Here is a 225445-nt window from a genome sequence, read left to right as displayed (position 1 = left end):
AGATGGCCAGCAGGACACACGAATGTAAGATAAAAAATAACTACTAGACATATTAGCGGCATTTTAAAGTTTAAAATATATATATACTTAAATGAACATTTAACTGCAAATATGAAACGTGTGTACTCAATGGACAAAACAATAGCGATAGAGAAGATGGGAAATTGACTGACACTGCCATTCCCCGCGCATAGTGAAACGTACCCAAACCGAACGCAGATGGCAAATAGGAAGACATCGGGGCTTCCAACAGTGTATCGCAATCGACGAACATGAATAAATTTGTCGATCTTAGCGACTTTGATCGTGGACGTATTATCGGCAAAAGACAGATGGGTCATTCTATCGCCCAAGTGGTAAGAACCTAGGCTTATCGAGGACAACGTATCAAGGGTCTACCGCGAGTATACCATCAATGGACGTACCAACGAGCAAATGCTGGCCGACGACACGCAATTGATGACCGGGGTCGCCGTAGACTGTCCAGGTTCGTGTAGATCAACCGGAGGGCAACGCCGGCACAAATCACATCCAGTTTCAAAGCCAGTGAGCGAACGGTACAGCGTACCCTGAATACCATGGGCTGCGGAAACCGATGCTCTAATCGTGTACCACTGTTAACAGCTTGTCATCGGCCATTGTGCCTCGCCTGGTGTCGGGACCATCAAAACAGAACATCTGTAGAGTTGTCCAGAGTCGTGTGGTCTGATGAATCCGTTCAGTTGTATCGAGCTGACGAGAAGGTGCGGGTGTGGCAGTGACAGCATGCCACACCCGCACTCTCTGCCATGACTTGTAGTGCCAGATCGGTTCTGTTCAAGGAGGTAGTGGCTCTATGATGGTTTGGGGAGCCTTCTCATGTGACACATTAGGTCTGTTAGTGTGTCTGGAGAAGTCCTTAAACGCTGTGAGCTACCAGAATGTGCTGGCTGATCACCTACACTTTCATAGCCTTCGCGCATCCTCCAGCCGATGGTCTGTTTCAGCAGGAACAATGCACCGAGCCGCAACCACTCAGGCATTGTTTGAGGAACACTCATATGAGTTTGGGACCATCCAGTGGTCCCTAAGGTGCCCGGATTTAAACCCGATCGAATCTCTCAGGGATGCCGTAGAGCGAGACATCAAATCCATGTATCTGGGACCGACACAGTTGTGGACAATGCTGCAACAGGCATGGATGGAATTACCTCCGGCAACCATCCGGCATCTGGTGTAATCAAAACTCGGAGAGTACACGCTGTTATTTGCGCTAGAGGAGGATGACACGCTTTTAGGTAGATATCGCTAATGTTTTTTTCCATTGAGTGTATTGTATGCATCAAAGAAATATAACAGGGACAAACATTATAAGTATCTCTGGATCGAGGATAGTAAGATTTTCATAAGAAAAGATGACACTTCGCATATCTTGATGATAAAGTGGAATAAGACTTCTAAAATCTTTAACGAAAGAATGCCTGATTACCTTACGATGATACTGAGAATACGGATATTGGTACAGTTACTTCTGATAAGTGTATAATTTGCAATGATTTAACAGAATGACAAAGATTTTTGCATTTCAGTAATAAGCCTACTCTAAAAGTATCGCATTTAAATGTAAGTATTAGAAGTAAAATACTTAACGCTAATAATAAACAACTCGATTATAATTATAGATATTTTAATAGTAACAGAAATTGGATAAAATAGTCAGAAGCTGCTGGCTGATGATATTTAGGTCTTAAAAAATATTATCAGTGTGGGAATTACAACAGATCTGAGAGATTAATGGTCATTGTTCGTCGTAGATCTTAGCAGTTAATCACATTAGCACTACAATAATGGAAACAGAGAAAATTACAATTACTTCTGTATAATGGCTATTTCTAGATCTTACTCTTACACGCCATATGACTTTACACAAGAACTGAACAGCATTCTGTATGACATCAATTATGATAATGTTATCATAACTACGTTTAGACAGCAACCAAGTACCGAACATTGATTTGCTGGGCGAAAATCATTATTCTCTGGATTGCATTGACTTATTAGCCATGTATGGTCTTGAGCAGTAGGTAAATGTTCTGAAGAAGGAATACAATGGCTGAGCATCGTGTTTGCATCGTGCGTTTGTACTAATCACAGATCGCTTTCCAACAGCAGTCAAAATCCGTCTACAATCAGCATCTGAGCTCCTCTAGCGCAATTGGAAGAACGACAGCACATCTTACCCTTCAATTAGAAAAGAACCAAATTCGATTCTCATCGTGATTAGAGGAATTTTTATATGGACTTTTTCAATTGAAGGTGGTTTAGCAGATCTCATACGGAGGCAGCAGCAGCATTTTCTCCCGAAAACTCCGATTTTTCCATCTCGCATACAGGAAAATCGGTCATGAAAACACACGCAATTTACAGACAATATATACTAGTGGTGATGGGAGGTAGATGGCGCTGTGTGGCGATGGTAACAGTGTCATGTAGTTGGATGATTAAGTAAGGGAGACGGTTAGTTGTAATGGAGTAGTGTGCCCTCCCACAATGAGTCCTTAGAGGTGTCACATAACAGTAATAATAATCTACGACACAAAGGTGTGAGTGTCTAGCATCAGCGTCCTGAAACATATACATATATCTTGTACTATCTTGGAAGCAGATAAAATCTGAAAACCATGCTTAGCAATGTTTACTGCAAATTCGTTAGCATTTTAAACACCGAAATAGAAGATGCAACTCACACTGCAAGGAGCCAGGCTCAAATCAACAAAGCCACGGATAACACAAGACATAAAACACTGCATAAAACTCAGTGATAAAATGTGTAAAAAGTAAAAAAATATCCGTACAATGAATACTACGAGAATAACTTCGAACATTATAGGAAAACCAGATAAACTATAAATTGAAAGGAGAAAAACGATTATTATCATAATGAATTCTTGAAATGTAAAGGTAGTGCAAAAAAAAAATTAAATTTGTAAATAATATACTCTGAGAATATCTGGGACTCAGTATGATAACAGCGATCATAGAGATTTAAACGGCGGAAGAACGTTCATCATCACATATTCATCACGTATGAATGGGAAAATATATACAGAAATATACTTATAATAAAAACTCATGGAGATCAAGTCTATTACATGAAAGTGGGACAAGCTACTCTGTGTTTTGCCAAATGGTAAATGTCTGATGGTTCATGAGCCTCATCTTCGAACATAAATTTGCTTATATATTTTGTATTGTATTATTATGTACGCAAAAAAATAAGGTTAAATGCAGATAAATGTAATAATTACTTCGCAGCGGCAATTAAAAACTTACAAATATTCCTAATATCAGTAAATTGCGCAGCTAAAAGAAATGAAAGTTCCACATACTTTTTTCCTTACTTGTGAGAATGAAATCAAAACTATCATAATGAGACTTAAAAAACTCTTCTACTCCGTGCCATGAGATATTGTCACATTGACATTGAACGAAAGTGCCAGAAATACAGCTAACGACTGGAGTGTTTTCAACAGAATTTAAGAAAGTTGTGGTAATACCATTTCATAAAAAAAACGCAAAAAAAAATAAAATAAAAATATATATATATATATATCTTAAGGCCGATAATATCTGATCTGATTTTCCCTTTCAGTCGTTTCCAACCGTAGGTGACTTTGTAGGCATTGCCCACAAAGTACTCCTGGTGAGATTTTTACAGGTAGTTCACCATTGCTTTCCCCAGCCCCGCAATTTTATTCAGGCTCAGGACTGGCATATGGCTGGGACGTATTAATGACTGTAATCCGTGTGCGTTCAAGGGGGGCCGGTTTGCCTGTTCTGAGGGACGAAAAACCTGAGTTTTCGGGTGAAAAAAAAAAAAACCTTACACCGTATGAGACCGACTAACTCATCTTTCGTCGAAAGAGACCAGATAAAGGTTCCTCACGTCACTGACGGCAATCGAACCCAGGTCTTTCCGACCAAAAGGGGTCTATACTGACTGAGCTATGGAGGATCGATAATAATATCGGCCTTAAGATGTTTTATTACTTCCCTCTCTCTGAGTTTACTCTAGTAAAAATAGATTAGTAATTTTTTTTTTTTTAGAAAAAATCCTTTCTTCTCCAAAAATCCGAATGGGTTTAGACATGAACCAAGTACCGACCGAACACGCGCTGCTGAACTTCACAAACTTCATTTATTCAAGACCAACATAAACAACTTTATCGATTTTTATAAAGCTTTTGACACACAGTATTATATGATATTTTGAAATATATGAAATATATGAAATATATGAAAAAAAAAAAACATATATATGCCGACTATAGGAATTAGAGATTTAAAAGTTTAAAAGTTATTTATAGACCTGCAGTTATCAAGTAAATTAAACACCTTTGCAGATGATACCGCACCAATTCACTGCTTATTTTGTAAATGAAATGCAAAACAGTTTTGAAAATAGTTGCAAACTGATTACATGTGAATAAACTTACTTTCAATGCTGAAGAAGAAAAATTTATAATTTTTTAAATCAGAAATACACCGATTAGTAAAAAAAAAATTTCATCCATATATTCCGACATCACTGGAATTGTAAGAGGAAAATAATTTATATAATTGCACGGGGATAAAAAAACGTGAATACTATAAATTATTTAGGAAAAAAAGTTGATAGCAAACTAAGCTGGAAACCACATATTAGAGAAGTATACAAGAGGGTGAGATTTATGCTATGTAGCCTTCTTTTTTAAAAAGATTCTTAACTGTGGCAATGTTAAAAACATATTTCGTCTGGATATAGTCTTATACAATGCATCATACTAAGTTGGGTGGGAACATATCACTCCACATTAATACATTTAATTTCTTTACAAAATAAATCAATATGATTTTAACCAAAAGTAAATATAGAGACACTACAGTAAACACAGAGTATACCCTATTAAATATCTTACAACTTCGACAATTATATATCTGCAGGATAATTTTCTAAAGTCTGATAATCTGTACGCAAGCATTAGAAAATATACTTCTGCAGAAAAGCGGGCTTAAAATATATAATCTCAAAAGAGCAAAAAAAAAACCTTAATACTTAAATTTCTAAGAATATGAAAATTTGTTTAGAATAATCATATGAAGTGAGAAATTAAACCAATGCAAAATATTCAATTAATTAGTGAATATTTTGCATTGGTTTATATATTCCCCTGTACATTGTACAATGAGATGAATTGACGGTGTGTACGGAGTGACTGGTCTTCAGAGAACTGAAGTCATCTAAAAAAAAAAGCATACAACAGGACTACCTCGCAAAGACTGGTGTGGCACATCATCGAGGAACGGAGTGACCATACGGCATCTAATGATGTCCATTCAGTAGGATGGATACATTATTCTTGATTGTCAATATGTTTGTGCACTGCACTATTATGACCTGTATATTGATTTATGTAATCATTATACATTTTGTAATCCGGATGAAATTATGCCCTTACATATGATGTCTTTTATTGTATAATTTTGGAAAAATTTAACATGTAATATGTAATGTGATGTAACAAATTTTATTTGTATTTGTAATTATATTTGTGATTTGAATTTGTAATTTCGATGTAGAAAGCGAAATATGCAATAAAGGCTATGAGTAAAATAAAATAAACCCTTGCAAATCATCAAAATTAAACTTCTTAGAAAAGAATTTGGACCTGTAAGAGATAACAAAATAGGCGTGGACAAGATATAATTAAAACTATACCAGCTTTACATTACATATCTTCAATGCTAATAAACGAAATTAGAGCTTACAGACTGACATGGCTTGGAGACGTCTCAAGAATGGTTACCCAAGCATTTAATATGAAATCTCATAGAAGGAGACCTAGAAGAAAACCACGGAGTTGCTAGAAGGATAACATCCAAACACACTTTATTGAGACTGAATGGATCAGGACAAAAAAAGTTGCAAAAGCTGGTACTTGTAGCGAAGAACCTTAAAGCTTCAATAAGTAAGAGGAAGAAGATGAAGAAAATAAAGATAAAGAAACTTCTCAGAAGTACGAAAACAATATGGCGCCGATAAGGAAGAATAATATGGCGTCCAGATGTAATCATTATACATTATAATGTATAATGAGCGTACCAATGTGAGGGGTATGGTGTGTTCAGGAGTGACAGGGTGAATAAACTGGGGGAGGAGTGTTATTGATGAATAGCTGCTGAGCTGCAGCCAAGGAGAATGGAAGTGGAACTGCAGGATAGAGAAAATAGCACATTTGAGGCTATTTGGTGTGAGATTGAGACTAGCAGAAACAAAATATTCAGTTGGGCGCTGCTATAGACCAGGTGATGAAAGACAAAATTGCTATTTGTCCAAAATTTTAATATAAAGGATTTTATTCAGTGTACCTTTTGTGAAATGTATGCTTTGAGGAGAGCGGTTGAAGTCTGGTTAGACAATGATAGTGGAGTGAATGTGTGCAGAAAGTGTAAGGAATGTGAGGATTTAAAGTGTTTCAGGTCGTGAGAGTGACATTGTTGTTGAACGTGAGAATGTAGAAAATAGTGATATGCGAGGTATGAATAGTGAGAGTGGCGTTGAAAGTGAGAATGAAGGTAAGAATACAGAACGAATGAATGAATTAATGGATAATAAAAATGATGAGACAGATGCAATGAGTGAGATTGCACGGTTTTGCAGAGCGATACATAGGGCAAATCGGCAACTGGAGCGTTGGCAAAAATGTTTACCGAGTGTACCAACTAATAAATGGCAAAAGTATGATAAGAAAAATAAGAGTATGATAGTGGGTGTAAACAAACTGAAAGAGTGAGGGTGTTAGGATGGTGAGTCTGTTGCCGTGGTATGACAGTGAAGAGTATAGAAGGAGGGCCAAAATTGCTAATGACTTTATGTGCGGATTATGCAGGAGGAGTGGTGTGGAATTTGTGGATGTATGGAGTGAGTTCGATGGGCGAAAGGATTTATATAAGATGGATGGTTTACATTTGAATGGATTTGGTATATGGAGACTTGAACAGGTGTTGTTGAATGAAGTGGAAGTGGATGTGCAGAATCAGGGAAACTACAGTTACTAGGGGGGGGAGTAGATATGCAGACTTTAGGGAGACAGTAGAGTGTATGAATGTGTCTAATATGCCCGAGCGAGTACGAAGGACAACAAATCAGAATGGAATAGTTAGTATAAGGCATCAAAATAGGGATGGGGCAAAATGGGCTTTTGCAATTCATGTATACTAATGCCAGAAGCATTAGAAACAAGAAGGAAGAATTTTTGGCCTTAGTTGGCACTTCCAGGCCACAGGTTATTGGCATTAGTGAAACATGGCTAACAGAATATGATATAGCTAGTGGGATTGAATGAGAGGGGTATGGTGTGTTCAGGAGTGACAGGGTGAATAAACTGGGGGAGGAGTGTTATTGATGATAGCTGAAGAGCTGCAGCCAAGGAGAATGGAAGTGGAACTGCAGGATAGAGAAAATAGCACATTTGAGGCTATTTGGTGTGAGATTGAGATTAGCAGAACAAAATATACATTAAGTATAAAGAGCTAATAAGCTTCACTATATTTTACTATATTCGGCAAGAAACTCTCTGATTCCAATCTTTGAGTTTCTTATTCGGTTTTAAAACTATGTGGGATTTAATATCCCCTTAATTTAAGTAATGTTTTCATTGCCGAAATGAAGCTTATTAGCTCTTTATACTTAAGTAACTTAATAGTTGCACCTGTTTGGAAAACTCGTTCGCAGAGTACATAAGTTCTTTTCGCTATACACTTTGGTATTAGGTCTAGCTACTCACTGATGAAGCCTCAAAAAAGGCTGAAACCGGTCTGGGTAGTGACCTCCCTCCATAATGTAATAACAGCATACATTTCCTAGGAAATGTGTTTTTACATTATGGACATTATGGAAAATACCTAAGAATAGCGATCTGAACTTCCCCACCTTTGCAACGAGTCGTCCGGTATTGTACTACGTACTAGGGTCACTTGCATTGGCTAAGGCTAGTGTCGCCGATACTTTATAGTTTTACTATATTCGGCAAGAAACTCTCTGATTCCAATCTTTGAGTTTCTTATTCGGTTTTAAAACTATGTGGGATTTAATATCCCCTTAATTTAAGTAAACAAAATATACAGTTGGGCACTGCTATAGACCAGGTGATGGAATAGATGGTAGGGATAGTATGCATAGGCAAATAGAAGAAATGAGTGGAAGGAGGGTAATTATTATGGGAGATTTCAACTATGGTAACATTGAGTGGAAGGAGGAGAAGACACATGGGAGAAAGGAAGATTTTATGTGGTTATTAAGGGATAACTATATGTGACAGCATGTAATGGAAAATACTATGAGTCAGAGAGTGCTTGACCTAGTAACTGCATCTGAGAATTTGGCTGTAACGAATATGACCACGTTGCCACCGATTGGTGAGAGTGATCATAGGGTCTTGACTTGGGAGGTGGCTAAAGGTGTGGAATTTACAATTAAGACAGGGTACATGTGGAATTATCGGGCTGGTAAGTATGACAAGCTTAGGAGTTTGATTGGTTCAGTGCCATGGCATGTAAAACTGCAGGGGCTGGATGTTGATAGTGCATGGGAGGCGGTTAAGAAGTGTTTGCAAGTGGCAATGGCTGACGTTATACCTTGAGTCCGAATAATAAATCAAGTAGGGGGTTAAATGTATGATTAACACCATTAAGGTTGAGCTGGAAAAAAAAGAAACAGCTGTGCAGGGAATTTAAGTAGAAAGGTGAGCGGCAGGCACATTAACGGTATAAAGCACAGGCCAGAAGGGTAATGAGTGTGGTAAGAAAAGCAAAAGCTGATTATGAAAGAAAATTTGCCATGCAGGCTAAAGAGAATCCCAAACAGTTTTTTCGATATGTTGCAAGTAAAAGAAAAAATGTATATGGCAAAATGATTTTAAAGAATGCCAATCGTAGGGAGGTCAGCAAATCAGTTGATATAGTGGAATACTGAGCGAGCACTTTGCAAGAGTATATCATCCAGGTGGTGACATTGCAGGAATGAATAAACCAATAGCTTATATGGGAATTTTGGTGAATGAAGTGGAGGTGAATAGTCTATTAGAAAACCTCAATGTGAATACATTTGTGGGATTGGATGGTATACCAGATCGTGGCATATGTGAACCTGCTAAAGAATTGTCAGTACCCTGGACCATTTTGTTTAATTTGAATCTCGGGTCTGGATTAGTCCCGAGGGGGAAGAAAGAGGGAAAATAGTTCTACCGCATAAAGGTGGTTCCAAGACTGCTGTTGTAAATTACCGACCGATTAGCATATCAGGATTCGTTGTCAGAGTCTTGGAGAAAATGGTCAAGAGGAAAATACAGGATTGGATAGATGAAAATGGGATACTGTATGGGGGACAGAATGGTTTTATGAAGGGTATAATATGCCTCAGTAACTTGGGATTGGATAGATGAAAATGGGATACTGTATGGGGGACAGAATGGTTTTATGAAGGGTATAATATGCCTCAATAACTTGCTCACGTTTTATAACACAGTGACGGCTGAACTGGATAAGGGTAATAGGTTTACAATCATTCTACTGGTCCTTGCTAAGGCCTTTGACAGGATACTGCATGGATACCCAATCAGTAGACTGCAGCATATGGGGATAGATATAGGATTGGTGAGATGGATAGGAGGGTGGTTGATGGAGGGATATCAGAGATTGGTTTATTCAGGAGTAGAGTCCAAAAGACAGCATGTGACTAGTGGTGTGCCACAGGGTTCTCTTCTTGGACCACTACTGTTCGATTTGTTCATTAACTATATAGGAAAGGATCTGAGAGGAAGTGTTCATTTGTTTGCTGATGATGCAAAGTTAGGTAGAGCAATAGTGAGTGCACAGGATGTCAAAATTTTGCAGAATGATTTTGATAGTTTGGAGGACTGGGCTAAGGAGAATGAATATCAATTTGATGTGGCAAAGTGTAAGGTTATGAATTTTGGAGTGAAACGATTAGCAGCAGTATATCACATTGGTGGAACCGTACTCCAGGAGATTGACCAGTCCAGGGAATTGGGGAGTGTTGGTGGATAGGGAGTTGAAGTTTAGGGGGAACATCGCAAAAGTGGCTAAATCAGCTCAACAAATCACTTGGTTGTTGAAAAATACTTTAACAAGTAGAGACAAACAGGTTATTGTTCCACTGTATCGAGCCTTGATAAGACCCCATCTAGACTACAGTGCCCAGATATGGGCACCAGGGTTTCTTCTTGATGGAAAGGAGGTGGAGAGAATCCAGAGAAAGTGACCAAGATGATAGCAGGTCTATGGAATGAACCTTATGAGAACAGGTTGAAGATTTTTGGGTTGCAGAATACCGCAGGGTTCAATCGTTGGGCCATTATTGTACAATCTATACATTAATGACATCAAGCAGGGTCTCTCATCAAATGTGCAATTGTTTGCTGCTGATGCGAAGATAGGCAGGCAATCATGGATGCTACTGATATTCAGCAATTACAAAATTATTTGAATAGACTGGAAATCTGGGCAAATGAAAACGGCTTTCAGGTTAATGTTAGTAAGTGTAAAGTTATGCATTTTGGCGTGAGTAGTATGGGTGCCACTAGTGACAAGATCAAGATAAGATAAGGAATTGTGATGTCATTGGTTGTTCGGCTGATGACGTCATTGTGTGTGTGAAGTCAAGAGTTTGGAATGTTTGGAATTTTTCTGGGGACCACTGTGTGTGTGTGACGTCACGATGTTTGTTTTGTTTGCATATGGAATTATGGGTGATGATTATAGATAAGGATTCGTGTCGTGATTGGTAGGTCACTTTGAACAAGATCAAGATAAGATAAAGAACAGTGTCGTGGATGTGTGTTGTTATCAGATGTAGATAAGTGATGTCATTTGTTAGCTGTAAATAAGTGATGTAAAATTTGTTATTTGTAAATAAATGAAGTTATTGTTTTGAATGGAAAAGTAAGATATAATAGTGGATAAGGATTCGTGTCGTGATTGGTTTGGCACTTTTAAGAAGATCAAGATCAAGATAAGATAAGGAATCGTGTCTTGGATGTATGTTGTTATCAGATGAAGATAAGTGACATAATTTGTTAGTTGTAATTAAGTGACATTATTGTTTTGAATAAAAAAGGAAGTTATATTAGTGGATAAGGATTCATGTCCTGATTAGTGGGGCACTTTGAACAAGATCAAGATCAAGATAAGATAAGGAATCGTGTCATGTTGTGGATGTGTGTTGTTGTTATCAGATGAAGATAAGTGACGTAATTTGTTAGTTGTAAATAAGTGATGTAACTTGTTAGTTGTAAATAAGTGACGTTATTGTTTGAATGGAAAAGGTTGGGTATTTATTTCCTGTTAAAAAACTATGGGAATTCTTAGAGTATAGTAGAGTCTAGTGGTGGCAGCATTTAGGCTTTTCTAAATAATATAATTATATAGTGGTGTCCCCTCAAACACATACTTTTTTCTCTCATATACATAACTCATCCGAATATTTTGATTTGTCTACATTTAAGATCTTAAACTTCATTACTTTTCTAATTAACGTTATCTTTCTTACAAAATGTTTGGCTATTGGTATTTTTTACTTTACAGTCAAGAGAAAAACTAAATGGCATTTAAAAAATAAATTAAAATAAAAGGACAGTTAAATGGATTACATCACTTTTTGTAAGTAGTCTAGAAATTCTAATGATGATACAAATTACTTACAGTCTTTCCAGAACGGCTCTTCTAAATGCGAATATTCTAAAAAAAAAGGTATTCCAAAATAGTTGAATTTTATATCTACAACACACACTCACACATGATTTGAAAGAACATTTCTGTAAATAACCAGAAAATCTTGTTGACTACATCCTTTAGATTTTCATTTGTTTGGTTCTGTTCCTTTGAACTCCCTGTTAGCATTTTCTTTTAGAATCCAAAGACACAATTACATTATTAGCTATCACATCTGTTTTTTTTTCTTAAACAAAACTTTTTTTAAGTTTGGGAAACGTGATGGGTTTAACTATCTACTTTCTCTATGTAAAATAACCAAATTCTAACAGTCGTACTTTCAGTACGACTCTTTTTTCTAGTCTGGTGGAAGTTTTCTTGCTACAGATATAGTAAGAAATTGTCCCTTTTCAGGTGAAATCTTCTCCATTAAAATTCTATCTATTAATTTAAAAAACCCGTTTTTTTTTCCTCCAAAGTTATCAGCATCAGTTGGAGGTGACATCGCTAAAAGATATCTACAAATGATAGGCTCACTCATCTCCACTAGCCTGAGCAGACATCTTCTGGAGGAGGGGGAAGAACAGGGGGATGAGGGGGTTAGGGGATGGGGTGGGGGATTGCAGGAAAGACCCCTGTCACCCTCTTGAGTGCCCTTTCACTTCCAGCATTTAATGCTATTTTTTTTGCCATCCCAACAATTTCAGACATATAAGTGAGAGAACTAGTCACATGGTCTAACATCAAAAGCGTTGTTTCAGGATAAAATACTTAACATAATAAGGACAAATAATATAGAATACCCTTAGAGCCACAGAGATAAGGTTTGTCCAATGATATCACAAAGTAAGATGATCTCACATCAACATCATATCCAACACCACATAGAAACATGTCTGTGAATCATCTGCATGAAAGTTTCATTTTGGAAGGAATGGTCAGGGTTAAGAGTCAGGTAAACAGTACTATAAGGAAAAACAAATGAGTCAAGTGTCTTTGCAGTTATGGCAATTCGTTCATGCAGTGCAGCTATCGTATTGTGTTGTGGTGTTTTGTCTCCAGTAAAGTAAAGTAAAATAATGGGTGAGCGACAAAAGTCATTGAAATTTTGTTTCTTCAGGAAAATAGCACAAGACAAAACTCTTCACATAGCTTAAAAGGATGGAAACCGATTATTATTTTAGAAGACACGTACATTGTGATGTATTTATCCAGGACCACTTGAGAAAAGTTAAGCAGGAGGTGGTCTGATATCCTCGGCTACTTGCAAAGAAGAGCTGACTACAAAATGGACGTTGGTGAGTGTTATATTTTGAAATGCCAACATGGGGAACTAATACTCGATGATACAGGAGCTGATGGAAGTAAAGTTTTCTCTATTAGTTGTGAAGAAGCTGAGAGATTTTCACCAAAAATGTATGACATTGATAATCATTTATTATTTTTGTAAACTGAATTTCCAGCTATTTGTATCATGGGGAAATTATCATTAATCGTTTAAATTCATCAATGGTAAAATTAGACTTTTAAGATTTTATCCAATTCGATAAAATTTCTTTATTTTGGAACCTTTACGAACATTTTATGAAAACTGTTTGTGTATATTTGGTGACAAAAGAATACATAGAAATTTTATGGAGGCATGGTGTCATTTCCAGACTGACACAATATCAAATGTATGGAGCTGTGCTTACCATAGTATCTGATCTAAAAACTGTTTTGCGTGATCTATTTTGATGTAATGTAACCAAGAAACAGTGAGTAACGAAAATTTTCTTTATTGAACTCTTTGGAAAATGTCAAGAGTGTAAACTAAATATCGTGAAATATTTTTAGGTAATTAAATGTTTTTCGAATTTTTCTCTGTGAATATACTTGTAAATAGTATTTCAGTAAAATAAAATATGCATTTGTAAACTTAAATAAACAAAGATGTGCGCTTTTGTTGTTGTGTTTTTCCACAATGAATTTTTTACCTAGTTATTTTGATTAGAATTTGATATTTAAATCCATAACTTTATACCTTAATGCAATTCTGTTTAATTATTGTAAAAAAAATCACTACTGTGAAATTAATGCTAGGAACGGGGTAAAAAAGTTGTGAAAACTGATATCCATGTAATTGATTATTTTGGAAATTGTCTACTGCTACGTATTGACATTGTTTGAGTTATCTGAAAATATTTCGTTCACATGATCAAAAATCCAAAATGTTAGAATTTGGTGGTTTTACAGCAAGACAGCACATAATTTAACACAAAAACGTGACTTACACTCTGAAAGTTTGGTATAGAAAAAATGTTTGTATTCTACAGATAACACAAATACAAATTTTACTTTTCCTCACACAAAGTAAGATAAAAACACACCAACAGTATATCCAGCAGCATTCGAAAACATGTTGTTGAGTCACCTGTGCAAAAGGTTCATTTTTGAAGGAACGGTCAGGGTAGGGCATGCTAAGGGTAAATAAGAAAAAACCATAGAGTCAAGTGACTCTGAACTTAAGGTAATCTTTCATCCACTGCAATGTGTTTGTGGTGTTTTGTGTCCGGTAATGTAAAAATAATGGGTGAGCCACAAAATTCTTTGAAAGTTTCTTTGTGAAAAGTTCTAATAGTTCAGAATTTTGTAACAGAAAGTTAACATAATATATAAAATCAGAGCTAATAATCAGTGAAATAATAAAATAATAATGAACTATTTATTTGTGGTGCCATATGAAGTAATGTAAGAAGAATGAAGGAAAACGAATATGATAAATCTGCAGTGTGTGAAAAATACGAAATTTTGGTTATCATTGGTATAACTGATCTTCAATTTCTTTTGAATAAGACTTCAAATTTATTTCCTAAAGAAATTCAGATTTCTGATGGAATTATTGTAAGATATGCATTGACAAAATCACCTTGTAGTTGGAATGAATTACCTGAAAGAGTTAAAAAACAGAATTTTTGGTTAATAAAATATAACCATCAGCTGAAGTGAGAAATACGGTTCACTATCTCTGGAATATTTAAGAGATTGGATAAGAGAATCTAAGAAATTGGATAATAGAATCAACATGCAAATATCAAATATTGCCCACCAAAGGAAGACAAAAATCAAAAACATTAACAAAATTTATAGGGAGACCTGTTTTTGATTTAAATGAAATTGGATGCCCAAATCGTCAAAACATAATGTGTACTTTTAAATCCTTTTGGAAACATGGTGAACGTTTCTGTGCTTTTAATAATGCTCAAAAATATATGTATTAGTTTTTTTCAAAAAAATAAAAATGTGACCCTTAATTTTACTACAGTAATAAATTCCCAACGATCACAAATGAAGAAACTTTCAGATGATAGTCACATTGTCGAAAACCACATGATGGCAATTCCTCAACCATGGGAAGAACATTTGAACATGAGCGCAAAATTAACAACAAGCAGATTAAGGACCAAAAAATAAGATTGCATTTTTCACTTTATTTATTTTCTCTATATTAAATTCAGTAAATATATTGTAAATAATATTTTCCTCAAATAAAATGTAAATTAATATGAACAAAAGGGTGTCATTGATGTGTTATGCATTTTTAAGTAAAAAAAAATATATATATATATATATATGTTAAAGATGCCAAGTTATTTTAAACATGGTTTTACTCCATTTCCCAAGTAAGTAAACAGACAAATAAGTAAAGTTTGTGCCTGCACGTAGTGCAAGTCTTGGTGACCTGCAAAGTAGTGCAAGTCTAGGCAGCTCGTGGTAAAGGTGGAATAAGCGCTCTGATCACTATTGGTCTTACTTTTTTTTCTTGTGAAATTTCTTGCCACAAACTAACCCAGAGACTTTTCTGTTTTTTTTCTTGTGAATTTCTTGCCACAAACTAAAGAGAGACTTTTCTTTCTTTCTTTTTGTCAACTCTCGCAAGCAAAAGGAATTGGGTATTAAATTATTAGCTAGAATTTTAATCCCTTAACATACAAAGACGTGTGTGACACGTCTTTTGTTTATTGTACCAAAATTGATTTTGAATTTTGGTGTCACATATAAATACAACCGAATATAGACGCTAGACAATCTTGTGCCTATTTCCTTTCAGCCGAGAAAAGTTGCCAACGGCGTGTATCGGCTATTTCGTTTGCGGTTGCACAAATTCGTCGTTATTTTTCAAATGATGAATTTGATCCAGCAAATCACCCTCACCCAAATCTCGCCCAAAAAATTGGCAGAAAAACGACCGCTTTCTGATTTTTAATTGGTACGTTAAGGGGTTAATGGAGATTTCACCTGAAAAGTGACAATTTGTTACTATATCTGTAGATACCTCTACCAGACTAGAAAAAACAGTCGTACTGAAAGTACAACTATTTGAATTTGGTTATTTTACAGAGAGAAAGTAGATAGTTAAACCCATCATGTTTCCCAAATTCTTAAAAAAAAGTTTGGTTTAGAAAAAAAAAACAGATGTGATAGCTAATAATGTAATTGTGTCTTTGGATTCTAAAAGAAAATGCTAACGGAGAGTTCAAAACCTTGTTTGTCTCAATAATCGTTACTTAACTTGCTAATGCTAAAGAAAAATAAATAAATAAAATAAATTTCGGTTACAGAAATAGATTAAGAGCACAAAGAATCGAAGGTAAAATTAATAGTTAGAGAAGGACAATCAGTTATTTATTTATTTATTTATTGCTCAGTTATTCTGCATAGTAAAATGTAGTTAACTGATTTTTAAAGTAAAATAAAGGTGGAAAAAATTACGAGTCTTAATAACAAATCTACCAGAATCCCATACTCTAGCAGCACCCTGAATTGCAAACAGGAAAAAATACGTACTATCAACAAAACGACGTTTAGACTTCAAACCTATGATGTCATTTTGGACAGAACCCGAAACGTACAGTAACTATAAGGAAAAATAGTCGACTGCCTTTTCAGACATTGTATTTGTGTTTTGTTATTTTACACAGACTTTTCTTTTTTTTCTTGTGAAATTTCTTGCCACAAACTAACCAGAGGCGTTTCTTTCTTTCTGTTTTTTTTTTTTTTGAAAATCCACTCAGTGAATTAAAAGTCTTATTCGTTCATGGAAGCCCTCAAATATTTCAAGACACTGTGCCAACTCTTGCAAGCAAAAGGACACAGTTTAAGATAACCCATATGAAAAATCTACAGTGAAGAAATTCACACAATTTATTTATTGATTAGAATTATATGTATTAGTTATAAAAAAAAAAGTTTGTGTGTTGTTGTGTTATAGAAATTAACAAACTGTATTACAGAGTTAATATTCATTTGAAATAATAAGAAATAATTATTTATTTGTGAAGGAAAAAAGAAAACACTAACGAGAATTTCAAACCTAATAAGAGGATGTCACACGTGTGCGAATTTGTCGGATCTAGTCAGGAAAAGACATTAAAAACCATAGTTCAACTCACGTGAATGCTAAAATCACTTAGTGACCGTGGGAACTGAAAGAGGACCGAAAACTAAGACCAGAAATTAATGACTAATCTTCAAGAAAGACTAATGAAAATATAAGCACTGTGAGGGAAAAAAAATTCACACACAGTTATTTATTTATTTATTGCTCAGTTATTCTGCTAGAAAAATGTAGTTAACTGAATTTTAAAGTAAAATAGAGAAAAAAATTACGAGTCTTGATAACAAAACTACGAGAATTCCAAAAACCGGAAGTCGCTAGTAGGCTCAACACTATGAGGTCATTGGGAACAGATAGCTTCGGAAAAACATAGCATGAATTAAGGAATTAAGGAACAGAACCAAAACAGATGGAAATCTAAAGGATGTAGTCAACAAGATTTTCTAGTTATTTACAGAAATATTGTTCTTTCAAATCATGTGTGTGTGTGTGTGTGTGTGTGTGTTGTGGATATAAAATTCAACTATTTTGGAATATCTTTTTTTGGAATATTCGCATTTAGAAGAACCATTCTGGAAAGACTGTAAGTAATTTGTATTATCATTAGAATTTCTAGACTACATACAAAAGGTGATGTAATCCATTTAACTGTCCATTTATTTTAATTTATTTTTTAAATGCCATTTAGTTTTTCTCTTGACTGTAAAGTAAAAAATACCAATAGCCAAACATTTTGTAAAAAAGATAACGTTAATTAGAAAAGTAATGAAGTTTAAGATCTTAAATGTAGACAAATCAAAATATTCAGATGAGTTATGTATATGAGAGAAAAAAAGTATGTGTGTGAGGGGACACCAGTATATAATTAAATTATTCAGAAAAGCCTAAACGCTGCCACCACCACTAGACTCTACTCTACTCTAAGAATTCCCATAGTCTTTAGAATATGAATATAGAATAAAATATGTATGTGCTGCTATGGGAAAAAAAGTGTGTGTTTGAGGGACACCAGCATATAATTAAATTATTCAGAAAATCCTAAATGCTGCCGCCACTAGACTCTACTATACTCTAAGAATTCCCATAGTCTTTTAACAGGAAAGAAATACCCCAACCTTTTCCATTCAAACAATAACATCACTTATTTACAACTAACAAATTACATCACTTATCTTCATCTGATAACAACAACACACATCCACGACACGACACGATTCCTTATCTTATCTTGATCTTGATCTTGTTCAAAGTGCCCCACCAATCACCACATAAATCCTTATCCACTAATATAACTTCCTTTTACATTCAAAACAATAATGTCACTTATTGACAACTAACAAATTACGTCACTTATTTACAACCAACAAATGACATCACTTATCTACATCTGATAACAACACACGTTCACGACACCATTCTTTATCTTATCTTGATCTTGATCTTGTTCAAATTGCCCCACCAATTACGACACGAATCCTTATCTCAATTCACACCCACAATTCCATACGCGAACAAAACAAACAACATGATATCACAAACACAGACGTCCCCAAAAAATTCCAAACATTCCAAATTCATGATGTTACACACATAATGACGTCATCATCTGAACAACCAATCACATCACGATTCCTTATCTTGATCTTCATCTTGTAACTAGTGGCACCCATACTACTGGTGTCATAAGAGTTCCAGTGGCATATTATATTAGCGGGTTTATGCTACAACAAACTGAAGAGGCAAGGGATCTTGGTGTATTGGTGGATAAGAATCAAAAGTCACATAGCAAAAGTTGCAAATACAACTCAGAGGATAATTGGTATGCTGAAGCGAACTTTGGCAAATACGGATAAGGAAGTAATTTTGTCTCTTTATAAGGCTTTGATAAGACCACATCTGGATTACTGTGCGCATATTTGGTCTCCCGGATTCCAAGGGGATAAAGAAGCTGTGGAAAGGGTACAAAGAAAGGAGAGTTACAAAGATTATATCCGGATTATGGGATTTAGGACGGATTGCGAGTATGTGGATTGCAGACTCTGGTTAACAGGAGAAAGAGGGGTGATATGACAGAGGTCTATAAACTTTTGAATGAGTGTTATAGCATTGCAATGATGAAATTTTTCGTTATATGGAAGGCGGGGAGAGAACACCGGGGCATCCATTGAAGTTAAGGTTGTTCTCAGTCAAGGAAGGGGTAAGAGCTAGGTTTTTCTCCCAGAGAGCAATGAGTAAGTGGAATAATTTGCCCTTAGGGGTAGTGAGTGCATCTAGTGTAAATCAATTTAAAGGAAGGTATGATAGCTGGATTGGGTGATTTACAGCCTTCCTCAATGAGTTCCTTGACTCCCTGGAGGTCTCAGATAATAACAATAATAATAATAATAATAATAATAATAATTATTATTATTATTATTATTATTATTATTATTATTATTTATTAAATTTAATCATTGCTTATTCTCGATTTATTATTTTAGCATACTTAGTATATTTTTCTTTAATATATTTTAGCGAAGGGGTGGAAATATAAGCTTTGGGTTCGGATCTTTTGAGTATGTCTGGGGAAGGAAAATAGAAAGTTCTACAACGAGACGAAATAGACTGCATATCTAATTATCAGAATAGGCTACATGGTAAATTCTTATGTCTATTCACAAATGCCAGGAGCATCAGAAACAAAAGGACTGAGTTCGTTGCTTCATTGAATATGATGTGGCCTAAGATTGATGGCATTAGTGAAACCTGTCTATCAGAATCAGATATGGTAACTGGGATCGAATAGTGGGTATACTATTTTTGGGTATGACAGAAGAGATAGGAGGGGGGGGAGTACTACTAATGATATCAGACGACTTAAGTCCAGTTAGGGTAGAAATGCAAGAAAACAATGATGGAAACAATATCCCATGTAGCAGTGAGTCTGAATCTAGCTGGTGTGAAGTGGAGGTTAACAGAATGAAATATATGGTGGGATGTTGCTACAGACCTGGCAGCTCAGTTGCAGTGACTGAAGAAATGCATCGCCAATTTCGCCTTATGGGTAGTAAACGAATGATCTTTATACATTTTTGAAAATTATGGAGACAGCTACCGTGTTTGAGTAAAGCTTTAGTTTATTATAACTAAACACTACATTCGACGTTTCGACCTTTATATCAAGGTCATCTTCTGGAGCATATGCACAATATACATAGAACAAGCTAGACTACAATCTATCTGGTTTGTTAAAGTTACTGACCAACCATTACAACAATTGTTGGCCTGACCTCTAGCGAAAAAAAAGAAAGAAAAAAATAGAATATACATCAACGCTAGAGTCCTATTATTAATATTATCTGTTGGTTGTAGAATTACATTGGTCACAACAACAAGTCTATATATATATATATATATATTTATTTATTTATTTATTTACAATATGATTATACATGTACATTCCGACCAGTTGGTATGGAATGGTTTCTAATACTAGCTAGAGGTTGGCTAGAGTCCTGACTGATGCTGGATCTTATGTATTAGGTAGGCTGAATGTGTGTCATCCAGATTCTTGGAAGTTCATGCCGCCATTATTGTTGATATTTGGGTGGTTTATCAGAATTTCGTAGGCTTCCTTAAATTTCCTTTTGTACCAGGTTTTTGTATGGTGTACAGAGCGGGTGCTTTTCCAGTCGATTTGGTGTAAGGTGTTGAGCGCGTGATCTGAGAGGCCTGCTTCACCAATATGGTTATATTTATGTGTCTTATGTGTTCTTTCTTATGTATAGGGATTGTACGTCCTGTTTCACCAATGTACGGTACGTTACAGATGAGGTGGATGCAATAGACTCCAGGATGTGCCAAGGGGAGGAGAGGATCCTTAGAGGAGTTGAATATGGTTTTAAGTTTAGTAGGTGGCTTAAAGTTGAGGTTATAATGGTGTAGGATTCTGTTGATATTTTCCGATAACCCTTTAATGTATGGAATGGCTATGGTTTTACTGTAATCTAGATTTTTTTTGTTGATGTTTTATGGAGTATTTTATTGATAGTATTTTTGTTATAGCCATTATTTATGAATGTGTCGCTGATGAGTTTTAGTTCTTGCTTCAGGGCTTGCTGGTTAGAGCAAATTGTTATGGCTCTGTTTTTAAGGGAATTAATGACTCCATATTTTTGTGAGGGTGGTGGTATGAATTAGTATGTATTGACCCGTGTGTGTTGGTTTTCGGTAGACCGTGAAGGATAGACTGCCTGAGGGGAGACGTTAGTGTGTCTAGGAACGGGATCGAGATCTGATTTTCAATTTTGATGGTAAATTGTATGCGTTCATGTTGTTTGTTCAGGTGGCTAAGGAATGTGTTTAGCGTTTGTCGCCCATGCGTCCAGATAGCGAACACATCGTCAACGTATCTAAGCCATATTGTAGGTTTCTTCACTAGAGGTCAGACCAACAATTGTTGTAACGGTTGGTCAGTAACTTTAACAAACCAGATAGATTGTAGTGTAGCTTGTTCTCTGTATATAGTGCATATGCTCCAGAAGATGACCTTGATATAAAGGTCGAAACGTCGCATGAAGAGTTTAGTTATATTAAACTAAAGTTTTACTCAAACACGGTAGCTGTCTCCATAATTTTCAAAAATGTACTCGGATCACCGTGCAAGCCTAAAAGAAAGGAATGATCTTTATGCGTGTCTTTAATTAACCAAACATTGATTGGATAGAAGAGAAATCTCGTGATAAAAATGAAAAGGAATTTATTGAATTGTTGAGGGACAATTTTCTCAAGCAGCTTGTGAAACAAGGAACTCGAGCTGGAAGAGTGTAGATTTTTCATAGCGTCAGAAGGAGTCTGTTAAGAAGAATATGACTATTTTACTACCAGTTGGTGACAGCAATCATGCCGTTCTTTCTTGACAGGTTTCCAATTATATTGATGTTCCAATTAGAACAGGTTACAGGCTGAGATACAAAGCTAGAAATTATGATCAACTTAGGAGAATACTGAACACTATCTTTGGTCCTAGTATCAGTTACTGAATGGGAAAAATGTCAGCAATGCATGAGAATCTATGAAAAAAGTGCTTAAATGAGGCAGTATCTTAATGTATCCCTAGTTTTGGAAGAATAAATAGCTTGGAAGTGAAATAGATGTGCAACTTTATTAGCAAGAGATCCACAAGAAGAATATGATGTAGAAAGAATATCATGAGAATATGATTGAGAGGAGTTATGAAATAATAAAGCGCAGGCCAGAAGAGTAACGGGTATTGTGTGGAAAGCTGAATGCCAGAATTAATATGAAAGAATAACTTTATTGAATGCAGATGATACTCTAGTGCCAGAAGCTAATGAGATTGCTTAATTAATGAGTGCTCCCTTTGCTAAGATATATCAAGTGTAAGCAACATGGTGCACACTGCTACTGCTACATTGGATGTTTTCTCATCATCGTTAGAGGTTAGAAGCGTTAGAGGTGCATCAAAATGAGTTTGAAAAGCAGTTGCATAACCTGGATAAGAATTTGTCAATAGGGAGGGATGGAATATTAACACGTTTTCTAAAAAAATATTCAACCGAATTGGCTAGACTTTTCACATGTCTGTATAATTTGAGTCTCAGCTCAGAAATGATATCACAGGAATGGAAGGAATATATGATAGTTCCATTGTTCAAGAGTGGTGCAAAAACTGATGTGTCTAACTACCGACCTATCAGTATCTCTGGTGTGACAGTGAAGATTTTATAGAAGTTGGTAAGAACTCACATATAGAAATGGGTAGACAAACAAGCTATACTCCGTAAGGAGCAGCAGCATAGGTTTACTAAAGGAAGGTCATGTTTTAGCAATTTGCTCATATTTTATAACAATGTTGCAAAAACTGATGTGTCTAACTACCGACCTATCAGTATCTCTGGTGTGGCAGTGAAGATTTTATAGAAGTTGGTAAGAACTCACATATAGAAATGGGTAGACAAACAAGCTATACTCCGTAAGGAGCAGCAGCATAGGTTTACTAAAGGGAGGTCATGTTTTAGCAATTTGCTCATATTTTATAACAATGTTACGGCCGAGTTGGATAAAGGGAATGGATACGCTATGATAATGTTGGATTTTTCTAAGGCATTTGATAGGATACCACACAAAAGGCTGTTGCATAAAATGAAGAATATGGGATTGTAATATAAATTCTTGATTTGGATAAGTGGATGGATGAGAGACAGATATCAAAAAGTGGTATACGGTGGGTATGAATCTGCCAGATTTAAGGTGACCAGTGGTGTAGCTCAGGGTTCAGTCCTTGAGCCAATGTTTTCAGTCTATACATTCATAACGTTATCAAGGATCTAACAGGTAATATGAAATTGTTTGCCGATGATGAGAAAATATGCAGGGCAATCAGGGATGCTACTGATATGCAGCACTTACAGAATGATTTGAATAGGCTGGAAATTTGGGCAAACGAAAATGTCTGTCAGTTTAATGTTAGTAAGTGTAAATTTATTAACTTTGGCGTGATGAGATTTTCAGCGGCATATTAAATTAGACGGGTTATGCTACAAGAAACTGATGAGGATGGGTTTTTGGCGTAATTGTGGATAGGAATGTGAAGTTCAAAGGTCACATAGCAAAAGCTGCAAATATAACTCACAGGATAATTGAGATGTTCGTACGAACCTTGATATGTAAGGATAAAGAAGTCATTTTGCTTTCTTCATAAGGCCTTGATAAGACTGCGCCTGAATTATTGTACTCAGACTTAGTCTCCTGGGTTCCAAAGGGATAAAGTAAATTGTGGAAAGTATACAAAGAAGAGTTACAAATATTATATCCGGATTATGGGAATTAGATTATGAGTACAGATTGCAAATATGTGGTTACAGACTGGTTAACAGGAGTAAGAGACGTGATATGGTAGAAGTCCATAAACTTCTGAATGGATGTTATAGGATATCGTCTGATGAAATTTTTGTTATATCGGAGGTAGGCAAAGAACACCGGAATAGCCATGGCAGTTAAGTTTGTTCGCAGTCAAGAAAGGGGTAAGAGCTCGATTTTTTTCTCAGAGAGCAGTGAGTGAGTGGAATAGTTTGCCTTTAGTGTGGTAGTGAGTGCATCTACTGTAAATGAATTTAAGGGAAGGTATGAAAGCTAGTTTGGGTGATTTATAGCCTCTCTCGATGAATCCTTGATTACCTGGAGGTCTCAGATAGTAATAATAATAATAATAATAATAATAATAATAATAATAATAATAATAATAATAATAATAATAATAATAATAAAATACTGTATAAAATCCATGCTATGATTGTTTGTTATGTAAACATTAGACTCATCAGTATTTCATTTCATTAATTATTTGGTTTTCATTGTTTTCAATGTTTTAAAAGATTTTTAAGCACTGCTAAAAATACTCAGTCTCCGCCATTGTACGACATAAAAATATTTTGATTAACTTCGAATCTGAAAATCATCTTTCTGCTGTTGTAAAATAAAAAACGATGAGGTTATTTGAGATAAACGACATATTTTTTCAAAGTTTTCTGAAACAGATCTTTTCAGGCAACTATAGATATTTTATGTTTGGGAACATAAAATATCATAAGAATTTTCTATTACACACTGTTTGAGTGACACATGAGTTGAGATTTTTGTAAAAATAAGTACTTTCCCTTTCCGCTCATAACTGTCTCATTGAAAGGTCTGGGGCTGCCGCTTGCTCCTACGCTGATTTATAATGTTCAGAACGCACTGCTTGTACTTTCATATTTAGGACACATCCACAGTTGTCATGGAACATGCGTGTTGACTTTTATTTGTCAGTTGGTCTACTTGGTTTCACTCAATGAATCTTGTGTACATCCGTAGTTTTTCTTAAATGGTAATAATTCGTGTTTCTTGTCTGTGAGAGAAAGGGACAGAGTGCGTGAGTTGCTATAATTAACAAGCGGAACAATTTTTGTTCAGTGAGTGTGGCGAGTAGACATTCATCTCTCTCTCTCTCACTCTCTCTCGTAAAAATGCCAAAATGCCTACAAATTTCATCTATTCTCTTGTATTGCTGATATATATTTAATTCGAGGATGAGTTCCTGAAATGCTCCTGCTCTATATAAACTTCTAACGTTCATGATCTTATTTGGAGTCCATTATTCCAAGGCTTGGGTAGATATAAGTTCATCCAGTAAAAATTACTTAATATTTGTTTTGCAACCCGGATCTTTTACGACATGGAGTTGTCATCGATGCTTAACCCCCAATCTAAATGACAAGGAAGGTTCTTCGTCTGATCCTTACCCTTAAACCTGCCTGACTTGAGAGATCTTACTGGTAGTCATGCTACCGCCAGCGTAGCTCACAGGACCATAAGGACAAGCAAGTCTTCCTCACCATCACATCAATGTGGAGCCATCATCAAGAGATGGGTGCCCTTCTGATGGAAAAACATTGTTTCGAATTCCATTTGGTCTAGAACGCAAAGAGCTTTTGTAAAGGTTTCTTTCAGCTGAAAGTGAATTACAAGGTCTCAAATGGGAATGGAAGGATTTCCCTCCCAGAATCTCAGGTTTTTTGTCCGCAAAAAAACAAGTAAACCTTCCTGAATCATTCCTCCACTCTCTAAAGCTACCAGTGAGCAATCATTTACTGTCTAGTTTGAAAACTTCCGAACTAACTTCTTTTATTCCGTCTATATCGGTCCTTTGTAACACCCACCCTCATGCTCTCTTCAGCAAAGAATACAACTTAGAGCTGCTCAAGAAACACATTAATCATTCCTTATTTGTCCTTAATGCCTGCCTACAAACGGCCGTGATGTGCTACTATGGTTTTTTTTTTCTTTTGCTACCTTTCTTGTGTGGGTTTTACGTTAAAAAAAAATACACTAAACATCAATAAATCAGTCAGGCTATTGCCAATTCCTCAATTACAGTTAATTTCGCCATGGATATATTGATGGTTTTGAGAACCAAATTTTAATCAAACTTGGCCGCAGTAGACGATTACCTCTTCTCAACTGCTGGTTCGCGAAGTGATTCGATGGAAATATTTCGTAATGGTGTCTTTACTATAATGCCTGATCAAGATTTACGTTCAGCAAGTGCGAACAATCCAGAAGTTAACTTTAGTTTAAGAAATTGAGCTCGTTGTTGTTAACAGTCATCGCTGGAAATGCACAGATAAGCAAATAGAAATGAATAAATCGAACATATCCTATTAGATTTACTCATTACTTTCCGAAGTGTGTATTGAGGTATAGGGTCTCTTTTGTTTTCGTGAAAAATTAATGTCCTTATTGTTTATATACTGTATATATAAACAATAAGGACATTAATAAAAAATTTCATTTTTATGCGAATCTTATGCGCAAAAGATTGTAAAATTATACATTAGTACCGTGTGTGGACTATCTAATGACAATTTAAGGCTATTCAAAATTTTCAACATCATCATTTCGAAATTTCATTGCACAAGTAATGTACTCATGACCCAAAACATTATGACAAGCTACCTAGCAGCGTATTGGGCTTCTTTTGGTCGAGATAACCCTTGCGCCCGTCTGGGCATTGACTCCACTAGACTACAGAAGGTGTCCTAAGATATTCTGGACCAAAACAGAATAATGTTCCAGAGGTTAGCAACCGAACAAGGCACTAGAGTCGACCGGCAGTTGTTTGGATATGTTCATAGAAAGAAACTTGCCTAATGTGAGCCTTAAGGTATACCTTGCTGGAAGACTCTGGATCCACTGGGCCAGCTTGTCACTTCGTAGGGCAATACCTGGTCCGAAACAATCCCAGGTAAGAATTATCAGTCAATGTGTGTTCAACTTGGAAGAGAGGACTCAGTGATGTCTATGAGAACAATCCACATACCAGGATATTGTCACCTTCGACCTGTTTTCGGTCAATCATGCCATCTGGTTGGCCAGAAACATGCCTGGCAGTCTTACCCTCTTGGTTCACACCAGGACCACGGTTCAATTTCGTCATCCACCTAAAGATAATTACAAATATCCATACCTATCGAACCTGCAATCTAATAGTTGGAGAGCAGACACGCCAACTGTTCGGCAGACGTGTGTGCGTATTATTTATAATGAGGCTTTTGAGGCATTTCTTTCACGGCAGATGTTAAGTTTACTTTCCCCCAGTTTGTTCAATATATACAGGTGTGTGCATTTGCACACACACACCTGTATATATTGAACAAACTCTCAAATATGAGATTTTGAGATTGATGAGAGTTACATCTCAAATATATAAGAGTTACATCTCAAATGCAACCTCTCAAATATTTGTGAAAGAAAAAGGACGAAAACGGCTTCGTTTTACATTATTTTAGTTTATTATAGTTGGGAGGGGAGGATATCAAACCGCCTCATCCAATTCACCTGCAGGGCAGATTTTCATCGAAAGAGTCTCGGTGGACGTCCAAATGCCAGAGTTGAGGTGTACTATCCACCTAGAACCATTCCTCAACATTCCAGTTAAGGGAAAATCGCCTGGCAGCTGCATTAGATATGTCAAGGAACACCACGCATCTAATTGCACATTCTGAAAAAAAAGGACGGTTCGTACACCTTTGTACTAGAAAAACCTGTGTTTCTCTAACGCACTCAACAGGAGCGTGAGTGTCCACTGAGATGGAATATATATTCATTGCCGAAGAGCCATTTATGAATAACTGTTTCATCACTATGAAGAACTGTTATATCACTGGCAATGTACTACAATATGTAAAGTTTGGCTTTAGTACCGACCTCTTCCTGACTATCCTACATTCTTTAGGTAGCAATATCAGTAGTTCATATAGGTAGTTCACGGCTGACGCATCTATGATTTCTGCTGACTTCGGATAAACGAGTGAATTACTCGTTCAAGTGTTGCATCATCCAGTTACATCCAGTTCAAGTGTTGCATCATCCTACTACACAGACATGCAGTCTCCAGAAGAAAAAAAGAAGAAAATAAAACACACGTCTTTTAAATCCTCTTCTTCATCAGATGATCATTACTAAGCTCCCTCTAATATATTCACTGCACAGTCACGATTGAGTTAGACTTGGAGACCACACCTTACTTTAGCTATCTGAGTAGTCATTTTGCAATACTGCAGAGCATGCACTGCACTAGAAGGCTCTACTAAACATTACAGTAATTACGATTGACTCTTTTTTCAAATCTTGAATTTTACCTTGGTAAGCTGTACGTTTTTTTTAATCATTCTATTAATTTTAGTATTTGTAAATTGAATTTAAAAAAGTTTGTCTAACATTATAAAACCTATACCCGTACATATCAGCTGTGCATTGCTGGAGGAGCAGTATTTTATACTTTCCAACAGCAGAACGAAATGTCTTTTGTCTCATGGTTTTCAAAGAATAAAGCACTGCTTTTTTTCTACCCTAATAAGTTTTTAAGCCAAAAAGAAAAACTATTTGATTATTTTCCTCTGTCACCACTCAAGACAATGCAAACGTACTTAAATCGTCTTACTTGTTTGGAAATTGCGAAATCTGAAGAAACCCACCTCATTGCATTAATCATGGTATGCGATAAGAATGAGAAAAGGCTGCTTAAAAACTCTTTTTTTTTTCTAATAATAGAATATTGCGTGATGTGTGCAATATTCTGTTATTGCAGGACCATTATCAGGGTATATGTATCCCTAAATTAAAACAATATGTTTGAAAACAAAAAGTACTTTTATGGTTGGGATACGATTTTGCCGCCCACCAAACCTGCGCTCTTAGGCATTGCACTGCATCGCCTTAATTACTTATTGGGTTACGACGGTCCTGGATAAATGTTTTCAAGAAATGCAGTAAGATAAAGGTAGACCCACAGCTTTTGGAAATTAAAAATAGGCGCTTTTAATATTGTTGGCTGAGTAGATAGCATATCCGCTCTCTGCCCAACAGGTTGTGGGTTTATTTGACTTTGATTGTAAAATAAATGTGACAAAAGAGTTCTACATCCTCTGTACAAAAAGAAATCGAACTTTTTGAAAATAGAATAAACTAGTGGCGCCACCTGTTGTATCTTTTTGTTGTCGAAAGCGGCAACTTTGATTAGTGTTGTGTCAACTGTTTATGACATTTGTTTCATTAGAAGCCGAGTTATAGTGCCAAGAGTGACAGTGTGTTTCGACGAATGGTCGGTCGTCACGATATTCATGCCATGCGCGACGAATTCTCGCTATATCGAGATAAAACTCACTATTGACCGTTCGGCCAAGCGGAACGAATTCTTTGTGAATAATGCCCTTGGAATCATAGAAACAGCATTGTCTTTATTTTGACTTCTCCAAGCAACTTTTTTTCGGATGCCCCTCTTCTGGTGGTCTCCATTCAGCACTCTGGCGCTTTGTTTCGGGCTCATACTCAAAACACCACGTTTTGTCACCAGTAACGATCATTCAAGGAAGTTTGAGTACTTACGAGCGGTTTTAACGAGGTCCTTGCAGTGTTCAATTCGATACATTTTTTGGTCGTCGGTCAACTTGTGGGGAACAAATCGCGAATTCAATTTACGAAGGCACACACTCTCGGTCAAAATGTAGTGCACAGTTGATTTTGGAATCCCCAATTCATCTTCAATCAATATCGCGGACGATTTTGGGTTTTCTTTGATGAAATCACGCACTTTTTGAATGTTAACTTCGCTCAGTCCAGTTTTTGGACGTCCGGAACGTCGTCCTCAAGCGTCTCACGACCACTTTGAAATCGCTTAAACCACTCGTAAACTTGAGTACAGGATAAGCATTCATCACCGTATACTTTTTGAAGCATTTGATGCGCTTCTGTAAAACTTTTACCAAGTTTAACACAAAAATCAATCGCAGCTCTCTGTTTGAAACTTATTTACCGACCGTTCGTCAAAACACAGTCACTATAACGCGGCTTCTAATGAAACGAATATCATAAACAATCGACACAACACTAATGAAGGTTGCCGCTTTCGACAACAAAAAGATATAAAGGTGGCACCACTAGTTTCTTCTATTTTCGAAAAGTTCGGTTTCTTTTTGGACAGAGGGTGTAGTGAAGACTAAAATATAAGGATTCATGAAAGGTAGCGTTGGGAATACAGTAGATTGAAGTCAACTGAATTACTTATACTGTCCAATCTCTATAGCATTAATTCTAGAAAATCTAGAATAAATGAAATAGAGATTGGATCCATATCATAAAACCGATAGTTTAAGATTTTTACTTACAGTAATATCTTTATTACTTTTACTAAAAGTATCTGATCTGGCAAAAAGAGCAAATAATTTCTGCTTGGGTATTAAAATTACAGTTACCTTTCCGGTAAATTATTGTTTCTATAATCCTTCATTATATTTTTTTTTTCAATGCTGAATTTTTCAGGTTGTACAATATATCAGTTCTTGATAAGATCCAATGCCCATTCACGTTATTTTTATCAATGTCCCTCTTATTCGAATCTTGTTTTTAGTTTTATGAATCGTTTCAGTAGTCCCAATGTTTCCTGGTATACGTATTTTTTTTTATTCTTTCCTTCCTTCCTGCTGAAAAGCCCACTGGTTTCCAGAGTTATCGTTTGTCCACTAGTATCTGCCTTCCAATGTGGAGAGGTTGACAAAGGGTATTAATAGAAGAGTCGTTTACATCAGTTACACCCAAACGGGTGGTCTTCTAAGCATACAAGCAGAAGTCCCTCAACAGCTATTCGATTCCCTTGATATCTACTTATAGGTAGTCTTACTGCCCTCCATCAAAGAAGTTGTTGGCTTCCTAGTCTACCATGCTCTTACTTTAGAAAGGACCAATAACCGGAGAGAAAAGTGTCCCAGACCTCAATCAGAAAATTAGAATAAAGAAAAGAATCCTATAAAGAAAAGAAATAAAAAGAATAGTAAAAAATACGTATACAGACTAGTCTAGAGACAATACAATAATAATCTGCAGTCTATGACTTGCTCAGATTGGCTATTGTAACCATAATTTTAGGATAAAGTGGTTAATCTTATGATGCCTAAATACAGGGTGTTCGGGATAAATTTGACAGTTTCGTAAGGAAAAAGAAAATCTTCTTTGTATCTATTAAATTTAATGAATTGACAAAAAAACATTACAGGCAGAGTTAATTACAATACTATCAACAAGATTTACTCAAAATAACCACCATTAGCATCGATCACAGCTTCAATTCTGCTTCGGAACCTCGAACAAGCTGATGCTACAGTCTCCCTGGGAAGGGCCGCAAAAACTGTTTTAATTTTATCCATTAACTGGGCTTTTGTATTACTGGAAGTGCGATTGGTGTCTTTTTCAACTGCGCCCCATACAAAATAATCCATGGGGTTAAGGTCTGGGGAGTTTGGAGGCCAAACATTTGGACTGGTGAAGTCGTAGAAATTTTCAGACAACCATTTTTGACTTTTCCCAGAGGTGTGGCAAGGGGCCGAATCCTGCTGCCATACATACGGCCTACCATTGGCTACCCTTGTTATCCAGGGCTTGACTACAGTTAGCAACTCCACGAACAAAGCCCGAATTCCAATGCCAGGGTTCTTCAACACCTGTTCCTGCAGATTTGCGAGGAATTCTGCAGTACGAACGCAATCAGATCGTCTGCTAGGGATCTTTCTTCTTGCTACATCCTCGTAGTCACCATTGCAAGTCTCTAGTTCATGCCTGATTGTTTTTACTGTATTCAGGGAGCATTGGGCAGCAGTCGTAATATCCTTATTTTGATGGCGGGCACGAATCATCATGATACAAGTTATTCTCTTCCATGATTCAGGTGGGTTCCAGCTATCCATCCTTTCTGACATCTTGTATATGAACGAAGAAGGGTCCAAACTTTTAAATGAAGAGAAGTGTGTGTTAATACATGTAACTTACGGAAAAATATAATTAATTATAAATATGTCAAATTTATCCCGAACACCCTGTATATGTTTTAATTTGTAAAGTGTGCGTGTTCTGCTGACCTGGTTCTACCTGGTTGCAGAATGAAAAACCCGACCGAGTTTCGGGGAGGAAACCCTACCCTCTCCCGTATGAAAACTAACCCATCTTCAACTGAAAAACTCTGATAAAGCTATTCACGTCATAGATGGAATTCGAACCCAGGTATTTTCCAACCAAACATTTCCTTCGTCGAAACGGACTGAGTTACAGAGGCTACTACCACAAATAATATATCAAAGATATATGAAGTACAACTAGATACATTTTCAAATACAGATTTGCTGCCAGTATTCATTTGTCATCACGAGCCCTCTAAGGTTGAAGGGCATACGTTTTAAGAATATTATATGAAAAACATAAAACAGAAATGCTTCTGAGAACACAAAGTTTCTCTACCTCCAAAAATTAAATAATTTTAAACGCGCGCAATATTTTACCAATGCAGAACATGTTAATTGTTCAATTTAAACGTAAAAAATGACATTTTTGACAGACGTTGCTCATCTTAACACACCGCTTCTCTCTCATTCTCCATAATGTGAAAAGATTATGAGTTCATATACGGTATGTTCAGGATGCATGAAATTCCGAAGGCAAAGCCAAGTCTCCGCCTGTTATTGTTCACCACTCCAATTTAGCTGCCTAGCAAGGTCAACAAGTTCACCCCATCTGAAGTCATCTGCGTATTTAAAAACGCTGCATGAAATACCAACTTTCTCTTGAAGCCAAGAGCCATGGGAGGTTTTTCTTTGGTATAATTAACTACCTTTCTAAGCTGTTTTCTTAATGAGGATGTTTCTTAAACCAAAATAACTAAATTATAGTCATTTCCTTATTTATAACACGGGAAATAAAAATATCTTTCAAATAATTCTTATTTTCTTAAATTCTTAAAAAATTTTAATAATCATCCAAAATTAAACGTAATTCTCTCTCTCTTTCTTTCTTTCTGAATCACAAAAAAAAAAAAAAAAGCGTTTACTTTGCTTATCGAAACGATAAGCAGAATGGAGTTTCTCATCCTGCTAGCAAATGAGCCGTATTAGGCTGTGAATACCCGGTACAGGTAGCAGGTCAAAAACATTGAGAACCTGCTCTGACAAAAAAAAAATAATAAATAAAAATAAAAAAAATAGATATTTCAGTTATAGATGCCAAATTATAAAATATACGCTATAGTATACGTAACTAGGAAGAATACATGGAAGAGTACATTTTAGATTGCTTAGATTTTTAAAATGTAGTCAATCTAAAATGAATCTCAATTTCCATGTTTCAGACCAACTTAAATATGTTATTTAAGTCTCTATGAAGCAATACCCTTTGCTCTTTATCGTTTATTACACATTCTACTTTGGTGTCGTCTAAAAATTTATATATTAAACTTGTAATCACATGAACTAAATCGTTGATCAAAATTAAGAATAACAATGGACCTAACGTTATGTCCCACCAGTTACAAGGGCCCAACTGAATGCATGACCATTCAATACTACCTTCCTGTATTCTCTTCATTAGCCATCTCCTTCCGATCACTTATCCCTTATGCTATACTTGTCTTCTTAATATTAACAGGACTTACAAATGACATCGCATTTCACTTACACTTATACTCTCTTGCAGTGTTTTTCTCAACCTTCTTTCGTGTGTTCTCCACTTTTTAACATTAGTTTTTTGTGGCGCCCCCCCCCCTCACGTTCTCCCTTGCAATTCTTGAGTTGAGACACTGACAAAAAGTTAAAACCTATAAAAGTTAGCAAAAAAAAAAAAAAAAACTAGGAATTAATTAAATTGTTTAAATATCCATACAAATTTAAATAGGTTATAAAATCTTTCGAAAATTATATAGATCTGACATCACATTATATAGATCTGCACAGACCGTTGAATCGTATCGGCCTTTCGGAAACATCTGCGTTCGCGATTTCATCACGGGAAGTCTCGAATGGTCTGGAAATGTTTCTGCGAGTCGTAAATACGGTTTGAAATGGCAAGACGGCAGTAACATTGCAACAGTGATCAACAGTTAGAAGTCGATGGTCGGCGTTATTTTACTCCCATTGGCAACGACTGTGATACACGGTATAAAAACAATCTTTTCTAGTGTAGAAAAATTGATAAAATTTTAATTGAACACAAGCGGACATCTGACGCCTGTGGAGCGTCGACGTCAACAAATTCAGGTTCACAGAATATCACTCCGAAAGTATAATCAAGAACGTATGCAGCAGAATATTTAGATTTCGGTTTTCCAAAGACTGAAGAAAATGATGAAGAAAGACCACTGTGTGTTATTTGTTTGAAAATTTTGGCGGCTGATAGCATGAAACTGAATGAACTTAAAAGACATTTGGAAACACTTCATAAGGAGTATGTTAACAAACCTCGAGAGGACTTTGCTGATAAACTGAAATGTTTTGAAAAACAAAAATCTAGCCTTAAAAAAGCTTTGTCTGTAAATGAAAAAGCTTTACTAGCTTCTTACAAAATTGCACATAAAATAGCTAGGTGCAAAAAATCCCCAGCTGCGATTGATATTGTGGAAACTATGCTTGGAGAAAGTTTTACTAAACAACTACAGTGTATACCTCTGTTGCTCGGCGAATTGGTGATATATGTAAAGATATGCAGTAACAACTTTTGTCGAAGCTTTATGACCAATTATTCTCAATTCAGCTTGACGAGGCAAAGACAGTAACAAGGATTGTCATTTATTGCTTATGTTCGATTTTGCGATGGGTTATCAGCAGTTGAAGAGTTATTGTTTTCTAGAAGAAAAATAGAAGAAAAGCCACAGCATCTGAATTGTTCAAAATATTGAACGATTTTATATGCAAGGCAAACATACAGTGGAAAAATTGTGTTTGTGTTGGAATTTGCACTGGTGGTGCTAGAGTTATGCCTGAAAGGTTTAAAAGTTCACAAACCCTTGTGAGGGAAACTCTCCACAATGTATTTGGACACATTGCATGATTCATAGAGAGGCTCTTGCTGCAAAGGAAATGAGTTCTGGTCTGAGCATTATGTTAACAACAGTTATAACCATGGTGAATTATATAAAATTAGACCCTTAAAATCAAGATTGTTTTCTAAACTTGGCAAAGACATGGCTAAAGTGGAACATTCAGCGTTACTATTTTATGCAAGACAATGTGGTTATCACAAGGAAAATATTTACAACGTGTTTACGAATTAAGAGACGAAATAGCAATCTTCTTGGAAAAGGAAAATCATGAAGAAGCAGAGAAGTTTAGAGACCACTTATTTGTGATGAAATTGAGCTACTTGGTGGACATATTCCAGAAACGAAATATATCAAATTTGCAACTCCAAGGGGAAAATACACATATCTTAGAGATGAGCGACAACGTTAATGCCTTTTTGTAAAAAACTAGAGTTATGGAACAAAAAGATAAAGCAACAAAAATTAGAAATATTTGCAAATGTGGGTGAATTTATCACCTACAAGGCAAAAAGTGGCAACAGAGTTTTATTTGTAACTATTGAAAATCATTTCACAATGTTGACGAAGAATTTAAGAAAATATTATAACCGACAACATAATGGCAATGTACGAGTGGGTTAGAAACCCATTTCAAATTACTCCTGAAGTTTCTCAATTGAGAAACATTTAGGGGTAATTGATGAGTTTTCTTGAACTAAAGTCAAGAGCTTTTCGTGCACTTTTGCCATTTCCAACATCTTATCTTTGTGAAATCGGGTTTTCTGCAGTGGCTGCCTTAAAAACAAAATATAGATCTCAGTTACATATAGAAAGAGAACTAAAAGTGTCAATTTCCAATGTATCACGATCATGTGAAAAGCTTTGCTCCGCAACACAGGCCCAAGAAAGCTATTAAGTTTTAGATTCATTGTTATTGTTTAGTTTTAATTAGTTTCTCGGTATATTTTGCAAAATTGATATGTTCCCGTAAGTGTAACTAGTTTATTCAATACAGTAGATTTTATACATTTTATTTTTAGAATGTATTTTATGTTTTTACAGTGTTTTTGTGTCAATAAATAGTTTCATTGAAGCTTTTGTTTCAATAAAATAGTTTTTCAGTTTTTCCTATGATTTCCACTTTCTTCACTTTCCTCGCGCCCCCCTTCAGGTACTTCACGTCCCCCAAAGGGGGAACATCCCATAGGTTGAGAATCACTGCTCTATTGGGATCTCAATATGGAGACAGGCTGTGCATTTTTATTTTTTGTTATATCCACTTATATCCTTTATAAGACTTTGATAATGTCTTATCTTGATTACTTGTGCAGAGATCTGGTCACCTGAGTTTCTTGGAGAGGCGGAGCGGATTCAGAGGAGATTACCGAGATGGTGGCAAGTCTGTGTGATGCCCCATATGAGGAGAGATTGAAGATTTGTGGGTTACAGAAGCTGGTTAATCGGCCGATAAAGGGGGGGGGGGTATGATAGACACAAAAAAGTGGCTTAGGTGATTATAGGATTGATGAGGAGGAAACATTTCATTGCATGAATAATGTGAGGAAATCTAGAGATCATCCATGGAAATTTAGCAAGAATGTGATTAGTAAGGACATGAGGACTAGAATTTGTTGCTTGGATAGTGCCGAATGAGTGAAGTGAAATGAATTGCTAGTCAGTTCTGTGTGTTTTATCGTTGAATTATTTCAAGGCAAAATATGACAGGCATTGATGGTTAATGTTTATGTAAGGGACCTCCCGCAATGAGTCTACGTACTCCATGGAGGTGCCAGTATGCAATAGTAATAGTAATATTTGAAAACGCACCTATAAATTACGTAGTTTTCATACATTGTTCACCTCATATTACAACTGATTAGTAATGTAGTGTAGTGTAGCGTCTGGAGGCAATGTGATTAGATTTGCTAGGATTATTATTGTTGTAATTATTTATGAAAGTTACACAAAATTCGGCGTCTCCATGAATAGTGTTTTGTAATACCTTTGCATGACTTGGATTATATGCTGTCTATTATTATATTTTTATCTGACAGTAACATCTATCACGTATATGGTATTATTAATCTCTTCTTTCATACTTCAATACAAATAATATTTAATTTAATTTGGGTTATTCCTAGCCCTACGCAACAGCTACACTTTAAAATATTAACTTTCATCTTGCACTATAAATGTTGTTTTTCTGTAGCTTACAGTACTTAATTACTATAATAACAATAAGCGTATGCAAATAATAAGTATGAAACAAATTATACACTGTTTCTGTGTATATAAGCTCATTAATTTGTTGATTCAGTTTGTAAACACGTCAACTTACCTCATATTACTTACTTGTACAACTGCATATGGAGTCCATTCTGGCACCATTTATTATTTTTATTATTTTGTAAATTTTTTTACAGGTTTCATAGATTTTCATAGTTCGAGATTTTCATTAATTTTCATAATTCGAGCTTTCATAGTTTTCATATATTGCTCAAACATATGAGATGAGCATAAAAAGCATAAAAACAAACAATTCCAAAATGTACACTAGTGGCCAAAATTGTGGAAACCTTTTGGAAAAAGGTTTCCATTATTTTTGAGGTTTGATGGCTCATAACACCACTTTTTTGGTGTAATACTATAAAATTATATATCAGTGGAAAGATAATTTAATCAAGAATGTAATGCATTAACTTTTATGAAGTATTTTTTTATTAGAACAGCAGTTATAAAGAAGAAACGTGAAACACAGAAAAAATTAGATATACACAAATTCTCACAATGTGAGTTAATACTTAGTTGGGTAACCTTTAGCGTTAATTACGGCCTTACAACTCCTTCCCATGGAATGAACCAAGTTTTTTAGTTCTGCAGCTGTTATAATGTGAAACCAAGATTGAATTATTGCTTCTATTAATTGGGTTTTATTGGTGGGTTGCTTCTGACTAACAAGTTTCTTTAGTCGCTCCATAGATTTTCGATTGGGTTAAGGTCTGGGCTATTCCCAGGCCATTCCAGCAGTGGAATATGATTATCTTGAAACCACGTTTTGCACACAGCAGCAACATGACATGGAGCTGAATCCTGTTGGAATATAAATGCTTCATTATCTTGGAAAAGATCACGTGCGGAAGGCTTCAGTTTGGGCTCAAGTATTTCATTTATGTATTTTTTGGGCATTTGTATTCCCATTAATCACGCAAATTCTGCCCACACCTTTTGATGTCATACAACCCCAGATCATAACACTAAGTGGGTGTTTCACGGTAGGTGTAATGCAATCAGGATGCAAATCTTCTCCGATTCTTCTCCTTACGTATTTTATGCCATCACTACCAAACAGGGAGATTTTGGTCTCACCACTCCAAACAACACTGTCCCGTTGTTCCGCTGTCCAGTTAACATTGGTTTTAGCCCAGTTTAATCTTTTCAACCTTTGGAAGAAATAAAAATGGCTTTTTTCGTGGAATTCTAGCATTTAGACCAAATTCCTGCAGTCTGCGCCGAACAGTCCTTGCACTCAACTTCACATTGTATTGCGCCATTTCATGTTGTATACACCCAGATGATTTTCTTCTGTCACGTAGGCACAGTCTCTCAATTCTTCTATCATCACTTGCTGTTGTGCACCTTTTCCTGCCTTTACCAGTCTGGTTTTGTAGTGACTGAGTCTCCTTATACCTCTTCAAAAATTTAGAAATGCCACCTTTGGTTAAGTTTTCACCAATTTTTCTCCTAATTTCTTCATAACTGTAGCCTTGTTCACTTAATAGTACTATTTTACATCGCTTTCTGGGTGACCAGTCAACTCTTTGCGCAATTTCTTTAATTTTATTACGTTTTACAAGCTCACTAAATGAAAGAACACACACACAAAAAAAAAAAAAAAAACTTGATAGCAATCACATAACACACTGACAAATGTCCTCCCCTCAGCTCCAATACATGACATCGAACTTTTCATAGAATACAGATAACTGAGCAAACTCTATTGCATTACATTCTTGATTAAATTATCTTTCCATTGATATATAATTTTATGGTATTAACCAAAACAAAGTGGTGTCATGAGCCATCAAACCTCAAAAATACACTTTTTTCAAAAGATTTCCACAATTTTGGCCACTAGTGTATGTGGTACTATTAATCTCTCATCTTTTACAGTTCAATACAAATAATATTTACTTTGGGGTTATTCCTGGCACTGTGCAACAGCTACACTTTAAAATACCCATTTTAGCTCGTACTATAAATTTTGTGTTTTTCTGTACTTTATAGTACTGTACTTAATTACGACAGTAACAGTAAGCGTATGCAAGTAATAAGTATAAAACAAATTAATCAGTCTTTGTGTATATAAGCTCATTAATTTGTTGATTCAGTTTGTAAACACGTCAACTTACCTCATATTACTTGTACAACTGCATATGGAGTCCATTCTGGCACCATTTATTATGCTTATTATTTTGTGAATTTTTTTATAGGTTCCATAGAAGTCAAGTTTTCACAGTTTCCATATGTTGCTCGAGCAAAAAGCATATATACAAACAATTCCAAAATAAATACTGCACGAAATATTGCATATCACTGCACATGCAGACGAACTCGACTTTCCGGAACAAATACAAGCGACGTCTATCGATAAAAACATTATGACGTGATATTATAATTTCCATTAAATCATGTTTGTATTTATCTTATAAATCTTATATTTTATAGAATATAAAAAATGAATTTTTGTAAATCTATAATTAATTGTTAATATTAATGATAGTAAAAAATTAAAAGAAGAGGATTTAAAACTGGGAAAAAACATTCAATGCATCCGTAATTCTTAAAAAAAATCGGTCTAAAAATACTAAGAATGTTCCGAAATACTGTATATTTTTGAAATCCCTTCATAAATATCAATAAATAACTTGTGTTTTAAGCATGATTTGACAAAACGGATCCGGAAGTTTTCTCTGGCGGCTGAATAATATACTTATCATTATATGCAATTTTTTTAAAAAATTATTATCAGTGTTACTAATATTATTGTAACTGAATATTTATTACTTTCATTCAGTTATTATTAAATGGTTTTTGATACCTGATTCATCCAAATTTTAATCAACTATTAGCAAAAAATGAGTTTCCATGTATAGTAATTTAACGATTTCCCAGGAAATGTTTTCGATTATGCAAAGATTTGGTCGCTTCTATAGAACCATGAAAGTTCTATAGAAGCGACCCAATCAAAATGATAATGCACCGTATTATACTATAATGGCTGAGACAAAAATTGTTTAAGGAGGAAACAGAAAGTAAACGTAGAATTAACTAACCAACAAACATGGAATCTGTAATCGCAACCAAATGTTGATCATGATGTATTGGGAACTGCGAAAATGAAGTGTTTTTGAAACACTCAGGTATCAGTATATTTTTGCAGTGTGTGTGTGTGTGTGTTTGTGTGTATGTGTGTGTGTGTGTGTGTGTGTGCGCGCGCAAATACATATCTCTAACTGTTTGCCACTTTGCATAACAGAAAACCAGAGTTTCCCCGACAGTAGGAAATCCAGATATTCATTTAGGAGGGACAATTGAGAAATACTTATTATTTTTGATGTTGTTGTTGTTTTCTTGCTTTACTTTATTTTATTTTTTCACTGGTAACAGCTACATTAAAATTGTAAAGAAGGCCTTCATGAAATGACTTGAAAAAAGTTCCACGTTTTGGTCTTTAGAGTAGTGAGAGGACTTGACGCCCACGAAGGTAAGCCGAATAAATGCACTACTACAGACGGAGCAGTAGTAACTCACTGAGCAACTAAGGAAATGCCTAGATACGACAAGTTTGGAGGGCGGCAAAAGCATATCTCAATCATAAGAGCACCAGATTTTTTTATTTTAAACATTTTCTTTTAGGGGCAGCATAGTACATCCTTTTACCTTGCTGTTTTCATAGTGCTTGCCAAATCACCTTTCAGTTACAAATGACTCCACAAAAAACTGGACAATGCAAAAGAGAAAAAAAAAGAAGGTTTTGTCATTTCAGTTCTTCCTCGAATTTAAAAACACACTTATACAGTTCAGCATTTGTTAAATCTCACCGACGTGTACATTCATTTTGTGACATGCATGCACCGGTTGATACCTCTATCTATAGTTTTTAAGAACATATTTTGAAGCTTATTGTTAGTTAGTTTTTTTTTTTTTTAATGTATGATTTAGAAATAAACTCTACTGAAAAATAAAAACAACCAACGCTCAACATACATTATTGAGTATAATGCGGAACCACAAACCCCATCACCCCTCACCAAAACGGAGTGATGGAGTTGGGTTTACTCAATAAAGAAAATTAAAACCAGAAATGAAAGCCCTGGTGATAACCCGTATCATTGTTATAGCTATAGTAAGACACAAAAGCAAAAGTAACGATCAGAAAACACTCTCATACTGCTTCTGTGTAGGGGTAATCTTTGTTCAGATTGAGAATAACTTATTTGCTGGAAATCGCAATTACTTAGTTCTGGTTGAGGATATGTGAGAGGGTCAACACTGCTAGTGCAAGTTCTGTAGCAGCAAACCATAAAAGAGGGAGGAAGGTGAGAACACTATTGCTGTACGACCCACTTTCCGACTAGTGAACCTGCTATCAGTTGAGGGAACGACAGTAACTAATTGTTTTAAAGCATTATCACATGGTGCTGACTGAGGACATGTCAGAGAGGTGTGTCAAATTGTTTGAAGTGCCCTTGGTTTTCGAAATATATTTTTTTCCTCCTGTGAGTTTAAATACATGCAGATTTTTAAGAAAAATGCAACTTACTGTAATTTAGAATTAGTAAAGATGAATAATGTTTCCAACATTTTCTTTTTATTTAAATCTTTGTGAATTGGGACATTCTTTTGTCGTGTACCGCAAATTAATCAAAAGCAATGTAAAGAGAACAGAATCGATGGGAAATTATCACAGCCTTGATTTAATGTGGATAGTGTTCGACTACATCTTTCGAAAGAACATGTTTTGCCTTACATAAATAATCCTTCTTGAAATCGCAATCGTCCAAGAAATTTAAAATTCATCTAACCACTATATTAAAAAATATAAAAGATTAAAAAATATTTTTTAACGGAGATGGCACCAAATTTTGTTTACCAGTCTCTCAGAAGTAATAAGTTTGAAGAGAAGTTAAAAATTAATATTAGACATTCCTGAAATATGTAACTTATTTAATGTTTCCTATTCATTTAATAAATTTGGAAATTTAGAGATCAATTTGGATCTAACCAACTAATGAATCTACCAATAAAATTAAAATTTGTAGATACGGTGAACTATGTGCTACTCTGCAATGATTGAATTTTAATGAAAGAGAATGAAAAACAAATATCAATCTTTGAAATGAAATGCTATGCAGTGTTGTTAAAAAGATCTTGTGTTGCGTTGGTTAGAATACAACATTAAGGGATCCATATAATGTATATTAAATGACCCACTACAAAATTTCCCATAATGCAAGTATTACAAAAACACAATAAATCTGGGGTTAATTTCTTTACAGAAGCTAGCGACAGAGAACTTAGTTCTTGCCAAGTGACCTACCCTGATAATTATAGTAAAACATGCAGTCCCCCGAGTATACATAGGTGGTAAACTTCTTATGGGACCCTGACTGCTAACGGAAGGTCTTATGCCTACCATAAAAAAGGCAGGAAATCCCCATGTAACAGTTCGTAACAAGAACTGTAGTAGTTCTCTTTAAGTATGAGAAAACATCACCCTCCTAATCCAAACAACTCCTCCACAGGTTCAATTCATTAGAACTAGAAACTTTTGCTTGCCTTAGTTTATAATACGAACTTAAAGCAACTCTGAGAGAAATCATTCTCGTCAACACATTAGGCGGGGCTTTCCATACAACTCAGAGTGAGTGTTTCGTGATTCATTACATGAATTGCAGCAATATATCTAAATAGTTACAATACCTCCCTGCACTTACAACCAGACATCAAAACAACAGGCTATTACCTTCTTTTTTTGGGATTTATTATTCTTTTAAAAGCACTTACTACAATTCCTTGAGCTACGTTTTTTCTTATTACATTATATATTCATATATTACATACTAATATAGTTACATTATTACACTATACATAGTAATGTTCATATATTTCAAAGTAAAAGAATAATAAATAATAATAATCAGCTAACGGTCTCCAAAGAACCAGCCCGCTCGGTCTCTAAAAGTTAGATAGGGCTAAAATGGCCTCGCCTATTTCCGTTTATTCCCTTATAGGGAGAATAAGCAAGGTCATTTTAGCCCTATTTAACTTTTGGAGACTGAGTGGGTAGTTGAGTGATATACATATATTACATCGTACTATTATCACATTTTCATATTATATATTCATACATTAGATCTTTTGCGAATTATATTATTATATATTCGAATTATATTAGATTGTTGCGAAGCGCACAGCCACTAGGCTAACCGCGCGGACTCGATGAGATTAAATTAATTATGTTTGATGCAATTGATGCAATACTTTATTTTTTATTAATTTTAAATAAGGCTTATAAAAGACTAAGAACTTTATTTAAATAATTGTGTGTGTGTGTGTGTGTGTGTGTGTGTGTGTGTGTGTGTGTGTGTGTGTGTGTGTGTGTGTGTGTGTGTGTGTGACTTATGATAAAGTAAAGGAACGGAAATGATATATGTATGAAAATGGTACTTCCTTTTTAATACTAATGTTAGTATTCAAAATGTAAGGGAGAGTAATCCTACTACTGACTTCGAAGCTATAGTTAGCTTTTTTGAAGACTCTAGGATTAACGATTAACATAACCTTTTTTAAGCGTTTGTTGTGTGGTTACTATACGAATGACAACTTTTGCAGTACTAGGTGTGGTGATACAATTTCACAGTTCGTGTTTTAATGTTCTGTAACTGTAATGTTCTGTAAATAAGGGTATGAGATATTCCCTCACGTCTCTCCATACAAGTTCAAGTTGTTGTAGCTCCTGGTTGTGTATAGGATTGTGTTTGGTCTTCTTCTTCTTCTGCTTTTTATTATTATTATTATTATTATTATTATTATTGTCAACAGACCTCCATGGAGTCAAGAGACTCATTGTGGGAGGTCCCACTCTCACATGCACAGCTCATCATACCATGATTTAAATGGATTCGTTGTCGCTGCACTCACCACTCTCCATGCAAAAAAATTCCTCCTTACCCCTTTGCTCACACTCACCTTATATAACTTCCAGGGATGGTCTCTACTTCTCCCCCTGTCTCCAAATATTCTATAAAAAATCTCATCCATGTTATGGTAATTATCACTTACCAACTTGTACGTCTCGATTGTCTCCCTTCTTCCTTCTGTCCACTAGGCTCTGTAATTTGCATCCTCTCAATCTGTCTTCATCCGTATTCCAGAGACCAGAAACCAAGATAGTCAATTGTCTCCTATACTCCTCATCTCATCTTTCCTTCCCAAATTTTAAAATTTGCTACATATTAAACTGATATTAAACTGAAATCCCCACACACTTACCCATTCAAGTCCTCATGCAAAGCTACAATATCTGTTCTACTTTTCATAACTCTTCTCAACTTTGCATCATCTGCACACAACTGTGTATCACGATTTAGGCCTTTTCAGTGTCATTTGCATACAAATTAAACAACAACGTCCCAAAAACAGGCTCTCGGAGCACAGCTAGTGAATTTCCTCTTCAAGGATATCACTCTCCCCATACACAACTTGCTGATACCTATGAGACCTGCTGATCTCCAATTCAATGTACAAATCTACTATCCTAAGTAGCTTTTTATGGGCCCTGTGCAAGATTTTATTTTTGGTCCCCCCCTTTTTTTGAAAAACAAAAAAAAAACGATAGAAATAAGAGATAGATGTTAATTTTTAACTTTAACCAAAAACGTTACGGAATCGGCTCCCACGCGGCAAAATTTAAAATTCGAAAATGAAAATATAATACTGATTATTTTTGATATCCGATTTCAGGGCCCCTTCGACCTGGGCCTGTGCACCCGCCTAGTTGCGGCACTGATACTATCTAACCACATATGTTCCAATTTGGCAATCTATTGAAAGCCTTTGCAAAATCTAAATATACTAATGCATATGCATCCCCCCCCCTCATCCAATGTATTCATCACCTTGTTATAATAAGTAAGCAGACTGTTAAAACACGATCTTCCTTTAACAGATCCACACTGTACATTAAAAAGAATTCTGCTGCTGTCAACGCAGTTCTAAATACTTGTCCTATCTTCTCCAACACCTTGACCACAACTCTAGACAAGCTGACTGGCCTCTAATACGAAGCTTAATCTTATCACCTGCTTTGTGAAGCAGGACAAATTTGCTATCTTTTCACTCCTTTGGAACTTGGACTAAACTAAAACACGTGTTAAAAATGTAAGTTAAAGCTGTTGTTAACTCTCTGGAACATTCCCTCAAGATACGCGATGATATACCAAGAAGTCCCATGACATCATTGAGTAAACATCAAGTTTACTCAATTCCTCATATGTGGAGAGATCTGGAGTTTGAATCCTTCATCCCGTTTACTTGCAGATCTACGAGAAGCAATCCTAAAGACGTGGTACAGCATAAATTATGCATCATGTCATGCCGCAACACATAGCGGCAGTTCTGACAGCAAGAGGTAGTCATAATATTTTGACAGGTTTGTATGTCTTCTGGTGAAAATTTTTTTTTTTTCAATCAGTCAACTTTATTATTATTCACACATAATATTTACAATATACACATGTACATTAATGTAGATACAGGTATTATATGTACTACTAATATTTTTAAATAATTTTTTGCATCCATATATACATTCACTCACGTTATATATACACACGAATTATACAAATAATTAAAAATAATAATTTTTATCAATATTAAAGTTTATTATTGTACAGCGTAATTATAAATACCAGCTCATTTCAGCTGATCGAATGGCAGTTAGCTGATCATGTCAGATATATATATATATATGAATACTATTATTAACTCGGGGTTGGGATATGTTCATTTTTAATATAAACTGACTATAAAATCGGGTTTATAGTCAGTTTATATTAAAAATGAATATATATATATATGTGTGTGTGTGTATATATATATATATATATATAAAGAAGCACCGGGTGACCGTTCCGTAATGAATAATATACAGTACTTATGTTATATACTGTAGTTTGTTGACCATGGTCTTGTTATCTAATATGCTGTTCTGGTTATTCTATATAGTTTGGACTGAAGTAGACTGCCTGGTAGAATGTAATAATAATAATAAACCCAATAACGCCTTTTATTCCACAAAGGGTACAGACGAGGCCGTTTTATCCCCTATCTAACTTTTAGAGACTGAGGAGGTCAATCTCCACACGTAGCCAATTAGAAATAGCTGTCCCAAATTATCAATGATTTTAAGCGGCATCGCGGTGAAGAGAGCACTGCACACAACTGCCGCCAGCTCTAGAGTGGCCTAGTAATATACAGAATCATTCCTTGAAAGATGGGGGAGATGGCTTGTATCAGTTATCAGGAAACTTATTGTTGCATGTTATGAGTAGCATAATTTATGAAAGGTAACATTATAATAATCATAATTCTAAGTGATATTCTCGAATCTTCTTTAGCATCTTTTTTTGAAGTACCATAGTAATTAGATGATTTTATTATGATGACATCGAATCGCATAGCACGATGCAATTAGCAGGTATCTCATATATTGCAATTTCTGTATAAAGAGTTTACATGCAATCTAAAGTTCTCCTGTAGGTGAGAATCATTAGATGGCTCACTGGAAGGGTATTTAACGTAGAGAGTAAATATTATATTCTTCCTGCTTGGCCATAGATGTTATTTTAGCCGTTAGAAATGCATTGACATGAGTACTGACAAACTCCATAGGTTGATTCTCATGTTGTTCTGTATTCTGTTTTGTAATAATTCCGTAGCAGCGTTTGTGTCGCTGGACTACTTTCTATTGGAGATAGAGAGTTTGTTATATTTGCATCTTATCTATTTTCCGTAGTTTATACGGAAATACACTTCCGTATGCAGTCAGGAAATAACGGATTATTGATTCGCACAAAGATCTATATATGAGTTTTGATGTTGGGTGGAACTATGTCTGTAACTTGGAATAGTTTTCTGCGATTATTCTTTTTTTCGAAAGTAGTTAGCATAGCCATATATATATATATATATATATATATATATATATATATATATCGTGATCTAAGTGAAGGCCGAGATAACAACAATAATACTTAAATTCTAGGAAAATGTTGAGTGAAATAAATATTTTATTAATTCATTCATTTCATATGGTGATGCAACGGCCGTGAGACCCTTTTCCACCTCAATCCCCCTATTTTTATCCCGCTCGGGACCGGCATAGTTGACAATTGAAACCTATGGCTGGAGAGATTGTCTTAAGTAATCCTGGCTGTATCCGTGTGTGTTCACGAGGCCGGTTTGCCTGCTTGCGGGATGAAAAACCCTACTGTCCACGCCCAAAACCGGCTAACCTGGCTATGGCTGAGGAAAATCCTTAAGCTTCTCACGTCGTCGACGGGAATCGAACCTAGGACACTCCTTACCCAGGCATATGATTGCGAAGCGCATAGCCACTGGGCTAACCGCGCAGACATTTCATTAATGAAATCCAATAATGTTTTGAGGCTAATATAGTAGGTATTTTAAGCATATTAACAGGATAAAAAAATAATAATAAATTTTCAGTAACAGATGAATTTTATCGCCAGGTGAGAGGACCACCATAACCATCCTACATATTGTATTGTAGAGTGACCTGATAAAGCTCCATTTTTCGTCTCTAGAACAAGGTTTTGAATATTTTAATCCTAAGCCCATTCGTGGTGCAAATGTATGTTAGTTTACAGTCTCTTATGGGTAGAATAAACATAAAAGTACAAACTGGATAACACATGAGTAATTAACAAGTGAATGAATTAAAATTAAATAATATTGTATTGGCCGTATCAGAGATCATCATGCAGTGGGAAAAATCAAGTATGTACAGTATGTACCTTGAGCTAAACCACGAAAGAATATAGCAGGTTGCATATTGAGTTACACCAACAAAAAAGTAAATATCTGATCCCTTTCCTCATTTAGGAAATAGGCTTATCATTTTTGTTTAAGCTTGGATAGCGAAGTAATGATTCATACATTTCTTTGAAGAGACATTTCAATGTGTGTGACATTTCAATTTTCATATGACTGCGGTGAAATGATTACATAGGACTCCATTTAATTCTTTGAATAGCATGTCTATTATTCGTGGAATTAAAAGGAATCGCATGCAACCATCTGGTCTGCAAGGCTCGACATATCTGAATAGAGGTGATACAACCCATGTGTTATCTTCTAATATCGGTAGATCTCGTAGTTTGACTAAAGTAACTTATATTACATGGGCAAGAAATTTTAAAAGCACTTGGAAATCACCATGGTTCATCATATATGAAGCTTCCTTTAATGCAAGAGGAGAAATGAGAAATGCAAGAGGAGTTATTAGAATTTGTTAACCAATGTAAAGGATGTAATTAAGGTGAAATAAAGAAACCAACACGTAACCACAGTAAAGATATTTTAATAAAAATATACTGTTAAATTATTGATATTTGGATTCTCGTATCACAAACTATCCTCATCGTTAAAGAATAAAAACAACGGAAAATTCAGTTACAACATTTAAACTATTGGTGTAAACAATGATTAGCAGTCGTTAAGATGAGATAGATTGCAAAATATTACACTATTAGAATCGTGTGATTATGTGTACATATACAGTATACATACACAAGAATACAGTCTCTTATGGGTAGAATAAACATAAAAGTACAGACTGAATAACACAAGAACTTCGCATCATTCCAAAAGATTCCATGTCTAGTATTGTTCGCCCAGTGTTCTGCAAGATCGTACTTTGTGACATTTAATCAATTGAATATTGATGGTCTGAAATACATTTTAAAACTGAACGGCTAGTTTATCCAAAATAGGATGAGTTGCATTTACTAATCATTTGATAGACCCCAGGTAGCAACAAAGGGGAAAAAAAATTAGGAGATGATAAAAGTAGGACGTGATGCAAAGTTGCTACATGCGCATACAAATTAAAAGTCCATTTCGAAGAAAGTGCTAAGTTCTTTCTTAGTCCCAACTTTAACTTCGATGATGGACGATTCAGGTCCAAAAATTGGGAAATTGTTATTAGCAACTATATTTCTTAAAATATTATTTTTTTAGGATCCTAACAGCGTAATAGTTTAAAACCTGGCATCCTCACGTCTGCACAGTTTTAATTTTTTTGTAACTGAATTTTCCATCGTTTTATTCTTCTACACGGTGGTTGATTTGTAATATACAAACCGAAATATCTGTGATTTTTAACAGTACTATTTTCCGTACAATATCGCCACTGCAATTGTGTGTTGGTTACATTATTTCAATAAGGAATTTAATATATATATATATATATATATATATATATATATATATATATATATATATATATATATATATATATATATATATATATATATGCAATATGTTTCATAGTTCCTCTAGGGTCCATAGACTACCAGCTGTGTAACAACACCGCTCGTGATCGTTTATTTAAAAGTAATAACACAGAGCAGTATACTCCTTAATCGCAAAGAGCAGCTTCTTGCCCATTCGGGAGGCAATCATTAACCAAAGTGGTAATATTGTTATCTTGACAGATAAAATCAGTGTATTTCGTAAGGATTATATCAGCAGATAGAAGTTTAAACTTGTTGCTTATATGGACCTTAAAAATAATGATTTTTTTTTTCAATAAAGCTATGATAGCTTACAAATTTGCTTGTATAATCTTAAGGTTATGTACTACTTAGAAGGTGAGCCCCCAAGGGCATTAGGAGCACGCTTGCTTGCACTAAAAACGAGGTAAAACTGGCTCAGTTATTATAAACAAAGTTTTATCAGTGTCATTGCATTACTACTGTATAGTAACCGCTATTTCACTTTAAGCTGGTTTTCTGTGATGAACGATCATCGGTGTGTTATCAGACTTGTGGACATTATATGACTTCTCCCTTTAAACCAGGTATGGAAAGTTATATTCAAAGGTAAAAATCACTAATATCTAAAACGCTGTGTTTAAATGTGATAACCTTTAACAGTAAGTCGATATTGCTTTCACTAGAAATGGAAGCTAATGCTATCTGCACTAGATACCATCAGATCTGGGATTGTACTTGTGGCAATAAAATAAAATGTTGACATCAGTATCAAAAAATAAAATAATAAAAAATCGATGCGTCAAAGAGAAATCTGAAAAAAAAATGGCATATGTCTACACGTGCAAATACGTATTATAAAATTAAATAATATAAACTTTTGAAAATAATATAGTTATCACATTTTTTATTAATGGTTTTAGTGATTCAGAGGCTATATTCACTAAACATCTGGACTTTGTATAAATGCGTGCGTAAAAAATTTATCCTTCTACATACTCATACTAAAGTAAAAATACAAGAGTATATATGATTATTAGTATATGTTTATGCGATTATGTGTGTGTGTGTGTGTGTGCGCGCGCGCACGCGCACACACACACACACACACACACACACACACACACACACACACACACACACACACACACACAGCGTACCAGCAGTTTAAAAAGATCATGATGTATACACACATGTATGCACATTAATATTTAAGTAATGTGATATGATATCAGACAGCTAGCATTCTACTTATGTATTAGTGCTTGAGAATTATATTTTCAAGTTTACAGGACATAACTTCCCTTTTCCGCATGCCTTGCACGTTCTCCGTAAAAACTAAGTTTGTTTTATATATATATAAAGACTCTCGAAGACTTTACTGTCGTGATAACTGCATTCGTATGTTGTAAATTTATTGATTGTAATTATTATTGATGCGTATTCCTGGTCAGCTAGTGTTTCAACGTCACCGTTGGGCACAGATGCTTCGATGTTAGTATACTATGTTCATTGCAGTACAAATGAGGAAAGAGCATTATCTCTCTTATGCTAAAGCAGATTTACTATTTTGTGTTGTAGTGATATTATTCTATTTAGCATATAGTCAGCAAGAATATACAGCTAACCTTGATTGTAATTTTACATGTGACATGTAAAATTACACTGTAAATTAATTATTTATGTGCCTGTTTCAGTCATTGTCAGTACCATGATAGTTTCAAATGTACTGCATTGAGTTTACCTGCGTAAATAATAATAATGTCGCATGCATTTCTATATTATATAACCAATTAGCATGATTTTATAATACCGTTTGTTTCAAATTAAAATCTAAAATCAAATTAAAACCCTATTAAGAGGGAACCAATAGACGAAACTTGGTAGGCCGCTAACCAGATCATGAGGAGATTTTGTATGTGTATCAGTTGTATTTGTGTTTAATGGCCGTTTGCAACTGTTGAAGGTAACATTTTATAGAGTATTAAATAAGTATATGAAAAAGTATTTTTATTTTAATAAGCATTTAAACCTCACATTAATATTGCAATTAACGCATACTTCCCAAGAAAAATATGCAATTTTTAGCATAGTAATGCAATCTTACTAATATCTACAACGGGACTTTAACATGCCATAAGATAAATATACGTCCTTCGTCACCTAAACACTTCAGCGAAGACTTGAAACAAGTAGGGTGGAGAGTGAAGTTAGATAAGAAGAGAAAAAAAATTAAAAAATACTGGCTACCGATGGTGACGACAACTTAAAAGGGTCAAAGGAAAAGCACTATGACGTATTAGATTTATCCTTAAAGAAAGCTTGTTACATTTATCGACAGGTTTTGCTCGGCAAATGACACCATTAATCATTTGATATTCTTACTTTTAATGGAATGACAGTTTCAAGGTCACAGTGTTTTTCAGCCCCATTAACAGTTGCCAACGCAGCGATAAGTATATTGATATCACAGTATTATTTATTATGGTATTGTGAACATGGATTTTTATTTGACAGGACGAAACTTATACTTTTAACACAGTTAATACAGTTTATATCAAAAATGTATTATTTCTCTTAAAATAAATGCGAATAATTAAATGCGGTTATTAAAAAAATCAATATTACCATTCCCTCCTCATAAACTTTAAAGGCGTATTTTATACAGCAAAACTAACGAAAAGGTCTCAATAATCATAGGTCCGAGTACAGTCCTTTGTGCTCGCTTCCTCGGATAACGTTTAACATTACTGATAATCTTAGGTGAACTATCTATGAATGGTTAAGGGCGGTCTGGCTTTCCATCAAATGCAAAAATAAGCGTTAGCGGATTTATTTTATTTATAGCCCTTTGTACTTGCGGCACAGATGCTTACTAGTGCATGAAAAGCAAACAGATGCACCTCGATGGATCACGTGATTGTAAACAGACAGAATCGCATGCAAGATATCTTGGAGTTGAGTTGAATCTTATATGTTTGCCCTGATCAAGTAAGTCAGCAGGGAAAACGTCTCTGGAAATATTGGAGGGAAAATATGCAAGATATCTTGGAGTTGAGTTGAATCTTATATGTTTGCCCTGATCAAGTAAGTCAGCAGGGAAAACGTCTCTGGAAATATTGGAGGGAAAATTACAGGGAAGAACACCTCCTTGTAGACCAAGAACTTTTTGGCTTGATGATATAAAGAAACTGAATGGGTAACAAGCGCTATTTCGAGATCAAAAGAATGGCAGAGGATCGGACATTCTGGCTTACCATGATTGCTAACCTCCAAATTGGAAAAACTACTTAAGAAGTGCCAGTTGCTATTTTTTTTCTTTGTATTTCTTCGTCATACAGCGGTGTTTTGCAATGAAGGATGAGTTCACGTTTACTGAATTAGCGGATACGTACTTTTATCACTAACAATTTTTTTTTTTTTTGAGTGCAGCCTAATATTTACACCACGAAATGAACGGGATAACAAAAAACTGTTAAGTTACCAGAAATTGAAGAAAACACATTGCTCTTAGTGGCACAAAATATCTACGCACTAGCCCAAGGACTGCAGTTGAAGGTTCTAGTTGTATGGAGGATGTTGCATGAAAAATGGCTTTACCAGCATCATTTCCAGCAGGTTCAAGTATTTCTACCAGGTGATTATCATCATCGATTTGTATTTGTTCAGTAGTCTCTAAGCAGTGTGGATGGGACCAACGACTTCTCTCTCTTACATAGTATTCACAGAGGAGGCGAGGTTCACTGTGATACGAGTGCATCCTGCCGGAGCAGAATGACCAATTGTGAAAAAACAGATGTCATAATATTTTGACTGGACTATATATATTTAAAATGACGTCACATCACTCGAAGGATTTACTTAAACATTTTTAGAATTTTTCATATTATTACCACTGCAGCTTAACATAAGATTACAAGAACGTATTGCATTATCGGTTACATACACTCCAAATAAGAACCGGTTACATGATTCCGCTTTTGTGATCTTAAGGTGTATTAGATGCACTTCAAAAAATACACCAGTGTAGTAATTTGCAATGAAACGTGATAAGTGAGTTAATGAGTTCGAAAACGGCTAAAGAATGATAGGGCCCTAGTTAATGTTAATGATGCATTAGAATAGGGATAAAGCCAACACACTTACTTTCTACAACAGGAGAGTGTCAGTCAATAAAGTGAAAACTAAGGGTAAATTAGTCACACTTCTGACCAGTTAATTATATACAGCATACTTTAATTCGATATAGTTTGCGAAAGGTAAAGTTTCAACTCAATGGAAAAAATAAGCGAACTGTTTAGAGTTCTGTAAACCTAAAAAGCCGATGTCACGATTTCCTATCGTGCCAGTAAAGTGTGAATCTTCCATTATGAGTAAGAGAGCAAATTCTGGGATTAAAATGGTCAGTTCAGTCCTTGACATGATTAGGAAAAAAGCACTATAGCCCAAATATACACTGCAGGATAAGCTGAAACCAGTAATGAGTACACGTTGAGAATTGTTCCCACAGATGTTGTATCGCTGCATTTGACAATGCTCATTCCCACAATGTCAACTGAATTATGGAAACACTCCAAGTGTTATAATTTAAGATCCTAATCAATACCTTGCTCCTAGAGGCATTACCTATTGCTTATCCCACCCTGCTATCAAAAGTCGTTTGAAAGGATATCATTTCGAAAGCAGGGTGGAATCACATATGAATACGATTCAGCTGGACTATTTGTACTCAAAACCGCGAAGATTATGCTGAGCTGGTTGGTTGTTTAGTTAACCAAGCAATGCAGGCAATTATATTTTCTATAAATGGTGTATTAACACAAGCAAATGTGAATGTCTTGTGCAGGTCAAAACGTACGTTTACGCTGAGAAAAAAGTTGGGAGACAAAAATCTAAGGTTACATGCACTTTGACAGTATTAACAACAGGGGCAGCTCGTGCATAGGCACTGCAGCACCCCTAATTTTTCTCGATATATAAATATATTTATTAATTTATTTATATTTGCTTGTAATATTTAATTTTATCATCAACAATCCTATACAATTCTCTTATTTTGTATAAAAAATAATAAAAATCCATCTTGTAGCACTTAGGAGGGCGAATAACGCTAGCAGCACTGTGTTTACCACAGTGTCATATTGCTACGAGCGCAAGCATACGCACGTCATAGTGAGATGCGAGCTATTAGTGTAATGCGACGCTGTCCGTCGAGCAGTTCCACTGTTGTTTATATGCAGTTTGCACCAGTAGTAGAGTGTTTATCGTCTTTACTCCGTCTCTTTAAATATCTGGCAATTGCAATTAAATCCTTTAATTGTAATGTCCAAAAAATGTAAACTGTAAAATTACTTAAAAATAAAATTGTAGATTTTATTTTTAAGTAATTTTGAATTATACTAAACTATAATTTTATCGATAATAAACAATATTTTTTCATGTTTAATTTTTTTTTAATTTTTACCATAACTTTGATATTTTATCCAAACATGTACACATTGTACTTACAGTGTGTATGTATATTTAGAAAGTTGCAGCACCCCCACGATTTCAAGCCACGAGCCAACTGATTAACAATATGCTAATATTGTCAAATATCAAAATGTGTATGATTAGTTTCACAAGTTTATTAGTTTTTAATATCCCATCCAATCCCACAGCTGTATTTGCGTTCAGATTCTGCAATATAATACTCCAATTCTTCAACCTCTGTTCTCACATAAGTCCCTTTTGCCTCTGTGATAACAGTATCATCTCTTGGATGATATATCCTTGCAAAATGATCACTCAACAGCTCAACAATTTCGTGTGTCTCAGTTACCTCTCTCTATTATCTGGACTCATTAAAGTTATCTTTCCATAGTCATCAGTGGCGAATTCTCCATGCTTGCAGCGCAAGCTCATTATAATTGAGAAAGAATTAATATTTATTTGTTAATAAATGCATGCATTTATAAGCATTCCATTTAGGCTTTTATTTTTGTAGACAGAAGACGTCCTAAGCTTGCAGGGAAATAATTGAGCTTTGCGTTGTGTATCGAAGGCCGATGCATAATAAATTTAGCTTAATCCTTTATCCAAGTGTGTGCAAACAAAGTTTGCACCTGAAAGTATCTTCAGGACTGGGGTAAAGTGGTACAACACCAGGCGACTCCTTGCAAAGGTGGAGCAAACTACCAACACTCCTATCTCAGTATCTCCCATAATGCAAAACACATCTCCTTGCGGATATGTATAATGTTATGCATTAAGGGAAGGGCCACTACCCAGACTAATTTCGACCTTTATTGAGGTCTCTTCAGTGGGAGCCAGGCCCAGTGGAGATACCAGGCAGAAGCATTAGCAAAGTCATCTCCTCCTATAGGAGCTGCCAAACGGTGTGCCACCTTTTTATTAAATTACTCTGGATTTAGAGAAAGATGTTGAAAGGGTATTTTTCACTTGGTCAGACTATAATAAATTTAGTTTAATCCTTTATCCAAGTGTGTGCAAACAAAGTTTATACCTGAAAGTATCTCCAGGACTGGGGTAAACTTTACAGCAATCAGATCAAAACCATCCAATCCAACAGTATGGCATCCTCAGGAACACTTCCAACAAACAGAAAAATGGCTAAGTTAAAATGAACCCTTGAAATGCTCGTCTAGTCAAAGCTACCTTGGCTTGCTGTTGTAGGAGCTTGCAGGTCCTCGCAGCAGCACTGTGATTTCATGCGAGTGCATAGCCATTTCACGTCGTCTCACTCTGTTGCTTAAACCACAGGCCATACGCAGTCAACGTAGCTCTAGCCAGTGAGCTTCAACAGCCTTTAGAAGTGTGCATGTTGCTTGGGAAAATTAAATTACAACCAACTTTTTATGACGATGTTATTGACCAGTTCATAAAGAAGAACAGTAAGGTAGAATTTGTATCCAAGTAGCTAAATTTAAAAATATAGAATACCATTAAAAAAAAAAAATCAGCTAACGCCTTTTTATTCCCGTTTACGGGAGTAGGCGATGCCATTTTAGCCCTATCTAACTTTTGGAGATTGAGTGGGTACCAATCAGAGATAGATGGCCCAAGGCTATCACTAATTAAGCAGTACACAGTGAAGAGAGATGGCTCAAATGTGCAGCCATCTCGTGGTCCCTAACCCTAACACAATATATTTAATGTCTGAAATAATGGGTTCTACGGTCGATTTTCTTGAATTTACAGGAGTAGACTCGAAACCAAGTTTTTCTTCGTGCGGCCAAGCGCCGTGGTATGTAAACGCCACATCCACTGAGCTACACAGGCTATAGAATATCATTTGTAATATAAATAAATGTTGTATTTGTATGATTAAATGTACATAAATTTCTAAATATATAGTTTGAAATGGTTAGTACAGGTAATCCTCGGTTTTGACAAAAACAGCCTAGAAATTGTAGTAACCCTTTATCTTTTCGTATATTTTTCACTGCGCAACTTAAAAATCAAATTTTATCTTTGTTAAATTTGTGTCTGCCCCATATCGCGCAGGTAGTTATAAGTAGCAAGTTTATATTAGGGGAAACACCCTTTAGCACGCATGTACGTCAATTGTATACCGTATAAAGTGTTTATTGTTGAAAATTGTCTTCGTTTTCTGCCAGGAAAGCGCGTTATTTTCTGGTAATTTATAGTAATGGCCACAAATTGCATTGAAAGGGAAAAAATGAAAATTGAAAAGAAAATTCGTCTCGAAGAAAAAAAATTAAAATCATGGATCGGTTGAAAAATGGAGAAAAGCCCAGTTGTTGTAAAGACTTTGAATTTAAATGAATCAACAATTCAAACATAAAATCCGAGAAAGTGTTTATTGCTGGGTCAACGGTAAGTGCAAATCTCGTTGCTCGTGTACGCAATTTTCTAAGAGAAAAATGAAGAAATATCTAATGATTTGGAAAGAAGATGCACTCAAAAGAAAATTCCTTTGGATGGAAATCTTATTAAACAAAAAACTCTCCAAGGTTATAAACATTTATAATGCAGACCTGGTGGTTCAATGCTGATGAATCTGGGTTATATTGGGAAAAAATGCCAAAACGCACTTATATTTCGAAAAATGAAAGATCAGCTCCTGGATTCAAAGTTTCCATAGACAGAATTACTCTATTGTTTTGTAGTAATGCATCAGGTGATTACATGACAAAACTAATGTTTATTAACCGATCCTCAAATCCTCGTGCTATGAAAGATTAAAATATGCACTTATTTTTATTTTGCCTAAAACATTTATGCATTACGTGCAATGAAGCTTAATTACAATTTGTAATTTTTATATAATTTTATACTATGTATTTGTGTCATAGGTTATATTTTCTTAACTTACATGAATTACCTGAATTAAATAAAAAAATATTTTTGTTGGATATGTCATTGTTGTTTATATAATTTTTTTTAAACCGATTTCAAAACATAACCCTACTTTTTGTATGTGATCTGACTCTTGCATAACGCGATTTATATATTACTATTTTATTACTATTATTACGGGCAACTCCAGGGAGTCAATAGACTCATCGAGGGAGGCCCCAAATCATATTCATCACAACTATTTGACATTCATACAGTATCTATCATACCTCGCCTTAAACTCATTCACTGTCACAGCATCCACCACAGACTCAGGGAGCGCATTCCACTCATTCACTACTCTAAAAGTAAAGAACCCAGCTCTAACACCTTTACTAACCACACTTTTGCCCAGTTTCCATGGATGTCCCCTAGTCCTCCCACAACCAGCCCTGTTCTCAAAAATATCTTCTGAATTAATTTTATAGAAACCCTTCAGTAATTTGAATGTCTCAATCATATCTCCCCTCCTCCGCCTATCAACCAATTTTTGCAACCCACAAATCCTCAACCTGTTCTCATACGGTTCATTCCACAGACCTGCTATCATCTTGGTCACTCGCCTCTGGATCCTCTCCACCTCCTCCTCATCAAGAAGAAACCTAGGTGACCAAATCTGAGCACAGTAGTCTAGATGGGGTCTTATCAAGGCTCGATACAGAGGAACAATAACCTGCTTGTCAATGTATTCTTCAGCAACCAAGTGATTTGATGAGCTGTTTTGGTCACTTTTGCAATGTGTCCCCTAAATTTCAATTCCTTATCTACCAACACTCCTAAATCTCGTGCCTCATCAATTTCCTGGAGCACGGTTCCACCAATGCAGTAAACTGCCTCCAATCTTTTCACCCCAAAATGCATAACCTTACATTTTGCCACATTAAACTGACATCCATTCTCCTTAGCCCAGACCTCCAATCTATCCAAATCATCCTGCAAAATTTTGACGTCATCTGCATTCACTATTGCCCTACCCAACTTCGCATCATCCGCAAGCAAATGAACTGTTCCTCTCAGATCATTTCCTATATCATTTATGAACAAATTAAACAGCAGTGGTCCAAGAACAGATCCTTGTGGCACACCACTAGTCACAGGCCGTCTTGTGGACTCTACTCCCGAGTAAACCACCCTCCTATCCATCTCACCAACCCTATGTCCATTCCCATATGCTGCAATTTACTGATTAGAATTCCATGTGGAATCCTGTCAAAGGCCTTGGCAAGGTCCAGTAGAATCACCGTAAACCCATTACCCTTATCCAGTTCAGCCGTCACTGTGTTATAATATGTGAGCAAGTTACTGAAGCATGGCCTACCCTTCACAAAACCATGCTGTCCCCGATACAGTATCCCATTTTCTTCTATCCAATCTTGTATTTTCCTCTTGACTATTTTCTCTAAGACCTTGACAATGATTCCTGATATGCTAATCGGTCGGTAATTCACAACAGCAGTCCTGGAACCACCTTTATGCAGTGGAACTATTTTCCCCTCTTTCCACCCGCTCGGGACTAACCCAGACCCCGAGACTCAAATTAAACAAAATGGTCAAGGGTACTGACAATTCTTTAGCTGCTTCTCGTACAACACAAGCTGGTATACCATCCAATCCCACAGATGTATTGACATTGAGGTTATGCAATAGACTACTCACCTCCACTTCATTAACCACAATTCCCGTATAATCTACTGGTTTATTCGTTTCTGCAATGTTACCACCTGGATGATATACTTTTGCAAAGTGCTCACTCAGTAACTCAACTATCTCAACTGATTCAGTTACCTCCCTACCATCGGCATTCTTTAAAATCAATCTGCCATGTACATTTTTCCTTTTACTTGCTACATATCTAAAAAACTGTTTAGGATTCTCTTTAGCCTGCATGGCCAATGTTCTTTCGTAATCTTACCACACTCGTCACCCTTCTGGCCTGCGCTTTATACCGTTCATGTGCCTGCCGGTCACCCTTCTCCTTAAATTCCCTCCATAGTTGTTTCTTTTTTTGCAACTCAAGCTTAATGGTGTTATTCATCCATTTAACCCCTATTTGATTTATTATTTGGACTCTAGGTATACAGTCAGCCATTGCTTCATGCAAGCACTTCTTAACTACCTCCCATGCACTATCAACTTCTAGTCCTTGCAGTTGTACATGCCATGGCACTGAACCAATCAAACTCCTAAGCTTGTCATACATTCCAGCCCGATAATTCCACATGTACCCTGTCTTAATTGAAAATTCTACACCTTTAGCCACCTCCCAAGTTAAGACCCTATGATCACTCTCACCGATTGGTGGCAATGTGGTCATATTTGTTACAGCCAAATCCTCAGATGTAATTACTAGGTCAAGCACTCTCTGCCCCCTAGTATTTTCCATTACATGCTGTCGCAGATAGTTATCCCTTAATAACCGCATAAAATCCAGTTCCTTCCTCCCGTGTGTCCTCTCCTCACTCCAATCAATGCGACCATAGTTGAAATCTCCAATAATAATCACCCTCCTTCCACCCATTTCTTCTATTTGCTTGTGCATACTGTCACCACCATCTTTTCCATCACCTGGTCTATAGCAGCACCCAATTGTATATTTAGTTCTGCTAGCCACAATCTCACACCAAATGGCCTCAAATGTGCTCTTTTCTCTATCCTGCAATTCAACTTCTATTCTCCTTGGCTGGAGTTCATCAGCTATCATCAATAATACTCCTCCCCCCATTTTATTCTTTCTGTCATTCCTGAACACACTATACCCATCACATTCAATCCCACTAGTTATATCATCTACAGTCAGCCATGTTTCACTAATACCTATAACCTGTGGTCTGGAAGTGCCAACCATGGCCAAAAACTCTTCCTTCTTGTTCCTAATACTCCTAGTATTAGTGTACATGAATTTAAGACCCCCATTAGCCCCAACCCCACCTTGATGCCTTATATTAACTATCCCACTCAGATTTGTTGTCCTTATTTGCTCTGGCATATTATATTCATTCTTACATTCAACTGCCTCCATAAGGACTGTATCTCTACTCCCCCCCCCCTAACAAATCTAGTTTCCCTGAATTTGCACATCCACTACATTCAGCAACACTTTCTCAAGTCTTCTTACACCGTAACCATTCAAATGCAAGCCATCCATCTTATATAGATCCTTTCGCCGATATAACGCAGCATTTCTATGGAACCTAACATCCACGTTATATGAAGGTTACCTGTAATTCATTATTTCGATAATCAGATTTCAATCACACCTCTCACTCCCTGAATGATAACGAGCAAGCGTGAATTTCAAGACCAGCATTCGCCCCTGATAGTCATTCTTCCTCCTGCATACCACACTCTGAGATTTTCTTTCTCCTGTTTAGCTAATTTCTTTTCATAATCAGATTTTGCCTTCCTTATCATGCTGGTCAACTTTGTTGCCTCCTTGTATTTTTCTTGGGTTAGCTGGTCACCTTCTCCTTATATATCCTCAACAACATTCTCTTTGTTTACAGCTCATGCTTAATGATATTACTCATCCATTTAACTCCTACCTGATTTATCCTCCTGATCTTGGCTATATAATGTGATATTGCTTTCTCCTCCCCCCATGTGCACTGCGAACATCTTTCCCTTTCAGATCTTTATGCCATGATACTGCTTCAAGCTGCCTCCTAACTGTATAATAACCACCCGTTGTAGCTCCACATATACTCCCTCCTCTTAACTGGGATCTCCATGTTTTGCTACATTCCAAGACCTCATGATCACTTTACCCACTTGGAGTTCAGAAATATAAGGCTGCATACTATATTGACGGTGCTGTGCAGCAGGAAGTGTATGAGATTTGAGAGTGATAGTTAACAGACTGAAGTTTAGAGGATATACTGCAAGTGTTACAAAGATGGCACATCATAGTGCCGTTATGATCAGAAATATTCTAAGATATAGGGATAAATAAAGAGGTGGTTGTTCCATTGTATAAAGCACTAGTCAGATTCCACTTGGACTACTGTGTTCAGATTTGGTCACCTGGTTTTCAATATGATGTAGAAACATTGGAGAGAGAGAGAGTCCAGAAAGAGTGACTAAGACAATATCAGAACTGGAATGCTAGCTATGGAGAGAAAGAGAGAGGTTGAAAAAATGTGGATTACAGAGTTTGGTGGAGAGGATGAAAAGAGGTAATATGACAGAGATGTTTAAGTTAGGATTTTATGAGATTAATTCAGAGGCAATTATAAAAAGAGTAGAAGGCAAGAGAGGAAGAACCATGAGCCATCCCTGGAAGCTATGTAAGATTGTGGTGAAGGGGGATGTGAGGAGATTTTTTATGTAGAGAATTGTCAGTGAATGGAATGCATTACCAGAATGAGCTGTTAATGCAGGGAGTGTTAAGGAGTTTAAGATCCAGTATGATAAATAAGTTGTCAGTTGAATGAATGTCCCACAATGAGCCAACTCCATGGAGGGTATAATATTAATAATTTTCTGCTCTAAGTTTAACTTCATTATAAATTTCTTTAAACTAATCTAAAACAAGTACCATGTGTAAAACAGAACAAAATAAATGTTGAATCACTATCTGTAAGAATTTTGTGAGGAAATTTTCTGTCTCAGAATGTTCTGACTTTTTCATTTCTATGAAAAACACTAATTGAATAAAGGGGAAAAATTTCAAGCATTTTCATAATTTAGAAGATAAAATACTACATAGCAAGTAAAAAGAACAACCATAAAAGGATGAGTTGATAGAGGATGGTGGCTCGGGGGGGGACAAAAGAAATATTCGAGTCACTGAGTAATCACTATCACTTTGCAAAAATACACCATCCAAGCAGAGGATAGATACTGCAGTGCTAGATGTGACAGGGAATGAAGTGAGAATGGAGGTAAATGGATTGGAAGTACTAAGGATACTGCACAATATAAATGTGAACACAATCATGGGATTAAATGGGAAGAGCACATTCACAGGTATTAAAAGAATATGCAGTGGAAATGTATATTTTGTACAAGAGCTGAGACTTAAACAATGTCTGACCAGGCCATTTTATTTAAATCTCAGTTCTTGTAAGGTTCCAAGAGAATGGAAGGAGAGCAAAATAGTTGTTACATAAAGGAGACACCAAGATAAAAGAAGCAAATTACAGACCAATTAGTACCTCAGGAAGAGTAGTTAAGGTATTGGAAATGTTGGTTAAATGCATAATTCAGGAACAGATGAATAGGAATATGATACTCTGTGGGGAGAAGACAGCACAGATTTGTGAAGGGCAGTAGGTCCTACCTTAGTAATTTGCTCACTAATAAAGTAATACCTGAGCTGGATAAAGGAGATGGCTATATCATGATACAGCTGGACTTTTCAAAGACATTTGACAGAATACTGCACTAAAATCTATTACATTAACAAGAGCAAATGGGAATAGATATAAAGCTTGTAGCATGGATAAGAGGGTGGTAGACAGAGAAATATGAGAGTGGTACATGGTGGACTAGATCCATGAAAATGCAGGTAACCAGTGGAGTGTGCAAGACTCTATATTGGGGGCTGCTGCTGTTTAATTTGTGCATTAATGATCTAGGGAATAAGTTGAGGTGGAAGCTGTTTGTTAATGACAAAAACACAAAAGCTGGAGAGGATTATATAGATGATGCATAATGATATTGCAATGATTTAAACAGACTGACAATCGAAAATTGAAATGAACTGCAAGAAACTGTTGATCTGAAAAGTGAAGATAAAGTTTAAGTGGAAAATCAGACATTTTAAAACAAGTTACTAATAAAAACTAAGATTTAGTGGTTTTGATAGAAACAAAAGAAAGATACTGAATGTGAGATTCAGGGTGGTTATATACATATCTGGAGTGGAGTGGATAAAGCAAACGGAATGCAAGCTGGCATCTTTTTGTGGATAAAAATAAAATTCTGTTAAAAGCTGGAATCCAAATGAGTGGAAATGGTCATCATAGAAACATATGCTCCAAAAGAAGATGCAGTACAGGTGAAAGATGAGTATTTTGAGCAGCTGAGTGAATTGATGGAGACATGTACAGATAACCAATTTTTTTTTTTTTTTTTTTCCACTGGAGACTTAAACAACAGAACTGGTCAAACGACTGAAGATATAATAGTTGGACCTTTTATGGTGAGGATGTTAAAAGATGGATTGCATCACGTGAAACACAGGAGTGCCAGCCAGTTGATGAATTCATACTTCCAGCATAAAGATCTCCAGATTTATTTGGGTGCAGTGTACAAAAGATTTATGATCTATTATTGACCATCTGATTACAAAACAACAGACACTACACTGTAACGGATGTGTGAGTATTGAGAGAGTTGCAGAATGTGGCACAGAATACCTGTATGTTACTTACTCAGATAATTGTGCCTGGAAGGGATTAAAGGAGAAATGAGCATGATGGTGACAGACTACATGAATAGGTCAGTCTTCTTCAAGACAAGAATGTTAGAGGATTGTGTAAACGTAGGATTAAGCAAAGAATGAATGCACATGAATATTGGAGTGATAATGAAAGCTATAATTATATTATATTAAAGAGGTCTTTCATCATGCAGCTAAGGAACACTTAGTTTGAAAGGAAATTGAATTATAGTAAGATGGAGTGGATGACAAGAGAAGCTACTGAGAAGAAGCATATATCCTTCCTTCTTGGCTAAGTTCTGGAAGACAGGAGGATTAGGAAACGTATCAAATTATGAGGAAGGTGAACAAAAAATGGTATGCAAGTACAAGGAAGAAAATTGGAACAGAGTTTGTTCAAAGATTAATCACTCATTATGATATAACAGGTCACTTCTTGTGTAGAGGCTTAAGTGCTGTGAGGACATTATGTTGGAGGTTTAATGGATTTTTTACAACACTCAGAAAGAATTAAATTAGAATTTAATACTCCTATATTTCGTCCTAGTCACTAGGACATCTACGGGGATTACAAAAACAATTAATGTAACATGCACACAAAAACTTACAATACTAAGCCCAACCAAGTGGGTGACACTAAAGTCCTATCTAGGTGGAGCGCCCTCTAAGGGCAGTAGTAGGTGGCCTGGAATGTAAGGTGGGACCTCTGGTGATGAGTGTTTCCCAAATCTTCGGAAGCTTAATGCAACCGTATTTGTTAAGATTTGGTTGGTTTCTGAGAGCTGCTGCTGCTTCTAAGAAAAGTCTCTCTTTCTTGAATTTGCTGTGGTGGAGCATGGTGGTTTTCTTCCATGATACTCCGTGGGTGGTGTCCAAAACATGGTCAGCCAAGCCTGAATGGCCATAGTTGTGTTTAACGATGTACGACTTGTGTTCTTCCAGGCGGATGGATGCTGATCTGCCTGTCTGTCCAAAGTACGCAAGCTTACAGGAACAGGGTACTTTGTAAACTCCAGGCAGAGAGAGGGGGGGGGAGCTGATCTTTCGTAGAACGGATAAGAGTAGCAAGTTTGTGGTAGGGCTTATATGCTGTGTGTAGGTTATACTTTTTTAGTATCTTGGCTATTTTTTCCGAAGTGCCTCGGATGTAGGGTATGGTGATGGCATTTTTAAATTCTTGTTGATGAGAGGGACAGGGAATGGGGGAGGAATTGATTCTTTTTTTGATACTGTGTTCACTGTAGCCATTGGAGAGGAAAGTTCTGTGTATGTGGTTAAGCTCAGTAGTGAGGGTGGTTCCACTGGAACAAAGATTGTGGGCTCTCTTGGTAAGGGTTTTAATGATGCCATATTGTTGTGAGGGGTGGTAGTGGGAGAGTTTGTGAATGTATCTGCCTGTGTGTGTGGGTTTTCTGTATACAGTGAAGGCAAGTGTATCATTGGCCTGGCACGTGACTAAGGTGTCTATTTACCCTTCCTAGACACCTTTAGTCATGCACCTGCCCAATGATACACTTGCCTTCACTGTATACTCTCCCACCACCACCCCTCACAACAATATGGCATCATTAAAACCCTTACCAAGAGAGCCCACAATCTTTGTTCCAGTGGAACCACCCTCACTACTGAGCTTAACCACATACACAGAACTTTCCTCTCCAATGGCTACAGTGAACACAGTATCAAAAAAAGAATCAATTCCTCCCCCATTTCCCCGTCCCTCTCATCAACAAGAATTTAAAAATGCCATCACCATACCCTACATCCGAGGCACTTCGGAAAAAATAGCCAAGATACTAAAAAAGTATAACCTACACACAGCATATAAGCCCTACCACAAACTTGCTACTCTTATCCGTTCTACGAAAGATCAGCTCCCCCCCCCTCTCTCTGCCTGGAGTTTACAAAGTACCCTGTTCCTGTAAGCTTGCGTACTTTGGACAGACAGGCAGATCAGCATCCATCCGCCTGGAAGAACACAAGTCGTACATCGTTAAACACAACTATGGCCATTCAGGCTTGGCTGACCATGTTTTGGACACCACCCACAGAGTATCATGGAAGAAAACCACCATGCTCCACCACAGCAAATTCAAGAAAGAGAGACTTTTCTTAGAAGCAGCAGCAGCTCTCAGAAACCAACCAAATCTTAACAAATACGGTTGCATTAAGCTTCCGAAGATTTGGGAAACACTCATCACCAGAGGTCCCACCTTACATTCCAGGCCACCTACTACCGCCCTTAGAGGGCGCTCCACCTAGATAGGACTTTAGTGTCACCCACGTGGTTGGGCTTAGTATTGTAAGTTTTTGTGTGCATGTTACATTAATTGTTTTTGTAATTCCCGTAGATGTCCTAGTGACTAGGACGAAATATAGGAGTATTAAATTCTAATTTAATTCTTTCTGAGTGTTGTAAAAAATCCATTAAACCTCCAACATAATATAACAGGTCAGTTCATTCATGGAGGACCATCAGATGCACAAAAACAAAACTATTAAGCAACTGAATGGTGCGCTTTGAAATCAAAGCACACCATTCTCTGTGTGAGAGAAGAACAGGCTGGGTTTACTGCTGGAAAATCTTGTATTGATAATATTTTCATCATAAGATAGATCAAAGAAAATATAAGGGCAGGAAATGCATCTCATTTTTGTGTATCTCGAAAAGGCTTTTAATTCTGTTCCCATTAGTAGACTGTGGAGATCAATGAGGAAAATGAAAGTGAGTGATTTAATTATCAGTTTCATTAGAAGTTGTAGAGTAGTTATTAAGTGTAGGGGACAGATGAGTTTGTAACATTCAAAGGTCTGAGACAAGGATGTGGGATGCCATCGACACTACTTAAAATCTACCTTGATGTAGTGCTTTCATGTTGGAATGATTCATGTAGAGCTAAGGGAACTGAGATTGACGACAGTATCATTATCACTTGATTGTCACAATAGTGAAAACTGCTCACAATTGAGATGACATTGATTTTATGATCAGGAAATAGATGTTTATAACATGGAAGGCCTAAAAGCTAATTTTACTAAGACAGGATATTTGGTGGCGTGCAGAGAAGGCAGAAATGCAGAACTCCAAGTCAGTAGATTCAAAGTAGTAGATCATGTCAGATCCTAAGTATCTGACATGAGTGAAGAACATGTGATAAAGATGTACATGATTGTGACAACTAGACCAATAAAACTATTAAGCAACTGAATGGTGTGCTTTGAAATCAAGACATTAAGTAACCAAGAAGATGATACTCCAAATGATAATTGAGCATGTTCTGATGTATGGGGAGGTAAGAATGGACACTGAATATGAGGCAAAAAGAAAAACATAATAGCTGTGGAGATGAATGGCTAAGACAAAATATGTGTATTTCTTACCTTCAGGAAGTTCAGAACAAGACCATTATGGAAAGATTGAATTTATTATTATTATTATAAAAGAGACCTCCAGAGAGTCAGGAACTCATCGAGGGAGGCCATACTATCCAGACCAGCTATCATACCTGTTCTTGCATCCATTCACACTACTTGTGCACACCACATCCAATGACAATCCATTCCAATCACACACCATTTTATGAGAGAAAAATCTAGCCCTCATCCCCTTCTTGACAACATTCATTCTCAACTTCTAAGGAAGACCTCACATCCTTTCCCCACCTTCCATAAAATAGAAAATTCCATCTACTTAAATCCTATATGACCCTTACAGAAGTTTATATGTCTCAAGCATATCACCCCTCTTCCTCTTATTTACTAGTGTCTGCAGTCTACAAATTCTCAATCTGTCCTCACAATCAGTATTCCACAATTCTGATATAATTTTTAACATTCTCTTTTGCATTCTCTCCACAGTATCAGAATCACCATGGAGACCAGACTTGCACATAATAGTCCAAGTGAGGTCTTATCAAGGCCCCCCTTGTAAAGAGACAAAATGACTTTCTTATCTTTACATGTCAAAGTTCGGTTTAGAATTGCAATTATCCTCTGAGTTGTATTTACTATATGGACTTACTATATATATACCTTGAACTTCAATTTCCTGTCTAGTAAAACTCGAAGATTCTTAGCCTGATCAGTGTTTTCTACCAAAATCCCACCCATATATTGGATATTTAATTACACCAGCATGCACAACTTTAGATTTATAACACTGAAGTGGCAGCCATTTTCATATGCTCACAATTCCAGCCAATTGAAATCTTTCTGCAAGTACTGCTATCAGCTACACTCCTGATTACTTTACCTATCTTTGCATTCAGCAAATAGATGTATGTCATATGTCAAATCCTTTCCAATGTCATTAACATACAGGCTGAATAACAATGGGCCAGGGACTGATCCTTATGCCACACTCACTCACATCCATCATATGCCACTTTTTGATATCTGTCAGTCAGTGATCTGCTTATCCATGCCAATAGTTCATAATCCAATCCCATATTCTCCAGTTTATGCAAGAGTCTTTCATGCTGTATTCTGTCAAAATCCAAACATGACCTTCCCTTAGTAAACCCACGTTGTTCATTACAAAGTGTAGTTTCTCTATCAACCCATATCTGAATGAAAGTCCTAATCAGCTTTTCTAAAATCTTCACCACCACTCAAGCGATACCAATAAGTTGATAGTTGAATATACAAACTTTACACCATCCTTGTGCAATGGGATTACCATACAATCTTTCCACTCCTATGGAGTCTTCCCTGTTCTGAGACTCAAATTATATAGCCTGGTCAAGGGAATAGCCACCTCAACTGAATACTCTTTTAGCTTCTATGCTAAAACCCCAGTAAATCATAACTTTCAACGATCTCTATTTTATCTCCCTCTATCATAGATTCGTGTAAATTGCCAGAAGCCATCACTTTTGCTTTGATAATGTGTAAATTAAGCCCAAATTGTTGCTTTCCCCTTTTATCCAATAGAATCAACTGCTCCAGATCTTCCTTAGTTTCTGCTATAAGGGTTGTATCATCTACATATCTTAAATTATTTATTTTTCTACCACCAATCTTAATTCCAGCCGGGTTTTTGTTTAAGTTAGCCATTCCCATAATATATTCACTATAAATATTAAAAAATAGGGCAACAATATAAACTCTCTGTCGAATTCCTTTTCCCACTCAAACACTGTTTCTCCAGAGACATTTTATTGAAGCTTCTTGGTTGTCATACAGCTCACTTATCAAAAGAATTAGATACTCAGGTATTCCCATTGATCTCATTACAATCCACAGTCTTCTGTGATCCATGCAATCAAAAGCTTTCTTATAATCAATAAAACAGATGAATACTTCCCTCTGAAATTCTCTTGTACTTCCCTTTGTAAAATCTTGTATGAAGAAAAGTCATACAATTTTGTTAGAACAAAATTTTTTTATACTGATTTTACTTGGGAATTAAAAATTATACAAGATACTTTTAACTTAATTTTGCTGTTTTATAGCTGGTAAAATATTAGAGTAAATTGTTAAAATATTTAAGAACCAATGAACTTGTACAAACAAAGAAATGGCTCAGACAGGATTAGAGATGTAGACCTGAGGCTAGCGCAAATCGCGAAGGTCAATGGGTTGTGGGTTTTCCCGCCAAAACTCTGATAGCGGGGTGGCGGAGAATATCCCTCCAAGAAAATCCAGGCGATTTAATCTGAGGAAATTCCAAGATCGGGAGAGTAGGATAAAAGGGAGAAATCGAGGGGGAAAATCACTCTGTTCCTGGCTCTCGCTTTGAAGAGGTTCCTGTGTCCAGCCGTTCCAAGGATGGGGGAGTCATGCCCCCGCCAGCAGAAGTCCAACGATGACAGGAGGTTCGTAACAGCAATGACAGTCTATTCCAGAAATACTACCATGAAGTTGCTTGATGATCTCTGAGTATGCTGTATCATCATTGCCATGAATTAGTGCCCGAATGTGGTTTTCACCAGAAAGAAGAGGAATGTGTTCATGATCTCTAGGATCTTGTGTACTGAACTAGCTAGCAAGGTTACAAGTAAGATTTATGTAGAACTTTAGATTGCGAAATTTAAAGCTAAGAATGCTGATCCTTGTAGTTTTTTAGCGTAAAGAACATTTTATGAAGTTGGAAAACCGCACCTCTAAGTAACTGTGAACTAGCTATTCACAGAGTTCTGAGGAATTGCTAATGTTATGTGATAGAAAGGAAACTGAATGTTAAGTTTATTTATGCCTAATTCTGTTTTTAGCCTGAGTTAAACTACGTTAGAATATGTATATGCCTATCCACGTGTCTGATTCTTATGAGCATATATAATGTCTTTGTCATAAAACTTAAGCGAGAAATGCTAATATAATCGAGTGGAGAACCAGACATGTGCTTTACATTGTTTCCAGTGTTACTTAGTTGAGTTAATCAGAGCCAGATTTTTTTGATGAGTGTAAGTTTAATCTTTGTAATTACCTTGACTTAGAATGAATAAACAGTTTTGTTTGTTAATAGCTTGCCTGATTCTGCCTTACCAATGCACTGTCTCATAAAAATATAGAACATGTGTGTGTCCTGAAGATAGAATAGCCACGACTGACTGATATTAAGTTTTAAACATTGCTGGAATTAGAATTAAATTTTAGAGATATTTTCGTGTTTAGCTGGATGTTTCTCTTGCATGTATGGGAAAGACAAACAATTCCTCTAGGCGATCTTTAATGGCACAGTCAAAAAAACAAATAAATTTTTAAAGATCAGTGCAAGAGAAAGTCAGCAAGATAGACAAAGGAATTGGTTCCAGCCCGAAGCACTTCCTGAATCTAAACTTCATACACGTGAAAATAGCATACGACCTTGAGAGGGGGAGTGGGAATTAAATTATAGCCAGAAAGGATTAAGAGTGATTGAATTAGCTCAAGCAATGACTACAAACTCAGTGTTACAACTGATAAGGAAAAGAATATAAAAGCACAGTTCGAAGGTTTAATAACAATTAAATTAATTAAATGATAATATCTATACATAACAAAAGATTAAAAATTATTACACCATAATCCATCTCATGTTTGCAATCTGGTCTCTAGGTCCTTTACCTCTCCTAAAACCTGTGTGTTTTTTGTGGCATTTCTCTATTCACATATGGTTCCAGCCTTTGTTGGATCATATTCAGCATAACTTGACTTGCATGTGAAATTAAAATAATGGTTCTATAATTCTCAATCCGTGAGATTTGATTTATTTTGTAGGAAAATTGGGATGAATATTGATATTTTCCAATCTCTAGACCAATATATTTTCTTCCAAACCTGTTGACAAATTTCAGTTAATATATGCACTACTTCATCCCCCAGTTGCTTTCAATAATTCCAGTGACACTCCATCAGATACAGGAGCTTTTCCTTTTGGCAGCTGTTCCATTGCTGATATCATTTCATTTTTTATAATCATGGGTTTCTCAACAAATTCTGTACTTTCAAAATTCTCCTTCAATATTAATATCTTTCTTATACACTTGTGTCTAAAAGCTAAGGATGAACTAAATTTTTACCTGTACATGTTAAACGTTTCATGACTATAGCCAAATGTGGACATAAATTTATTGCCAGCATACTACTAATAAATTATATTGCACAAAAAATGTGCTATAAAGTTCATATAAATTAAATTGCATTAAGTTTTTAGCAAAAGTTACAAATTTCTTAAGGGTGTAGTTAAGGAATTGATGTACAGTGCTTACAGAATATCATGCTTACCATGGTATGACGTAGTGAGAGCTGCATCATACCATACTTAGCACCAACTGATTCAGGGGTTCTTGAGGAAAACTGGCCTACTCCTCCTTCAGAGCAAGGATAAGACCTTGTTTGTTTTCCAGAAGGGAATATCAAGTAGCAATTTGAAATTCTTTAGCAAGAATTACATCTTGGTAAATTTTTAATTTACCAAGATGTAATTCACCTACATCTTGGTGTTCCTCTGGATCTTTTTCCTGCCAACCTAGCAAACACTTATTTTGCTAATCTTTCCTCTCCTATTCTGTTTAAATATACTTTTATAAATGTTTATAAAATTATTTGTTAGTGTAAGCAAAATAAATAAAGAAACCAAAATTATATCAACAATTGCCCTCTGTTTTTGCTAAAGACCTAATATTATTGTGAAATTTTGCATTACATCAAACAAGAACTATAAGTATACACTTCAAAAGCTATTTAGTCAGCACTCCCCAGAATATGTTATATGTTACCTATGTTAAAAAAAGAGACACATTACACATTTTATTTTATTTATTTTACTTTTTTTTTGTTGTTTAATGAGTGTAATTATTATATACCAGAATCAAGCACAATAATGTCCGTTCTTGACTGTGCAGAATGCCATCAATGTCAATCATTATATATGAGCAAGCAAACATGCACACTCATGAACATAGAGAACTATAATGTTTGATGACAATATGAGGTACACAATTGTAAGCACTTTGTGTGTATATATATATATATATATATATATTATGTACATGCATATTTTATGTACATTATGTATATCATATCAATGTAACAAATAAGTATCATAAAAAAATACTATCTTTGGACCATGTAATGGTTTCAAAGACTCCATTAATTATTCCTACAACAACAAGCTCTAGTATTATTATATCAAATTACCTTCTCTATTATTTTATATCCACTATATGCTTGAATGCAGTTAACTAAATGATTTTTCAGGCATTAGAAATTAAGTAAAGTAATATGTCAATAATTTTTTTGTATGTGATTTTTAGAAATTTTCCTTTCTACTGGCTGCAAGTAACATTATTCATTCATATGTGATCAAATAGAATTACAATAAATTTAGATGGAATGGTAAATAGACAAGGAAAGAGTTTTCTACAAGCTACTCTTGTTTATAACTTTCTTTGTTACAAGAAAAAATTTCAAAGAATTGTTCAGATATCACAATAATGTCATTCTTAGCATCGCATGTGACAAGTATCTGAATGATCACAGAGATGTTTTATGTTTGTTCATTAGTTTGTTTGTTTCATGTTTGAATTAACCAATTTTGTAGTTAGCAAGTTTTTTTTTTCTTTTTTTAAATCCTGTTCAATTCAGTTTTTCAATTCTGAACACTACATCACTAATCTGATCTATGAATCAGGTAGTAATAAAAAGTATTTAAAAGTTAAGACCTTATGAAGAATGTTGAAAAAAATATGATTAAAAAAAGGAAATTATCAAAGAAGTTCAAAAAAGTTTTAATATTAAAATAGCTATAGACATTATTGGAGTCCTGTAATGAAGTAAAACAGAGCTGGTTAAGAGACATGTGCAAGAAACTTTGGCTTGATGAAGCGAGAAATTCCCCACAATTACCAGAAAACAATTTTTATAAAATACGAAGAGCCTCTGAAAAGTAAGGTAACACATTTTTTTTGCTTAATAATGATGAAAGGGAATGATATAAAACATGGACAGATAGACCTGTTAATAACATTCAAAAAGATCGCCATTGCAGAGGCACTATTCTCGCCTCATGGCTAATTCCATTTGCAAGATTGGAGCTGCCATGCAAGCATGGCCCAAAACAGGTGTGTCCGTGCAGTCATTCTTTTTTTCGGAAGTAAAAGGGGCTTTACTAAGTGACATTCACTATGAGCAGTGCATGGCAAAAACAGTGATTTCAGAGAAGCAGGTGTTTTTGGTGCAATTAACTGAAAGCAGGCCAAAGTGACATCGACATCAGGCAGGCAACACTTCATCAAGACAACATTTCGTGCATCATTCTTGAAGACCAGGTAGTGAAATTGCATAAGTGATGAACCTGAGTAAGTTCACTGTTTACAAAATTGTTCACGGTGTCCTTGGCTTTCGAAAAGTGTGCTCCTGCTGGGTACCCTAACAATTACCAGAGGAGCAAAGGCAACATGTATGGGGATGTGCCTGGAGAATTTGTTGAATACAACAACAAAAGAGAAGATAATCTCACTCGCATAGTCACAGGAAATGAAACATGGATTCATCACTTTACCCTGGGGAGAAAACAAGACTCCGTGACCTGGAAACTTTCACAATCTCCTGTGTGCAAAATATTCAAAACTGTTCCCACCAACCAAAAAGTCATGGAGATCCCAGTGTTCTGGAATCACCAAGGTATTTTCTGTTGGTGGACTTCTTGTCAATGAGGGGAACAATCGATGGAGAGCTTTACTGTGTGACACTGGACAAACTGAAAGCCTACATTCAATGCAAATGACCAGGACTCCTGACAAGCAGCATGATTTCGGTGCACAACAACACTACTGCACACACACACCACTTGTAAGTAGTTCTGCTGTAATCATTGGGAAACTCAGACACCCCCCCCCTCCTTCTCACAGCACAGACTTAGCTCCTTCAGATTTCCATTTGTTTGAGATCACTCAAGAAACATCTTTCTAGAAGGCATTTCACTATGGATGAGAAAGTTCATCAGGCAGTGCGATGTTGGTTACTGGGTGTAGGCATGGACTTCTTCTGCACTGGTATTGATAAACTGATCTATTGTTGGGACAAGATAAATTTGGAGACTTTGTGGAGAAGTAGTGCATGTTTTCACTTATTTCTTAGTGTATAATTTCACTTCCTATTATTAAAAATCCTTGAGAAAAAAAAAAGTGTTACTTTTCAGAAACTCCTCGTAGATAATAAAATAGGTGAAATTGTTTGGATTGGCAAAATCAATAGATTTTGATGAAGTGGATGAAAAAAACATTGAATTGTCTCATCATCAAGAATTAACCAATGAAAGTTTAATTGAGCTGTTATATGATGGAGGTGATACAGGAAGAAGTGGCAGTTGCAAAAACTTTATCTATCAGTGGAATGATCACAGCTTTTCAATTGGAAAGTTACTTATCATACTGTATTGAAAATAATCCAAATAAATAAATAAATCCAAAATAAAAAGGTTTCAAGGATGACAAAGGATGCTAATGCTTTTTATGAATAGTAAAATAGTAAACAAGAAAGAGTCGATTAAAATAACACTCACTCACTCACATTCTTCATCATCACTAGTTGTTTCACATAAATTTTCAGTAGAAAATTTTGTTTTGAAGAAAAAATAAATCAGATGACCATTAAATCAAACAAAATATTCCTAGAAATAATATCATAATTTGAAATATAAAATACATCAAGAAAAATCATTCTTCACAGCAATTCGTACGTAGGAAATTTTAAAACATTAAATATGATTAAAAACTGATTAAAAGTTTCTTCCCTTATGTAAATTACTTATAAAAAAGTATTACTACTATTTATATTATTCTTCCATAGCAGCTTCAACATTATCATTTTAATAATGGCAAAGCAGTAAGGTTTACTTAGGCCTTCAGTTCAATTTGCAAACTCTTAAGATATTTAATTAAATTACTTATGCCAAAAATATAGTTTTCATCTTCTTGATTAGTAAAAAATACATGTGCACAGTCAATCATATATATATCATATAATGTAGAAAGTGTAGTAGTCTTCAATCTACTACAGGCCTGTAAATCAAGGCCACATATTTCACATAAATATTCAGTTTTAGGCTCTTCTGATATATGTGTAATGATATTTTTAAAATGATCACATTTATCATATGCACTCTTCCTACTGTTTTCTTCGTGTGAAGAAGAAGAAGCTGTTGTAATATTACTATCTTTAGTTTCATAATTTAATTTACATTTCTCACAATGAAATGTAAAACCCATCTTAAGAAAATCAGTAAATTGTTGATCCCATGCAGAAATATCACCTTCATATAGAAATAATAATGAACTTGCATAAAAAGCAAATCTTCTCTGTCTTTTAAACCAGCTTTTAATTTCATGCAATTTATGGAGAAAACCAGCTAAGATCACATGAGCAGTGAACTGCTTTGATCTGTTTAAATATAAGTGAAATGCTGAAAGCCAAACAAAATGAATAAATTAATGTCACTATCTCAACTACGTCACTTAAAAAATTAAAAGTGCATATGTATGTATTTGTGTGTGTGTACACACACACACACACACACACACACACACATATATATATATATATACATAAACACACACTTGTCTTATATAAATTATACAGGAGACTATTAAAATGTGTGTGCGCACACATATGGAAGGGGGGGGGGGGGTCTGGAAAGTTCTGATAAACACCTACAACAAAATGAAGGTAATTTATGTTCATATATTCTTATATCCTCGTATGTTCTTTCCTGTGGTCATATCAGTTGCTTTAATATCAATTTTGTTATAAGTGTTCATTTGAACTTTCCAGATCTCCCTCATAAATACTTCACTTGTATAATTTATACAAGTGATGGTTAAAGTGTGTGTGCATGTGTGCATAACAAACACTTATATAAATTATACAGGTTTTTGCTATGCTCACATAAAATAAATACTTGTATCAATTACTCCTTAACTGTTCAATTCGACATCTGAGCAAATGTTAACAATTCCCTCCACACACACACACAATGGTAAACAAGATATAACTTCTTAAGTAGCAGGCTAGCCTTTATGACTAAATGGTTAAGAAAGTATAGTAAGGCAAAATTCTGTTTATTCTGATTAGTAATAAATCCTTTCCACAGTGAAATCTTTATAATTTGAAACTTGAGATAGAAAATTCAAACTACACTAAGTTGGCAAAAGTATTTGGACATCTTACATGCCACGCAAATATTGGATCCAACCATACGCAAATATTCAAGAAATGTCTGCATAAGTATGTAATAAAAGGTGGGAGGTGCTGCATGTTTTGCCCTGTACTTGATGTCAAGATGTCATGTTCAGCTGAATTGACAAACTTCTAGCATAGAATGGTAGTTGATGTCACATCAGTGGTCTTTCTGTCCATGACATTGCTATCATGGTTTTTCTGTCCATGATATTGCTATACTGAAATCCATCATTGTTTACATCATACGTGGAATATTGATGGTGCTACCACAGCAGGAAAACACCATAGGAGGCCACTGACACTCACTGACTAAGATCAACAAGCTCGTTCTCAGAATGTTCAAGCATCCTGCATGTCATCAGACCTCACAGTCAACCTGAAAAATTGTTTACAGCAGAGCTGCTGTGAAAAAGCCACACACACACACATCACATCATATCCCCCACCCTCAATGCCAAAAAATCTTTGGATTGGTGTCTTTCACACCATTCCTGGACCACAGATGACTGGAAATGAGTTCTGTGGAGCAGCAAATCATACTTCGAAATGTTTCCCTCTGATGGTCATGTTTAGATCTGGAGATTAATGAGGGAACAGTTCCAGCAGGACCGCATCATTTCAACTGTCTAGTTTCGGGAAAGTCGGTAATGGTATGGGGGGGGGGTTCAGTTGGATGGGACTTAATTCATTGGTGGACATACCCAAAACCATGTCTGATGGCTAACTGGACCTCCTGGACAACTTCATGTTTCTGATGCTGTGTAAGTACTTTAGCAGTGACCCTTGCATGTTTCAGCATGATAATGATCCATGCCATACTGCACTGTGTATCCATAAAACAATGCTGAAGTTTTGGACTTGTCAGCTCAGAATTCAGACCTCATCAAACATCTTTGGAATGAATTAGAACTCCAAATTCACTCCAGACTACAGGAGCAGTCATCAGCATTGAGTATCTTTACACAAGGAATGGAAGAATATTCCTGTTGTGATGTACCAGAAATTAGTTGAACACATGCCCTGGTGGGTAGATGCTGTCATTCAGGCCAAAGGTGGTCCCTACTTGGTACTAGAAATGTAATTAAAACACTTTTTTTTACCACACCAGGTGTCCAAATATTTTTGTAAACATGGTGTATATAAATACTTTCCACAAATTAAAAAAAAAATGCGGTTTGCTTAGTTTTTTTTGGTTTCCCCCACCTTTTTTTTTTTTAACTGGGCACATATTGTTTCAAGTTAGGGTGCTTTTTTTCCTACTTTAATAATTTAAAAAAAAAAAGGTAGCAACTGATTATAAAATACATTCATTTTGACAAACTTACATTTTGGCATAATATGAGACCAGTACAGGGTGGTCAAAATTAAACTTCCCTTGTCACATACCTGAAAAATTGTTCACAGCAGAGCTGTTGTGAAAAAGTCACACACATATCACATCCCCCACCCTCAATGCCAAACAATTTCTGATAGATCACACAAATGAAACACACTTAACTTGGAATAAGGTAAAGCAGCATTTCCCAAATTTTACATAGCCGGTGGTTCTTTGTAGTGTAGTTTATTGTAACCATCATATACATGCATGTATAAGGCCAAATAACTATGCTCTTTTTCAGGTTATCTTGGAAGTAAAGAAATATATTACAGGCTGTACTAACAATACAGAGTTGGGTTTCTAATTAAGAAAACAATTGCACACCTTATAGAAGAATTTAATTATGCAGATGAAAGAATAACAGAAATCACACAAAATAAACTCCAAACTTAAAATCAGGATCATTCAAATATATGCTCCTACCTCATCCCACACTGATGAAGAGATAGACACATTTTATGACTCACTGCAGCACACTCTAGACAAAAAAAGAGAAATAGCAATCAAAACTTTACTATAGTAATGGGTGATTTTAATGCCAAAGTAGGTCATCCCATTCACCTACTTCACCTACTTGTACCATGCACTCCCTGATTCTGGAGTGCAGTAAAGCACTCCAGAATCAGGGAGCTCCTGAAGAATAGACACAATAGGACCATACATACATGGTACAAGCAGCAACTCAGGAATGGCTCTTACAGAATTCTCTATCAGCAACAAGCTTTATATTATGAATGCATTTTTAAGAAAGCCCTCAAAAGAAATTGGACATGGAGAAGTCCAAATGGAGAAATAAAAAATGAAATAGATTATATACTGGGAAATAATAAAGAAATAGTTCAAGATACCTCAGTACTAAATTGAGTAAAAATAGGAAGTGACTACCAACTGGTGAGAGCCAAAATTAAAATAAACCCCAAATTGGAAAGAATAAAATGGCTAAACAACAAAAAAATCAAGAAGTTTTGACTTAAAACCTATTGAAAACAAGAAGAAAAATTATGAAAAAAACTCAATCAAAAACTAGACTTAATAAATATATTTGAAGAAGACATAAATAAAATAAGCAAAACCTAACAGGAGTAATAATCTCAGCAGCCAACAAATTCAAAAGCAACAAACAACAAAAAGACCATAAACTTTCAGAGGAAACCTTAAACTACTAAAAAAGAGAAAAAATATGAAACAAGACAAAAACTTAATTTCTAAAATAGAATACAAATGCAAAACTATGCAAAACAATAAGGAAAAACATGAGAAATGAAATAAGATCTTATAACATTAAAAAAAATAAAAGAAACAATGGAAAACAATAAAAATATGAAAATACTAAGAAAACATTCATCAGTTGGCAAAAGTCAAATAACTGCAATAAAAGAAAAGAATGGAACTACAACAAGGAACCAAGAACAAATCCTAAGCAGGCTAGAAGAATTTTATAAAGAACTCTATAGTGATCCTTCAATAGATAAATCTCTTCTCTTCTCCATTGCATATAGCATTCATCCCCCATTCACTTCAGATGAAATAAAACAAGCATTAAAACAAATGAAAAATGGAAAATGTCCAGGGGAAGACCAAATTCATAGAATTAATTAAATGGGGGGAAGCAATATAATTCACCATGTCACAAACCTACTAAATCTATGCCTAGAAGAGGGGAAAATACCAGAAAACTGGAAAAATGCTACTCTGATACTGTTATTTAAAAAAGGGGACAAAGAAGAACTATAGACTAATAAGTATTCTCTCCAATCTGTACAAAATTCTCACAAAAGTAATAACAAACAGGTTAACTCCTCTACTAAACTCAAATCAACCAGTAGAACAAGCAGGATTCCATAAGGGCTTTAACACAATCGATCATATTCATGCAGTAAAACAAATGATAGAAAAAGCAGAAGAACACCAATTGCCTCTCTGTTTAGCCTTTATTGATTATGAAAAAGCATTTGATTCCATCAAAACTAATGCAATAATCAAAGCACTCCAGAATCAGGGAGTTCATGAAGAATATATGGACCTCGTCCAGGAAATATATACCACACTGCAACAGGAATAATCCAACTTCACACAAGTAGCAATAAAATATCAATTGAAAAAGGTGTCCAACAAGGAGACTATCACCCAAAATCTGCGTAATGCATGTAAGCAGTGAAACAGCAATCCTTCAAGAAATATTTAATAATATAAACTGGACAAACATTAGCATAAAAATTAATAACAGAAACTTAACACCCCTAAGATATGCAGATGATATCATAATTTTTGCAAACACTCCAAAAGACCTTAATATAATGATAGAAGACCAATATCACGATAGCAGAAAAGTCGGTCTAAAGATAAACAGAGAAAAAATTAAAATCATGTTTAATCATTTTGTAACACCAAAAAACATAATAATAGAAAACAATTTCTTGGAAAGAGTCTCTTCATATACATTCTTAGGTCATCTCATTGATCTAAACTGTGGACTTCAAAAAGAAATAAATAGGAGAGTTCAACTTGCCTGGAGTGCATTCAAAAAATTGAAAAGCATTTTTCAAAATCACGATATCCCACTCTGTTTAAAAAGGAAGACATTTAACCAGTGTATACTTCCAGTCATTACATATGGTTGTGAAACTTGGTCGCTAACAAAAGCACTGGCAAATAAACTAATAACAGCTCAAAGAAAAATGGAGAGGTTGATGCTAGGCATCACATTAAAATGATAAGAAGTGAAACACCTGGATAAGAAGCCAGACTAACATCACTGACATCATTCTTCACCATAAGCAACTAAAATGGAAATGGGCCAGACATCTATCCAGAAGAGAAAATGAGCAATGGACCACCATACTAACGAACTGGATTCCAAAAGAAGGGAAACAAGGCCAAAGACGTCCTAAAAGAAGGTGGAGTGATGAACTGTCAAATTTTGTTGGGAAAAATTGGTCAACCATTGCCAAGAACAGAGAAAGGTGGAAAGAATTGGAGGAGGCCTTCGTCCAGCAGTGGACAGAAAATGGCTGAAAAGAAGAAGTACTGCTTCCGAAGGTAGCGGGATATTAGTTCGCTGTTACTATGGCAACAGTGAAGTGCATTGCATTTGTAACTAAGCACATGCATAGAAAATCCCCTAAAAGCCGTCATTGCCCGAATCACACCATTCTACGTATAACATTATGTTATGATTGCTAATATGAAATTGCACAACTAAGATGACTGTGTGGATTTTCTGGAATTAACTGATGGGCTGTAACTAAATAGATGTCATATAGTTTATTATAAACTGGCTTAAGATAAACAGTGATTGTTTACGTTATGAAGTGAACTTCACTCGTCACATTTCCGAACATAACATATTTCATTACAATAATACATACATAAACTCTTATCCTTTTATTAATTTAATGAGGAACTCCTCAACACCATTCAGGCTGTGGGTAGTATGATCAGATTGTGCATCTTCATTAAATAAAGATTCAGAGCTGTCATCTTACCATGAAACACACATTTTCCACCACCTCATCTATCATTCCATCAAGGGCCCAGAATTTTTCTTCTTCAATAACATGGGTATGCAACTTTTCCATGTGCACTCAGTATTTTTGAAAATCCTTCCATGACCAGTCTTTCAGCATCTGAAATTTTGAAAGTTGTATTTTTGGCTGCAACACGCCCCTTAATTTGTGTTCAGACAAGTTCTGTAGGGTTCAGTTCACAATGGTATGGTGGAAAACGAATAACTGTGTGTTCACCAATACTGTCAATACTGAAACTAACTCTTGACATTTGCCACCAAGTTCAATAGTTCTGTTTTCACCATATCAGAAGTAAAACCAATTCCCTTTTCTTTCAGCCACTTGTGAATGTCCTTTTGGAGTGTAGCCTGAGATGGCACATTTTCCAGTCGGGCAGAATGGTAAGGTGCATTGTCCATTACAATAACACTGTTAGGCTCATTGTTTGGCAAAAACATGTTTATGAACCAATGTTCATAGTGCTTTCCATCCATTTCCTTATGATAATCACATTGTCATTTCTGTGCTTGTAAAATTTCAAGAGCAGCTGGTGCAAATCCGTCTTCACTGCCAGCTTGTGTTATGATTATACGAGATCCATTTCCACTTGGTGCTTTCAGGCCTGCTGTTAAGCCCAGCAAAAATGCTTGATGAGCACTTTTTTATTGTGTCCTGGAGAACTTTAGTGCAGGTGTGACCGGCATTCACCCAGGTTTCGTCTGTATAATAAATTTTTCATCCCTCATGATGGTATTTCCTAATAGAACGCAAAACTGGTGATGCCATAAAATTATATCTTCCCTTTCAAGTAATGCCAATGATTGCTTTCTTGTGGCATAAACAAAACTAAATTCCTTTAACAACCGGTAAGTTGTTAATGAAATGTGAGGGAGATCTTCATCATTGTTTACAGAAGTCATTACCTTATATATCGTAGGAATTTCGTTCTTTTGGAAGAAATCGTGCACTTTCTGACGAATTGTTGACAGCGTAAAGTCGTCGCATTTCACCGAACATATGCATAGTCCTACGGCAACTAGGCCTCTTCTTCCCCAGAGTAAGCAGTTATCCCATTGTGTCAGTTCCTTTTTCATGCAGTATTCTGCCATCTTGCTCACACCTGTCAATTCAGCTGTTTGCTTCACAATATTACCCACCGTTTCATCAGGATTTCTCGTCTGTAAACCAGAGTAAACATTTAGTATGATGCGCTTTTCAGAGCTTCTCAGAGGTTTTCCTTTAGGATGCGTTACTAATTTAGGACTACTGTGAGTGGGAATACAAGAGCCAACACCACCAGTCACCTCTGCCACGTTTAGGGTAAAGTCAGTGGTCGTCGGAGACCACGTGATAGATAATTGCATTTTCCAAAAATAAATTCCCTGTAACAATTTAATGGTATGAAACATATAATTCTACTATCGGCAAGTAAGGAGGTAGTAAAATAATTATATACACAGTACCACACAATGTGATAACAAAAAATGTTAAGGAACTATTTTAAGCCTATAGTAAAAATGGTAAGAAAAGCCGGAAATGTGGCTTATTCCATTACTTCCAAGATAACCTGAAAAAGAGTATAGATTTATAATACCAGTATATTTACTTGTTATTTTCCTGTTGTCTAATCAATATCACACATCAATTAGACAACAGGAAAATAACAAGTAAATATACTGGTATTATTATTCAATATGTAAATATGAAATATTTACATATTATTAAAAAGCTAATTACTGTGGCATACATGTGAACTTATAGTTATGAATACTCTACAGGTTTCTCTATATAAGAAAGTCTTATTAACATTAATAGCATCCAAGAATGTGTCAGCAGAGCTAACATAACATGGTAAGGCCACTTAAATAGAATGGGTGAGGAAAGGTTAGCGAAACAGGTATTTGATGCCCAGATGGCAGGAAAGAGACCAGAGATCTAGATAGATTGATTTGGTCATGCCTTAGAAGAACAAAATGTTATATATGACAGTATCGGAGCACTCACAAGTAATAGATTGATTTGGAAGAAAATTGTTGATAGGAGATTAATAATAATGTAAATTTAATCATGTAGTGCTGTCATAGTAACCTGAACACCCCCTTAGGAATACATATCAGGGAATTGATGATGACATTGATGACTGAATGATGTTTACAGCTAATCTAACAGTGTTCTTGGATATATAAACTACACACAAAATACTTTCACTTCAGACAAATTATGTAGACTACAACCATGTTAGAAATAATTATTTTAATTTCCCAACTTTCGACCTTCATTTTAAGGTCATCATCTGGAGTATACACATATATATAAAGAGACAAGTACATTACATTCAAACAGTATGCTAAAGAGACAATGATCTGATCAACAATTATTCTACTGGGCTGACCTCTAGTGGAAAAAAAAAACATTACATCAAAGCTATATTCTATTTATTACATCATCAGAGAACAAATTCATATAGATAGTTTTATTACAGCAAAAGTGGTGTCCTAATTTAACATGAGTTGTTATATTAGAGTTAAGATCCTGGATTACTTAAAGTCCTATTTATAATTAACTCTTAGATGAAAAGGTTGTTATGTGGGTATAATATATGCCTTCCATATTCTTTGGGACTTTTAGACCATCATTATGGTTAAGATTAGGGGTGGTTGATAAGAAATTCATATTCATACCATGTTTTGGTGTGATGTAAACAAATTGATTTGTTTACATCACATGCCTTTCCAGGCAATTCTATGTAGAATATTCAGGGCATGATCAGAAAGGCCGGATTTACCATAGTTATTAAATCTAACGTGCCATTTATGTTCCTTCTTTTTGGATAAGAATTGTGGATCAAGTGCAACGAATACAGTATACTCCAGGGTGGGTCAGCAGAGGAAGTGTATCCTTGGATGAGTTAAATAAGGTTTTTAAATTTTGCAGGAGGATTAAAGGTGGCATTAAGGTTGTATTTCTGTAGTATTCTGTTTATTTTATCTGATATTCCTTTAATATATGGAATGGTTACAGTTTTATTGTAATCTAGTTTATTTTTGTTATTAAGTGACATCTTGTGAAGAATTTTGTTGATAGTATTTTGGCTGTAGCCATTTTTCAGGAAGATATTGCTGATAGCTTTTAATTCATCTCATTAAATGCTTGTTCGCTGGAGCAAATCTTCAAATTCCTGTTTTTCAGTGTGTTAATTACATCTAGTTTTTGTGTTGGGTGGTGGTAGGAATTTATGTGTATATATTAGCCAGTATGTGTAGGCTTCCAGCAAACAGTGAAGAAAAGACTGCCAGAAGGAAGATGTGTGACAAGTGTATCTAGAAAAGGAAGTGTGTTCTGACTTTCGATCTCAATTGTGAATCGTATGCATTTGCGTTGTTTGTCTAGGTGGTAAAGGAAAGTGTCTAATGTCTGGTGGCCACAGGACTAGTTTCTTGGCTAGATGATAATTGGAGCTGTCTATAGCTTCAACTGTCATCCAGAGCAGTACATTCTACTTGTAAATTTGGGTAAACCATACATTCTCGGGGAACAAACTTAGCGCAGTAGTTTTTTAACTTTATCCTCGAGCCAAGAAGTGACTGATTTAAGTAATTTTTCTGTTTTCTTTTTTATCCAATTAGTTGGGTTATAGCTAACAAGTTGATAGGTGCTGTTGTCTGAGACTAATTGATTCATTTTTTCCCAAGTACATTGTTCAAGTTTAAAATAACAGTGGCACTGCATTTATCAGCTCTAGTGATTACAATGTCCTGATTTGATTTTAACAATTTCACAGCTGCCAATTTAGATTTGGTTAAGTTGCTAGTTACTGTTTTCATATTATTTAAATCATCACCTGCCCAATATCACAGTGTTGTTTGTACATATACTATGTTTTGGCTATTTTGTGTGGCAAAACACTTTCTACCTACAAAAAGAAGGCACAGTCATGGGCTCACCATTATTCCCCCTCAAAAACTAGATGTTAATGACATCTAGTTTTTGAGTAACGTACTCTAGATTCCTTTACTTTAAAACCCAAAGTGTCGCTTAGATACATTAATGATGTTTTCACTATCTGGTCCCATAGCTGCCAGACATTAGATATGTTCCTCAGCCCACACCTAAACAAACAACACAAGCAATTCACAAATGAGATGGAAAGTCAGAACACACTTTCTTTTCTAGATACACTTGTCACACGTCTTCCTTCACTGTTTACCAGAAGCCTATACATACTGGCCAATATATACACATAGACTCCAATCACTACCACCTAACACAAAAACTAGATGTCATTAACACACTAAAAAACAGGGCTTTGAAGATTTGCTCCAGTGAATAAGCACTTAAAGATGAATTAAAAGCTATCAGCAATACCTTCCAAACAAAATTCTTCACAAGACCTGACTTAAAAAATAAATAAATAAACTAGATTACAATAAAACTGCAACCATTCCATATATTAACGGGATATCAGATAAAATAAACAGAATATGACAGAAATATAACCTTAATGCCACCTTTAATCCTCCTGAAAAATTAAAGAACTTATTCAACTCATTCAAGGATACACTTCCTCTGCTGGCCCACCCTGGAGTATACCATATTCACTGCACCTGTAATTTGTCCAATAAAGGTGAAACAGGATGCACAATTCTTATCCAAAAAAAAGGAATATAAGCCTTTCTGATCATGCCCTAATATTCTACATATTTTTATCAATCTTAATAATAATGGTCTAAAAGTACCATGAATGTAGAAGGCACATATTCCACCCACATAACAACCTTTTCATCTAAGAACTACTTTTAACCGGGTGTTAGTAAGGTGGGGTGAGGACCCCAGCACACTAAACTTGCTTGCGCACAACATCCTGTCATCTATGGCGTCGATTTATTCATATAGTCAATTATATGATCTTTGGGGTCTGTTATAATCAATTTAAAATCTTCGGGGTCTGTGACATCCCACCTTACTAACGCCGGATTAAAAGGAAAGTAATCCAGGATCTTAACTCTAATATAATAATTCTCATGTTAAATTAGGACACCACTTTTGCTGTAACAGAACTGCCTATATGAATTTGTTCTCTGATGATGTAATAAATAGAATATAGCTTTGATGTAGTATTTTTTTTTTCACTAGAGGTCAGGCCAGTAGAATAATGGTTGATCAAATCATTGTCTCTTTGGCATACTGTTTGAAACATAATATAGCTTGTCTCTGTATATACATGTGTATACTCCAGATGATGACATTAAGTTCGAAACATCAGGAAATTAAAGTAATTATTTCTGATATGGTTGTAGTTTCCATAATTCATCAGAAATGAATGCTGATCACCATGTAACACTAAAGGAAAGGATACAAACAAAATACATACACCTCATTTAGAGAAAAAAAAAAAAAGTCAATTAATGTAAAAAAATAGCTAACTCAACTCACCATCTGATAAACTTTCTGATGTTTGCTGCTTTCCAAAATTCTTCCCTATATGCAGATAGTTCTGGTTTGAAGGTTGAAACACCTAAACAAGCAGTAAGAGGAATTTCAATGTAATAGTTTAAGATTAATAGTTTAAGACTGAAGCATCTGTTTTATTAAGTGGCCAAATTTATTAAAAGCATCATCGTCATCAAATTTAAAACACCAAAAATAAAGCACTAACAAAGCACTCTTTATTATCCGGATATACCACCTTCAATTACAACTACAGACTTATAACTTAACACGTTAACACTGAGCACCAGACAAATTGATTGTTGTGTATTTGCCCATGGGGTTGGATGCAATAAATAGCTTTCCTTCTGATTTGTATATCAGACAGGAAGGCAAAAAAATCAATGTATGCTTTCCCGAGAAATGAAAGTTATGCAGAATGGAAAAAATACTTTTTGTTTATAGATTATACAAGTAACTAATAATCATAAGAAATTCTTTCATTTGTTTGCATTTTTATATTTCTAAAGTTGTAGACAATATTTTGCAATCTGCATTAATCAGATATGAACAACTGTAGCATGATGTATACATCTGAAAAAAAGATCAGGCAAGAATGTAAATAGACTTGCTACAAATAAATATGAACTTTATAAATGTAATAACACGGGTGGTAGTGAATGAATTGCATGTCATCCTATATACTAGTTATACTATGAGTACTAATTAAGAGCTTTGGTCAAAAAAATAAAAAAATAAATAATGGTGGGAGGAGGAGGAAGGGATTTATGAATAAATGATATAGTGAAAAAAAATTCTCCCTTATACACAAATACTGACCACCACCACCACCACACTGCACAGGCATAAGCAAAGCAAAGTAAGCAAAAAAAAAAAAATCTAGTTGAATATTATTATTATTAAGAGAGACCTCCAGGGAGTCAGAGACTGATCGAGGGAGGCAACATACTACACACACACCAGCTATCATACTTATTCTTGAATTCATTCACACTTCTTGCACTTACAACATCCAATGGCAATCCATTCCAATCACGCACCACCCTCTGAGAGAAAAATCTGGCCCTTACACCCTTCTTGGCAGCCTTCATTCTCAGCTTCTAAAGATGCCCTCTTGTCCTTTCCCCATCCTCCATAAATTGAAATATACCATCAATTGAAATCCTGTATGACCCTTTCAGCAGTTTGTAAGTCACAATCATATCACCCCTCTTTCTCCTATTTGCTAGTGTCTGCAACCTACAAATTCTCAACCTATCTTCAAGGCCTTGTAAAGAGGGAAAATAACATCCTTATCTTTACATGTGAATGTTCGTTTCAGCATTGCAATTATCTTTTGAGTTGTATTTACAATCTTTGCCACATGGCCCCTGAACTTCAGCTTCCTATCTATTAACACTCCAAGATCCCTAGCCTCATCAGTTTCTTGTAGCCTAATCCCACCAATATAATACGACATTGGATAGGTAATCATGCCGAAGTGAATGACTTTACATTTACTGACACTGAACTGACACCCATTTTCCCATGCCCACAATTCCAGCTTATTCAAATCATTCTGCAAGGTCTGCATATCAGCAGCATTCATGATTACCCTGCCTATCTTTGCATCATCAGCAAATAACTGTATATCGCTTATCAAATCCTTCCCAATATCATCAATATACAGATTGAATAACAGTTGACCAAGCACTGATCCTTGTGATACACCACTTGTTACCTTAAACCTTGCAGACTCAGATCCCCCGTATACCACTTTTTCATATCTGTCAGTCAGCCATCCTCTTATCCGTGATAATGTTGTATAACCCAAACCCATTTTCTCCAATATATTTTCTTAATAATGATTGCATGCATTAATAACGCATAGCCGATTGCCACATACCCCCCCTGAAGAACCTTTCACGTACCACACTTTGAGAAACATTGTCTTAGGACAACTATCAATATGCTTTCTTCCTTTATGTAACCCTGATGATCTTTTCTTTCTTTTCTGGTATTCTTTCCCTCATATTTTGAAGCTTTCTCAACAGTCTCTAGAACATTTTTGCTACCATTGTGAAACAGCATTTATGTTTTATAGACTTCCGTGATTTCTGTTCAGCAAATTTTATACATAACTTTCTTACATTGTTCTCTGAATTCTCTAAGAGCATATGCTGACTTACTTCAGTACTGTTTCTTGAACTTCTTGAATCTACCAAAAAGTTTGGAATTTTCTATCCTTGCAAACAACTTCATCATATGAGACTTCCTGGATGTAATAATTAATCCATGGTAACTTCAGATTCTCTCCATAGTTTTCTAATGTTTGAATTTTGTATTCAAATACTTTTTCTGCAATAATATTGGTATATTTGTGTCGACGGTTCACTACAGATAGGGATCACTCCCTATTTCAAATCCTTGCATAATTCAAATCTTTTGTATGTTGAATGACTCTTGGTAATACTGCTGATGATTTCGATTAAGACATCAAAATTACTATCGACAACATTTATTATTATACTGGAATAACCTGATGATTATAATTTACTGGAATAACATAATCAATAAAACTTTTGTTTCTATGTGTTCTTTCTCAATGTGAATGTGAATGGGAGCACAGCTTTATGTTGGGATATGTTTATAATGACTGGTCCACATCCTGAACAGCAATCTATCAGGAACTTACCATCACGTGACTGGCTTCCACAGAGCCATAGTCTCAATGCCATTCAACATCTTGGGATGAACTGGAGTGTTGGATGAGGTCAAGGGACGTTCACCCCACAACAGTCCAGGACCTCATTACAAGCCTACAGGAAGAATGGCCCAAATTCCTTTTGATTGCTATCATACGCTTGTGGAGCGTATGCCTAATGGGATTGCTACAGTCATCACAATTAAAGGAGGTCCTATGTCATTAAGGTGGCTGTTTGTTACTCACTATGGTGTCTGTTGACTTCTTTCCAAGCAGTGTACGCAGTTAAGGCATTATTCACATAACATGAATATGAGAAGTGCATGTAAAAAAGAATCATTAACTAAATCAAGTGTGTGTGTGTGTATTCATAGCCTGAATACAAGTATTCATAATTTAGTTATTCGTTCTTTTTTTACATATATACTTTTTCTACTGACTTTATGTGAAGACTACAGTAGCGAGCAATTTGTACAGCAAAAAATGGATACATCTCCAAGAAAGCATTCAAAAATATGTACCCTTCCTCAGCACACATCCATGACTCAAAGACAAATTGCCAATGAGTGTGGTGTTGGTTTGGGTGCTGTTCATGTGTTTTTTTTTAGGGAAATAGGTACCTTTTCTCCTTACAGAAAAAGAAAATGTGGGCAAAAAAGGAAAACTGGACATAGTCGAGATCGTTTACTAGTTAGTAAAAGCAAAAAAATCAAAGATTGTCTGCTGTAGACTTAAATAGAGACTTGGCAGCTAGTGGGATTAATGTTTCTGACATGACAGTTGATCAAAGATTGTTGGAAGCAGGGACGACTGCCCACAGACCAAAAAAGAAACAACTGCTGACAAAGGCTATGTAGAAAAAGAGGTTTCACAGTAAGTAAAAGTATACAATGATTGGACTGTTGAGAAGTGGAAGAAGGTCATATTCTGAGATGAGAGACATTTCTTTCTCCAAGGAGAACGAGTACCCTATGTTTGCAAATCAGCGACTGAGAAGATTTCTCCTGCCCACCTTCAACAAGCTCCTAAACACCCAGCTAAAAAGATGTTCTGTTGTTATTTTACACATGACAGTTCAGGGTCACTTGTGCCTGTTGATGGTATGATGAAAAGTAACCAATATATAAAAATATTGGAGAAAAGAGTTGTCCCACAGATCCAGAAAGATAAAGAACTCATCATCCAACAGGCTCTCGTTCCATGCCACACTTCAAAAAAATTGCACATCAAAAATCATAGCATCCAATTGCTTCTGTCACCAGGTGACTCTCCTGACATTAACACAATAGAAAATTTGTGGGCTATAGTGAAAAGGAGACTTAGAAAATTAAATTGTGTTATAAAGGATAACTTAATACAATCCATTATAAAAGTATGGTTTCAGGATGCAGAAATAAGAAAAATGTGCTCTACGTTGAGAGAGTCCATGCCTAAACAAATTAATGAACTTATTAGGAACAGAAGAGCACATATAAATTATTAGGTGAAGTTAGAGTTTAATTTTTGTATGTATTTTCTTGAAAAATTAAAATTTTCTTTAAAATATGAGTGTTCAGATTAATTTGTTCACTACTGTACATGCACTGTAATGAAATTTTTTCCTCTTTTTGTTTTAAGCTTCAGCTTGCATGAAATTTTATGTAAACAGCATAATTTAATTGTTAATTCAATTTCATTTTTAAGTTATCAACTGCTCTTTTTAAACTGTCTCTATTTTTGCACCCTAGCAAACTGTGCTCTCCTTTGTTCATTGTCTAAGTTTGTTTATACATGTAAAACATCCTGTGAATTTTTACTAATTATCAAAATTGTCACACTAAATAGAAAGGCATGTATCTAAGAATTTGAAAAAGGTGGAATAACCTAGCTATGCTAACGTTCCCACAGGTTCCTAAAAGTATGTCACTAGCCAGAGAGTGGTAAAAAGATAGCACTTTGTAACCAATGTTTGTCATTCCATTCCTGTTTCATGTAACTGTCATATCTTTTTTGTGTCTTCACTTTAATGTAATGAGATAATCGATCACAAAATGCTTTATTTTTGTTTAAGTAATTTACATATGTAATAACTTCATTATGTCTATGAATTACATTAGTATTAATATCAAATTATGCAAAAGTCATAAGAGCTCTAGTGTTCACTTAATGAATATCTTGATACAAATCATTAAATTTTAGAAAATTTGCTATTTTTTTGCTATCGATACTTTTAGAAGCCATGGATGAGAGAAGATAATAACACACATAAACACCATATTACTCATTCGTGTAGAAAGGCTTATGTGTTCATCGTTCATGTTGTTTAATTTTGACAGTATATATCAGAACACAGAATTATAAGTAAATAATTATTTATTGACTTATTGCTGATATTTCGCTGGTGTTATAACCAGCATCTTCAGAGCACAAAAACACAGATTGTCACAGTACACGAGACTACAACAACATGGTTTAACTAAGGAACTAGTTTAACAAAATTGTAGCAAAAGCACAAAGACTGAAGTCATAATTAGGCACCCTCTATCAAAAAAAAAAAAAAATATATATATATATATATATATATATATATATAATATATATAATGTAAGTGAGAGTATTAGAGTGCAAAAACAGAAGGTGAAAGAATTAATAATTGTGGCGGGTACGAATGAATTGAAAGGTGATAAATTTTTTATGAGAGAGGACTTGAAAGTATTGTTAAAGGTAGCGAAAGAAAAGAGTGACAGAGTTAGAATGGTGAGTCTGTTGCCGTGGTATGACAGAGAGGAGTTTAGAAGGAGGGCCATAATTGCAAATGACATTATGTGCAGGTTATGCAGACGGTGTGGTGTGGAATTCGTGGACATGTGGAATGAGTTTGATGGGCGAAAGGACTTATACAAGATGGATGGCCTGCATTTCAATGGACTTGGTGTGCGGAGACTGGAAAAAGTGTTGCTGAATGAAGTGAATATGGATGTGCAGAACCAGGGAAACTAGAACTACCAAGGAGGGGGGGGGGGAGAGATGTGGACATCAGTGAGACAATTGAGTGTAAGAATGTATATAATGTACCCGAGAAAGTACTAATGACAAAAAATCAGAATGGGATAGTTAGAATAACACATCAAAATGGTGTGGGACCCCATTTTGATGCGTTATTCTAACTATCAAACGTTATTCTAACAAAGGGACCACTGCATTTCATGTATACTAATGCCAGGAGTATTAGGAACAAGAAGGAAGAATTTTTGGCCTTCATTGGCTCTTCCTGGCCACACGTTATTGGCATTAGTGAAACATGGCTGACGGAAGATGATACAGTTAGTGGGATAGAATGTATAGGTTATAGTGTGTTTAGGAGGGACAGAGAGAATAAAATGGGGGGGGAGTGTTATTGATGATAGCTGATGAACTGCAGCCAAGGAGAATTGAAGTTGTATTGCAGGATAGTGAAAAGGCTATTTGGTGTGAGATTGAGACTGGCAGAACAAAATATCCAGTTGGGTGCTGCTATAGACCAGGTGATGGAATAGATAGTGGAGATATTATGCATAAACAAACTGATGAAATGAGTGGAAAGAGGGTAATTATTATGGGGGATTTCAACTATGGTAACCTTAATTGGAAGGAGAAGAGAACACATGTGAGGAAGGAAATGGATTTTATTCAATTATTAAGGGATAACTATCTGAGACAGTAACTGAAAATACTAGGGATGTGAGAGTGCTTGACCTGGTAATAGCATCTGAGAATTTGACTGTGATGAATATGACCATGTTGCCACCTATTGGTGAGCATGATCATAAGGTCTTGACTTGGGAGGTGGCTAAAAGTGTGGAATTTTCGATTAAGACAGGGTATATATATGGAATTACCATGCTGGCAAGTATGACAAGCTTAGGAGATTACTTGGATCAGTACCATGGCATGTACAACTGCAAGGGCTGGATGTCGATAGAGTATGGGAAGTGGTCAAGGAGCATTTACAGGAGGTTATGGCTGATTGTATACCTAGGTTCCGAATAGTAAAACAAGTAGGGATTAAATGGATCAATAACACCATTAAGCTTGAGGTGCAAAAAAAAGAAACAATTGCGGAGGAAATTTAAAGAGAAAGGTGACCTGCAGGCACACGAATGGTATAAAGTGCAGGCCAGATGGGTAACGAGTGTGGTAAAAAAAGCAAAAGGGGATTATGAAAGGAAACTAGCTATGCAAGCTAAAGAGAATTCCAAACAGTTCTTTCAATATGCTGCAAGCAAAAAAAAAAAAAACTGTACACAGAATGATTTTACGGAATGCCGAGGGGGTAAGGAGGTCACTGAATCAGTTGATATAGTGGAGTTACTGAGTGTGCACTTTGCAAAAGTATATCATCCAGGTGGTGACATTGAAAAAATGAAGGAACCATTAGTTTATATGGGAATTGTGATGAATGAAGTGGTGGTGAATAGTCTATTACAGAACCTTAATGTGAATACATCTGTGGGATCGGGTGGTATACCGCCACAGGTCTTGCGTGAAATGGCTAAAGAATTATCAGTGCCCTTGACCATGTTGTTTAATCTGAGTCTCGGGTCTGGTTTAGTCCCGAAGATGTGGAAAGAGGGGAAAATAGTTTCACTGCATAAAGGAGGATCCAAGACTATGGTTGCAAATTACTGACCGATCAGCATATCAGGAGTCATTGTCAAGGTCTTGGAGAAAGTAGTCAAGGGAAAAATACAGGAATGGATTGATGAAAATGAGATACTGTACAGGGGGATAGCATGGCTTTGTGAAGGGTAGATCATGCCTCAGTAACTTGCTCAAGTTTTATAACAAGATGACGGATGAACTGCATAAGGGAAATGGGTTTACAGTGATACTGCTGGACCTGGCAAAGGTGTTTGACAGGATACCACATGGAATTCTAATCTGTAAACTACAACATATGGGAATGGATATAGGGTTGGTGAGATGGATAGGTGGGTGGTTGATGGAGAGATATCAAAGAGTAGTTTATTCAGGAGTAGAGTCCAAAAGACGGCCTCTAACTAGTGGTGTGCCGCAGAGTTCTGTTCTAGGACCACTGCTGTTTAATCTGTTCATTAACAATATAGGGAAGGATCTAAGTGGAACAATTCATTTGTTCGCTGATGATGCAAAGTTGGGTAAGGCGATAGTGAATGCAGAAGATGTCAAAGTCTTGCAGGATGACTTAGATAGATTGGAATTCTGGGCTAAGGAGAATGGATGTCAATTTAATGTGACAAAATGTAAGGTTATGCATTTTGGGGTGAAAAGATTAGCAGCAGTATACCACATTGGTGGAACTGTACTCCAAGAGATTGATGAGGCCAGGGACTTGGGAGTATTGGTGGATAGGGAGATGAAATTTAGGGGGTACGTTGCAAAAGTAGCTAAATCAGCTCATCAACTCACTTGGATGTTGAAAAATACCTTGACAAGCAGAGACAAGCAAGTTATTGTACCTTTGTACCGAGCCTTGATAAGACCTCATCTCGACTACTGTGCCCAGATTTGGTGACCTCGATTCCTTCTTGATGGGGAGGAGGTGGAGAGGATCCAGAGGCGAGTGACTAAGATGATAGTAGGTCTATGGAATGAACCATATGAAAACAGGTTGAAGATTTATGGGTTGCAGAAACTAGTTGATAGGCAGAAAAGGGAAATATGATTGAGACATTCAACTTGCTAAAGGGATTCTATAGGATTAATTCAGAGGATATTTTTGAGATCAGGACTGATGGTGGGAGAACTAGGGGACACCTATGGAAGCTGGGCAAGAGGGTGGTTAGCAGGGGTGTTAGAGCTGGGTTCTTTACTTTTAGAGTAGTAAATGAGTGGAATAAGCTGCCAGAGTCTGTTGTGGGTGCTATGACGGTGAGCGAGTTCAAGGCAAGGTATGATAGATACTGTGAGAATGTCATATAGTTCTGTGGACATGATGTTTAGGACCTCCCTCGATGAGTTTAAGGACTCCCTGGAGTTGCCCGAAATAATAGTAATAATATATATTTTAACAATAACACAAAGACTAAAGTCCTAAAAAAAAAAACGAGAGAGAAAGCAGGTACTAGTTATGTCTTAAGATGACTGTCTCCCAAATCTTAGACAAATTTATACAGCCATATTTGTTGAGATTCTAAGTATGTTTCAGGGCTTCTGTTGCTTCTAAGAACAATCGCTCTGACTTGTAAAAGCTTCTGTGCAGTACTTTTGTTTTCTTCCAGTTGATACCACTGCACACAGGATCAACTGGAAAAAAACAAAACTACTGCACAGAAGTTTTTACAAGTCAGAGCGACTGTTCTTAGAAGCAACAAAAGCCCTGAAACATACTCCGAATCTCAACAAATATGGCTGTATAAATTTGCCAAAGATTTGGGAGACAGTCATCTTAAGACAACTAGTACCTCTATACCTGCTTTCGCTCTTTATTTTTTCTTTTAGGACTTTAGTCTGTGTTATTGTTACAATATATATATATATTTTTTTGATAGAGGGTGCCTAATTAGGACTTCAGTCTTTGTGCAGTTGCTACAATTTTGTTAAACTAGTCCCTTTGTTACACCATGTTTTGTAGTCTCACGTACTGTGACAAACTGTGTTTTTGTGCTCTGAAGATGCTGGTTATAACACCAGCGAAATATCAGCAATAAGTCAATAAATAATTATTTACTTATAATTCTGTGTTTTGATATATACTGTCAAAATTAAACAACTTATTACTCATTGTTTAAGCACACAATCACTTGTTAGCAACCACTTGCTCTGTCTTTAATATACTGTCATAAGCGATTGCAAACAAATAAGTAAACTTCTCATGGAATTCTCGTGGAAAGGCTTAGACGTTGGTTATGCATTTTTTACTAAATAATTTAAGGAAATTACAACATGAACTAGGATATACATTAAAATAAATTTTAATATACTTCAATATTTCGGCAACATCACGTTGCCATTTTCAAGAAACTTAAGAACAAGATATGTGCACGCAGACACAACAAACAGTAAGTGAGGAAGAAGCAGGAAGCTATTATTTCTCCTAAAGTCCTGATGGTGCCCCCAAGCAGGCAATGTTGGTATTGGTATTCTGGCTGAAGGTTTTCTGATGTAGGTTTCCCAAATTTGAGGCAGTCTCATGCAGCCAAATTTGTTGAGGTTTGGATTGTTTCTTAGGGCTGAAGCTGATTCCATGAAAAGCCTTTCATATTTGTATTTACTACGGTGTATTATTGTGGCTTTCTTCCGACGTATTCTATGACAGGTATCCAAGCGCATGGTCAGCAAGACCAGAGTGGCTGTATTGGTGAAACCTGATGTAGTCCTTGTGTTCTGAAATTCTGATATTTGCTGTCCTACCTGTTTGGCCAAAGTAGGACAGCTTACAGCTGCAAATAAGTAAACTGCTTTTTTACAATTCACTATAAGTTTGCTTGAATGATATAACCAGATTTTTAACTTGTATACAATTGTTTATTTATACTACATGTATTTCCTCTCCATGTTTTGCTGTCTATATTACTAACATCATCATCAGAAGGTTACTTAACATGAATAAAAAAAATTTCAAAAATTTAAAACATTTCCAACAGTAGTTAATATCTATAATTGAAAAGATTAGAATAACAGTCTAATTAGGCATGTGCAGTCTCTCCATTGTTGTGTAAACTGTATATAATTGCTGGCATAGAACAGATCTTTAATTTTACCCATTAATTAATGACTGGTAGATGTCATTAAGAACTATTCCTTGATTTCTATTTAGTATGCCCTTTGAGTAAATCACCTCAGAAAACTCCTTCAACAACCTTTGAGTAATTCTTATCCAAGTATGAAACGGAAGATGTTTGCCAATTTACCGTGTGATGTTCTTTGAGGATGTGCACTATGAGTCTGCTTTTTTTTCTGCCCATTTGTTTTCAATGTCACCCTATGTTCTTTGTTGCAGATTTCAAAACTTCTCCTAGTCTGACCTACGTATATCTTTCAACAAGAGCACAGAATCTTGTATACACCCAAATGTTTATAAAATGGAACTTTGTCTTTAAGGGAGTGTAGAAAAGCTCCGTAAGGTGTTGACTGGTTTGAAGGCTGTTCTGATGTTAACTGCCTTTAATATTTTGGCTATTTTTCTCTATGCATTGCCAACATATGGAACAGATACCATGCCTCTGTAATTAATTCTGTGTTATTACAGGGTGGTTCATCAGAAAATAAAAGGAGACTTGAGGAGGAAGTTAGATTAGTGTTTAAAGAGAAGATATGTTGGAGAGCTTCTGTCGTCAACTATTGGACGTAGAGCAATGTCTGTGTTATGAACTTTAGGCACACTGACTTGGTCATTACACTTAAAAACAAATTATCCAATCTTCAGTATTTTTGAATTTACAGAAAACCTTAAAAAACAACTGAAATCCAAATACCTGATCAATCCGAGATTATATGGCATGCCCAAAGTTCACAAGACAGACATCTCTTTAAGTCCAATAGTTGATGGCAGAAGCTCTCCAACATATCTTCTCTCTAAACATTTATCTAACCTCCTCAAGCCTCATGTGGGACATACTTATATTTATAAAACTCAAAGCATTTTGTAGATAAACTTTCAAACATCCAAATTTCCCCATCAGATATATTAGCCATTTCAGAAATAGTTTCGTTATTTACCAATATCCCTGTTGAATAATCAATAGATATACTTGAAAACCTATTTTCTCAGGATATCACAAGTCTCTTCCAACATTACCTTTATAAAATCTTCATTCTCCACTTGGAAAGGAAAATTTTACTACCAAATATATGGTATTGCAATGGGCTCACCTCTGATCGCCAACTTATACATGGAAAAATTTGAAGAATCAGCTAAAGAAACAGGCACCCTTAAAGACAGTGGTGGTTGGTGAAAATTTTAAGTGGGGGGTGCTGCATATACAAAATAAGAAAAATAATTCATTTTTTCCCTAATCAGTAACCAATTTATTAATAAGTAAATTTACATATTAAAAAATTGCTTTATTAAAAATATTTCATTCTCACCAAGAATAAAAGTTTCATACACAGAAATAATGTGTGCAAGAATACAATTTATCTGTAGCAATACTGCTCAAAGAGCAGTGTCAGTCTCAACATTCTGACACTGTGTTATATTGTATTGCATTTGTTTCGTGTAATGATAATTGAGAAAATATAATTCTATTCATATTTTCAACAGCAACACTCATCATAATTCAGCATTGTATTTATAATAAATAATTATATGTTATTTTAACAGAATAAAATAAGATTTGCGAAAAATATTTTACCCTCGCCACGAACACACCCAGAGGATTAGTGAGGCTATGGCCAATGTGGCCTCAAAAACAGGCGGTAATTTTACATGGGTGAAAAAATTGAGATTTTTAACTGCGAAATATATTATTAAAAAATATTTTTAAAAAAATTGAAAATGAGAGAGACATAAAAAATATTTTTGACATTTTTATATTTTTGATAATTTGCAAAAACACAGCAGTAATTAATTATCTAATATTCGCGTGTAAAATATCTTTGTAAAACACCTAACACCTTTCCATGTATCTTGTGATGAATTTTATTTCAAGTAATGATGGCAACGATACCCCGCTTCTCTGCACTATGCTGACAGTCATGCAAAGTTTCTAGTCATGTGATAAATTCAAAATAATGCTTCATTAGTATTTTACAGTAATTTTTATGTTAAGTTGAAAAATATACATTTTTAATTAATTAAAATTGTTTCCATTAAAATAAAAATTATAATAAATGAAAATTATAATAAAAATAAAAAAATTAAAATACTGCACATAGAAAATAATCCAGTAAAATTGAATTTCTTAGAAGCCTTTGAAATACAAAATGCAATTCAACACCAAATTTCCATCAAAAAAAGTCCTCAAAGAACAATTAGATCTCTTTAAAGAATTTTCTGTAAAATTGCTGATCTTTCGTAAATCAGTGATCTTATAGCCTTATCATATAAAGTCTTTAGATATTCTGCCATAATTCCATCCATTCCTGGAACTTTTTCTGGAATTACCAGTTACCGTAATTGGTAATTCCTAATCCGCAAGTTTCCCAACATCTAGTTGTTTACCTGAGAATTAGTTTAATTAAATGCGAATTGCGAATACACCATTCTTGTAGAGTCTTTGACAATGGCCTAACAGCCAAAATATCATCATTATCTTCTTCTCTTCATCAAATTCCTGCCATGTACCCTCAAGGGGTGTACAAGATATGACAGTACTACATGAAAAATTTACATCATTACTAACTTCCTATCTACAATTTTCCTCCAAATCAGTCTGTTACTTGTCAAGACCCCAACATTATCAGAACTTATATTTCTATCGTCTAAGGCACTTTATACCATATCAATCCACCTATATCTTGGTCTTCCTCTGGGTCGTTTTCCTGCCAACCTGGCAGAGAACGTTTGTTTTGCTAATCTGTCCTCTTCTATTCTATTTAAGTGACCATACCACCTGAGATTAGCTCTGCTAACGCATTCCTGGATGCTGACAATTTCAAGTTCTTTCCTAATATCCTCATTTTTAATATGATATTGCCATTGATGCCATCTGTTCACGCCTATAATCTTTCTCAGGACTCTCATATCTGCGGCCTTTGGTCAAGTGTTTTACTTCTGACCCAGCTCTCAGATCCATAAGTTAAAACTGGTTTGAACACTGTCTTGTATACAGCTAATTTAGTGTTCCTACTAATTTCTCTCTTATTCCATATGAATTTATTCAATTGACTTCATACCATACCAGCTTTGCTGATTCTGTTGTCTATTTCTATATTTAATTTACCATCTTCAGTAAAAATCGTGACTAAGTAGCTGAAATGTTTCACTTGTTCCACAGGTTCTCCATTCACAACAATGCTGACATTTTCATTGATTCTGCCTATTTTCATTGTCTTTGTCTTTTTATTGCTGATCTTCATACCATATATATTACAACAGCTATTCAATTTAGTCAGAGAATCTTGCAGACTTGTAGCGGATTTATTTAGAAGTATAACATCATCCGCATAAAGCAAAGAGCTGACATTAACATCTCCAATTTTGATATCAGGTTTAATACCACTTTCCTTCATAATGTGATCTATATAGATAATGAATAACAGAGGGGATAATGTACATCCTTGTGTCACACCAGATTTAACATTAAACCATCTTCCTGTACTTCCTTCAATTCTAACTGCAGACTTACAACTCAAATAAAGACTAATTATTGCTTGATATAATGCCCCATTGACACCATATAACTGCAGCATATTGAATAGCTTCTCTCTTGGCACCTTGTCATATGCCTTTTCAAAATCGACAAAACTTAAATACAGATCTTTGTTATATTCCAATGCTTTCTCGACTATTTGTCGTAAAGTGAAGATCTGATCCTGACAGCCTCTATTTGGCCTGAATCCAGCTTGTTCTTCACCAAGCTTTTCTTCCACAATTCTTCTCAACCGTTTCTCAAGTATACTTGCATAGATCTTGTCAGGAACACCCAGTAGGGAAATACCTCTGTAATTCTCACATTTAGTTTTATATCCCTTTTTATATATGGGTACTATGAGAGCTCTACTCCAATCATCGGGAATTTGTCCCTCTGTCAAGGCGTTCTGAACTATGCAGTGCAGACACTGTAAGACGTTTATACCACCATACTTCAGCATTTCTGGTCGAATATCATCTACTCCTGCTGCCTTTCCACATTTCAAGCCTTTGATGGTTTTTTCTACTTCAAGTATGGATATGTATTCCTGACTGCATGCCTGGTCAGTGTTTTTTATCACTGTGCTGTCATCATTGCTTGTTTCATTTAGCAGCTTTTCAAAGTAATTACTCCATACTTCAAGGATATCTTTTTCTCCTGTTTTCATGTCACCTTTATCATCTCTAACTCCTTCTACAGCACTCTTTCCTCCATTCCTAAGCTTCTTCAACAACCTCCAGAATATTTTGCCACCTTCTTGATATTTATTTTCTATATTCTTGCCAAAGTCCTCCCATGACTTTTGTTATGCTAGTTTTATGCACTGTTTAGCTTTCTTACATTTGTCTCTGTATTTTGTAAGAGTAAAAGTTGACTTATTTGCCAGGAACTTTTGATATGCTTTCTTCTTTTCCTTCACTGCCTCTTTAACTTCCTGTGTCCACCAGGGAGTTCTGATTTTTTTATCCTTGCACACAACCTCACCACATGCCTCTCTGGCAGAATCAATCAATGTTTTCTTCAGAGTTTGCCACTGAATCTCTAAGGTTTGATTCCTGTTCTCAAACTCTTTCATTTTCTTTTCAATAATCTTTCTGTATTTTAGTCTATAGTTCACATCTGAGAGCTGCTGAACTTTTATTCGCTTTAAAACTTTCTTACATGTTATTCTTTTCAATATGAAATTCAATTTTATCCTACTCAAGACTAAATAGTGATCACTTCCAATTTCAAATCCTCTGTACACTCTGGTGTCCTGCACCAGGGAGAAAACATCACTATCAACAATAACATAGTCAATGAGACTTTTCTTATTCCTAGCCTCTTCTCTCCATGTGAATTTGTGCACATTTTTATGTTGGAACATGGTGTTAGTAATAACCAGTCCATGTCCTGAGCAGAAATCCAACAGATATTTGCCATTATTATTAGCTTTGCTCTTTTCTCCAAATTTTCCCAAAATATTTTTGTATGTCTCACAATCATTTCCTACTCTGCTATTTAGATCCCCAACAAGGACCAACTTTTCCTTTTTCATTGTGTCAGCTGCTTTTTCTAAAGCGTCAAAAAATTCCTCCACTTCTACCTTAGTAGAACCTTCTGTGGGACCATAGGCACAAATAAGTCTCATTGTCCAGTTCCCCATTCTCGTATTTGCCCACGTTACTCTACTTGAGACTGAATGCCATTCAAGAAGATTAGCCTTGTATTTTGTGTTGAATACTATGGCTACTCCTTCTTTTCCTTGATTATCATTGCCTGAATATAACATTTTGTATTTATTGTTCAGAAAGATCTCACCAGTTTTGGTCTTTTTTGTTTCAGTCACCCCTATTATGTCGATCTGGTACTTATCTAATTCCTCAGCTAGCTCCATTTCTTTGCCATTCAGGCTTCTTACATTGATAGTACCGATCTTTAACTCTGGTGATGTTGAGTTGGGGTTTGTTTTCAGATTTGTTCCAGTAGCCGACTTTTCGCTGTTCGCCCTGGTTCCCTGCCGAAAACAACGGGGACCTTGTTTAACCGGGCGACGTCCCAGCCGGCATGAAATTTTGTCATGTTGTACCATCATTTTTTATTTTGGTTTAACCAATAAGAATACAATTTGGACGGCTAAATCCCAAATTGCCAGCCCATCCTCGCTCGTTCAGTATCCAAGTAGATACCCAACAGGGTGCACCACGAGAAGGTGAGGATTGGACATTAGGTCAGAAACCCTGGTCGGTTCTCCGCATTCCTTTAAAGGCTATGTGGAGGTCTTCTCTCAGTTATACAGCTTTGACCCTTAAGCACCCCAAATCAGACAATAAATAAATTTAGTGGAACAAACACCGAGTGCTTTCTTTTGAAAAATCCTGATTTCATTATTTAAATATAAAATGAAAATATTTGGAAATGACCCTATTGTTTATTGTCAATAACTATCAATAGTTTTTTAATTGACCGCTATTATATAATGTCATGTAACCTTTCCTAACCCTCCCTTAAATTCATTTGTTACTGCTTGTTACTCGATCGCAAAATAGTGAAAAGTGTGTTTTAAAAATAATATTACTATTTTGTTTGTGCCTTTTTTTGTTGGTGAATTTTTACATTCAGGTAAGTTATTTTTTAATATAATAATATATGTCATTATAGTTTTATTAGTTGTATTATATAACTGTTAATTAAACCAAATAATAAATTAAATAAATTATTAATAAATTATAAAACTATAATTTCTACCAACTTGGTATAAAAATACAGTAACAACACGATATCAACAGATACAAAATTCATCACATGCATTGATATTTTTTATTTTAAATTACCACTGAGTACGCAGTAATTTAAAATAAAAAATATCAATGCATGTGATCAATTTTAACATGGCTGAAACTCATTCTTTTATGTCAAGCGAGATAAATGAATGACTTTCAGCCATGTTAAAATTGGTGTGTGCGTGGTAATTTAAAATAAAAGGTGTTAATGCATAGCAAAAATTTGTTTAAATTCAACTTTCGTAAATTGAAAATAATTTTTAGAGTTTAAATTCTAATATCCATTATAAACTCTTAATAATTTTAATAACTATGTATATCATTTTAAAATTACAATAAAATAAAATTTTTATTTTTTTAATAAATTTTATGGCACATTATGTACATTCTAATTTTAACTATCTTTTAGCCTAAAAGTTTTAGGCAACCCATATCGAAATGTTCCATAGGAAAAAAAAGCCAGGTTGGAATTTCAAGAAAGAACAAGACAGGAAACAATTAGAGCTAAGGAGACAATCAAATGCACTTAATCAATGGTTTTAAAAATCAAATGAAGCAGAAATGTTGCAAGCCAATCCAGGCGATGAACATGCCAAAGTTAGGACAAAGGAAGATGCATCTGATGAAGAAGATCAAACAAAATTTAATTTTTTTGTTTTTTTTTCTTGGGGGGTGCTGCAGTGTCGCAGTGCTTATGTATGAGCCACCACTGCTTAAAGCAATATGTATGGTGGATGATGTCTTTATCATCTGGAAACACACTCAAAAGACCTGGAGGATTTGCTATATTTTCTGAATAATTGGCATATGAAAATAAAATTCACATTAGAAGTAGAAAAGAATGAAAAATTACCATTCCTAGACATTCTTATTAACAAAATCATCACTTAAGGATTATCATTAGAAGTCTGTAGGAAAGAACTCATACAGGCAGTTACCTACAAGCAAACTCATTTCATCTCCCTCAACAAAAAATTAGGTAAAATCGAAACCTTGAAAAATGGAGCTTTGAGCATATTAAAAAATGATGACATCAAATGAAAACAAGAACTTCAAGTTCTATTTCACTGTTCCTCCAAAATGGATACTCAAAATAGGTAATAAAGAACTTTTATTTTTTGACGAACCACCCCATGATAATACAGAAATTAATTACAAAGGCACTATTTAGTTGAATGCTATAGCTGCTTCATACTTTATTTTCTTGTGAGATTTATTTAAAAAAAAACATGAGCATTTGCTATGATATGTTACAGATTATTAAAACAAGATGTTTCCTTAACAAATCCATATTAATTTCATATCCCTATCTACCCACTACTGAATGCTTGCACTAATTACCTTTGCCAAAACTTTCAACAACCACTCCAAAAAATGCTAACTGGCCCATAATCTGCCACCTCCAATTAAGAACCCTCACTGCACTTTCCACAAATCTGGTAGTGGATGGTAAAGTTATAATGCAAATTAAACAACACATTAAAACTTTAACAGACATGCATGCAAGCACACTGATAATGCATTCAGTCCTACTGTTGGTTTTACATCAAGATTTTGTAACATCTATACATACGTACAGATAAGCATAGATTCATTATGATTTCATGATGATGGCTTATCATGATCTCTCAGTGACTGAGATGAAATATAGGATTAATTAAACATGTGTTTGATTATTTTCAGCTATGGAACAGGCACCTTTAAAGCCATATGTATGGTGGATGACATCTTTAAACAATTTACATTCATTCCATTAAACCTAATAATGAGTAAACTAGCATAAAAGCCTATAACTAGCATATAGCAACAAACTGCTTCATGGCATAAACAATGCAATAGAAGACTACTGTTGTGTCAGTAAATATCAAGAAATACTGTTATATATCAATGTTCTGTAAATTCCTAATTATTATCTTCTTTTTTTTTATTTTATTTTATTTATTCCTTTTTTTAATTAGGAATTTTTGACTGTTTGCTGTCTTACTTAAGTTATTATTTTTGATGAACCACCCCATGATAATACAGAAATTAATTACAAAGGCACTATTTAGTTGAATGCTATTTTTCATTTGATTAGACTATAATAAATTTAGTTTAATCCTTTATCCAAGTGTGAGCAAACAAAGTTTGTGCCTGAAAGTATCTTCAGGACTGGGGTAAGGTGGTACAACACCAGGCAACTCGTTGCAAAGGTGGAGCAAGCTAACATCACTCCTATCTCAGTATTTCCCATAATGCAAAACACATCTCTTTGCGGATATGTCTAATGTTATGCATTAAGGGAAGGGCCACTATCCAGACTAGTTTCGACCTTTATTGAGGTCTCTTCATTGGGAGACAGGCCCAAGTGGAGATATCAGGTAGAAGCATTAGCAAGGTCATCTCTACCTATACTTCCACAAGAAGTAAAAAATACTTAAGTTATGGTGGCAATTTTTAAAATACTTCTATTATTTGCATTTTACTTGTGTTCCATTGTCAATGTATTGAAGATGCCTTAGATATTATATTATATTATAGATATTATAGCGAAAATTTTACGCATGTTAAATTTATTTTTTTGTAATTTTTAGTTTCCATCTTTAATTTCTATGGTATAAGACCCATCATCTTATTAAGATATTTCCCCTCTGATATATTTGAATTATTCAAATTCATCATTCATTCAGGTTATTTTTGATTTATATTTGCATTTGTATGTTTTTCTTTTCCATTCCTGGAAAAGAAAAACATACAAACAAATAGATGGGACTGCAATGGATTCACCTTTTTTTTTTCTCCCCCTGTAGTCAATTAATGTGTTTACTATTTGATCTCATGGCTCAGAAAGATTAGATACATTTTCAGTGCATTGAAATATATCTAAAACAAATATAAAAAATAAACGAATATCCAAAAAGTTACTTCACTAGAGAAAAGGAAACTAATCCCCTTCCTAGATATCCACAACCACTGGTTCATTACCCTTTTCTGTTTATAGGAAACCCACACACACACAATGGAAGTTATTTACATAAGCAAAGTCATTTACATAAGCAACCCTTGCTGCTAAACTTAGGTATACTTTCTACACACTTTTTTTTAAAATACTGCATGTCTTTCCCCACCTACAACCAACACATAAGATCACAGAAAAACTATTCCTATCTCTTATATTCAGAGTGAACTGGAAGTAGTAGTTAAAATTCTCTGCAAATATAATCTCCATGCCACTTACAAACACACACATCCAACTATATCAACCTTCCTTCTTCCATTCTCCTATGTATAAAGTTCCTTGTGGCTGAAAAATTAGCCTACTTGAATAATATAAAAACTACATCCACAATCATCTGTATGGCAAGTCAGGACTAGCAGATCATGCTCTAGAAATTCCTTCCACAAGATTAAAAGGAAGAAGACAACTTTGCTGCATGAACTGCTATAGATTTGAGAGACTGTAAAATCTGCATTAGATATGAAGCAATCCCCTAACCTTAATAACTATGACTGCATTAATCTGCCAAAGATCTGGGAGATGATCATTCTTAGACTACATTTAGCTGGTCTTTTCTGAATTTACTTTGTTTTTATCTGGTTCATAGAGGACATCTCGTTTAGGACATCAATTTCTTTTCAGTTACAGTGTGAACTATTTCTTACAACCATTTAAGTGCTGTGTTTTTACCAAATTTGTAATTTGTGCTCTGTAGATAGCAGTTAGAAATTATCATTCAGGTTCTCCATGGAGTCATAAGACTCATCATGGGAGGCCCATCGTAGACAAAGTCTATCATACCACTCCTTGAACCCATTCACCATTCGAGCTCTCACCACCCTATCAGATAATGCATTCCATAGTTTACCCACCCTCCAAATACAATGCTGGTGAGCATCCTTAGTATTGCAGCAATTCTCTGGGTTACCTTCACCATTTCTGCAATATGTCCCCTGAACTTCAGGCTTCTATCAATCATCACCCCAAGATCTTTTGCCTCCTTCACTTCCTTCAGTACAGTTCCTCCAACAGAATATGCAGCCTCGCATTGATGTATCCCAAACTTCAGGACATTTCTTCTGGATTAAACTGAAACCCCCATTCATTTGCCCATTTGTCCAACTTATTCAAATCCTCCTCAAGGGCTATGATATTTGCACTATTACTAATAGCCCTAATTAACTTCCCATCATCTGCAAACAACTGAATATCCCCTTGCAATCCATTAACAATGTCATTGATATAAAGGTTAAACAATATAGGTCCCAGTATTGACCTCTCTGATATCTATACAACTCTGATACCTATCAGACAGCCAATCCGATTCACTAAACTGACATCCAAACCTATGCGCTACAACTTAAATATCAACTTAACATGTGGCACCCTGTCAAATACCTTTCCCTCAGTAACTGCTCTTGTTACTTCATTATAAAAGACAATCAGATTACTAATACAAGCATTTCCCTCAACAAATCCATGCTGACTCTCACAGATAACATTACCCTCATCTGCAGAATACGGTATATGATCTCTCACTATTTTTCCAAAATCTTAACAACTACTAATGAAATACAAACTAGTCTATAATTTAACACTTCCGTTCTACCACCAACTTATGAAATGCACTATCTTACCCTCTTTCCACATCTTGGGCACCTTTCCTGTAGCCAAACTCTCGCTAAAAAACCAAGTCAATGGAGCCATCAATTCTTTAGTGCATTCCCTCAAAACTAATGTCAAAATTCCATCCAGTCCTATTGCTTTATTGACATCCTGAGTACTCAGTATTTGGAACACAATCTCCTCTTGGCATTCTAAACCTCAAACCTGACCTATCTTTCCAGTATTAAAACCTATTTTTCCAGGATGAAATATCCCAATAAAGTATTCATTAAACAACTCCACTATGTCCCCTGCATCAGTCACTCTACTCCAATCTTTGTCTAACAATATCATTCTTCCACAATTGTTTCTTCTCCTACTGGCCACATAGCTAAAAAATTCCTTAGGATTTTCTTTGCATCTCATGGCCAATCTCTTCTCATATTCCAGTTTTGTCTTCCTCACAATACTAATCACTCTCCTGGGCTGAGTCTTATATTCTTAATGCATCTGCTCTCTGGCCTTCTCCTTATATCTCTTCCATAACTGCTTTTCACCTGCAGTTTCACCTGCAATATCCTGTTTGATGTCGTTTGTCATCCACTTTACACCAAACTATTTTAATTTTCACTCTAGGTATACTGCCATCACTGCTAATAAATATTTTTTCACAAGTTCCAATGTACTGATGACTCACCCTTCACCTCCTCCCATGGAACTGCCCCTGTCTGATTTCTAAGATTATTATAATTATCTATCTTATAATTTCGCATAAATTCCTTTTTCTTTGATACTTCTGCAAGATTATTCATCCTCCTAGTCAAAACCACATGGCTACTCTCTCCAACTGGGGGGGGAGATGCCATCTAGGTTAGAATAAGATCTTCTGATGCTGTGACCAAATCCAAAACTCTTGAACCTTGTGCAGCTTCTAATACATGTTGACTAAGATATTTCTTCCTCAATAATTCCAGAAATTCAATTATTTTACATGCAATTTCCTCTTCTCAATTTATACAGTTGTGTTAAAATCTCTCATAACAATCACTCTTTTTTTGCACTTGCTAAGCTGAAAAGCCTAAACATCTGTTCTTCACCCTCTATGCTCTCTAGCTTATAGCAACATTCCACTAAATATCCTGTCCTGCCCACATTCACCTCACACCATATGTTGTCAAAACTATTAGCAACGCTGCCCTCGAAATCCTCCAATTTGAGAGAACACAACTCATCACTTATAATAAGCACTCACCACTGTATTTGCCCTTCCTATCATGTTGAAAAACACTATACCCTGCTACTTCTATTCCTGTTGGTATATCATCTTCAATCAACCATGCCTCACTGACTGCATTAATCTTTGGACAGGCTGAAGCTATTAGCACCACCAATTTATCCCCTTTATTCTGGATACATTAGTATAAAGAATCATCAATGCGATGTCAATGTTTCTATACCTATCATTATTCACTTCAGACTACACTGGATTCTGTGTTACACTATATGTTCCCCCCTTCTCCCAAGTTACTATTTCCACAAGAGGCAACTCCAACACCATTCACCCTGATAATTCTAGTTATGAATTACTGTTATGAATTTTAAATGAATGAAATACCTTTAAGAGTTCAGTTCTCTCAATACTTAATACTGTTCCTGGTATTAAATATTTTATCATTATTAAATCACTTAAGGAACTGAACAACGTAGATACGAATATAAATTAAATTACACTTTACATCAAATCGCCAACAGTGTAAGACTAGATGTAGCTTGTGTCCTCTCCAAAGCAAGACCACCAAAAACCAACATATCCAACAAGGAATATAAAGCTCTGCAGGAAATGAGGAATAATAAAGAATAAGTTATCACCAAAGCGGATAAGGGAAATGCAACTGTAGTACTTAACCAAAAGGACTACACAGTTAAGCTTAATGCTCTTCTATTAGATCAGGCTACTCACCTCCCTATCGAATACAATCCCACCAACTCACAAATTAGAAAACTTCACAGGCTCTTTAAGAAAGTCACTTCTTGGTCTGTAGAAGTTACCAACAGATTAAAGCCGTTTAACTCTATACCCCCCCTCGTATTTACGGACTCCCAAAAATACATAAAGAAAATGTGCCATTATGTCCCATAGTGGATGGCATTGATTCCCCCACATACAAATTAGCTAAACATTTGGCCAAAGAGCTCACACACTATACTGGCAACACACCAACACACATAAAAAACTCAGCCCACTTCAAAGCCAGCATAGAAAACCTTACACTCCAACATACTGACATAATGGTCAGCTTTGACGTCTCCTCCTTATTCACAAATATCAACCTCAAGGAAACTTTAGAGCTAATCCAAGCTAAAATTTTTGTCCTGATATCTCAGCCCTATTTCAGTTCACAATGAACTCAGGCTATTTCGTTTGGCAGGGAAAATTCTACAAACAAATGCAGGGGACAGCCATGGGTTCACCAATTACTTTACAGACCTTAGAAGAAAAAGCCTTAGCCTCTGCCCCACAAAAACCAACCATATGGCTTCGCTACGTTGATGATGTGTTTGCTATTTGGCCACATGGCTCTGAAACACTCCTCTCCTTCTTAACACACACACACACACACACACACTTAAACAACCAACACCCCAGAATCAAGTTCACCCTGGAAAAAGAGGAAAACAACAGCCTCCATTTCCTAGACACACTAGTCACCCGCCAGCCTGATGCAACCTTGGTTTTCTCAGTTTATAGAAAACCCACCCATACAGGCAGATACATTTACCAACAGTCCCCCCCATGCACAACAATATGGAATGGTGAAAACACCATACAACAGGGCTAAACTAATCTGTTCTAACGACATGGCCCTAAATCACATCTACAACACTTTCTCAGCCAATGGTTACCCCCCACAAAAAATCCAAAAAATGTTAAAACCTACAAACTACAGCACCCCCTCCCCTTCCACAACAAGGATTACTAAATCCATCACCATTCCCTACATCCGAGGCACCTCAGAAAAAATTACCAAAATCTTAAAAAAACATGACCTGACCTCCTGTTACAGGCCATACAGAAAATTGGCATCCCTTATCTGCTCCACTAAAGACCAACCACTTCCCCTACACCTACCTGGTGTATACCAGGTCCCTTGCAGCTGTAAAATGTCTTACTTTGGCCAAACAGGCAGGAGAGCGAATATCAGAATTTCTGAACAAGAGAACTACATCCGTTTTCATAAGTACAGCCACTCTGGTCTTGCAGACCATGCTCTGGATATACGCCACAGAATACGGTGGAAGAAAGCTACAGTAATACACCGTAGCAAATACAAATGCGAAAGACTATTTATGGAATCAGCCTCAGCCCTAAGAAACTCTCCAAACCTCAAATAATTTGGTTGTATGTGACTGCCCCAAATTTGGGAGGCTTACATCAGCAGACCTTCAGTCCAACGGCCAAGAACACCTACTTAGCCCACTAGAGGGCACCATCAAGACTTTTAGGAGAACAATAGCTTCATCTCTTCATTCTCAGTTACTGTGTTGTAGTGCCTACATGAACGTGCCTTTTTTTTTGTAAGTTCCTTTTGAAGATGGCAACGTGACATTGCCGAAATATCGGAAATATTTATTAAAGTGTAATTTAATTTATATTCATATCTACGTTGTTCAATTCCTTAAGTTATTTAATAATGCATAACCAACGTATAAGCCTTTCTACGAGAATTAAATATTTTATCATTTCCTCTCCAGATGATATACACTGACAGGCCATCATTTGATAGCACATGCAGAATGATATTAAAGTTTCATAGTTACATCAATGGCACTAGTGTCGCCGTAGCACGTGGCAGTGAATGTCAGTTGTGCTGAAGAAAGTGAGTTTTTAATCGGTGAATAATCCGTTTTTTTTTTTACATTTTTGAGTGCTAAATTGTTTCTCTGGAATACAAGTGTACTATAGTGGTTGTTTTTTGAAGTTAGTGCTGTCACGATATTGTGCGTTTTGTTTACCGAGAAGACGGGGCGGATGCATAATGGTGGAAGACAAGATGAAGCTAAGTTTTCATTAATGTATTTAGTTTTATTTCATTTTATTTAGTGTACTTAATGTTTTGTTTTGCTTGTAATTGTTTACTTATTTAGTGTTTATTTATTTTTGATTTTGAATAATTAAAGATTACGCTAGTAGTCCCTCGGCGGTAATGAATGATGGCGGATTCAGCTGCAATCGCAAATGGCGTGTCGCCAAGTCCTCTGCCATTTGGGCACTCTATTATAAGCAATATAATAAGGGAGTTTGTGGCATACAGTATTTGTGGCATGTATGCGTCTCGGGAACTGGATGTCTGGCTTGTGTGAGAGAGGATGGGGTGCGTGTGTGTTTAAAGTGCAGGCAGTGAGAGGAAATAAATGCAGCAGATATTTCAATAACTGACCTTGTTGCTCCAGGAAGGAAATGAATACAGGAAGACAAGTAGTGTGATAGGAGAGAATGAAGAAAAAAATGTGAATGAGAAAATAATAGTTGATAGTGTAGAAGGCATGAGTGACTGTGAATGTTTAGATGGTTTTGTTTGGGATAGTGAATTTCGATTTACAGTGACTGACCTGCAGAGGAAGATAGAGGAGCTGAAAGAGGAGGTGGAATGTCTTGGGATAAGTATGATATGTATGAAAGATGAGATTAGAAGAATGGAAGAGATAAATGCAAGGAAAATCGGAGTAGGGGAGAGAGAGAGAGTTTTTGGAATGATAGGAGAGGAGAGAAATTTGTGAATGACAAAAGAAGAGAGAATGGAATTGGAAACGGAGAGAATGGAAACAGGAGAGAGAGGTATGGAAGTGCTAGAAGAGGAGAGAATGGAAACAGTAGGAGAGACGGAATGAGAGAGAGAGTTGTGGGAATGCTAGAAGAGGAGAGAATGGAAACAGTAGGAGAGATAGAATAAGAGAGAGGCAGGGGAGTGCTAGAGGAGGAGAGAATGGAAACAGTAGGAGAGATGGAATGAGAGAGAGAGGTATGGCAGTGCTAGAAGAGGAGAAAATGGAAACAATAGGAGAGAGGGAATGGTAAGAGGTATAATGTATGGGGACTCAATGATCCGTGGTGTTCAAGATAGGATGCGTGAGGAGTGTTTGCCAGGAGGAACGATAGAAAGGGTAGCTTTGGCAGTTAAGAGAGGTGAAAGGGTGGATGAGATGATTGTGATGGTGGGAACAAATGACTTGAGTGGTGGTGTAAATAGGGCAGCAAGAGATATGAGATTCTTGCTTGAGGTGGTATGAAAGAAGACACAGAGAGGAGAGATAGTGTGTGTGTGTTGCCTAGGTATGATAATGACGAACTGAGCAGAGGAGCGGTAATATTGAATGACATAATAGCTAGAATGTGTGATAATAGAGGACTGGAATATGTGGATGCTTGGAGTGCGTTTGAGGACAGAGAGGAATTGTATGCAAGAGACCACTTACATTTGAATGAGGAAGGACGTAGGCATCTGGAGAGATTGCTTTTCTGAAAAAGTCAGTGTGTCTCAGGGAGGATGGTAGCAGGGGTGGCCTCTTGTGGGAATGGGTACTTGGGAGAAGAGGGATGACATCAGGTAACACTGAGCTCGGTGGAGTCTAGAGGGGATAATGCTGGGTATAGAAACAACGGCATTTATATTCTATATACTAATGCCAGGAGTATCCGGAATAAGGGAGAGGAATTGGTGGCGCAGATAGCATAAGCCAGGCAAAAGATTATTGGGATCGCTGAGACATGGTTGACAGAAGATAATATAATAACAGGAATAGAAGTCGCTGGGTACAGCATTTTTTGGCAGGATAGGAAGGGAAAGCGTGGTGGTAGAGTACTGCTTATGATAAGTGATGACCTATGTCCTCAAAGAGTGGAGACTTTGTAAGGCAGTGACACTAATGATTTTGAAAGCATATGGTGTGAGGTAGACGTGGGCAAGACAGGATATTTAGCGGAGTGTTGCTACAGACACAGGAGTACAGAGGGTGGGGGACCAGGAAATGTTTATTTAGACAGCTGAGTTTGGCAAGTGCAAGAAGAATGATTGTTATGGGAGATTTTAACTACAGTAGTATAAACTGGGGAGAGGAAGATGCATGTAGCAATAAGGGAATGGAATTTCTAGAATTCTTGAGGGACAAATGTCTTAGCAACATGTAATAGATGGAACAAGAGGTTCAAGAGTTTTGGATTTGGTTATAGCATCAGAAGAGTTGATAATAACTGAGATGACATCTCTCCCACCAGTTGGAGAGAGTGACCATATGGTTTTGACTTGGAAAATGAATAGACATGATGGAGTCTCAAAGAGACGGGAACGTATGTAGAATTATAAGGCAGGTGATTATAAAAGTCTAAGACGTCAACTTGGGGAAGTTTCATGGAGGGAGGAATTGGAAGGCCGGGATATCATTAGTGCGTGGGAAATTATGAAAGAATATTTGTTAGCAGCAATAGTAAGTTGTATACCACGAGTGAACAAGAGGACACAATTTGGATTAAAGTGGATGACAAACAATATTAAACAGGAATTGCATGCGAAAAAGAGGCTGTGGAAGAGATATAAGGAGACAGGAGAAGAGAAGATGCATGTAGAGTATAAGACACAGGCCAGAAGAATGACTAGTATGGTAAGGAAGACGAAACTGGAATATCGATATCGACTGGCGTTTTTAAAGCAGTGTAGGGACAGCGATATCACTCCTAATTGCATCAGGCTAAAGAGAAAATTCACTTCAACAAAGGCACAAAGAATATACCACCGCATAGAGAAAGCACTACTGAGAGAGCAGATCCAAGCTACCAGAAAGAATCTAGCCGCTACACAAAACCAGCTGCTAAAAGAAAAAACGGAGCTGTCTAGCTACTTAAACGCAGATATCTGGATAATCCTAGAAAGGATTACGGACAACACAGCAAACCACATCCAACAAACGAAGAAAGAAAACCTAATTTCCAAATTTCAAAGACTAAAAGAACGACAAAACCAGCCGCCATATTCAAAGTTTGCCACAGTGAACAAGAACAACCAACCAGAAGCAAGAAACAACAGGAGCCACCAATCACCCACAGGTATCAATAACATAATTAACCTATCTAACCACGCTCTAAACAAAGACGAAATCTCTATACTTAACAAAGGTTTAAATTTTGCTATAGCACCAAAAACGATAGACAAACTTGAAGTTATTTGTAATATGGAAAGAGGCCTAAGATTCATACCTAATAACATAGCAGACAAAATATGTATAGAAACTGCGAACATTTTAAACCATAACAAAACAATAATAAGCAACATAACTAAACACGAATTAACAGCGATAAAATCACTTAAAACAAATCCAAATATAGTAATAACCAGAGCTGATAAAGGAAATGCCACTGTCATTTTAAACCGTACCACTTATATAGAAAAAATGAATCTGCTGGTCTCTGACAATAACACATACAAACTAGTTAACTACAACCCAACTAACAGAACAAAAAACAAAACGGAGAAACTACTTAAATCTACCACATGGCCCGAAGATACAATCAAAAAACTGTTCCCTCATTATGCGCGCTCCACTAGAATTTACGGGCTACCAAAAATTCACAAAGAAAACACCCCACTAAGACCTATCATTGAAGGAATTGATAGCCTGACGTATCACTTAGCCAAAAAATTAGCGGCAACACTCAAGGAGTTGGTAGGTCATTCCCCTTCCTATATCAAAAACACACAACACTTCATAAACATCATCAAAGACATTACATTAGAAAAAGATGATTTATTAGTCAGTTTTGACGTCTCTGCCCTCTTTACGAATGTCCCAATCAATGACACAATCCTTCTCCTACAAAACAAATTCCCTCCAGATATCACGCCGCTTTTTGCGCATGCATTACCGTCGGGTTATTTTGTATGGCAAAATGCCTTCTACTTACAAAAAGAAGGCACAGCCATGGGCTCGCCATTATCCCCCCCCCCATTGCTAACTTTTACATGGAACATTTTGAGCAACTTGCCCTAGATTCCTCCCCTCTAAAACCCAAAGTCTGGCTTAGATACGTTGATGTTTTCGCAATCTGGTCCCATGGCCGCCAGACACTAGACACATTCCTTAGCCACCTAAACAAACAACACAAACGCATACAGTTCACAATTGAAATTGAAAAACACAACACACTTCCATTTCTAGATACACTTGTCACACGTCTTCCCTCGGGCAATCTTTCCTTCACTGTTTACTGAAAACCGACACATACGGGACAATATATACACATAAACTCCTACCACCACCCAACACAAAAGCTAGGTGTCATTAACACGCTAAAATACAGAGCTCAGACGATTTGTTCCAGTGAACAGGCACTGAAAAACGAGTTTAAAATTATCAGTAGTAACCTACAAAAAAAAGGATACAGCCAAAATACTATAAACAAAATTCTCTACAAAACCACAATAAAAAACAAAGACAAACCAGACTACAGTAAAACTATAACCATTCCCTACATTAAAGGAATATCAGACAAAATAAACAGAGTACTACAAAAGTACAACCTCAAAGCCACCTTTAAACCTCCTGCAAAATTAAAAAACTTACTTAACTCATCCAAAGACCCACTCCCTCCACTAGCTCACCCTGGAGTATACCGGATTTATTGTACTTGCAACATACCATATATAGGAGAAACAGGAGGCACTATTCCTATTAGACAAAAAGAACATAAATGACACATTAAATATAATAATTATGGTGAAGCTGGCCTTTCTGATCATGCCCTGAATACTTTACACAGAACTGACTGGAAAACCACCAGCTGTCTACATCACACTAAAACTTGGTATGAACAGAAATTCAAGGAAGCCTGTGAGATTATCAGGAACCACCCCAATCTGAACAACAATGATGGTTTAAAAATCCCAAACATATGGAAGGTATATATTCGACCTTCCTCACCAAGAACAACTATAAACAGGACTGTAGAAAAATCCAGTATTGTAAATCAAAAATAAGAATTGTAATACTAAAAATAGGACACCAATTGTTTGTGAAAACCATCTAAAAGAATGTTTATTCCTGTCATTGTAAAAATAGAATTTAGCTTGATGTAAAAATTTATTTTTTATTTTATTTTATTTTTATTTATTTTATTTTATTTTATTTATTTATTTATTTATTTTTCTCACCAGAGGTCACGCCAGTAGAATAACACGTGATCAAATCATTGTTTCTCTAGCTTACAGTTAATGATGTAACTCAGCTTGTTCTGTATACTTATGTACACTCCAGATGATGATCTTGATGTGAAGATCGAAACGTCGGGATAATAAAAAAAGTTTTTTAATACGATTGTAAATTCCATAAAAAAGTTTTAAAATGAATGCTGATCACCGTGTAACCCTAAAAGAAAGAATTATAAAAGGAGTGGATGTTAAGATGGGAAGAAAGAGAGGCCATGAAGGGTATGAGGAATAGATTTTTTGCATGTAAAGTTATTGGTGAGTAGAATGCATTGTGAATGCAGGGAGTGTTTTCTCCAAAAACAACTTCAAAGCTCATTATGATAGACATGTTGCTAGTTGAGTGGGCCTCCCACGAAGAGTCTATTTACTACATGAGGTTACCAAAATAACAATAATATCCCGAACAAAAACCCAGCAGGCATTTAATATTATTAGCTATGTGCTTTTCTCCAAATTTTCCCAAAACATTTACTATATGTCTGGTAATAATTTCTTACTCTGCTGTTAGATCTCCAACCAGGACCAACTTTTCCTTTTTTTCATTGTGCCTGCAAAAATTCCTCCATTTCTTCCTTGGTAGCACCTTCTGTGAGACCATAAGCAGAAATAAGTTTTGTGCTTATGTGTCTAGTTCCACATTCTGATATTTGCCCACACCACTCTAGTTGATATTGCCTGCAATTCAAAAAGATTATCATCATATTTAGTGTTGAATACTATAGCTACTCCTTCTTTTCCCTGATTGTTATTGCCTGAATATAACATTTTGTATTTGTTGCTTGGAAAGATCTCACCTGTGTCTTCTTCATTTCACTCACACTTATTATGTCAATCTGGTACTTATCCAATTCTTCTGCATTCCATCTGTTTTCCATTGGTGCTTCTTACTTTGATAGTACCAATCTTGAACTCTGTACTTGAATGCTGATATTGAGTTGAGATGTGTTCCAGTAACTGACTTCGCGATGTACTCCCTGGATGCCTGATGAAAACAATGGAGACCTGGTTTAACTGGGCGACACGCCAGTTGGCATGATATTCTGACATGTTGTACCATAATTTTACATTGTGGTTTAAGCCAATGAGCATATGATTTGGTTGGCTAAATCCCAAATTGCCAACCCATCCTCATTCATTCAGTAAGCAAGTAGATAACAGGATGTACCACGAGAAGGTGAGGATTGAACATTAAGTCAGAAGCCCAGGTTGGTTCTCCGTATTCCTTAAAAAGTCTACATGAAGATCTTCTGCCAGTTATACAGCTTTGATCCTTAAGCACCTAATCAAAATTTATTTATTTATTTAACAGATTGGTTTATTATCTGTGAGGTCTTAAATACAGTCAGGCTCTAACATTTTTGTTTTCTGAGGCACATCCTATCTACATAAATCTATATAGATCTCTGAGTCTTTTTCGCTGCTGTTTTTTGTTTTTAAACATCTCTTTTGTTACTCTTTTATCTCTCATTCTGTTTAAGCAGATATCAACAAAAAACAGTTTTTCTTAAACTGTTTTTTGTTTTAATTCCACAGCTAGATATGAAACTAGCTGTGGAATTAAAAATTCCATCTAGACATAACTAGATGATCAGCACGATATCAGATGCTCTGTTACTTAATGGTTTTACTATTTGGTTATGGAGATTCTAGAAGGAACACTCCCTGTAAGATAGTTCCATATTAAAATGACAGTCAGTTATAACTTTTATAAATTTCAGAAGAAATATGAAAAAAAAAAAAAAAAGTCCAGATTTCATTTAGTATAGTAACTGTACAAAATGAAATCATGGGGCTTTATTAGATTTCAGTGCAAATATGAATGAAAGAAACTTAATTATTAGAATTGAATGGTGTATGCAAAGCTAATCCTTCAATTCTAATAATTAAGTTTCTTTCTGTTATTTTCATTTTTAATATGGTTCATTTTCAATTTACTTCAAAAATCTTCTATAAACTGATACTAGTTTTAAATCAAATGTTTTATTTTAATCCCACTCTCAGATCCACATCTTAGAAGACTTAGACTGATAATTTAATATTTGAGCTAATTTATGTGGCCTATTGGTCAGCATAAATTTAACAGACCACTTCCATCACATCAGTGTTTCTGATACTAAAACTTTGCCAATGTTGCCTTCACTCATCTGTTTCATTCATATTTGCACTGAAATCTAATCAAGTCCCATGATTTCATTCCTTGTAGTACAATCACTGATATCTGAATGTTTTTTTTCCACATTTCTTCTGAAATTTATAAAGGCTATAACTGACTGTCATTTTAATATAGAACTATCTTACAGGGAGTGTTCCTTCTAGAATCTCAAAACCAAATAGTAAAACCAAATAGTTACGTGTAGATGGAATAGAGATCTCATTGATCAAAATATTAATTTCACAGCTAGTTGCGAGGAATGCAATACAAATATATATTTATTATTTTAAAAAAAATTTTTTTTTACACAATTCTCCTGCTTGGAGATGGTGATTGTTCAAGAAAAACTGTATTTTTTTTTAACCTGCTTTGCTATTAAGTGTTTGCTACCTTTTTTAAATTTTAATTAAACTTAAATTTTCCATGTCCTCAAAAATCAGTATACAATATCAGTGTTAGTATTATAGTGTCAATGAACAATGGATTCTTCAAAATCTGAAGTATTTCCACCACAAATTTAATAAATATGATTATACTGCTTAAAGTGATCCACCTATCTGTTGCTCACAACAAATGTTTTTCATTTTGGTAATAATTTGTATAGAATTTTATGGCTTTTTCTTTTCATTCATCAAGGAATGGTGACAAAGTTCTCAAGCAGGCTGCAGCCATAACAAAGTAGCCTCTTAATCATTGCTAAAATACAAACTGCATAATACAGTGTTTATAAAGTTTTGTGTGACTGTAATCGACCTTATTTTGGCCAGACAGATAAATCTGTTTCGCTTCGTCTTGAGGAACATAAACGTGACATCTCTTACAGTAGAACACGAGCGAGTGCCCTTTCCAGTCATGTCCTCTTCTTGGAAAACCCTAACCTTGAAGAACAGCCACATCAAGTTGACTGAGAACGCACTACTAATTTATATATGCAAGGATGAATTTGAAAGAAGAATTATCGAATCAAAAGAAATAGTTCTGGACCCTTCACATTTGAACAACAATCTAAGCTGCAATCCTGATTCCCATAGCGCAGTAATCCAGTACTGGTGCTCTAAAATTAGCTGTCGCACACATTCAACTCATGCCAACGGTAGCATGCGGTCACCTATTCAAATATGACTGTTACTATTCTACTTTTTATTAAGCTGGAAAGTCCATGTTTTTTACCTTGTTATTTTTATGTCTTATGTTTTTTATTTCTCACCTGAAGAAGTCGGAGCACCGATGAAACTAGTTGTGATGTATTAAAGGTTTTTGTTATACTTTCTCGGGTTCTAGTCAGTTAAATTTATTTTTATAAATATAATATATATATATATATATTGAGGGATGTAATGCTCGAAACTGTGAATACAATTTCCTTGGTCAAAAATTAACAAATGATGGCAGAATCCAGGGAGAAATAGACATGAAACTGGTATGAAGTGTATTTAGTAAAAACTATAATATCTTTAGGAGCACCTTACCTTTATATGTAAGGTGCTCCTAACCAGTGCACTCTTACCTATGGATCAAATATTTGGACACTTACCCAGAGAGACATCCAAAGGCTGGAGACCACTTAGAGAAGCATGCAGAGATGCGTTATGAATTGCAAGAAGGGACAAGAAATGGAACAAATGGATAAGAGGAATGACTTAAGTGTGAAAACCAAATAATGGAAATAGGCAGGAAATCGACCAATGATGGACTACAGAAATCATAAAGTGGATCCCCAGAGACTCTAAAAGACCTAGAGAATGATCATTTTGCTGATGGAGGGATGAAATTAGGAAACACAGAGTGGCATGAAAACAAGCAACCCAGGACAAGACCAAATGCAGAAATCTTGGAAAGATCTCCATCGAGCAGTGGACTGAGAGGGTTAATGATGATGTAACTGCACTATAAGAAACTGACAAAGATGGAATCTGAAAGTGTCAATAGACAGAATGAAGTTGAGAACACATGCCACAAAAAAAGCAAAACAAAACAAAGGATCAATAAGATGATAGAAACACACTGATATGACTGCATCTGGAATACTCTGCCCAAATTTAGTAGAAAAGGTTTCATGAGGAAGTGGTGGGAATGATGCAGAGGTGGATAACCAAGCTGATATTAGTGTGTGAAATGTTCGCTATGAAGGCATTAAAATGCCTGCAGGTTGTTAAAGTTTTGTTGATATGCAAAAAAAGGAATGGTATGAAAAAAAAAAGTTCTAAAGGGATTCAATACAGGACAGAATGGAAGAAAACAAGAGATCATTATTGAAAACAGACTTCTGTGGAGATGTCCGAATAATTTCCAGCTTGGTTAGTTGGTGAACAGTATCTCTGTTCTTCAACCAAGAGGCCATGGATTTTAATCCCACTATAACAAAGATGTCTGTGAATGGCTTTAGGTGAATGCCTCTATAATGGGATGCTTGGATTAGCCAACCTTTACTCTTCTCAAACTAATTTACAATTGGTTTGCAACCTTTCACAAATGAGATTCACACAAAAAACAAAGGTTGAAGGCTCACACACAAACAAATTTAATTTTAATTTAATTTTGGATTCCAAATTATCTTGAAACTTTAAATATCCATTGTCTTATATTTTAAAATTTTCACTTTCATTCAAACAAAACCAACTTCACTAGATGCTAATACTACAGAAACTAAAATATTACAAATAACAAAATCAGATAAATTTTAAAAGAATGTAACTACCTTCTTTCAAATACTGATGAAGCAAAGATGACAAGCATAATAATCGTACAGAATCACTGAGTAAGAAATGCTGTGGTATTAAAGATGCACATGTTGGCAGCATAAATATCTTCCATATGTATGTACATAATAATATGTAATGATATATTACTAAATTTATATCACAATTAAGCAAAAGCTTTTCATTTCTTGAAGGAAAAAACACACAAAATGCAAATACTTTATATTAACTACATTATAATTCTAGTGGTAAGACTTATACGTTGGTTAGACATAACTGGTAATTAATTTACGGAATTAACAACGCATATAAAGTAAATTAATTAAAGATAACTTTAATGAATCACTTCTATATTTCGACAATGTCACATTGTCATCTTCAGGAACATAAAGATATGGTATTTGCACTACAGGAACTAACAAAGCAAATGAGGAAGAAATTAAGACCCTCATCCTAATTTCTTGGCCTGTGGAAGTCACCAACAAGCTTAAACCTTATAACTCTAGACCCCCCCGATTATATGGACTCCCAAAAATACATAAACAAAATGTGCCATTACGTCCCATAGTGGATGGCATTGATTCCCCCACATATAAATTAGCCAAACATTTAGCCAAAACGCTCACACACTACACTGGCAACACACCATCACACATAAAAAACTCGGCCCACTTTAAAGCCAGTATAGAAAATCTCACACTCCAACACACTGACATAATGGTCAGTTTTGACGTCTCCTCCCTATTCACTAATGTCCCACTCAAAGAAACCCTTGAGCTCATCCAAGCCAAGTTTCCTCCCGATATCTCAGCCCTATTTCAGTTCACGATGAACTCAGGCTATTTCGTTTGGCAAGGAAAGTTCTACAAACAGATAGAGGGGACAGCCATGGGTTCACCACTTTCCCCACCCTTGGCCAATTTCTTTATGGAGACATTTGAAGAAAAAGCCTTAAACTCCGCCCCACAAAAACCCACTATTTGGCTTCGTTATGTGGATGATGTGTTTGCTATTTGGCCACATGGCTCAGACTCACTCCACTCCTTCCTAACACACTTAAACAACCAACATCCCAGAGTCCAGTTCACCTTAGAAAAAGAGGAAAACAACACCCTCCCCTTCCTAGACACTTTAATCACCCGCCAGCTTGATGGATCTTTGGTTTTCTCTGTTTACAGAAAACCCACCCACACTGGCAGATACATTCACCAGCAATCCCCCCCCCCTCACAACAATATGGGGTGATAAAAACACTATATAACAGGGCAAAATTAATCTGCTCAGATGACAAGGCCCTGACTATGGAACTAAACCACATCCTCAACACTTTCTTAGCCAATGGCTATAACCCCAAAAAAATCCAAAAAATACTAAAACCTGAAAACCACAACCCCCCTCCCCCCCTCAACAATAAAGACTACACCAAGTCTATCACTATCCCCTACATCCAGGGCACCTCTGAAAAAATAACTAATATCCTCAAGAAATATGACCTTACTTCCTGTTACAGACCATATAAAAAGTTGGCATCCCTTATCTGCTCTACCAAAGACCAACCACTTCCCCTAGACCTACCTGGTGTATACCAGGTCCCTTGCAGCTGCAAATTGTCCTACTTTGGCCAAACAGGCAGAACAACAAATATCAGGATTTCAGAACACAAAGACTACATCCGGTTTCACCAGTACAGCCGCTCTGGGCTGGCAGACCATGCCTTAGATACCCACCATAAAATTCGTTGGAAGAAGACAAAAATAATCCATCGCAGCAAGTTTAAATACGAAAGATTATTCAAAGAATCTTCAGCAGCTCTAAAAAACGTTCCTAACCTCAACAAATTTGGGTGCATGAAACTGCCCCAAATTTGGGAGACTTTCATTATGAGAACTTCAGCCCAACGGCCAAGACTACCAAATTAGCCCGCAAGAGGGCACCATTAGGACTTTAGGAACAAAATTAGTGTCTTAATTTCTTCCTCATTTGCTTTGTTAGTTCCTGTAGTGCACATACCATATCTTTATGTTCCTGAAGATGACAATGTTTATATTGTCTTCTCCTGAGGCCTTTCCTGTTTTGCTTTGGGTTAATGCTTCAGTTAATTCTTCTAGAGTGATGATTTCCAAGTTGTCCAAGATGTTTACAAAGAGTGGTTTTCTGTTTTGAATGCTTTCATCATACCACAGACCTTGGTAGTAATTTTGCCATGTTTCTAGCTTAATGGTATTAATATCTGTTTTTTTTTAGTTTCATTATTTAGATCTTTAAGGATTTTATGTGTGTTAGGTCTTTTAAGTGTACAGTTTCTCTCTAATTTTGTTACAAAAGTGTTCCATCTGTTTCTGTTTATGCTGCATGCTGCTTTTGCTATTGCTTTTTTTCTGCTGTATTCGATTTTTGATTCTATTGTTTTCAGATTGAACCAGTTTTTATATGCTTTTTTCTTTTCTTCAATAATGCATTTAATTTCATCATCCCAGTCCTTAAGCCCTCTTTTTCTTTTCTTTTCCATTTATCTTTGTTCCTAAACTCTCTTTTGCAGCATTTGTCATTATGATTTTTAGGTTTGACCATTCTTCTTCTATGTTCTGATTTTCTTTTATATTTATCATCCAGTTCTTTATTATTTTTTGGTACAAATCTCAAATACTGTTGTCATCTAGAAGCTAACCTTGAAGGATTCAAAATTCCTATTTTCCTTATACTTTTTTAGTTGTTTTCCATCTCGGTTCCCATTTTATTTTTTTCAAAGGGTTTAAGAGGTAATGATCTAATTCTATTTCAGATCCTCTGTATACTCTTGTATTTATTATCATTTCTGACATTTTAATATTGCTGATTATGTAATCGATAATGCTTCTTGTGTCTCTTGCTTCCCAGGTATATCTGTGGATGTCTTTATGTTGAAGAAGGCATTCATTATTTTAAGGTTATTTATTACTTATAGTAAAATCTCTTAATCTATTTCCATTCCTGTTACAGTTAAGTTCTCCTATAGGTCCTATGTTTGGTTTATACGGTTTATTGCCAATTCTTGCATTAAGGTTGCCCATTACCAAGATGTGATCCTTAGGGAGTGGTCTTATTTAAAATGTTTTGCAGCTGTGTATAAAAGCTTTCTGAGCTTTTATACTTCTTCAGGTGTGTAAATTCCAATTACTGTCATATAGCCTCTGCCTATTTTAATTCTCATTTCTATTATTCTATCACTCCAAAAGTGGTTACAGGGTCCCTCACTCATGGAGGACATTGTAACCTCTAGAGAGCATGTCCCTTGGATGGCAGATAGGGGAGCCCACCAGATATGGTAGGGGTGGTCTGAATATGTTGAATAAGAACTCGTGGACCAACACGGGGCTATAATCCTGATAGCAAGGGAAGTGGCTTTCCTATGGTCCCCTAGCTGGGTCTATCCTCTCTTCCCTCTTCTTTGATGTTGGCCCTCTTGCTCTTTAAAACTTTCCTATATGGCATTCCTCAGCGCCAATTATTATAACTCATGACCCTAATGCTACTAGAGTAATTGAGGGCTATGGATCATTCTATTTCTATCTCTAATCTATCTCTATGTCTTCTCTTTAAAATTTCTTCCTACCACTTTAAGGCAAGCTTGAAGGCCCCAAGATGGCAGCCCCATCACAAAGTTAGACTGCAGATGGCTAGTAACCCTCTCAGTCGAAATTATAACCACTAAAAAGACTCCTAAAGATAGTAAACGGACAGAGTTTTTTTGGTAGCGAACCAGTCTGGAATAAGGATTTGAGAAGAAATGGGTAAAAATATAAAATGATAAAATATGTTTTAACTTATTTTTTGTTTATATATATATATATATATGTTACAGGCCGAAACTAGTAGTGTGTTTATATTAAAACTTTTTTACTTAAATCTCGGTTATAGTCATTTAATTCTTCATAAAACTATGTATGTTAACTGAGTCAATGATCATTCTGTCATATATATATATATATATATATATATATATATATATATATGATTTCTACTCATGAAAAGTTCAGAGTTCTCAATTCAAGAAAGTGCAATTAACTGTAGGCTATGTCCAGCTGACTTTATGATACAAGGAAAGACTTGTTACAGCATGCATTTATACTTATTTTGTTGCATATCAGTATTACAGTCATCTATCTGTGCTAATCCCACCAAAGTCCGTAAATAAAAAAATACACATATATAAAAACTAAATTACATATCAAATTATTATATCTGCTTTATACACAGTCCAATCAAATTATGAAACCTGTTATTTCAAAATCAGCCATTCCATGGAGTACTCATATAATAATGAAAGCCAGTATACATGAATGAACAGTATATCACGTTGGCAGGGGAGCAAAATTATGGCATGAGAGATGTCTTCTTGAGAATCTCTTGGAGTCCTGATACCCATAGCCTTTACTATGAATATTGCAAAGTATCTATCCATTGTAGCTGATTATTTACACTTTCATGGGAACCAGAACCACATTCTCATGATACAAGTGTATTACAGAAAGAAAGCGTACCATGCAACACTGCCATTTGAGCAATTTGCCAACCACAACACTGAGTTCCGGGTGTTACTAGCACTGCCAAACTCACTAGACTTGAATCTCACAGATCTCTGGGATTGTGAATCAAGAAATCTGTTCATTTCAATCCTCAACTCATCACACACACTCACAGGTCTATGGAAAGTAATCCTGACATACTTTATGCAATACGTTTTAGAATCCAGGGCATGCTGTGGCAGTTCTGACAGCAAGAGGGGACCTGTGAACTATTAGATTATTCATAATATTTTGAATGGACAGCATATTTGTTAATGCAATATTTCTCAATGAATTTGAAGTATATATCTCTGAAAGAAAATGTAGAACAGGATCAGATCTTCACTTTACGACAAATAGTGGAGAAATCACTGGAATATAACAAAGATCTGTATTTAAGTTTTGTCAATTTGGAAAAGGCATATGACAAGGTGCCAAGAGAGAAGCTATTCAATACACTACAGTTACATGGTGTCAATGGGGCATTATATCAAGCAATACTTAGTCTTTATTTGAGTTGTAAGTCAGCAGTTAGAATTGAAGGAAGTACAGGAAGATGGTTTAATGTTAAATCTGGTGTGAAACAAGGATGTACATTATCCTCTCTGTTATTCATTATCTATATGGATCACATTATGAAGGAAAGTGGTATTAAACATGATATCAAAATTGGAGATGTTAATTTCAACTCTTTGCTTTATGCAGACGATATTATACTTCTAAATAAATCCACTACAAGTCTGCAAGATTCACTGACTAAATTGAATAACTGTTGTAATAGATATGGTATGAAGGACAGCAGTAAAAAGACAAAGACAATGAAAATAGGCAGAATCATTGAAAATGTCAACTGTGTTGTGAATGGAGAACCTGTGGAAGAAGTGAAACATTTCAGCTACTCAGGCACAATTTTTAGTGAAGATGGTAAATTCAATATAGAAATAGACAACAGAATCAGCAAAGCTGGTATGGTTTATGTTCCTTTATGTTCCTGAAGATGACAATGTGACATTGTCGAAATATAGAAGTGATTCATTAAAGTTATCTTTAATTAATTTACTTTATATGCGTTGTTAATTCCGTAAATTAATTACCAGTTATAACTACATTATAAATAAACCCATTTGCAACAGCATACTGGCCAAGCTCTTAATAACAGTGACATTCTCTGAGAGTTAACCTTTCTTTCTCCCCACACCCCCTCCTGACATCAATAGGTAAAAATCATCTTCTTCCTTTCCAGGCTTAATAGGCCAAGTGGCCTGTTCTGGACTCAATTCCATCTTTTAAAGAGTAAGAATTTGTTTAGGTATTCTGTTTCTATTCATTCTGAGTATGTGTTCTTTCCATTTTTCTCTGTAGCAAATAACTGCTTCATTTAGGGAGTTTGTAATTCCGAGTAATGTTGTACCATCATTTTTTATTTAAATTTTTTTAAATTTTAAATTTTTTAATAAAAAGGGAAATAAAACTGAATGTGAGAATTATAGAGGTATTTCCCTACTGAGTGTTCCTGGCAAGATCTACGCAAGTATACTTGAGAAACGGTTGAGAAGAATTGTGGAAGAAAAGCTTGGTGAAGAACAAGCTGGATTCAGGCCAAATAGAGGCTGTCAGGATCAGATCTTCACTTTACGACAAATAGTCGAGAAAGCATGGGAATACAACAAACATCTGTATTGTCGATTTGGAAAAGGCATATGACAAGGTGTCAAGAGAGAAGCTATTCAATACGCTGCAGTTATATGGTGTCAATGGGGCATTATATCAAGCAATACTTAGTCTTTATTTGAGTTGTAAGTCAGCAGTTAGAATTGAAGGAAGTATAGGAAGATGGTTTAATGTTAAATCTGGTGTGACACAAGGATGTACATTATCCCCTCTGTTATTCATTATCTATATGGATCACATTATGAAGGAATGCTGTATTAAACCTGATATCAAAATTGGAGATGTTAATGTCAGCTCTTTGCTTTATGCGGATGATGTTATACTTCTAAATAAATCCGCTACAAGTCTGCAAGATTCTCTGACTAAATTGAATAGATGTTGTAACAGATATGGTATGAAGGTCAGCAATAAAAAGACAAAGACAATGAAAATAGGCAGAATCATTGAAAATGTCAACTGTGTTGTGGTAAAACAAGTAAAACATTTCAGCTACTTAGGCACAATTTTTATTGAAGATGGTAAATTAAATATAGAAATAGACAACAGAATCAGCAAAGCTGGTATGGTGGGAAGTCAATTGAATAAATTCATATGGAATAAGAAAGAAATTAGTCAGAACACTAAATTAGCTATACAAGATAGTGTTCAAACCAGTTTTAACTTATGGATCTGAGAGTTGGGTCAGAAGTAAAACACTTGACCAAAGACTAGAGACCGCAGATATGAGAGTCCTGAGAAAGATTAGAGGTGTGAACAGATGGCATCAATGGGAATATCATATTAAAAACGAGGATATTAGGAAAGAACTTGACATTGTCAGCATCCAGGAATGCGTTAGCAGAGCTAATCTCAGGTGGTATGGTCACTTAAATAGAATGGGAGAGGAAAGATTAGCAAAACAAGTGTTCTCTGCCAGGTTGGCAGGAAAACGACCCAGAGGAAGACCAAGATATAGGTGGATTGATACGGTACAAAGTGCCTTAGACGATAGAAATATAAGATCTGATAATGTTGGAGTCTTAACAAGTAACAGACTGATTTGGAGGAAAATTGTAGATAGGAAGTTAGTAATGATGTAATTTTTTGATGTAGTACTGTCATATCCTGTACACCCCTTGAGGGTACATGGCAGGAATTTGATGATGATGATGATGTAATTCCGAGTTTATTTCTGATTTCGTTACTTTTCGTTTTGTTTATTATTATGACTCCTTCAGTTCTGCACAGAAATTTCATTTCAGCTGATTCAATTTTTGTCATCTGCTTTTTTTTATTGTCCATATCTTACTGCCATAAAGTAAGGCAGGTTTAGCTACTGTACTGTAGATTCTTATTCATGCGTTTTTGTACATAATTGGGTTTAAAAATTTAATTTATAATGCCTGTTACTTTTAAAAAGTTTGATAGTTTCGGTTCTATATCTGCTTCATTTTCATATGACATTGTGCATCCTAAATATTTGAACATATTTACTTGCTCTATTATTTTGTTGTTTATTACTATTTTGCTTCTTATTAGGGGTTAGCACCTTTGAAGGCCATGACTTTTGTTTTGTGTGTTGGTATTTCCATACCATATGTTTCTATCAGGTTATTTAGACTGCATAATGATTTTTGTAGTTCATCTTCATTGTTTCCAAGGATTATTTGGTCATCAGCAAAGAGTAGAGTAGCTAATCTGTTGTTACGGTTCATCTTGAATCCTCCTTTATTAGTTATTTTCCATTCTTTTGTGATTTTATCTATGTATATATTAAATAAAACAGGTTAGAGAGGGCAACCCTGATGTACTCCTCTATTTATTGGTTTGCAGCTTGATATTAAATTATTGTACTTCAGAGATATTTTATTATCTTGATATATATTAAATAAGGCTCTAAAGAGTTGGGTTGGTATTTCATATTCTTTCAGTATTTCCCATAGTTTTTCTCTGATAATCTATAAAAGCTACGTGCATTTCTATCTTCATTTCTCTGTGTTTCCCAATTAGTAATTTTAATGTAAGTGTGGAGTCTATGCAAGACCTGCCTTTTCTGATTCAATTTTGTTCTTCTATTAATTTTGGGTCTACTATATGTTTAAGTTTATATGCTAAGATTTTTGCATATACAGTGGTACCTTGGATTGCGAGTAATTTAGTCTGCGAGTGTTTTGCAAGACGAACAAAAATTTTTAATAAATTTTAACTTGATAAAGGAGCGAGGTCTTGCAATACGAGTATTACTTATACGCTTTGTCTGCCGAGCATCACGTGATCACAAGCCGCTCAGGATTGTGGGTAATCGTCTCACATGCTCGGTCTCAGTCAGCATACCCCATTCATATAGTCAACATTCGTGCTAGCGTTGTGACCACGTTTGTGTGCGTAAAGCATTTTTTTATTTTGTGTCCAAATGTAGTGACTGTCCTTTATTAGCTGTACAACGACAATGATCCCAATGTTCTTTATTAGCTGTACTATGACAATGATACAGTGGAAGTTAAGAAGGAAATCATCGGGAAGCACGAACAAGATATGCAAGTGGCTGTCATCGCAAGATTTTATAAGAAGTCTACGTCAACGATTTGCACAGTATTAAAGAAGAAAGAAGACCTAAGGGGGCTAGATGTAGTAAAAGGCGTCACGAGAGTATCAAAGCAATAGCCACGTATTCTGGAAGATATAAAAAAGTTGCTTTTGGTGTGAATAAATGAGAAGCAACTAGCAGGAAATTTGGTGTGAATAAATGAGAAGCAACTAGCAGGAAACTAGCTGTGACCAAGAATTTGATCTGTGAGATGGCAAAGGCCTTGTATGACAACCTCGTAAGTAAACTGCCAGGTACGTCTACAGAAAACGAAGACGGCTTCAAGGCGAGCAGGGGAAGGTTTGATAACTTTAAGAGGAGAAGTGGCATCCATAGTGTTGTGAGGCACAGAGAGGCTACAAGTTCGGATGCAAAGGCAGCTGAGGTGTTCGTTGCCGAGTTCCAGAAGCTCGTGGTTTCTGAGTGTTACCTGCCGCAGCAAGTTTTTAATTGCGATGAGATGGGGCTTTTTTGGAAAAAGATGCCAAAGAGGACCTACATTACAGCAGAAGAGAATGCAATGCTCGGTCACAAGCCCATGAAAGACTGTCTCAGCCTCTTGCTGTGTGCTAATGCAAGCAGTGATTTCAAAGTCAAGCCCCTGCTCGTGTATGATTCTGAGAATCCACGAGCCTTCAAGAAATGCAAGGTGCAGAAGAGCCAGTTAAATGTTATGTGGAGGTTCAACAGCAAGGCTTGGGTCACTCGTATCTTGTTCGTTGAGTGGATTAATGAGGTCTTCAGTCCTGTGGTGAAGAAATACCTTTTAGAAAAAAAATTGCCACTCAAAGTCTTGCTGGTTATGGATAATGCTCCTGCTCATCCTCCAGGCCTTGAGGACGACTTACTGGAAGAATTCGAGTTCATTGAGGTCAAGATCCTTCCTCCTAACACTACTCCATTACACCAGCCCATGGATCAGCAGGTCATTTCGAACTTTAAAAAGCTTTACACCAAGGCACTATTTCAGCGATGCTTCGAGGTGACCAAAGGAACTAACCTTACCCGCTGAGAGTTTTGGAAAAATCATTTCCACATCGTAAACTGCGTCAAGATCATCGATAAAGCCTGGGATGGGGTCACCAAGAGAACCCTTAATTCTGCTTGGAGAAAACTGTGGTCTGATTGCATCGGGGGGGGGGGGGGTTGCTCATGAACAGGAGCTGCCAGTTGTCAATGAAATTGTGTCCTTGGGGAAAACCATGGGACTGGAGGTGAATGAGGATGACAATCAAGAGCTGGAGGATGACAAAGAAGAGCTGGCCAGGAGTTTATCACTGACGAACTGATGGATCTGCATCACGAGCAACAGCAAGAGGTTATGGAAGAGATCTCGTCTGAGGAGGAGGAGAAAAAGACGGAGACATCCCTCTCTTCAAATAAGATTAGGGAGGTGTGTAAAATGTGGGAAACAGTGCAAAATATTGTAGAAAAGCACCAATCGAGTAAGGCTGTGGCAGTGCGAGCGATAAATCTGTTTAATGACAATGCAATGTCATATTTCCATGAAATCCTCAAAAGGAGGCAAAAGCAAGTGTCACTGGATAGGTTCCTTGTTAAAGTCGCTCAAAAAGAAAAAGAGTCAACACATAGCAGTGATTCGGTGAGTGACAATGAAAGTCGTCCTACCCAATACAATTACTGTAATTATGTAATTGTAATGTAATTAATAAATTCGATTACTTTATGTATATTACATTTAAATAATAAAAATATAAAAAGGTAAACATATATAAGGTATATGTATTAATCATTTTTATATGAATATTTTTGAGTTTTGGAATGAATCATCTGAGTTTCCATTATTTCTCATGGGGAAATTCACTTTGATATATGAGTGCTTTGGATTATAAGCACATTTCCGGAATGAATTATGCTCACAAACCAAGGTACCATTGTACTTTATAACAGGAACTAAGTAAGCTGATGCCACGATAATTGTTACAATCAGCTTACTTAGTTCCTGTTATAAAGTACAACACGATAATGTTGGAGTCTTAACAAGTAACAGACTGATTTGGAGGAAAATTGTAGATAGGAAGTTAGTAATGATGTAATTTTTTGATGTAGTACTATCATATCCTGTACACCCCTTGAGGGTAGGAATTTGATGATGATGATGAAAGAATGAATAATTTAGATTTTGGGCTATGCAAACCTTATGAAAAAATAAAAATGTCGAAATAATAAAATTTATGAAGTACCAGAAAAATATTTTTATGCAAAAAATTAAATGATGATTTGTTTGAATAAAATGAGCTGTAAAATTATAGAATAAAAGAGGTTTTTTTTTTAAATTCAGGAAGGAAATTTAGGCTTGAAGGCATGGGGGGGGGGGGTTTGAGTACACCTACTCATAAACTTACCTTGCCTTGCCAAAGCTTTGACTTTTGAAACTTACCTTCATCCCTAGAATTCTAAATCCAATTATCTCAACTTCAGGATATTTGGATTTTTCTTGTTGTATTTTTTCAGGACTTGCCTCAGGATCATATGTGCGTGGTCCTATTTTTACATCTAATATTGAAGGCCTCTTGAAACCTTCTGTAACATCTTTCATGCACAGATACTTTATTTCTGAAACATCAGAGTTAAAAATTAATAATTTAAGGAATGCAAACTAAACAATGCTAAATTAAAGTGAGCAAAATATTTATCTGTTACATTCAAATGTATAAATTAATGTTATCTCATTTCAAAGATACGGATACAATTTATTTTACATTTTTCTTGTATGTCAGTTCTGCCAAAATAAAGTTCAGATACCTATAACAGATTAACATCACAGGTAGGGCACCAGTCGGATAAGTAGCAACCTTGCTCTGGATGCCAATTATGTGTTTCTGTCACCTCTAAGAAGCAAGACATTGGTATCACATGGCAATGAAAATCATCTACATCAAGTTTTTTAGGAAAGGACAGCTGAATTAAATTTCCAAACAGGAGTAGGAAAATAGGTTTACAAATATTTGTGTCATGGCAAGATTTGAACTTGCAGCCACTTGGAGACAAAGAAAAGGTATTATCTACATGACAACCAAGTGTCGGAATATAATTAGCCTATATAAGTTACTTTAAAAGCTATAGTAAGAAAGTGTTGACACATTTAACAGAACGTATTTTTTAAAAATATAAAAAAAGGATGAAAATTAATAGGAACTACTGGCCTAAAAGCCAGAAAACTAATAAAAAGGAAATTTTATCAGAGGATATACAGAACCAATAATGGAAATCAGCTCTGCCTCCAACTACAAATTGAAATGACTGAGTACAGCATATTTAGTATGCTAATGGTTACCTGACAGTAATGCTTCTTAGACATCAAAGTCATTACTATCTGAATTCAGATGAATTATTCTTGTAGATAAACTTATATGTTGGTGATACATAACTGTTAATTTTAAGGAAAGACAACATATACTATTATATTAATTCTTCATCATCATCAAATTCCTGTCATGAACCCTCAAGGGGTATACAGGATATGATAGTACAACACGAAAAATTTACATCATTACTAATTTCCTATCTACAATTTTCCTCCAAATCAGTCTGTTACTTGTCAAGACTCCAACATTATCAGATCTTATATTTCTATCATCTAAGGCACTTTGTACCATATCAATCCACCAATATCTTGGTCTCCCTCTGGGTCGTTTTCCTGCCAACCTGAGAGAGAACACTTGTTTTGCTAATCTTTCCTTGCCCATTCTGTTTAAGCGACCATACCACCTGAGATTAGCTCTGCTAACACATTCCTGGATGCTGCCGATGTTAAGTTCCTTCCGAATATCCTCGTTTTTAATATGATATTGCCATTGATGCCATCTGTTCACACCTCTAATCTTTCTCAAGACTCTCACATCTGTGGTCTCTAGCCTTTGGTCAAGTGTTTTACTTCTAAACAGCTCTCAGATCCATAAGTTAAAACTGATTTGAACACTGTCTTGTTTGAACAACTAATTTAGTGTTCCGACTAATTTCTCTCTTATTCCATATGAATTTATTCAATTGACTTCCCACCATACCAGCTTTGCTGATTCTGTTGTCTATTTCTATATTGAATTTACCATCTTCACTAAAAATTGTGCCTGAGTAGCTGAAATGTTTCACTTCTTCCAAGATCTTTGTTATATTCCCATGATTTCTCCACTATTTGTCGTAAAGTGAAGAGCTGATCCTGACAGCCTCTATATGACCTGAATCCAGCTTGTTCTTCACCAAGCTTTCTTCCACAATTTTTCTCAACCATTTTTCAAGTATACTTGCATATATCTTACCAGGAACACTCAGTAGGGAAATACATCTGTAATTCTCACATTCAGTTTTATTTCCCTTTTTATATATGGGTACTATGAGAGCTCTATTCCAATCATCGGGAATTCGTCCCTCTGTCCAGGCTTTCTGAACTATACAGTGCAGCCACTGTAAGGCTTTTATACCACCATATTCAGCATTTCTGGTCAAATATTATCTACCCGTGCTGCCTTTCCACATATCAAGCCTTTGATGGCTTTTTCTACTTCAAGTATGGATATGTATTCCTGACTGCATGCCTGGTCTGTTTTTTTTTACCACTGTGCTGTCATCACTGCTTGTTTCATTTAGCAGTTTTTCAATGTAATTACTCCATACTTCAAGGATATCTTTTTCTCCCGTTTTCATCTCTAACTCCTTTTACAGCACTCTTTCCCCCATTCCTAAGCTTCTTCAACAACCTCCAGAATATTTTGCCACCTTCTTGACATTTATTTTTTATGTTCCTGCCAAAGTCCTCCAATGACTTTTGTTTAGCTAGTTTTACACAGTGTTTAGCTTTCTTATATTTGCCTCTGTATTCTCTAAGAGCACAAGCTGACTTATTTGCCAGGAACTTTTGATATGCTTTCTTCTTTTCCTTCACTGCCTCTTTAACTTCCTGTGTCCACCATGGAGTTCTAATTTTTCTATCCTTGCAGACAACTTCACCACATGCCTCCTCTCTAGCTGAATCAATCAGGGATTTCTTCAAGGCTTGCCACTGAATCTCCAAGGTTCGGTTCCTGTTCTCAAATTCTTTCATTTTTTCTTCAAATAATCTGTGTATTTTAGTCTACGGTTCACATCTGAAAGCTGCTCAGCTTTTATTTGCTCTAAAACTTTCTTACATGTTATTCTTTTCAATATGAAATTCAATTTTATCCTGCTCAAGACTAAATAGTGATCACTTCCAATTTCAAATCCCCTGTACACTCTGGTGTCCTGCACCAGGGAGAAAACATCACTATCAACAATAACATAGTCAATGAGACTTTTCTTATTCCTAGCCTCTTCTCTCCATGTGAATTTGTGCACATTTTTATGTTGGTTATTACTAACATAGTGTTAGTAATAACCAGTCCATGTCCTGAGCAGAAATCCAACAGATATTTGCCATTATTATTAGCTTTGCTCTTTTCTCCAAATTTTCAAAAAATATTTTTGTATGTCTCACAATCACTTCCTACTCTGCCATTTAGATCCCCAACAAGGACCAACTTTTCCTTTTTCATTGTGTCAGTTGCTTTTTCTAGAGCCTGAAAAAATTTCTCTACTTCTACCTTAGTAGAACCTTCTGTGGGAACCATAGGCACAAATAAGTCTCATTGTCCAGTTCCCCATTCTCATATTTGCCCACATTACTCTACTTTAGATTGCCTGCTATTCAAGAAGATTAGCCTTGTATTTTGTGTTGAATACTATGGCTACTCCTTCTTTTCCTTGATTGTCATTGCCTGAATATAACATTTTGTATTTATTGCTCAGAAAGATCTCACCAGTTTTTGTCTTTTTTGTTTCAGTCACCCCTATTATGTCGATCTGGTACTTATCTAATTCCTCAGCTAGCTCCATTTCTTTGCCATTCAGTCTTCTTATGTTGATAGTGCCAATCTTTAACTCTGGTGATGTTGAGTTGGGGTGTGTTTTCAGATTTGTTCCAGTAGCTGATGTTCGCCCTGGTTCCCTGGCGAAAACAACGGGGGCCTTGTTTAACCAGGCGACATCCCAGCCGGCATGAAATTTTGTCATGCTGTACCATCATTTTTATTTTGGTTTAACCAATAAGAATACAATTTGGTCGGCTAAATCCCAAATTGCCAGCTCATCCTCATTCGTTCAGTATCCAGGTAGATACCCAGCAGGGTGCACCATGAGAAGGTGAGGATTGGACATTAGGTCAGAAGCCCTGGTCGGTTCTCCACATTCTTTTAAAGGCTATGTGGAGGTCTCCTCTCAGTTATACAGCTTTGACCCGCAAGCATCCCTATTATATTAATTAAATAACTTTAATTAATACTTCCTATATTTCGGTAATATTACATTACCATCTTCAGGGAACATAAAAATTAATGAAATGTGCACACAGGCACTAACACTGAACAAATATGGCTGAAGAGAACAACTGAAGTCAGTCCTAGAGTCCTAAAGAGTGCCAGCTAGTGGGCTAAATGGGTATTAATCTTGGCTATTGGGCTGATGTTCTAAGAATGCAAGCCTCCCATATTTGGGGCAGTCTCATGCATCCAAATTTATTCAGGTTTGGGGAGTTTCTTAAAGCTGAGGCTGATTCTAAGAATAATCTCATATTTAAACTTGCCGCGGTGTAGTAAGGAGGCTTTCTTCCAACGTATTTTATGGCGGGTGTCCAAAGCATGGTCAGCAAGTCCTGAGTTTCGACCATTACAGCCAAGTGGCTGTAATGGTGGAAACAGATATAATCCTTATGTTCAGATATCCTGATATTAGCTGTCCTGCCTGTTTGGCAGTAGAACTACAACTAGTAGGTCTAGAGGAAGTGGCTGGTCCTTGGGAGAGTGGATAAGAGATGCCAATTTTTTATATGGTTTGTAACAAGTTGTCAAGTCATATTTTTTTAGGAATTTAGTTAACTTTTCAGAAGTATCCCAAATATAAGGAATAGTGATATAGAGTAGTCCCTGTTGTAGGGGGGGGGGGGGGGGGTGAAGGTTAATAGGTTTTAATATATTATGGATTTTATGGGGGTTGTATCCATTGGCTATAAAGGTGTTAAGAATATGATTAAGTTCAGTAGTAAGGGCATTGTCATCAGGCAATAAACACATCATTGATGTTATATGCATTTGGAAAAATTAGAACCAAGAAAGAAAGCCACAAAAAGTTTCTGAAATACACTTATTACAAGATGAACATATTAGAAACCTTTATGAATGAAGAATGAAACAGATTAAAGAAGAGACCTCAGTTGTTGTCTTCAGCTATATTTATTCATGTTAGTGCCTGCGTGCACATTTCATTAATTTTTATGTTCCCTGAAGATGGTAATGTAACATTACTGAAATATAGGAAGTATTAATTAAAGTTATTTAATTAATATAACAGTTCAAATGAATTATTTTTCTCACTTTAATTTTATAAAAATGACTAGGAAAGGAAAAATTTAAATGCATTGGTATTGTGGATTTATTAACTTCAGGGACATGGAATGTAAGAGGATTGAGGAAGCAGAACTAATAAAACATTCCACGGATAAAGACAGCAAAATAGTCATTAGAGAAACAAAGAAAAAACTTAAAAGGCAGTGTGAGAAGGAGAAAAATGAAATTCATTCTTTTCATTAATGAAGGAAGAACAAAACTGATGATGTAAATGGCATCTGTCTAGTGGATCACCAGAGAAAGGAGAAAGGGAAAAAAAACTGAAAAACTTTATGTAGTGCGGATGTGGCTCAATGGATGTAGCAAAAATCCAAATGCTACATCAGGCAATAAACACATCATTGATGTATAGGCATTTGGAAAAATTAGAACCAAGAAAGAAAGCCACAAAAAGTTTTCTGAAATACACTTATTACAAGATGAACATATTAGAAACCTTTATGAATGAAGAATGAAACATTAAAGAAGAGACAATATACTGCTAAATTGATGAAGAAAAAGAATAAGAAAAAACAAGCTATTAATAAAGCAAATAATGAAGTGTTAAAAAAACATGGAATGAAACGATTGAAAAAACTATTGAGAGAGAGAGAGAGAGAGTGTGTGTGCACTTGAATTATCCATTCCAAGAATCAAAACGAGACATAAGTATATAAAAGAAACGTTCTTGATGTACTCAATATACATCAAGAATTTTGGAACAGGTTTATCATACTACAAGCAGCTTTCACGGTTGACAAATTTTAGCTTATGAAGCTTTTATGAAAGAGTGCAAAATGTCATTAATAAACACTGTCAGACTAGCATCATTATGAAAGTTTATGATATGCTTCAAAAGCTTCTATAACACCAACGTAGCAGAAGTGAATACTGATAGAGAACAACTGATAAAGAAGGCCTCAAAAATGTAATGAAAGCTTCAAGAAAACAAGAGGCTGAAGGTCGTGACAAAAAAAAAAGGGAAAAAAAAGTATGACTGTAAGTAATTGGCTAAAAGCTAGTCTATTTCTATATGCATTTCTGTGAAAAGTATAAATAATAATCCTTCTGAACTGTGCATATAAATTATAGCAAAATGATGAGCAGAAAACTTACAAAATATTTCAAGTGATCTTTTAGTGGAAGAACAGCATGATAATGATATACTAAGCGCCTCCGTAGCGCAATTGGAAGAACGACGGTACATTGCGCCCTTCGATTGGAATAGGCCTAAGTTCGATTCTCGTCGCGACGTGAGGAATCTTTATCTGGTCGATTTCAATCGATGGTGAGTTAGCCGATCTCATACGGAGGTAGCAGGGTTTTTTCTCCCGGAAACTCGGGTTTTTCATCCCGCATACATACAAATCGGCCCTTCAGAACACACGCAATTTACAGACAAAAAAATTACTAGTTGTGGTGGTGTTGAAGGTGGGCGGTAGATGGCGTTGATTCGTAGTAGAAGTAAGGTGTAGAGACAGTTGAAGATGTCCTCCCGCGATGAGTCTTCGGACTCCTTGGAGGTATCAGGAATAATAATAACTTATTTTGAAGCAAATTATATAAAAATGTAGAAAATTTAATTTAGAAACACATATTGCATTTATCAACTATGTAAAAGCATTTGGCTATGTCAGTGTTTCTCAACCTGTGGTCTGTGATGATGGGGTTAGGTGGTCCGCAGGCAGACTTAAATTAAATAAATATATATATATTTTTAATTATCCAAACAAAACAAATTAAAATTGAATAAGTAAGTAAAAATTATTGAAATCAAATGGAGATTTAAAAAAAAACAAGAAATAGCGTCAGAATGTTCAAAGACGGAAGCAATAAAACTATATTGTTCTTCACTTCACCCCTCTTTTATTATTCATCATTCTGCCGCTAAATTTGTAGCAGCAAAATGACGAATAATAAAAGAGGGGTGAAAAGAACAACAATATAGTTTTATTGCTTCCACTTTCCCTTGCTATTTTGTCAATAAAAGTGAACATGTGTTATCCACATTTCAACCAATTGCTTGTTGTTTATTGATTTTTATTATTGAAGGTTTCCCTCCTTCAACCAAGGCTCAGTATATCTTTAGAAGTGCTAAGTAGTACTTGGACAAAGTGTGTCGTGAGTTAACCCCAGTATTATATAGAGTATTTATATATTTTTTGGAAACATTTTTTAATAATGGAAAAGTAGCTTAGAACTAGGACATTGAAAAGAAGAGCAAATGAAACAGGTGATGCTAACCCTAATTGTGATACACGTGTTGTAACGGCGAGTAAATCTGACACTATTAAAGTAGAAGAAACAAGCAGTTCAAAGAAAAAATACAGTAGGAAATATAACAGTTCATATTTGGAATTTGAGTTTACTTGGTGTGGAGATGAAAGTGAACAGAAACCTCAATGTGTTATGTGTTATGAAGTGTTGTCGAAAGAGTGCATGAAGCCTGCGAAACTCCGACGACATTTAGAAACTAAACATTGTGATGTGAAAAAATAAGCCAATTGAATTTTTTCAGCGACGCTTAGGGATATTAAATCATTGGAAAGATATAGTTTTAGGCCATGGGTTCCATTAATAGCAAGGCACTAGAATCATCCTATTTCTTAAGTTTGCGGGTAGTGAAACCTCATTCTATCTGCTACTTCCAGCTGTAAAAGATGTGGTAAAAACTATGTTTGGCAACAAGTTAATAAGATGTTGATTTGATTCCTGTTTCAAATGACACTATCGTTCGCAGAATTAATGATATGGCAGGTGATGCAGAATTTCAGTTAATGGATAGAGTTAAGAAGAGCCCTTATTATGCATTACAAATAAATGAGACTACTGATTATTTAAAGTAAAGAGCCAATAGGCTTCATTTTGGCGATGTAACACATTATTTAAATTAAGAGGATATTAAATCCCACATTCTTTTAAAACCAAATAAGAAACTCAAAGATCGGAATCAAAGAGTTTCATGCCGAATATAGTAACTATAAACGTATCAGCGACTACTAGCATAAGCTAAAGCACATAGTTCAAGTACGTAGTACAAACTAGGGCAACTCGTTGCAAAGTGGAGAAAGTTCTGATCGCTATTCTTAGTATTTTCCATAATGTAAAACCCATCTCCTAGTCGCCGATACATTTATAGTTACTATATTCGGCATGAAACTCTTTGATTCCAATCTTTGAGTTTCTTATTCGGTTTTACAACAATGTGGAATTTAATACCCCCTTAATTTAAATAATGTTTTACATCGCTGAAATGAAGCCTATTGGCTCTTTACTTTAAATAATTTATGGGTGCACCTTTTTGACAACTCGTATAGCAGAGTATATAAGTTCTTTTCGCTATACCCTTAGTATTATACTTTGGTCTAGCTACTCACTGATGAGATCTCAATAAAGATCTAAACCGGTCTGGGTAGTGACCTCCCACCATAATGTATAACATCATACATCTCCTAGATGGGTTTTACATTATGGAAAATACTAAGAATAGTGATCAGAACTTTCTCCACCTTTGCAAACGAGTTGCCCTAGTTTGTACTACGTACTTGAACTATGTGCTTTAGCTTACGCTAGTAGTCACCGATATGTTTATAGTTACTATATTCAACATGAAACTCTTTGATTACGAGACTACTGATGTTACAAATGATGTGCAATTAATATGCTATGTAAGATATGCGCATGATAACAATATTCATGATGATATTCTGTTTTGTAGAACTTTGCCATCCCGAACAACTGGAGAAGAAATATTTCACACACTCAATAATATGAATTGAGTACATTGTTTCATACATAGGAAAGCGGTAGCCTCCAAAGGAATGCCACCAGAATTTAAAACTGTGCTACACAACGCTGGAAAGCTAGTTAATTTTATTAAAGCTCAACCATTAAATTACAGTTTATTTTCAGTACTCTGCGATGAAATGGGTAGTGAATATATACAACTTTTGCTTCATTCTGAAATTTGCTGGCTTTCCAGGAGCAAAGTACTAACAAGGTTATTTCAATTAAGGCATGAAGTTTTATTATTTGTAAATGAATGTAATTCTGATTTTGCATCACTCCTTGTTGATGAAGCATGGATATCAATGCTATCCTATTTTTCAGAGATTTTTTTTGAAATTAAATGAACTAAATCTCTCCCTTCAAGGAAATTCTTTAACTGTTCTTGATGCCTGAGACAAAATAAAGACATTCGAGAAAAATGGTTTTATGGATTAATTATGTAAAAGACAATTTGCACCTTTTCCAACATTGGAATTCTTTTTAGTGGAAAACGATATTTATGTTGATTCTGAGTTTCTGGAAAGGGTTTGTAATCAAAAATCTGAAAAGGCATTTTGAAACATATTTTCTGAATAACTTTCATAAAAATTTCTGTGGGTTTGCAATCTATTTCAGGCTTGCAGTCACGAGAACGACTTTTCGTTATCAAGAAAAGAACAATTAATTGAGCTTTCAAGTGGCAGTGGACTTAAAATGCAATTCCGTGATCTTGCTTTGGCTCGATTTTGGGTCTTGCCTTCAGTGAGAAGTGAATTTATCACTGTTGATATGTTTTTAGATTTATTATGTTATAAATGGCACAGTTTTTCCAAAATTCTGATAAACCTACATAGGTTTTTTTTTTTAAATTACAAACAATGAAAACGACATATAGGGAAATAAATTAAAAACACTATTTTTGAAGTAAAACTTGAATTCTAACATTCTGAAATGTTATTTTTCTTGCTTTTCTGTTTGCAAAATCGTCAATGACAATGTCAAAGTCTATTTCATCACTCAGTTGCTGTTTTATAGACAGTATAGCAAGATTTCTTAAACGCCAAAAAATTGCCGCCAGGGCAGATATTCCCCCCCAGCTATGCCTCTGTAACTTAGTGGTCTGTAGAATTGTTTTAGGCATTTTACTGGTCCTTGGGCTTAGAAAGGTTGAGAAACGCTGGGCTATGTCATAAGAGGAAAAAACTAAGAGGGTATACTAAATACCTTATACAGGCTATTCAAAGTGTGGAATAAGGAACATAAATTATGTTAGATTTTGCTTCTTATTATTTTGTAAAAATATCTGATTAATCAACAGGAGAGTAGGGAGAACACACTGAATTGATTAAGTGTGTAAATGTATTCAACTATACTATTCTATCCAGGGGGGGGGGGAAGCATTGTCCAGCTAAGTGGGTAGTTCTTCTGGTTCCCAACCAATAGTGAGGGCAGAGACATTTGTGAATATCTTTAAATGGTAGATAAATTTCAATGCCCGGTGTTAGACCACCACGTTGCTTACTGGGGGGAGGCAAGAATCAAACAGCTTAAAAAGGTTGCTTACTCTACCTAACAATGGTACTAATATATACTCATGTTCATAGAAAGTGCATCACCTGCTGAAACCATGTTTCTTTGTAATTAAATTCGAATGCCTATTTGAAAAGGGATAATAACATAATAATTGTCACAAATAATGAAGAAGGTAATATAACATTTTTTAGTTTTGATTAATATTTGGCTCTTTTTAGTACAAGATGTTTAGGAAATGATATATTTAGGAAATGACAACACACTTAACAAATTTGCAAATATTTCAAAATGGAATGGACAGTGATTTCTTTCACTTGAAAAACAAATACTGGTATCAAAATTTAGTCAACGACACAGTTTTGCTAACATTCATAACTAAAAATTCACTTTTTGCTGTTTAGTACTTCGTGGATCCTCCTTTTGCCTTTATTACAACTTGGTGTCGGCAGATCATTGACAAAATCAATTTCCTGATGGATGGATGCCAACTGTAAATTCATGGTTCCATACTCTTATAATGGCTTCTTGGAGCTTCTGAAATGTTTTTGGCTTCTTCTTGTTTATTTCAGTCTCCATTTGGTACCATAAATTCTCAATGGGGTTAAGATCTGGGCGGTTTCCTGGCCACAGTTGTCACTGAAATGAGTGTTCATTGAACCACTTATTAACTTGCAACAAAAACTTTTTTTTTAAGTACTAAACTAGATTCATATGGTACATTTTAGGGTTATAATAGCATTACTTACATTTTTGGCCCTATGACAAGGGACAGAGTCATCCTGAAAGATGCAGTTCATTGTTACGGTAAAGTGGTCTCTGATAGTTGGCAGCAATTATTCTTCTTCTTCTTCTAAAATTTTCTGGTACACTTGTGCATTCATTGAACGTTTTGTGAAATGCAAGTGACCAACACCATCATATGACATGCAGCCCCAGCTCATCTGACTGGCTCAGAATTTAACTGTTGATACCAAGCAGTCTGAGTTGAATTTTTCCCATGATCAACTTCAAACTTTCTGCCTACCATTAGGTAGATTAAACTTTTTCTCATCAGAAAAAAAAAATTATTCTTTTCCAATGATCAGGGATCCATTTGGCATGCTCTTTGCACCAAATTAACCATGCCAATCTCAATTTTTCGGTTAACAAGGGCTTTTTATAGGGCACGCGGATAGCAGTCCTTGTTAAATGAGTCTTCTCCTAACAATTACAGAGCTTGCCACAACTCCCATTTATTCTATCTAGTCCTGTTTCAGTTCTCCAGACAACACATGGCAATTTTTGAGTCAGAGCAGCTTTAGAACTTGATCTTCGCATGGTGTAGACACAGTGGTTTTCTTCCTGCCCCCCCCCCCTTCTTTTCTTCTTTTCAGAAGATTCGGTTTCCTTCACTTTTGACAGCAGCCGTATTATTCCTTCATGAAATAGCTAAAAGGGTGTCCTGTAGTCAATTTCACAGAGGAATATATTCAAAGCTTGAATCACACTTTTTCTATGAGGTACTAACTGCATGTAACTACCATAGTGATCTCAACACAAAAATGCAAAAACTAGCTCTTGCTATCTATTCATCAGAATTTTCTATAGCATAGAAAATTCTGATGCAATGTAGCAGCTATTACATTATACAGAAACCTGTGGGAATGATAGATAATGCAATACAACAAAATATCTAATGATAAACCAATGAAAATGGCCATTTAACTGCTAAAAGCTATATTTATGTAAGGTGATGCAGTTTCTATGAACATGAGTGTATATATTTTTTTATTTTTTATCACTTATATACTCTGATTATTTATATAACTTACATATCTCTAATAAGTTATACCACTTATACATCTCTGATGAGAGAGAGAGAGAGAGAGGAAATCTGTTAGTAATATGTTCACAATTTATGGACAAGACTTGCACAAAAAAGAATTGCAAAACTAAGAGGATACTCCAAATATCTAATACAGGCTATCTGTCTCAAAAATTACAAATCATTTCAGATTTTGGCTGTAATTATGTTGAGAAATAACAATCAATGGGTAAAATAGGGTTGTATCTTTATTCTGGATCTATTTAACATATCTATAAATGATATTATACGATCATAGAAACAAAAAGAAGTTAACACTGACATTCAGTTGAATCACATAATTTTGATAATGTGTATTTTTCATTTACTAAAATACTGTAAAAATTATAATATTAAAATTTCCAGTCAGAACAAAAACAGCTCTTGATAACTATGTACTTAGAAAATTTAAAAAAAAAGTCTACAAGTTATCAGAACTTGAAAAAGTTCACACACCTATTCAGGATGCAACATGACATTTAATGATGAGACTGTTATAGACAAAAAATTAAACAATTTCAGAATACAAGAGAATAAAAATAAAAACTTGAAAAGGTAAAACTAAAAAAGAAACAAAATTACAAAATGCGATGACTTGATTTTGACTATGGACACAAAAGAAAGAAAAAAAAATTAAAAAACAATAAAAATCCAATAAAATACAAACAGCAGAAAATTCTTAAAGTCCATTTTAAAAAATAATGTACAAGATTACACTACATCAGAGAAAAAAGTAAACATATCCATCCTAAATGACATAATAGTAGACTACAGCTGCAATTTTACAGGTACCAACAATAAGCTAAAGAGAGGTATGAACAGCAGTTAGCTAATGAAGCCAAAAAGAATCTTAAGGAGTTTTCGATATGTAGCCAGCAAAAGAAAGAAGGATTATGGGAGGATGACACTGATAAGAGAAAATGGTATAAAGACAGCTGTTGCAGAATGTGTGGTGGAGATACTTAATTAGCAATTCATAAAGGTCTTTCAATCTTGTGAATGTGATTTCATGGAGAGATTGAGAGCAGTAGATGAGGAGGAGGAGGAGAGACTGACTTTAAGTGAGCAAGAGGTGTATGTGGAGTTGAGTAAACTAGATGTTAATAAGGCTGTGGGACTTGATAATATATCACCACGTATTCTGAAGGAATGTGCCAGGGAGCTGACACCTGTCTTGACATATTTTTTTAATATGAGTCTTGCACTCGGTCAAGTCCCTAAAGAGTGGAAGGAGGGCAAGATTGTGCCATTTCATAAGTGGCACAATCTTGCCCTGGTGTTCGAACTCAAACATCAAACTATAGGCCTGTCTGTGTGTCAGGTGTTGTGGTTAAGTTGTTGGAGAAGCTTGCGAGAACTAGGATCCAGAGTTGGGTTGACAACAATGGTATTATCTTTGATCGACAGCATGGATTTGCTAAAGGGAGGTCATGTTTTAGTAATCTACTTATTACAATAAAGTGACTGTTTCCTTGGACAGAGGAGAAGGATACACAGTAATATACTTAGATTTCGCAAAGGCTTTTGATAGAGTACCTCATGATAAATTGATAGTCAATTTACCATTGATATGATTATTGGGAGAGCGATATCCAGGAAAAGGAAAGTCATTAGTGGAGTCCCTCAGGGGTCTGTTTTGGGGTCATTACTGTTTAACTTGTATATCATTAATATACAATGATATACAAGTTAAACAGTAATGCGATTGACTAAGGTAGTTTCTGACATCTGGAATGTCGAGTATGAGGAAAGATTCAGAAGATGTAATTTGCAGAGTCTGGTGGAGAGGAAGAAGAGGGGGATATATGATAGAGACCTACAAGTTGGTAAGGGGTTGTTATAGGATCAATGCTGGAGAAGTTCTACAGAAAATAGTGGGAGATAGGGGGAGAACCAGAGATCATCCCTGGAAACTGTATAAAGAGGGTGTGAGTAGGGGAGTGAGAGGCAGGTTTTTCTCATGCAGAGTTGTAAATGAATGGAATGTCTTGCCTGAGAGTGTGGTGTCTGCAAGGAGTTTGAATGTCTTCAAGACACGGTACGATGAGCTGTGTGTGTGTGTGTGTGTGTGTGTGTGATAAAAGGACCTCCCAGATAAGTCTTTGACTCTATGAGGTCTTGAGGTAATAATAATAATAATTTAGAATTTATGAAGCATAAGGTTAATATAGCTTCTTCATTAATTATTAGCAAAATATTGTTAGGTTAGCAAGGCTTAATGTAATATAGAGTTATTTTAATATTACCAACCTTAAAGACTAATAAGTATACTAGAAGTTACCTGAATTCAGGGGTGTCTCCATATTTATATATCTTTCAAAAATAAATTTTGATTAGTAAAAGTTTTAACAATTAGTAGATTTATTAGCCTTATGAATTGGTAATGCTGGGGTTAGCTCTATAATTTAAGAGTGTGATAGTGGTACAAAAGAGATAAGCATGTGAAAAAGGTGATATTAAAATCCACAGAAAAGAGTGTAGCACAATGTTAAAATTTCAAGGCTTCAACAGGCAGCCCACCATACCTTACGGGAGTTGGAGAAACTAAAAAAGTTCTTAGCAGGAAAGGTAAGAAAGGAAACAAAATATGAAGACGTAAAGGAATAAAGCAAATAATGATAAGATAATACACAAGTGATTCCTTAATTATGAACATTATTATTATTATTATTATTGAGTATTCTGCAATTGAGCAAGTTCTTCTTTTAGCAGCAGAAACTTTCCTTCCACTCTCTTCTGTTCTGAGCCTTCTCTTTCAAGGTTGTGCCTATCTCCATTCAGCATGTCATCTAGCATTGTTTTCCTCACTCTTCCTCTGGGTCTTTTTCCATCTATTTTTCCTTCGATGGCATCTCTGATGATTCCATTCCCTCTCATAATATGTCCAATCCAGTTTACCTAGCGTCTTTTTATCCTCCTTAACAGACTTCTTTCTTCTTCTACTCTTTTTAAGACCCCTTCATTAGTTATTTTATCTGTCCATTTGAGTTTTCCGATCCTTCTCCAACTCCACATCTCAAAGCTTTCCAAAATCTTAATTTCTGCTTTCTTCAATGTCCAAATTTCAGCTGCATAGAGGACAACACTCATCATATAACATTTTATTAGTCTTTTCTTTAGGTTTCTATCCATTTTACTTCTGAATAAATTCCATTTTATATTAATGGCATCTCTTCCCATCGCTATTCTTGCTTTTATGTCACTTTTACATCTTCCATCACTGCTAATAACACTTCTTAGATATTTAAATGTCTTTACTTGATTCAAATTTTCCCTATTTATTCTGATATCCATATTTGCCTCTTTCCTTGCTATTTTCATTACCTTTGTTTTTCTGATGTTAATTTTCATTCCATAATTGATACAAGATTCCAGTAATCTGTTCAATAAATGTTGTAGTCCTGTTCCAGTATTTGATAATAATGCCTTGTCATCTGTGTATCTTATTGCAAATATCTGTCTACCTCCAATCTTTATTCCTTCTTCCGCATTCTCCAGTGCTTCTTTAAACATTGCTTCAGAATACATGTTAAACAAAACTGGTGACAGAGAACAGCCTTGTCTTACTCCTCATCCAATGATACCTGGTTCTGTTGTACCATATATGTCTCTCACCATGGCAGTTTGTCCCATATATAGTGAAATAATTAGCCTTCTGTCTTTCCAATCTATATCAATTTTTTCCATTACTTCCACCATCTTATCCCATTTTACAAAGTCAAAAGCTTTTTCAAAATCTATATAACAGATATTAACTTCTTTCACTTACTATTCTTAACAGTCCAATCACATCTCTTGTTCCCCTACCCTTCCTGAAACCAAACTGATCTTCTCCAAGAAATTCTTCCACTTTAGATGCAATTCTTTGTGTTAAGATTCTCATGAGTATTTTTGATGTATGGAAAATGAGGCTTATTGTTCTAAAATCCTTACAGTTCACTGCATTACTTTTCTTTGGTATAGGTATAAATATTAAGGTCATAAAATCTTTTGGTAGTTCTCCTTTGTTATAAATTAAATTTATCATTTTGGTTATTTCTTCAGTTCCTTTCTTCTGAAGTTGTTTCAGGAATTCTGCAGGTATTTCATCTATTCCTTCTGCCTTTCCACATTTTAGTTCTTTAATGGTCATTTCTACTTCTGTCTTCAAAATCTCTTGGCCTAGATCATAAGTTCCATTTTTTCCTTGTCATATAGATCTTCAATGTATTCCTTCCATCTCATTAGGATTTTATCTTCTTCAGTTATGATTTCTCCATTCTTATTTTCTATGCCTCTAACTCGAATTCCATTTCTCTTGCGATTCATGCTTCTTGCTTTTTCATATAAAATATCATACCTTCCCATTCTCTCATAATTTTCCATTTCTTCACATTGTTTTTTTAAGCCAATCTTCTCTACTTCTTACAGCTTCCCTTCTAAATTTGTCATTCAGGGTTCTATATTGTATTTACCCTTCTGTGGTGTCTTTATTTTTCCATTTTCTTCTTTCTTCCATTAGAGAAATCATCTCATTAGTTATCCAAGGTTTTTTTATTTTTTTAGCTCTTACATATCCAATTTCTTTTCTGGATCTTCAGTTTTGACAAAACTTATTTCCTCTAATTCTTTCTCCAATCTATTTCCAAATTCCTTGGTATTTTTTAATTTCTCTAAGTTCCATTTTTTCCTTTTCATAGCTTCTTTTATTTTCTTTAGTTTCGCATTTATTTCTATGCATAGTAGGTTGTGGTCAGAGTAAATATCAGCTCCAGGATATGCGCATGCATTTTTTACACTATTCTTGCATCTTTGCTTTACTATAATGTAATCAATTTGATACCTTTCCGTATCTCCTGGTTTTTTTCCATGTGTATAGTCTTCTCTTAGATTTTTTAAACCAAGTATTCATAATTATTAGTTTATTTTCTTTACAGAATTCCACTAACCTTTCCCTTCTCTCTCATTTCTATTACCTAGTCCGTATCTTCCTGCTACACTCCCATTCTCTTCTTCTCCTACAACTCCATTCCAATCTTCCATTATAATCATATAGTCTTTTCTTTTTTCTTCCTTAATTAGTTCTTGTAATTGTTCATACATTTCCTCTATTTCCTCATCTGAATGGTCACTTGTTGGCATATATATATATATATATATATATATATATATATATATATATATATATATATATATATATATATATATACAGCCTTCAATTTTACCACCATAATCCTGTCATTCAGACAGTTTAAGTTAATGATGCTCTTTGCTGTTCTTTTATTAAAAACAAGTGCAACTCCTTTTTCCTTTTTATCTCCACCTGAGTAAATTACTCTTACTTTGTCACTATAAAAATCACCAATTCCTTCCCATCTGACTTCACAGAGCCCTATGATATCAATTTTTCCTTTGTCCATTTCTTGTTTGAGATTTTCTAATTTTCCACATCTGTTCATTGTTCTCACATTCCACGTTGCAATTTTGATTCTCTGATGATCTTTCATTTTCAGTTTGTTTATAGCTTGTTTTAAGTCACTTTTAGAGGTTTTATTATTATTATTATTAGACAATAATAATAATAAGCTCTACAACTCTATCACCGCCACTCAATCCACCAACTGACCACAACTACACCAACGCCATCTACCGCCGACCACCACTAGTATTTCCAAAGATAATCCCAAACATTCATGCCCACGGCGGGATTCACACCCGCAGCCTTTTGGCTGGAGAGCAGATACACTAACCATTCGGCCAGCCAGGCTGGCGACTGGTACTGGATGATAAATGTGTTGGTCAGTAAGATGGTGAGTGAGTAAAAAAAGAGAGTAAAAGAGTCAAGATTTTGAGCCTGTTACCATGATATGAGAAGCGAGCTGAGGTGGAGAGCTGTGGTCATGAATGATTCAGTGAAAAGACTGTGTAGTAGAAATTATGTGCAGTATATTGATGTATGAGGTTTTATATTGTTGAAAGGATTTGTACTTGCAGAATGGATTATACTTGAATAGGCTGTTAGGTGCATGGAAATATTACTGTTCAGTTTAAAAGTGAATATAAATAGATGTCTAGAGGGATCCATGAAAGTGTGGATGCACACTTTAAATTAAATGGTCTAAGTTGTGAAAATAATGACATATGGAATGAGAGAGAGAGAGAGAGAAAGTTAGTACCAATGGAAATGCAGCCACTGCTGACTCCAAATCCACCTTCATGGTGGTGATGCTGGTATGTCATTTCTTGCAGGTTATTCTCTCCAGCTCTGACCACAATTTGAAGTCCAAGGATTCAGATCATGAACTTGCAGATGGCCAATCAGAGGGTGATATGTGGTCGGGCACATTCATTTCCAATCACTATTGTGTGGTCCTCACCTTGTGTGCAGGTACTGAGTCCTATTGGAAGATCCACTGCTTATCATGAAACATGGTGTGGTTCGGGAGTCATACCAAAAGTTCCAGCACAACGTTTTGATACACTTTGGCTGAAGTTTTAGATAACTTTTTTCTGATGGAAATGCAACTTGGTACCTCCCCACCACCAATCCATCACTGATTTGGTGTGATGATGATGACCTCTCTGAATCCTGAATGCTATGGAATGTGCTGTACCACTATCCAGGGGATATACCTGACCGTTTTGTTGGTTAAACAACTGTTCAATGATGAAAATGATGAAAATTTCCTCATCTGTGAAGAGAATCTCTCTGTGTCAGTTGTTTGCATACCACCAGAAAAGTGCCTTTGATTTTATCACCCTCTGCCACATAAGTTATGGTGTTAAAAAGTGTCCAGTAGAACGATGATAGGCTCTCACCCCAAGTCATCAGGTTGTACATGTGACATCGTTTTCTGTGAAACATTCATCTCTCATGACATCACTTTTTGCATTCTCACAGGAAAATGGCAGAGGCATGCCTTCACAGTCCTCACAAGCTGTTGCATCCTAACGCAGCATGATCAACTTTCTTTGGCAGTCAAATGTGTCTTCTGTATTGTTATAACAGTTAATAGTCTGATACACAAACATCCTACTGATCCCAAGTGTGTGTTCAACATGTTGAAAATAACAGATGGCTGCATTCCAACCTTGTCAAGTGCTATTACAGCTGCACAGTTCTCATAATCTCCCCACTGCATGCTAACCCATGCAGCTAGACCTCTCTCTACCAATAGACATGTAAATGTTAGCTGCGCACAGCGCCACTAATGCAACTGGGCTCAATTCTGTGGGCAGTGTGGGGTGTGTGGATGTTGTATAGTATTTATGGCAAAACTGTGTATATTAGAAAAGACTACCAGGAATGGTGAGGCTAGTGGGACAGGGGAATTAAATCCAACCAGAGCCAAGATTCCAAATAGCAGTGGTAGGAAGAGTAAATAAAGATGGTGAGTTCAAGCTGTATGATGTGAGATAGAGGTTAACAGGGCAAAATACTCAATTGAGTGATGGAGACAACAAGCATTCCTTGAGGACTGTGAACTGCATAGATATATAAATCTTATGAGTAAAGAAGGCTACAATTACAGGTCATTTCAACTATAGGAATATAGGCTGAAGAGAGCAAAAAGTATATGAAAACAAAGGAAAGAGAATTTATTTCTCTCTCCTTTGTTTTCATATACTTTTTGAAAGTATATGAAAACAAAGGAACTGAGTAATTCTGTTACTCAGTTATCTCTGAGTAACAGAATTACTCAGAGATAACTGAAAAATAACTGAGAAATAACTGAGTAATTCTGTTACTCAGTTATCTCTGAGTAACAGAATTACTCAGAGATAACTATCATAAGCAACATGTGATGGGACTCGCAGTATAAAAAAGCTGGTTCTAGTAACATAAACTGAGAATCTGTTCATAAATGAGGTGACTATGAGAGTGACTACTATGCAGTTTTTGACACAGCAGATGACAATGCATATGAGAGATTTGACTAAAGAGCAGATGATTATAATAAACTGAGAAGGCAGCTTGAAACAGTGCCCTTCAGAAACTGCATGGCAGAATCAACAGTGCATAAGAAATAGCTAAAGATCTGAGGGAAGCAATATCTGCCTGCATCCCCAAAGTTAGAACAATAAATCCCATGAGAATTAAATAGATGAATAACACCTTGAAACAAGAGCTCCATAAAAAGAAGAATGTTATGGATCTGATAATATTATGAAAAGTGATTTATATATATCACTCCCACACACAAGGCTATAAGGCTTATAGCAAATAAATACCATGTGTGGGCTGGGATTAAAAACAAAGTAATTTGTTGATATCCTTCTTAAAGAGCTGAAGGTTATGGTCCCTGGGGAATGCTCCATAGGGGAAGGCTGTTCCACAGACCAAAGCAAAGGGACTGAAAGATGACTAGGAGTAGCAAGTTCAGAGTCAGTAGTTCAACTGCAAAAAAGATAATGAAACAGCTGTTGCTCATGTTTTTATGTGTGCCAGAAATGGGGGAGCATAATGGTTGCTAGTTCTTCTGAATAGTATCGATGGAAATATCTGAAGATAAGACAATGCAGAAACTGACCATATGAGACAGTGACTGAAGTCAGTCTATGAGAAGAGGCTACTAATCAACTAAACCTCTCTCTCTCTCACTGAACAGCATCAAGAATATTTAAAGGTATTAGATGCATCACCCCAAAAGTGAGAGTGGTACTCCAGGTTTGGGAGGAATTCAGATTTGTACAACAGTAAGCTGGACAGAAGAGAAGTAATGTCTTGAGCAAAAAAAAAAAAAAAAAGGATGCCCAGTTTTTTTAGAAGCTGAAAGATGCTGCAGAGGTGATGTCATTAAGCCAGGAATGGATAGAAATAAGCCAGTCCAAGAAGTGAAAATGTTAAATTGGTAATGGCTGTTAAGTCGAACGTTATCAGAGGAAAGTGAAGAAGAGCTAAGTTCTTTCGAAAACAGTTATTTTTTCTATTCAAAACAAAAAAAAAAAATCTGCTTTGGAAACAGTGAAGAGGACTAGCTTGGTGTCACCCTAGTGAAGAATGTTGTGAAACTGAGTTTTTAGCCACTTATTAAGCATGAGATGATTTCACTATCAGGCTTTGTATTAGTAGGACGAATGGAAATTGCGATCATCAGCAAAACTGTGAATAAGGTTTGAGGCTAGTGAGAGTAGGTCACTTATACATATGAGGAAGAGGACAATGAAATGACAGTATCCTGAGGAACACATTAACAGGAAAATCAGAAATCTGTCAATCCAACTACAAAGAGAGGAAAGCAGACCAATAAGATTGGCAGTTTGCTGAGAAGCCTTTGACGCCACACCTTATCAAGTGCACTAGAAATGCCATTTGCAACAGTACAGGTTTCTCAAAATCTTTCAATGACACATGCCAGATGTGGGTAATGCAGACTGAAAGATCTATCATGAATCCTGACTGGCAAAATCCATGTTGATGATCACCAATTAGCTAACAGTCTTTCAGATGTCAAAAAAATTGACTATTGATGGCCTAGAGACCTAAAGCTCAGCCATTCAATCGATACACATCTAATAAAGGAGTGCCTCAGGGATCTGTTTTAGGGCCATTACTATTTAACTTGTATATTAATGATATTGGCGAAGATTTGGATGGAGATATTCAGTTGTTTGCAGATGATGCAAAGTTGGGAAGAACCATAAAGAGTAGTGAAGATGTTGTGGCCTTGCAAGAAGACTTGAATAAATTGAGTGATTGGGCAAGCAAATGGGGGTGTGAGTTCAATGTTGCAAAATGTAAGGTTTTAAAATTTGGAAAACAAAGATGGGATGCAGAATTTATGCTTGGTAAGAATATATTGTTGGAAGTAGAGGAAATAAGAGATCTGGGAGTGATAGTGGATAAGGATCTAAAATTTAGGGGTCACATCGCCAAAATTGTGAAGACAACACAAAGACTTCTGGGAATGATGAGGAGGACACTGACGTGTAGAAGTAGGGAGATTCTTGTTCCATTGTATAAGGCTTTGATTAGGCCACACATGGACTATTGTGCCCAGATTTGGTCACCTGGTTTTCAGAAGGATGAGGAGATGTTGGAAAGGGTCCAAAGGCGACTGACTAAGGTAGTTTCTGACCTCTGGAATGTCGAGTATGAGGAAAGATTGAAAAGATGTAATTTGCAGAGACTAGTGGAGAGAAGGAAGAGGGGAGTATGATAGAGACCTACAAGTTGGTAAGGGGTTGCTATAGGATCAATGGTGGAGAAGTTCTACAGCGAATAGTGGGAGATCAGGGGAGAACCAGAGGTCATCCCTGGAAACTGTATAAAGAGGGTGTGAGTAGGGGAGTGAGAGGCAGGTTTTTTTCGTGCAGAGTTGTGAATGATTGGAATGCCTTGCCTGAGAGTGTGGTGTCTGCAAGGAGTTTGAATGTGTTTAAGACCCGGTATGATGAGATGTGTGTGAGATAAAAGGACCTCCTAGATGAGTCTTTGACTCCATGAGGTCTTGTTTAATAATAATAATAATAATAATATTATTTTCTCATTAGACTGCATACATTTACATTTGTTTATAATAAATTTTAAACCTCACTTCTGTGTCCATTCTTCTAGTCTTTTGAGTTCATTATATAAATAATTTAGGCCATCCAAACAACTGACTATTCTGTACAACTTCACATCATCAGTAAAGTAAGAAATTTTACTGATGATGTGAAGAAGCGGTACAGAATCTAAATCATCATCTGTATGAACCTAAATCATTTATGAAAACATTAACATGTTCTATGCAGTGGTATTTTCAGGTGGTTGTCCATTTATGCCACGTAAGCCATCAAAGACCCATGCTGCAGAACTTAGTTTAAATGTTTGCAATGTATGGTGTATAATAATTATAAGATTGCAAAATATCATTAAGATGTGAGAAAATGAATATTTTTATTTAAATAATTTAATTATTACATAGTTATGTATTAATTACACAGTCCAACACAATTTTTGCTGACTTTTATATGAGACTTGTTTTTTACTAATTTGGGTGCGCTGATTTCAAATATCAAACCCATTTTTCTCTATCACGTCAGGTTTTTCCTCTATGGCATTTTCTTTTTGCTAATTTGTAAATTTTTGATAGTTTTAAGGAGGCAGTACTATTTAGAGGATCAAAAAAATCGATTTCTTAATATTATTTTCTGAAAGTATGTACTTTTAAAAATCTGTTCCTAACTTTTTATCAAGAAATTCGAAAACTTCCCGAAGATATAGCCTATTATTCAAAGCGGTGCGCAGATCAGAATCGGAGCGCTCACCGCTCTCGCTTGTTAGTAAACGAATAAATGCATAAAAACCTGCAACGGCACGTACTGGAGCTTTGAATGCGAGAGAGGCCGATAATTAGATACATAACTACTTAACAATATTCATTAAAAATTACAAGAATATTTATAAAAAAATAACAATTTTACTTACACACGAGTTTCAGGGAATAAATTTTTGTTTGTAGCAATTTCTGCTGTGTGTTATGTTTTGGCAATCCCTTTGAATACTCCAACAGTAGTCGGCCACCATGTGAGAATCCAATCTTCCTTGGTACTGATCTTCCATAGTTTTTAAGTCTTGATGAAATCTTTCGCCTTGTTCATCGCTTACAGCACCTAAATTCTCGGGAAATCTATCAAGATGACTGTATAGGAAATGAAGCTTTATGCTCATGTTGCAACCTAGGCGCTGGAAATTTTCAAGCATTGTTTCCACTAGATCTTTGAAATTGCACGCTTTTTTGTTTCCAAGAAAATTATTCACAACCATCGTAAATGAAGTCCAGGCCTCTTTCTCAATTTCGTTCATAGAGTTGATGAAATTTGGGTCTCTCATTAAAGTTCTAATTTGCGGTCCATCAAATACACTGGCTTTAATTTTTTCATAACTAAGTCATGGAAATTTTTCACATATGTATTGGAAACAGTCACCTTGTAAATCTAAAGCTTTAACATACTGCTTCATAAAACCTAGTTTGATGTGTAGGTGGAAAAATGATTTTTTCTCTGTCGATTAAAGATTGATTTATAACATTCTGTTCTCCAACATTTAAGGATATTCTAAGAGGCCAATGTTTCTAACTCCAGTGTTGGTTTCTAGCTCGACTATCCCAGAAGCATAGAAAACACGAAAACTTTGTATATCCTCTTTGAAAGCCAAGTAAAAAGTTCACCATTTTAAGATCCACACAGATGATCCAGTTATAGTCTGTATATTTTAATAACTTCAGAACCTTTTTAATGTCCTCATATGTTTCCTTTAAGTGGACTGAATAGCCAATAGGAATTGAGCCATATACATTCCCATTGTGTAGTAAGACACACTTGAGACTTCTGCTTGAACTGTCGATAAACAAATGCCACTCATTTGGATGATATTGTACAACACTCATTTCAGTTAGTAAACCTGACACATTGTTAGAGTAAACAAACCCACACTCGTTTTTAAAATATTGTACAAGATTACTTTCCCTGCTACGATAAAAAGTTATCTTCGTATCTTGCTCCAGTAAGTTTTTTTCATTTAATCTTGAAGCTAACAATTCCTTTGATAGGCCCAAATCTCTTACTAAGTCATTCAATTCCGCTTGAGTAAAACGTTGCGGTCCAGAACTAGAAATTAAATTTTCATTGTCTAAATCAACATCCGGGTCTTGCTCCTCAAGAACATCTGGCATATCCCAATCATGCTCATTCTCAAGTAAAGGAAGTCCTTTATAAATTGAAACGGCTATTTCATTGGAATGAGCAACTGGCCGAATTGCTGAGTCGAGATTTGGATACACAATTTTTTTCTTATTCTTCTTATTATAACCAGAAGTCTGAACTAAACAAAAATAGCAATCATCTACGTGATTTTTCGGTTCACGCCAAATCATTGGAATGCCAAAAGCTAATTTTTGGCGTTTTCCCTTGCTCCACTGTCGTAAATTTTCTACACATGACTTACTTTATTTGGAGCCCATGACTTATCCTGATCTGCAATTTTTACATCAAAGTATGCAAAGTACACTTTCTTAACGAAAGCAGTGATATTTGTCCTTTGACTGGGAACAGTAAAGCTGCCACAAATGTAGCAGAAGGAATCTACACTATTGACACAATTTCGAGTAGTAGACATGATGTATTTTCTTCACTGCCGACTAACATGCAATTAACAAGACAAAAAAAAACCAGAGACTTTATTGAAACGTTATAAGCGCTCATCATACTTTCACGATCGATTAACGATTAGCTGATTTCGATCATTCTTTGTCCGTTATGACGCATATAGCATTCATTTGTTTTAGGCAGTTGTCATCGCCTACTTCTCATCTAATACATTTAGGTCGATCGATAATCGACCTAAATGTATTAGGTCGGTTATCGGCCTCTCTCACATTCAAAGCGCCAGTACGTGCCGTTGCAGGTTCTTACGCATTTATTCGTTTACTAACAAGCAAGAGCGGTGAGCGCTCCAATTCTGATCTGCGCACCACTTTGAATAATAGGCTATACCTTCAGGAATTTTTTAAATTTCTTGATAAAAAGTTAGGAACAGATTTTTAAAAGTACATACTTTCAGAAAATAATATTAAAAAATCGATTTTTTTGATCCTCTAAATAGTACTGCCTCCTTAAAACTATCAAAAATTTACAAATTAGCAAAAAGAAAATGCCATAAAGGAAAAACCTGACGTGATAGAGAAAAATGAGTTCGATTGAAATCAGCGCACCCAAATTAGTAAAAAACAAGTGTCAGATCATAATCAGCAGAAAAAAAAATTTTTTTTGTTGGCCAGTGTTATCAATTAATTATTGCACATTATGTCTCAGATTCAAAATGGTTTTAATTCATTTTAATAAAATTATTTAAATTATGGGGATATTAAATTGGCTCTTTATTTAAGTAATATTTTAAGAAAAGTTTGTGTAAATGCACAGTTTTGGAACTAACAAAGATGTATTTCTTGTAACTTTATTATCCTATCCATATAGCAAGACCAAACAAACTTTTTGATCTCATTTTTATAGGTCAGGAAAGGATAGGGGGCTTAATCAAGCATGTTGAGAATATTTTGGATAGTCCTTGAATTGCATACAAAGTAGTCTGCTCAGCTATTATTTCAAATATTCTTCAGAAGCCAAGAGCAATAAAAAGTGTATACTTTCTTATAATCTTGTATGTTAGCATCTAATAATTTGAAACCAGTAGCACCTGTGAATGGTATCAGACGAAGTTGGTCTCCAACAGGATCTGACCATTCTTTTTTTATCAGTGTCTCATCAATACTGTTGTCACTATCTCTGTCATCTTCACTCCTAGAACTGGATCTGACCATTCTTTTTTTATCAGTGTCTCATCAATACTGTTGTCACTATCTCTGTCATCTTCACTCCTAGAACTGGATCTGACCATTCTTTTTTTATCAGCGTTTCATCAATACTATTGTCTCTGTCATCTTCACTCCGAGAACTGGATGAAATTCAACAGCATTTAGCATGATGGGATACCTATATTTTGCATGATGCATTGCTGATATAATTTATAAGATATGATGACCATTTCACTTTATGTGGCAAAACTACTATATCAGATATGGTAGGTCACTTTTTATTTATTTACTCGTGTGTGATTCCCCACATTCCTCCACTGTCCCTTAGGATTGGTTGAGTCCTCCTAATGAGGGAATTGAGTATGTATTTTATGACTGTAGATCCGTGTGTGTTCATAGGCCAGTTTGCCTGTTCTGAGGGACAAAAAACAAAAGTTACTGGGTGAAAAAAACCCTCTACTTCCGTATGACACCAGCTAACTCACCTTTAGTCGAAAGAGACCAGATAAGGGTTCCTCACACCATGGACGGGAATCAAATTCAGGTCTTTCTGTGTTAGGACTTATCTTAGCCATCAACAAAAAGTTGGAGCTAACAGGTTTGAATTATGCTAAAACATGAAATTTATTCAGAATTCTGTCAAAATGTTCAGATGAACCATTAACGTATAGGATCATCATCATCAAATTCCTGATATACATGTCCTCACAACATACAAAAAAAAAAATCCTCCTCGTCATCATCATCATCATCATACGTATCAAGGATTTAGGCTTAGCATGGCCTGTTCCAGTCTTAGAAGTCATCGTTGAATCGTTTAAGAGAACGTCCTAGTTTTCTTTTTCCTAATGGCTTGTACTTTAAGGCTTGTTTTGGTAATCTTTCTGTTTTCATTCTTTGAACGTGTTCCATCCATTTATGTTTATATTTTTTAATTTTTTCTATTACTGGTTCTTGGTTTAATTCTTTCATAATATCTTCGTTTCTTTTGTGATCAAATAGGGTAGACTTTGCAGTTTTTCTCACAAACTTCATTTCTGCTGTTGTTAATCTTTGTTTGTCTTTTTGTTTTATTGCCCAGATTTCGCTTCCATACATTAAGTATTGCATACTTTTTAGCCTGGTTTGTTTTTGAACTAGGTTTGGTTTAAATATAGAGTTAATTACACCTGTTATTTTTAAATATTTTGCAATTTTTACGTTTATATCTTTTTCATTTTCATATGTGATCATACATTCCAGGTAGTTAAACGAATTCAGCTGTTCTAAGATCTTGTTATCTATTACTATTTTAGTTCTTGCTGGATCTTGTCCTTTAAAGGCCATAGTTTTTGAATTTTCCGTTGATATTATCATACCATAATCTTTGGATATCTCATTTAGATTTAAAATAGCTTTCTGTAAGTTATCTTCAGAATTTGTAATTATTATTTGGTCTTCTGCAAAGAGAAGAGTGTTTAAGTTAACTGTAGGTGAAAGTTTAATTCCTTGATGTAAATTTTTACTCTATTTTATTATTATTTCATTTAAGTAGATATTAAAAAGAGTTGCTAAGAGGGGACATCCCTGTCGGACCCCTTGGTTTATCTCTCTCGTATATGATAGCTCGTGATTTAATCTTATTTGTATTTGATTATTTTCATATATACTTGTGATAGCTTTTAGGATATTATTTGGTATTTGTCTTTCTTTTAATATGTTAAATAATATGTTTCTTTTAACTTTGTCAAATGCTTTTTCAAAGTCAATAAATGCAATATGTGTTTAGAAATTATATTCTCTTCTTTTCTCTATTATTAATTTTAGGCAAAAGGCTGGGTCTATACATGATCGTCCTTTTCTAAATCCATTCTGTACCTCTAGAATAAAGTTTTCGGAATATTTCATTAGTTTGTTATTTAAGATTCTGCTATAAATTTTGTAACAGGAATTTAGTATACTGATACCTCTATAGTTTTTAGGGTCATCTCTATTACCTTTCTTAAAGATAGGAATCACAATTGCTTTTTTCCCATTCTATTGAGGGGATACCAGTTGAGTAAATTTTATTTAAAAATAATAAGAGTCTTTCTTTGAATCTTGTTCCTGCGTATTTATATAGTTCTGAACCTAGCTTATCTTCTCCAGGTGATTTTTCATTTCTTGTTTCTTTCAGGCTGATTTCTAATTCTTCTTCAGTTATTTCCTTTTCATTTTCGTTAATTGTTTGCCAGTTGTCTTTTTTAAAATATTTGTCTGTCCACAGTTCTATGTAGTAATTTAGAAATTCTTCTAATTTCAATTCAGTGTTTAATTTTATGTTTTCTTTGGTATCTGCATTTAGGTGTTTCAAAATCTTATATACATTGGGTCTTATTTTATATAAATCATGTTCTAAATTAGAAACAAATTTATTCCATGATTCTCTATGTCTTTTTCTGACTTCTCTTTTAGCTATGGCTCTTATTCTTTTATATTCTATTTCATCTTCTAATCTTTTACTACTTAACCATTTGTGATAGGCTTCTTTTTTCTTTTTGATTATTTCTTTGATTGTATCATCCCAGATCTTCAGTTTTTTTCTTTTATTGAATTTTTTGGTCTTTCCTAAGCTTTCATTTGCTGCTGCATTTAGTATCGTTTTTATATTAAGCCATTCTATTTCTTCATTTTGTTTTATTTTATCTAGATATTGGTTAATTCTTTGTTCATATAGCCATTGTACATTTGTGTCATTCAATAGTCTAGTTTTATAAACAAATGTTTCAATTTTTCTTTCTGTTCTTGTTACTTGTAGCCATTTAGGTGGTAATCTTAATTTTATTTTAACAAGGAAGTGGTCACTGCTTATTTCATATCCTCTGTGAACTCTAACATCTAGGATATGAAATAAGCAGTGACCACTCTTTGTGGTGATTTCCATCCTCTTGCTACCAAGTATATTTATGTATGTCTTTATGTTTATAGAAGGAATTCATTATTTTTAGGTTATTATAAACTACAAAGTCAATCAATTTTTTACCACTTCTCTTTAGAGTGTGTTCTCCATGTATTCCTATATTATTATTAATTTTTGTGTTTCCAATTCTTGCATTTAAGTCACCTGCTAAAATTATGTTATCATTTTTATTTATTTTATTATATATGTTTTGTAGCTGATTATAAAAATCAATATTATCCTGTTCTCTTCCTTCTTCTGGGGCATGTAAACCAATTATTGTTAAATAGCCTCTATCTATTTGTATTCTAGCTTCTATTATTCTTTCATTCCATAATTTATAATGTTTTAACTGTTTTGAAAGGGAGTTATGAATCCAAATCATGACTCCTGCTTGTGCTCTTTGGTCTCTGTTGACTCCACTGTATATCACATTAAAATTTTCAGTTCTCATAGTTCCTTTTAATTTCTTTTTTGTTTCAGTGATTACTGCTATTTTAAAATTTCTTTCATTTAATAACTGGTCTAATTCTATTTCTTTATATGCTATTCCTCTTACATTCCAGTTTGCTATGTGTTTTATATTTTGTCGTTTCCATTTTCGTTTTCCCTTTTCCATTCCAGCGTCATTTCCCATAGATTCAATCCGATTATCTTTTTCTGTCAGCTTACAAGTAGGATTATGTTCTCCGTGTCAGGGGACTAGCCTGACGATGGAATAGTTCAGTGGTAGGGCTGCTACCTTAAGGCTTCTGAACTAGCCTTCTTCTGAATTTAAACCCATAGGAGGAATAGGGTATATTGAAGGGGAAAGAGTAGATTATCGAAGAAATATAGTAAAGTTTATAGAGAGGGCATAGTTGTAAGGCCAGAAATGAAAAGACCCCATGGCCCTCGAGTACTCTAATAGCATAAGGGTCATAAAGTAAGAAGAGTTGGCTGATAAGGCCTTATAGGAAAGATTAAAGTAAGTGGATCTTCCTCAAAGTAGAAGAAGGAGAGGATAGATCCAGCTAGGGGTCCATGGGAGTGCTGCTTCCCTTACAATCAAGATGATTGCCCCATATGGCCCTGTTGGTCCACGAGTCCTTATTCAGTATATTCGGACCACCCCACCATATATATATATATAACACACGCACGCGCATGCGCACACACACACACATGGCGGGCTCCCCTATCCGCCACCCAGGGGACGCACTCTCTAGGAGTTACAGGGTCCCCTGAGGAAAAAATCCTTAATTATACATAACCAGTTCTCTAATTCCTGAGGACTCAGCTGTTATGATATTCGACCAGAAATGCTCGAGTATGGAGGTATAAAAGTCTTACAGTACCTGCACTGGATAGTTCAGAAGGCCTGGACAGAGAGATGAATTCATCATCATCAAGGGGTATACAGGATATGATAGTACTACATGAAAAACTACATCATTACTAACTTCCTATCTACAATTTTCCTCTAAATCACTCTGTTACCTGTCAAGACTCCAACATTATCAGATCTTATATTTCTATCTCCTAAGGCACTTTTACTGTATCAATCTACCTATATCTTGGTTTTCCTCTAGGTCTTTTTCCTGCCAATCTGGCAAGGAACACTTGTTTTGCTAATCTTTCCTCTCCCATTCTGTGACCATACCACTTAAGATTAGCTCTGTTAATGCATTCCTGGATGCTGGCAATGTCGAGTTCTTTCTGAATATCCTCGTTTTTAATATGATATTGCCATTGATGCCATCTGTTCATGCCTCTAATCTTTCTCAGGACTCTCATATCTGCAGTCTCTAGTCTTTACTTCTGACCCAGCTCTCAGATCCAAAAGTTAAGATTGGCTTGAATACTGTCTTGTATACAATTAACTTAGTGTTTTGGCTAATTTCTCTCTTATTCCATATAAATTTATTCAATTGACTTCCTACCATACTAGCTATGTTGATTCTGTTGACTATTTCCATATTTAATTTACCATCTTCACTAAAAATCATGCCTAAGTAGCTGAAATGTTTTACTTGGTCTATAGCTTCTCCATTCACAATGCAGTTGATATTTGAAATGTTTCTGCCTATTTTCTCTTGTCTTCATTGTCTTTTTAACGCTGACTTTCATACCATATATATAACAACAGTTATTCACTTTAGTCAGGGAATCTTGCAGACTTGTAGTGAATTTATTTAGAAGTATAACATTGTCTGCATAAAGCAAAGAGCTGATATTAACATCTCCAATTTTGATATTACGTTTAATACCACTTTCCTTCATAATGTGATCCATATAGATAATGAATAACAGAGGGGATAATGTACATCCTTTTCTGACACCAGATTTAACATTAAACCATCTTCCTGTACTTCCTTCAATTCTAACTGCTAACTTACAACTCAAATAAAGACTAAGTATTGCTTGATATAATGTCCCATTGACACCATATAACTGTAGTATTTCGAATAGCTTCTCTCTTGGCACCTTGTCATATGCCTCTTTCATATCTTAAAACTTAAATAGGGATCTTTGTTATATTCCCATGATTTCTCAACTAGCTGTCATAAAGTGAAAATCTGATCCTGACAGCCTCTATTTGGCCTGAATCTGCTTGTTCTTCACCAAACTTCTCTTCCACAATTCTTCTCGACCATTTCTCAAGTATACTTGCATAGATCTTACCAGGAACACTCACTAGAGAAATACCTCTGAAATTTTCACATTCAATTTTGTTTTCCTTTTATATATGGGTACTATGAGCTCTACTCCAATCATCTGGAATTCGTCTCTCTGTCCAGGCCTTCTGAACTATCCAGTGCAGTCACTGTAAGACTTATACCTCCATACTTGAGCATTTCTGGTCGAATATCATGTACTGCTGCTGCTGCTGCATTTCCACATTTCAGGCTTTTGATGTATAGGATAAAAACTCTTAACCTCAGGACTCAGGTGAAGGTACTAATTAATGATGTTTTTTTAATGCTGTGATAACTATATTCATTAATTTCTAGATTTTTCTTCATATTTTTTGAGTGTTTTGTTTTGTAAAGCATTCCCAGAAAATTTGACAGCAATCCATATTAGAGCATAACAGCTGAGTCCTCATGTTACACCCTGATACCTTAAGAATGTAGCATTCCCAGCTATCATGGTGTAACATGAAGAGAAAATAAAACAAAACCCCTGTATAAAAGCTAATAGATGAATTATTTAAAAGAAAGAAAAATATTCTTGCATCCAAGTAAAATATATATAAAAAAAAGGTGTTTGTTGAACTAACTAATAAAAGAAGGAATATAAGTGTTGTGATATAAAAAAAAAAAAAAAAAAAAAAATTTAGCTAAGAAGACAGAAAGGATTAGTCATAAGAAATTGTATGTGAGAGGCTAGAGATTAAAATATTAAGTAAATTCTTAAAAATTTGGAAGGGAGATTAATTTAGAGGCTAGCAAAAGAAAAACAATAGACTATCGCTCAGGGTCAATTCACGAATTGAGACGTCGTCACATGTGAGTGACGGGCTCGCCGACCAAAGGATGTTTGGCAGAAAAAAGCCACCCTAATTGGTCAGTGAAGTCGAATCAAGTAAGGAGCGGAGAAAAGAAATTAAAGTAGGTGCAGTTAGGAGTCAAGGTATAAAAGGGTTAGAAACCCTCACACAGGCTTTTTTTTCCTGGGATAGTTTCTTCACGAGCTCCTTCGTATAGGTTTCACGTGGTTTTCATGAGTGGCGGGATTGGAGTTAATCTCCATCGTCACAACAAGGAAACAAAAGTGAGTGGGATTTCGATTCCGTATTTCCTATGGTAAGAAACGAGGAATGCCATTTAGCCAAAGGAAAGAATGTATTATCTATGTGTTTTATCGTCCAGTGAAAAGAAAATCTGTAAAGAAGTCGGCCCACATGGCGAGTTTCACAGTCATTGTATAGATGATTCAAAGTGTGTCCTTAATTATGAAAAGTTAAGATCGCATAAGCACAGTTTAATGCCAAAAGAACTTAGGAGTAACAGATTATAAGAGAGATCATACCAGGATAGAATAACCGGAAAAAGGTAGAGGCCAATATAGAAAACTCAAGAGAAAAAGGTACTGTAAAAAATCTCGTATTAACTGAAAATCGTCTAATTGTTATCATTATTCTATTACTGAACTGTTGAAGAGACTAAGGAAAATTATACTAGGACTTTAGTACATAAATGATTATAATGAAAGTATGCTTGTTAATATTAATATTATATAAGTAATTATATGTCCTGAGATTTATGCATGTGTATTGTAACTTATAGGAAAGTTTTAAATGTCAAAGTTATGTGTTAACACAGTGAAAGGATAATTTAATCTACATAGTTTTAGATAGTTAAATAGAGTGAGTTGATCACATATGTCCAGGTGCTACAGCATATAGCATATTCAGACTAATATAGGGTTAACTAATGTGTTAATTAGATCTGGGATTATACATATGATTGTATGAGTTGAATTTGTTATGGCGGCATGATCGCAATAGCCATATAGGATCATAGCCAAATTATTTGTGATAAGCTAATGTTAATTTGTAAATGTTTTCTTAGTATTGAATTGAATTATATTAGAAATTGAACTGTACCATACTAATGAGTTTAATAAACCTTTGTTCGTTGATAAAACAGTTGTCTGAAATTGCTGCCCAATGCACCACTTGAAAAACGTACGAACCTAATCACGCGGGAAATTAAATGTGTTAAAAAACAAGATATAAAGTGTCACGACTGCAATATTGTTTCACATTCAGACATATTTTAGTAATTGCTCCTTGTTTTTGTATTTAATATCTCAAACTAAATGTCCTCCCAAAAGGCGCAGTATAATATAAATATTAGGGACACTAAGGGGAGAAATAGCTTAAATATTTGTATTTTGGGGTGATATCATGCATAGATAATAGTTGAACATAGATAAGCAGAAAATCACTAGATAGAATAATAATCATAAATTGGGACACAACACTCAGGAATTATAGAACTGGTTATGTATAATTAAGGATTGATTTTTTTTTTTTTTTTTTTTTTTTTGTGAGGACCATATTCCTTAAGTAACAGAGTGTTCTTGATGCTATCTTTTTTTTTCCCTTCATTTTTTATTTTTGTAAAGCATAACTTAATTTAGTAACTTAAATCAACAAAAATTAGTATGTCTACTTTTCTGAATCCTGAAAAGAAAACAGTTTCCTTTCTGCACATTAGATTGACCAAATGTGTCACTGGATTCATAAGAGACTACCCCTGTAAGCTTATCTCAAGACTTCATTAACTAGTGTACTTTTAAATGTCTTGCTGACAGTCAAGAGCTTGACATCTTAGATATGCAAATGTCTGAAGATGATGCAAAACTGGGAAGAACAATGAAGAGTCAATTAGATGTTGTGGCCTTTCAGGAGGACTTGAACAGACATGAGTGGACAAGTGAACAGAAGTGTTAGTACAATGTTGCAAAGTATAAGGTTCTGAAATTTGGTAGGTAACAACTTGAAGTAAAGTATACACTTGTTGGGAAAATTTTAGCAGGTAGAGAAGGCAAGAGATCTGTGAATAGTGGAGGTCAAGGATCTGAAGTTCAGGGACCACACTGTGCAAGTTATGAAGTTGTCACATTAGATTATGGCAAGGATACAGAGAACCTTAACATCCAGAAATAAAAAGGTTATGATTTCATTGTATAAGGCTTTGATCTTTGGCTTCACATGATTTATTATGCACAGATTTGGTCATATGATTTTCATAGTGATGCATTAGAAAGGATCCAGAAAACAGAGAGACTGACTACAGTGGTAACTTGTTTCTGAAAGAATGTGGAGTATGAAGATAGATTGAGGAAATGCAATTTGCAAAACTTTGTGAATAGGAGGAGGCAAGGAGATATGATTGAAATATGAGTTTGAAGGGGGATTGTTATTATTAAAATAGAAGAATTTTTTACAGAATAGGGAGACAGGAGTAGACCCAATGGCCATCCCTGGAAACTATATAAGGAGAGTGTGAGCAAGGGACTAAAGAACAGGTTCTTTGCATGGAGACTGGTTGGTAAGTGAAATGCACTGCCTAAAAGTGTGGCAAGTGGAGACACAAGGAATAAGTTGAAAGCACTATTTGATGAGTTTTGTGATGGTGTTGCTCTTGCAATTGGTCTTTTGATTACATGGAAATCTGATATAAATAAAATATTAATAATACAAATAATAATTCAAACATTATTAATAAATAGTTTAATTAATAATGTAATAATAAATACTGCCTAAGCAGTTTAAATAGTATTAAGTTGATTAGGTAGTATTTTCATTTCTTTACTATTCCAAATTAAATAACAACAATTTGTAAAATTTATCTAGTTTGTAAAACAGAGAAGGCAAATAAAATGTCAAACTAATATTTTCAATTACTATTATTACACTGATGTTCAAAACCTAAGAATGAACACTATTTCTGAAGTTTACAATGGCAAATACAGATGAATCAGTTTGTATCAATTTGTATAAATGATGATTCTGAGTAGAAAGAGGGTACACATTCAAATTTTCACATCATGTGCAAATTTGTATCAATTTGTATAAATGCATCAATTGTATAAATGATGATTCTGAGTAGAAAGAGGGTACACATTCAAATTTTCACATCATGTGCAAAGGGATTACATGGTGGCACTCAACCGGATAAAAAGCAAAAGACTGTGCTAAGTGAATTGTGTTTGAAGGAAGCTCTTCTCATGAAGGAATAAGTTGCAAACTTGGATGTCTTATTATGTCTCAAAGACATCACTAGATGATTTCACGCAAGGAAGAATAATTGGAAAGCTTGAAGAAGGCTGCAGAATTACTTATATTGCCAGAGAGTTTGGAATCACACATAGCATTATATCCAGGCTCTGGGAAAAAATGTTTCAAGCTAATGGAATGTGTTCCAGACATTTGCTAAGAGATCACCCTTGCTCTACCACAGAGCATGAAGAGAGATCTTGGATTATAACAACAAAATGTAACCAACAAGCCATGGCAAGTCAGTTTGCAAGTTGGCTCCATAGAAGCACAGGTACGTGAATATCTTGACAAACTATGACAAGATGTCTATGACAAATACGCCTATACATCCAAAGGTCTGTAGTCTGCGTCCTTTTATCCACAGCTCATCATAGAGCATGTTTTCAGTGGTGTTGTATCAATAAAAATTGGAAAGGACACCAATAAACTAATGTACTCTTTATAGATGAGATGAGAGTCTTTCCACCGATTCTAGATGACACGATCTAGAATGAAAGTGGTATTGATTACCATCATGAACATATTCTTGAAAAAGATAGACATGGCAGTGCTGGGATCATAGTGTGGGGAGACATCAGTATTATTAATGTTATTATTATTGTTACATGACACCTCCATGGAGTCCAAAGACTCATTGAGTGAGGGCACCAACTCCACAACTCAATTTTAACAAACTGCAACTACTTTCATCATCTACACCAACACCATCTACTGCCAACCACCACCACCACTAGTATTTTCACAGATAATCACAAACATCCATGGCAGGATTCGAACCCATAGCCTTTTGGCTGTAGAGCGGATATGCTAACCACTCGGCCAACCAGGCCGGCTTAATGCACCGAGCTACAAGTGCTGGGGAAAAAAAAAGGACTATAACTCGTGAACGATATTGTAATGAAATTCTTCAAAGTCATGTTTGATTGTTCCATGATGCTGTAGGTGAAGAATTCATTTTTATGGATGAAAATGCCACACCACATGATACACAAGCAGTGGAGATACTTCTGGAGACCAAGGATATTAATAAAATCGAGTGGCTAGCATGCTCCCAAGATCTCAACCCCATAGAACATGTTTGGGATACAACAGGGAGACACAATGCTGCTCGAAATTCCTCCTCCAGAAAACAAGCAAGGCCTTATCCTTGCTCTGAAGACGGACTGGGACAGTTTGCCTCAAGAACTCCTAAATCACTTGGTGCTAATCATAATAAGATATTGTGAGAGCTGCATTGCAGTTCAGGGTGGACATATTCAATACTGAAATGTCTCTCCATATAGTTTTCTGTAAGTACTGTACATTTATTCCTTGACTATGTGCTAAGGAAATTTGTAACTTTTGGCAAAAATGTATTGCTGTTTAATTTGTATAAAATTAATAACACATTTTTTGTGTAATATAATTTATTAGTATGCTGGAAATTCATGACTACAACCAAATGTGGAAATTTATGTCCACATTTGGTTGTATAGTCATGAATATTTTTTCATATTCAGGTAAAAATGTAGTTTATCCTTAGCTTTTGGATACCAGTGAACTATTATTATTAAGCTTGCATGGGCCAAAAATTCTAATTTTTATACATTGTTGCATATTTTTACATGTAACAATTCCAGTTTTTAAGTTTAGTATGCAAAGCCATGGTCATTTGAAATTATTGTCTCAAACAGTTATACTTACTTATTCCATTTACTTCACCATACCATATTCCTTTATATTGAGGCAAATACATCTCCAGGGCATTAATCTCAGGATCACTTTCTTCAAATACAGTTTTATAGAATCTCAATTCTCTTTCTCCCCTTGGATCTTCCTCTATTAATGGCTTTAGAATATATCCATTATTATGTTTTAGCATTCCTAGATAATTTATTGAAAGGAGTTTTAAGACTTACAAGACAGACAAACAAACAAATATATATATATACACACATGCGCGCGCATGCACGCACACACACACATAACAGAAAATAAATTTTTTATATAAATGTTTTATAAATATACAAAATACATCTGAATAGTAGAAGCAGATTCACTGGGAAATTAAATTAATATGAAATGAATCAATACAGATTTATTGATTGAATAAATCAATTAATCAATACTGACTGAAATTGAATGTATTAAACAAACTACGAAAGAAAGAAAGCATGGAAAACTTCAACTACATTCTCAATGGAGAAATTATATTTCAGCTAACTGAACACCATTAAGTAAATATATCTGCTATTTAGACATATATTTTAGTGAAGATGGTATGTTGTCTGAAGCTTTGGCACAATGCGATTTTCAATGTTATACTATATTTGTGGGGTACACAAGGAACTGATGAAGCTAGAAATTTTGGAGTTATGGTGGATGGAAATTTGAAGTTTAAACATCATAAAGCAAAAAATGCAAGTACAACTCAGAAGATAATTGTGATGTTGAAACAAATACTGGCATGTAAGAATAAGGAAGCCATGACAGCTTGATAAGACCATACATGGAATACTGTATGCAGATTTTATCTCCTAGGTTTGAAAGGGATAAAGAACTTGTGGAAAGGCAAAGATGTGTTACAAAGATCATACTGGGATTATGGAATGTAGATTGAGTACAAATTGGAATTAGTGGACTGTAGACCCAGGTAAACATGAGAAAGAAGGATAATATGACAGAGATCATCTGAATGGATGTTATAGGATATCATTTGATGAAAATTTTCATTATATGGATGGTGGGTTTGAAAACACCGGGGCATTTATGAAAGTGAAATTTATGTGTGGTTAAGCTAGATTTTTTTTTCTCTCAAAGAGCAGTGAGTGGAACAGTTTGTCTGTTGAAGTGGTGAGCACATCTAGTGTGAATGAGTTTAACAGAAGGTATGACACAGTGGGAGTGGGCGATGTATGGTCTCCCTTGATGAGTCCTAGATGTCTCAGATCATATTTTCTCCTGAAAAACTTTGATTTTTTTTTTTATGTAGCTCCTTTGTAAACATACAGTACATTTTGTACCATGAGTGGGCTAAAAATGTTTTTTTTTCCCCCATTTTATATATATATATATATATATTGTAATTTTTTATTTATTTTTACTTACTCCAGAAACCCTGCTCTAGAGACCAAACATGGAACTTTTTCAAGTCACTTCAGGGTTTCAAGTCACTCCAGTAAGTGTGGCAGTGATTTCACATAAGGAAATGAAATTCATCTTCCACTAGAAAAGTCAGAGATAAAAGAGCTCAACCTACTCCCTTTGGAAAATGAAAGGTATTAGACAATTTACTTTTTTTTTTTTTTTTAAGCCAGAGATCTACTATACTTTTCTATTTCTTTTCTCCACATTGTTATTATTTCTGTTTTTGAGACTACTAAATAATGATCCGAAAAGATTTTTTGTCTGTAAACGTGCATTCTCTTACATGTGGAACTATTTCATTATTTGTAGTGACAATCATGGAGGTTGTTCCCCTAGCATTCAAAGTATTTTTTTTTAAGTATCAGTTATTTTTAACTTATACTTCGAAAGAGAAACTACAAGAACAGGTTAAATAAATGTCTCAAAAGTGATTAAATATTGGTAGCAGCAGAATTCTGAGCGAGAGTTGAAAATGCAAAAAAAAAATCCAACAGTTCTTGACCAATACTATTGGTCAAGAACTGTTATGTAAATTTCTCAATATTTACCTTTCACATATTTACATTCATAACTCAATTATTTACAAACTCTTGCACAGAATTCTGCTGCTACTAATATTTAATCACTTTTGAGACATTTATTTAGCCTGTTTTTGTAGTTTCTCAAAAAATTATTAGGAATTGTTTTTTCTACTGTCTTCAGGATCACAGATTCCTATAATATTTAATTTCTCTTTCTTTCTCTCTCTAGCTACTGTCACTTGAGCATTTACAAAAGTGCACTTCTGTATTTGCAATTTTCTCAAGATTTCAGAAAAACTTAAATTACCATAATAGTAGTTTTTTTTTTCCCACTTAATTAGTGCAACTTTGTATTTTTCCATTTCTTATGAATAGTTATTGCACTCAGATTGCTGATATGCTGGTCTATTCCACCTATATAATGCAATAGTCATAGGTATCTTTTGTTTCCTTCAGCTTTTTTTTTTCCTCACTTCTGTTTCACATTTTTTAAGTTTGTTTTTAATCCCTTTGAAATCTAATTAAAACTATTATTTCTATTCAATGAATTTCCAATTGAAACTTCTGAGTTTTTTATTTGATAAAGTAATCAAATCTTACACAAAACTCGCAACCTGGAGGACCATAGTATCTCTTAGTCTGGCACTTACCTGTTCAGCTGGGGAAGCCTTGGTTAGACAAGTCATGAGGTTTTAATGTCTAGCTAGTGAAGCCCTGCACAACAGCTTGGCTACTATCACACAGTTTTTGAAGTCACTGGCACATATACAACCTCCTAACACGTCGAGGTTAAGATACTATCAAGGTGATATCTGTTATTGGGAATAAACAGACCACTCTAACAATCTCCACATGGTAAAACATGCCAAAGGTGTCAAACTTCGCTTTTTGCACAAGTGAAGGTTATTAATACTGTGGCAATAAACTAAGACCTATACATTTTGTGATTCACTATGAGTAGTTCTTTTTCTTTTCTTTTAGGCTTGCACGGTGATCCGAATGCATTTTTGAAAATTATGGAGACAACTACTGTGTTTGAATAAAACCCTTAGTTTAATATAACTAAAATCTACAATTCAACGTTTCGATCTTTATGTCAAGGTCATCTTCTGGAGCGTACAAATATACACAAGAAACAAGCTATACTACAATCAAACTGGTTCATTAAAGACACTGACCAACCGCTACCACAATTGTTGACCTGACCTCTGGTGTTGGGGGGGGGGGGATTAAAAATAAAAAATTATACATCAACGCTAGAGTCCTATTATTTGTGTTGTCTACTATATACATATATTAACATTATTTCAGCCAGTTGGAGTGGAATGGTTTCTAATACTAGCAGATTGGCTAGAGTCCTGACTTATGTTGAATCTTTCATATTAGGTTGGCTGAATGTGTGCCATCCAGATCCTTGGAATTTTCATACCATCTTTGTTATTGATATTTGGGTGGTTTGTTAGGATTTCGCAGGATTCCTTAAATTTTCTTTCGTACCTGGTTTTTGTGCGGTGTAAGGAGCAGGTGCTTTTCCAGTTGATTTGGTGTAAGGTGTTAAGTGCGTGGTCTGAGAGGCCTGCTTCACCATAATGGTTATATTTAATGTGTCTAATGTGTTCTTTCTTGCGTATAGGGATTGTCCGTCCTGTTTCACCAATGTACGGTAAGTTACAGGTGCAGCGGATGCAATAGACTCCAGGATGTGCTAATGGGAGGAGAGGATCTTTAGAGGAGCTGAATATGGTTTTAAGTTTAGTAGGTGGTTTAAAGGTGGCATTGAGGTTATAATGTTGTAGGATTCTGTTGATTTTTTCTGATAACTCTTTAATGTATGGGATGGCTATGGTTTTACTGTAATCTAGATTCATTTTTGTTGTGGTTTTATACAGTATTTTATTGACAGTAATTTTGTTATAGCCATTATTTATGTGTCACTAATGATTTTTAGTTCTTGTTTCAGGGCTTGTTGGTTAGAGCAAATAGTTGTGGCTCTGTTTTTAAGGGTGTTAATGACTCCATATTTTTGTGCTGGGTGGTGGTATGAATTCGCATGTATGTATTGGCCCGTGTGTGTCAGTTTTCGGTAAACAGTGAAGGATAGACAGCCTTAAGGAAGACGTGTAACTAGTGTGTCTAGGAACAGAAGCGAATTTTGGTTTTCGATTTCAATGGTAAATTGTATGCGTTCGTGTTGTTTGTTTAGGTGGCTAAGGAATGTGTTTAGCGTTTGTTGCCCGTGCGGCCAGATCGCGAACACGTCGTCGATGTATCTGAGCCAGACTGTTGGTCATATCGTGGCGGAATCAAGAGCCCTTTGCTCAAAGGTTTCCATGTAGAAGTTAGCGATTGGGGGGGATAATGGTGAGCCCATGGCTGTACCTTCCTTTTGTAGGTAGAATTTGTTTTGCCACACAAAGTAACCGGACTTTAGTACGTGGGCAAAGAGGGCCGTAATGTCAGGTGGAAATTTGTTCTGTAGTAGGAGAATTGTGTCATTGATGGGGACATTAGTGAAAAGGGCAGAAACGTCAAAACTGACTAATAAGTCGTCTTTGTCGAGTGTTATGTTTTTGATTTTGTTTATAAAGTGTTGTGTGTTTTTTATGTAGGAGGGGGAATGACCTACCAACTCCTTGAGTGTTGCCGCTAATTTCTTGGCTAGGTGGTAATTGGGACTGTCTATTCCTTCCACGATTGGTCGAAAATGTTAATCACATTATGTTTGTGTATTTTCGGAACCCCATATATTCTGGGGGGTCAGGCGTAGTGGGGTTTGAGTTTTTTAACCGTGTCTGGTGACAAAGAAGTGACTGACTTTAGTAGTTTTCTGTTTTATCCTTTATCCTTTTTGTTGGGTTATAATTTACCATTTTATATGTGTTATTATCGGCTACTAGTTGTTCATTTGCAGTATGTATGTTGACCTGTCAAGGACAACAGTGGCACTGCCTTTATCCGCTTTCGTTATTATTATGTTTTGTTTGGCTTTTAATGATTTAATTGCTGCTAATTCTGCTTTAGTCAGGTTGTTCTGTATGGTTTTCTTGGTATTTAGGACATTACTGGTTTCTAGTCGTATTTTATCTGCTATATTGTTAGGTAGGGATCTGATGCCTCTTTCAATATGGTAGATAAAATCCAATTTGTTTACCTTTTTCGGTGCTACTGCATAGTTCAGTCCTTTATTCAGTAACGTAAGTTCGGCGTTGTTCAGGGTGTGGCTTGATAGGTTAATCACATGGTTCTTGCTTGTCGGTGGTTGGTCGCTCCTTGTTTGTTGTTCATTGTTGTTTCTCGGGGAAGAAGTCCTCTGATTGGATGGATTCCTGTGATTGGCCGCCATATTTTGCCGTTGTTTCAAACTGTGGAATTTTTTCTTGAGTTTTTCTTTATTCTTTTCCAGGGTATGCTTGGCCGAATTGTCAGTAATTCTTTCAAGTGTTTGTAGAATGTCTGGATTAACATAGTTCGATAGTTCTGATTGTAATTTAGAAACCAGATTTTGTGTTGTAGCTAGGTTTTGGCGGGCTGTTTGAATCTGTTCTCTAAGCATTGCTTTTTCTGTGTGGTCATAGACATGCTCCAGAAGATGATCTTGACATAAAGGTCGAAACGTTGAATTGTAGATTTTAGTTATATTAAACTAAAGTTTTTATTCAAACACGGTAGTTGTCTCCATAATTTTCACTATGAGTAGATTTTCCTGACTGATAATAACCAGGTTTTTAACTCGGATACAATTATTTATTTATACTAGATGTATTTCCTCTACATGTTTCACTGTCTATATGACTAACAGCATCATTAAGAGATTACTTAACATAAATAAAAAAAAAACAGCAAAAAATTAAATGATTTCCAATAGCAGTTAATATCCATAATTGAAAAGATTGGAATAGTCTAATCACAAGTATCATTAGGCACGTGCTGTGCAGTCTCTCCATTATTGTGTAAACTCTATATGTGATTGCAGGCATAGGACAGGTATTTAATTTTACACCGATTTGGAGGAAAATTGTAGATAGGAAGTTAGTGATGATGTAAATTTTTCATGTAGTACTATCATATCCTGTACACCATCATCAAATTCCTGACATGGTACATGTCAGGAATTTGATGATGATGATTATAGATGTCATGAAGGATCTTTCCATGATTTCTATTTAGTGTGCCTTTTGAGTAAATAACCTCAGAGTACTCCCTGAACAACTTGTTGAAATAATTCTCTTCTAAGTATGGCATGGAGGATGCTTGCCAATGTACTGTGTGATGTTCTTTGAGAATGTGAGCTGCAAGTCTGCTTTTTGATTCCCATTTGTTTTCAATGTTGCCTATATGTTCTTTGTTAAAGATTTTGAAATTTCTGTCTGATCTATATATATCTTCCTACAAGAGCATGGAATCATGTATACACCTGGATGTTTATAAAATGAAACTTCTCCAATATCACAGGAAATGGAATCAGTCACTTATTCACAACCTGGAAGATAGCTAAACTATTGTGCCAATCTATGTCTACAATAGACCTCTTCACCTATATCATCTACCTGTGGACATTTTCCATGAAAAAGACTGCAGAAACTTGAGTAGTAACTTGAGACATTTCTAATAATTTGAGTAAGTCTAGCACAGAATTCAACACGTACATTCTACAGTCTTCTTTATACCTTTTGCAATTAGAAGCTACTTTTCTTTGGCTTCCTCTATTACTGCAAGAGTGCCACTGGCTATGATTTTGTTCTTTCACCTTTCCTTTATATAAATGATCATCTCTCCTTGCCATTCTTCAGTGGTGTGAGGACGCCTTCAACTTTGATGCTACCAAAACAAAGTCCTGTCTTCTTTCTTACAAAAAAGATCTCACTTTACTTCCTTTACCTTTCATGATACTTAGCTTTCTTAACAAGATCAGATTTCTCTTCTTAGGCTGACATTAATTTCTAGCCTTTCTCAAACATTCATAGCCTCCTCATTCAACAAAACACTGGTGTCCTTTTTTTCTATTCAAAACATTACTTTTCATCCATGCAGCTGTGAATCCCATATTAAATCCCAAATCCACCAAACCTTTGAATACTGTTCCTAAATTTTGAATGGCACACCAAAAACCTCTCTAAAAATTCTTGATGCTGTTCAGACGAGGAGAATTTCACTAACTGAAACCCCATTTCAGATTCATTCCAACAATTAGCATACATATGATCTATTTCTGCCTTACTGCCTGTGCCATAGGTACTTCACTATGAACACTATTCCCTGAACTAGTAATCATTCTTCAACTTTCCTCAAAGTTTATAAAACTGAGACAAACAGTTGGTAACCATCCTTTCACAGTTCAACTACAAGCCCATCAAACCAACTTCTCCTGTTTCATTCCATCTACCTTCATTCTCTGGAGCAACCTCTCTTACCTAGTATTCCCAAGGACTACAAACTCCAGCTGCTCAAAAAAAACATTAACATGTTCTTTCTTTCTTCACAACTTCTATCAAATACAAGGCACTAATATGATATATTCTACAACTTTTTATGTATGGTTCGAAATAAAATAAATGAATAAAAATAAATATGTAAATAAATAATAAATAAAAATAAATATGTAAATAAATAATAAATAAAAATAAATAAATGAAATCTGAGAAACTGCTTGCTCGTAGAAGTCAATTGTGATCGGTCTGGATTCAAGACTGCATTGTGAGTGGTTGGTGTATTTGGCACTTGTGTAAAATTGGCGATTTTTTTTATTGTGCTTTTTCTTTAGAAAATTAGTGTTTTATAGTATTAGTGAAGATATTCATGTTTTTATAGTATTTAGTGTTTTCATGTCATATTTTACTGAGAAATTTCAATATTAAATATAGTTGTAAAATAGCACCACTATACAAGAAATGGAATGCTAACAAGAACAGCAAAGTTGAGAACAAGAAGACTTGCCCTGTTAAAAGGATATTGAAGAGGATACTGAAAATTATTTAATGTTCAAAATCACACAGTTAAAGCAGATTCTTAGATAGACAATGCAGGAATTATTATTTTATTTATTTATTTTTATTTTCTGGTAACCTCCATGGAGTCAACAGACTCATTGTGTAAAGACCACTCAACCAGCAACATGTCTATCATAAGGAACTTTGAAGTTATTTACATTTCATGCATTCACAATGCACTCTGGCAATACTTTCCACTCATCAACAACCCTATGTAAAAAATCTATTCCTCACACCCTTCTTAACTAGATCTTTATACAACTTCAAGGGATGGCTTCTCATTCTTCCCATCTTAATATCCACTCTTTTTATAATTCCTTCTGCATTGATCTGATAGAATCCCTTAACTAACTTGAAGGTCTCTATCATATCTCCTCTTCTCCTCCTATTCACCAACCTCTGTAATCCACATTCCCTCAAGTGCTTTTCATAACTCCTGAGTCCTGATATCACTTTGGCCATTCATCTTTGGATCCTGTATAGTGTTTCCACATCGCAATGAAAATTAGTTATTAAATTTGAGCACGATAAATCCATGTATGGTCTGATCAATCCCTCATATAGAGGAACCACCACCTCCTACTTATCCCTAAATGTAAATATACATTTTTATCATAACAGCAATACGATGTGCAGTCTTTGCAACACTTGCGATGTGTCCTCAGAACTTCAGTCCACTGTCTACCATCATTCCATGATCCTGAATCACAACCACTTCCTGAAGTACAGCTTCCCAGGTTCCCATCAGTGGAACCTGGTTGACATAAAATGAAACAGCTATGTAGATAGAATGTAAATAGTAGAGGGAATATGACAGGAGGCAAGACAATGTTGATAATAGCTGAATAACTTCATCCAACAAAATTAAAAGTTAAAGAAGAGTTTAGGTCTTGAGGAGATAGTTTATTGAGGCCATCTGGTGTGAGATAGAGGCCAACAGGACAAAATACATTGTTAGTTGCTGCTATAGACCAGGGGGCCACAGTAAGATAAGGATGCCATGCATTGGTAGATTAGCACAATGAGGGCAGCCCAAGCAATTATTATAGAGAACTTCAACTAGGGATATAGATTGAAAGGAGGAAAGGAGGTATGGCAAGATGAAAGTGAAATATATATACAGGCTTCATCAGAAAATGTAACAAAAACCATAGCAGTCAATCTTCCTCCAATCAGTAAAGTGACCAGGCAGTCCAGTTCTGGGAGGTTGTGAAAATGTTGAATTCTCAATCAAGAATGAATTCATGAGGAACAACAAGGCTGGTGATTATGATAAACTTAAGAAAGCATCTTCATCTTGAAGCCTTACCATGGCATAAGAAGCTACAAATAAACAATGTCAGTAATGCATGAAAAGTAGGAATTATTCGAGAGAAGTGATATCAGACTGCATATCCAAAATCAAGAGGATAAACTAAGTGGAGTTACATAGAGAACTGTGAATATAAAGCAGGAGCTACCAAAAAACACTGTTGATAGCATATAAAGAAAAATATGATCAGCATATCAGTGTTTGTTTAGGCTTGTACATTGATTCTCCAGCATTATGCTTAAGGAAATTAACAACATAGACTAGATAATAACTAGAAATTTTATTATTTATTATTATTTTTTGGTAACCTCCATGGAGTCAATAGACTCATTGTGTAAGGACCACTCAACCAGCAAGTTATTTACTAGAAAATTGACATTGACATTGTGGGCAAAGGATAATGGTTATCAATTTAATGTTGCAAAATGTAAAATTATGAACTTTGGGTTGAAAATGTTACATAATGTGTATCAGATTGATGGTAGTGGAATACAGGAAATTGATAATTTCCTATATTTCCAAAGTTAAACTGGAATCTTCAGGGATTAATGCTGATATTAAACAAGTGCACGCAGGTACACTACAGTAACAAAAGATGGAACAGGAGAGATACAGGATGATTTAAAGTCCCATAATTATGCTACCTATTGGCTTTGGTTGGGTGTTCTTGGCTGTTGGGTTGACTGTCTGACAAAGAGAGGTTTCCCCATATGAGAGGCAGTTTGATACACCATATTTGTTGAAGTTGGTAAGAGCTGCAGCAGATTAGAGTGGAGTGAACTTACTTCGGTGGAGTAAAGTAGCTTTTTTTCCCAATGGATCCTGTGCTGGATATTCAGGGCATGGTCTGCTAATTCTAAGCCCTGGATACCAGGCACAGAATCCTTACCAACCTATCCCAACCTCAACAAATATGGTTGTTGTATCAAACTGCCTCTCAAATAGGAAACCCTCATTGGCAGTCAGTCAGCCCAACAGCAAAGAACACCCAGCCAAAGCCAATATGTAGCACAATTATTGGACTTTAGGTCATCCTGTATCTCTCCTGTTCCATCTTTATTAATGAAGTGTGCCTGCATGCATGTATTTAATACCATTTTATTGATCCTGAAGATGCCAATTAAACTCAGCAAAATATAGGAAGCAATAAATAAATATTTTCAGTTATTATCTGTATTGTTAATTTCCTTAAACAACGCGATGCATGATCAGCATATTTGTGAGCAGTAAAAGTGTAAGAAAGGCCAAATCAGATTATGAGAGAAAATTAGCTAAGCAGGCCAAAGCAAATCCAAAAGAGTTTTTTCATTTATGTAGCAAGTAAGAGGAAGAAATACTATGGAAGGATGACTGTAATCAATGCTGGTGACATTAAGGTGATAGAAGCAAAAGAAAGAATTGAGAAGCTGAGTGATCACTTTGAGAAGGTGTATAATCTTCACCTGGATGATACACCTTCTCAAAGTGATCACTCAGCTTCTCAACTCTTTCTTTGCCACAGCAGTTGCTGATGTGGCAGAGACCGATGTGAGAACTGAGGTAGACAAACTGGGGATGCTCAGCATACTGAAAAATATCAATATGAATACAGGGATGGGACTGGATGGTCTGTCGGTCGATGTACTATGAGAATATGCAAAAAAAGGAGGAGGTAACAGAAAATATATGGTGGAGTGAAATTCACAAGAATGAGGGTGACTAGTGGAGTGATCAGGGTTTTGTACTAGGGCCACTACACTTTAATCTGTATATTCATGATACAGGGAAATATGCATTTTTAAAGGGGGAGGATACTCAGTTGTTTGCTGATGACATAAAACTGGGGAGAGTAATAGTTGATAAAGGTGATGTAGACATCCTGCAGGATGATTTATATAAATTGACATTGTGGGCAAAGGATAATGGTTATCAATTTAATGTTGCGAAATGTAAAATTATGAACTTTGGGTTGAAAATGTTACATACTGTGTATCAGATTGGTGGTAGTGGAATGCAGGAAATTGATAGAGACTTGGGAGTAATGGTGGGCAGAGAGGATTCAGAGATAAGTGACCAAGCTGTTGAGAGATCTGTGGAATGGTCCCTATAAGGCCAGGGTTGAGGGTGCATGGGTTGCAAAGTTTAGTTGAGAGGTGGAAAAGAGGGTACATGATAGTTATGTGTAAGTTATTAAAGAGGTTCTATAATGCAACAAAGGAAATTTTTCAATACATGACAAATAGAGAGAGAATAATACAGATCTTAAAAGTATAAAAATAGGCAAGAATCATTTAGTGTGCATGTGTGTGTCAAGTTATCATATCAATTGTATTTACGTACAATTGATATGATAACTTGACTTTAACATTTTTACTATTTGCTGATATTTACCATTAACTACTAACCTAGCTTAGTCTTTCCTTCTCCATGAACATGGCCAGCAATTTGATAATTAAACAAAGTGGTATTTTTAGGAAGGGGAAACTGACTATGTTTTTCTTCCATTTCAACTCAAGGCTGAAAAAAATTAAAAGCTTTGAATATAACTTAAACACATTTATATAGTGAAAAGTAAGAAAATAAAATTAACACAATGATAAATAATAATTTCATTTTAATAAATTCTTTCATTTCTGTAACCAAAATCATTCTTAAGAAAATGCAGGTGAGAAGCAGGTGGCATAGCTGTAAGCAGTGAAGACAGTAGCAGTTTGTTAATGATGAAGTGTAAAGAAAAGATAAATTTTTGTACAAATGATTAGGTATAATCATTTGTACAAATTTGTACAATTACCCCTTGCTTATTTTAGTCATGAATGAGTGTGAAGAGTGTGCAAATTCAGTTTTCAGAAAGTTTATGATATGAGTCGGCATATTATACCTCTTTTTTTTGTTGTTGTTGTTGTTATTATTTCTGTATTACAGAGGATTTTATAGCAAGCACATCACATTTGTAGCATGTATACTTCCCATCAATTAAAAGCATGGCAGGTGAGATTTCTTACACATGGGTAGATGAATTTCAAACAATGGGAAGTGCTATTTGATTTCAATACTAGTAACGAGGTTTTTAGTAGCAGAGCTTACCAGCAAAGAAAGAGATATGATTAGCATGTAACTGAGGGTGAGGAAGCTATTATTATTATTATAATACAAGTGCTATCAAAAAGAAACCGGACTGTGCCAGACTCTTGGCAACAGATCGAGTAGTCTCATGCTGCTAGCTGTCAGTGGAGTAGACATTGTTGAGTCAGCCTACCACATGAAGTTGAGCTGTGTGTACACTGGAACTCGTGTCATATGCATTATTCTTATCATGTGTTTGTGCCATTCTGAGATTTCACCATGAACATGAAATTAGAAAAAAAAGGGGCAAATGTAAAATTTTGAGTAAAACTGGAGAAATCTGCCACAGAAATTCCTGAATTACTTCGTAAGGCATATGAAAACTAAGTCATGAGCCAAACTCAGTGTTTTGAGTGGCACTCTCATTTTAAGGACAGAACCACTTTGGAGGACAATGAGAAGAGGACAATCGTCCACCAGCATAACCCACAAAAATGTCAAAACAATTTGAGAGATCATCCATGCAGATCAATGGATCGCCATCATTTGTCCCACCCAATCAGACAGTCAATGCTGAATTTTACTGTAACATTTTAAGGCAGTCGAGAGAAGATGTCTGTCACAAAAGACTGGAACTGTGCAAAGCCACAACTGGCTCCTCCACCATGACAACACTCCCTCCCACAGTGCCTTAAAAATGCAAGAGTTTTTGGCAACCAACAGCATCTTGATCATCCCACATCCTCCTTACTCTCCAGATTTAGACCCTTGTGACTTCTTTTTGTTTCCAAAAATGAAATTGAAGCTGAAGGGATGGCAGTTCAACACCATTAAGGAGATCCAAGATGAACTGTAAGTGGTGCTTATGGACTTTAACAAAAAGACTCCAGGGAGTGTTTGAAGCATGCTGCCAAAAGCAGTGGGATCGCTGCATGAACTCGTAAGGGGACTACTTTGAAGGAGGTTCAGTCCAAATTTAAATTTGGTAAGTTGTAAAGATTTTATTAGCCTAGTCTGGTTTCTATTTGTACTACAGTATCTCCATGAAGTCAGAAGACTCACTGCAGGAGACACATTATTCACACAATATACATCATACCTTTCCTTAAACTCATTCACTGATAAGCATTCACAACCATCTCCGGAAACATTACCACCCTCCAAGCAAAAAATCTAGTCCTAACACCCTTGCTAACTACTCTTACACAATTTTCATGGGTGACCCTTTGTTCTTTCCCATAATGTGATATACCAAAAAAAAAATTCAGTGTTAATCCTATAAAACGCTTATCACGTCTCCTCTTTTCTGCCTATTATCTAGTTTTTGAAGCCCACGCCTTCAATGCATTCCCATAGGGTGCATTCCATAGACCTGCCACAATCTTTGTCAGTCACCTCTAGATCCTCTCCACTACTCATGCCCATGGAATATGGGGATGAAATAGTAAAGATCACATGGGTGACCACATTGCGCACAGTAGTTTACATGTAATCTTAACTTCTCTATCCTTACTTATTGGTGTGTTCTTCAACAATTACAAAATCTTACATGCTGTTCTTTCTAACTTTAACTTCCTCCACAATCACTCCAAGTCCCTGGCCTCATCAGTGTCCTGCAGTTCAGTTCCATCAATATAGGACATAACTTGTGATCTCTTCTTCCCAAAGTGCATCATCTTATGCTTGGCCACATTAAACTGGCAACCATTTACCTTTGCCCATATTGTCAGTCAATTTAAGTCATCCTGCAGGATCTCTACATTACCTTCATTTACTATCACGCTTCCTAGTTTTGCATCAAAATGAAACAACTGAATATTTCTGTCTGTCCATATGCCACCCTCGAATCCAAATCACCAGATTCATATTCATTCCTATCTGCTCCAATTTATGCAGCAGAGTTCTATGTTGAATCCTGTCAAATGTTTTTGCAAAGTGCAGCAGTATCAATGTGCAGCCATTTTCCTCATTCAACTCCAACCTACTTTATTATATAAAAAAAAAAAAAAAATTACCAAAGGCACAACACCCCTTAAAAAGTATCATATTCCTATCCACCCAGTCCTAAATTCTGTCTTTCACCAATTTCTCCAATACCTTAACCACTACTCATGAGATGCTGATTGGCCTATAATTTGCTACTTCTGTCTTGGAGCCTCCTTTATGCAGTATGACAATTTTGCCTTCTTTCCACTCTACTAATACTTTCTCAGTACTGAGACTTAAATTAAACAGCTTAGTCAGAGGAAGTGATAATTCCCTTGTACAATCGCATAATACTTGAGCTGATTTATAGACCAATCAGTATCTCAGGCATGGTGATAAAAATACTAGAAAAATTGGTAAAAAAGAGATATATATATATATCTGTCTAGCAACCACCACAAGTTAGTAGGAAAAAAAGAGGCAATATGATTAAGACAAGTTGTGACAGAAGACAAGACTTTCACACAGATATAGAAAAAATATTATTATTATTCAGGCCCCCATGGAGTCAAAAGACTCATCGTGAGAGGCCAATCCTAGAAAAAAACAGTCTATCATACCACTCCTTGAACTCACGATTTGCGTTCTCCCCACTTTATCAGGCAATGCATTCCACTGTTCAACCACCCCTCGACCTCTTGCTCACAGTTTCCTTTCATAACTTCCAGGGATGGCCCCCCTTGTCCTAGCTCCTTCCCCCTGTTCCACCAAGCAAAAGAACTCCCCAGTATTAACCCCTGTAACTACCTCTCAACAGTTTAAAAGTCTTATTCATATTACTTACCCTTCTTCTAGCTACCAAACTCTGTTGTCCACATTCCCTCAGCTTGTCTTCATAACTAACATTGTAGAGTCCTGATACTATCTTTGTTATTCGCCTCTTTACCCTTTCCACAGTTAATTTATCCCCTTCAAATCCTTGGGACCAAATTTGAGAATAATATTCGAAGTGTGGTCTGATCAGGGCTTTATACAATGGAAAATATTGCACAGGTAATAGGTAGTGAAAGAAAAAGACTTGAAAGTTCTTAAGTGTGATTAAGGAAGTGAAAAGCAGATTTTTTGTATATTCAAATTCAGAGTGAGTGGCAAATGACCCAAGGCTGAATGTGTTTAAAGCAAAGTATCAGACATTTCATATTATATATATATATATATATATATATATATATATATATATATGTGTGTGTGTGTGTGTGTGCGCATGTGTGTGTACACAAGGGGATCTAGAAAGTTCTGATAAATACCTAGAACAAAAATGATATTTAAGCAACTGATATAATCACAAGAAAGAACATACTAATAGCAGAGTTATGAAGGTAACTTATGTTCTTATATCCTCATACATTCTTTCTTGTGATTATATTAGTTGCTTTAATATCATTTTTGTTCTAGGCATTTATCAGAACTTTCCAACCCCCTCCCCTTTGTGTGTGTGTGTGTGTGTGTGTGTGTGTGTGTGTGTGTGTGTGTGTGTGTGTGTGTGTGTGTGTGTGTGTGTGTGTGTGTGTTATATAGTAGTTAGAAACTTGGGCCTCTGTGACGATGAAGATTCGGATTCCATAGAAATTTTATAATATTAATTAAGAGACCTTCCCCGGACAACACTAATTGGCAGTTTAGCTTGGGGACGTCACTGTCCTCTACATTGCCAATTAGAGGAACTATTTCTAGATTTTCTTACCTCTAACGTTATAATATTCCATTATAAATACCATATTCTATTAGCTCAGCCAAATATTAAACATTTGCAAAGCCATTACATATATCATACTAGTTCTTTCACTAGATTACTTTGCTATCATTAACAGTACTAAGCTGCCTCTTTGTCACTCAGAAGATACTATATCCCTCAATTTTTATGCCCACTTATACATCATCCTCAGTTAACCAAGCCACAATATGCCAATAACCCATGGGCAAATGCCTTGATGAATATCACAACCTCATCACCTTTATTTCTGATACCACTATATAAAAATAAATTCTGTTACATATATTTCTGATACTCCTATATATATATATAAGATATATTTTATACAATATGAAATTTGTAAGTTAAACTGAGAGAACTATTTCAGCCGATATGTTGATGAGAAAGGTCATCTACAATCCAACTTTCTAACCTATCTCAGTTCTTGTGATATTAAATATAAGAAAATGCTATACAAACCTATATTTCTCTTCCACAACTTGAATGCAACTATATACTCAGTTAACTAAATTAACACTGCAATGTTCTATCTGTTGTAGCCTATCTAGGTTTCAGCTGTTTCATAACATAACTAATTACTATAACGTATGAAATGCACTTCCTCTTGTCATGTGCCACTTTAAATTAGTAAATGATTTCTGAAAAGGAAGGGGAGGAAATTGCTACATATGGGGAATTTTGATGACTAGTGGCTTTGTTTTGCAAAGATAAAGATAAAAATGGCATCATAACCCATTAAATCAACAGTTTTTGTGAAATATGATCATGCAATATAATGTAATATAACTAATCACACAGCCTAATTCTTATAAAATAGAGAAACAAATTCTGAAGTCATTTATTATAGGTAGCAAATGCATTTTGTTATGGCAAACATATGTAAATACTCTGCTATAGTGTAGTATTCTGTAAATAAAGAACTTTGTTGTTTTAAATGTAACACTTAAATTCTGTAGCAAATATGGTATGCAAAGTAAGTACAATGTTTATACCACAGTTTCTAGTGCTAACCTGAAAACAAAACAAACAAAAAAATAAATAAATAAAAAATAGATGAAACACTTAATTTTACACAAAAGAGCAAGTTATTAAAAATAAGATATAAACAATAATAACCACTTAAACAGAATTATAAGATTCTGTTTTGGGGAGGGGGGGGTATTAACCTATGTGTTAAAGATCAATGAGAGAGAGGTTAAATGGGGAATATAAAGTTTATGGATGACACAGATTTGAGAAAAACTACAGGGGAGTGAAACTAATGTTGTAGCTCTCCAGGATAGTTTGAATAAACTGTCTGTGCAGATAAATAAGTAGGGTTACTGGTTTAATGTTGCTAAGCGTAAAGTTTCAATATTTGTGCCATGAAAAAATGTATATTCAACTTGGGGGGGGGGGTAAATTAATTGAAAGATGCAGGGAGATATGGAATTTTGAAGAGATGGTCAGCAAAGAAATGAAAATTCATTAGAAACGTTTCAAGAAATGTGAGAACAATACAGCAAATTATGACAATGAAGGACACTGACATGAAGAGAGTGTTGCTATGAGATATACGCTAACCATGCCAGCCTAGTTGGCTGAGTGGTTAGTGTATCCACTCTCCATATAAAAGGCTTGTCATTGTCTGTGGAAATATTAGTGGTGGTGGGCGGCAGATGGTGTTGGTGAACCGAGTGGTGGAGACAGAGTTGTAAAGTGTGTGCCCTCCCTTGATGAGTCTTTGGACTCCCTGGAGGTTTCATGTACAAATTATATATTTGGTTTAATCCATTATCCAAGTGTAAGCAAACAAAGTTTGCACGTGAAGTATTTTCAGGATAAGGGAAACTCGTGGTAAAGGTGGAGTAAGTTCTGATCACTTGCCTTAGTGTCTCCCATAATACAGTGCATATCTCCTTGCGGAGATGTAATACTATGCATTAAGGGAAGGGCCACTACCCAGACTAGTTTCAACCTTTACTGAATGTTCAAGTACAGGTCAAACTCCCAAAACTCAGCGTTGTTCCCTTCAGTAACAGGCTCACCCACCACAGAGCAGAGCCGCTCATTTGCTCATATGTCATCTGAGGGGTAATAGCAACAGCCGTGCCTCAGTTAACTTCATGGGCTACAGCATTGCCATTCATTACCCCCACCCAGGACCTGGGTGACAGCAATGCTGAGTCAGACCCAGAGGTGGTTGAAGTCTCATCAGTGGGAGCCAGACCCAGAGGTGGTGATACTAAGGTGGAAGAAGATACCAGTTGCCAAAAGGTGTCAACACCTTATTATTAAAATTCTATGGATTAGAGATAGTTGATGGAAGTTTTTTTCACTTGGCTATGTTACCAATTATATATTTGGTTTAATCCTTTATCCAAGTGTAAACAAACAAAGTTTGCGCCCTGAAGTATTTTCAGGACTGGGGCAACTCGTGGTAAAGGTGGAGTAAGTTGTGATCACTTGCCTTAGTATCGCCCTAATCCATAGAATTTTAATAATAAGGGGGAACTCCCTTTAATAATAAGGTGTTGACACCTTTTGGCAACTGGTATCTTCTTCTACCTTAGTATCACCACCTCTGTGTCTGGCTCCCATTGATGAGACTTCAACCACCTCTGGGTCTGGCTCCCACTGACAAGACCTCAATAAAGGTCAAAACAGGTTGGAAGCTTGGATGATGAATGGTGGAACTAAGGTGGAAGTAATGCAGAAGTCTTATCACCTTTTGGCAACTGGTATATGGTGATAAGACTTCTGCATTACTTCCACCTTAGTATCACCACCTCTGGGTCTGGCTCCCACTGATGAGACCTCAATAAAGGTCGAAACTGGTCTGGGTAGTGGCCCTTTCCTTAATGCATAGCATTATATGCAAGGAGATGTGTTTTGCATTATGGGAGATACTAAGGCAAGTGATCAGAACTTACTCCACCTTTACCACGAGTGTCTCAGTCCTGAAAATACTTCAGGCACAAACTTTGTTTGCTTATGTCGTGACGTGTTCTCTTGACGTTCGAATCCGCCATCTTGCTAAAAGTCACTTTCATAAAATAAAGGAAAACTAATTGCAAATTAATCACTGATCTAAGGGTAGAGAAATTTCTATTATACTGCGCCACTCTATCCTTAGATAAGTCTACATGAATTAGTAAGTTTAATTCAAAATTAGTTAGCAGTCTTTTCATTCAATCAGGCCGATGGTATTTATTTTCTTTCTTTCTGGGATTCCAGCTAGATTCGAGTTTTTGTGAACGGTGCAGTAAAAAGAAATTCAGGCAAACACAATATTTAAATTAACAAACAAAATATTTAATATATGATTATTTGACAAATACATAAATTCCACTTCTAAATATGACAAACCAGTCAAGTTAGCACATCAAGTCAAGTCATTCATATTAATCCAATCTTTCAAACTTTCTCAAACAAATTCACAGTTTCAGAATCACAAAGTTTCTTTACTCAAATTATTACAATAGAATTTCTTATTTATTCAGTTTCCATGTATCCCTCAGCTACACTCTACGATTAACTCATAACAGGCACTAACCACGGTAGATATCACTTCAATGTCTATATTTTCAACTCTCAGCCTCGATGGTAAGCTACAGTTAATGTTAGAAACAGCGCAACGGAACTAATACTTAAATCTGCATACACTGAAATAAACTAATATGACTGTCCTTACCAGAAATAATCTTCAGTACTTCCAATATTTTGTGAGCACACTTTCAAATTGTATTTATCACACTTGCGAAACACTAAATAACTAAAACATTACTAATCGCGCTTCAAAAATCCAGATAACAACTATAAGGTACATTAATTATTCTTATTTATCATTCATCAACTAGTTTAACTCCGTACAATTCCCTTTCATGGTAGTACAGAAATAAGTCGTAATTGTAGACTGACTGGATTTATTCAGTATTCTTCTTTGAATGTCCAGTTCTCTAATTATCCGATTACGGCAATAATTTCTTTTTATTACTACGGCTGGTTTTGCTTTCAGCCAACTATAAGATTCACTTATATAAAAAAATATCTACTCAACTCCTATCCTTAGGAATCTTTTAATTACTTCTACTTCTTTAGTTTACTTCCTTGCTACCTTATAGTTCCAAAGTTCCGTTCCGACTCCCTTTACTACGTCTATATTTTCTCCTCTTTTCTTCTACAAACGCTCCCTTCACATGCGCTCGTTTATTTCCACGCGTCTCTATGACAACCGATAGACAAACATTCTCGCGAATGTTACATTAGGTTATATAACTACATTCAGTTATTACATAACGTTAACTTTCATGAAAAGAATAAATAGAATATTTGCATTCCAATAAATGTGTAGTTAAATTACAAATATAAGTTCTTACAATATTGACAAAATAATAAATAAAACAGCTTAATAATATTTAATACAGAATCTATTTACCATTAAAACATTTCTTTGATTAAGCAATTAAATATTTGACATAATTAAGATAGTTATATGATATCAATTACAATTTATGTTATTTACATCAAATAATATTTACAAATATAGTTCTTGTGACGGAAAGTCATGTTGGATTCTGAATCAAACAACATTTATTCTATTTTCTACATAATTAGAATCCAACACCTTACACTTGGATAAAGAATTAAATCAAATATATAATTGGTAACATAGCCAAGTGAAAAAACTTCCATCAAGGTGTCATGTAATAATAATAATAATATACACACACATGCAATGTTTATGGACACCTTACACGTAATGAAAATTTCAGACTCTACTGCTTGCAAATATTCGGGGAGCATCTGCAATAAGTCTGGCTATGATTTATTTGATTTTTTTTATGATGCAAAAACATCAAAGGTTATACTGCACCAGGACACATCCTCCCAGAGGGGTGATGTAATGCTTTGCATCCTTACAAGACTTTACATTCTCTCAATCTGTCCTCATACTCAACATTCCAAAGACCGCTGAACACCTTTGTGAATATTCTGTAGAACCTTTCTAACATATCTAGCCTACAGATTTAACTTCGCTAAATCTATAGGCTATATTTCTTGCTGGTCTGGTTGGCCAAGTGGTTAGAGTATCTGCTCTCCAGCCAAAAGACTGTGGGTTCGAATCCCACCGTGAGCATGGACGTTTGTGATTGTCTGTGAAAATACTAGCGGTGGTGATGGGCGGTAGATGGCGGTGTAGTTGTGACTAATTGTAGTTGGTGGATTGAGTGGTGGAGAAGGAGAGTTGTAGAGTAGGTGCTCTTCCTTGATGAGTCTTTCGACTCCTTGGAGACGTCATACAATAATAATATCCTCATCACCATGATCACCCAGTGACCAAATCTGCATAATATTGCATAAGAGGCCTGATCAAGGCCTTATACAATGTATCATAACCTTATTATTTCTGCATGTCAGGGTCTTCTGCATCATTGCCATTATCCAATGTGATACCTTCACATTTTGTGCAATGCTGCCCCTGAATTTCAGGTCCTTATCCATCATCATTCCCAGATCTCTCATCTCCTCTACCTCCTTTAAAGTTTCCCCACCAAGTGCATACTTTGCATCCCATTGCTGCTTACCAAATTTCAAAACCTTACACTTCACAACATTGAACTGATAGTCCCACTTACCTGCCCATTCATGCAATCTATTCCTGTCAGGCCATAACCAGAGACGTGCACTGCTCTCCCTAATTCTGCATCATCTGCAAATAGCTGTATAGAGACTGCTGCAGAACACCATTAGTGACCTTCCTCTTTCAGGATAGTGCACTCCCTATATACAACTTTCTGATACATATTTGCAGAAATGAATGAACCAATAGATTATACAGGAATTGTGGTGAATGAGGTGGAGGTGAGTAGTGTATTGCAAAACCTCAATGTCAATACATCTGTGGGATTGGATGGCATACCAGCTCATGTCATGCAAGAAGTGGCTAAAGAAATGTCAGTACCCTTGATCATTTTGTTTAATCTGAGTCTCGGGTCTGGGTTAGTCCCGAGGGGGTGGAAAGAGGGGAAAATAGTTCCACTGCATAAAGGAGGTTCCAAGACAACTGTTGTAAATTAACGACCGATTAGCATATCAGGAATCGTTGTCAAGGACTTGGAGAAACTAGCCAAGAGAAGAATACAGGACTGGATAGATGAAAATGGGATACTATATGGGGAGCAACATGGTTTTATGAAGGGTAGATCATGCCTCAGTAACTTGCTCACGTTTTATAACACAGTGATGGCTGAACTGGATAAGGATAATGGGTTTACAGTGATTCTACTGGACCTTGCCAAAACCTTTGATAGGATACCACATGGAACTGTAATCAGTAAACTGGAGCAGATGGGGATGGATATAGGGTTGGTGAGATGAATAGGAGGGTGGTTGATGGAGAGATACCAGATAGTGGTTTATTCAGGATTGGAGTCCAAAAGACGGCTTGTGACTAGTGGTGTGCCGCGGGGTTCTGTTCTTAGACCACTACTTTTCAATTTGTTCATTAACGATATAGGAATGGATCTGAGAGGAATTGTTCACTTGTTTGCTGATGATGCAAAGTTGGGTAGAGCAATTGTGAGTGCACAGGATGTCAAAATTTTGCAGGATGATTTCGATAGTTTGGAGGACTGGGCTAGGGAAAATGGATGTCAATTTAATGTGGCAAAGTGTAAGGTTATGCATTTTGGAGTGAAAAGATTAGCAGCAGTATATCACATTGGTAGAACTGTACTCCAGGAGATTGATGAGGCCAGGGATTTGGGAGTGTTGGTGGATAGAGAGTTGAAGTTTAGGGGGCACATTGCAAAAGTGGCTAAATCAGCTCATCAAATCACTTGGTTACTGAAAAATACTTTAACAAGCAGAGACAAACAAGTTATTGTTCCTCTATATCGAGCTGATAAGACCCCATCTGGACTACTGTGCCCAGATATGGACGCCAGGTTTTCTTCTTGATGGGGAGGAGGTGTAGAAGATCCAGAGACGAGTGATCAAGATGGTGGCAGGTCTGTAGAATGAACCTTATGAGAACAGATTGAAGATTTGTGGGTTGCAAAAATTGGTTGATAGGCAGAAAAGGGGTGATATGATTGAAACATTCAAATTACTGAAGAGTTTCTATAAGATCAATCCAGAACATATTTTTGAGAATAGGACTGGTGGTGGGAGGACTAGGGGCCATACATGGAAGCTGGGCAAGACTGTGGTTAACATGGGTGTTAGAGCCAGGTTTTTTACTTGGAGAGTGGTAAATGAGTGGAATAAGCTGGCAGAGTCTGTAGTGGGTGCTATGACAGTGAATGAGTTCAAGGCGAGGTATAATAGATACTGTGTGAATGTTGAATAGTTGTTCTTGACATGATGTTAGGGCCTCCCTCGATGAGTCTGTTTACTCCTTGGAGTTGCCCGAAATAATAATAATAATAATATTTGACAGCCAGTCACCAATCCAACTCAGAAGTCTGTTATTCAATCCCATTTGTTTCAATGTATTTAACAGCTTGTCATGTAGCAGTTTATCTAAAGCTTCTGCAAAATCTAACAAAATCGAACTCGCATCCCAGTTATTCCATTTCTATGCTGATCATCGCATAGATTCATTACTATTTCCAACATCCACTCTCCCTATGTGATGTCCTCCCTTGTCCAAGATATTTATCACCTTATTATAGTACATAAGTAAGTTAGTAAAACATTATCTCCCTTTCCCATGCTGACAACCACAAACAATACTGTTGTTATCAACACATTTCTGTATCCTACTTCAAACCAATCTCTCTAGTACTTTCACCATACTCTTATGGAGTAGAATAATTTTACCTTCATTCTACTCTCTTGGAACCTGTGCCATTGTAAGTCTCTTAATAAACAGACATACCATTGCTACTGTCAATTCCCTGGAACATTCCTTAAGATGTGTGGTGATATGTCATCAAATTCTTATAAAATTTCCTTACTCCTCAACTCCTCATTCATTGTTATAGATTCAAGCTGTCTCTTAAGCTTGTCTTAATCACCAGCCTTATTCTTCAGCATATATCCTTTCCTCACAGAAGTCTGCATTTGCCTAGCCACAACACAAGTGATTACTTCATGATCACTCTCACCAACTGGAGGAAAGGGTAAAACCCCAATCACAATTACATCCTCTAATGAAATTATCACATCTAAAAATCGTGATCCTCACATGAACATGCTGCCTGAGATAGTTGTCTCTCAAAAATTCAAGTAATTCCTTTTTCCATATTCCCAAATGCTATCTCCTCATTCCAGTCTATTCTAAAATGAGGAGATAGCCCTTCTTTTGTTCACTTATACATTTCCTCAATTACCATCCTCCACATTCCCTTGCCTATAGCAACACTGCTACAAGTTCCCTCTGCCGTGTCTACCTTATGTGGACATAAATCCCCTGATATCATCAACAACACTCCCTCTCATTTGTCCTTCTATCCTTGCAAAAAGCACTGTACCCTTGTATTTCTATTCCTATTAAGATATCATCTTCATTCAACCATGTTTCACTTACTCCAATGATTTTGAAGCAAATAAACTCAATTGGCGATACCACTTCATATCCCATATTTCTGATACTCCTGGCATTTGTAAATAAACACAGCAATTCACTTTTAGGCCTGCCCAAGACGATCGCTGAATAGAAATTTATGTACTTTGAACATATTATGCGAGCTGATGAATCGTTGGAAAGGGCAGTTATGTTGAGGAAGATTGAAGGAATGAGAAGAAGAGGAAGACCACAAATGAATTGGATAGACAACATACTTAACATTAAAATGTGATTAAATAAAAAATAATTTCAATGAAGCTCGCGGGCCACTAAGCTATACTGCGGTATTTAGAATTGTGAGATGCTTTCCAGATTCACAGGGAACGCTGTGAATTTGATACTTTACATAAAATCCTATAAAAATAAATATTAAATAGACATGTTTCTTCAGCCATCTAACGGCACCAAGCGATCCCTAAGTACTATTAATAACGTCGCAGGCAGATGCCTGAAGCAGTAGTTCGTTTGAGTGTGCTGTCTAGTGCCTTCCAGATACATCTCGAAGGTTCTCAATACTTCATTATTTTCATATAAATACAAGAGGATCTCATCCACAGTCAGTCAGTTATGAACAAACTGACTGACTGTGATATTCATGTATAAGCACGAGCAGGTTCTAAGTGTCTCAGCCATAGCCTATTGTGGTTTTATATTGCCAGACTTTTTTCATTAGTGGGAAATTTTTTTCAGTGGATAACAACCGTTACATGGCCATTTTGGATCATTTTTTGGGTTCATCTTCCATCACTATGGCATCTACAAGTAAAAAAACACAACTCAAGTGATTCTTGTCGGGTTTTTAATGAAAAGCGGACCAATTTGTACTTTTTTGTGCTGATCCACGATAAGCCAGTGTGTTTAATTTGTCGTAAGTCAGTGTCAGTATCAAAAGAATACAATATAAAATGACACTATGAGACAAAGCATGCATCCAATTTCAATCACCTTCAAGGGTGGCTTCATGTGAACAAAGTGAACCATCTCCAAATTGATTTAAAATGCCAGCAGGGTACGTTTAAAAGGCAATGGGAAGAGAGTGAATCGTGCATCAAAGTGAGTTATGTAATAGCTGAAAAAACTGCTAAAAAACAAAATCCTTCTTGGATGGCGAGTCCGTGAAAGAATGTCTCATCGCTGCTGTGGATATTCTGTGCCCAAATAATAAGGAAGTGTTTAAAAAACTGAGTTTGTCTGGGGTAACTGTAGCACAACGTGTCGAAGAAATTGCCAAGGACATTGAAGGAACTTTAAAAAAACGGTCGTCCGAATTTACGTCATATTCACTTGCTTTAGATGAGCATACAGATGTGAAGGATACAGCACAACTGGCTATCTTAGTCCGTGGCATTGATCAACAATTCAATGTGACAGAAGAACTGCTAGTGCTCGTACCTATGAAGGGAACGACGAAAGGACCTGATATTCTTGAAGCTGCCAAGAAAACGCTCCAGTGTTTAGACCTCAGCTTAACCAACCTCGAGGGTGTGGTAGCCGATGGGGGCTCCTGCCATGTTGGGAAAGAATGAAGGGCGTGTTGCGCTGTTACGGAAAGAACCAGAACTAGAAAGAAAAGCTTTCGTCCATTACCACTGTTTAATCAACAGGAGAATTTGTGGAAGAAAACTATTGGATTTGAGAATGTCATGAAAGTTATTGTGACTGTATTCAACATTATTAGAGCAAGAGGATTGAATCATTGTCAATTCCAAGAGTTTTTGATCCAAGAGTGCAAAATGGATCACGGCGATGTGGTTTATTATAGTGATGTGCGCTGGATGAGCAGAGGGAAGGTTCTTAAAAGAGTTTTTGACTTAAGGAGCTAAATACAGTAGTTCATGCAAACCAAGGGGAATCCAACAGTGGAATTTAATGATCCGAAGTGGAAGACAGACTTTGCCTTTGTGACTGACATCTCGTTGCATATGAATGATCTAAATACATGGCTACAATCCAAAGATCAACTGGTGCACACTCTGTTTGATCACATCAAAGCTTTTGGGGCCAAGCTGAAACTTAGGGAGGCACAACTCTCAAAAAAAGACTTAACTCATCTTCAGCTTCTTGCTGAGTTCAACTGTTCGTCTCTTGATGAATACATTACAAAATTAATGATATAATCACGTAATCACAAGAAAGATATTTATTTAACCAAATATTTCGGTCTGGAAATAGCAGACCATCGTCGGTGGTATTACAAGAACAGTTTAAAAAATATACAAGCTAGAATACTAACAATAGATCGTTGAAATTAGAACATGCCGCGTGATGTTATATCACTTAGTGATATAACATCACGCGGCATGTTCTAATTATTGTGACTGTATAAACTAAAAATTGTGACTGTATTGTGACTGTATATTGTGACTGTATAAATTATTGTGACTGTATAAACTAAAAATTGTGACTGTATTGTGACTGTATATTGTGACTGTATAAATTAGAACATGCCGCGTGATGTTATATCACTTAGTGATATAACATCACGCGGCATGTTCTAATTTCAACGATCTATTGTTAGTATTCTAGCTTGTATATTTTTTAAACTGTTCTTGTAATACCACCGACGATGGTCTGCTATTTCCAGACAGAAATATTTGGTTAAATAAATATCTTTCTTGTGATTACGTGATTATATCATTCAGTCTTATGTCGCAAGTATCCTTAAAACAACAAATTACAAAATTAGCCATGTTGCGAAGTGAGTTCAAAGAGAGATTTAGTGATTTTCGTAACCAACAGTCTTCTTTAGATTTATTTTCAATGCCATTCAGTGTCAATGCTGCTGAAATGCCAGGCTCAGTCAAATGGAGCTGCTCTTCTTTGAGAGAAAAATTATTCAATATGCCTTTGCTTACATTTTACAAAGACCACATTTATGAGGATGCATTCCCTAATCTTAGCTGGCATGCTTTGAAGATGTGCACTTTGTTAGGAAGCACATACTTATGTGAGCAGTTCTTCTCCAGAATGAAGCATGTGAAGTTCAAGATAAGAACTCAGATTATGGACCAACATCTCAAGAATATTCTGCATATAGCGACTTCCAACATTGATGCCAACATCGACAAGCTGGTCAAGGAAAAACAATGCCAAGTTGCCCATTGACATTGTAAAAAATGAATGCTTTCTTCATTAAATTATCTTATTTCAAGTATTGATTGTATTTACTTATCATGAACTTAATTCCTACCTACACTCTTAAAGCTGAGTTTGTTTATTTTTATAGGGTTTTATGTAAAGTAACAAATGTACAGCATTCCATGTGAATCTGGAAAGCATCTTACAATTCTAAATACCGCATTATAGAACTAGTGGCCCATGGGCTTCAGTAAAATTTTTAATGCGGCCCGCACTGTCTGAAAGGTTGAAGCCCCCTGGACTAATGTAAAAACATAGTTGGAGGTACTCAGGATATTGCAAAATTCAATGTAAACATGGCTGTGGGACTCTGCCAGAATTTTAAGTCTAAAATCTGGCAGAGTCCCCAGAAAATGGAAAGAAGACAAAATAATTCCCTTGCATAAAGGATCTAAGACTGAAGTAGCAAATTATAGACCAATCAGTATCTCAGGAGTGTTAGTAAAAGTACTGAAAAAGTTGGTCAAAGAGTGAATTCAGAAATGGATGGATGAGAATATGATACTCTGCGAGGGGCAGCACATGACTATGTGTAGGATCAGTCACACCTTAGTAATTTTACAATAAGGGGGTGGTCTGAAAAGTTATCGGCCTCGACCATAGATGGCAACATTATCGGCAAAATTTTTTTCCCTAAGTTGGTACACATGTCATAAGAATCCATGTGAAATTGAAGTCATTCTATCAAATAGTTTGTTTTATACAGCTGTCTGAAGCAAAAGTGTTGTCTGTATCCCTTGAAATGGATAAAATTGAGTATCATGCAGTTATAAACTTCTTTGCAAAAAGAAGGTATAATGCCAAAAGAAATTCAATATAAGTTCAGAAAAGTTTATGGGCACTCTTCTCCTTCATTTTTTAAAATTAAGAAATGGGCTGCCAAGTTTAAACATGGCTGTACCAGCCTTGAAGATGATCCACTTGAAGGACGTCCAGAAAGTATAACAACACCAGAAATCATTGACCAAGTGCATGATATGGTATTGGATGATCGGCGAGTCAAAGTACGTAAAACTGCTGAGACTATATTCATTTCAAAGGACCGTGTAGGATATATTTTGCATGAAGAATTGCAAATGAAAAAGCTTTGCGCAAGATGGGTGCTGTGCCTGCTCACAGCAGATCAAAAACGCACTCAAATGAAAATCTCTGAACAGTGCTTGGAGCATCTTAACAAGAATGAAACTGATTTTGTGAGTCGGTTTATTACTATGGATGAGACATGGATTCACCATTGCACAACAGAATCCAAACAGCAGTCAAAACAGTTGACAGAAGCCTGTTGTTCATCGCCAAAGAAGATAAAGTCTCTTCCATCAGCAGGAAAGGTCATGGCATTGCTATTTTGGGATGCTAAAGGCATTTTGTTTATTAATTATCTTGAAAAGGGTAAAACAATAACCGGGAAATATAATTCTGTTCTTTTAACCAGACTAGATGAAAAAATTCATGAGAAAAGACCTGGTTTGCAGAACAAAAAAATCATCTTTCTTCAGGACAATGAACCTGCCCACAAAGGTATTTTGGCAATGGGAAAATTAAGGGATCTGCACTATGAATTGTTGGAACATCCATTCTATTCCCCAGATGTGGCTCCCTCTGACTTCTGTCTCTTCCCAAAACTAAAACTCTTTCTCAATGGTCAGTGTTTTTCTTTGAATCAAAAGAAATTGCAAACTCAAAGTGATTGCAGCTGTAGAGGGGTATTTTGCAGATCTTACTGAGAACCACTACAGGGATGGAATAAATGTATTAGTCTTAAGGGAAATTATGTTGAAAAATAAAAACAAGTTTGAAATTATAAATTCATTTTTTCATTGTTAGGCCAAGAACTTTTCAAACCACCCTCATACAGTGACAGCTGCTGAAGGATGATACTGCTGGATTTTGCAATGCCATTTTACTGACTATTACATGGAACTCTGTTATACAAATTAGAATTAGCCGGCCTGGTTGGTCGAGTGGTTAGCATATCCACTCGCAAGCTAAAAGGTTGCATGTTCGAATCCCACTGTGGGCATGGATGTTTGTGATTGTCTGTGAAAATACTGGTGGTGGTGGGCAGTAGATGCCATTGGTGTAGATGAGGAAGGTAGTTGCGGTGGATGGATTGGTGGAGACGGAGAGTTGTAGATTAGGAGTCCTCCCTCAATGAGTCTTTGGATTCCCTGGAGGTGTTAAATAATAATAATAATAAATGGGGATAGAAACTGGTTATATATGGATATGAAGGGGGGGGGGGCTGATGGGCAGATACCAAAAAAAGTAGTATATGGAGGAAGCAGGTAACTAGTGGTGTGCTGCAAGGCTCTGTGCTAGGACCACTACTGTTTAATTTGAAACATAAATGTATGAAATAATTAAGAGAAATATTCAGTTGTTTGCTGATGATGCAAAATTGGGCAATGCAATAGTTAAGGAAGGCAATGTGGAGAATTTGCAAGATGATTTAAATATACTGCTAGTATGGACAAAAGATAATGGGCGTCAGTTTAATGTGTGAAAAATGTAGTTATGCATTTTTAGGATAAACTGTTTAGTCCATTTAGGATAAACAGATTAGAAGCTGTGTATGACATTGTAGCAGCTGTACTCCAAGAAACAGATGAAACTAGAGATCATTTGGGAAGGGAGGATAACTGATAAAGTTGAAGTTTATAAGGCACTTGGGTAAGGTTGCCAAGATAGGTCATAAAATTACTTGGCTACTGAAGAACACACTAACAAGCAGAAATAAGGATGTTATCATTTCTCTTTATAAGATTTTGATACATTCACATCTGGATTATCTTGCTCAGTCTGGTTACCTAGGTTTATTGGAGATGAAGAAGTGGTGGAGAGGATCCAGAGGTAAGTGACCAAAATGATTAATAGTCTGTGAAATGATTCCTATGAGGACAGACTGAGCATTTGTGGATTGAAAAAGTCAATTGATAGGCGAAAAAAGAAGAGATATGATAGAAACATTTAAATTAAAGGTTTTTATAGGACTGATGCAGGATTGATATTTCAGCACTTGGCTGAGGGGCAGAACAAGGGATCATCCCTGGAAGTTGAATAAGAATGTGGTTAGTAAGAGTGTGATGACTAGTTTTTCACTTGGAGAGTGCAGAATGAATGGAATGGGTTGCCAGAGTCAGTTGTGAGTACTTTGTCTGTTAATGGATTCAAGGAGAGGTACGATAGATACCATGTTGATATTTTGGGTCCATCACGATAATTCAGACTCCATGGAGGTGCCTGTACAATATCAATAATCAAAAGGGTGTACAAAAAAAGGTTGATAAACATGACGTTACAATATCGCTTCCCTTCATAACTCTCAAACAAGCAAACCAAAAAAATAAATTAAAAATAATTAGATTGTAGTCTTATAGCAGTACTTTTTATTTAAGGAAAACCAAAACTGATATTTTTTCAGAGTACCTACAAAAGCAAGTATTAATATTACTTTGCCACAAACAGTTACGTAGAAGTTGCTCCTCTGATGAATGTCAGGAAGTGGAACAACTTTTAGCATTATACATTACAGAAAAAGATATAGAATGATATGAAATTATACACTATTACAATAGATTATACCAAACTATAACAATTAGTAACCCTGAACAACAGTTCTAATTGTTGTTGTCTCAGTAACTGCAAAATTATGAAGACATTATATCATCATCACACCTCTCTCTGGATTCAAGACATTCACATTGTCCAATGATTAATTCCATTCTTCATAACTACTGTATATTATAAATTGAATGGTATGGATGGCTGGCTTAGAAAACTATTATTATTATTACAGGCGACTCCAGGAAGTCCTTACACTCATCGAGGGAGGCCCTAAACATCATGTCCACACAACTATATGACATTCTCACAGTATCTATCATACCTTGCCTTGAACTCACTCACCATCATAGCACCCACAACAGACTCTGGCAGCTTATTCTACTCATTTACCACTCTAAAAGTAAAGAACCCAGCTCTAACATCCCTGCTAACCACATACTATAGGGATATCTATGTGAGATAACAGGAACAGAAAACAGATGATCAGATCTAAGCATGAAATACCACTTTATGATGAACAGCTCACAGTTCATAATTATTTCTATCCATTTTTTGTTTCCGCTTGATAATATTCAGTAGAGTCAATTATTTTTTATAACTGACTACATTCTTCTTATCATACTTATATTTCTTCTTATAATATTTAATCACTATAAACGTGAAAAGTGTGCTTCAGTTTAACATGGTTTAACTGGATATACTCATGATATGAAACCATCAAATTTCAGCTGCAATGTCAAAAAAAAAAAAAAAAAAAAAAAAACATACCTTCAAGGGATAAGGAAGTTATTCTCCTTCTTCCTCTATATACAGCTTTGACAAGAACACATCTGGTTGCTGGCAATTTTTAAAGCATGTAAACAAGATAATTTCATACTCTCACTTGTAAAGTGTTGATTATGAGGGCAGAGTAAGAGAATACAGACTTCATGATCACGTATATTGATGGAGAGGAGAGTGGGGAATGACAAATGTATAAATTAGGAAAGGGATTTCAGAGTATAGATATAGAGATGTGTTTCAGGCCATGGCTGGTGGAGAAAGAATGGGAGGGATTTCATCTCTGGAAGTGGATTAAGAATGTGGTAACATACATATCAAGTATGAGGTTTTATGTAACATGATGAACAAGTGGAATGGTTACTAGCTTGAGCAGTCAGTGCTTTTTCATCTTCAGTGAATGAATCATAGGAAAGAGGCATGATAGTGCTGTTTCAGTTAAAAGCCCTTCTGCAATGAACAAAAGGTGATGCCCATGCAATAATGTATATTTCACACTCATTCTTTCATCCCAGATTTCTGGGACGAAATAAATTACCATTCTATATTATCTTCTTCTCAATCAAGGCTTCATTGAACGAAATATACTATCTACATAAGTGTAGCTCTTTTCATACTGGATATTGGTGCTGAAAGAAATATCCAAGTTTAATGATGAACTATTTCAAACTACATATTACCACACAAGTGAAGAAGCATGTATATCAAAAAACCAACTGTTCAAGTGCATCCACAAATCTAAAAATGGTTATGATATCATGGAGAAAAATTACATACGTGCAACATAATGCCATCTGTTTTGAATATGCATGATTTTCAGGAGGATTAGCCATTAATGATAAACTGAAGTTCCTGCGTACATCTGCACTGAAGTCTTCTTGGAGAGCAAAATGTATTTTAAAGAAAGGTATGCAGCATGATTATTGGAACCTAAAGATGGAAGGGGGAAAAAAACACTCACGAATTAATAAACTTAAGTCCAGAGCTAAACAGAGTGTTCTAAAAATGTATTTAATATATATCCGATACTAGTTTTTTAAAAGAATTTCACGTAACTTGCTTTCCATCTCTTAACCAAAAATAAATAAATAAACACTAAGCACGTGCATAATATTTTTTTTTTCAGCTCTGATCTAAGCCAAGTAACAAATAAAAGGTTAACTATCCTTTTTTAAGACGCTCTATTTCAGAACTACTTTCAGAAATATTAACGTACATCAAGATATATAAATATAAAGCCACCCATTTAGAGAAGGCAAAATATCGTTTGGAACAGATAGTAAAATAAACACTCTTCATGCAATACAGGGCTTCCTTTTAACAAACACTGGCGATTTACGACATAAACTAATTATGATTAAGTATGTAAAATACTCTATCAGTAATAAAACAAATTATTTGATAGAAAACATTCAAAGTTAAAGTACCATAATGAGAAAATATAATTATTAATAACCAATAAGAAAACGAAAGAATTCGAAACAATATTTGTTTATTTTAAGAGTAATCCAGCTTATTGCACTGGTATATCACACACCAATATATAGCATGGGAGAGCAAACTCGACGAGAGCGAGATTGCATTACGTATTAGTGCGGCATAACTTGGAAAGCCACTCCATGTGTGTTTTGATCACATATGATCAAAACTTAATTTATATAAAGGCTTAAGAAAGCATTTTGGCACTTCATTAGGAGATATGCTAAGCGAATTGAGAAAGGTGGTGCCAGTTCAAGTAATAACAGTGATCTGAATATAACGAGATTATATTCTTGTTTTTAATCATTTACTAGCGTAAGTAATTACTCTGCTTCAGGGTAGCTGAAAAATATGGTGATACACCATTTTACAACCTGTATATGAAAATATAAACTAATGCAGATTTGACTTCAGTATTTACCTATACCTAGGTGTAGCTCCCTCTGATAAGATATCATAAAATATAAAGGCGAAACCACACTGAGTTAGTTATTTGTATGTCGAAGTTGGTGATTTCACATCAGTTGCGTCAGTATCCCTTAATGCAGTGTTTCTCAACGTGGGGCAATTAGAAAATGTACATGTACATATTCATATTATACTTGGCTAACTATTATGCTAGAGGGGGAGCATCAAAATCTTTGAGACATTGAGATTGGGTATGATCCAAAAAACGTTGAGAAACACTGCCTTAATGCAAAGCCCACTTCCTTTTGGACGCAGTTGATGTGAAATCACCAACTTCATACAAATATATTAGTCGTGAAGATGCTTTACGCGCAACTTTTATTTGTTTATGTTTGAGTAAAGGATTAGATCGATATAACTTCCGACCAAGTACAGTTTGTGGCTGGCAATGCATCAAAGAATAAATTACACACTTAGCAACTCACATATTAATAATTTCCAAGTTCTATATAATAGACATGTTGCTGGTTTAGTGGGCTTGACCTCCCATGATGAGTCTCTCACTCCATGAAGGTCACCGTAATAATAATAATAAACTTTGTAACCAAGCAAAAAAAAACTTTCTGTAACTGTGCTCTGATGCCACTGTAAATACGGTCTGTCCTTGAAAACTTAGGAGATTTTGAGCCGCTTAACTAGCAGCTAAGTCTGGTCTTTTAGGATGAAACTTTGAATCTAAGACTGATAGTCATAATAATAACAGTTACTTAAAAAAAATTTACTCTATGAAGTACATCCAGTATCTTCATTATCAATTCAGAATATATGTTTAGAATTGTGTGAGATTATGTTAACTGAATATTAATGTACAATTTCTAAACTGTACACATTTATTATTATTATTATAATGGGTGTCTTCATGCAGTCAGAAGACGTTGCAGGAGACCCTACATTGATGCACTGTTATTCACATTATTCACACAATACTTATTATATTTCTCCTTAAACTCATTCACAGATGAAGCACTCACAACGACCTCTGGCAACACATTAGTTTTAGAAGTTGCATTAATATTCAGTTAACATAATTTATATATACATGTGCATAACTGCTCTGTGAGAGAAAAAAAATCTAGCTCCTACCTCTTTCTTAACCACACACAAACTTCACTTCCTGTATGTCCCACCTGTGTTCTCTCCCCATTTTCCATATAATGAAATTTTCATCAGATAATATCCTATAACAACCATTCAGAAGACCTCTATCATATCATCCCCCTTTCTCATGTTTATCTCAGTCTGCACTCCAATATTCTCAATCCGTGCTCATAATATACATTCCATCCCAATATAATCTTTGTAACTCTTCTTTGCAGCCTTTCCACAGTTCACATGCTCTTAATCTCTCATCATAATCTACAATTGATAATACTGATATAATTTTTTGTAATTTCTTTGCAAGCTCTCCACATCTTATTTAAAATTGCAGAACACAAGAGACCAAATTTGCACACAGAACAAAGGGGACCAGTGCAATCATATCAAAGCAATATGATTGCTTTGATATGATTGCACTGGTCATATAAAGAGGAAATTATTTTCTTATCATTATATGTCAATTGTTTCAGCATTGCAATTATTCTCTGTGTATGTATTTGCAGTTTTTGCAATGTTTCCTTTGAATGTCACATAACTCCAAGATTCCTATTCATATGAGTTTCTTCAAGCATATTCCCACCAATATAATATGCCATTGGAAATCTCATGATGTTAAAATACATTAATTTATACTTACTAATATTGAATTATTATTATTATTATTATTATTCAGGCCTCCATGGAGTCAAAAGACTCATCGTGGGAGATCCTTTCTAAGAAACACAAGTCTATCAAGACTCGTCGAGGGAGGTCCCTCCTAAGAAACACAAAGTCTATCATACCACTCCTTAAATGCATCGACCGTTCTCACCCTCACCACTCCATCAGGCAATGCATTCCATGGTCCAACCACCCTCCATGCAAAGAAACCACTTCTCACCCTCTTTCTCAGAGTTTCCTTTCGTAACTTCCAGGGATGGCCCCTTGTCATGACTCCTTCCTGCTGTTCAACCAAGCGAAAGAACTCCCCAGTGTCAACCCTGTAACCACCTCTTAACAGTTTAAAAGTCTCAATCATATCACCTCTCCTTCTTCTATCCACCAAGCTCTGCAGTCCACACTCCCTCAGCCGATCCTCATAACTAACATTGTACAGTCCTAACACCATCTTTGTTATCTGCCTTTGAACCCTTTCCACACTTCATTTACCCCCTTCAAATCCTGAGGACCAGATCTGAGAAGAATAGTCTAAGTGTGGTCTGATCAGAGTCTTATACAACGGAATGATAACCATTTTATCTCTGCAGGTCAGTGTCCTTTTCATTTTGCAATCCACTGTGTTACCTTCACTACCTTTGCAATATGTCCCCTAAATTTCAGGTTTCTATCAATCATCAACCCCAGATCTCTTGTCTCCCCTACTTCCTCCAGTTTAACTCCTCCCATAGAGTATGCAGCATCCCATTGATGTGTTCCTCTTGCAGGGCTACCACATTTGCACTATTACTAATAACCCTTCCCAGCTTCACATCATCTGCAAACAACTGAATATCCCCTTGCAATCCATGGACAATGTCATTGATATAAAGGTTAAACAATATAGGTCCCAGTACTGAGCCCTGTGGAACCCCACTTGTAACCTTTTGCCTCTTTGATATTGCTCCACCATACCCAACTCTCTGATACCTATCGGACAGCCAATCCTGAATCCAGTTGACCAATCTAACATTCAGTCCCATGTGCTGCAACTTGAATATCAGCTTATCATGTGGTACCCTGTCAAATGCCTTTGCTAAGTCTAGGAAAATGGCAGTATATGCCTTTCCCTCATCTAATGCTTTTGTAACTTTATCATAAAATGCTAGCATATTGCTAAAACAAGCGCTCCCCTTCACAAATCCATGTTGACTCTCACAGATAACATTACCCTCATCTGCACAATGTTGTATATGGTCCCTCACTACTTTCTCCAAGATCTTACTAACTACTGATGACATACAAACTGGCCTATAATTAGACACTTCCAGTCTGCTACCGCCCTTATGCAATGGCACTATCTTACTTTCCTTCCATTCCCTGGGCACCTTTCCCGCAGCCAGACTTTCATTGAAAAGCCAGGTCAAGGGCACTGTCAGTTCCTTAGCACATTCTCTCAAAATTCGTGGTGAAATACCATACAGTCCCACAGCTTTACTAACATCCAGAGTCCTCAGTATGTGGAACTCTCCTCCTGCACCTCTAAACTTCGAACCTGTCCTATCCCTTATTCAAATTGACTCCTCCAGGATTAAATACTCCAATAAAGTGTTTGTTGAACAATTCCACTATGTCCTCTGCATCAGTCACTCTATTTCCATTTTTATCCCACAATGTCATTCTTCCACAGTCATTTCTCCTCCTACTGGCCACATAACTAAAAAACTCCCTAGGATTTTCCTTGGATCTAAGGGCCAATCTTTTCTCATATTCCAGTTTCACCTTCCTTACCATACTAGTCACTCTCCTGGCCTGTGACTAGTATGGTAAGGAAGTATGGTATGGTATGTATGTTCTCTTCACCTGTCTCCTTATATCTCTTCCATGGCCTCTTTTTCACATGCAGTTCCTATTTAATATTGTTTGTCATCCATTTTACTCCAAATTGTGTCCTCTTCTTCACTTGTGGAATACAGCTTACCGTCGCTGCTAACAAATATTCCTTCACAATTTCCCAAGCACTAATGATATTCCAGCCTTCCAATTCCTCCCTCCATGAAACTTCCCCAAGTTGACTCCTAAGACTATTATAATCACCTGCTTTATAATTTCACATACGTTCCCATCTCTTTGATACTCCTGCATGTCTATTCATTTTCCAAGTCAAAGCCATATGGTCACTCTCTCCAACTGGTGGGAGAGATGTCATCTCAGTTGTTATCAACTCTTCTTATGCTATAACCAAATCCAAAACTCTTGAACCTCTTGTTCCCTCTGTTACATGTTGTCAAAGACATTTGTCCCTCAAGAATTCTAGAAATTCCATTCCCTTATTGCTGCATGCATCTTCCTCTCCCCAATTTATACTGCTGTAGTTAAAATCTTCTATAACAATCATTCTTCTTTACAGCCATTATTATTTGTCCAAAGTTCCAACTTATTCAAATCATTCTCTAAGTGCTGTATATCAGCAAGCATCCCCAATTGTCATGTGTATCTTTGTATTATTATTATTATTATTATTATTATTATATCACACCTCCAGGGAGTCCAAAGACTCGTCGAGGGAGGGCATCTACTCTACAACTCTATCTCACTACTCCACCAACCTTAATTATCTAAAACCAACGCCGACTACCACCACTAGTACTTTCACAGACAATCACAAATATCCATGCCCACAGCGGGATTCGAATCCTCAGCCTTTTGGCTGGAGAGCGGATACGCTAACCACTCGGCCAACCAGGCCGGCATTATCAGCAACCAACTGAACATCTCATATTAGTCCATTTCCTATATTATTAATATATAAACTGAACAACAGTTGGATGGTGAACTGATCCCTTGGTACAACAATGGTTGCCTTAAATCTGGCAGATTCAATCCTACCCAACAATATGCTTCTTTCTGATACCAGTACATCAGCAACTCTTTTATTTAAGCCACCATCATTACTTCCTTGATATGTACCCTCAAGGGGATGTGCAAGCTACTGTGACAGTACTACATAATTAAGCTTACTTTATTGCTTCCAATATTTATTATCATTATTATTATTACAGTAACCTCCATGCAGTCAGCAGACTCTTCATGGGAGACACACTCAACCAGCAATATATATCTGCTATATTGATCCTTGAAATCATTTACATTCACAATACACTCTGGCAATGCATTGCACTCACTAATAACTCTCTAATTAAAAAGTCTACTCTTCACACCCTTCTTCACCATATCCTTATACAATTTCCAGGGACGGCCTCTTGTTCTTCCCATCCACATTTTTTTTATAATTCTTTCTGTATTAATCTGGTAAAATCCCTTAACCAATGTGAAGGTTGCTATCATATCACCTCTTTTCTTCCTATCCACCAAACGCTGTAATCTATATTCCCTCAACTCCTGTGCACGACCTACATTCCAGTATTACTTTGGTCATTCATCTTTGTATTCTCTCTAGTGTTTCCACATCACAATGAAAACTGGGCAACCAAATTTGACAGGTGGAATCTGACTAATACCTTATACAGAGGCACCACCACCTCCTTATCCCTACATGTCAATCTACTTCTTATTATAACAGTAATACAGTCTTGCAATGTGCTCTTGGAACTTAGCAGTCCACTGTCTACTATCAGTCCAAGATCCTGAACTTGGACTGATGGTAACCATTACTATCAGTCCAAGGTTACTGTCAGGTTACTGATAGTAACCATTACCTTATTATAACAATAATACAGTTTTGCAATGTGCCCTTGAAACTTAACAGTCCACTGTCTACTATCAGTCCAAGATCCTGAATCTCATCCACTTCCTGAAGTACAGCTCCACCAATACGGTACGTAGTCTTATATCTCCATATCCCAAAGTGTACTACTTTGCATTTATTAATATTAAAACTGCAACCTGACTCACTCATTCAAGCTAAAAGTCTATTCAAATCTTCCTGCAGAGAATTAACATTGGCAATGCTTCTCATAATTCTACCTAATCTTCTATCATCAGCAAACATTTAAAAATCCGTCAATCTACATGACATATCATTAGCAAATAAGTTAAACAGTAAAGGCCTAAGAACAAAATTCTGAGGCATGCCACTGGTCACCTTTCATTTCGGAGACACTGCTTCATCATACACAACTTCTGCAAAAGCAGTTGTGTATGATGTATACAAATGCTTTTGCAAAGTCCAAGAATCATGACATTAATGACAAGGTGACAGTTTTCTATTTTCCCTGAAAACAGAAGTCCCCTTTACATTCTATCCCCATAACTCTGTTTTCTTCCATCAGTGTAGTCTTACTGCTGCCATAATGTTTGGCCAAGTCAAACTAACCATTACCTAAAACTCCTATTCCTTATTCCTAATGATATACCCTCCTTGCCATTCTCCAGTACCTTATATATCAATATATATAAGGTACTGGTTAAGGAATCTTTTCAAGGTCAGAACATTTGAGGACTAAAAGGTTTGTCAACCAAAAAATTATAAATGAAATTTGAGGTCAGTAACAGAAGATCATTTAGTTATAAGAAGAAGAGTGTAGTTATAATCTGAAGAAAGGAAGCCATATGCCATTGTACAGTGAATGGCCATAGAGGAAATACCCTCATTTACAAAGGATGGAATGCAGACCATAAGATGACTGTTAAGATTTAACATGTGCATGGATGTATAAATAGTATCTTGATAAACAATAATTATCTGAGCTGCATATATGGTAAAATATCTGATTAGAAGTAATAGTCCTATTGTATAAAGCCTTAGTCAAACTACATCTTGACTACTGTACACTGATTTGGCTCCTGGACTTCAGAGGGAAATGAGGAACCCTTGACAGAGTTCAGAGATGGATAATATAGCTGATATCAGAGGTAATATATTTTAAAATGAACTTTGATGATAGACTGAAATGTACTACAAATCTTAATGAACAGAAGGAAAACAGAATATGACTGAGAGATAATGAATACTGCTGTAATCTTCAAAGGGGGTACTGCATTTCCCTCTAATGCCATCCTTTGGAAAGCTGTGTAAGGATGTGGTGAGAATCAGAGGCAATATAACACCACACAGTCAGTAAAGATAAACTAAAATAACCTCAATAACAAGGACAATCACATACATACAGGGGGGGGGGACAGCAGCACTCTTTGTGGTGATTCCTGTTGTTAATGCTGATGGATAGATAGGGCTGTGCACAAAAATCTTTAAAATGGTACCATCTGTTCTGTTGCAGTTAACTGGGTTTTGTAGAAGGGTTTCTCTGGAAGCAGCACAAGTTCTACAAAACCCAGTTAACTGCAACAGAACAGATGTATGATTTTAAACAGATTTTGGTGCACAGCTCTATCAGTTATTAACAACAGGAATCACGAGTACTACTGTTGCCCTCCATGCACAGGACTGTCCTTGTTATCCAGGACATTTTAGTTTGTCTTTGCTGATTGCATAGAGTTAAATTGCCTCTGATAATGCTAGCTTAAGCTAGCAAAATTTCAGCTATAAATATTTAATTTAGGCTAGTAAATTATTTGTTTACATTCAAGTGTCTTCATAGTTTTATGTTACAGAAACTTCAACATGAAAAAAAGGAGTTTATTAGTATATATTAATAAATCCAAGATACAAAAATATCAGAAGAGATCAGCCTTTTATTTTCTCAATGTTGGTTTGCAATATTAATATTACAGATTTCTCCTTTGTTAGTCAAAAAAAAAAAAAGTACTTGGCTTAAGCTTTACAAAATGAAAGCAATACAGTGAGAGTTGGTGAGAATGAAGTATAGCAGCAGTATACTTTAATGGGTGTAGTAAATGTTCTTTCATCGATGTTTTTTTTTTTTTTTTTTTTTTTGCAAAAAAATAATACGGTACCATGACTGAAATTAAGTATATTTATTATTATCTGAACCCTCCAGGGAGTCAAGGACTCATCGAGGGAGACGTTGAGTCACCCAAACCAGCTAACATACCTTCCCTTAAATTCATTCACACTAGATGCAATCACTACCCCTAAGGACACATTATTCCACCACTCACTGCTATCTGGGAGAAAAACCTAGCTCTTCTCCCTTTATTGACTGTGAATAAACTTAACTTCCATGGATACTCCAGTGTTCTTTCCCCGTCTTCCATATACCAAAAAATTTCATCAGTTGATATCCTGTAACACCCAATCAAAAGTTTCTTCTCTTCTTGAGTATTCTGCAATTGAGCAGGTTCTTCTTTTAGGAGAACTTTTCTTCCACTCTCTTCTGTTCTGAGCCTTCTCTTTCAAGGTTGTGTACCTGTCTCCATTCAGCATGTCATCTAGCATTGTTTTCCTTACTCTTCCTCTGGGTCTTTTTCCGTCTGTTTTTCCTTCGATGGCATCTCTGATGATTCCATTCCCTCTCAGAATATGTCTGATCTAGTTTCCCTTTCTTCTTTTTATTCTCCTTAACAGACTTCTTTCTTCTTCTACTCTTTTTAAGACTTCTTCATTAGTTATTTTATCTGTCCATTTGATTTTTCCATCCTTCTCCAAATCAGCTAACGCCTTTTTATTCCCGTATACAGGAGTAGGCAAGGCCATTTAGCCCTATCTAACTTTTGGAGACTGAGTGGGCAGTTCAATCTCCACTGGTACCAATCAGAGATAGATGGCCCAAGGCTATCACTAATTAAGGTACACAGTGAAGAGAGATGGCTCAAATGTGCCGCCATCTCGTGGTCCCTAACCCTAACACAATATATTTAATGTCTGAAATAATGTGGGTTCTACGGTCGATTTTCTTGAGTTTACAGGACGAAAAACCCGAGTTTCCGGGAGGAAAAACCCTCAAAGCTTTCCAAAATCTTAATTTCTTCTTTCTTCGATGTCCAAGTTTCAGCTGCATAGAGGGCAACACTCCACACTCTATAATCTTTGTAACTTTTCTTTGCTCCCTTTCCACAGCTTCTTTATCCCTTTGGAACCTGGAAGACCAAATCTGCACACAATAATTCAGGTGTGGTCTTATCAAAGCCTTATAAATAGACAAAATGACTTCCTTATTGTTACATGTCAAAGTTTGCTTCAACATTGCAATTCTCCTCCGAGTTGTATTGCAACTTTTGCTATGTGACCTTTGAATTTTAAATTCCTATCCACCTATACACCAAGATCCCTTGTCTCTTCAGTTTCTTGTAGTAGCATACCATACTAATATAATATGCCGCTGGAACCTCTAATCACGCCAAAGTGCATAACTTTACTCTTACTAACATTAAACTGATAGCCATTTTCGTTTGCCCAAATTTCCAGTTTATTCAAATCATTTTGTAATTGCTGAATATCAGTAGCATCCCTGATTGCTCTGCCTATCTTTGCATCGTCAGCAAACAATTGTACATTTCATGTTAGATCCTTCCTGATGTCATTAATGTACAAATTGAACAATAATGGCCCAAAGACTGAACCCTGTGGTACACCACTGGTCACCTTAAATCTGGCAGATTCACACCCACTGTATACCATTTTTTGATATCTGTCTGTCAACATCCTCTAATCCAAGTCAAGAGTTTATATGCCAATCCCACATTCTCCAGTTTATGCAACAGCCTTTCGTTTGGTATCCTATCAAATGCCTTAGAAATATCCAACATTATCATAGTGTATCCATTCCCTTTATCCAACTTGGCCGAAACGTTGTTATAAAATGTGAGCAAATTGCTGAAACATGAATTTCCTTTATTAAATCCAAGCTGTTCCTTGCAGAGTATAGCTTGTTCTACCCATTTCTATATGCAAGTTCTTACCAACTTCTCTAAAATCTTCACTACCACACACCAAAGATACTGATAGGTCAGTAGTTAGACACATCAATTTTCACCACCCTCGTACAATGGAACTATCATATATTCCTTTCATTCCTGAGATATCATTCCTGAGCTGAGACTCAAGTTATACAAACATGTGAAAGAATGTAGCCAATTTGGCTGAACATTCCTTCAGCAAACGGGCTGATATTCCATCTGTCCCTGTAGACAGATTCTTATCCAGGTTATGCAACAGCTCTTCAACCTCATTTTCATGAACCTCTACTCTTCATCCAATGTAGCACTGTGCACCATGTTGCATACACCTCGTTGATATATTTTAGCAAAGTGATCACTCATTAACTGAACAATCTCATTAGCTTCCATCACTCGAGTACCATCTGCATTCAATAAAGTTATTCTTCCACATTCATTCTTTCTTTTGATTGCAGCATAACGATAAATTTCTATTCGATTGCCTTTAGCTTGCATGGCCAATTTCTTTTCATACTTCAAGTTAGCTTTCCTCAACACTCATCACTTTTTTGGCCTGTGCTTTATATATTTCATAACTCCTCTCACTCTTATTCTCATGATATTCTTTGCACATCATCTTCTTGTGTATGTCTTGCTTAATAAGGGTGCACGTCCATTTCACTCCCAACCTATTTATTCTTCAAACACTAGGGATACATTCGTATACTGTCTCATTTAAGCACTTTTTCAAAGATTTCCATGCATTGCTGACATTTTGCCCATTTATTTACTGATACCATGGGCCCAAAGATAGTATTCTCCTAGGTTGATCATAATTTTCAGCTTTGTAGTTCAGGCATGTAACCTGTTTTAATCGTAGCATCAATACAATTAGATACTTTCCAAGAAAGTACAGCATGATCATTGTCACCAATTGGTGGTAAAATAGCCATATTCTTGACAGAGACCTCTTCTGATGATATGAGCAAATTCTACACTCTTTGACCTCGAGTTCCTTCTTTCACATGCTGATTGAAAGAGTTGTCTCATAACAATTCAGTAAATTCCTCTTTTTTCTTATCGTTAGATTTCTCTTCTACCCAATCAATGTTTGGAAAATTAAAGTCACCCATAATGATAATTCATTTGGTACCCATAAGGCTAAATTAGTGATGCATTTCTTTATATCCCTGCAACTGAGTCGCCAGGTCTGTAGCAACACCCCATCATATACAGTGGAGCCTCAGTTGTCGAACGCCTCTCATCTCGAACAAATTGGTTCCCGAACATATTTTCCAAACCAAAAACGCACCGATTCCCGAACAGGCAAACCGGCAACCACGTGATCCCCAGGCTAAGATGTACAGCGAGAGAGCGTCACTTTCAGCGCAGTTCTCCTCTGAATCCAGGACCTGCTCGAATTTGCAGTGCCTTTTCTTGATTTTCTTTGTATTTTGCTGTTTTCTTAATTAATTATTATTAAATAAGCCACTGTAAGTGCAAAGAAGGATAGTGATAGTAGCAAAGCAAAAAGAAAAGTTGTTAGAACCACTATAGACGTGAAAAGAGAAATCTTATCCAAACATGAAAATGACTTTCGTGTCTCAGATCTTGCTATGCAGTTTGGTATGGCGATATCAATAATCTGTACAATACTCAAAAATAAAGAGGCGATCAAGGGAGCTGATTTTGCAAAAGGAGTTAAAGTTCTTACTAAACAAAGATCTCAGACGATTGAAGAATTGGAAAAATTGTTGCTGATTCAGATAAATGAGAAACAGTTAGCTTGGGTAACCAAGCAATTGTTTTATTCAGTGAAGTCTTCTCCCCCAAATGTGAGAAAATACCGTCAAGATAAAAATTTGCCATTAAAATGCCTTCTTTTGATGGACAATGCTCCTGCTCACCCTCCAGACTTGGGGACGAGTTGGTGGAAGAGTTTGATTTTATCACAGTGAAGTTCCTATCCCCTAACACAACTCCTCTAATCCAGCCCATGGACCAGCAGATCATTTCAAACTTTAAGAAACTCTACACCAAAGCACTGTTTCAAAGGTGTTTTGAAGTGACCTCTGACACAGAATTAACACTCAGAGAATTCTGGAAAAATCACTTCAATATCCTCCATTGCTTATTATTCTTGACAAAGCCTGGGTGCAAGTGACTTACAGGATCATAAACTCAGCCTGGAAGAAACTGTGGCCAGACTGTGTAGCAGACAGAGATATTCAGGGGCTTTGAGGCTGAGTATGTTGCTGTTGTCGATGATGTTGTTTATCTGGGCAAAAGCATGGGCTTGGGAGTTGGCAATGCTGATGTGAAGGACCACAGGAATGAGCTCACCACGGAAGAACTGGAACACCTTCAGAAGGAGCAGCAAAAGACGGTGATTGAAGAAATGTCTTCAGAGACAGAGGAAGGAAGGGAGGACTCCTAGTTCTTTGATCAAAGAAATGTGTGTGAAATGGGGTGAGATGCAAAGTTTTGTGGAAAGAGATCACCCTTTTTCGCCTATATTTTATCTATTTATTGTGTTTATTCTTTTTATGTAAGATTTTATGCATTTTCATTATTTTTGTATATGATTTTATGCATGAAGTGCTATTGTAAAGGTTTAAATAAGCAATCATCTGGGATTCAGGAGCGGATTATTCCATTTTACATTAATTCTTATGGGAAAATGGTTTCAGTTTTCAAACAAATCTGTTTCCGAACAGCGTTTAGGAACGAATCATGTTAGACAACTGAGGTTCTATATGTATTTTATTCTGTTAACATCTCCTTCACACCAGATAGACTCAAACTCCCTGCTACATGGGACATTGTTACCATCATTGTTTTCTTGTGTTTCTACCATAACTGAACTTAAGTCATCTGATATCATTAGTAACAATTAAACAGCCTAGCCTACTTCTTATAAAGGAATAAAAGGTGTTAGGTGAGTTTTTTATATTATCAATATTAAAACACACATGTTCAGAATCTGCAACTCATTTTTTTATTCTTATAGTGATCATATACTTGAAATATTGATCAACTCACAGTGAAGTAGGAAGTAGGAGAGAAAGAAAAAAAAATTGTTAATGTTTATTTAGAAAAATATGCAGATTGTACTCTTTAGGAAATATACAAGATGTACCAAAAGAGCCTCCATTGCTCAGTTGATAAAGACCAGTGGTTCCCAGAGAGTTGGCTGTAACATCCCCTTGGGGAATTCTGGAACGACCCAGTGGGACAGTAGTAGCCTCTTGAGCAAGAGGGGGCTTGGAATTGAAGTAAGGAGGGTGAAAGCATATTGGACAAAAAATTAGGTGCTGAAAAAAATTTATTGTCGAAAATTTTGATGATATAACTTGTATTATGTAAGTAAGGGTCGTAATGGTTGCATTATTTTCCAAGGAAATGTACAAAATGCTAGTTATGCCAATCAGCATTGAAGTCCAACGATAGGTCTTAACAAGCAAAGTGTTGGAGTGCTCGCACTTTCAAGTGATCAGGATTTTACAAGTCCAGTATGCATCGACAGAAACATGCGCATGTTATGACTTGTTCACTGTATAATACTATAAATACGTGAGACATGAAATCAGTTTTAGATTGTTTCTGAATTGTGTGACAAGCAGTTAGCAATTTGATGTAAATAAAAAATAAATATAAATCAGCTAACGCCTTTTTATTTCCTTATAGGGAGTAGGCAAGTCCTTTATACCCTACCTAGCTTTAGGAGACTGGGTGGGAAGTTCAATCTCCACCAGTAGCCAGTCAGAGATAGCTGGTCCATGTCTATCACTAATCATAGCAGCCACCAATAAAGAGGCTGGCAAACAAGTGCTGCCATCTCTTTGTACCTAACAAGATGTGTTACTGTCTGAAATAATGTGGGTACTAAGATCGATTTTATTGAGTGTAAGGGATGAAAAACCCAAGTTTCTGGGAGGAAAAGCCCGCTTGCCCATGCCAGACTAACTCGGGAATCAGTTGAAAATAGGCTTAGAAAAAGTTCCTCCAGTCGGTGACGACTTGAACCTAAGGCTAACTTCGAGCGACCAAGCACAGAGGATGCAAGCACCACTTCCGCTGAGCTACAAGGCCCCCATTTGATGTAGTGCATATTCGATATAGTCGGTACCTTACTTACACGGATTATACACAAACCAAATTATTGTTATTCCAATAAAACATCAGAATGAAAGAAATAGAAATCAGCTAACACCTATTTTTATTCCAGTATAGGGAGTAGGCAAGGCCGTTTTTCACCCCTTTCTAACTTTTGGAGACTGAGTGGGGCAGTTCAATCTCCACTGGTACCCAATCAGAAATAGCTGGCCCAAGGCTATCACTAATTAAGCAGCATGCAGTGAAGAGAGATGGCTTAACAAGTGCCGCCATCTCGTGGACCCTAACACAATATATTTAATGTCTGAAATAATGTGGGTTCAACGGTCGATTTTCTTGAGTTTATGGGACGAAAAACCCGAGTTTCCAGGAGAAAAAACCTGCTTTCCCCATGCCAGAAACCGGTCGAAAAAAGGCTTAAATAAAACATCAGTTCACATGAATATTTTTATACATTTTCTTGTAAAAATAATTTTGTTTAGGTACGTGAGATTGCAGCCTAGCAATTTCTCACGTACTATTTGTCATGTCTCAGATAATATCAAGGCTTAACCCAAGAAAAAATGTAGACAATATAATATCGAATATTCGAAATATGGCTTTATTCAGTCGCCTACAAACAAAACATTACCAATGCGCCTGATTTGCCAAAAAGTTTACTTCAAATGAATCTATGAAGCCTTCAAGACTAGAAGAACATTTGACAAAAGTTCATGCTGATAAAAAAATATAAAGATTTATCGTATTTTCAAGCACTTAAAGAAACATTTTTGAAATAACCAACATTGGCAGGTATGTTTTCAGCAGCATCCAAACTAGGTGATAAGTTGCGCGCCTCTTAGAACATTTCCTTACTGATCGCTAAATCGGGAAACCTGCATAATGTTGGTGAAGAACTAATCCTACCAGCTGTTAGTGAGGTCACGCACTGTACTGCACAAGCCAGCCTCTGATATTATTAAGAAAATTCCTTCGAGCAAAGTGCAACAAAGAAGCCTTAATTTTAGCATATGTACGACATATAAAAGAAGAAAAAAAATTACCAAGCATTATTTGTTAAAAATTTGCTACTAACACTAAAGGAGAATCGATATTTCATGCAATGCAAGAATTTTTTAAAGAAAAAGAAATCCCTCTGGATAATATCTTGTCAGTGGCAACTGATGTTGTCAGTTGTTACCGATGGTGCTTCGGCGATTGTAGGGCGGTTTTATTGCATATTTCAAACAGGCGGTGCCAAATGTACTCGCTGTACACTGATTCGCAAAATATGTGATTCATCGTCAACATTTAGTTGCCAAATACCTGAGTGATCGCCTACACAGGTTCATTACATTATGTAATGATCTGTGTAGGCGATCTTGATTGATCCTGTGTAGGATGACTTGATTTTCATTACAGCAGTCAACAAAATCAAGTCATTCATTAAATGACAGATTGTTTTGGACAACTTTGTATCGACAACGATAAAGAATTCAGTCGCTTGCTACTCTATACAGAAGTTCGTTTAGGCTATTAAAAGGTGCCTGTTTGATTTTATAAACTCTTTGACTTAGTGCTACAGTTTTTAGAAAACATAAGTGATTCTTTACAAACAAACTTTTTTATAAACTCTTTGACTCGGTACTACAGTTTTTAGAAAACAGAGGTGATTCTTTACGAACCAACTTGATTAATTTCAAAAGTGACATAACTTATTTAACTGACTTGTTTAGCAAATTTAATCAAACAAATCTACAACTCCAAGGAGGTGAGCTGAATTGAATAAAAACAAAAGCTGTTATTTCTGCGTTTGTGTCAAAACTTGTTCTGTATGGACAAGTTACTAACGAAACTTAGGACTAGGAGAATTCAGCCAGTTTCCAAATCTATCAACAGTGGAAAAATATGATGAAGACGTGCTCAGCTACTCTCAGCACTTGGAAGCTCTCCATTGTGATGTCAACCAACGATTTGAAGATATTCTTGAAATAAAAAGACCAGATTGGGTTTTGGACCCGTTTACAAGACTAAACACAGAAGAATCTTCACAATTACAAGAAGAAATGATAGAAGTAACAACAAATGAGGAACTGAAACTAAAATTCAAAATTTATCCTGGATTGTAGGATAGTGGCACACCCACTGGCCCACAATTTTTTTGGGGGGGAAAAGGGTTATCCCCCAAAAAAAGAAAACGGAAAAACACTAGAAAATTTTCCAAATTAAATTTCAAATTAAATTAATTCCCAAGTTACTTGATCTCTGGCATGGGAAGGAAGGTTTTTTCTCCTGGAACTCGAGTTTTTCATCCTGTAAACTCAAGAAAATCGACCATAGAACCCACATTATTTCACACATTAAATATATTGTGTTAGTGTTAGGGACCGCGAGATGGCGGCACTTGCTGAGCAGTCTCTCTTCCCTGGTCTTGCCACTTAATTAATGATAGCCTAGGGAAAGCTATCTCCGATTGGTTGCCAGTGGAGATTGAACTGCCCACTCAGTCTCCAAAAAGTTAGATAGGGCTCAATGCCTCGCCTATCCCTATACGGGAATAAAAAGGCGTTAGCTGATTTGATTTCATTTGATTAAATTAGAAATATTTTTCAAATTAAAATGTATTTTTTTATTTATGTTGTGTCATGTCTACTATTTCTATACTACTTATGAATTAGCAGTCACATAAGGTGGGAATACCCTATAGCTATCGGGAATTAAGGCTGTTGTGAACGCAAAGCAAACGAAGTAGTGCTCGGGAGGACCGAGGTGCTACTTTATTTGCCCGAGCTAGGACAGAGGAGATCATGGGTATCATGTATTAGTGATCACTGCAGATCCTCAGTCATAGATTGTATGCAATGTGTAGTGTGTATTCTCAAATCGTCTATTCAACTCGGCCCATACCCAAGATTAAATTTTGAGTGCTCGTCCCCCCATGATTAAATCCTGAGTGCCCCATTGTTGTGGCCTGTAGTAAAAAAGGTTTTTATCGCATTTCCATCATCATGTTTAGTGCAACGTGTGTTCAGTGCGGTCACAAATCTTTTAACTAAAAAAAAGAAACTGACTGCAAATGGCTGATCGTGATGATTTAAGAATGCTGCTGATAAATATTATTATTATTATTATTATTATTATTATTATTATTATTATTATTATTATTATTATTACCGGCAGCTCCAAAGAGTCCTTAGACTCATCGAGGGAGACCCTAAACATGTCCAGAACAACTATTAAGCATCCACACAGTATCTATCATGCTTTGCTTTGAACTCACTCACAGTCATGGCAGCTTATTTCACTCATTCACCTCTCTCCGAGCAAAAAACCTAGTTCTAACACCCTTGCTGACCACACTCTTGCCCAGTTTCCATGGATGGCCCCTAGTTCTCTCACCACCAAACCTGTTCTCTCTGGATCCTCTCTACCTCCTCTCCATCAAGAAGAAACCCTGGTGCCCATATCTGAGCACAGTAGTCAAGATGGGATCTTATCAAGGATCGATAAAGAGGAACAATAACTTGCTTGACTCTGCTCATCAAAGTATTCTTCAGTAATCAAGTGATCTGATGAGCTGAATTATCCACTTTTGCAATGTGCCCGCTAAACTTCAACTCCCTGTCCACCAACACTCCCAAATCCCTGTCCTTGTCAATCTCCTGGCAGGTCCACCAATGTGGTATACTGCTGCTAATCTTTTCACCCCAAAATGCATAACCTTACACTTTGCCACATTAACTGACATCCATTCTCCTTAGTCCAGTCTTCCAATCAACCAAATCATCCTGCAAAATTTTGACATCATGTGTATTCACTATTGTTCTACCCAACTTTGCATCATCAGCAAACAAATGCACAGTTCCTCTTAGATCCTTTCCTGTATCGTTAATGAACAAGTTAAACAGCAGTGGTCCAGGAACAGAACCTTGCGGCACATCACTAGTCACAGGCCATCTTTTGGACTCTACTCCTGAATAAACTACTCTCTGAACTTCTCTGGACTCTAAAAACTACTCTCTGAACTCCTGAATAAACTACTCTTAAAATAACTCTCCAGACCTCGCAAACTTGTTTGCGAGGTCTGGAGAGTTATTTTGATTGTTATCGTAGAATTTATGCCGATAAGAAAAATTAAAACTGTTCAAACGACTCTTGATAACTTCTTTCGATAAAAAAATTGCAGTAAATAATGTGGGTACAAGTATTTATTTAACATTTACTTTGCATTAATTTTTTATCTTTCCTATAAGAGTACCGTATAAAACGAATTATTAATACAATAATCGATCATGGACGAATTGTAATTTTTACCATTGATTATTAGATTTGATTAACGCAATTTTGATATACGAGGTAACATCGAGGGATTAATTAACCGCGTTAATTGAGGGATACCTGTCAAGGTGTCCTACAGCAAAAAAAAAAAAAAAAAAAAAAAAAAAAAAAAAAAAAATCAGCTAACGCCTTTTTATTCCCGTACACTCCCGAGAGTAGGCCATTTAACCCTATCTAACTTTTGGAGACTGAGTGGGCAGTTCAATCTCCACTGGTACCCAATTAGAGACAGATGGCCCAAGGCTATCACTAATTAAGCGATACACAGTGAAGAGAGACGGCTCAAATGTGCCGCCATCTCGTGGTCCCTAACCCTAACACAATATATTTAATGTCTGAAATAATGTGGGTTCTACGGTCGATTTTCTTGAGTTTACAGGACGAAAAACCCGAGTTTCCGGGAGGAAAAACCTGCTTGCCCGTGCCAGAGATCGACTAACTCGGGAACCGGTCGAAAAAAGGCTTAGAAATATTTCCTCTAGTCGCTGACTAGACTCGAAACCAAGTCTTCCTTCGTGCGGCCAAGCGCGGCGGTGTGTAAACGCCACATCCACTGAGCTACACAGGCTCTGGTGTCCTACAGCAATACATCATTAGTCAAAAAAATTAGTAAAAATATGTATGTACAAAAGTTAAGCTGGGCAATGCAGTATCTGCATATAAACAAAATTACAGAGCATTTAAGATAATACATAATTAGACAACAATATAAGTTAATAAACAAAATGCATGTACAACACCAAGCCAAGGAATGCAGTATCTACATATAACATTACTACAATAAGATTATAACAAATGTTATTACAGCAATATATAGAGTTAAAGAGGAATTATTATACATTATGTATGCATAAAAATTAAGTTTAGCAGTGTGGTATTTACATATTAACAAAATTACAAAAAGGTAACACAAGGAATACATGAATGGTCAGAAATTAACCTAATGGATAATATATACATTAGTACTCAACTCATGCACATGTACATCTCACCAACGCTATATCCATCCCCATATGCCGCAGTTTACTGATTAGAATTCCATGTGGTATCCTGTCAAAGGCCTTAGCAAGGTCAAGCAGTATCACTGTAAACCCATTACCCTTATCCAGTTCAGCCGTCACTGTTATAAAACGTGAGCAAGTTACTGAGGCATGATCTACCCTTCACAAATCCAAGCTGTCCCACATACAGTATTCCAATCCATTCCTGCATTTTTCTCTAGACTACTTTCTCCAAAACCTTAACAACGACTCCCGTTATGCTGATCGGTCGGTAATTTGCACCCGTAGTCATGGAGCCTCCTTTATTAAATGGAACTATTTTCCCCTCCTTTCACCCCCTCGGGACTAACCCAAACCTGAGACTCAAATTAAACAAAATGGTCAAGGGCATTGACAATTCTTCTGCCATTTTACGTAAGACCTGAGCTGGTATACCATCCAATCCCATAGATGTATTCACATTAAGGTTTTGTAATATACTATTCACCTCCATTTCATTCACCTCAATTCCTGTATAAGCTATTGGTTCCTTCATTCCTGCAATATCACCACCTGGATCATATACTCTTGCAAAGTGCTCGTTCAGTAATTCCACTATTTCAACTGATCCAGTTACCTCCCTACCATCAGCATTCCTTAAAATCATTCTGCCGCATACATTTTTCTTTTACTTGAGGCATATCGAAAAAACTCTTTAGGATTCTCTTTAACTTGCGTTGCTAATTCCTTTTCATAATCTGCTTTTGCTTTTCTTACCACACTAGTTATCCTTCTGGCCTATGCTTTATGCTTTTCGTGTGCCTGCAGGTCACTTTCTCCTTAAATTCCCTCCACAGTTGTTTCTTTCTTTGCAG

At 35.8% G+C, this 225445-nt stretch overlaps 1 protein-coding gene across 5 annotated transcripts; it reads right to left on the bottom strand.

Moving 5' to 3' along the window:
• Window positions 1–72568: 72568 nt before the first annotated feature.
• Window positions 72569–205883, bottom strand: Ipk2 (Inositol phosphate kinase 2). Of its 5 annotated transcripts, none has more exons than XM_090403336.1 (7): window positions 205619–205883; window positions 204496–204648; window positions 183322–183433; window positions 171675–171854; window positions 133866–134041; window positions 87300–87381; window positions 72569–76206 (listed from the first exon to the last, which is right to left on the bottom strand). In XM_090403336.1, the coding sequence occupies exons 3-7, from the start codon at window positions 183419–183421 to the stop codon at window positions 75641–75643; spliced, it is 1104 nt and encodes a 367-aa protein (XP_090259462.1). In that variant the 5' UTR covers window positions 183422–183433; window positions 204496–204648; window positions 205619–205883; the 3' UTR covers window positions 72569–75640. The 5 variants fall into 5 exon arrangements, with proteins under 5 accessions (XP_090259462.1, XP_090259461.1, XP_090259460.1 ...); XM_090403335.1 differs by lacking the exon at window positions 205619–205883 and adding an exon at window positions 205256–205429; XM_090403334.1 differs by lacking the exon at window positions 205619–205883 and adding an exon at window positions 205146–205235.
• Window positions 205884–225445: the final 19562 nt, after the last annotated feature.

Source organism: Typopeltis vanoorti, chromosome 14 (genome assembly GCF_054136105.1).
Source record: "Typopeltis vanoorti isolate ZY-2024b chromosome 14, IOZ_Tvanoo_1.0, whole genome shotgun sequence".
Taxonomy (NCBI): domain Eukaryota; kingdom Metazoa; phylum Arthropoda; class Arachnida; order Uropygi; family Thelyphonidae; genus Typopeltis; species Typopeltis vanoorti.
Note: the sequence above shows the minus strand (reverse complement) of the source record. Positions and strands in the feature narration are given on the sequence as shown.

What these genes read in the sequence shown, in the direction of transcription:
- Ipk2 (XM_090403336.1), bottom strand. Translation starts at nt 183,421, where the DNA reads ATGGAAGAAAAACATAGTCAGTTTCCCCTTCCTAAAAATACCACTTTG. An exon ending in AGAAGGAAAGACTAAGCTAG is followed by an intron (nt 171,855 to 183,321) that starts GTTAGTAGTTAA and finishes TAAATTATCTAG; the next exon opens with GAATGCTAAAACATAATAAT. An exon ending in TGGTGAAGTAAATGGAATAA is followed by an intron (nt 134,042 to 171,674) that starts GTAAGTATAACT and finishes CTGATGTTTCAG; the next exon opens with AAATAAAGTATCTGTGCATG.